At 36.5% G+C, this 280,309-nt stretch overlaps 4 protein-coding genes and 4 non-coding genes across 19 annotated transcripts; 2 read left to right on the top strand and 6 right to left on the bottom strand.

The window, feature by feature from the left end:
• Positions 1-59,882: 59,882 nt before the first annotated feature.
• Positions 59,883-63,051, bottom strand: LOC131150354 (large ribosomal subunit protein eL32z). 2 transcript variants are annotated; one of them, XM_058101031.1, is made up of 4 exons: positions 62,891-63,051; positions 62,035-62,134; positions 60,367-60,548; positions 59,883-60,267 (listed from the first exon to the last, which is right to left on the bottom strand). In XM_058101031.1, the coding sequence occupies exons 2-4, from the start codon at positions 62,122-62,124 to the stop codon at positions 60,138-60,140; spliced, it is 402 nt and encodes a 133-aa protein (XP_057957014.1). In that variant the 5' UTR covers positions 62,125-62,134; positions 62,891-63,051; the 3' UTR covers positions 59,883-60,137. The 2 variants fall into 2 exon arrangements, with proteins under 2 accessions (XP_057957014.1, XP_057957015.1); XM_058101032.1 differs by having other exon boundaries at positions 62,035-62,152; positions 62,891-63,020.
• Positions 61,240-61,325, bottom strand: LOC131152508 (small nucleolar RNA Z196/R39/R59 family). The gene has a single exon (XR_009136006.1). It is a non-coding gene; the product is annotated as a small nucleolar RNA Z196/R39/R59 family (small nucleolar RNA).
• Positions 61,417-61,493, bottom strand: LOC131152507 (small nucleolar RNA Z195/SNORD33/SNORD32 family). Its single transcript, XR_009136005.1, has one exon. It is a non-coding gene; the product is annotated as a small nucleolar RNA Z195/SNORD33/SNORD32 family (small nucleolar RNA).
• Positions 61,593-61,673, bottom strand: LOC131152524 (small nucleolar RNA U31b). The gene has a single exon (XR_009136019.1). It is a non-coding gene; the product is annotated as a small nucleolar RNA U31b (small nucleolar RNA).
• A 13,320-nt stretch (positions 63,052-76,371) lies between the features above and the next one.
• Positions 76,372-228,336, top strand: LOC131150353 (eIF-2-alpha kinase GCN2). Its single transcript, XM_058101030.1, has 30 exons — positions 76,372-76,748; positions 87,685-87,753; positions 87,858-87,917; positions 88,008-88,113; positions 99,744-99,848; positions 119,287-119,706; positions 120,766-120,897; positions 120,982-121,068; positions 121,179-121,265; positions 121,373-121,484; positions 126,477-126,594; positions 142,438-142,492; positions 142,906-143,075; positions 149,154-149,338; positions 181,086-181,234; positions 181,414-181,663; positions 186,433-186,712; positions 186,809-186,902; positions 190,376-190,456; positions 190,574-190,630; positions 192,334-192,465; positions 192,562-192,645; positions 197,014-197,122; positions 197,213-197,349; positions 204,531-204,638; positions 215,795-215,880; positions 216,012-216,114; positions 216,246-216,368; positions 227,311-227,421; positions 228,011-228,336. Exons 1-29 carry the CDS (start codon positions 76,627-76,629, stop codon positions 227,419-227,421), a joined length of 3,732 nt encoding a protein of 1,243 aa, XP_057957013.1. The 5' UTR covers positions 76,372-76,626; the 3' UTR covers positions 228,011-228,336.
• A 3,383-nt stretch (positions 228,337-231,719) lies between these two features.
• Positions 231,720-231,791, top strand: TRNAT-UGU (transfer RNA threonine (anticodon UGU)). The gene has a single exon. It is a non-coding gene; the product is annotated as a tRNA-Thr (tRNA).
• A 212-nt stretch (positions 231,792-232,003) lies between these two features.
• Positions 232,004-235,882, bottom strand: LOC131150352 (serine/threonine-protein kinase-like protein ACR4). The gene has a single exon (XM_058101029.1). It carries the CDS (start codon positions 235,217-235,219, stop codon positions 232,442-232,444), a length of 2,778 nt encoding a protein of 925 aa, XP_057957012.1. The 5' UTR covers positions 235,220-235,882; the 3' UTR covers positions 232,004-232,441.
• A 7,370-nt stretch (positions 235,883-243,252) lies between these two features.
• Positions 243,253-270,375, bottom strand: LOC131150351 (uncharacterized). 11 transcript variants are annotated; one of them, XM_058101017.1, is made up of 10 exons: positions 270,230-270,366; positions 260,248-260,382; positions 259,448-259,577; positions 259,184-259,338; positions 257,462-258,586; positions 249,020-249,057; positions 248,725-248,929; positions 247,402-247,491; positions 246,875-246,927; positions 243,253-243,548 (listed from the first exon to the last, which is right to left on the bottom strand). In XM_058101017.1, exons 2-8 carry the CDS (start codon positions 260,380-260,382, stop codon positions 247,489-247,491), a joined length of 1,791 nt encoding a protein of 596 aa, XP_057957000.1. In that variant the 5' UTR covers positions 270,230-270,366; the 3' UTR covers positions 243,253-243,548; positions 246,875-246,927; positions 247,402-247,488. The 11 variants fall into 11 exon arrangements, with proteins under 11 accessions (XP_057957000.1, XP_057957003.1, XP_057957008.1 ...); XM_058101020.1 differs by having other exon boundaries at positions 259,184-259,332; XM_058101025.1 differs by having other exon boundaries at positions 259,184-259,332; positions 259,457-259,577.
• Positions 270,376-280,309: the final 9,934 nt, after the last annotated feature.

The raw sequence follows: 280,309 nt of genomic DNA, 5'->3' as shown, positions 1-280,309 counted from the left end.
ACTGTTTTCAAAGACAATGAAAAAAAAAGTAATTTATTTTGATAAATTAGTAGAGTGTTCAAAGGGATTCAAACACCATTTTTAATACACAAAAAAAAAGTTATATAGTCATTATTCTTGTAATTAAGATGACCTTAAAGTTGTATGGTAAATATTAAGTAAATAAATATTGTTTTAAATCCAAAAATTCAAATTCCTAATTTCCAATAGTAAGAAAAAACTAAAAAGTCGATTAAAATATGACTAGAACAATTAAAAATATAAAAGAGTAACAATTAAAAGATGTTTGTGTGAATATTGTGGTTCTAGAATGGTAATATTGTAGATTGTTTGGCTTAAGGATTTTGTTTGGAAAAAGGAAAATAAAAAAAAGAAGGGAAAAACTCTATTTTTTTATATTTTATTTTTATATTAAATAATTTTAAAATATAAATCCGTTTTAATATGATAGTGTAAGGAAAAATCAAATGTTGATGATCAGTGAAATAAAAATTTTGTTCTATATATGATATATATTATTGTTTACTTTCCTTGATAACAAAATATGAAAATTTTGGATTCTTCAAAATTTTATTTTTAGTATTTTTTCAAGTTCCAAATGGACTCCAAAACATTTTCAATAGTATTTTTATTTATATGCTTTGTCCCCCAACTATTAAATATCTCATATTCAACCTATCAAAGGTTTATTTTGTTGAAATAGAAAAGAACAATATTTTTTTCTCAATTTTGAAATATAAATATGAATAAAGAAATATGATATCAAAATGTTGAAGTATAAATGAGGATAGTAATTTACCATAATATAACAAAAAAATATTAAATAAATCAAAATAAAATCATCTTAAGTTTAATAAATTACTCATTAGCGTATACCAGTCTATCATAAATATCTTACCTCCATAAAATTTTTAAGTCATTTAATTTATTGCAATAAAAATGTTTTGAATCATTTAAAAATCTACAACATTAAATAACAAATATAAATGTTTGTTAATTATATACAAATAACTTGATTTAGGCTTAGTTTGACCTCCTATAACTTTTTAAAAGGTCCATTTAAAAAGAATTGATGAAAAATGTAATTGATATTGTTTTAAAAATGTGTAACCCCCTTGAAAAAAGGAGTCGTTAGAAAAAAAAATTTAACCTTGGTAAAAGTTTTAAGGTGTCTCAAATTATTTAAAATGATTAAAATGGATGTGTATAACAACAACGATAAGCCTCAAATCCCACTAAATGGAGTCAGTTACATGAATCATTTACAGCCGATTCACTCAATTCAAAGTGTTTTCCTCTATTAATTTAAGGACTATTAAATTCTTACTCATTACCTCATTCCAAGTTTTTTTAGTCTTATCCCTACCTATTTTAATGTCAGAAACACTAACTCACTCCTTCTCAAAGATGCTCTACTAGGCTCACGTTTCAAATGCAAAAATCATCTAAGTCGCCCCTCCCTTATCCCGTTTCAATTGGTGTTATACATAAATTATTGTGTATGTACTCATTTCTTACTTTATCTTTTAAAAAATGGATGTGTACTTTTAGAAAATATAATTAATATTTTGATAGTTTTGTAATATTTGATAGAAAATGAGGACAACAATGGAATAGAATATTTTATTGGAAAAAGAGTTAGCATTTAGTTTTTAAAAATTTTAAACTTGTAACTTCTAAAAGCACCACAAAAAATCAATAAGTTAAGTTTCAAAAGTTGGAAAAGCTGAATAACAAATTGAGTTTTTAAAAAACAAGATCGTCTCTATTATATACAAACTAAAACACTATAATTCTGCACACTATTCTTATTTCATAATTTTCGTATTGTTGACTAAAAATATGTCATTACTTTTTACTATTTTTGTAACTTTATATGGTAAATAAAGCAAAATAATTCCAAAGAAAGTCGAAAGTTAACTAATATGTCATGTGATCGTACTTTTCTAAAAGTCAACTATATTTTTTTATCAAATTTTCAAACTTCACTGAAAATTATAAGGGTACAAGAATCATTTTTTTATATATATTAATATCGATAACTAACTGGGATTGATTGAAAAGGTTGTTAGCGTAATTATGATAAATTTTTAGGGATGTCAGCGTAAATCCGACATTAAATATAATATAATAACTTTTTGAATATGTAATTATTTAAAATTATTATAAACCTAGACGCATTTATATACAACATTAATTATATATTTTCCTTGTGTAGAAAAATACTAGTTGTAATCATAGTATGCTAAATTTAAAATATAAGAGATACGACAAAAAATACTGAAACTCCATAAAGTTTACGAAAGATATTGATTTCCTTGATTTTTAAATGACGATACCATCCCTTTGTTATGACCATCTCTTAAACTCAATTTAAGCTAATATGTTGTGTTTATTTAAAATGAATGTGATTTGAATAAATGAGCAACATAATTGCTAGATTACCACTTTACATAAAAGTTTAAGCTATTAAGTTGTGGACCAGCAATGTATATAAAGCTATAACACTTACCCGCACGTGCAGCTCGACAACATGTGAAGAGATAAATACACGATAAATAACACTCATTATAAGGAATACAATAATTTTTTTAGACACCACAGAATAAATGTGGGCAATAAGACTAGAACCCAGGACTGATATTATGTTAGAGTACCACTTTACCTAAAAGCTTAAGCTTAATGAGAGTGTTTTGAAAACCACCACATATGTAAAGTGGTGAGAATTGTTTATTTATATTAATTTACATATTACAAGTAATAATTACATATCAATTAGCTATTAATTAGAGGATAGATAAAAGGAAAGTATATACATAATATTCTCTCTTAAAATTAAGGCAAATAATCCTCAACACCCCCCCCCTCTAGCAAGCTGAGTGTCAGATTGGAATGAACATGAAACTTGGATCGAAAGAATTCAAGGAGAGGTCTGAACGCACTTTTGGTGAAAATTTCAGCAACTTGCAAATAAAAAGGCACTAAATGGGTGCAAAGCTTGCCAACGAGAATAAGTTCACGAAAAAGTGGTAGTCTAGCTTAACATGTTTTGCCCGCTAGTGAGAAACGGGATTGGAACTCAAGAAAATTGCACTATTGTTGTCATATTGTAGAAGAGACCGCTACAGAAGAGGGAGTTAGAGATCATGAAGGAGATATGTGAGTCAAAGGATTTTGGCAACAATGAGAGCCAAGACACGATACTCACATTCACAACTGGAGCGAGAAATAGTAGGTTGTTTCTTGGCACTCCAAGACACCAAATTGTTGCCAAGAAAAATTTATTGTAACGTGATAATTGTTTTTTTGAAATAGTCACGTCATAAGTAATATAAACTGTAACGATCTGCTTAACTTACCATATAATTAATCACATTTAAACACCTTGATACCACTAACCAATCATATAATAAAGTCAACCTAAACCCGTGGGTAACAGGGACACACTTGTCATACACAATGGAAATTTAAGCAGCAGTAAATATAAATTCCATTCACCAAACCATAAGATACATAGTATCAGAGTTACCTACATTCCACTATATACTGTTTAAATATACAATTCCCAAAACATCAAAAGCGTATTTAGGATCTTACACATGAACCTATTGACCTAGTTCAAAAACTCACCCTCCTAGTGGGGTAGTAATACTACCTCAACGGCGGGTTCGGTTCGCCTGTCTTTCTGGGTTCCCTGAAATAATTTGAACTGAGGTGAGACATCTCTCAGTAAGGGAAATAAATTAAATACAGTTGTGTGACAACATGAATATTTGCGTGCTATAATAAATATGCAGTACATGTCACATGCTAAAAAACACTGATAATATCATAACTGAGTAAGCATATAATTTCATAATTTTACTAAATCAAACTGTATCTAACTGTTCCTAAAATCATATGATATAACTAGTAGTTCCAAAATTTACCCATGATGAATAGTTAGCTGATGTCATGTATTACCCCCCATGACGGGTTGTGCAGCCCGAAGGTGGGACCCAACAATGGTTGTTGACCATTGCCAAGTCAAAAATGTTTGTAAGTATGAAGGGCCCGCCACACCCTAGTCCGGACTGTCAGGTGGACATCTACAACTCTACACTGAAAGCCACATCGGCTATCCATCTCCCACCCCCTCTACTAGTAAGGGCAATTAGCACAAGTCTGAACTGAACTGATCTGTTTAGCTATGGTACCGTACTCCTACAACTAAGCTGAACTACCATCCAGGTTCTGATAACATAGAATACATGATAATATACTGTTTGCACATAAATAGATTGATAGCGTTTTCTGATTTTTGTAATAACATAAATAAATACGGCCTTACGTCGATTACATTCATAAACTGCGGCCTTACGCTAAATACATACATAATCCACGGCCTTGCACCGACTATCAATCATGGCCTTTCGCCGAACATACCATACACACTAATCTGTATAAATGTATTATTTATCATGTATTCTGAAATCATAATGTACTGTTTTATCCTATTATTTCTGAAAATCAATGAATCATGTTTTATCTATAAAATTGAATTAACATAATACAATGTGTGTAAAATTAATATTCATGCTACACAATACTAAAAAAAATTATACATTCTATTCTGAAATCGTATTTCCTGACATTTCATACTTAAAAATACACATTCCTATACAATAGCAGTATTTTTCCAAATATATATATTTTTCTTAATAATACTTAGATGTAATACATGCTTTCTGAACAAAAATCTACTAATAAATAATAATATTTTTCATGGAAAAATTCCGGCTTTAATTTATCTCTTTACCTAACTGCTGAAAAGCCCCTATAGTGCTTAGTCATATACCTGCAGGGTTCCCTATTCAACACCCTAAAAATAATATTTTTCATAACAAAACTTCAATATTCCTTTAAGTACTATATTTTCTACAATTTTAGGAAAGACTTATATTGAGTAAAAAGTCTTACCTTGAATTTGGAATGTAATCCAAGTTAACCCCACCAGCGATCCACTGCAGCAGATTTGAAGAGAACTCTCCCAGGAGTGTTGTGGTAGCCTCGGATGGTTGAATCGGCGAGAATCCGGCCTGAAGTCTTATAGAGAAGGGGAGAGGGATGAACAGTAGAGAGAGAGGAGGGTTTGCGCATGAAAATTCTACAGAAAATTCAAGTTTAGGCTATTAATACACTGGTCTTTGTCGATGAGACACGTCACTTTGTCAACGAGGTCATGAAGAAAATTCATCAACGAACACTTATTCCTCATCGGCGAAATTCAGAGCTGAAAAATAGTCTCTCAGTATTTTCTCATCGACGAGACACATCCCTGTCGACAATCCCCTTAAGTGTGCTCGTCGACGAACGTCCTATGTTCGTCGACGAGACCCCTGTTGAAATTCCAATTACAATTTCCTTCTCTCTCCTTTCCCTTCTTATTTAAATTACGTTAATTATTCGGGTCTCTACATAAACTATAGCATCCTAAATTTTATAATAATTACATTGATGCTCTTTTATTTAGAAAAATTACTCTAACACCCCCTTAAGTTAAGCATTTATTCATAATAATATATTTTTCTTTAATTTGTATTAATTTTATATTCGTCTCCAATAATATTTAATTATTTTTAGTTAAAATATTAATTTTACTTGTCATAATTGAAAGTTTAAGTTAAAATTAATAAATTAACGTAAAATGTTATGCCACGAAACACAAAACTTGATAAACTAACATGTCACGTGATCATACTTTGTAAAAGTCTTTTATCAATTTTTCCAACTTTACTGAAAAGAATAAGGATATAAGAGTCATTTTGTTTTATATATTAATATCGATAACTAACTGGGATTAATTGAAAAGGTCATTAGCGTAATTATGATAAATTTTTTGGGGATGCTAGTGTAAATCTGACATTAAATACAATATAATCACTTTTTAAATATGTAATTATTTAAAATTATTATAAGCCTAGACGCATTTATATACAACATTAATTATATCTTTTATTTGTGTACAAAAATACTAGTTGTAATCATAGTGTGCTAAATTTAAAATATAAGAGATACGACAAAAAAAACTGGAACTCCATAAAGTTTATTAAAAAACGTTGATTTTCCTTGATTTTTAAACGACGATACCTACGTGCTTGACGTTTAAAGATAACGATAGATCCCTTTGTTATGACCATCTCTTAAACTCAATTTAAGCTAATATGTTGTGTCTATCTAGGATAAATATGATTTAGATAAATGACCAACGTAATTGTTAATTAAATTACCATTTTACCTAAAAATTTAAGATATTAAGTTGTGGGTGGATTGATACACTATATTTGCATGTCTGAACTGCAGTGTGCATGGGACTACAGATGGTGATTTGAGGCTTGAAGTTAGGTGTCTTGGGCTCTATAGGAGAATTTCAGGAGATTGGAGTCGATGAGGGTGGTGGTTGCTATGTTCTAAGGTGCAGAGTCTTCTCAGGTTCCTATAGGTTTCTGATGCTAGTGCAGTGTGCTTTGGACTACAGATTGCGACCGTTGTGTATGGTTGCTGGTGGTTTCTAATTCAAACCTGAGTTTTAACTGGTGGAGTGTGTTAGTGAAGAAGTGTCTCAGGTTTAATCTCGAAGGTATTGTGTTGGTGTTTTAATTATATTGCAAGATTGGTACTTCTGTGATGGAAGTTTGTGATCTGTTACGGCTTTCAGATCTACATAGAGTTGCTGGACTTCTGGTGTGAGAAGTGAGGGTCAGAATGTAAGATGAAGTGTTGAGGTCTAAGTGAGGTGCTGCCCTTGGATACTTGGTTGAATGGACTTGTTCTCATCTGGATTGGATTCTGATCTATAGTTGATTGTTAGCTCAGCTGGAGCTTAAAAAAAAAAAATTAAATTACCAATTTCCCCTTTCTATCCTCCCTTTTTCATTTCTTTCTTTTTCCTTCTAATCTCTCAATGGGTTTTCAGACTATTATAAGGTGGTTGGAGTTTCTTGAATTCTTGAAATATCCTACTGGAATTCTCTCTGATGGCTTATCCTGGCTTTTGATTGGTTTTCTTCTGGTACATCTACTGGAGATGGAATGATGCAGATTTTATGTTTAGATGGTTTCTCCATCAAGGTTTCATGTTATGATTCTCTTTAGAAGGTGGATTGATCCTCTGTTATGGTTTGTGACTTTTTCTTAGAGGTTATTGAGTTGCTAATCTTCAGCTGGTCTTGGTCTTCCTTCTGATTGTGGATTGTGTACCCGACCTAAGTTGAGGATTGCTGCTTATGTTTGAGGGCTTTTACTCTCCTTTGCTGCTTATTGTCTAATGGCTTTGATTCCTAGAGGGTAGTGCGGAAAAAAAAAAAAAAAAAAAAAAAAACCTTCCCTTTTTCTTTCTTTTCTCCCTATCTGGTTCTTATTCTCTTTGTTCCCTTCTTTCCTTTCAATAGGTATCCGGCCTTTTCTGAGGTAGGAGTCTCTTTTTCTTTGTCTCCTTTTTTCTCAATGGTTTTTGGACTATTTTGTGGTTCAAAGATTCTTGGGTTCTTGAGATATCATCTTGGAGTTCTTCCTGGTGGTTTATCCAGGCTTTTGATTGATTTCTTTTGGTGCGCCTTCTGGAGATGGAATGAGATGCGTTCTGATGCAGCTTTTGTGATGGGATGGTATTCTTCAGCAAGGTTTTGAGTTGATTCTCTATGGAAGGTGGTTTGAACCTTTGTTAAGGTTTGTGCTGGTATTGGTTCGAGTGTCTAGGTGGCAATTTGGTCTTCAAGTATCAGCATGGTTAACCTTATGGAGGTGGTTGTGTGTTGTTCTTCATCTTCGCCTCGGTCTTCTTTCTTGTGGATGGTGTTCCCGGGCTAAGTTGTTGATTATTTGGGACTCCTTTTGCTGTTCATCATCTTACGGCTTGCTGTTGGAGGGTGCTACGCCTTGATTCATTCTGGAGTGGATATCCATCATCTCATGACATTCTTTCTGGTGATGACTTGAGTTCTAATGTATTTTATTTCCCTTTTTGATTGAATTATGGTATATAGTAAATTTTTGGTTTTGGTTTGATGGCTTATTGCTCTTGGGAATGCTCAGGTTTGATGTAATAGTAATAAACTTTTGATGGAAGTCTTATTTGGCTTCCTTCCTCTCGGGTATGCCCAGAGTTTCTGCACATATCCATTTGATAAATATAATTTATCATTTACTGATAAATAAAAAAAAGCAATGTAAATCAAGTATTAACACTCCTTCCCATGTGCAGTTTGACAGCACGTGAAGAGATAAACACATGATAAATAACATCATTATAGGGAAGACAATAATTTTTTAAACACCACAAAATAAATGCAAGCAACAAAACTAGAACCCAATACCTCCTAGAAAGCGGCTCTGATACCATGTTAGAATACCACTTTACTTAAAAGTTTAAGTTTAATAAATATACATTACCTCTTTTTGTAGATATGTATCTTCTTCTTTTTTTAAATATACATTTTTCAATGGGATCAACTATGCATTAGTCAAAATCAATGTTGGTTGACGTTATTATATATATATATATATATATATGTGTGTGTGTGTGTGTGTGTGGGAGAGAGAGAGAGAGAGAGAGAGAGAGAGAGAGAGAGAGAGAGAGCTTTTTATATATTAGGGTTATCATTTAAGAAGTAAAATCTATTATAATGCAAATACATTACTTTATAACATAGCAACTGAAAAAAAAAAAAAAACGTTGGCATTTGTAGAATGTCAAAGTATGGAAAATGGTATAATTTTCTAATATCAATGAAGACTTGACTTTTCAACAAGGCTCATAGATATTTTGGTTTGATATATATAATTGCAAAAAAAAATGAAGTCTTATATCAATAAAAAAAGAGAGTAAAGAAGCAAGCCAATTATTTCAAAGAATTAGTCGAGCTCTCTCTCTCTCTCTCTCTCTCTCTCTCTCTCACACACACACACACACACACACACACACACACATATATATATATATATATATTAATAACGTCAATGAACAGTGATTTTGACTAATGCAAAGTTGATTTTATCGAAGAATGTACATTAAAAAAAAAAAAGAAGATATGTATCTACAAAAGGAGGTAATATATATTTATTGAGTTCAAACTTTTAAGTAAAGCAGTATTCTAACATTGTATTAGAGTCGATTTCTAGGAGGTATTGGGTTCTAATTTTGTTGCCCGCATTTATTATGTGATGTTTAAAAAATTATTGTGTTCCCTATAATGATATTATTTATTGTGTGCTTATCTTTCTACGTGCTGTCGAATTGTACATGCGAAGGAGTGTTCAAACTTGATATTTATTGTTGGTTCATAACTTAATAGCTTAAGCTTCTACGTAACAAAAGGAAGTTTGATAAAAGTATAAAAGAATAGAAATTATATCATCTAGGTTACTAAAATTATGTTGTCTATTCTCGCGAGGTTAAGCTAGTCATTATTCTTGCAATTAAGATGACCTTAAAGTTGTATGGTAAATATTGAGAGATAAACACACAATAAATAACACCCATTATAGGAAATACAATAAATTTTTTAAACACCACAAAATAAATGCAGGCAATAAGACTAGAACTCGGGACTACCTAGAAATCAACTTTGATACCATGTTAAAGTACCAGTTTACCTAAAAGTTTAAGCTTAATAAATATACATTACCTCTTTTGTTGACTTTTTGAGTTTTATTCTATTTTGATAATGACATACCAAAGCATCTCATTTGTGCTTTAAGTATGTGATAGGAATGACAATCTAAGAAAGCACAATGAACGATGCAAAATGCAAGCCATGAAGCATTCAATGACACAACACTTGGCAAATTCCATGAAGTACTTGAAGAGCAAGAGTTGAAGACATAGGGAATTTTCAATTGTATTGCATTTAGGATTGATTGTAAGTACATGTCTTAATGAATTTGAAGTGAAGCTCATACTTGACCGTAAATGGACCTTAGAGACTTAAACTTTTCATGAAAAATCATTTTATTAAAGTGATAAACTATTTCAAAAGATCTAAAAAGAGTTTGAACATGAAAAAGCCCAAAACTCAAAATTATAACGCATTTGGGCAACCAGAGGTTTAGTTTAGGCAACCGAAGTCCTTGAAGCACGATCCGGCCGACCGGAGCACAAGGTCAGGCAATCGAAAATCGCTATTCTGGAAATCACCTATAGTTCAGGTGACCAAACCCCAGTTCGGTCAATCAGATCTCTCGGGAAAAGCCCAAAACGACTATAAAACGGTCATATTTTTTGAAATTATATAAAACTCTCCAACTGTCATAAAAAGGCTATATTTCAAATTCACCTATAAATATTAGGCTTAAAGAGTTGGAGAACGATGATTGAACATCTTTGAATATCCTTAAATCTTTGAGCAACATTTATACACATCTTTCACTTTATTTTGCAAGTTCTCCCATTCTTGTTATTCAAACTATTTTAGAGAACATCATCCTACTCTACTAAGCATCAAATCTTATTCATTGAGAGTATATTAGATTGCTTTGATTTTGTACTCATCAGCTCTTGAAGGAGCATTCTTTGTACACAACCTTTGTATTTCATTTAACTCTCGCAGTTCGAGTTTGATTCATGCCAAGCAAGGGGACATTGCTTGGAGAGAGATCTTCGCCTACAAGGGGGAATTGTAAGGGTATCTCTGTCCGAGTGAAGGAGGGATTGTAGAGGCAGTTCCGCCTTGTTGAAAGGAGCAGATAGTAGAAATCCTCAAGTAGTTTTCTTGAGCCAAGGATGTAGGCAGGTATAGCTGAACCTTGTAAATCTCGGTGTCGTTTTTCTATCCCTCCTCTCTTTAAATTTCCGCAGTTGTATGTTAATATATATTGATCGTGAATCGGTTAAATAGTTTGACTAAAATTTTAAATACCCAATTCACCTCCCCTTTTGGGATATCACCAATTCTAACATCTTTTGTTGATGTGTCTTTTTTTTTTTTTTTTCAAATGTACATTCTTAAATGGGATTAACTTTGCATTAGTCAAAATCACAACTGTTGACATTATTAATATATATATATATATATATATATATATATATATATATAAGTTGTGAGCCAATAATGTATACCAAACTTTAACGCTCCCCCGCACGTACAACCCAACAAAACGTGGAGAGATGATGTAGAGACTCGAAGAATTATAGTAATTAAATAATAAAAGAAATGAGAGAAAAAGATTTTTCAAAAAGGGGATTCAGTAGGGTCTCATCGACGAGTGCAGAGTGCTCGTCAACGAATAAGCCTCTTGGGATGGTCGTCATGGACGCGTGTCTCGTTGACAAGACATTACCGAGAAGATTGATTTTAGGGCCTAAAACTTGATGGTGAGGTATAAGTGTTCATCGACGAACTCCCTTCATGAATTCGTCGACAAGGTGATGTGTCTCATCGATGAATCTGGGTTTTATAAATATGTCAAACTTGGGTTTCAGCGAAGGAATTTCATGCAATGGTTTCTCTCTCTCTCTCTCTCTCTCTCTAAAACGTCTCCCCCTCCTTCTCTCTAATTTCCTGGCTTCATCCTTCGTCGGTTCGATGATCGAAAGCTGTCACGCCACTCTAGGGAAGATTCTCTTCAAATCTGTAGGAGTAGTTCGTCAATTTGGCCAACTTGGGCACCATCCCAAAATCTGGTTAAGTTGGTTATTTTGAATTTTATAGGGAATTTTGTATTTCTGGACTGAGGAAAATGCTTTAGGTAGAATAATATTGAAGTTTTGTTAGGAAAAATGCAATTTCAGGGTGTTGAGCTGGGGAACACATGGGTGTAGGTTTGGAATATTTTGTGAGCTTCTCAGTAAGCCAGGTAAGGGAATAAATTAAGTCAGTATTTTTATGAAATTATTATGAATTAAACAACATTTATTTTCAGGAAAATATGTGTGATATAGAATTATGTTTGGGAATACTGTTGTTGAAAAGGGAAATGATTTTAACACATTTTATATGGAAATATGATTCCATAATTAATTGTGAGTTTATAAGCCTATGTACATCTCTCTAGCATGAGTATAATATTTCAATGAAAATTATATTATATTGAAATATTATGAGTTTTCTCAGATAAGCATATTATAGTTGTTTTCAGGGAAATCCTAAAAACTATACAGGAACTATGTTTTTAAAATTATGTTAAATGGTGCAAGAATTTATATTTATACGTTATGAATTATGTCAGCGTAAATGCCATGATTTTTATGTTATGAATTATTCCGGCGTAAATGTCTTGATTATGTATGATATGTAAGAAATTATGAAATATGTTTATGTCATGTTTTCTCTGAAATATGAAACTGCTATGTTCAATATAATTTAGTTGTATATTTATGTTTACGTTTATGTTAGTGCTACCACACATCTTATATAGAGTGTGGGAGATGGCAGTCGATGTGGCTTTATGGGAGAGTCGTAGTTTCCCTAGTAGTCCAGCACGGGTGGAACAGGCCCATCGTACTTATACTGTAACCGATATTGACTTAGCATGGTCGGCCAGCCATTGCTAGGTCTCACCTTCAGGCCGCACAACCCTGTCACGCGGGGGGGGGGGGAAGACATGATGATAGCTAACTAACTATTTATTCTAGGTAATAATTCAAGTATGATATGATTATATAAGATGATTTTTCAAGTATAAAAATTTAGTATGTTAAGCTACGTTATGATAAATTATGTTCTATTTAGATATGATACAACCGTTTATACCAGTTATTAATTATGTACTATTTATATGTATATCACAAACAATACTCATGTTGCCACACACTGATATTAATTTATCTCCCTTACTGAGAGGTGTCTCACCCCAGCATTACAAACAATTTTAGGAAATCCTGGTAGGAGGACAGATAGAGCCTCGTAGTAGTAGAAGAGGACTGAGCTACCCTGTATGTAAGGTAAGTGATGAGATAGGATCAGATGGGTTTTGTGACTATAACCCTAGGATACTGTTTAGGTCTTTTGTGGATGACTATGTATATATATATATATATATATATATATATATATATATATATATATATATGACAGATTCAGTAGAACTCTGGTATGGTTTTTGGTATTTTATAACATGTATGTAATTTTATGTTTACCGTTGCTTAGGTATCAGAGTTGTATGACAGGTATATCCCTGGTAGCCATGCGTCCAGGTTTATTACGACTATGACAGTTTAGCAGGATTATTAATATGTTATTATGTGGGAAAGGAAAAAATCAAATAAATATGAAAAATAGGTAGGTTGTTACTATTTGGTATTAGAGTGCCAACGTTACTAGGTTCTGTAGACTCTAGAGTGTAATGGAAACAATACGAGAGTATAGGAAAAGGATTTAAGGTTTTGTTTTGCAGTTTAAAGGCAAGACTTCTGTGGTGGTTTCTGTGTCTTTTTTGGGGTGACGATTTCAGGAAAGTCATAGTAAACTTGTAACGACCCGAACCATTAAACTCGGGTCCGGCGCGTTATACTTGATAAAATCCCTGAAAAATCATAATCCATAACATACGCAACGAAAAATATAAATAAAATCTCCATATAACATAATACCAGAGTTGTCACGACCCACTCATTTTTCACACTTTTTTTTTTTTAATAAAATCATTACCACACACACATCTCATTTCCCAACACAGCAGGTCACAATCCACCTGGACCCGTGGGTACCAGGGACACATCAGATCATACAGCAAAAACCTACGCAGTAGAAAGTGTAAAATCATATACTTTTCATCATAATGTGCATAACATATACCATAGTACTGCAACCACTAACTCTCAATATATACATCCCAAAAATGGAATCTAGGGACAATCCCACAAAAACCTAACTATTCCTAACAAAAACTTACCCTTCGTAAAGGGTAGATAAACAACACTAATTCTGCGAGGCTTTTCCCGCTCTCCTATCCGGGGCTCCTGAAAAGTTAATGAAATTAGCGGTGAGACACCTCTCAGTAAGGGAAATAAACTAATACTAGTGTGTGGCAACATGAGTAATTCGTGTTCAACACATATCATATATAACACATTTAGTACTGTTTCACCAAATCTGGGAAAACATATATATTTATATATATATATATATATATATATATATAAATCAACATGGCAGAACATACTGCATTTTCATACCATATCTCATCTCATATCATAATAATAATATCATAAAACAATCCCTGGTAGGTTAGCTGGCCGTTGTCATGTATTACCCCCACATGACTGGGTTGTGTGGCCCGAAGGTGGGACCTAACAATGGTTGACCGACCACTGCCAAGTCGATAATCTAGTCTGTAGGTCCGATGGGTCTACCCACACTGGTCCGTACACTATGGGCGATAACAGCACACTCCTCAAACATATCCCATCGACCATCCAATCTCACACCACTCCATACAGCGGCGTTAACACAGATATCATGATCACGAGGACCATGGACACATAGCAACGGTACCGTGCAAGTGTTAGCCTAAACCAAGCCAACCAGGTTCTAATATCATATACATATACTAAAACCGTGATACATAAATATCTCATATCATTTATTTTCACATCAATCATATCATTTCACATATATACGTGTATCATGAAAATCATCGGCCCGTACGCCGGTATTACACATTTTATCATAGTTTGGCCCGTACGCCAGCTACACATAGCACAACCCGTATGCTGGCAAATCATAATCACATAGCACGGCCCGTACGCTGGCAGATCACATCTCATAGCACGGCCCGTACGCTAGAAAATCACATAAAAATCTCGGCCCGTACGCTGATTTTTCATCATAAAAATCCATATCGTCCATATTCCCAGAAAAATAGTATTTCACAGCATTTTTACTCATGCCACACAATAGATTTTTCACATATTCAACATACGATCATTTTCACAATATTTTGCAACTATAAAACATATATATGTAAACATATACGTTTTCTATAAATTAAATGATAAGTATATATGTATATAAGCATTTTCTCAAGACAGAAACTAGCTTAGTTTATCCCCTTACTTGATTCCTGAAAAGCCCCTAATAAAACTGTCCCACACTCGCAGGGTCCCTAACTCAACACCCTGAAAATGAAAAATCCCAGAATTAAAGTTCAGTATTTCGAAGTATACAATATTTTCCTCAACTGTCAAAAACCCACAAACTGAGAAGAAAGTTTTCACCCAAAAGCATTCAAGTTTAACACATGAGGGGTTTCCTGACCAATACTACGAATACAGGGGATTCGTCGACGAAGCCCTAAAACTCCCCCTTTTGTTTTTCTCTTCCGAAATGCAATGTCGTCGATGAACGCTTCAGCCTCCTTCCGTTTCCGGTTTCCATTTCCCTTTCATTATTATTTAAATTTCATTTTAAATTAGGGTCGTTACAAGAGTTTACTAATTTCTATCTATAATCCAAAGTATCCATCCAACACCTGCATTTCCATATATACATATATCTCCAAAACATTTTAGTATGTTCACAAACTTTCTTTTCTCCACAGACTTAAAATATAAGGACGTAGAACATAAATATTTGCATCCCAAAATTAACATAGAAATATATTATTTTCTTTTTCTTAATGCTATAAAAATCCTCGAGCTTTCAAAGCTCGATCTCGAGGAAATCCTGAAAAAAAGATAAATTCATATTCGAGTGAGACACATCTCAGTAAGGGAAGAAACCATATATTAAAACAATGTGTGACCAACATGAGTTTATATATAACATAATATTTAACATTTGAAAATCCTTAACATAATTTCTGAAATCATTCCCTAATCCTAATCAAACACATGCAAATGTTTAACCCACGAGATTACCCGAGGATAGGGGTGATTACCCGCCCATACAAGTAGCACCCCTCTGCTTTGATATTTAGGTAACCCAAAGGTCGCAACTAAAACATACCAGAACACTCACCTTAGTTAGTAAGCTCTCAAGTGATAAATTGATCTCGTACTCACACAATTCATACAAAAGTTTACCGGCAAAGGCCCTAAGAATAGGAAAATCTATCCGCCCTTATAAGTAGGTTCTCTCTGCCCTAGTACATTATGTGGCTACTGCCACATCTGTAACTATTAGTGCACTCACCTTACTCAGCAAGCCCTTAAGTGAAAGGTACGCCTCGCCCAATCGTAACATGTTCTACGTACATACATACTTCTAATATCATAATACATAATTCTTTTATGTCATTATACATTCATGCACATTCATTCATGTTCATAACTTAACTTTGCATTTCGTTTCACTTTAAGTGACTCTTTCTCATTTGTATCATTCACATTTCACATTTCATTTCATTGCATTGTCATTCCTTGTCATTTCATTTCATTCCTTTGTACAACACTCGCTCTTTAGCTGTCATTTGTTAGTCCACATAGAAATGCGCTAGAATCTGCTAACACAGCTCCTTTTAGCTGTCATCAGTTAGTTCACATAGAAATGCGCTAGAATCTGCTAACCTGGCTTTCAACTGTTGTACCTTTACATTGTTGCATTTAACATACACAGGTAACATTGTCCATATCATATTTTATTCTCATTGTTTTACTTACTTGGCCTGCATCTCATACATTTAACATATATTTGCACACAACATTCTATTTTCTCATGTCACACAATTTAGCAATAAAATTTATACACTGCCTGTAAAATAAGTCAACCAACATTTAATGTTTATATACTAAAAATACCTTTCATGTCTTACATAAATATTCTGAAAATATTTTTCCATTTTCATCAGTTCATTTTCACACATTCATATCTAATAAACAGCCCTAAACTTGAAAAAAAAAATAATTTAAATAGTTGGCATTTTACCCATACTGAAACATATACACGTACATATAACACAATTTATTTTTCCACTAAATTCATAAAAATTCTGATTTAATATATATTTTTCCCCTTACTTGGTTTCTTGAGGTTTCTTGAACTACGCCAACAGGGACTCCGAAAAGCACATGCGGCGCTCACTCGGACCCTGAAATTAAATTCCTAGTTTCAATAAATTATTCCTGAATAAAATATTTCCTAGGGCCATAATTCCTAAATAAATAATAATACCCTTAAATTTAGCCAAACTGCCAAATTTCCCAAATCTCACTCTCGCTTTGGAGTAGGGCCTAGAAAAGTCCAATTGAAAAATTACCTACGCCAAAATGACGACGATGACGATTAGGACCCTGTGGTGGTGTCCGTCCGTCGATTTAACTGCATATTAATAGAGAAATTGAGAAAATTAGGAAAAATTACCTTTCCCCAGGAGCAATGCCCAAACCGTTCCCATGAAAAATCCGCTCCAGTAGAAATGTCGGTAGCGGAACCAGGATTCCAACAGCATCTTTTGTTTTTCGATCCATCGCAAACTCGCCGAGTAATTGAGAGAGAGAGAGACGGAGACGGAGGTGGCTGGTAGGAAAAATATTCAGAGCAGGGGGGGTTGGTTTGTGTGAGGCTTCTCCTCCTTCTTCTTTCTTCTTTCTTCTTCTTCTTTCTTTTTTCTTCCTTCTTATCTCTTTAGATTTATATATATATAATAACCTACTATATATATGTGTGTGTATATATATATATATGTATATATTCTCTTATTTCAATTAGGTTTTTTTTTTTTTGAATCCAATGTAAAAATATTTAATTTAATAACTAATTATTTAATTATTTAATTCATCTTAATTTAATTTAATTTCTTTATTTTTAATTTTCTTTTTCTTTTTCCCATGTCATTCCTTTTATTTATTTATTTATCCGTTATTCTATTTATTTATTTTTTCTAATTATTTTAATCATTTTAATTTTTCGGGTCTTTACAAAACTATTACCGAGTTGTATTTCTAAAGTGCATAATTAAATCTTGAATTAAGATAAAGATGTCAAGATAGAAGGGATAATATGAGTTTTGTTTAGATATGTAAATTATAAGGATGGAGTCGTTAAGCTTTGTTTATTATCTTTTCAGGATGGATCCCGGGTTGTCGCAGTGCTTATGCGAGCGGTAGTGAGGGTGCAGGGCCCTTAGGTGCGGGCGGAGCTGATTCAGATGCAGTATTACGCAGTGTGGCTCAGCAGGTCATGATTGAGATCACATGGAGCTCCAAAGAGCAAGGTGGGCCACTTGCAGGCCATGTGTGTACGATAGAGAAATTCACTAAGATGAATCCTCTGGCATTTTCAGGAGGAGTAGATTTTGTAGTCGTTGAGAACTGGATGCAGGAAATAGAGAAAGTTTTGGCAGTACTGCAATGCAAAGAGGAGCAAAGGGTTTTATTTGCCATCTATAAATTGATAGGGGAGGCTGAAAGATTGTGGACTGCGGTGAAATTATTGGAGGAACAGAAGGCGGTGCCTATAGCTATAAATTGGTGCCGGTTTAAAGATTTGTTCTTCGACGGATGCATTCCGGCCACTATCAGGACAACCAAAGTGGAGGAGTTTATGAATTTGAAGCAGGAATAGCAAACAGTTCAGCAATACGCGGTGAGGTTTATAGAGTTGTCCTACTTCGCCCTTTACAACTTACCCGATGAGGCAAGGAAGGCGAGGCAGTTTAAAAGAGGTTTGAAGCAAGTAATTAATAAGCAGGTGGCAGTGTTGAAAGTGTAGGACTTAGTCAAGTTGGTACATAGAGTAGTTATGGCTAAGGTCGGTGAGTGGATGGGTGTAGAGGAGCAGGGATAGAAGAAGACGACCACACCTTCGGGCTATCAGCAAGGATCTAGTCGGAGCCAGTAGAGGAGAGGTAATTATGGTAGGGGACAGAGACATGAGATGAGAGGTCGTGAGACTCAAGGTATGCAGGTCTACTCAACTTGTCAGATATGTGGAAAGAGACACTTGGGAGAGTGTCGAGCAGGGAGTGGCGTCTGCTATCACTATGGTGTACCGATACATTTGGTACGAGATTGCCCTACACCACCTGCTACTGCACCGGCTCCCAGATTGCACCGAGGAGGTTATCAAGTGCCTCGTGGAGGCTAGTAGAGGAATGTAGTCCAGACGAGAGTTCATGCTTTGACGCCAGGAGATGAGGATGCCGCAAACGACGTTGTGATAGGTACCTTAACTGCTTTATCATATCAAGCTATTGTTTTATTTGATACAGGTGTCATCCACTCTTTTGTGTTTGTGGGGTATGTTAAATTGGCTGGTGTTAAGACACAGTTATTAGATTTTGAATTATCAGTAACAACACTGACAGGATTAGTGGTGAGCTGTCATAGGGTGCTCAAGGATTACCCATTAGAAATTCATAAGAGAGTATTACTAGCTGATCTAATTGTGTTAGATTTTCATGGATTCGATGTAATACTGGGTATGGACTGGCTGGCGCCTAACTATGCTAGTACTGAATGTCATCTGAAAGATGTGATTTTCAGACCACCAGGAAAGTCAGAATTCAGATTTGTGGGATTGCGGGTGCAATCTCCACCTGAGTTAGTGTCAGTCATGCAGGCGAGAAGACTACTTCTGGACGAATGTCAGAGGTTTATGGCTTATGTAAAGGAGGTGACAGAAAATGAATTGAAGCTTGTTAGTACACCAGTGGTTAAGAAAATTCCAAACGTTTTTCTAGAGGAATTGCTTGGGTTGCCTCCTGACCGTGAGATGGATTTTACTATCGACTTACTTCCAGGGACGGAACCGATCTCTAAAGCTCCTTACCAAATGGCTCCAGCAGAATTAGGAGAATTAAAGAATTAGTTACCGGATTTATTAAATAAAGGGTTCATGAAGCCTAATGTATCGCCCTAGGGAGCTCCAATACTATTATTGAAAAAGAAAGACAAGACTATGAAAATGTTTATAAATTATAGAGAAATAAACAAAGTAACAATTAAGAACAGGTATTTTCTACCTCGCATACACGACTTGTTTGATCAGCTTCAGGGTACACGAGTCTATTCCAAGATCGACGTCCGGTTAGGTTATGAACAAACGAAAGATAAAACTGAAGATATTTCAAAGACAGCTTTCAGAACTAGGTATGGGCATTATGAATTTCTAATTATGTCATTTTGTCTGACAAATGCTCCTATTGTATTCATGGATTTGATGAATAGAATCTTTCACCAGTATTTAGACTAGTTCATTTTGGTTTTATTGATGACATACTAGTTTACTCGAGGAGTTTTTAGGAGCATGAGACACACTTAAGGCTAGTACTTCAGATGCTCAGAGAAAAGAAATTGACCAAGTTTAGCAAATGTGAATTCTGGTTAGAGAAAGTTGCATTTCTAGGGCATGTTATATCAGGAGTTGGAATCTCAGTAGATCCTAGCAAAATAGAGACGGTAGTGAATTGGGTTAGGCCGAGGAACGTACAGGAAATCAAGAGTTTCTTGGGACTGGTGGGTTATTATCGTCGGTTTGTAGAGGGATTTTTAGCATTGTCAGGGTCTCTGACACGACTAACTAGAAAGAATGTCAGGATTGAATAGGATGATTGTTGTGAGCAGAGCTTCTAGGAATTAAAACAAAGACTTGTCATAGCACCAATATTGACTATTCCATCGGGAGGTGATGGTTACGTGATCTACTGTGACGCGTCTTTGAGGGGGCTCAGATGTGTATTGATGTAGCAGGGCAGAGTAGTAGCATATGCGTTTAGATAATTGAAAGAATATGAAAAGAATTATCCCACTTATGATTTAAAATTGGCTGCAGTGGTTCATGCATTGAAGATTTTGAGGCATTATTTGTACGAAGAGAGATGTGAAATATTTTCAGATTATAAAAGTTTAAAGTACTTCTTCACACAGAAGGATTTGAACATGCAGCAGAGAAGATGGTTAAAGCTCATCAAAGATTATGACTACACCATTAGCTATCATCCAAGTAAAGCAAATGTAGTAGCTAATGTGCTAAGCCGAAGTCCATGATAATAGAGCATTGTTAGCAGCAAAAATTCAGCGCCCGATCCAGATGGATTTGGAGAGGCTTGGCGTGGAGTTAGTAGAAAGTGATCATCAGACATTGATCGCCAACCTGGTGGTGTAGCCTACGCTATATGAAAAGATTAAAGCAGGCCAGAAGAATGACGTAGAGTTGATGGAGTTGATAGAGAAGGTACATAACAGACAGGGGAAGGAGTTTAGCATATCGGATGATGGAACTCTATGGTTTTGTATTAGATTGTGCATTCCTGTTAATATGGATATCAGAAGGACGATCCTTGAGGAGGCTTAAGATCCTTATACACGGTTCATCCAAGCAACACTAAAATGTATAGGGACCTGCGAGAGTATTTCTGGTGGAGCATTATGAAGAGAGAGATTGTTGAGTTTGTGCAGCAGTGTTTGACGTGCCAGCATATTAAGGCCGAGCACCATAGGCCGGCGGGCCAACTACAACCACTTTACATCCCAGAGTGAAAATGGGATCACATTTCTATGAACTTTGTGATGGGTTTACCACAGGGGCAGAATGCTATTTGGGTGGTCGTTGATTAGCTGACAAAGATCGCTCACTTTATTCCTATTAAAGTTAACTACTTCATGGACATACTGGAAGAAATATGTATTTAAGAAATAGTACGATCACATGGTATGCCAGTATCCATAGTATTAGACCGGGACCCACATTTCACATCACGATTTTGGAGGAGCTTGTAGGAGGCTCTGGGTCTCAGTTGTCATTCATCACGACATTTCATCATCAGGCGGATGGGCAGTGAGAGAGGATGATTTAGATATTAGAGGATGTGTTACGGGCATGTGTGCTATATTTTGCGGGTAGTTGGACCCAGTATCTACTACTGGTAGAGTTTGCATACAATAACAGCTATCAGACTAACATCAGCATGACACCTTACAAGGCACTATATGGTACAAGATGTCGTTCTCCTCTATACTGGGATGAGGCAGGTGAGAAGCGAGTCTTGGGACCAGAAATAGTGTAGCAAACATACGATAAAATCCAGCTCATTAGAGAAAGAATCAGTGTAGCTCAGAGTCGGCAGAAAAGCTATGCAGATAATTGCCACTGGAAATTAGAATTCGAAGTAGGATACCATGTATTTATGAAAATAGCGCCATTGAAAGGTACTATGAGATTTGGGAGGAAGGGTAAGCTGAGCTCTAGGTTTATTAGCCCTTTCGAGATACTTGAGAGAGTGGGGTCAGTTGCCTACTAACTAACTGTACCACCAATTTTATGCAGAATACATGACATACTGAAGAAATACGTCCTAGATCCCTCCCACATGGTCAGTTATGTAGGGATAAAACTTAGAGATTCACTGGTTTATGAGGAAATACCAGCAGATCTTAGACAGGAAAGAATAGGAATTGTGTAATAAGAGAATTCCATTAGTAAAAATCTTGTGGAGAAATCATGTGGTGAAAGAAGCTTTATGGGAGCTTGAGGAAGAAATACGACAAAAATACTCGCATATATTTTAGTGGGGATCAGCAGTAATTAGGAAAGAATGTAGGTAAGTATGTTAAGTTTCTTTTATGCAGGTTAGACAGTATATGTAATAATTTTCGGTTAACAGGTAGTATTTTGGTTTGGGAGAATTTTTCTTTTATGTATTTGTAATCTCCCAGAACCTTAAATGTAACCACGGTATTCCTCTGCCTCAAGTGAGGGTAAGTAATAGAATAAGTACCCCATTTTCCTCAAAAGATGGTGTTCAATACAGATAGTAAATTTCAAAGACGAAAATTTATAATAAGGGGAGAATGTAGAGACACCAAATAATTATAGTAACTAAATAATAAAAGAAAAGAGAGAAAATGAATTTTCAAAAAGGGGATTCACCAGGGTCTCGTCCATTAGTGCAGAGTGCTCGTCGACGAATAGGCCTCTTGGGTTTGTCAACGTGGGCGCGTCTCATCGACGATACATTATTGAGAAGACTGATTTCAGGGTCTGAAACTTGTCGACGAGGTGTAAGTATTCATCAATGAGCTCCCTTCATGGACTTATTGATGAAGTGACGTATCTCGTCGACGAATTTGGATTTTATAAATATGTCAAACTTAGGTTTTAGAGAAGGAATTTCATGCAATGGTTTCTCTCTCTATCTAACACGTCTTCCCCTCCTTCTCTCTAAGTTTCTGACTTCATCCTTTGCCGGTTCGACGATCGGAAGTTGTCGTGCTACTTTAGAGAAGATTCTCTTCAAATCTGTTGGAATAGTTCGTCGGTTTGGCCAACTTGGGCACCATCCCAAAATCTGGGTAAGTTGGTTATTTTGAGTTTTATAGGGTATTTAGTATTTATGGACTAAGGAAAATACTTTAGGTAGAATAATACCGAAGTTTTGTTGGGGAAAATGCAATTTCAGGGTGTTGAGCTGGGCAACACACGGGTGCAGGTTTGGAATATTTTGTGAGCTTCTCAGTATGCCAGGTAAGGGGACAAATTAAGTTAGTATTTTTATGAAATTATTATGAATTAAATAATATTTATTTTCAGGAAAATATGTATGATATAGAATTATATTTGGGAATACTGCTGTTGAATAGGGAAATGATTTTAACACATTTTATATGGAAATATGATTTTAGAATTAATTATGAGTTTATAAGGCTATGTACATCTGTGTGGCATGAGTATAATATTTCCAACAAAATTATGTTGTATTGAAATATTATGAGTTTTCTCAAATAAGCATGCTATAGCAGTTTTCAGGAAAACCCTAAAAATAGTAGAGGAACTATGTTTTTAAGATTATGTTAAATGGTGCAAGAATTATGTTTATACGTTATGAATTATGCTGGCGTAAATGTCGTGATTTTTACGTTATGAATTATGACGAAATAAATGACGTGATTATGTATGATATGTAAAAAATTATAGAATACGTTATGTCATGTTTTCTCTTAAATATGAAACTGTGATGTTCAATATCATGAAATGTTTTATATGTTATTACAACCTAGATAACTTAATTTAGTTTTATAAAGTACGGAACCGTAGTTGTATGTTTACGTTTACGTTTATGTTAGTGCTACCACACATCTTATATAGAGTGTGAGAGATGGCAAACGATGTGGCTTTATGGGAGTATTGTAGTTCCCCTGGTAGTCCGGCACAGGTGGAACAGGCCCATCGTACTTACACTGTAACCGATATTGACTTAGCATGGTCGGCTAGCCATTGCTATGTCCCGCCTTCGGGTCGCATAATCCTGTCATGTGGGGGGTAAAACATGACGATAACTAACTAACTATCTATCTTGGGTAATAATTCAAGTATGATATGGTTATATAAGATGATTTTCCAAGTATAGAAATTTAGTATGTCAAGCTACGTTATGATAAATCATGTTCTATTTAGATATGATACAATTGTCTATACCAGTTATTAATTATGTACTGTTTATATGTATATTACAAACAATACTTATGTTGCCACACACTGATATTAATTTATCTCCCTTACTGAGAGGTGTCTCACCCCAGCATTACAAACAATTTCAGGAAATCCAAGTAGGAGGGCAGATAAAGCCCCGCAACAATAGAAGAGGATTGTATGTAGGGTATGTGATGAGATAGGGTCAGATGGGTTTTGTGACTATTGCCGTAGGATACTGTTTGGGTCTTTTTGTGAGCCCAAACAGTATGGTTTCTGGTGTTTTATGACATGTATGTAATTTTATGTTTTCCGCTGTTTAGGTATCAGAGTTGTATGACAAGTATATCCCTGGTGCCCATGGGTCCAAGTTAATTACGATTATGACAGTTTATCAGGATTATTAATATGTTATTATGTGGGAAAGGAAAAAAAAATAAATATGAAAAATAGGCAAGTTGTTATAGATAAACACACAATAAATAACATATGTTATAGGGAACATGATAAATTTTTTAAACACCACAGAATAAATGGACACAATAAGACTAGAACCCATGACTACCTAGAAATCAACTCTAATACTATGTTAGAGTATCACTTTACCTAAAAGCTTAAGCTTAATAAATATACATTACCTATTTATGTCGATGTGTCTCTTTTTATTAAATGTAAATTCTTCAGTGGGATCAACTTTGCATTAGTCAAAATCACAACTGTTGACATTATTAATATATATATATATAAAAGTTGTAAGCCAATAATGTATACCAAACTTTAACTATCCCACACATGTACAACCCAATACCATGTGGAGAGATAAACACACAATAAATAACACACGTTATAGGGAACATAGTAAATTTTTCAAACACCGTAGAATAAATGCACGCAATAAGACTAAATCCCATGACTACCTAGAAATCAACTCTAATAGCATGTTAGAGTATCACTTTACCTAAAAGTCTAAGCTTAATAGATATACATTACCTCTTTTGTAGATATGTGTCTCTTTTTATAAAATGTACATTCTTCAATGGGATCAACTTTGCATTAACCAAAATCATAATTGTTGACATTATTAATGTATATATAAGTTGTGGGCCAACAATGTATACCAAACTTTAACACTCCCTCACTTTAACACTCCCTCGCACGTGCAACCCAAGAGCACATGGAGAGATAAACACACAATAAATAACACCCATTATAGGTAACTCAATAATTTTTTTAAACGCCACAAAATAAATGCAGGCAATAAGACTGGAATCCAAAACTATCTAGAAATCAACTCTGATACCATGTTAGAGTACAACTTTACTTAAAGCTTAAGCTTAATAAATATACATTACCTCTTTTCGTAGATATGTGCCTTTTTTTAAAAATGTACATTCTTCAATGGGATCAACTTTGCATTAGTAAAAATCACAACCGTTGACATTATTAATATAATATATATATATATATATATATATATATATATGTATATATAAAAGTTGTGGGCCAACAACGTATACCAAACTTTAACATCCCCCGCACATGCAACCCAACAGCATGTGGAAAGATAAACATAATAAATAACACTCATTATAGGGAACACAATAATTTTTTAAACACCACATAATAAATGCAAACAATAAAAGTAGAACTCAGGATTACCTGGAAATTAACTCTGATACCATGTTAGCATACCACTTTAGCTAAAAGCTTAAGCTTAATAAATATACATGACCTTTTTTTGTAGACGTGTCTTTATTTTTAAAATGCACATTCTTCAATGGGATCAACTTTGCATTAGTCAAAATCACAACCATTGACATTATTAATGTAGAGACCCAAAGAATTACAGAAATTAAATAATAATAAAGGGATAAAAAAGAAAATTCAAAAAGAAAGAAATTGTGGGGTTCGTCGACGAACCCTCCGGTTTCATCAACGAACACGCTAGTAAATTTGCCACACGCCACGTGTCTCGTTGACAAGCCAAGAGGGTTGTTGCAGGATCTGAAATTCATTGATGAAAAATAAGAGTTCGTCGACGAATTCTCTTCTTAGCCTCATCGACGAAGTCAAGTGTATAAATAGCTCAAACTCGGGTTTCTTGCGAGGTTTCTGCATGCAATTTTCCTCTCTCTCACTAAAAACCGTCCTTCACTCCTTCTCTCTTTGATTTTGGCCCGGTTCTTTGCCGGATTAACGATCCGAAGCCGTCACGCTACTCCTGGAAAGTTTCTCTTCATTTCTACAAGAGTGGATCGTTGGTTAGACTAACTTGGGAACCATCCCAAATTTGGGTAAGTTAGTTAATTTTAGTATTATTGGGTATTTGGTGTTTCTTGACTGAGGGAAGGTAATACTGAAGTTTTGTTGGAGAAAATGTTAAGTTTAGGGTGTTGTGCTGGGAACACTGCAGGTGTAGGATTGGGTGTTCTATGGGCTTCCCAGTAAACCAGGTAAGGGGATAAACTAAGTCAGAATTTTCCATGAAACTATTTATTATTTTACAGTATTAAATTTTAGGAAAATACATATATTATATAATTATGTTTGGGAAATATTGTTATGAACAGGGATATGATTTAAAAGTATTTTATCAGAAAATATGGTTTCGGGGATAGATTTTATACTGAGGAGGTTACCCATTTTTGTGTGGCATGAGTTTAAATTTCTAAATAATTATGCATGTCAAAATATTATGTTTTCCTAGATCAAGCATGATATGATAGTTTTCAGAGGAATTATAAAACATTACAGGAACCATGATTTTATGATTATAATATTAAATAGTACAGAGAAATGATGTTCAGTATATTATGATATGCTGGCGCAGATGTCGTGATTCATGTTATGTTATGCCGGCGCAAATGCCGTGTGTAGTAACCCGAAGGAAAAAAATTAATTAAAAATAAAAATAATAAAATAGTATGAAAAAAAACATATTGAAATAAGATATATATACATATATAAATATAATGATATAAGCTTCTCCAGGAAGCTTCCTTCCAATTTGATTTTCAAATCCAATCTGAAATTGGATTCCTGCGCAGTGCTCAGTTTCTCACTCAGGCTCTCTCACTTCTTTGTCTCCCTCGTCTCCTCTCTCCCACTCTCCTCATTGGAAATTTGAAGATACTGTTGGGTTCCTATCACTGCTACCGACAATCCTACTGGAGTGGATTTGTCGTAGGAGCGGCGTAGACATATCTCCTCGAGTAAGGAAAATTTTCACTCTTATCTCAGTTTTTCTTAAACCATAAGCCCAATTAACGAATGAAAATTGTTGGAGACTCGTAAGGAGATTCTCTACAATCTAACCGGAGCGAGTTTTTGAACTGGAGCTCCAGGGCACCAACCTTAAATCGAAGGTAAGTTTAATACTTTAGGCTTTATTAGGCTATTAAGGGTATTCAGAACCTAGGGGAATTATAGGGAAAGTTACTCGGGAAGATGTGATGAATAATATGGTTAAGTTTGAATTTCTAGGTTTCAGAGATTTTTAAACGCCTGGGGCGTAGGCCAGGTTGTTTTGGGCTTTTCAGGAATTAGGTAAGGGGATTAAGTTAAGTCATGAATTTTATTTAATTTGAACTAATTAAATTAATATATATATATATTTATTAATTTAAGAATTTGAAGGTTATTTCAAAAATCAACCATTCGAAATGGATTTTACAAACCTAGAATATATGGTATGATATTTTGAATAGAAACGAACGATGGAAAGTTTGGTTGTTTAAATGTTAAAATCATGTGACCGATGATTATTTGGTAGGATTTATTGTTTAACTGGATTTGAGATTGTTTACGAAATACTAGACCTATTTGTGAAATACTGGAATTGCTTGTGAATAATGTAGGAATTTGGTATAACGGCCGAGGGCCAAGTTTTAATTAATGGCTATACGTCGGGTTTTATTTTGTGATTAGGTCCAAGTTTTTGGAATAACAGGAAATATATGTGAATTAATGTTTTAAATGGTATTTTCTATTATTTAAATTGCATGATATGCTTTAGGAACCATGTGAATCAGTATATTGTGAGCACGGTTCCGTTGCTAGAGATTTGTTATGTAGTCGTGTAAGCACACACCTGTGCTGAGAGGTGTAGGGTCGCCTTGTCCGATTTGCCTATATGAGGTGAATGCATCCCCCTGGGTGAGGGCAATCAGACCGGCAGTTGGAGTTGTGTATACCCGCGGAGTATGTTAGCGGAGAGTACAGATGACTATTGTTTGGGTGGATCCCCTAGGACATTAGTCCAACCTTTGGTCCGCACAACCCATGCCATGGGGGAGGTAAATGGCGTGTTTTTCATAGGGAGTGTCTTATATGCATATCTGTTAATGTATGTAAATATGAATAATTAATAAGATAATTTCGAGAGCTTGCTGAGAAAGGTGAGTGCGCTAATAGCAGTAATGATATTAGAGTAAAGGGAAACTACTTGTATGGGCGGATATCTTCCCTATCCTCGGCTAATTGTGTGCGTGAGTGTAAAATAAGAATGATTCCATAAATGTGTTTATTTATTTAGTGAACTAGTATTTTTCTGTACACTAAACGCATGCTAGCCACACACTGACATTAACTTAATCTTTTCCTTACTGAATCATGCCTCACCCCTACTTTACAAACTGTCTTTTTAGGAAATCCTAGAGATCGGGTCTAGCAGGCTAGAGGAGTAGGGCTAGTGGTGTAAATTTTATGTAGGTAGTGTGTAGATAGAGATTTTATTTTTGTTTAGTTTTATGGGATGTAATTATGTGAAAATTGATATATTTGTGCATAAAGATGGTTAAAACTCTAGTAATGTAATTTTAGATTTTTTTATTTTATTTCCTCTACATATATGTATTTTATATATGATGAACAAGGTATTAGGTACACAGACATCACTAAAGTAGCACTCCGAGCCCACGTGGCGGGTTAGCATCATTACATCGTGATTCATGTTATGTTATGCCAGCACAAACGCTATGATTCATGTTATGTTATGTCGACACAGATGTCGTGATTCAGGTTGGTGCAAAGGCCATAATCACGTATAATAAGACAAAATTCATGAAATATTATCATGTTAGATATTATTATGAAATACAAAACAACTATGTTCAGTATATCAAATATAGTATATGTTATCAGAACCCGGATGGTATGGTTAGTTTAGTTTCTGGAGCACGGTACCGTAACTATATGTTCAAAATTATGATAGTGCTACCACACGACCAGTAGTGTGGGAGATGATAGTCAATGTGACTTCAGTGTATAGTGGAGTAGTCCCCTTGGCAGTCCGGGACCAGGAGGAGTAGGCCCATCGTATTTACATACTTATGATTGATCTAGCATGGTCGGCCAACTATTGCTAGGTCTCGCCTTCGGGCTACACAACCTAGTCATGTGAGGGTAAGACATGACATCAGCTAACTATCCATCTTGGGTGTTATTTCAGTATTTTACAATTATATAAGATGATTTTTATGCATATAAATCTAGTATGCTTTATTATGATATGACAATCATGTTTTACTTAGTTCTGCTACAGATAGATTTACCAAATATGCTTATTATACTGTTTATATGTATAACACGAAAAAGCTCATAACTCCACACACTGATGTTAGTTCATTTCCCTTACTGAAAGGTGTCTCACTCCAACTATATAAACATTTCAGGGAATCCAGGTAGAGGAGCGGATAGAGCTCTGCGATAGTAGAGACCGGTGGGGCTACCGTGTCTGAAAGGTGAGTTGTTGAGTTAGGGTCAGGTTTATTTTTGGGTTGAGACCCTAGGGTACTATTGGCCTTTTAGTGGATGATTGTATATATTTATAGCAGTCTTAGTAGGACTCTGGTATTGTGGTTGGTTGTATGGTATGTTGTAATTTATGTTTCCTGTTGCTTAGGTATCTGAGTAGTATTTTGGGTATATCCCTGGTACCCTTGGGTCCAAGTTGATTATGTTATTCAGTTGTATAAGATTATTATGTTAACTATTATAATAATAATAATAATAATGGTAAAATAGGGAGGTCGTTACAGTTTGGAATTAGAGCCTACGTTGTTAGGCTCTGTAGACTTTAGAGTGTAGCAGAAACAATACCAAAGTGTAGGACTGGATCTTGAAATAAGATAAGGATGTCAAAATAGGCGATTTGTTAGCTGCGTAAGTTATAAGAATAGTGTCCCTAAGTCATGTTTATTGTCTTTTTAGGATGGACCTTGAAGGAGGTAGCGCCCATGCGAGCGGTAGTGACGGTGCAGGGCCCTCGGGTGCAGGCAGGGCTAATTCTGATGTGGTATTATGAAGTGTGGTTTAGTAGGTTATGGCTAAGTTTGCTAGGAGCTCCAGAGAGCAGAGAGGCCCATCTGCAGGCCATGAGTGCACGATAGAGAAATTTACCAAGATGAATCTTTCAGCATTTTCAGGAGGAGTTAATCCTACAGCTGCTGAGAATTGGATGCATGAGATTGAGAAAGTTTTGATAGTATTGCAGTGCACGGATGAGTAGAGGGTCCTCTTTGCCACCTATAAACTGACACGGGAGGCCGAGAGGCAGTGGACTGTGGTGAAATTTCTAGAGCAGCAAAGGATGATGCCGATAATTATGACATGGGATCGATTTAAAGAATTATTCTTTGATAAATATTTCCCAACCACTGTCAGGGAAGCTAAAGTGGAAGAGTTCTTGAATTCGAAACAGGGACAACAGTCGGTTCAGCAGTACGCGAAGAGGTTTATCAAGTTGTCTCGTTTCGCCCTATATATTGCTCCTGATGAAGTAAAGAAAGCAAGACAATTTGAAAGGGGATTGAGGGGTGAGATCTACAGGCAAGTTATGGTGTTGAAAATACAGGACTTTGCTGAGTTAATTGATAGAGCAGCTTTGGCTGAGGCTAGTGAGCGGTTGGGTGCAGAGGAATAGGGACAAAGGAAGAGGTCCACACGTTCATGCTTTCAACAGGGTTTTGGTCGAAGTCAGTGGAGGAGAGGAAACTACAGCAGAGGTCAGAGACAAGAGACTGGGGGCCGTGAGGTTCAGAGTACTCAGACCTAACCTGTATGTCATATATGTGGAAAGAAGCATCAAGGGGAGTGCCAAGCCAGTAGAGGTGTATATTATCGTTGTGGAGGATCGAGGCATTTGGCACGAGATTTTCCTACACCCATTGGTACTACTTCTGCTCCCAGGCAGTTCAGGGGAGGTTATCAGGTGCCTCATGGAGGTTAACAGAGGAATGTAGCCCCAACGAGGGTTTATGCTTTGACGCCAAGAGACGCTGAGACGGGCGCAGACGTCGTGATAGGTACCCTTATTGTTTTGTCATGCCATGCTATTGTTTTATTTGATTTAAGTGCTACTCATTCCTTTGTGTTTTCGAATTTCATTAAATTGTCTGGAGGTGAGACCCAGTTATTAGATGTAGAAATGCCAGTAGCTTCATCGACTAGTTCAGTGGTAAAGTGTCATAGAGTACTTAGGGGCTATCCCATAGAAATTTAGGGGGGAGTGCTACCTGCCAATCTAATTGTACTTGACATGTATGGGTTCGATGTAATACTAGGTATGGATTGGCTAGCAACTAACTATGCTAATATTGACTATCATTTGAATGAAGTAATTTTAAAACCAGCAGACAAGCAAGAATTCAGGTTTGTGGGGTCGCAGGTGTGTTCCCCGCCTCAGTTAGTGTTAGTTATGCAAGTGAGAAGGCTACTCCTGGATGGTTGTCAAGGGTTTGTGACTTTTGTAAAAGAGATATCACGAAATAAATTGAAGCTTGTTAATACGCCAGTGGTAAAGGAGTTTTCAGATGTCTTTCCAGATTAAACTACCTAGTTTGCCTCCTGATCGCAGGTAGATTTCCCTATTGACCTACTTCCCAAGACGACACCGATCTCTAAAGTTCCTTATAGAATGGCTCCAGAAAAGTTGGGAGAGATAAATGATTAGTTGCAAGACTTGTTGAATAAAGGGTTTATTCGGCCCAATGTATCATCATAAGGAGCTCCAGTGTTATTTGTAAAGAAGAAGGACAGGTTTTTGAGGATGTGTATAGATTACAGGAAAATTAATAAGGTGACAATCAAGAACAGGTATCCTTTACCCCATATAAACAATCTATTTGATTAGCTTCAGGGTACGCTAGTCTATTCTAAGATTGACCTCAAATCAGGCTACCACTAGGTGAAAGTAAAAGCAGAAGATGTCTCGAAGATAGCTTTCAAGAACACGTATGGACATTATGAATTCTTTGTTATGTCTTTTGGTTTGATGAATGCTCTTACAGTATTCATGGATTTGATGAATAAAATCTTCCATCAGTATTTAAACCTGTTTGTTGTGGTTTTCATTGATAATATACTGGTCTATTCGAGGAGTTTTGAGGATCAGGAGGCACATTTACAGCTAGTACTTCAAATGCTCAAAGAAAAGAGATTGTATGTCAAGTTTAGTAAATGTGAATTTTGGTTGGAGAAAGTGACGTTTCTGAGGCATGTTATATCAAAGGATAAAATTTCTATGGATCCCAGTAAGATTGAAGTAGTAATGAATTGGGTTAGGTCGAAGAACATTCAGGAAATCAGAAGTTTTTTGGGGCTGTCAGGTTATTACCGTCAGTTTGTTGAGGGATTCTCAACATTGTCAGGGCTTCTAACGCGTCTAACCAGAAAGAATGCCAAGTTTGAATGGGATGATAGTTATGAACAGAGTTTTCAAGAACTGAAATAGAGGCTTGTCATTGCACCAGTGTTGATCATTCCGTCAGGGGGTGATGGTTAGGTAATTTACAATGACGCGTCTTTGAAAGAGTTCGGCTGTGTATTGATGCAGCATGGTAAGGTTGTAGCTTATGCCTCCCGACAGTTAAAGAGTATGAAAAGAACCACCCTACCTATGATTTGGAATTGGCTGCAGTGGTACACGCGTTAAATATTTGGAGGCATTACTTGTACAGTGAAAGATGCGAGATATTCTCCGATCACAAAAGTTTGAAATACTTTTTCACTCAAAATGAGTTGAACATGAGACAGAGAAGGTGGTTAGAACTTATTAAAGATTATGACTGCACTATCAGTTACCACCGAGGGAAGGCAAATGTGATAGCTGATGCCCTGAACAGGAAATCAGTGGGATCAGCATTGGCAGCTATAGAGGTTTACCATTTGAACCACATGGATCTGGAGAGACTCGGTGTAGAGTTGGTAGAGAGTGACCCTTAGGCATTTATTGTCAATCTGGTAGTACAGCTTACTTTATAGGAAATGATTAAGATAGCTCAGAGAGATGACATAGAATTAACAGAGCTGATAGCTAAGGTGCAAGATGGACATGGAGAGGAATTCAATATTTTTGATGATGGGGCTTTGAGGTTCAGTTTTAGGTTGTGCATGCCTGCAAATATGGACATCAGGTGGATGATCCTAATGGAAGCTCACAGGTCCTTGTACATGGTTCATCCAGATAGTACTAAGATGTATAGGGATCTGCAAGGGTCTTATTGGTGGAGCAACATGATGAGGGAAATTGTCGAGTTTGTACATCAGTTTCCGACATGCCAACAGGTAAAATCTAAGCACCATAGGCCGACGGGCTAGTTGTAGCCACTTTACATCCCAAAGTGGAAGTGAGATCATATATCTATGGACTTTGTGACGGGTTTGCCACCGGAACCGCATGGTCAAAATGCTATTCAAGTGGTTATTGATAGATTGACGAAGACCACTCACTTTATTCCTATTAAAGTCAACTACTTCATAGACAGACTGACAGAATTATATATTCAGGAGATTGTACAATCACATGGAGTGTCAGTGTCTATTGTATCATATCGAGACCCATGATTCACATCACGGTTTTGGAGAAGCATGCATGACGCTCTAGGGTCTCAGTTATCTTTCAGCATGGCGTTTCATCCTCAGATGGACAATCAGACTAAGAGGGTGATTAAGACATTAGAGGATATGCTGCGGGCGTGCGTGCTAGATTTTGGGGGTAGTTGGACCCAGTATATGCCGCTGATAGAGTTTGCATACAATAACAGCTATCAGGCCAACATTGGCATGGCACCATATAAGGCGTTCTATGGTAGGAGATGTCAACCTTCTCTCTACTAGGATGAGATTGGTGAAAGCCTAGTTTTGGGACCAAAAATTGTGCAGCAGGCGTACGATAAAGTTTGGCTCATCAGGGATAGGATCAGTGCAGCTCAGAGTCAGCAGAAAAGCTATGCCGTTACGCGCCGCAGGGAATTGGAATTTGAAGTTGGGAATTATCTATTTTTGAAGATAGTGCCATTAAAGGGAGTTATGAGGTTTAGGAAGAAGGGTAAGTTGAGCCCTAGGTTCATTGGCCCTTTTAAGACTCTTGAAAGAGTAAGGTGAGTTGCCTATCGGTTGACTTTACCACTAGCTTTATTTAGAATTCATGACATATTTCATATTTTTATGATAAGGAAATACGTTCCAGATCCCTCTCATGTCATCAATTATGCCGAGTTAGAACTCAGTGATACTTTGTCTTATGAAGAAACTCTAGTATAGATTTTGGACAGAAAAGAGCAAGAATTACGCAGTAAGAGGATTCCATTAGTAAAAGTCCTGTGGAGGAATCACGCAGTGGAAGAAGCTTCTTAGGAGCTTGAGGAAGAGATGCTACATAAATACTAGCATTTATTCAGCGGGGAATAGTAGTAATCAGGAAGAGATATAAATAGATATGTAATGTTTCTTTTGCAGGTTAATCAGTGCATGTAATAGTCTTTTTGGTAGTAGATAGCATTTTGGTTGTGGGAGAATTTTATTTTATGTATATTTGTAATCTCCCAGAACCTTGGTGATGGGGATCAACATGCCTTATGTATCCCTTTTACTGATATGATGACACATGGACGACCTCCCGATCTCCACTCCTTTGCTGACATGGTGACACGTGGACGACCTCTAGATGTCCACTATTGTTTATATCTATTTTGCAGGAACACATGGGATTGATTGAAGATCATCTACTTCTTTGATGGAAGATATTTTTTTATGTGAAGACTTTGCTATTGTGTTAATTTATATTTTTCGTGTATATGTTATTTCAAGATTACTAGGTGCTTGAAGAACATGCTTGAAGACCCAAGTGAAGTATTGAAGCAAAGTCCAACTCAAAACCCATGTGGCCCCCACATGGCTCCAATGGGTCCCACACGGTTTTGGCCTTCCTTTTGGAATGTGTTTAAATTTCAAATTTGAATTGTAATAATGCAAGACAACTAAGCTTGACTTGTGTGCTTATGAGTTGGAGTTCCTTGTTTTTTAGTAAGTATTCATTGTGTTAGGTTAATAGTTGTTGAAAGTTGTTGAAAGTTGTTGTTGAAAATTATTGAGAATTGTTGTTGAAAATTGTTGAGAGTTGTTGAGTGTTTAAAGCTATGTCTCCTAGGCTATGCCTATAAATAGCTTTCTTATTCTAAGAACAAGAGATAAGAAGTTGAAGTTGAATATTGAAGAAACATCTCTTTGCTTGAGCTTGTAAAGCTTGTTCCTCTCCTTGTGAGTGAGTAGTGTGAGGCTACGGCGTTCTCTCCGGAGATCAAGTGGTGAGAGACCACTAAACTATCCAACGACTCCATCAACCCCTCCTCCATCTAATATTCTCACATCCCCCATTAACACCACACGACCAGCGTCTTCATACACCCACACGACGATCATCATCTACACTTCATTGATGTGTTCATCTTGTGATTCAAAGCTTGTACAAAGGACCAACGGTATGACCTAATTACTTGTGGAACAACGTCAAGTCATCCAAACCAATATCTTGGTAACTTCAATACTTGTGTTTGAATCTTTTTATATTTTGTGAACCCTTGCTAGTAGATTAAAATCACATCTTTGAATAGCCCATTTGATCCATAGATTGCAATATTGGTACTTGCTCGTTAAAATCAATTGTATGAATATTAGTTTGCTAACATAGAGCTTTTATTCTTAAATCTTTGAAATAACAACTTTTCAGTATATAACTTGATTCCTTTGTGAAAGAACCAATCGGGACTTAATTGTTGGACAAGTCATACACCTTTTCAAAATCCTTGAACATGTGAAATAAAACATGATTTATTGTGTTTATGTTCGGATAATTAAATTCTTAAATTAAAGTGTTTAAGTGTATGTGCTTGTGTGAGGGTTGAATCGTAGGACATAGGTCGACCATTCCCGTCCTACATCACTTGGATGTAACTACGACATTCCTCCGCCATAAGTGAGGGTAAGTAAAAAAAATAAGTAGCCCATTTTCTTTAAGAAATGGTGAATCGCTTAAATAGTAAATTTCGAGAATGAAATTTTTAAAGGAGAGGAGAATGTAGAGACCCAAAGAATTATACAAATTAAATAATAATAGAGGAAGAAAGAGAAAAATTCAAAAAGAAAGAAATGGCAGGGTTCGTCGACAAACCCTCCGATTTCATCGACGAACTCGCTATTAAATTTGTCACATGCCACATGTTCGTTCTACGAGAAATTACCGAGAGGGCTATTGCAGGATCTGAAATTCGTCGACAAAAAATAAGAGTTCGTCGACGAATTCTCTTCTTAGCCTTGTTGACAAAGTGACGTATCTCGTCGATGAAGCCAAGTGTCTAAATAGCTCAAACTCGGGTTTCCAGTGAGGTTTCTACATGCAGTTTTCCTCTCTCTCTCTCTCTCACTAAAAAACGTCCTTCACTCCTTCTCTCTTCGATTTCAGCCTGAATCGACGATCCGAAGCCGCCACGCTACTCCGGGGAAGTTTCTCTTTATTTCTGCAGGAGTGGATTGTTGGTTAGGCTAACGTGGGAATCATCCTAAAATTTGGGTAAGTTAGTTAATTTCAGTATTATTGAGTATTTGGTGTTTCTAGACAGAGGAGAATATGTTAGGGAAGATAATACTTAAGTTTTTTTGGGAAAAATGTTAATTTTAGGGTGTTGTGCTAGGAACACTGCAGGTGTAGGATTGGGTGTTGTCAGGTAAGGGAATAAACTAAATTAGAATTTTTCATGAAACTATTTATTATTTTACAGTATTAAATTTTAGGAAAATACGTATATTATATAATTATGTTTGGGAAATATTGTTATGAACAGGGATTTGATTTAAACGTGTTTTATTAGAAAATATGGTTTATGGGACATATTTTATACTAAAGAGGTTACCCATTTTTGTGTGACATGAGTTTAAATTTCTATATAATTATGTATGTCAAAATATTATATTTTCCCAGATTAAGCATGATATGATAGTTTTCGGAGTAATTATAAAACAATACATGAACCATTATTTTATAATTATAATATTAAATAGTACAGAGAAATGATGTACAGTATATTATGATATGTCGGTGCAGATGTCGTGATTCATGTTATCTTATGTCAGCGTAGATGCTGCAATTTATGTTATGTTATGTTGGTGCAGATGTCGTGATTCAGGTTGGGGCAGAGGCTATAATCATGTATGAAAAGACAAAATTCATGAAATATTATCATGTCAGATATTATTATGAAATATGAAACAACTATGTTCAATATATGAAATATGGTATATGTTATTAGAACCCAGATGGTATGGTTTAGTTCAATTTCAGGAGCATGGTACCATAGCTATATGTTCAGAATTATGATAGTGCTACCACACGACCAGTAGTGTGGGAGATGGCAGTTGATTTGACTTCAGTGTAGAGTGGAGTAGTCCTTGTGGCAGTCTGGGACTAGGAGGGGCAGACCTATCGTACTTACAAACTTATGATTGATCTAGCATGGTCGCCTAGCCATTGCTAGGTCCCGCTTTCGGGTTGCACAATCTAGTTATGTGGGGGTAAGACATGACATCAACTAGTTATCCATCTTGGGTGTTATTTCGGTATTTTACAGTTATATAAGATGATTTTTATGTATATAAATCTAGTATGCTTTATTATGATATGAAAATCATGTTTTACTCAGTTCTGCTACAGATAAATTTATCAAATATGCTTATTATACTGTTTATATGTATAACACGAAAAAACTCATAACGTCACACATTGATGTTAGTTTATTTCCCTTATTAAGAGGTGTCTCACCCTAATTATACAAACATTTCAGCGAATCCAGGTTGAGGAGCGAATAGAGCTCCGTGACAGTAGAGACCGATGGGGCTACCCTATTTGAAGTGTGAGTTGTTGAGTTAAGGTCAGGTTTATTTTTGGGTTAAGACCCTAGGGTACTATTGGCCTTTTGGTGGATGACCGTATATATTTATAGCAGTCGTAGTAGGACTCCAGTATTGTGGTTGGTTGTATGGTATGTTGTAATTTACGTTTCCAGCTGCTTAGGTATCTGAGTAGTATTTTGGGTATATCCCTGGAACCCTTGGGTCCAAGTTAATTATGTTATTCAGTTGTATAGGATTATTATGTTGAATATTATAAAAAAAATTATAATAATTATGGTAAAATAGGCAAGTCGTTACATCTAATATATATTATAATGCAAATAGATTACTTTATAACATAACAACTGAAAAACAAAAAAAAAAGTTGTTATATGTAGAATGTCAAATCTATTACGGACAAAATAAAAAAAAAAAGATATGGACCGTCAGATTCTTTATTTAAAGTTCTGTGGAGTTGTTCTAATTGTCAGTCACACTGCCTAATTCTAGATTGATAGAGACTTATCTTTTATTCAATCTCTTTAAGGCAATTCCTAATCCTGTTTTAACTATCTTTAGGTCTATTACGATAGGGTGTGAATCAAAGTTAATTCTATAAGAAGGTAGTTTAAAATACTTTTCTAACCACACTTAGAGTCTTTTGATAACCACACTTAGCTAACAATTAGAGTCTCATAAAATATTATACGAGATTCAGTTGTAGCCTTTTGATAAAATAATCCTTTCTTATCAGTCGCATGTTCGAGACCCGCTTGGGCCACCAAATTAAAAAGTATGGAAAATGATGTAATTTCTTGAATATCAATGAAGACTTGACTTTTCAACAACGCTGAAAAAGAACATGAAGATACAACGACAATACTACATTTCTTAATATCAATAAAGAAAAGTAAAGGAGTGAGACAATTATTTCCATGAATTAATCAAGTGTTCGAAGGGATTCAAACACCATTATTAATAAATAAATAAATTAAAGTATTTTTAATATATATACATATACGTGTAATAAAATGAAGTTTGGTAAAAGTATACAAGAATAAGAATTCTATCATCTAGGTTGCTAAAATTATATAGTCCATTCTTGCGATGTTAAGAAAGTCATTATTCTTGCAAAAGATGATCTTAAAGTTGTATGGTAAATATTAAGTAAATAATTATTGTTTCAATTGACCCAATAGGCTTCAATATGCTTGCCCAAATCTCTTCACCTGCCTGCCTCGCTTGGCTCACTAATTTTTTGCCTAACATGGAGTCCTCCAAATTTTTTTTTAACTGAGGTTAAATATGTAATGAAATTGATATTTTTTTCTCTTTTGATGTTCAAATTTCAAATTCAAAAATTCAAATTTCCAATTTCAAATGGTAAAAAAACTAAAACTTTAATTAAAATGTGTATAGAACAATTAAAAATATAAAAGAGTAACAATTAAAAGATGTTTGTGTGAATATTGTGGTTCATAATGGTAATGTTGTTTTGTGAGATTGTAAAAGATTTACTTGTTTTCTACCTACAATCTAGTTCTTTGCATGTCTTTTGGAATATTTTTGTGGAGAAATAATTTGAATTCTTATGCTTTGGTTGGATTACTATTCTTGTACATTTATTTAAATAAAAAAAAGTGGATATTCCATTCTTTATTTTTCTATTATTATTTTTTTGGCTGAGGAAAAGGTTATCCGATTTGCAAAATTATTTATAAAAGTTTCAAACGTAGTTTCCCGTAACGATTTTAGTTTATATGGGTGAGCTTGAAGACTTCTTGGTAATAAGAGGTCTTGGATTTGATTCTGCACCTAAGGTCACTTCTGAGGTAAATGTGGGCGTGGTTACGTTCCGCATTGTTTTGGCTTTACTGGGGAGGAGTCAAGGGGTTCATTCAAATTGGAGTTTCAAGTTACAAAAAAAATTGTTTTGCGTTAGGATTATGGTGAATATTCTTCTCCATGCATTTTCATCAACGGTCTGGTTTTGATTATAATGAGACATTCAACCCTATTATGAAGTTGATGACTATTCAAGTTGTCATCTCCATTGTTGTTCAGAAAAATTGGCCACTTCGTTAGCTTGTGTTAATAATGCGTTTCTAGATGGCTGAATTCAGGATGATGTATTCATGGTTCAACCTCCAGGTTTTGTTGATACTAATCTACTTTCTCATGTTTGAAGGTTAAAGAGGTCTTTGTATGCTTCAAACAAGCATCTCGTGCTTGGCATCAAGAATTGAGTGCTTGCCTTCTTCAACTGGGATTCCAGTGGTCCAAATCTGATTCCTCTTTGTTTATCTACAATTGTGATGATGTTAACTTCTATTTTATTGTCTATGTGGATGATCTTTTACTCACTGGAAGTAATTTCGCTCCTCTCTAGCTTTAAAGTAGTTCAGCAGCTTGGTCATCAGTTTTCTCTGAAAGATTTTGGTCCCTTGAATTATTTTCTTGGTGTCGAGGTGATTTCAGTTGCCCGGGGGCTGTTCCTCTCCCAACAAAAATAAATTAAAGATCTCCTTTCTCGCACTAAGATGGACAGTGCTATGGTTGTGATGACTTCACTTACCATAAAGGATATTCTTAAGCCTCAGGATGGTTCTTCTCCTACTGATCCGACTGAGTACCACCAAGTTATAGGGACTCTCCAATATCTCTCTCTTACTAGGCTCGACATTGCCTTCCCGGTTAATAAGTTGGCGCAGTCCATGCATAAACCGTCTCAGCTTCATTGGATCGCTATGAAACGCGTTCTGCATTACTTTAAGGGCACTTTACATAATGACATTCTCCTCAAGCGCACTGGGACTCTTACTCTTCAAGGGTTCTCTGATGCAGATTGGGCCGGTGATAGGGATACCTAGTCCTCTACCTCTACTTATCTCATTCCCATTTCCCAGAGCACACGCAAGCAGCATGTTGTGGCTCGTTCTTTCACTGAGGCGGAATATCAGGCTCTTGCTTCAGCCACCTCCGAGCGTGTTTTGATTTTTTCATTATTTCATGAACTGAGTATTCCTATTGCTAAACCCCTACATGTATTTTGTGATAACATTGTATTAGCTTTACCGTGATCCCAAAAGGGGCGGTGAATTGGTACTTTTAAAATTTATGCCCTAGGTGAGTATCCTAACAGCAGTATATTCACAATCCTATGGTCAATGTAATGCAAGTAAAGTAAATCAATTATAATATCTACTGTAAATTAAATCATGCAATTTAATTAACTACGCATGCACCAAAAAGTAGTAAGGAAAGTGACACGCAGAAATGTTATCGAGGTTCGGCCAATTGCCTACGTCCCTGCCTTGGCTAATAAGCACAAAAATTATCACTATAATTTCTCACTTAAACGAGTGGAGCGGCACCTAAACAAACCAGGTCAATTAGCACAGAACTGACCTCAACCTTTACAACCAATCCTTACCGATCTGGATTACTACCCTCTCATGCCACACCTGTAAACACTCAATAATTTCACAACAATGAAATTGGTACAGTGATTATGCTTTCATGTAAAGCAGATATGTACCTAATACGTGCAATCACATACACATCAACAATAGAAATATAGTGTAAGCTCAGTGATGCAAGTTGTTGTGCTATCAACACTCAATATGGTATAATCAATAAGATGCTCAAAAGTGTTCAATACAAGCAATATCTTGAAATCTAAGAAAAGTATTTCAATATTCCAAAGATATGAATTAGATAATCAAACTAGTTCAAAAAATTTTTCCTCAATGAAATAAGCACAATACTAGTTTGAAAATGTTTTACTTGTTTAAAAAAAATCTTTGCACAACCAAAATCTAAGCTACTGGACACTTGCAATAATGATGCAAATATCCGAAGCTCACTTAGTTTATCAGAGCACAAGATTTATAATCACAATTCGTGGGATAAACTTAAGTTAAAACTCCCCAAGAAAAGTATTACAATCAATCAATCAAATGGGAGTTTCTAGCAATCCTAGCAATCACAAGCACTATAAAAATGTTCTCACAATCTCAAAATATATCAAGGAAGTGAAGATTTGAGAGTATTGGCCAAAGAATGTATTTTGAAAAGAGAGAATTTTGGTTAATGAAAATTGCTAATTGTTTTTTAATCTTTGCAAATGAGCCTATATTTATAGGCAGAGCTAAAATTATTACCGTTTGGGACTTGTTGGGAATTATTAAAAAGTTTCAAATAGTTAAAACACTATTAACCCAACTTAATCGATTTTTATCGCAGTTAAATTAATTTTAACCTGCTGATATTCGGGTGGCCGAACCGTGGTTCGGTCGCCCGAACAGACACAGTAATAAAAGCCATTTAAATCAGTTTGGTCGCCTGGATTTAAGTTCGGTGGCCTGAACTAAATTTAGTAGCATTGCTTTGTAACTTCGGGTGCCTGGTCATATGTTCGGTGGCCTGAACTCGTGTGTTTGGTCACTCGGGGCTCAATTTGAACTAAATAGTTAGGTTGCCCGAGTTGGTGGAATGTCCCTTTCAAAGGGTTCGGGCACCTGTGGACAGTGTGCACAATTTTGTTCGGTCGCCCAAGAGCCCAAGTCAACTGTTGACTTCTCAATAGTTCGGGCGCCCAAGGAGTTTTGAACTCTTGGGGTTCGGTCACCCGAGCTCTCTCAAATTCCTTAGAAATATTCAATTTTAATGCATTTTTAACACTCCTTAATTTTATATGATATATGTGCATGAGTGTTGGGACCTAAAGTCATGCTATGGTCTTATTGAGCTTACCATATATCCTATATGCATGATGTGCAGGTGAGAAAATACAGACCATATTCTAGGTTACTATTACAGGCCCATAGTACAATTATTGAATTGACAATACAAATTAGAGTCTTCAGGGTCTTCAAGTTGCTTCAAGTGTCATTCCTTGGGATGCTCATTTAAGCCTGCACAAACACTTGATAATCATCAAATACCTAAGTATTTGTCATTATCAAAATTGGGTGTGACTTATAAGGTCAACACATTGGTACTACTCAGTTGAGTCTTAATCTTATTATGCATTCACGGATGAAGCATATTGCTATTGATATTCATTTTGTTCGTGATTTAGTCATCAAAGGTATGCTCCAAGTATCTCATGTTAGCACTTTGTTAACCTTATAGGTTATACCCGATTTTAATAATGACAAATACTTTTGGTATTTGATGACTTTCAAGTTTGTGTGCAGGATCATACTAAGCTGGATCACATTGATAGCATGCAACAACTTGAAGAAATATGAAGGACCCGACACATTTATTATTTGTTGTAATATTATTGGGTCTGTAATAATTTCATTTAAAAAGGTCTGTAATAATCTGCATATCATGCATGTAGGACTATAAGTTCAAAACCTTAGAAAGAACTTAGGGATCACCCTTCGGTCGACTGATGCCATGTTTTTGGGCATACTCTCAAAGACCTTAGAAAGACCTTAGGTCCTTGCACATACAGATAAGATGTCCCTAATATCACATATATTATCAGGGGAATAAATTAAATTAAATCGGGACATAGAGGGTAGAAGTAGTAAGGCTTCGACCGACCAAACCCCTGGTGTTCAAAACACCTCAGGCAACCGAACATTTGACCAATCAGAAAGTTGACTTTTTTTCGGGTGACCAAACCAATTTGACCGTAGCATCTTCAGGCGACCGAACCGCTATTCTGACTTTTTTCACCAACTCGGCAGCCCGAACTTCACGTTCAAAAAATGCCTCAGGCTACCGAACACATGAGTTCGGCAGATCGAACTCTATACCAGGCGATCGAATTGCGGTCTTTTAGAGAATCGCCTCTGTTCAACAAACTGAACCCTTATTCAGGCACCTCGAACTTTCAAAAATGACTTTTTCTGTTGTGTCTGTTCAAGCGACCAAACCTCAGGTCAGGCACTCGAAACTCTTAGGTTAGCAAATAATTACCGCAAGTAATTAAGGGTAAAAAGGGAATTAATTATTTAAACTCTTTTAAAACAAATTTTAAAATTCCCTTTAAGTCCCCGACGGTTATAATTTACCCCTCTTCTATATATATGTCTTCATTTGTCAAGATTAGGGATTGATTAGTAAAAAGGATTAAGCCAAAACTCTCTCAAATTTCCAAATCCAATTTTGCTTTGAGTGCTTGTGCATAATTCCATATTACTTATAACTCTCATAGTGATTGTTTATTGATTTCGTTATTGAGAGTTAAGCATAAAGTTCTCCACCGATTTAACTTAATAAATCCGGTGTGTGGAGAACTTTGAGGCTTGTGGGTCTTTGCATTGATATTGCAAGATTCATTAGCCAATATTTTTATTGTGCAAAATATTTTTATAACCTTGCATTCAAACATCTCTTGTGCTAAGTACATAGAGAAAATATTTTTAAGTTTGTTTGAATCATCGTGCTAGCATCTTTGAAACCCTAAATTGATTTGAGATCATTTCATACATTGTTTCAAAGAAAATGTTATTGATACACTCTTATGCCTGACTCAGTATATTCTTTATCTTGAGTGTTGATTGCACACATTCACATCACTGAGCTTATAGATCCTATATTATTGATGTGCATTGATTGATTGTAATTGGTACATATCTACTTGATTGAGAAGCACAATCGTTGTACTTGGTTTGGTTTGTACTGTACTGATTGTATTCCAAGTGTGGCCTAAGGGGGCATTGATCTTGCCCATAAGGATCCGTAGGGCCTTCTCCGCCCCGCAAGGAGAATTTGTAAAGGTTTAGGTTAGCCCTGTGCTAATTGACTTGATTGTATATAGGTGCCGCTCCACCCGTGAAGTGAGCCATAGTGGAATTCTTGTGCTTGTGAGCCAAGGCGGGGACGTAGGCATAGTTGGCCGAACCATGATAGCATATCCTATGTCATTCTCTTTCTGAACCCGTCGACTGATTCAGAAAATAACAAAAGTCCGTCAAAGGATTTCTGTCTCCATGCTACGAAACAAAACTCAAAATTCCTATCAGTATCCTAATCTACCAATTCCTATCCTCATCCTAACTCGAACCCATACTCTGGTAAAATCATCTGTTAAAGTTTGTAGAACCGCTAGGCTCGAAATCATTTGTAACGCCCCGAACCCAAAATTGGGGCTCGCGGTGTTATGTTGTCTACTCGCATATCTCTGATACCAACATTAACATGCACGCAGTGGAAAATAACTAAACATCCTCAATTTATATTACCATAGTGCTAATTTATACAACCGAAAAGGGCCTCCACTCAGCCATATTACGTACCCAAGAAAGTAAGACATAAACGTAAACATAATTGTTCCAATATCTTACAAATACTCACACTATACTAAGCTATCCTGAAAATCCTACCTTGAAGCTCACGAAGTTTGACCACCAAAAGGTCCTGAAAAAAATTAATTTGTATACTGGGATGAGACACCTCTAAGTAAGACGAAATAAATTATTATCAGTGTGTGGCAGATGAGGTTTAGTGTAGTCAAAATATAACAGTTTAATTATTCACCAATAACTGAACAAACACTTGTCGACAGTACTCGCACATACATCATCATCCATAACACAAAAATCCGCTTACACATATATCACACGTATTATCATACTACATCCACCATCACAGATCACACCATAACATATCCACAATCACGATATATTCAATTCACATATAATAAATTTATAGCGAGAGTTTTCCGAGGATTGGTGAGTTTACACGCCCATACATGTAACACCCCTTTGCTCTAATACCTTATGTAACTTTACCCATTTAGCGTGAGTGCAGCTACAACTGATACCTATCAGGACACTCGCCTTACTCAGCAAGCCCTCGGGCGGAGAGTTTACCTCGCTTCAATCATACATAATACCACAATATAAAATTACATTTAATACTTTACTATAATTAACTTTTATTTGCGAACTAGAACTCACACACATTCAATATCAACCATACCACAGAATCTGCAGTCATGTCTACCACATCACATCACAATTACCATACATTCAATTCACATTCATGCACACACATCCATAATTGAAATGCACATCTCTACATCACACCTTTACTTTCTGGCCCCTCACTGCGTACTGAGCATCCCTCCCCATCGTTCTCAGTATGTGGCCCACACAGGGACTTTCACAGATACAATACACACAACACCATTCATAGCACATCGACAAAAACAAACTCCTCATTCATCCTGCCAACGTTTTTACCCCATTTATATAAATGACAATATGACGAATTCCTCATAATCTTGTCAACGTTATATCGCAACATATTTTTATGGACAATATAACAAACTCCTCATTTGCCTGCCAACGTTATATTGCGATATACATGAAGGACATTAAATCACACAAACATATAAGTACTCACACCACAACAATCACAACAGTTTTATTATGAAGAATTAATCTCATGCCACACAAGTTAAATGTTAACTACACTTACTAAACTGAGATGGTCAACCCTAATCACTTTGATCCTTTACCAAACTACATATAAATAATCAAAACCATAATTTTAACTGGTTAAATCATTTAGAAAATCCACTACAATAATCTAAAAATCACATACTTTAATTCAATCGGTTCAACTTTGAAATAACAATTATTATAAAATCCCTAGGCTTACAAACGTCATTTTAATCAATTCATGTCAATAATAATAATAATAATAATAATCCAAAATCCTGTTTCTATATATCTGAATACCCAGAAAACATCTATATCAATTCTGCAATCACATATTTAATCGGTTGAATTTTAGAAAATTCCTAACATAATTTATTCCCCTTATCTTGGCCTTGGATTGGTGCCTAGGAAGACCAAACCTAAAATAATCTCTGATTAATTTGCTCAGGATTGAAGCCGGGACCTCGTGGTGGTGTTCGTTTTTCGATTTGGTTTATGGGTTGAGAAATAATCTAGAGAGAGAGAGAGTGACAGTAAGGAGAGAGAAAATAAATTGAGAAGGAGAGAGAGTGAGAATTGAGAGAGGGCGTGAGAACTGTGAGGGGGGGGGGGTTCTGTTCAATTCCCAAATTGAAGTCCCCTTTTTCAATCTTCTAAAAGAAGATTCACTTCCTTTACAAATAAATATCTAATATTATAATATCATTATTATACTATTATTTCATAAATATCTTACTTTTAGCTTTTTGTTTTATATATATATAATCTCTAATCACTTTTCTACATACCACTACTATTTTTGTCAGTGTGCATATAGATAATTCAGCGTCTAATAGCTGAGTTTCTACCCTATACAATTTGATATACCCTAAAGATATGAAAGAGTGTGTTGTTCTTGAATCAAATAACACAACAGCTTTATTGAAAACATAAAGATATTACCTGTCACCACGTCTCCCGCATTTTCTACATCTCCCGAAGTAAGAGAATAAACTCGCGCCTGGGCAATGTTCCTCTGGTAGTTGCCTCGGAGTGCCTGATTCCTTCCCTGGTATTGATTAGGTGGGGGTGCATTATTCGACGGCCCAAGGCAGTATCGTGCAACGTGGCCAGGTCTACCGCACCGGTAACAAGTACCTGATCCACTCTGACATTCCCCCACATGTCTTTCATTACATTTAGGACAAGTAGGGTATGATGAGTTACCCTAAAATTCCTGATTTCCCATCTCCGGTCTTTGGCCCCCACTATTACCATGCCTCCTCTAAGGACCCTAACTCGCACTTGCATGAAAACTAGGAGACATGAGCCTCTTTCTCTAATTCAAAATCCCTGCACTTTTCTGTAGACTTGTCTCTACTACAGTGGTATTATCCACCAACTCCGAGAAATTCTGCACCTAAAATGTCACCACCTACTCGTAGATCCCCTGTTTCAGGCCATTCTCGAACCTCCGCACCTTCTTGGACTCATCTGGTACCATATATGGGGCGAAGCGAGACAACTCAACGAACTTGGCTGCATACTGCTAAATGGTTAAGTGCCCCTGGGTTAGGTTCGTAAACTCCTCCGCATTAGCATCTCTAGTGGAGGCGGGGAAGTATCGATCAAAGAAAATCTCTTTAAAACTGTTCCAGGTCAAAGCTACGAGTGCTGGCCTCTATTCCTCCAATAGCTTTACAACTATCCACTAACGCTTGGCCTCTCCCGTCATTTTAAATGTGGCATAAAGGACCTTCTGCTCATCAGTGTAGCACAATACTACCAATATCTTCTTGATCTCCTGAACCCAATTTTCTGCAATGATTGGGTCGGCTCCTCCCACAAAGGTTGGAGGATTCATGCGGGTAAACTGCTCGATGGTGCAACCTAGATTAGTGGTGGGACAATTTTCCCCCATAGAATTTCACATGATCTCTGCCATGACCTACTGGACTAAACCACGAAGCACTGATGTAGAATCAATGTCTTCCTTGTTGGAAGCCCCCTCGTTGCTACTTCCTCCGGCATTCACATTGTTATCCTTGGGATCCATCCTAGAGATAGGACAAAATGAATTTAGAATTCTAATATCTTAACATGATTAGTACAATCGTTAAACTTAAAAAAAAAAACCAATATAACGTCCAAGTTTTCAATTTAAGGTTCATTCACACTGTTCGGACACAAAACTGTTGACGGTTTTATTGAGACCTCTGAAACCGTCGATGGATTTCCTAATATACAGAGAGTAGATTTTTAGGAAACCATTGACGATTTTACTGAGTCCTAAAACCGTCGACGGAAAACCTGAGATCTCAAGAGCTTGTTTTGAGGAAATCGTCAACGATTTGTGAATGCTGCAGAAAATCGTCGACAATTTGGCCCCAGAAACTTTACCAATCCCTTTTCATGTAAACATTTAGTCATTTCAAGGAACAAGCCTCAAACCACCACAGAAATTACGACATATCCAACCAACTTAACGTTCCATGTCATGCCCCGAACTTGGCAATGGGACCTAGGGTGTGATACAGTAACTTAACATGTCCCTGTATCATACAAAACACACATGGTACTATAATGAATGAGGGTCTGACCCCATGGGGTTCCTGTACACCCTATACACATTCATATACACAACATATACAGAATGGAAAAATTCATTTCATACATACATTGTACCATACCAAAGTCTATACAAATAGAGTCTACGCTCTATATTACAAAACATAACCTAGGATGCCAGCAATACCCAAAATGACAACCCTGTTATAGTCCTCGTACTTACACAAGTACTCCATGCAGTAAACCAACCACCACACGCCCAACCTTAGGATGCTAGTTCTGGTTACTCGAAGGACCTGAAAACATGTATGTACGATAGGGGTGAGACACCTCTCAGTAAGGAAGAATCAAGTTATATCAGTATGTGGCATATGAGTGATCAAGACATAAAACATACACAGTTCAGTTCCAGTATTTTCACAAAACAGTTCCAGTATAATTCTCAACACACACATGATCAAGCAACCCAGTGTCGTCACACGCACAAAGTCGGCCCGGATTACACGGCGTCCCTAACATATGGCGTAACCCCAGGCTCCCATGGTATCGTACCAGTACATCTGGTGGATCCACACCCTTCGGTGATCAGTCGGTAAAAGGCGATATTTCACGCCCTCGGATATAGAACCAGACACTTGCCACTGGCAGGTGGTATTTCATACCCTCGGATATAGAGCCAGACACTCTTTTACAACCTAGAACAATTCAAAACTCACGTTCCTACATCTCATTTCAGCAAATCACAACTCAATGCATATTCATATAACAATTCATTCCACATTCATTTAGTAATCTCAAAATCATGATTTTCAAAATATAGTTTAAAACAAGTCAAGGCAAGGCCATCTCCATAACACAATATATCCACGGTTTTCCAACGAAACCAGATATGCAACCTGATGCCCCCTTTTCCCAAAACTGTGACATGAAAACCCCACAATTTTACTCGTTATATTTCCCTAAATAAGTGGCCAAATCACACACAGGATCGTGAACCACAGTTCTATCGAATCTAATTTTGAAAATAACCGATATAAACAGGATCCCCTTACGTCTCCCCGAAAATCCAAACCCGAACTCTACAGCTCCTAAACAGCGAACCAAGTTCCCAAAACTTATAAATCATGGTACAATAACTACTTCCAATCTTACTCTCTACAGATCTACCGAAACGGAAATGAAAATCGACCCTTACCTCAATTTTTGGGTCAAAACTCGAAGATCTCAAAACAAAGATCCGTTCCACAGAACATGTAGAGATTCCTTCCCTGATCCTTGCAGTAACGTTGGTTCATCGATTCTAACGACGAACGACGAAGAAATCTAGAGAGAGAGAGAGTGGAGTTTCGAGTTCTAGAGAGAGAGAGAGAGAGAGTATTTTGAGTATCTTAGCTTCTAAGCAAAGAAAAAAATATTTATAGCACATTTGACTCGGCCAACTTCATCGACGAGATGGCGTCTTTGTCGACGAGCCAGCGAAGGAAATTCGTCGACATAGTGGTGGTCTCATCGAAGAGCCTGAGATTTCAAGATTTCCAAATCCCTCGGCTTCTCTTTGTCGACGAACCTCTACATTTCGTCGCCAAACAATAGAAGGTCCTTTGTCGACGAAACTCTGGCTTTGTCGATGAAGCCTGCTCAAATTACTATTTTACCCTTTTCTTATTTATTTATTCCATATCTCACAAGTTGGGTTCTTACATTCCAGTTCTAATTTTTCAAGTTCCAGTCTCTCTACTCAAAAACAAAAACCGTCGATGAATTTATCATGGCTTTTCTGAAATCGTCGTTCTAGGAAAATCACTGAAAACAGTCAAGAGATTTCTGCCTCCAGGTTGCGAGAAAAAACTCAAAATAACCTACCAGTATCCTAATCTACCCGTTCCTATCCTCATCTTAACTCGAATCTATACTCTGGTAAGATCATCTATCAAAGTCTACAGGACCTATCAACTTGCTGCTTTAATACCATGACAGTAACGCCCCGAACCTGGTGGGGCCCAGAGTGCTACATTTCTGTAATTAAACCCTATAATAATCTCTGATACCATAATTATAGTGTTAGCGACCTGAACCCGAAAGGGGATCCCGGGTGCCCTTGTCCATATACTCAATATAAAACATGCAGCGGAATACAATTAACCTCAAACACTTTACCAGAGTTCTAAACCATCCCAGTTACTCATATGTGTCCCATGTTATATATATTACATCCCAAATTAAACAAACATAATAAACTAGTCTTTCGCTTGCACTCACAATAACTACAAAAATCTAATCCCAGCCCCGTAGCACGCTAGGCTCGATTCCCTATAGGACCTGAAATATGAGATGGATATTGAGGTGAAACACTTCTCAGTAAGACGGATTAGATTATCATCAGTGTCTGGCTAACATGAGTTTTAGTGTGAACAAAATACATCCTTATATTTAACTGTAAGTGAAATGGCATTTGAAAATTGTACTAACACCTACGTCATTGAAAATACATACATTTTCCTTGATAACATACTTTCGGCTCAATATGTCATGCCCCGAACTCGAAAATGGGACCCAGGGGTGAGAATGTAATCTAACCTATCTCTGTATCTGATAAAACATCCAAAGATTTAGTGTAATGGATAAGGGTCCGACCCCGTGGGGTTCCCCGGCACCCTAAACACATCCAACCACAATCATATACGCAGCGGAAAAAAAATCAGTCTATAACATCATATATAGTACCATACCAGAGTTTATACAAAAGCACAACATGGCTCTATCAAAACGTACAAACGGGTGCCCAAATACATCTCAAAACGGCAACCCACCAAAAATACAGTCCTAGCACTTACCCAAACCCTAAACGCAATACACCGGCCACTACGCTCCCTATACTAGGACGCTAGTTCCGGTTACTCGAATGACCTGTAAAAATGTACGTATAGCAGGGGTGAGACACCTCTCAGTAAGGAAGAACACAGGTTATATCGGTGTTTGGCATTTGAGTGTTATCATGATGCAACATACACGCAGTTGAATGCAATCCAGTACTAATTTACACAGTGCATACTCACACACACAACACATGATCAGCAATCCCGGTGTCATCACACCCTTCGGCCCGAAGTCGGTCCGCGACAATCTGATGTTGGCCTAGCCAACCTGCGAAGCACGGCGCCACCTGCACATGGCTAGTCCCCAACTCCCATGGCATCGTACTGGCGCTCACTAGTGGATCCACACCCTTCAGCCTGATCTGCCGATATAGGCTCACGCCCTCGGATATAGAGTCGGACGCTCTTGCCTACGTGCTAGGCGATAAACACACGCCCTCGGATATAGAGCCGAACACTCTCAGTACCTGGAACAATTTTGGAACCCAGTTCCTACTGGCATTTCAACATATCACACACACATGTAGGCCTGGCAAAACGGGCGGGCAGACCGGGTTTGAGCAGGTCACTAACGGGCCGGGTCATAAACGGGTCAATATTAAATGGATCACACACATGCCAACCCTAACCTGCCCATTTAATAAACGGGCAGGTAACGGGTCACCCATTTAAAAAAATATAATTTTTTCATTTTAAAATTTTTAAAAATTTCATATAAAATGAAAATTTTTTTAAAAAAAAATACTGCATTTATTTATTAATTTCTAAATAAAAAAAACATAAAATGTAAAAAAATGATACATCCCTTTAATGAATACAATTTTTAAAACATAACACATGAATCAAAACAAAAGAAGATTTCATTAGAGGAAGTTCGAAGACAAAATGTTTTATTCACAAAATATATTCGGTGATTCGGTGAAAGTTCAAATAAATACAGTAGCTCAAACAAAGAAGGCAAAATGAAGAATCAAGAAGGCTAAACTTTCGAAGTTTTCTCTAGCTTGTAGATCCAATCACATTTTCTTACCCATTTCCAATTTTCCAAGAATAGAAGCAAAGATGAAGAGAAATCTTACACTAAAAATTAATGAAAACAATTCATATTTTTTTAATTCATGCATTATGCAAAACACCAGAGGAGAGGAGAGGACAGTGACTGTGGTCCGTGGAGCCTAGAGGAAACCTGGAGACGATGACTCGAGCTACCGGCAGGTCCAGCGGCCGCAAGTAGCAGCGCACTAGAAAGGAGAGGAGAGGACAGGTTGGGGTCGTTCGGCACGTTGCAACGCACCTGATCCAAAGGAGAGGAGAGGAGAGGAGAGTTAGGAGTCAGGAGTCAGGAGTCAGGATTCAGGAAAGGAGAGGATTGAGAATGAGATTTGAGAGAGTGAGAGTTGAGAGGTCGGAGATGAGGAGACTCGGGAGAGGTTGAGAGCTTGAGACTTGAGAGCCGCGGCACGGGTTAGAGACTAAGAGCCCTTAGGGTTTTTTGTGTTGACTGAGACTCTTGAGAGTAAAGCCTGAAGCCTGAAGTCTGAAGGCATGTGCGCTGTGCGCTGTGCCGCGTGCGTGAGTGAGTCGTGACTCATGACTGAAGGCTGAAGCTGGCGCCTAGGGCCTGGGGGCTGGAATTATGCATTGATCTAAAATAACGAGTCACCCACCGGGTCACCCGCCCAAACCCGGAGAATCCGTTTATAAACGGGTTAACTCGTGACCCGCCCAAATATTAAACGGGTTAACTTCTTTAAACCCGAACCCATTTTAAACGGGCGGATCCGGGTGACCCGACGGGTCATGACCCATTTTGCCAGGCCTACACACATGCATGCTCATATAACCAAACAAATCACACCCATTTGGTAATCTAAATCATGGTTTTTCAAACAAATACAGTTTAAACAAGTCGAGGCACGGCCATCCCAATCACGCAATATAAATCAACATATACATAGGTTTTCATCAAAACCGGGGATTTAGCCCGTCGCCCCATTTTTTCCAAAAATGTAATAATGAAAAACTCATAATTTTCTCTGCTAGATCCCCCCAAATGAGTAGTCAAAACACAAATAAGACCGTGGACCACAATTCCACAGAGTTCGATTTCAAAAATAACCAATATAAACATAGTTCTCCTTACCTTTTCCCCAAAAGCAAATCTCAAACTCCAAGGCCCCTAAACAGCGAACCGAGTTCCAAAACCTACAATCAACAGTACAGAATATGCTCACAAGACAGTTACTTATAAAACTACCGGATCAGAAATGAAAACTGAGTCTTACCTCGATTTTTTGCCAAAACCCGAAAATCTCCAAAACGAGATTCTAATCCGTAGAAATTGTAGAGAATCCTTCCACGATCCTCGTGGTAACTTCAGATTTCCGATTCCGTCAACGATCGGCGAAGAAATCTAGAGAGTAGGGAGAGTTCTAGAGAGAGAGAAAAAAAAAATCTAAGTTTTCTTAGTGAGGAAGTAAGGAAATTGATATTTATAGCCCCTTGACCTGGGCAATTTCGTCGACGAAATGGTGCCTTCGTTGACGAATCCTTCAATGACTTTGTCAACGAATCGATGGCCTCATCGATGAATCCTGATATTCCCGATTTCTGAAACTCCTCAGCTTCTCCTCGTCGATGAGCCTCTGAATTTCATCGACGAGAAGATCAAAGCCTTTGTCAACGAAATCTGGTTTCGTCAACGAAATGTGCCAAATTTCCAATTTGCCCATCTCTTATTTATTTAAACCCATTTATCACAGTTCGAGTTTTTACACAATATAGCCCATTTTTCATAAATTGCATATATGAATAGAGAACTTTCCTTATTGGGCCATCATAAAACATCATGAATAACCCCCATGATCGAGTTGTGCGGTCCGAAGACCGAACTTAGTCATGGCTGGACTACCACCAGGCTAAGTCAACATGCTCGTCTGTAAGTCCGATTTGCCTACCCAGCCTGATCCAAACTCCATAGGGGGGTACACAACCCTTCTTTCGCCAAATCGACTATCCAATTACCAACATTCTCAAAATAGTGTGCCTGCAATAACATATCTCACTAGTTACGGTATCAAGCTTTCATAATATCTAGACCCTCAAGGTTCATAAACCATATATATAATTTACATAGTAAAAATTGTAACATGATCTCATTTTCACAACTCGATATAAAACCGTCATATTCATAATTCTATATAGAACCTGTCATATCATAACTCGGTATAAAACCGTCATATCATAACTCGGTATAAAATCGTCATATTCATAGTTCTATATAGAACATGTCATATCATAACTCGGTATAAAAACAGTCATAACATAACTCCACATTATTCTTAACAATTCTTGAAATCAGTATAAAACCATATCTTTCACTGTATGATACCATAAAAACCATCAGGTTTAGTTATGCAATAATAATAAACATTCTCATGTCACACAATTTGAGTGATATATCATAATATAATAAACTGTCCGGGAAAAATATATTTTGCTAAAAAAAAGGTATGATCATCTCTAGGATTTAGTTTAACTCAGTACATATGTTTTTACAAAAAAAAGGAGATGATCACCTCACTCACTTTAGTTTTCCCCAAACACGTATAATAACCAAAACCCTCATTTCATATTCCTAATTCATTCAAAAAATCATATAAAATATTCATGTATCCATATACTTCAGTTTAATCGGTTCACATTTCAAAAATAACTGACATAATCTAATCCCCTTACTTGTTCTTGAAAATTTGCCTACAACCTTTGGAGGAAACCCTAGCTTCTTAAACCTGGCCGAGAAATGAGGCCGAACAAGCCGGGAGGAGAGAGATAGAGGACCGAAGAGCACATGTGGATAGGGGTGAGCAAACGGTCGGTTCGGTTATATTCGGGTAATTAACCGAATTAACCGAAAAATTCGGTTAAATAAAACTATTAACCGAACCGACCGAATTGACGAAGGACACCGAACCGACCCCGACCAAATTGCCCATTCGGGTAATTCGGTTAACCGATTTTAACCGAAATCATTTAAAATTAATTGTTAGAAATATAATACAATTATAATTTTTTTTTAAAACCAAATCCAACTTAATTAAATACCTTATTTATTAATTTTATTAATGAAAATAATATTTTACCATAGAACAAAGAATCCAAATAGGTTAATTAAACTCCTTAATGCACTTGCATAAGCAAAATTAATATTCATAAATTATATTTAAAATCTAATTAATTAGTAATTCGGTTAATTTGGTTAACCGAAATTTTTTTACCCTTAATCGAACCAAAACCGATTAACCGAAATTTTGTAGAATTATAACCGAACCGACCGAATCGGGATTTTTACCCGAACCGAACCGACCAATTTCGGCCGGTTAATTCGGTTAATTCGGTTTTCACCGAATTTTGCTCACCCCTACATGTGGAGTGCCTTTGGGATAGAGAGAGGGAAAGAGACTTAGTTTAGGGAAAGGGTGAGAGAAAGCAAAACTTTAGGAGAGAGAGAAAGAGAGTTAAAATGAAATAAAAATGTAAGTTTCCTATTTATAGGCCCATGGTCCGCAGGAAACTGTCAACTGTTTTCCTAAGATTGCTGAAACTGTGCCCACCCAAAATCGTCGACAATTTTTATGAGATTCCTCAAACCGTCGATGGTTTGGTCTTTGTACCAAACTGTTTCCTTTCTTTTCCTTTCACTTTTCTTTTTCTTTTTCTTTTCTTGGTTCGGGTTCCTACATATTTAGTTATGAAAAATAATTTCTATTTTTTATTCTTAATTTTGTAGAAGAAAAAAACTACAAAAAATAGTTTATTTTTTAGTTCTACAATATTTGTATAAAAAATAAAAAGCAATAAAAAATTTTTAGCACTATTTAATTGTAGAAATAAAATTATTTTTTTATTTATAATTTTATAAATAATTACAAAAATATCATATTATAAATAAATTAAAATAATTATAGAGAAAGTTGAAAGTTAACTATAAAAAGGAAATAGAAAATAGCTCACAATACAAAAAAAAAAAAAAAAAAGCATAAAGTTTATTTAATTGTGAAAAATAATTTTTATTTTTATTTTTAATTTTTTTTAAAAAAAACTACAAAAAATAGTTTATTTTTTAGTTCTACAATATTTATATAAAAAAAAACAATAAAAAAATTTAGCACTATTTAATTGTAGAAATAAAATTATCTTTTATTTCTAATTTTATAAATAATTACAAAAATATCATATTATATTCCAAATTTCTAAACTTACATAAAAAAGTTTTTAAAAAAATTTAATTATTTTTTTAAATGTCCAATTTTCTCTATACAATTTTTGAAAAATTAGAAAAGAAAGTACAGTTTTTATAACTATTTAAAAATAAAAAATTAGAATATATATATTTGCAATTAAACGAACAATTATTTTCAATACAGAAAAAAATTGATACTTTTTATAATTATTTAAAATTTTAAAATTAAATAATAAAAAGCATTTTCCATCAACTAATTCTAGCCCACAAAATATGTAAACAAATTTCAAAAAAATATAACCTAGACATGATTTTTGAAGCACTTGGTAGCCATGCCACCTTCTTCCAAAAATTTTTCATGCATTTTTAACATTCTCTTTGTCGATTAGTAAGTAAAGATTTAATATCCTTAAATCTATCAAAAGAAATGGTCCACGATTGCATAAATTGGCAAAAAATGATTCATATAACCAATCTCACTTAGTGGGACTAAAGTTTGGTTTTGTTATTGTTTGTCGAATAGCGTTGTTAAAAACTATTTGAAACTTGAACCTATCTGAAAAGTCAAACCAAACTGAGTCAAAACTTCGATTAATCAATTTGTTTGGTTCGATTTTGATTCAGATTTTTTATGATGTTCAGTTATCGATTTAGTTTTGGTTCGTATTGATCATAGACCAACGATTATCTCAATCAAACTTGTATGCATATTAATTTATAATACTATATATAATACATAAAAATATATTAACATAAATATATATAATAATAATATAATATTTTAAATTAAAAATCAAGACACATGGGTTTATTTTATTGGTATTTAAGCATATCGTGAGACCAATCCCACTCTACCAAAGGTGAAAAAAACAAAAAACAAAAAAACAAATTAAATACTCAAACCCTAGCCTAGCTCCTACTTCTTCTCTTTCCTTTCTCTCAACTCTCCGAGCTCCGAGCCTCCAACAGCAGCCACCTTCCCTTTGTTCTAATATCCGTCGAAAGCTAACAGAGTAACAGCCCCTCAAATCTTCGTTTCCACCCTCCACGACGCCATCGCTTGTGACGGCACCAAGCCCTTCCACCACCTTCTCCAGTTCTCCTCCTCCACCTGCCAACTACTCTGACAACCTCGACCTCTCCATCTCCGTCCTCAAGTGTCTCTTCATTTCACTACAAAACATTTGCAGACCTGACCCCAAATCTCCGCCGCCACCCTCTACAATGCGACTGCCTATGAGGTCGTGATGACGCCAAGCCCTTCTGCCTTCAACCACCTCCTCCCCCTTCGCCTTGCCATCTTGCTAACTGCTCAGGCAAGATTGACCTCTCTATATTCGCACTCTAGTCCCTCTTCACCTTAAAGATCTGCATATCTGGGTTAGCTCTCTATTTTTCAATCTTCAATTCCTTTTCCTTTTTCCCTCTTCCCCTCCCTCCCTTCTCTCTGTATCGTGGTCTCTCTCTCTCTCTATTCGAGTTCCTTCTAATGTGCTTACATACATAAGAATTATAAAATTAATTCAAATTCAAATTCAAATTATTTTAATAGGTAAGCCATATTACAGTTATGTTTATACTAAAATTACAAAACTAATTCAGATTTAAATTATTTTCACAATATCAAAATGTGTGAATCATGTTATATTTTACATGCATTAAAATTGTAAAATTAATTTAAATTATTTTAAATATATATAAATATGTACATTAATACAGCATGCATGTAGGTACATACATACAGGCATAATATATGTATACAATATTTTTTTAGCCATATATATTATTAAGATACTATATGTTAAACAAAGTATTTTAACATATGTAGAATTAAAAACTTGTATCCTAAATTTTATTAGAACGCTAATTTTATATACGTCCAAATATACCTAGGGCATTATTTTTTGATCCCATATATCATTGAATATTATATTTCTTTAAACACCTTTCACAAAAATGTGTAGAATTACTTTTATTTCTAAGTTTTAATTTAAAACCCTAACTAATGTCAATATAGTGTCTACATTATATTTTCTTTACTTAATTTCACATTTAAATTGTCCCACTTAAGAAGACAAACTTATTTACTGGTAATATCATGTTAGGTGCTAAGACCTAATTTTCTTTTCATCTTGACCAAAACCAATTGATCACAGGTCTTTCAGATAACATCACAACTTAATGTGTAAATTTAAGTAGTTCTATAGGCATATCCAAGATAAAAATCAAAGATTGTAGTTAGAATACCTCCGATGGCACAAGTCACCTTAAAAGGGGTAAATAAAAATTAGCATTTCTCAAACATTAATTTAAACAACTGCACTTGCATCTTCAAGCATGTTAAAAATTTCAATACCTCGTAATCAAAGACAGTTCATGTTTTTTCCTCCCAACACAACTAGGGACAATTCAGCTACATACCAAAATCCATAAAGTAACAAAATATTTCAAATTCAAGGACCAAAAATATCCCCTAGCTAGCAAAGCTACATGCTTGGGAACAGGGGAAAAACCCAAAAGCCAAAATGAACAACAATACTACTAGATGTAAAGTAATAAGATTGTAATTCTAACAAACTCATTCGTCCTCCTGGCTGCGCAACCTCGCAAGCTTGTTAGTGACCACAACATCGAGCTGAGCAGCTCGCTCCACAATCTCCTTTCTCTTTCTTGTGGAGACATTGTGTGCAATCTCTGCACAGTAAGTCCTGATGTATAGAAAACAAAAGGACATAAAAAAAGCATGAGACTTTGTACTCTAATGGAATTTAAACCATTAGTGCAACAAGGGTAGTTTTCTGCATCACCTGTTGTGCATCATAAGCAGTTCAAGCTCTGTGACATTGTGCACCACAAATTTCTTGAAGCCATTGGGAAGATAATGCCTGGTCTTCTTGTCCGAGCCATAACCAATGTTAGGCATCAATGTGCATCCCTTGAACTTTCTCCTAACTCGGGAATCAATACCCTTTGGCCTACGCCAGTTTGGCTGTGAAAAATCATTAAGGACGATCAAGATTAATTACATAGTTTTTTATGGAGCAAAAATCTTGTCAGTTTGATGCCAATGAAAACATGCATTGCATGCGAGAGAGTTAAATTGGACCCCACAGACTTGTGAATGGCAAGTTTTAAACTTCGACATTTGAAATAACACATCAACACAAAATGAACCCCGCTCTAGGCTCCTTAAACCTCACTTTTCATGCCTCTGTCAACATATTACTAGTTCAATGGTCATGCACAAGATTTGCAATACCTCATGACCAAAATAAGATATGATAAAGATGAAATTGGCTTGGTGAATAAGCACCAGCGAATTTAAGTCATCTTTATCTTTACAGAAGAAAACAATGAAAATTCCACTGTATTTAATTTGTGATTTTTTATGCTGAGAAAGTTTGAATATTTGGAGCAACCACACACAAAGACAACAATTAAAGACATTAGAAAGTAATAATCAATATGATAACATGCTTTTCAACTGTATGCAGGGTTTAAGTAACAGGAAGCTCATGAAAAAATGAGCAGGCTGTGTCGCAAGACCTGTCCACAATTTTAATATATGCCCTGAAAACAAAACACCCAGAAATAGAAATATTATGGATGTCAGATACTACAGGCAGAAAGGTCTAAATTTAATACCCAAAACAAATGAAAGAGAGAAACATATCCGTATCTGCAATCTCAGCCGAAAGATGGTGATATTTTGTGTAATAATCACTTGTAAGTCAGAGATAAAACACAATCGTCATCACAGATTGCAGAAACATACTACTAAGTGTAAGGTTATTAAGTTATAGAAATAATAAAATAGAGGTAAAAAAACTAAAAGATGGTACTGTTATGGATATGCAATGAGATCAGATGGTAGTGCATGTTAATATTCATCATTCAAATGCAGAATTGATGGGTAGACATCATCACACCTTCTTGCATATCCAAATATCAATTTCTTGAAGAAAAGTTAGTAAAAAATAATTACATATCATCATATGAATAGGGAAAAAAACAAAAGATCATTTCATAAATGGAATCAGATAAGAGTGTCAATCACCATCCAGCATCAGCAGATGCAAGTAAGACTGGGGCGACAAATACTATCATCATATCCCTCGTGAATTCAGATGTATCAAATAAATGAGAAACCAATGGAAAGTCAGAAACCAAGCAAAGAAGAGACAAAGATAAACAAAGAAACATTTAACGATGGTTAAGAACCAGAGACCAATGAAGCTCTGAGAGTCAAAATTGTACAAAAGAAAAAAAAACAAAACAAAAAAAATCAAAACAAAAATAGACAGAAAAGGAAATAAATAGCCGCATTCCATTACGATTAGACAAAAATAGAAGAGAAATAGTAACAGGAAAACACATCTAAACATGCATACATGTTTTTTCCATAAGCAAAATATGCTGCATTCAATATGAGAAAACAAATGAAGAAGGTAAATGGTATTGTTCTCATATAATACCTTAACAGAGACCTTGCGGTCACTCTGGGGCCTCTTGAACTTCTTGACCCTCTTCTTGACAATCTTCTTCGACAGCAATGGCACGGCCATGGCTTCACTTCTTCACAAATTTATACAACTTGAGATCAAAGCAGAATCAAATTTTTTTTTAAATAAACGAAAAAAAAAATGCCAAAAGTCCCATTAAACAAAACAAGCACAAAATTATCAACGCCCACGTAGCAGATCTAAATCTAATGTAAACATAGATCAACATGAAGTACCATACCAAATGATGAAGAACAAAAATAAACGAAAGTAGAATAAACTGGTAGGGCCGTTCATAGTACGGGTAGGGTCAGTTTGAAACCAAAATCCCAAACCAACCCATCAGCTCAGTTCGAGAAAATAGCCAACCACGCTTAACTCAAGCAGATTATCTCGGTTGATGAGCTGGGTCGGGTAGGTCAAGTTCATATTTGGCTCTTAAATTGATCTCAAACTCCATTTCTGTTTAACAGTACCTTAAATTCAAGCAAAAATTAGTTTCCAGTTCTTTTTTTTTTTTCCAATTTCTGCTTAACATATTACAGATATTCCTGATTACAGATTCAAGCAAAAATACAATATATTAAAAACAACGCGACCTACCCCTAATTCCTATGCTCGCAAGAATACAAGATTCAAACACAAGTTAAATATGAACGAAGATTTGAAGACTGAAGCAAAAAAGGCCAATCCAATCCCACAATAAACAGCTGATAGACATACTTTTTTAACAAAAAAAAATTAAATTCATCAAACTAAAACAAAAGAGAAACCCAACCAAGAGCTCGCGGCGACCAGCCAAAAAATCAAAGAGATTAGAGCAGAATACCAGGCAGAAGAGGGAAGCCGCCGAAGAGAGGAGGGGTTTCGTCCCTCAGAGCTAGGGTTTTGGAAAATGGGACACTTGAGTTTATATAGCACAAGAGCAAGAGGCCGTGGGCAAAATCCGCAAGAGATCGATCGTTCAAGTTCGGTTTTCTTTCGGGTCGGATTAGTCAGACAAATGGGTTGTCGGACAAATACTATAACAAATATAAATTTAAAAAAAAAAAAATACACGATTATACATTTATACAACAAAATTTTTAAGGCCGTTTTTAAGAGTTTTTTCCCGAATTATCTTTTTAAAAAAATATATATATTAAATAATAACTCTTTCTGAAAAATATTTTTCAAAATGACTCTAACGTAATCTTGCTACTTGGAGTAGTAAGATTTACTTTTGACTGAATGACTCATGGCGACATGTGGAAAATCTCGCTACTTGGAGTAGTGAGATTTTACTTCAGATACTTAATGCTCGGCCAACCGCCGTTTGATGTGTGGTAAATCTCGCTACTACAAGTACCAAGATTTGTTTCGGATTTGAATGGTCATCCACCTGGCTATTGACGCGTGGCAAATCTGACTACTCCAAGTAGCGAGATTTGCTTCAGACTAACCTCGCCCGTTCTTCCTCCTTCTTTGAGCGAACAGACAGCCAGTACCTTTACAGAGGAGGAACACAGGTTACCATTGAAGGAGACTCTGAAGCGCAGGTGACCGTTGTGGGCTTCAAATCGTTGCGGGCTTCAAACCGAGAGCTATGTAAACTCGAGATTGGGTAAGTTACATTTTTAATGTTTGGTTTATAATTTTTTAAATTAATTTTATTTTATCCAAAGCTTTTGATAATCGAAAAGTCTGAGTTTAGAGTACTAAAAGATTCATGGATAAACATTTTTCTTAAGGTTAGTATTTCTTTTCTTTTTTTTTTGTATTTGAATTTGATTTTTTGCCAAGAATATGTAATTTTTTCCATTCAAATTATTGTTTAATATTTATTTATTTTTTTTGGGATTGTTGTTTCCATTGTACAATGCATTGAATTTCTTATTTTTCATCTTTCTTATTGGCAAATATTATTCACGTATCATAAATTAAAAAAAATTCTACATAAGTTTTTGTTCTTAAAAAAAAAAAGTACCCATTCCTCAATTTATGATTTACATTATTTTTTTTTGTTAGTGTTTTACAGTGTGTTCGTCTTTATTTGGGTTATGTATATTTGGTGAACATTTTTGAATTATGTTGAATCTCTAGATTGTAGTTTTGGAATGTTTTGATCATGAAATATAATGGAAATAAGATGGTACATTGATGTTTGTGATTTGTGTAAAAATTGGTAATTATAAATTATTTCTCTATTCTCTCAGGACTGCACAAAGATTTTAATCGTTTATTAATTTTACATGCAGAAGAAGAGTTACAGTTCTAATTCCATATTAATGTGAAAAAAGATGGGGAATAAATAATTATTTGGCAATTTGACTCTATGTTTGATTTAGACTTTCTCATCTTTTTTAAGTGATGGTTTTCGATGTGCTTAGAGGGAATTTGGTGCCAAAAATACCCTATCTTAACAAAATTTCCCTGAGCTAACGAGGGAATATTTCCTTAACAGTTTTATTCTTGCACATGTGATTTTACTTTGAGTTTTTTTTATTTTATTTTATTTTGGATTGATTGTTATTAGGATATATGATTAGAAGCTATACTGAATTGTTGATATAGAATTTTGAGTGCAACCTGATGAATGTATATGGATTATTGAGATTTTTAAGCTAAAATTTTGCCAAAGTTTCTACAAATTGGATTCCATTGGTTTAAGGGGAGTATATAAAACATTTCTTTGCCATTCTCGTGGAAATTTTCAATTTGAGAACTTATTTGAGGAAAATTGCATTTTTCTTTTTAATCTATTGAGCATAATGAAAAGCATTTTGAGTTGGACATTTAAATACCCTTGTGAATGAATCTTGAACATATTAATAGTATATATATTGTGATAGTTGGTGTGAAATTAGAGCACAGAGCATAATTGCACATGTTTTGTGGAGTTGATCTTGTCCTTTTTTTTTATAAAAAAAAGTAAATTAAATATTTTGAGACACTATGATATTAAGGACATTGAAGAGTTAAGCAATTTGATGCTTAAGATTATTTCATATATTGAAAATATTTGTAGAAGTACGAGCATATTTTTAAAAATATAGTAGAAATTATCACTAAGAATGAACACCACATTTATTATGTTTGTGAAAATTGAAGATCCTCCCCGAATTTATGTATTTTTCACCAATATATCGATATAAATCTACCCCTAGTGTTCACATTTTAAAGCACTTGCTATAAGACGATCCCATTCCCATTTCATGAATCGAAATGTTATGCGTCCTCAGTAACATTTTTCCAAAAGATCCCTTCAACTGCTTTAAAGATGAATGTTCACATCAGCAATGAATCCCCAAATGGCTACTGAACAAAATTGAACTTCAAATTAAGTGGCAACCCAACCCATAATGTGGCAGAGTAAGAAATATCATTTTGGAAAAATTACTCTTAAGAGCACCATTTCATAGTTCTTTGGATTCTAAGTTGAAGTGCCATTTTGGAAAAATCCTAAGTATATGTCATATAGGGAAAATCAATACACATTAATGTTTTAACAGTTTATTCATTACACTTTTCAATTAATCTATTTGCTTTCTTGGTGGAAATTGAAGTTAACTCCAAACTCTAGAGTTTGTTTATTCATAGACTTTTAATTCATCTATTTACTTTCTTGGTGAGAAAGTTAGGTCCAAACTCTAAGTTCATTAATTATTTAGAATTTGTATACATCTATTTGGTTTATAGTTATTTTGTTGAGATATAAGTAACACATATCACTTATACATATAATTTTGTCTTGCGTAGGTTTTCTTTATTTCCCGATCGCCGATCTAAATGACAGGAAGTTCAACTAGTGCTCCAGTGATAGTATTATTATATATAGGGGGGGAATATCATAATCGAATTAGATGGTGTTAGGTATAGTAGTCCGCCAGTTCGACCTATTCGAATTGGTCGTAAGTGTAAATTAAATAAATTATATACAAAGATATATAAATATTTTCATATTGATCCAGATCAATATGCATTGCGGGTGACCGCAAGATACCCCGTGCGAGGGTTAAATAATACAGCCTTCTACGAGGCCGTTCCCATATCAGATGATTATGGGTTGCACATTGTATTAGATGCACACTGCGACGGTGAGACATATTTAACGGTGCAATTGTATGTCGAGACCATTCCTCAAATGGGTGTAATCGTGGTTAAGCAGTCATACACGCCCGCGAAGCAATTGGATGAAGTCGATGAAGACACCGAACAAACACATCACCTCGATGTTGGTGCGGAGGTTCATGCTATGTCTACGGTCAATTTTAACGAATATCTAGGATCGTCATTCGAGCCGTCGGCGTACGAATCACCTGTTCTTGACACGTTTCTGCAGGGAGGTTGCGAAGACGTCCCTAGTGCGGGACCAGCATCGTTGTTCGTCATTGCGAATGACGCATTGGACGAGAGCACGAACATTATGAATGATGTTCATCTTGAAGACGAACACATGCATGAGCAGGAAATGGGTGAAGGGTTAAATGATGCCCCCAATGATGTGAACTTACCCCACCATGACACGGACGACGCAACGTTTGACGCACAATTCATGGGTGAGCTTCTGATGTACAGTTATATTGACCTAGATGCTGCAGATTTAACTACGGTTGATGAGCTTCCTATACGCGTGACTCGTTGGGAAGAATCCTCTGAGTTGAGTAAGGGGATACTCTTCGGATCGAAGGATTAGCTGATCGCTGCAGTGCGAATATATCACGCTCGCACCCACCATGACTTCCACATGGTGCGATCTACCCCTGAGTTGTGGGTTGTTAGGTGTAAGGACCAAGATTGCGCATGGAGATTGCGTGTCAAGTATCGGATGATACACCGTTTATTCGAAATCACCCAATATGGTGGTCCGCACATGTGTTTGAATGAACTTCTATCGCAAGACCATAACCAAATCACGTCGTTCCTCATTGCTGGGGAGATAGTGAATATGATCAGGGGAAATGCATCGATGTGGATCGCTACATTAAAGGAGTTTATAGATCGTTGATTCGGGTATTCAATCTCTTATAAGAAGGTTTGGTTAGGAAAACAGAAGGCAGTAGCCCAAGTATTCGTTGATTGGGAGAAATCCTATGAAACGTTACCGAAGTGGATGGAAGTGATGCACGCATACAATCTCGGGACTATAGTCAAGTGGAGGTCGACTCCTATTTCAGGTAGCGAGAAAAGCGCAACCTTCGTATCTGTATTTTGGTCATTCGCAGCATCTATTCAGGGTTTTCGACACTACCCTCCTATTACATGTATGGACGGGACACACTTTTATGGTAATTACAAGGGCAAACTCCTTATTGTGATGTGCCCCGATGCAAATAGGCAAATATTTCCCCTTGCATTCGCTATTGTGCAAGAGGAAAGCCTCGACACATGGAATAGGTTTCTGTGTTGTCTGCGTTCCATTACCGACAGGGACAACATTTGCCTTATATCAGATCGGCATCTAGGGATTATCGCTGCAGTGCAGCGCAATCCTTATTGGCAACCACTACGTGTGCACCACCGATTCTGCCTTTGACATGTGTTGAGCAACTTTAATACGAAAGTGTGGAGTGTCAATCTGAAGCGAATGATTGAGCGAGCGGGAAGAGAGCATCAGGTGAGAAAATTTGACAAGTGGATGGAGAGGATATTCGATGAGGGTGGAGAGCCATCCAAGTCGTTCTTTGATCAGATCCCTCCTCATATGTGGACTCGATGCCACGACGGTGGAAAGAGGTATGGAAATGTGACTAGCAACCTAGTCAAATGTTTCAACACCATCCTAAAAGGAGCACGTAGCCTTCCCATAACGACCCTTGTGCAACTAACATTTTATCGCGTTACACATTATTTTAATAGTCGACGGGAGGCTGCTCGTAAAGCAATATCTGGAAGAAATATGTTGACTCTGCATATATTACTAGCAATGGAAAGAAGGAAGCTGAAGGCGACCGGACATTGAGTCACGACGTTCAACCGGTCTAGGAATACTTTTAGCATCACGATCGTGCAGCTGGGACCCCATAAAGGAAACAATGTCTAAACTTTGAGCATCTAGAGGTGCGAATGCTCCTGTGAGAAGTGGCAATCTTTACACTATCCCTACTCTCACCTTCTCGCAGCTTGTGCAGAGACACGGCTAAATGCAAGCCAGTATGTTGAGCCATATTGGAGCATTGTCGAGCACTATGCAACATATGCTGCGGAATTTTATTTAATTATGCATGAGGCATATTAGCCAGCTTCAACTTTGCCAAAATTTCAGGCAAATCCTGCATACGCTAGACATAAAGGTCGGTTTAGGAGCTCACGTATACAGAACGAGATGGCTGCCCAGAAAGGTCGTAAAAATATCACGTGTAGCATATGTTGTCAAGAAGGACATAATCGCACGAGATGTCCAAGAAGGACACAACCTGAGGATGCAGCTGGACCTTCGCACTAACCTATAACTTATAGGTTGGATGACGTGTCATACACATTTAATTGCCATAAGAGGGGCGAAAGAATGAGTATGGGTGCTGCCATACTACTTCTATCTCTTTGTTTCACACACGTTCCATACGCAATATATGAAGAAGTTTGTCTACTCGTAGTCCTCGAGTCACAACAAGTTTTCAGCTGCCATGCTACTTCCTCCTTCTAAACAAGGCGATTATAAATAAGTCAGCTGCATTCATTTACGTGAAGATTCATGAACTTGGGCTTGGGTAAGGAGAGCCTATTTCCTAGATTCCAAATCTAAGATCCCCAGGCCGCTTTCCTTTTTTGGTGAACACATTTCCTTCCATGCTCAATTTGCCTTTGGGCAATTGAGTCACTGTGTTCATCAATGGGGAATAGTGCATCTTGATATAAAAACTAGGTGAGATATTTTTAGTAGTACACATTTATGATAAAACCTAAGATTTTCATTCAATTCCACCATACAAAGCAACCGTGACAGATACTCAATTCTGATGATTTTTATGTTTATGCTTTAAATATGCTGTCTTGTTTGCAGGATCGATCCAGGGCCATCCGATACTAGTGTACTGAGTATGATCATCACCGGTCTAGTGGGGCGTGGACCGATTCGCATGCTGGCGTGTTATATTGCCGAGGGGGCAGTCAGAGCGTACATGATAGGATAGGCACGGACCCCCACATTGTTGATTGGATACGGGATGCGGGTTTTTATGGGATATATCAAATTGGTCATATCCAATTGGATTGGCATCTTGTGACCGTGTTGGTGGAGCGATGGAGGCCAGAGACACACACGTTCCACTTGCCGCACGGGGAGGTGACTATCACCTTACAGGATGTCGCGGTGTTGTTCGAGTTGCCGATTGATGGGTTACCCGTCACTGGTCGTACAGTTGGACTAGTATAGGAGGGAGGCGCCGATAGGGGGAGCACTTCACCGCATGTGCGAGAGATTTTTAGGAGTGGTGCCTCTAGATGGTGAGCTTGTTGGTGCCTGCATTCGTATGCAGTTTATGGAGGGGGAGATGTTTCGCTAGCTCCCGGCTGATGCCTATGATCACACTGTAGCGTGTCACGCACGTGCCCACATGTTGCGATTGATATGTGGGACGCTGTTCTGTTACCTATTGGGGAGTTATGCACACTTGATGTTCCTTCCACTCCTCATGGAGTGAAGAGAGATACGGCATTATAGTTGGGGCTCTGCGACATTCGTCTGGCTATACCGGGAGACGTGTCGCGTTGCTGACGTTTCCCACTCACAGATCGGAGGAGCACTCCGCTTATTGCAGGTTTGGGCGTGGGAGAGATTCACATCATTAGCTCCTACACGTCGCGATCTCCGGCGTCTTATTCAGAGGAATGAGGACAGACGCCTGATTGACCCAGCTCCACTCGCGTGGAGTTTAGTAACTCCACTTGCAATCATTTCCTTGTATGAGTGGTACGCATATTGAGTCGTACTATGTACTGGTCATTACACCTTATTAACTTACGTTTCATTTTGTACAGGTGGAGGGATCAGTTGTTGGCGCCTAATGTTGCGCAACACACGCTGCCCTGGTACAGATTCGAGCTGGACATGCACCGGGAGCACAAGGTAGTCTCGGTTATGTGTATTGACGGTATTTTGCATTATTTATAGATATTCCTGTCCCACCTCTTACATTTACCATATGTATACACGCAGTTTGTATGAGCGCCATACACTAATGACATTGTAGCCGACCTACCGACTGGCTATGCAATTGGGTCGAACCTTTGGGTTGCCCGAGTGCCACTCATATGTTTTCATATTGTCGAGTGGCATCTCCCAGATCGAGTGATGCGCCAGTTTGGCTTTCGACAGGGCATCTCAGGCCGCTTTTGTACTTCGGGGGTCGATGTACGTGGGGACGACTTGCACGAGATTGATGGTTGCGGTCGGGGGAACACGAATTGGGCTGCCTAGCACACAATGTACGTGAGTATGTGGGGACATAGGGGGGAGTACATCATGGAGGGAGTGTGGGCGGATGGCTCGATGGGTCCGAAGGATCCGCATTACACGTGGTATAGGTCGATCACACGTTGCTTCGTAGATAGGACCATGGCGGTCTACATGAGCCTCATACGCTTACTCAAACGTATACCTAATTTGTTACCGTTTACATTAGCAGTTCAATGTTGTAACCACTATTTTTGTATGCTGCAGGTTGACGTATTACACCAAGTTGACGTACTATCATCAGACCCCACTGTGAGCGATTTAGCGAGAGCTGGTTCGGACATTGTCTATGAAGACGGGCGACGGATCCCTACCCTATGCAGGCCCTCGGCACCACAAGGTGGTCAAGCAGCTCCAGTACGAGGTGGTCGAGCAACGACCTCCAATCGTCCATTGAGTCTGGCCTTCTTATCACCCATTGTACATGAGGAGTACGTATTCGGGCCATCCGCACCGTATGCCCCATTGACAGCTGCTGATATTGCGGGATCCTCCAATAGACCGGCGGATTATTGATCTGACTCTGCCGCGACCCTGTCGATGTCGTACTTACTAGAAGACCCTCTCGATGCGGAGGAGGTGGACGCACCCGAGTTGCCACCTCGGACTCGTCCAAAGACTACATATGACATAGCTCCCCGCCCGCTTCACCTAGAGATAGATTATCTAGTACCTATGGGCGAAGACGACAGACATGTAGCCCCTTGACGTGACCGGACGCCAGACGCGGATAAGCAGCCAGGTAAGGGCAGACGCAGACGGCAGCCAACTCGACATCGGAGACGACCTCCATGCGGCACTGAGTATGCAATATATGTATTTGTTAATTACTTCATTCTTTCATTTGTACATCAGATATATGTTTACAACTTCATTTGTTCATAATGTATTTATTCATTACTTCATTTGTGCATAATGTATTTATTCATTACTTCATTTGTACATCATGTATTTGTTTAGAATATATCATTTGTACATAATGTATTTGTTTAGAATATATCATTTATACATAGTGCAATTGTTCTTAATTATGAATCTATAGAGCACCCCTATGTAAAGTGCCAAGCAGGTATCATTTAGTATAGTAATTTGATATATTGAATGTATACTCATCTTGTGAATGTAACATTGTGAACATACTAGTTCAATTAAAATTGAAGAATGTTTTCTTTGCACAGGTGCGTGGATGGATATGCTCAATTAGTAAATAGGACTCTGCTAAAATTGGTGAGGAGACTTCAGGGTCTGAAAAGACCTCTAAAGGCTCTTAATGCATCCCATTTCTCCCACATTTTGGCTAAAGCAGAGAAGGCTGGGAATGATGTGATCGAGCTCACAGAAACTGCACGACAATCCCTCGGATGGTGACCTGCAACTACTATTGAATGAAAGGAAAGGGACTATGAAATGATAGATGGGAAAGAAGAGGGACTGTGAAATGATAGGTGGTCTGGGGGTGCTGGATCTGAAAGCCTAGAATCTTTCCTTACTCACAAAAACACTCTGGAATATCCACTCTAAAAAAGACTCTCTCTAGTCCAAATGGGTCAATAAAATCTACCTGAAAGGTTCAAGTCCGTGGGAGCCCAAGATAAAAAATTATGAATCCCCACTATATAAAAAGCTCATTGGAATTAAGAACCATATTACGTCAAGATGTGCCAACCACCTGGATGTAGTGCTTCGGCTTTTTGAGGAATGGGATCTCGATCATTCAAACTCATCCATTTGCTATAACTTCTAGAGAACTAAAGGAACTACAGTTCCTTGGTCCATGGTGGTTTGGAAGAGTGGAAGTACCCCTATACATGCTTTCACTCTTTAGCTGGGAATTATAAGGAAACTACCTACTTGTGATAGGCTTATTAGTTTTGAAGGAGACCTGTATTGTTCCTTTTGGTTGGTAAGAGAGTTGGTCTGGCCTCTACTGTTTATCTCATATGGAATGCCAAAAATAGGAAAAGGTTTGAAGGAAAATTCATATCCCCAATGGAGCTGATTGTGACCATTCAGAAACATATATATATAGTGGTATATGACAAATTTGGGCTACACACAAATGGTGGAGTTTAACCTCATTTTGGATCTTATTGTATGAGTTTTGGATTGTAGTACTAGGCCAAAAGGCCCCTAGATTGCTCAGGCTCTCTTAAGATCCTGAGTGTTGACTTTATTGCTTGTAATTTTGATGGGGCTCATTTCCCCCCTATATCTGTCTAGTGTTCCATGTAAATACTCATTTTGATCAATATATTTACTCTTCGATCAAAAAAACAGTATGATAAATTGATGGGTCATCGACTCTCTTTGTGCTAGAGATAGCGGCAATAAGTAGAACATGTTAACATTTAAATATTTCCTACTCAATAATAAAATATATAAATATTTTTCTATTTGATTAAATATAACTACTATATATTTATAGTGTATGACTATTATATTACATTTTAAACTAAATTACAAGTTGTAAATTAAGCAAATCTCACTACTACAAGTAGCGAGATTTAAACGCCAAGCTTATTCTTACAGAAACGCGTGGCAGCAAAATCTCGCTACTCCAAGTAGCGAGATTTGTTTAATGTCAACACGTGGCAAATCTCGCTACTTGGAGTAGCGAGATTACGTGAGAGTCATTTTGGGAAATATTTCCCAGAAAGAGGTATTATTTAATATATTAAAAAAAAAGATAATCCGGGAAAAAAATCTCGTTTTTAATGTACGTTTTTTGTTCATAGTGTTTCTAAATTGTCATTTTATTTTTAAAAAAATGAAATTTACAAATATCAAGCAATTTAGTAAATATTCATATATCACAACAAAATATGCCCTTCTCTTGGTTTTATGGCTCATATTTTGAGTGGAATGCAAACACCGAGAAAGCATCGTAAAGTAAGGAACGAGAGAAGTCTGCAGGAAGAAAATTGATGACGGCTTGCTCGACCGTTTCACAATTGAGGGGTAACTGTCGACGATTTTAGACAGAATGTAGGGTGTAGACACCCCAATTTTAACTAGGTCTTTTCCTTTCTCGCAAAGAGAACCCAACATTTCGGGAAATTGATTATCTGATTGAGTCCTTTAAACTAAGTCTCGGACTTCTTTTCAAGTATTTTATTTTTAAAAAATCGATTTCTTTTAATTTTTAAATTAAGATTGATTTTTTAGACCTTTTAATTTTTTAAAATTGAGTCGTTTTTATTTTGAAGTCAGAATCCTTTCTGTTTTCAGGAATTAAAGGTTGCTTTCTTTTTACTGAGCTTTTATGTTATTGGCCATTTAAATTAAATGGGTTATTGCAAGTGAAGGCCCATCCATGCAAAGAAGGGGGCGGCACATTCTTTAGGCTTTTTAGGATTTTGAAAAAAATTATAAAAGGGGGCACAAAACATAGCAAAAGAGGGAGTCTTCCCCCTTGCAGACAAATGCTGGAGCAACTTCGCCATTTTCGGCCATCCCACCAATTCCAACAACATCCCAACCTTGTAGTCGTATCCTTCTCCCTCTCCCTTCATGCAGTTCCCCCTCTCTTCTCCTCTCTCTTTCCGTCCAGCCGAGAACACGAAAGACACCATCCTCACGGCCACAACACTCACCCACGGCCAATCCTCCTCCTAGCACAGCAACCACCAGCAGCAGCTTCCACATGCCCACACAACAGCAGTAGCCATCTCCGGCCACCCTCACCTCACACACATGCACGGCCACAAGTAGCCCTATTGCCTCCCTCAAAAATCACACAAGGGGTCGACTCTTCACATTATGGGGTCATAGGCGAATGATTTAATTAGGAACCCTTAATATTTTATATAAATTTTATTTTTATTTAAAATTATTATTTTTTAACTTTTTGAGGTGCAAAATCACTAATTAAAGTGTTATATTCAAGATTTTTAAGTATTTCTTTTTTTATTGATAACATAGTTAATCCATTTAATCATTCTTGTGACATGGTTGATCGCAAATAAATATAAATAAGTTTAATAAATCTATAAAAATAATAGACTGAAACAATATAACCTGATTATTATTATTATTATTGCAAATCAATCGGCGAGCGAGGCTCTAGAGATATCGGATTCTTGCCGGATACAACGCTCTAGCGTCAAAGCTTCCAAAATCTAAGAAAAAATAGAAAAAAAATTTAGAGTAAAAACAATAGAAAAACTAATACACAAACACTGAAACCAAAATTAGGATTGATGAAAATTACAGAGAGTCGGAGAACCAAAGACGATGAACACAAGAGTCGGAGTAATAATCACAGAGAGACCGAGAGATGAGAATGAGAGAGAGTGTGAGAGAAGAAGAGATTTTTTGAGAGATGAAGAGGCGGAGAGAAAAAAATTAGAGTAATAGAAGTTAAAGAAATAATAGATGTAGTCAATTTCAACTTTCAAAAGTTGTGCCAAACAGTCATAAGACATTAAGACTTCAAGAAAAAAGAATTAAATTGCACGATATGCTTTAGGAACCCTGATGGACCATTATGTTATGAGCACAGTGCCGCTGCTAGGATTTATATATGTGACCATGTGCGCCCACGCTATACTACGAGAGTGGTGTGAGTGGTTTATGCCGATTAGCCTCAATAGAGGGTGTAATATACCTAGAAGCCCATACTTTCAGGACACGGTAGGGCAATCGGGCCACACAAGTAAGTTGCGGAATGCTTGTGTAGTCGGAGCTATGACGCGGATGTATGTTGACTTTGTTTGGGTTTATCACCGCAGGCTTATTCCAACCTTTGAGCAACACAACCCTGACCACGGGGGTTTATACATGACATTAGTCCCGGAATGTGTCTTTTATGCATATCTGTATATTTATGTAAATGATATTATGAAATGAATGAACTGTTTATGTCAGGAAAATGAAACAAGTATTTCCAATTGAGTACGTATGAAGTAAAGATAGTTATTTTCGGTTATATAAAGAATGATGTTTTCTGTAAGCACTAATGGATGCTGCCCACACACTGATATTAACTTGATCACCCTTACTGAGAAGTGTCTCACCCAAATATACAAATCATCTTTTCAAGAAACTATAAGTATCATGCTTAGTAAGATAAGGGGGTCAAAGTTAGAATAGTTCCTTTTCGAGAGTGTTTATAAGAACTCCGATGTGAGTAGTTATGTTGTATGCTCTGGGTCTTATTATGGTCGTATGGACCGAACCTGTTCTGTTAGTTTTGGTTGGATTGTAATATGGATGTTTAGGAACTTATATGTATAAAAGGATTTAGAACTCTGGTAATTTATGTATAGTGAATGTTTAATTACTTCTGCAGCATTTATGTTTAATGATCATGGTATTAGGTACGCAAACGTTACTAAAGTAGCACCTCGGGCCCATGAGGGGTTTAGGGCGCAACAGAAACATAAATTTTATGTAGTTTGGATATACCTACTCCACTGGTAGATTTGATCAAAACTTCATTATTTCAGGAGGAATTACAATATGATATGAATATGACCTTATATAAGATATCTCTCCTTATTTATTTTATATCTCTCATATTTGTTTTTACTTTTATCTTTTTTTCTTCTTCTTTTTCTTTTTATATGTTCTTCACTTTAAGCATGCAATATGTATATTTAAGCATTCAGAAATAAGAGGAAGAGGGTGTCATTTTATAGGACAAGGGGTGGAAAATGAAGGAGTGAAAATGAATTACTGCAGATATATAGGCAGGTTGATAAGAATATATGAGCAGGTTCATAGGGCATGTAAGAACATCATCTATATTTCATAGCAAACACTTATTTTTCATTTTTTTTTTATGGATTTTAATTTTTAATTTTTTAATTTTCCTTTTTATAATGTTAAGAGAGAGATAGCCCGCCCCTTTGAAAAGAAGGTCCCCGTGGGTTTAGGCTCTGTACCTTGTTAACAGGAAAATGACTGCTTAGCTCTAGAAGGATTCGGATATTATTTTTTTTTAATAGCAGGCCATTTTTCATCAAATGGGTTTTGAAGGATTGTTCATTTGACAGCGATTCTTTTTTTTTTTTTTTGGGGTTTCAAAGATTGTTGAATGCTTTGCCATTAATTCTTTCTGGGTTTTCAATGACAAGCGTTCGATCGGAAGAATTTCGAGGAAGCTTGGTTGGTGAAAACAGAGTCCGGTAATGGGTCGCAGTTCAAAGAAGAAGCGCGGAGGAAGGCGGAGCAAGGGCCGCGCGCCTTCCAAAGACCACGCCTCTCACGCCGTTGACAATACGGAGCTTATCGCCGAGGAGCTCACCGCCCTGTGAGTGTTTCTTCACCCAATAAATGAAGTCTCTGTGTGTTTGGTGTGAACTTGTTACATCATTAGGAATATGGCAGCATTGAAAGATTGATGGTAAGCTACAGGTTTGTTTTATGATTTGATTGACGTGGGCTATTGTATTTTAATGAATTCGGGATCTAATTGTGTTTTTCTGAATTTTTAATGAATTTAAGTTTTAATTTAGCTGCTATGGTGTGACTACTACATAAATAGTCTGAGGACCAACTTGTTTGTGTTCAGAAAAAAATTCTGCTGCCACCAGAAAAGATTGTGGAGCTTGTTTGTTTTTTTTTGTTTTTTTTTTTGGGGGGGGGGGGGGGGTGGTGTTGAAACGAACTCTTGAGAGTGCTTCTTGATTTATCCCAGCCATGCAATAAAGAAGATAGTGGGTATAGGATGATGGAGATGGTAAAGAGAGTGGAGGATAACCAATGGAGATAACCCCGAGAGGAGACACATTTGCAATGAGAATTGTGATTGGAGAAGGGAGACAGGAAAATGGTAAGGGAAATGCTAAGGGACGACAGGTTAGGTGTTTTTTCCCAACTCAAACATCCTTGTCATGGGAGCTATTTCTAGAATATGAGAACATGTCAGACCTTTATGAACTGTTGATGCGGCAAAAGCATGAGGCTGATTTGTAGTGGGAAAGTTAGTCATAGATTGTAACTTTTCAATCATCAATTGGACCATAGGATGAGAGATGTAAATTGTTAAGAGGTAGGAGTTGCAAATGTTGCTGGGGTGCAGACAGGTAGTTGAAAAGATTGTTAATGACAAGCACCCCAAGGAGTAAAAGGATGTTAACTTCTCTAAGAAATTTATGCCATTTTTGGGATTTAAGTGATGGACAAGACTCAATAGCTTCTCCAAGAAAATATGATGAACATTTTTTTAGAAAAAGAAATTCATTAATAGAGAGGGGAGAAAATTATAGAGAAAGGAGGATAAGATATCCTTATAAATACAAACAAAAGCAAAGAAACAAAAACAATTACGTTAGAATCCCTTTACAATTCCATTGAAGATCCGACGATAGAATTCCCTGAAAGAAACCTAAAGAAGGAGCCCCAAAAGAAGCAAGAAAAGTAACTCTATTCCAAAGAAGATGCAAGGGATTAATTTTGCCGTTGAAAATTCTTGCGTTCCTTTCAACCCATAAGGTCCAAAAGAGGCCAAAAACGGCACATCTCTATAAAACTATTCCCTGCTTACTCCTCTCAAAACCAGTGTACCACGCGCTAACAAGAAAGCATTAACAGTTTGAGGCAACACGAAAATCTCCTAAAAAACTGAGAAAAGGAAAACCAAAGGCTGCCTAGCCACTTGACAATGAAGAAACAAGTGGTCACTGGTCAATATAAAATGGTTCAAATGAAAAAAAGAATGGCTTGGTATTTTCATCAACTAGGAGAGAAAAGATTTCACGGAGAACAAACTAGAAGAATCCCCAATCCATATCCTTGAATCCCTACCCGTTCTAGGAAAAAAAGACTCCAGTGTATGTCAGCTCCTCAACCTTGCCTGCATTGAGATTTCTAAAAAAAGTGAAAATCCCAGGAGGCAGAGCTCCCTCAAGAGAAAAAAAGCATTAATTGGGGTTTTATGCAAGAGAGATTATGAAAAGATGAGGGATCCAAAGATCTCACCCATCCAAACTTCTGTCCAAAACTGAATAAGATTCGCAATCCCAACTGAATAACAGGTAAGAAGATAGAAGAGGTGTGTAATACGAGAAATAAATGTTTCAAGGGCTTTCCCCTAGGATCCCAATGGTTCCTATGAACTCCTTATTTGCTTTTAATAATCATGTGCCATGAAGCCATTTACCAACTAGTGAAATGTCTTTAGATACCAAATTCTCGAGGCCCAAACCCCCTTTAGACTTAGCTCTTTAACTTTCTCCTAACTAATAAGATGATCCCTTTTTTTTCTCGGTTCCCGACCAAAAAATATCTCCCATAATCTTCTCCAGGTAGCGGCCATCCCTACTGAAACTCTAGAAAGGGAGAGGAATTAAATGGGAATATTTGAAAGAACAATAGTGATAAGAGTAATGTGACCCTCTAAAGATAAATACACCATATTTCAACCTTTAACCTACTGCTCACTCTTTCCACCAATGACTCCCAAAAAGTAGAAGAGTTAGGATTTTTCCACCAAGAGGGAGACCCAAATGAGTAAGAGGCCAATCTTTAGTACAGCCAGCCAAGGTAGCAAAGCTTCTAAATCACCCTCACTCATATTCATACTCGCAACTCCACTTTTTGATATGTCAACCTTCATTACAAAAATTTTCTCAAAAATTTTTACTAAGGTTAAAGCAGAACTACACAAAATTATCATCAACAAATTGAAGGTGAGAAACTACAACGTCCTCCCCACCAAATTTAAGCCTCTAAATCACATCAAGGCCTTGATCATGTCTTAACACATCAACCACAAGGGTGAAAAGAAAAGAAGATAGGGGACCCTCTTGTCTCAACCCTTGTGAAGCCTTAAACCCCTCCCTCAATTGACCATTCATTGTGACGAATGTAGTTACTAAGGGTAAGCACCCTTGATTCATCTCCTCCAAGTCTCTCCAAGGCCCTTCTTAGTCATAACATGATCCAAAAAAGCTCTGGCTAACCATATGATAGCTTTTTCAAAATCCTTTGTCTCTGGCTTCATGTGATGCAGGGGCAGCATCAAGATTCTGCAGCCATGGGAGAGATTTGAAGAAATAGAAGAGAGGAAGAGAGGGGAAGGGAGGAGAGAGGAGATACTAGGGGGAACTCACGTTCAATCAACTATTCAAATTCATCAACTTACTTACAACATGACTTTCACACACTATTTATAAGAAAGCCTAAACAAAATTACGCACATACCCCAAAAATTACATGAATTATAAACAAACCCATACTTTACACAAATATTACAAAAAACCCCTAGATTCTCATAATCCTATTCTAATTGATACTAAACATATAGTTAACTACTAATTAAACCCAACAATTATTAATCCAATTCTTCTTTAGTAGTTTTCAACATGGATCTTCTCATGGTCTTGCTTCTTGTCCTACATCAACTCTCCCCTAGTTAGAAAAAATTCGGCCTCAAATTTTGAAATGTTGGAGGATCAAAAGGGAGAAGAAAACTTGGACTTTTTGAAAGCCAATGCTTGAATGAGACAAGAAACCACATTCTATTGGCAGGACCATAGACTTGACTTGAGAATTAGCATCAATGAACTCAACAGGGATGACAAACTCTACAATAGGAATGTTTGAAAGACTTTGGATGTTTTCAAACACTTCCGTTGCCTTGCTTGTAGTGTCTTCAATTTGAGTAACTTTTACATGATCACTAACCTTAGATTCTTTGTCCTAGTTGGTCGGTAGAGTAGGCTTCAAAATGATTTTCTTCCTATGATAGTGGGAGATATATGTGTTCCCCATGTCCTTGAGTTGCACCCAAATCATCTAACCAAGGAGAACCAAGACGTACATGGCCAATCCCTTCATAGATATGATATTACACTAAACATTATCGACGTAAGCACCCATTTGGATAGGAACCAAACATCTTTCATTAACATGTAAGGTAGTGTTTTCAATCCAAGATATGTCATAAGGTTCTGGATGGGGTTCTGAATAAAGTTGCATATGAATGACTCCATTATAAAAGCCACATTCATTGGACACCTTCCATCAATGATGATTTTGGAAACCTTTTCTCCACATTTGAGAAAGGTGTTGAAAAGCTTGAAATTGTGCCCAACGTTTGGAAAATGGCATCCTTTTTTCTGTAATTTGTCACCATGTTGCTGATTTATGCATATACATGCTGCAGCTATATATCACAACCCTTTAACACAATTTCTCACGAGCCTTACTCCCAATTTCTCAAAAGTTATCTTCAATTCACCTTTGGTATTGATTGTCCTGCTGAAATGAAACAAATTTACAAAGAAAACTCACAAATTACAGCAATAAAACCTGATTTTTTGATGCTGTCAGGGAAAATTTCTAGGGTTTCATGCCAAATTATCGTGCTTGCTTGCAATTAGTGTCTCTGTAATTAAAATATCTCCTTGCAGCTCAAAATATCGCAAAGAAAACCCAAAATATCGTGGCTGGGCAATTTCTCGCAAGATTGGAAACAGGAGATTCTGGCATGTGGGGCACGTGAGCAACTGGCAGTGGTGCTCTGGTGATGAATTTTCAGGCGAGGGTAGATCATGGGGTGGGGAATACAGTGGTGATGGCAGTTGTCAAAAGAACTCTGGCAAGGGTGGATTTTGAAGGGGTTGGTGACTGGATAAGTTTGGCCGGTGCGTGGAGCCGCACGATGGTTAGACGATGATGAAATTTAGAGGGGAAGGGTTTCAGAGGGTTCGTGGTGTGGGTGGTGTTGCAGGATGGTCTCTGAAAAGTGGTGTTCGAGATTTGGGGACAACTGGAATTTCTGAAAAGTTCAGAAACTGCCTTTTGGTGGTTTTTTTTTTTTTTTTTAATGCTGAAATTTCAGAATAGAGAAGAAACAGAGGGAGAATGATGGAAGGGAAATAGAGAGAGGAAAATACAAGAAGGAGATGGGAAACAGACAAGAAGAAGAGGGCAGACTGCTGCTGGGCAGCAGAGGATTGTGGACAGAACAGGAGATCAGAAACAGAGAAGAAAGAATAAGAAGAGAAGGAGGAAGAAGAGAAGAGGAGAAGAGTGAGGGAGAATGGGAGATAAAAGGAGAAAAGGAGAAGCAGCAGCAGCAGAGGGAGATAGAAGTTGCAGAACAGTGGGGGGAGGAAAAAGAGAAGAAGAGGGGGAAGAATAGGATTGAAAGGAAAAGATGGGGGATTTGAAATGGAAGAAAGAGATTGTGGTTGGGCTCTGATACCAAATGATGCAGGGGCAGCATCAAGGTTCTGCAGCCATGGGAGAGATTAGAAGAAATAGAAGAGAGGAATAGAGGGGAAGGGAGGAGAGAGGAGATACCAGGGGGAATTCACATTCAATCAACAATTCAAATTCATCAACAAATTCATCAACAACTAATTTACAACATGGCTTTCATGCACTATTTATAAGAAAGCCTAAACACATAAACTACACACATACCCCTAAAATTACATGAATTATAAACAAACCCATACTTTACACAAATATTACAAACAACCCCCAAATACACATAATCCTATTCTATTAATACTAAACACATAGTAAACTACTAATTAAACCCAACAATTATCAATCCAATTATTCTTAAGTAGTCTCCAACATGGATCTTCCCAACTTCTTGTCCTACATCATCACATCCTCAACCAAGATTTTATGAAGCTAGTAAGCAAGCCGATAGTAGGGTGATAAAGGTAGATTTAGCGTTCTTCTCGTCCATCCAATTTTGATGAAACTAGAGAAATAACTCCATAATAGCCTCCTGCCTCACCTCCCAGATATCTTGAAAGAAAGCCATAGTAAAATCATCTAGGCCTCAGGCCTTATCTCCCCATCTCGAACAAATATCAAAAGGCCTCTCCAACCAAATAGCAAGGTTTGCATCAATAGGACAACAATTGAAGTCCTCTATAATCAACTTGTACTTGCAAGTATCACTATACAAACTCCTATAGAAGTTTGTATCTCCTCCTAGTATGTTGGGAGTCATTTACTTGCACCTTTGAAGTCTAACTCTAGTTATTTACTAAAAAATTTCCTCCTCCTCCCATTGGCCACAATTCGGTTTTACAATCCCGCTTCTTCACTCACTTGACCCTAGACTTTTGCTCCAATTAATGCTCTCTGAAACAAGATCAAATCCAAATCATTTCTAAGGTGATCCCTCCTTACCCTATCCTCCTCACTAGCCAAACCACATTCCTTCCACCTATCCAGGCCTTCAATCTCATCAAGAATCACATTCTTTTGCTCTTTTAGGTCATCAAAAACATTTATATTATACAACTTTAATATGTTTTCACAAACTTCAACTTGTTTATAAATTTGAGCCCTGCCCACATTGGAATGCTAACCGCTCCCCACAAAATAATATGGATTCCCTCAATCAAAATTGCATTAGCCACATCTTTTCAAATTTGAGCAAGGTAGGATATCACTTCATGGGGTTAGCATCCAACAACAACAAACAATGATTTCAGCCTCTTGAGCAACATTTGGAAAAAAATCTTCCTAGGCATCAGTAAACAAAAAATGGTCAATATGGGAAGAAGGCACTCGACCCCTGCCTCAAGTAAAATGATCGTTACTCAATGCTACTATCAAGAATTAGAGAGTCAAACAACCTCATATTGCCAGTCACCTTAGCACCCCCGAACTTGTTGCTAGCTAGGGTAATGACATTGAAATCCTCTTTGACCATCCAATACGAACTACTAAGGTCAAAGAAGAGATTGGCTAGCTCATAAAAAAAGGAGGGCTGCATGGTAGACATTGTGAAATTGATTTGAACCACCAAACACCCAAAACCTTCACTTCTAATAACCTAGAAATAGAAAAAGACAAACAATCCCTCATAGGTGCCACCCTAGTGTCCCATGCGATAATATACCCCTTAGACACTCTAGAGGAAGGACTAAACATCCAAGCTCTTAGCCTTGACTCCCTAAAACCCTTTACTGACATGCTACCACCTCTGCCTTAGATTCCTAGATGAACAAAATATTAGGGGAACTCTATTATTTAAATCTCTAATTCCTTTACTCTTCTTGTAACACCCTAAACCCCAAACTTCCAAGAGAGAAACTTCATTAGTAACTAAAGTCCTAATATTATCCAAACGCCTCTCTCCTTTCTCACAATTAACTGAGGAAAAAGCAAGTTTGCTTGGTTTTTAAAATTTCAAGATTTTTTCCTATAATAATACCCACTATATCAATCCTAATGACTTCTCTATTACGGTTCACCAAGCTAAGAGATAACTCATCAAGAATGTCCACGATAGACTTCTCCCTTTTGATTGATTAACTTTGTCACAATGGGGATTAAAAGAAGTAAAAAATGCTTTGGAGTGGAAAATTAAATTTAGAATTAACAATATTTTTGAAGCGAGCCCCAAGAGATTCATTACCCATCTTGTGAACTTCATTAGGTATCTCTTAGGGATCCATGGTCTTTAATTTTTGTGAAATTGTTGAAATTCCATAGAAATTTTCGGTTTCTGTCACCCTAGAAACTGAAATGGCAGTCAATTTTACATAATTTTCATCGGAATTTCAACGAATCATTTGAAGTTTATTGAAATCTTGAAAATTTATCAAAACTTGTCAAAATTTTAAGTATATAAAGAAATTTTCTCAGAATTCAAATGAGAGATTTAGGAGTGAAGTAAAATTTGTTTCTTAATTTAATTTATGTATTTTTTATCAAAACAAAAGACTATTTCGAGGGCTTTTGAAATTATATGAAAAAATAAGCTTACAATAACATTTTATTTGACCATTCATATCTAAATTATCATTATTTGTTTAATGAATAATATTTAAATGATTTATGAATTTTATTTGTATTAACTAAATATGTTTAATGCAAATTATCTTACAAATATGTTTGATACACATATATATTACAACTTTTCCACCATTTAACTTGTAATATATTAGCCTTAAAACTTGCATTTTTATGTTTATTAACCATTTCTAAAGTTTCTTTAAAGTATTCTATGCTTTACTATTGATTTTTGTTATTTTTTTTCAAATTTAAATTAAAATTGACATCAAAATCAAAATTTCTGTTGAAATCTCCGTACTTTTGGAGCTTCAAAATTTAAGTCGAAATTGAAATTTAAGACCTTGCAGGGATCAAATTTGGGACTATTGAAAGAGATGCACTAGAATTGAATGGGCCATATTTGTATGCTAAACTCCCTTGAAAGCTTTAATACCAAGACTATGCTTTGACATCTCAAGGTTTGTTCTAACTCACCCTTCTCCACCTCTTTACAGTCTAGTTGTTGACCGCCTTCTTGCGAAGACTCCGCACCTATATAGTTGGACATGTGTAGATGTTGCAGCTGATCCAATAACAACTCTCCTCCTCAAAGTCATTGTGACAATTCTATTTCCTTATTGACTTCTGGATAGATGTTCAAAACTTCAAATTGATTACAAGCAGAACCTCGTTTCCTTAGCTCTTCAAATATTCTCCCTCCACTCTCATTGCTTCTTTTGCCTTCCTATGAAGCTCTGAAAGGCGATTTAACACCTCAATTTGGTTGGACATTGCTACTCCATCTTCCTTGTCTTCATCACCCTCTCTTGCCATCATAACCCTTTTTCCTGTTTCCTAGCTCCCTAAAAAGAACAACATTGTGAATGCCATGCTTTTGGTCATTAGTTCTAGGCAACAAGAACGTTCTCTTTTGTTCTTTGATGGACCTTTTTAATGATTTGTTTTTAAAGGAGTAAAAACTTTGGCCCACTCGCAAAAGCTCCATTTTGACTGAGAGAATATCAGGTGACCCTCCTTTACTTATTGAATTTGATCTAGCCTCATTAAGATTTCTTAAGTTATGGCTCTAACTTGAGAACTAGCTTAAGTTCCACGAATTCTTTCCCATCACTAGGCCTAGCATTATGGCCTTATGCACCATTCTACTACGACCCCTTTAATTTAAAAAAAAAAATTGCCCCTTTATTAGCACAATTTGCTAGTAGCATCTATGGATTTTTTTGCAAAATAAAACTATTAAAATTGTCTTCCTGGCCTCTATTTGCCTTAAAAACTCCATTGCCTTTCCAAAGGAGCCCCAAAATGATTGAATGGTGTTTGCTAGTGGTTCTCACTATGCAATCGAACGATTTCACCCTTCTCACCTACGTAGAACCACAATCCAAGCATTTGGGTTACTTTTCCTCTTTGAACTTCTTCTCCTCTCTCCTTTTTTTTTTTGGGTGCCTATTTTGCCTGCCTTTATGCAACCCTCCAACATATCAAGAATTTTCTTCTACTCTAAGGCTTACTATTATCCCATGCTCATATCATTTGGATGGCCATTTTATTTAGAATCTTCTTTTGATGAAAATGCTAAAATTCAGCATAAAATCTTGGCCTTATGCCCTCCTTGCTAAATTGCTTTAACAACTCCCTTTAAAGGATTCATCCCTTTGGCATAGAGTCTTAAAGTAAGTTTGAATTTGATAAGATTATCCCTACTACTCAAAGTGCGTTTAATGGGGAGGGGAGAGACAAATAGTAGATGCTATTTTAGTTGCTAATGAGGTGGTGGAGGATATTCATTGGAGAAAGAAGAGGAGCTTCCTTTTCAAATTTGATTTTGAGGAAGCTTGTGATAGAGTTGGTTGGAGTTTCTTAGATAAAATTTTTGTGAATAGGTTTTGGTGAGCATTGGTGCTAGTGGATAAAGGGTTGTTTGTATAATATGTGGTTCTTGGTAGTTGTGAATGGTGAACCTAAGTCATGGTTTATGGCCTCGAGAGGTATTAGACAAGGAGATGCACTTTCCTCCTTTTTGTTTTTCCTAGTAGTTGATGTTTTCAGTATGATGGTGGATAGGGTAGTGGATCAGGGGTTGGCAATGGGGAGAGATGGAGTGGTGATTTTTCATCTATAGTTTGCTGATGACACCATTTTCTTTGAGATGATCGTAGCCCTTCTTTTAGGAGTGTTTATTCTCCAAGTTTTTGAGTGGGTGTCTGGGCTTAAAATTAATATAGGGAAGAGTATTTTAGTGGTGGTGATGTGCCCATTGAGCATGCTAGTGAGTGGTCCTTCGATGCGGGATGTGGTTTATTGGATTGGCCTTTGACTTATTTAGGGGTCCCTTTGGTAATTCCAGATCTACATATTTTCTAAATCCGGTAGTGGAAAGGGTGGAGGAGTGTTTAGATGGCCGGTAGGGGCTCTTTTCTCTCTTGGGGGTAGAATCACTCTCATTCAGGCTTGTTTGTCTAGTGTCATGTATTATTTGCCTATTTTTAAGATTCTTGTGGGGATTGCTAGTAAGTTTGAGATAATTATGAGATATTTCTTGTGATCTTGAGTTGAGGGGCCATAGGTATCATTTAGTAAGTTGGGAAGTGGTTTGTAGGTCTAAAATGGAGGGTGGGCTGGGTATTGGAAAGCTGGTTTTTAAAAACACCGCTCTCTTAGCTAAATGGTTATGGCGTTCCCCCCCTAGAAGATTCTTTCCTATGGCATAGAGTTACTAGAAGTAAGTTTGAGTTGAGCGAGAATGGATACCAGCTTAAGGGGGGAGTGTTATGGTTATTTTGGTCATTTAACATTATTAGTATGTGCTAATGTTATGTTAATAAGTGTGAGTTAGTGAGGGTATTATGGTCATTGGTATGTGCTTGACATATATTATAAATAGAGAGACCTATTGTCCTGATTTGGTCTTCTGTTTTACCCATTTCTCAGCAAATACTAAGACTAATTTCCTTGGGGTTGGAAGGTAATGAAGGTTTCAATCATCTCGTGAGGTGGGAATGTGGGGTGACATGTTAGCTATGTGAATCTTGTGGTATGACTTTTTCTAATTTATGTATTTTCCATCTATTTTTCAAATAATTTGTTTGTTAGCAGTTGGCTGAATTTGCTAACATATTAACATTGGAAAAATTGGCATTCAAATGTGGATGATCCCATTCTACTGCAGCTGCACAGTGATGTTAGCACTAATTACTGGTGATTCTTCATTGCAGTTTAATTTACTGTTATGTTACTCCATCCCTCCCTCTAGAACAAAAAAGGACTCTACTATATGATTTTTGAAGTGTTATAATATATCATATCCATGTGTCTCATTATATTTGCTGCTTCTAGACCTGGTTAGCTGGGACGACATCATTTTGGATGGCACCTAGAAAATATCTGTGATGTTTTTAGAAGCATGTGCTATTTTTTGATTATAACATTGTTTCATTGACATGTGTGCGCACTCGTGGGATTTTTAGGTGTGCAATTTTTCAGGAGGACCTCAAAATTGTTTCGGAGTCATCTCCACAGATCATTATTAAGCTCAGGTTGCCTTTCAGTTATTCATTTTATCTTTACATCATAGTCATGTATTCATCAAACGAACCATAATTATCCTGTTCAAGTTTTGCTTAACTTGAAATGCAAACAGGCCTTACTCAAAGGATACGGGTTATGAGGATCCAGATGTTTCCGCTCTTCTTTCAGTTAGGTCAGTGTAGTTTTGTGCACTGCTGTTCTTATTTTACATCAATCACTGTTTATTTTTTAACGGTTCTTTTGTTTTTTCATGTTTGATTAGGTGCTTGCCAGGGTATCCATATAAGTGTCCAAGGCTGCAGATTACTCCAGAGAAAGGTTTGTCCAGAGTTGATGCTGATAATCTTCTTTCTCTGCTTCAAGACCAGGTATGAGGTTACTCCGGATTCATTGAATGCTTTATTTTTAAAAGGGGAATGTGAAAGTATTTGGCAATAATATAGTTAGGAAAGCTAACATCTTACCCAAGATTGATTTGTTTTGATAGAAAAGAAGATGTGGGAGTTTTGACGGAGCTGGAGGAGGTGAAGTGGGCCATTGAAAATAAGCCAGAGAATGTGATTTTTAGGGAAATGAGGAGTTGGAGGCAAAATATTAATTTAAATGGTTAGAAAGGGTGATTATAATTCTATATTTTTTCTTAGACCAGGAGGACAGGCCTTGGATCAACGGTAAGATTGTTCCTTTGTGATTGTTTGGTCACGGGTTTGAGTCCAAGGGAACATCCTCTCTGCATAGAAAAGCAGGGGTAAGGCTGCGTACATGGTAACGATTCTCCCCTTTCCCTCACAAAGTGGGGAGCCTTGTGGCTCAGGGATGCTTTTTTTTCACTTTATTTCTTCATAGGCTGTCTGATGGTAAGATTAAGGAGAAATTTAGTGAGGGAATTGGAGTTGAGAGGAATAATCTCTTCTGATCCTTAATTGATTGCAAATGAGATCACTGATTTTTTTCCCCCCAATTTATTTACTGAGGAGGTTGGGAGTAAACCAATGATTTGAGGGATTAGAGTGGAGCCCTATTTCTAGTGTCGGGATGAGTTGTTTGGAGTGGCCTTTTGAAGAGCAGGTTAGGAATTTTTTGTTTGGGATTGATAGGTATAAGGCTCCAGATCCAATTTCAGGGTTGTTGGGATGTGGCTACTGATTTGATGAAGGTTCTAAATGAATTCTATTTTAATGAGGTTGTTAAGGAACTGCTTTACCTAAAAGCTGAAGCTGTTATGTGTGGGCTGACAATGTATATCAAGCTTTAACACTTTCCTGTGTAGGCCGATTGCACGTGGAGAGATAAACAAGCTGTAAATAACACTGCAAAATAAACACGGGCGACAAGAGTAGATCCCAGGACCTCCTAACACCTATAGTTTGATACCATGTTAAGCAACCACTCTACCGAAAAGCTTAAGCTGTTACACTGTGGGCCAACAATGTATATCGAGCTTTAACAGGGTTCTTAGGCAAAAGCTTTAATTCGACTTTCATTACTTTAGTGCCTAAGAAGGATTAGGCTTCAAAAGTTGCTGATTTTTTATCTATTAGTCTAATTGTATAAAGTTGTTGTTGTGAAAGTGCTTGTAGATAGGTGGAGTAAATAAGGGACACTATCACTTAGGCCCGAAGTGCTTTCTTTGGGGGAAGTCATTTTCAATGGGAAGCCATCAGCAACGAAAGGATTTCCAATAAAATAATTTGTGAGGGAGAAGAAAGCACTAGAAGTTGCATCCTTATATATCTCTACCTCTCTCTCTCTATATATATATGCACATATATACATATACATATAAGCAATTATTTTTAAAACTGTCACAAAACGGTCATAAAACAATCAGAAAAAGGTAAAAAACGGTTAACAATAATGGTCAAAACTATTTTATAACGATTAATAAAACTAAATAAAATATTGAAATGACTGTTAGAGGAGAGCAGTAAAAGATTTTGAAATACTTTTACACAGAATACCAACAATCTCCCTTTATTTCAAACATTAAAGAATATCTGGGTTTAACCAACTAGAATGCAATGTATCGTATCTGGTGCCTTTTAGGCTATGAACGAAACCTAGGATGATAAGTTGTGATCCATAAAAGTATGGTGAAACATTAAGTCTCTATGAACAATTGTAAGTCAAATTAGCTTACCATCTACAATCTGCATTACAATCTTAAGCTGCTGTTCAACGTGGATTGGTGTGAATAAGCCATGCACCTTGCCTAGATTTCATGAGTGCTCTGGCAATCCTGCCTCAGATTATATAGGAGTGGCCCCACTCCACACTCATATAGGTGAAATCATCAAGTTTGCATTGCAATTAAGCACACCATCATAAGGGCAACGAAATTCATTAAAAGAAAGTGCTCAACCTCTCACATTCACTATCCTCATCCTGGGAATGGGCATTTATAAATTCAATAATAGTGTATACAAGGACAATTGATGACTTTTTATTACCTATACGAACCTACTTCATGGGATCTCCAATCACATAGGTTGGGTTACCATCACCTTTGACCTTCGGTTATTGGCATAAATCCCTTTCCCCTCGATGAGGTACACACTGGCTTTCTACCTGGTGGTTAGTCAGAGGATCTGCTAAATTCATCTCTGAGCTCATATAATGTAGGGAAATTAACCCCATACTCAGCACCTATGTTACAACATTATGTCTGTTTTCTTGTTATATTTTATTCTTTGTATAAACTAGTGTAACTTGGCAAACACAGTGCATAGACACAAATGGAACTGGTTTCATCCATATAAAGGGGCATCTACTAAAAAAATTTCTTGGTCACTCAATTTCACTTCCTGCCATCTCTAAGGAAATAAACTCGGACTCAATGGTAGATTGAGCTCTAAGTTTGGATAATTTCCAAGACACAACAGCCCCTCTTAAGGTAAAGACATAACTGCTAGTGGGTTTTTTCTCATCTGAATTAGAGATTCAATTATCATTACTGTAACCCCTTCTAATACAACAGAAAATCCACTGCACATGATAATCCATGGTGTCTCTCAAGTATCTTGGTAGTCTCAGTCAAGATGCTGATTATATCTACACAATTTATAAACTGCATATGCTATATCAAGATGAGTATAATTCATGAAATGTAACAAACTCCAAATTATCTTTGCATATTCTGATTGTGATTCACTATCACCTGTATTTTTCTTTAATTGTAAGTTCACATCAATCAAAAGGCATGGAAATATGTATCCCTCTAAATAAAGTGCACCATGACATCTTCTAATGACATATGTTTCCTTTTGGTAAATTTCAACGAGTCTCCTAACCACCAAGGCATCTAGCAATTTTTAGGTCCTTCAACAATCTGCTATACTCGTGGATTTGGGATTGCACATCCCTGTCATCAGTCAATTCATTAAAAGAGAGAGAGAGAGAGAGAGAGAGAACTTACATAGTAAAACCTCAATGGTAACTGATGAAAATAGTTTTGGATCTAGACCAAAAATTCACTCTTTAAGTAGAAATATGTCACGATGATTCAGAAATCTTCACAAACAAAAAATAGTTTCAACTGATTATTTGAAAAAAAAAAAAAAGTCTTAGTTGCTTTCTCAGAAGCTTCATGTCATTCCATTACTTTGCATGTATCCTATGCAATGGCAGATTATATCATAGTAACCTTTCATGTGCCAAAATTTGCACTGAAAAGGATTTTATAATTCAAGAAAGTTGTATATACCAAGCTTTCAAATCCTGTGAATTTTTAATTCTGGAATTAATAAATATTGAAGTTTAGCAATCAACAAGATTTATTGACCCAACTAGCCATTTACCCTGCTTCTTAGTTGTTAAGCCGGCAAACAAATAATAACAATATCCTGAGTTTTGTTTCTAAATAATAAAGAAATGAAAACTATATCAACTAACCTCAATTTCAAATGAAAACACTAACACAAGTTGCTGTTCCAAATCAAAATAGAAACCACGTAGTGAACAAATTCAACTGCTAGGACTTGGAAAATAAATTCAATCCCAAGTCACAACATATATCCATGCACCTTATCAATCATCATGCAGCAACGTTAGAAAATAGTAATAAAATTACTTTTGAATAAGGTAAAACAAAGTAATTCACTGGTCAACCAATGCCTTCAACATTTCTTTAAAATTAATTTTATTTTTTAATTTTTCAATGCTATCACAGATCAACCAATCTCTGAAAATGCTCTAAAATAGATAACAATGATGATAATAATTCATAATTTTAAAATATGTCGCTAGACGTCTCAATTTTAAACACGTCTTGGAAAGACATAGATAGTGAACTCTGTAGCATCAATTCAAAGACGTAGCATCAATATGATTAGAATATTTTTTTCTTATTCTTCCCTAAGATTGTTGAAAGAATGAATCTGAAAACAAGATGAGAAAAATAAAATTGAGAAACTTATCGGTTGAGGCATGCGTAGCACTCTGCTTAAGGAAGATTGCGCCCCTTCAAGAACTGTGTTGAAGGCTTGTTGGTGTATACCCCCAGGACACAATAACCCTTTTTCGATTGGCGTGCACTCACCAATCGGGGGACAAGGACAGCATGACTTGGTTAACCCAGACATATATTGTAACAATGACTACAAGAAATCATCATTAGATCAGCAACAAAAAAATTTTCAAAGAAAAGAATTTTGTGAGAAAGAAGAAAACACTAGAAGCTATGTACTTATCCATCTCTGTATATAGATACACACTCACATGAACACTTAATTTTAAAATGGTCACAAAAAGGTTATAAAACAGTCAAAAAAGGGTCACAAAAAGTGTTAAAAATGGTTAACAATAACGGTCAAAACTGTTTTATAACGATTAATTGAACTAAATAAAATATTTAAACGACCGTTAAAGGAGAGTAGTAATGGCTTTCGAAATACTTTTACACAAAATACCAACAGCGTGTAGATCTAAGATGGAGGGTGGTTTGGGTCTTCGAAATTTGGTGTCTAAAAACACCCCCGTTATAGGGTAAATGGCAGTCCCCCATTATAGGGCAAATGGCTGTGGTATTTTCCTTTTGAGGAAAGCTTCCTTTGGCATAAAGTTATAAAAAGTAAATTTGGCTTACATTGTAATGGGTGGGGTATTTATTGGGGTTTAAGTTGTTTTATGGAGAGCCTTTGGAAGAATACTGCTTATATTATCCTTCAATTATTCCTTATATAAAATATGTTGTCTGGAAAGCTAAAGCCCCCTCTGAGACAAAGGCAGTTACTTTTTTGGTTGTTCTTAATGGAGTTAAGGAGGCCTTTGAAGGTGCTATTTTTGCCAATGTTTTTGCTCTCGTGGTTTGATAATTCAGAATCTGCATCGCATCTATTTTTTGCATTGTTGTTTCTTTTGGGAGATTTGGAGCAAGTCATTTGTTAATTTTGGGGAAAATTGGGCTTGCCTGGATTTGGTGGAGGAATTATTACGTTTTATCTTTTACAGGTTTTGAAAGAGTGGTGATGGTTTAGCCTTGTGGCATCATTGCAGTTCCATGGGAATTGTGGGTGGAAAGGAATGCTTGTGTCTTTTCAAGGAAGAAGAATTTTGGTATTTTTCTTTGGGAGGATTCAGTACGTTGCAGCTGGATGTTTTAAAAGGGTGTCTTTCTGGATCTTCAGAGAGATTGCAAGGCGGTTCAATTGATTGTCTTTGATTCTATTTTGTTTTCTTCTTTTTCTAGGAGGATCTTATTCTCCTCTATGCCCCCCCCCCCCCCCCCCCCCCACAAAAAAAAACAATCACACACAATGTATATCTTCTTTTCTTCTTCACCCCTCTTCCCCACAAAAAAAGCAAACCCCTAAATGCTGAAAATTGCATATATATTAGATCACAAAAGAAATATTGAGAAAGATAAAAGAAGGGCATCCCTAGGCACAAGGCACCCCGCTTTGCGAGGGTAGGGGGAGGGTTGTCATAGTATACGCAGCCTTACCCTTGATTTTATATATTGAGAAGATAATAGAGAAAATTACGAACTAGAAGAGGATGAGAAATCATCATATCAGAAAAATGTAAAGAAATGAAAAACCAAAGAGAAAAAAAAAAAGCTAACAAACCCCAAAAGAAAACCCCTCTTCAAGCCCTTCCCTTCATAATTGATAGAGTTCTATAATCTTGGTAATCCTGCCAATTTTTATTCACCTTTGTTTTAGCTCCATCCAACTGAACTTCATGCCCTTTAGGATCACCCATCCACAATATAGTTCTGTCCAAAAGCTTTTGAGCATCAACATTCTATTTACTTAAATTCTCCATGGGAGTAGGTAACCTTCCACCCCTACACTAAATTTTCTCAATCTAATTTCCACCAAACCCCCATCCCCCCTTTTCTTTAAATAAAAATAGATACATCCTCCAAACATTCAATCGGAGAAGGACGCACATGATAAATACCCTCATAAGAAGAGACTGAAGCATAATCCAATTTTTTGGTAATCTCGTCCAGCAATAGATGTGATATCCTCCCTAGTTTTCTCTTTTTGAGTATGAATTCCTCCTTTTTTTATTTCGGACCTAGTGCAGTCCTGAGATTCCTCAACATAAAAATTCCGAACATCATCTATTTTTAGAAGATTTGCCTTCCTGCATACTCGAATTTGTACAGTTATTGACAAACAACTCTTCCTTATCTTTTCCATCCTTTTTGATGGTAAACATGAACATCTCCAAATGCCTTAATCTTGCTTATATGTGAACTATTGAGGTTCCTCATTAGTTTCCCAAAAAAATTATTTTGAGATCCATCACCCAAACCTATATCTAAGGAAAGGAATGAACCAAGAAGAAAGTTCTCCCACCTTTCTTTGTTTGTTTTCTTTTAACAAATGCATTGTGGGAAATAGATGGTGGGGTTTCCTTTAAAGGTGCTATCTTTTCTAGGCATATGGGGTCTTTGTGGCACTATTGTGACTTGTTGCATAGTTCCACACTTTAGTCTTTGAAAAGAGGCATTCTTCGAATGGTAAAGCATTTTAAAAAAGTGTTATCAGTTTCACATGGGTAATGCTTTTTTTCTCCCAGCCCATTGAGGTCCATGCTGAGTGTTCGTTGCACAACAAGAGATAGCCTATCTCCCATACCATACCCCTTTCTTTACCTCCTAGGATTCATACTTGAGACCTCCAACGTGGAAGTCCCAAGCTTTAACCATTGGGGTGTCTTCTAGGGGACTCAAGTGGGTAATATGAACATGTGTAACCTTTTAGAGTGATTGGCGGGGTTTTGATTAGCTTAGATTTTTTTTTTGGGATAATAAAAGAAAATTATATTAAAGAAGAAGAAGAAAGAATATAAATTATAGAGGACAAGAGTTCCACCCATAACCAAACAAAATACCAAAAGAAAGTAGTACAATGAAAAAATAATGCAAAAAAGGTGTCCAATCATTTTTAGTTTCACTGATCACACCATTTTCTTCCTTGATGATCATAGCACTTCTTGTCTGAGAATTTTGGGTTTTCTTCAAAATTTTGAGAGGGTGTCGGGCCTTGAAATTAATATGCCTAAGAGTGGATTAGCAACTTTGAATGTGCTCGTGGAGCGAGGGAAAGGGCCATTGAAGTGGGGTGTGGCCTTTCAGATTGGCCTATGGCCTATTCAGGGGGGATACCCTTGGGGGTAATCCTAGGGCGACATATTTTTGGAATTTGGTAGTGGAAAGGGTCACTAAGAGGTTAGACGGTTGGGAGGGGGCTCTTTTATCTTTAGGGTGTAGAATAACCTTGATTTAGGCTTGTCTTTTTTAGCATTCCTTTATATATCTTGTCTGTATTTAGGATTTTAATGGGGATTGCTAGCAAGCTTGAGAGAATCATTAGGGACTTTTTGTGGTTTGATTGGGGGGTTCACAAGGACCACTTAATTAGTTGGGGTGAGGTTTGTAGGTCAAAAAAGGAGGGAGGGTTGAGTCTAGGGAAGTCTATGTCTAAAAACACGACTCTTTTAGCTAAATGGCTTTTGGCGTTTCACTCTGTAAGGATTGTTCCTTTGGCATGGAGTAATAAGAAGTTTTGGTTGGATGAGAATAGGTGGGATACCAATGTTAGTTTAATATGTTCTTTGGTAGTCCTTGGAGGTCCATTTATCATTTTTTCAACCCCCGCACTAAACTTGAGGTGGGGAGGGGCTCTTAGATCCGTAATTGGAAATTTGCGTAGCCCATTGGTTTCCTGGAATCTCCATTTTTTTGCAGGCCTCTTAATGATAGAGACTTGGTGGAGTTGTCTTCTTTGTTATCTCTATTGAATGGTAGTAATCTTTCTTCAAGGAGGGATGTTCGGTCTTGGTCTTTCGATCAATCGGGAGTGTTTTCTTGTAAATCTTTTTTTAATTCTTGACTCACTCCAATTCTTCTTTCCCACTCTATTGTTTCTTCTGAAAGGCTACGGCTCCTCCAAAAAATTGAGGCGTTCACTTGTTTGGTTGTGCTCGATAAAATTAATACCAATAACTTGCTGCAAATTAGGAGACCTTTGAAGGCTCTCTCCCAGTGTATGTGTGCTCTGTTACAAAAGTTCTGAGACAACTTCTCATCTTCTTGTGCACTGAGCTTTCTTGGAGGATTTGGAATATGCTTTTTGGTATTTCAAAGAGAAACTTGGGTTTGCCCTTCTTCGGTTGGTGAATTCTTAGTTATTTCTTTCAAAGGCTTTGGTAGGAGAAAGGATAAGGCAATCTTACTGAAATTTGGAATACTTGCAGTTTTATCGGGGTTATTGTTGGAGCATAATGCAAGGATATTAAATGGGAAAAAATAAAACTGGTTGCTGGTTTGGGATCAAATTCAGTATTTTGCCTAAGTGTGGTGTTCTGGTGTGGGTTTTCCTTGGAGAAACTAGTTCCACAAGTTGCATGAAGATTGGAGGAACATTTTGGCACACTGATCTTTTACTTTTTGGTTTTTATTAGCTGTTCTTTTCTGGATTGGTCCAGGCCTTTTTTTGGAGATGTCCCATTCACCCTCATGTAAATTCTCTTCCTATTAATGAAATATTCTTTTGCTATCAAAAAAGAAAAAATAAAAAAGATGTCCAATCATTCTGAAGTAGACTCAAAGGGAATTGCTGGAAAAGCACCAATCACAGACACCGAAAGCAAGAAAAAAGAAATCTCTTGATCCCAAAGCAAGTGAAAAGGGAGAACCTAGTCCTATAAGATCCTCGTGTTCCCTTGTAGCCAAGTGTACCATGCCATAGACAATAAAGCACAATGCCATGAAATCGTACAATCCCTTTTGCTTGAAATCCCAAAATGTCACGAGAAATGATTCCACAATACACAGGCACACCCAACATTCCCCATCAATGTGAAGAAGAAGATTTGACAACCTTGAAACATATGGAAAATGCAAAAACAGATGGGCAATGGTATGAATTCTTCTTGCACATAACACACACGAGGCAATACAGCTTTATTAATCATCGATGTTTAACCTATTCAAAATCATGCACCAAAGGCTCAACTTTAAAAGGATCATTGGCCTTCCAAATAAGGTTGTTCAATAAGAAAGCTCTATCAGGGTCTGAACAAGATAGGAAATTGAAATATTTGCAGGAATGGAGCCTTGATGCAACGCTGAACCGGTGAAGCATTAGTTAATATTTTCTGGAAGATATCCACTCTCTGCTGTGTTAGTTGCAATCATAGTTATTAATTATTGTTATCTAGCTGTCATTAGTAAGTTAAAGTGCGTCATTTCCTAAGTCAAACTTCATTTTCAAAGTTCATTTATGGGTCTGGTTCTAAAATGTATTTTTGAAGTCTTTGAGTCTAGAGAGGTCAAGGCTGCCATAGTGTGCAAGGCTGTCATGTTAGTCTCAGATAGTGAAGAAGCAGAACAGAGTTTTCCCTTTCCATTTTGTTTATCAATTCTGATATGTTCAGAATTTCCTTGAGAAGGTAAAAGTGTGGGTTCAAGATTTACCTGGTCGCACCTTTCTTAACATCCTCCATGTTTCTGCAAGAGGATCTCTCTTAACCACTAAATATTGCTGCAATTAATCCTAACCTATGTGATTCTAATCTGGTAGATTCTACCATATTTTGCCCCATGCTTGCTGCATAAAATTGGTATCATAGCAGCTCTTTCCTTGAGTTGCTTAGTGTTGCTTGCTGTTTGCTGCTTTATTTGGGATTGTTAAGCTTCTATTGCCCTGCGCATTTTCCATTTTGGTTATTCTACTTCTGTTTTTAAACCAAGTCCTTTGATTTGTATCTTGGATCTGAATTTTGGTATTTTTTTCAAGCCTGAATTAATAAATATGGCTGCTCATCTGTATCTCAAGGATAACTATTTCGGATGTCAAGGAAACCCTTGGTTATTGCTACCATAGGAAGACCTTGGTTGATAAAATGCGTAATATGACTGTAACAACCTTTAAAGAGGAGCAGAAGACAGATTGTGAAAATATTCAGATGAAGGATGATTGGCTGCAGAATACTTATTGTAGAACAAGATTTGCTGCAGGAAGCAAGCTCTGTACGTTAGTAATTGATGGTAACACTTGCAAAAATCTTCTTTCTGAAGTAGTGGTGGAAAAATTGAAGCTTGAAGGGGTGGAACCCTGTGGCTGTATTGCATTCTTTGGTCCAGTAAAGTGAAGGAAGTATTTGTGAAAATGAGTTGGATGTTCAATTTTTCAATTGGAATCTCTTATGAAGAGTCTGTCTGATGTGATGTAATGCTGATGGACACATGCTATATTCTATTTGGTCATCCATGGCAAAATGATAGAATACTTTCAATTATGTGGAGTATCCCCTACCCAAAAATCCTCCCAAAACCATATTTTAGAACTTCTTGTACTGAGTCAGAGATAAAAGTGGGATAAAGTTAAGGGGGGAATTTCCTGCTGATAAAAAAAAAGTTAAAGAGAGAAATTTCCTATGACTAGCATGGAACAATCCCTGCCACCGTTTTATTCCAACCATTCCTAATGGAATCATATTTACTTTTGGTCACCTTATGCCAAAAGGATTCAAGTTCTGATAGAAAACACCACGACCATTTTCCCTATAATGAAATGATCTTGTGCACTAAGCTTCAAATTCCCAATCTTCCTTTAGATTTAGGCTTCTTGACAACCTCCCTATTCACTAAATGGTCTTTCCTACCCTCCCTACCTCAACCAAAGAAAATCTCTGTAAAATTTTTTATCCTCTTACAATTTATCAGGGATCCTAAAGAGGGACAAGATAAATAGGAATACCAGACAGACAAACTAACACTGAAGTACTATGACTACCTAAAGAAAAAATTACAGTGCTTCTACTTGTCTAGCCTCTTGGCCACTCGCTCTGCAACAGGATCCCTAAAAGAAGTAGTGTGAGGATTTCCTAGCCTTCTAAAAGAAGACCTAAGTGCATCATAGGCCACTCCTGCACTCTACATCACTAGAAGAATACAAGAAATGTCTTGTGCACTAAAATACAAGCCAACCAAACTAGGTTTAGACAAATTAATCATGAGCCCTGAAACAACCTGAAAAATCCATAAAATTGTTAGAACATTCTTAAAACCCCCTAAATCATCTCTAAAAGACAGAATAGTACAATCAGCAAAGTGAAGAAGAATTGTATCTTGGTTTTTATTGTGGATGATAGGGAGGCTATTGATGATTCTTTCATTTTGATGATAATGCTTGCCTTGGTCCCTTAGATTTAAGGGGAATTTGAACTGGTGGGGAATCATTGAGGTGGAAAATCTTCTCAAGTTATGGGGGAAAAAGTTTAGAAAGCGGCTTTCTTTTTGAGATTTTGACATTTTGTTCGGTTTTTGAACTTCCATTGTCATTATTTTTTGGGAGATTTCATGTCATCTATTGGGTTGTAATTTTTTATCTTCTCTCTTAATACATCTTTTATTATCTTAAAAGAAATCTTCTCAAATTTCTGTAATGTTGATATTCCTGTGTATGTAGTCCGGTTTCTCTTTTTTTGGTATTTTTTTCCCCTTGCATTCATCCTGATAATGTGCTTTCTTCCATCATAGGCAAATTCTAATGCTCGAGAAGGGCGTGTAATGATTTTCAATTTGATCGAGGCTGCTCAAGAGTTCTTGTCTGAAATTGTTCCTGTTGGTCAGTCACATGAATCTGTAAGCTTGTGAACTTATATATCAGTTATGATTTCTGTTTTAATATTGTTAGGTTAGATTACTACTTTACCTAGAAGCTTAAGTTGTTAGTTTGTGGATTGTTAATGGTTATTTAGTCATTTAGCATTATTATTAATTGTTAAGAGTTTGGTTTGTAATAAGTGTAAGTTAGTAAGGGTATTATGGTCGTACCTATTGTACTTGACATATATTATAAATAGAGGGAGAGACCTATCATTTAGTTTAGGCCTTCCATTTTATCCAATTATTCAACATGGTATCTGAGCATGATTTTGAAACCTAAACCCTAAGTGTTACCACCACCATCAAACTGAAGCCTAACCCAAATTCCGCTGCATGTCTATCATCATAGAAGATTTTTCAGTGATACTATAACCCTAGAAAACAGCCAGCAACAGCAGAAAGTCAGACCAGTCACTGGAATTTTCTGGGCGACACTGCCAGTTTGAGAACATCAAATCACCATAGTCACCCACAGACACTGCTGCTCTGCCCCCCACTGAAATCCCACCTCCAGGCCGTGTCTCATGTGCCAGACGAAGGCTGCCAGGGCCGACCCCATGTGCAGGCACGTGAAGCCACTTTCAGGCATGGTTTTGACCTGAAATGATCCAGCAGTGATCCAATCTCTTTATTAACATGTTTTTGGAGTTTTTTGGCCAAAGATCGCATCCTTTTTTAATTGCTCAAGTGCGGCACCCAAGGAATGGTTGTTTGATGCTTCCTGAAGCAGTTTATCAATGGTTATTGAGTTTATTGGGTCTGAAGCAGTGGGATTCGCTGTGTTTTTTGATTCAATAATCTAATTCCTTCCATATATCAAAATATCAAGCTACCGGACATATGTTTTGCTCAAAGATCCAATCTTTGTTTAACCACACACTTGTGGTAATTCATCTGTTGTTTTTCGGTGTTAGTAGCAGTAATTGGTGATTTTCTTGGAGCAGTGACAGTGCTCACAAGCTTTCTTTTTTTTTTTTTGGGTGAGGTTGTGGCAATGTTATATAAGTTAGTTGGTGATTTTTCCATGGTAGTTTCAGTGGTTCATTTTTCCAATTGTTTCAGTGCTGTGAGTTGCTTTCTTGGGGCTGTGTCTGAGCTTCTTGGTGCTGTGGCAGTCTTGTACTGATTTAGTTGTGACTTGTTCATCGTTGGTCACCTTGTTCATGGTTGTTCGAATTGTTCCAACAATTAATCTTATGGTCATTGGTCTGAGTTTCTGAATGCTAGGATGGAGTTTGTAAATCCTGAAAGTATGGTTTCTTTGTTAATCACTTGTTTGAGTGAACCATGTACTCTGACTATATCAGAGGAGGAGTATTCGAGGTTTCTACAGTATCAGTCATCTCAACAGCATCTTCTCACATTGAGTCTTTTGCGCAGAAAGGTAATCCTAGAGTCTGTATGTCATCTGGTATCCTTCCTACTAGTCCTTGGGTTATCGATTTTGCTGCCACTGACCATATAACAGGTGCAAACACACTTTTTTTTTTTCTAATCTCCAATATCCTAAAAATTGACCGCAAGTTACCCTTGCTGATGGGTCCATTATTGCTGTTAAGGGGATAGGAACAGTGAATTCTACTCCTTCCATCTCTCTTTCTTCTGCTTTATGCATTCTTAAATCTCCTTTCAATCTTATGTCAATTAGTAAGCTTACAAAGTCACTAAATTGTTTTGTCACATTCTGTCCTGATTCTGTGGTTATTCAGGATTTGAAGACTAGAAAGACAATTGGCACAAGACGTGAGCCTTGTGGACTTCACTACTTTGAGTTGTCTTCTCCATCCATTGCCTGCACAGTCGCAGCTACACCACTTCAAATCCATTGTCGTCTTGGTCATCCATCCTTGGACAAACAGCTAATTCCTACATTGAGTTCTATGTCTAATCTTGAGTGTTGGTCCTTTCATGCTAGTCCATTTTGATATTTGGGGTCCTACATTTGTTGATGACTACTCTACGATGACTTGGTTATATTTAATGTAAGATCTTTTTGAGTTGTTTGATATTTTTTGTTCCTTCAGTTCACAAATGAGGATTCAATTTGATATGCCAATCAGGATACTTTGTAGTGATAATGCTAAGGAGTACTTCAGTACTGAATTTTGTGCTTATTTGGCTAGCACTGGTATGGTCCATTAGTCCTCTAGTGCCCACACTTTATAATAAAATGGGGTTGTAGAGTGGAAAAACAAACATATTCTTGAAGTCACTTGTACCTTATTGTATCAAATGAATGTCCCGGAAGTTCTTTGGAGTGATGCTTTGCTCATAGCTTGCTCCCTCATCAATAAAATGCTATCCTGTGTCCTTGGCGGTAAAATCCCATGTTCAATTATCTTCCCTAAGGCTCCTTTGTTCTCCCTTCCTCCTTTTATATTCGGTTGTGTGTTGTTTGTCCATCATTTAATTCCAGGAATGGATAAGTTGGATCCTTGCGCTATCAAGTGTATCTTTTTGCGCTATTCCTATACTAAAAAAGGATATTGATGTTACAGCCCTACTTTGCATTATTTTTTTGTCTCTACTGATGTCTCCTTCTTTGAGTCTACACCATACTACTTTGATTCCTTGAGTTCTGTTGACCTTAATGAGTCTCTTCCTCTGCCTTGCCTTCTAGATCTGACCCTAGTATCTGTGCTCAATCCTCCTACATCTTCATCCAATTTGAGTCCTTCTCATTGCTTGGATCGTCCTAATTTCTAGGCTGTAGGTTTACACACGATGACTCAAGGGGGAAGTGCTTCTTCTAGCTTCTACTACTGTGCCTTTAGTTCCCTCATCGAATGATCTTATTTTCCATGATGTTGCACTTGTATCCAACATTCGATCTCTAATTTTGTTTGTTATGATTTCTTGCCACCCTCTATTATTGTTTTGTTAGTACTTTGTCTTCCGTTGCTCTTCCAAAATCTATTTTTGACGCCCTATCCCATTCTGGGTGGAGGACAACGATGGTTGAAGTGATGAGTGCACTACATGATAATGATACTTGGGTTTTGGTACCTCTTCCTCCTGTTGAGTCTGTGGTTGGTTGTTGCTGGGTATGCACTGTAAAAGTCAATTCTGATGATTCTGTGGCTCGTTTGAAGGCCAATTTGTTGCTAACGGGTATACTTAGGTGTATGGTTTGGATTATTTAGACACATTCTCTCCGGTCGCTAAAATTTCCTCAATGTGTTTGTTCATTTCTTTAGACACCACTTGTCATTGGCCTCTACATCAGTTAGATGTGAAGGATGCTTTCGTACATGGTGATCTTCATGAGGAGGTACATATGGTGCAACCACCTGGGTTTGTTGCTTAGGTGGAGTCAAGCTTAGTATGTCGACTTAAGAAATCATTGTATGGATTAAAACAATCTCCAAGGGCATGATTTGGCTGTTTAGTTCTGTAGTACTTGAATTTGGTCTTCATCAGCGTGCGGTAGATCACTCTGTTTTTTATCATCATACTTCATATGGGAGGATTTTGCTTATTGTGTATGTGGATGACATTGTGATCACTAGGGATGATGATCGAGGCACCCAAGACCTAAAGCTTTTCCTATAGAGTAAGTTTCAGACCAAGGACTTGGGACCATTGAAGTACTTCTTGGGTATAGAAGTATCGAGATCTCTTACGGGAACTGTATTGCCATAGAGAAAGTATGTTCTTGATCTTTTAGATGAGACATGGCTGTTGGGATCCAAACCTATTGATAGACCCATGGATCCCAATAGGACGTTAATGCTAGATATGGGTGATTTGTTGCCTAACCTAGGTCGGTACAGGAGACTTGTTGGAAAGTTGAATTATCTCACAGTCATCGGACCAGATATATTCTTCGCAACAAGTGTTATGAGTCAGTTTCTCGATTCCCCAAGAAGAAGTCACTAGGATGCAGTAATTTAGATTTTGAGATATCTCAAAGGTGCACCAGGAAGAGGTCTTTTGTATTCGGATCAAGGTCACACTCATATTTAGGGATATAGGGATGCAGATTGGGCCGGGTCACCTTCTAACCGAAGATCCACAAACAGGTATTATATCTTTGTTGGTGGTAATTTGGTATCTTGGAAAAGTAAGAAACAAACTGTGGTGGCTAGGTCGAGTGCTGAGTCAGAATACAGGGCTATGGCGCACACTACATGTGAACTTGTTTGGCTGAAGAACATGTTGAAAGAATTAGGTTTTCCACATTCTCAGCCTATAGAGTTGATGTGTGATAATCGAGCTGCTATTCATATTGCCTCCAACCTTGTCTTCCAAGAGCGAACAAAGCACATTGAAGTTGATTGCCATTTTATTCGAGAGAAACTTGTACCAAAGCTCATTACAACCACTCATGTGAGGTTTGAGTTTTAGCTTGTTGATTTGTTTGCTAAAGCCTTAGGAGGTGCTTGTGTGAAATTCATTTGTAACAAGCTAGGAGCATATGATATATATACTCCAGCTTGAGGTGTAGTGTTAATGGTTGTTTAGTCATTTAGCATTATTATTAATTGTTAAGAGTTTGGTTTGTAAGAAGTTTAAGTTAATAAGGGTATCATGGTCATTCCTATGGTACTCGACATATATTATAAATAGAGGGAGAGACCTATCATTGAGTTTAGGTTATCCATTTTACCCAATTATTTAACATGGATCAACAATGTATATCAAAGTTAAACATCCCGCACACATGGAGTGATAAACAAACAACAAATAACACCCATTACATGGAATAAGATAATTTTTAACCATGCACAATAAATGCAGGCAACAAGACGAGAGATCAAAATTTAGAGGTGTTTGGAGAGAATTTTGATTGATTTAAATGTTCTAGAGGAGAGAAATGGTTGGAGCAAATGCACAGATTTTTCGAGGGATAAAATTGAGCAGGCAGCTGGTTTGGTAGAAGATTCATTATTTGATATCTCTATGGTGCATTGGCTCTAGCTGTTTTAAGGGAGTGAGCTTTTGGAAAATTAGAAGAGATTGGAGAAATTTTTGTCTTTGTTATTTTAAACTACTATTATTTTGCGTTTTATGTTGGAGAATGTAATATTGAAGGATGTTAGGACTTGAGGCAAAAAACTATTTGGTTTGCGAAATGTTTATTCTCAAGAATAGGTTAGTTATAAAAGGTTAGTTAAAATTATTCGCACAATAAATTATGTTGATACAATAAAGCAAATAAAATGCGAAACTTTTTATGAATCCATAACAAGGAATAGGTAAGGGATAACTTTTCCTATATTTCACCATATGAACATCTATTCCTTTCTTATTACACGTTGAATGAAATAATGAGGAACATACAAAGAATAGTTATTACCTACATTCTCAAAATTTTCACTGTATTTCATTTTATTCTAACGAAAAGGTTATCTGTGAACCAAACAAGCTGTAAGTTTAAGTGGGTTAGAGAGGGGGATTAGAACTCAATTTTTTTTTTGCAAGGGTGGTTAATGGGCAAGTGAGACGTAATTATATAAGAGAATCGAAATTGAGCAGTGGGGAGGTCATAAATGATGTTCAGGTGATTATAGAAGAGGCTACTAATTTTTGTAAAGATTTTTACATTGAGGAGGACTTACAAAGGCTTGTGATTGATTGGTTGGTATGGAGTCCAATTTCAAGGACTTTGATGTCTTACAGTCTTAGTTACAAAGGTGTTTTGAGGAGGAGGAGGTTCAAGGTGATAGTATTTAGCTTAGAGAGGGATAAATCTCCTTGGCTGGATAATTTTAATGTAGCTCGCTTTCAGGATTGTTGGGATGTGGTGAGGGAGGATTTGACGTGGGTGTTTATGAGTTTAATGGAAATGGTAAGGTGGGAAAGAGTGTTAGTTCTAGTTTTATTTCTTTCATTTCTAAAGGAGTTGATCAAATAAGGTGTTGAACTTTCGGTCTATTAATTTAGTATCTGGTGTATATGATCATTACTAAGGTACTAGCCATTAGGTTGGGATCCGACCCTAGTGATACTAAGTCTGTTCCTCAGGCTGCTTTTGTGTGTTGGAGTGGGGGGGGGGGGGGGCCGAGTGTTGATGCTATTTTAGTGGTTAAGAGGTGGTGGAGGTTGTTTGTTATTATGAAAAGATGGGTGTAGGTAACATTAGTGTTTCTTCTTCTTCTGATTACCATGACACAAATTTTCCAAGAGATTCATACAATTTTAGGTGGCCTTGAAGTGGAACTGCAGCCGAAATTATCCTTTCGGGCAATTCTTCACCTCCTCGCTTAGCATCTCCTACCTTTCATAAACTTCCACATAGTTGTAGTGAGTTTTTTAATTTATGAAAAAGGTATTTTGGCATTGCTTGTGGAAGTGTAAGTTCCTTTTAACAAGGATGACTTGTTTTGCGAAAGAGAACTAGGTTCTGAAAATGGATCCTTGACACTAGAGCCACTGGGGGATGGGAGAGACAGCTGAGACCTGTAGGAGTTGCTAGATAAACTGGGTTGTAATTTAGAAATCCTCTAGGATAGAAATTGAAGGTTGGAACGAACAGCAAAGAAAGTTGAAAAGAATTGCAGAATTTAGCTTCTTCTGTCAACTAAAGGGGTAAACCTAAATTAACTTTGAATTAGATGGTAAGGATTTAATAGCTGGAAATTGTTGGTGGAAATTGCCCACGATACTGTACATTAGCAGAAAAGAATTAATCTCGCCGACCCCATCTAGTTGGACATAAAGCTTGGTTTACTGCTGTTGTTGGTTATTAACTAAAGTGGGAAAAAGGGAAGAGAGGTGGGGGTGGTAAGATTTTAGAATGAAGATTTTTGAGTGGATACCATCTCCCACAATCAAATTTCTTTTCTTGATGAAAGGTAACTCTTTGATGCTGCGTTGGTGGCTAATGAGGTGGTTGAGGATGCTGTTAGAGGAAAGAAGGGGGGCTTGGTTTTGAAATTGGACTTTTGAGAAAGCTTATAATAGGGTTATTTGAGTCTTGGATAGAGTATGGAAGGAAAAGGTCTTGGAGGAAGTGGATCCGTGGTGTCTCTCCTCTGTGATCTTTTCTGTCTTAGTTTATGGGGAGGCTAAGTCTTGGTTTTGAGCTTCTAGGGTTTTGAGCAAGATGATCCCCAATCCCCATTCCTTTTCACTATTTGTGGTGGATGCTTTAAGCAGATTGATTCATAGAGGGGTTGAATGAGGTTTGGTGGAAGGGTTTAAGGTGGGGAATGAGGATCTGCCCATTTCTCACCTTTAGTTTGTAGGTGATACTACTCATTCTTTTTGGAGGATGTGAATGACTTCTATAATGTTCTCACCATTCTAAAGGTTTCTGAGAAGGTGTTGTAGTGAAAAATTAATTTTTATAAGAGCTACCTTGTGGGATCAGGCATGGATCCGGGCCATTTTGCTAGGTCAGCAGGTTGTGGTGTTTTAAGCTGGTGTAACTATTTAGGAGTTCCTTTAGGGGTTAATCCTAAGCTAATTTGTTTTGGGACTTGGTTTTCAGAGAACTGCTAGGAGGGTGGATGGGTGGAAAGTAGCATTTCCCCACTTTAGAGAGTCGCATTACTCTTATTCATGCTTGTCTCTCTTCTGTCCCCTTGTATTATTTATCCCTTTTTAGAATTCCGTGACAGTTGCCAGCATATTAGAGAAGAGAGAAGTTGAGAGATTTTTGTGGTTGGGAGATGGTGAGAAGGAGAGAGATCATTTAGTAGAGTGGAACATTGTGAGTAGATCTAAAAGGAAAGGAGGCTTGGTTCTAGTTAATTTGGTGCCTAAAAAGCATCTCGTTGGTGGGTAAGTGGTTATGGCGTATTCCCCTCAGAACATAACTATCTTTGGCACTTGGTTATTTGCTGAAACTTTCAAAAAATGGGTGGGATGCTATTGCAGAAATTAATATTGCTTACTCCAGCTCTTGAAATTTATGTCTCGAATCTCTCTCTTTCTTTCCTAATATTCGTTATAAAGTAGGTAGCAGGGAGAGAATCCTTTTTTGGGAAGACAATTGGATTGGGAATATGCCCTTGGCTATTGGTTTCCCTCATTTTTCCGATCTTTCATAATTTCAATTTATCAATAGTATTAAGTAATTAAAATTAAAAAATTCAGATAAAAACATTTTCTATGCAATCACTCAAGAAGCATCCCTGACTCTTGGCCAAAACCACTCAGCAGGTGTGGCTTGCTTCTTTCCCTCAGCTCATGAGGCCTTGATACCTCCCTATTCTTTCTAATCTTCATGAGTCTCCTATTGCAGCTTTTATCATATTGAGTGAGGACAGCCTTTTGTGGGATTTTCATTTTGTGAGGAACCTCAATGAGAGAGAAACTAATGAGCTTGCTTCTTTGACATTTATGCTCAATTGTGCAAATATTTGATCCATGACTCTAATGTCAGCTATTTTTTCCTCTATTCTCTAGTCTGGAAAGCTCGAGTTCCTTCAAAGGTCAAGGCCTTTTCTTAGCCTGCCATTCTTCAGAAAGTCAATACTAACGACATACTTCAGAAGTGAAGACCCAATGAGGGCCTATCTCCCAATATTTGTAACTCTGCTTCAGGAATGCAGAAAGCTGCTCTCTTTTGTTTCTACATTGTCCCTTCTCCTGGAGATTTTGGAATAATTTATTTGGGATACTTGGAGAAAATTGGGTGTGCCCAGCTTCTTTGTAACATTTTTGTATTTCTAAATTTGGCAGCTTTGGTAAGAGAAGGAGATTAAAATTTTATGGTGGTGTCTTATTCATGCTATTATTTAGTGCATCTGGATGTAAAAATGCCAGAATATTTAAAGGGGTTGCCACTACCACTAATGTGCTTTGGAGCAGGTTGGTCTTTTTGGCATATCTATAGGCACGGGGAATACATAAGAGAAACAAAGCTCCAAAATGGGAGCAAGACAGCACAGAACAATACAGCAACCTGACAACAAAAGCAAAACCCAAAACATCATCTTGGGCAGAGCATAAAAATGGAACAGCAAACTAACAACTCTATGTAATACATTCTGATCTTAACATCTTGAATTATTCTTTGAGTCAACTCCTCTAAAACGAAAATTTTCCTGCAAACAAATTAGAATTTCTTGCTTTCTAAACGTAGTGGATGGCAGATGCCAAAACAAGCCTATTTAAATCCCCCTTTGTCCTTTTCCTTTTAGGAAGTATAGATAACTATCTGAGCTCATCATTCCAAGAAATGAAAGATCTGGGCTTATGCGTTAGAGAGCAGACATTTTTGTACTCCTTTTTGTGATAATACAATTGAACAACAGATGATTTCTGTCTTCATAACCATTACCACGGAAAGTACAATCTGTTTTCAAGACTTCTCCCCAAGAAAAATCCTTCAAAAGAGTTGGAAGATATGAAGGTATAACCTCCTAATCCAGTCCCTTTAGTTAAGCGCATCACAGCTGTGGGGGATTGTTCAAAATATATAAAGAAGAATGGGTTTAAAGGGCTGGCTACGAGTGGGCCTAATTTACAGAGGACCAAGTCCGATGGGCCTAATATGTCAAAATTAATGTGGCTTTAAAAAATGAGGCCTCTCCCCTTAATGAGGTTGGCAGGTGTGGTTCAGCTGTTCACATGAAGCTCATCAGACCTGAAGATAGAGAGAAAGGCAAGCAAGGTCTTTATAGGCTGAGTTGTAATGCCGAGCAGAAGGATGCACCAAATTATAAGGAAGTGGGGTTGGATGGAAATTGCTCCCTCCCATTTTGGGGAGGAAAACCCACATTCTAACAGGTACTCTTGGACTGTATAGCACGAACCCAATTAGATTTCAAATCTTCAATATTCTCCTGAAAATCAGTTTTGAAGGAAAATCAGAAGACTAGTTTTGAAGAGGAAACAGAATTTGACCCTTCATTTGATGAGGAGGATGAGTTGAGCAGCATTTGTGAATCTAATGTGGAACTTTTAGTGGACCAGCTAAGAGCTGAGATGGATCTTGCAGAGGAGAGCAATTTATTGCAACTTTTTGGAGGAGAATTTGGAAATGCTGAATGAAATGGATTGGGACAGAATGGACACAGTGGTAATGACTTGCAGCAAATGAGCTAATACACCAGCATTGGAATCCTGAGTGTACACATGTAGGCAAAGATTGTGTTAATCTCTTTTCAGATCATTTGTTGCCTTAAATGAAAAGGCTACTTTTCTGTCCAACCTGAGCTTGATTCACCTCTTCCTGATAATTCGAATGCTCTTTTTTTGGATGTCGGGGGGGGGGGGGGGGGTGGAGGATATTTTTGAAAAGATAGATGCTTCTTTAGAGGCTCCTTGTTCCTATAAAACTACTAAGAGCGTTCTCCTCCTTCCCCCCTCAGACTGTCCTTGTTTCTAATACTTTATGCCGAAGGGAGGTTCCTTGTAGGGGAGAGGGCTGTGGGTTGAGCTGTGATGAAGATGAGAGAGACTTGCAAGACTCTTATAAATTTTTAGAAGATTTAGGCATGAAACTGGCGGATCCCTTAGGAAAGGAGGTGATGGTGGGCCTGATTCCTAGAACCTATGAAAGAAATAAAAAGAAAATTCAGGAAGAATTAAAAAAAGGAGTTTTATAAAGGAGGTGTTGTCCAAGTACTTGTTAAACATTGTGTTGATTCAGGAAACTTAGCTGAATATGATTGATTGAGGGATCATTAGGAGTATTTGGGGTGGTTAGTGTAGGGGGTGAGACTTCTTACTGTCTTGTCGTGCTTCAGGGGGTGTTCTTATCCTGTGGGACTCTCGATCTATTTATAAAATGGATAGTTTTGCGGGTTTCTTTTCCCTCTCCTTGTCGAAGTAAAAGGGAGGGTTCAGTGGTGAGTTTCTTCAATGTATGGTCCATCTAGGCTATTCTTAGGAGTGCATTTGGGATGAGCTTTATTTCGTTTTTGGATTTTGTTACCCTATGTGGGTAGTGGGCGGGGATCTTAACATGGTGAGATTTCTGGAGGAGAAGAAAAGGAGAGCGGGGGGGGGGGGGGGGGGGGGGGGGGGGGGGAGTTCTTGCTATTATGCAGCATTTTGACTTGTTGATCTGGGAGTGTGACTATAGAGATCTACCTTTGAGCAATGCTACCCGGGGGGGGGGGGGGTTAGGGGCTAGGGCAGGGGCTACTAGATTGGATAGGTTTCTCTTTTGTAGTGCTCTGATGATGAATTCTCTAATCCCTCCCAAACTATTCTTCCAAGACCTACTCTGATCACTTTCTTGTTTTGCTAGAATCTAGTAGGGTAAGTTGAGGTCCCACTCCTTTTAGGTTTGAGAATGTGATTGAATCATGCTGCGTTTAAGCCATTAGTGAGAAGCTCTTGAGGAGAGGATATAGGGAGGGATTGGGAAGGTTTTAGGTTTATGAGGAAGTTGAAACATCTTAAGGAAAAGTTAAAATCTTGGAATAAGGAGGCTTTTGGTGATGTTAGAGTTAGAAAATGCAGAATCTTAGGTGATTTAGAATCGTTGGGTAGGAAGGAAGAGGAAACAAATCTCTTGGAGAATGAGGAAGGCGAGAAGGATCTTTTTAAAGAATGAGCTAGAAGAGGTGATATTTAAGGAAATGAGAAGCTAGAGGCAAAAAACTAAATTCAAATGGGTTAGGGAAGGTGATTGTAATACTGTTTTGTTCCATAGGCCTACTAATGGCGAGATGAGGAAAAATTGGTTTAGGGAGCTTGGGGGAGGGCGAGGGGGAGGGGGGGGGGGGAGGGACTATTATTAACTATCCTAATAGGATTGCTTATGAGATCTCTAATTTCTTTTAAAATCTCTATTCTGAGGATGAGGCTTGGAGACTGACGGTTGAGGGGTTAGAGTGGAATCCCTTTTCTAGAGATTAGATGCTTTGGTTAAAAAGATCATTTGGAACCGGAGGCTGAGTAGGATCATAAATTCCATTTTTATTACCCTCGTGCCTAAGAAATCTGGATCCATTAAGATAGAGGACTTCAGGCCTATTAGTCTAGTCTCTTGTGTCTATAAGATCATCACCAATGTTCTAGCTAATAGGCTGAGTGTGATGCTAGATATGACTATTTCTATAGCTCAGAGTGCTTTGGGGGGTGGGGGGGGGAGACAAATTGTGGATGCTATCTTGGTGGCTAATGAGGTAGTGGACGATATTTCAAGGAGAAAGAAGAGGGTTTTTTTTTTTTCAAATTGGATTTTGAGAAGGCCTATGATAGAATTAGTTGGAGTTTTTTGGATAAAATTTTTGAGAGAGAGGGTTTTGGTGAGCATTGGTGCAGGTGGATAGGGGGTTGTTTGTCTAATGTGTTGTTCTCGGTAGTAGTGAATGGGGAACCCAAGCCCTGGTTTAGGGGTTCGAGAGGGTTTTGACAAGGGGATCCTCTTTTCCCTTTTTTGTTTGTCTTAATGGCTGATGTGTTGAGTAGAATGGTGGATAGGGCTGTGGATATGGGAATGCTGAGAGGGTTGGAAGTGGGGAGAGAGGGAGTTGTGATATCTCATCTTTAGTCTGTAGATGATACCATTTTCCTTTTAGAAGATCACAACCCTTCTTTTAACTGTGTTTTGGGTATCCTCAAAGTTTTTGGGAGAATTTAGGGACTTAAAATAAATGTGTGGAGTGGTTTAGCAAATATTAACGTGTCTGTTGATTGAGTTATGGAGCGGTCTTCTGTTGTTGCATTGGGGGAGTGTGGTATATTAGAGTAGCCTCTAACTTATCTAGGGGCCCCATTGGGGGTGTAATCCTAGATATGTGGTTTTTTTGGAATCTGGTAGTGGAGAGAGTTGCTAAGAGGGTTGATGGTTGGAAGGGGTCTGTTTTTGCCCTTAGGTTGTAGAAATACCCTCATCTAGGCCTGCTTATCTAGTATCCTGTTATATCATGTCTGTTTTTAGAATGCTAGTAGGGATTGCTAACAAGATTGAGAAAATGATGAGGGATTTCTTGTGGTCCAGGATCAGGGGTTTTAGGGATTATTTAGTTAGATGGGATGAGGTTTGTAGGTCCAAATTGGAGGAAGGGCTGGGTTTTGGAAATATGGTGTCTGAAAACATCAGCCTTTTAGCTAAGTGGTTATGGCGTTTTCCCTTAGAAGATTGCTCTCTTTGGCATAGTGTGATTAGAAGCAAGTGTGCGTGGGTGAGGATGGGTGGGTTTGAGATGTTCATCAGAGAGCCCTTGGAGATCTATTTTTTCAAAGTTATCCCTTGTTTATGACTCACATTAAATTTGTGGTGGGGATGCGTTCTCGGGTTTGTTTTTTGGAAAGTTCTGTGGTTGGGGAATGTCATTCTAGCCACATATTTTTTACATCTCTTTCGTTTGAGCTCAGGGCAAGGTAGTATGATTTCTTTCATTTTTGTTGATTTGGGTAGCCTTTTGGTTTCTTGAAATTTTCATTTCAGAAGACCCAACTGTTGGAACTTTTGTCCTTGTTTTCATTATTGAACAACTGTCATCTTTCCTCAGCTAGGATACTTGGTCTTGGGTTATGAATCATTCAGGGGATATTCTTGTAAATCTTTTTTTGAGTTTTTGACCCGTTTTAATTCTTGTTTTCCCCCTATATTTATCTATTTGGAAGGCAAAAGCCCCCTCAAAAATCAAGGCTTTCACATGGTTGATTGTGCTTAATAAAATCACTACTAGTAATCTGTTGGAAGTCAAAAGTCCTTTGAAGGATTTATCTCCAGATGTTTGCATGTTATGCTATTTGATTTGTGTAGAGAGACCTCATTTATTTTTACACTCTGACTATGCGTGGAGAATTTGAAATAATTTATTTGGTGTGATGGGAGAATCTTGGGTCTGTCTGGCATCTGTGGAGGAATTGTTGTTCTATTTCTTTTGAGGGGTTTGGTAGAAGGAAGGGGGAGGATGAAATTATGGAAATGTGGTATTTTCAGTGTTGTGGGTATTATGATTGGAGTGTAATGCATGTATTTTTTTTAAGGTAGAAAATTGAATTGGCAGCTTGTTTGGGAGAAGATTCATTACTTGTCGTCTTTATGATGTGTAGGGTTCGGTTGCTTTAGGGAAGTTAGTTTTTCGGATATTCAGCAAGATTGGAGGAATCTTCTGCTCTGAATTTTATTTTATTTTTTTCCAGTTTTTGTTTTAGTAGTAAGGGTTTTTTTTTTTGTTTGGAATTTTCCTGAATTTTGACGGGAGAAGTCTTTTTCTTCTTTTTGTAGATTGTCCTCCTATCAATGAAATCTCTTCTTTTGTTATAAAAAAAAATCTAGTAATTTCAGTTATAATTAGTGGGCAGCCTAAAAAGTGGTTTAGATCATCTAAGGGGGATGAGAAGAAGATGTCCTCTGAAGGAACAAAAGAAAAGGTAAAAACAGTTAAAAATAGCTGCCCCCCAATCCCTTTGCAGGTTGGGCAGGGACAAACCCCAGAAAAGCCCAAAAGTATGAGCCCCAAAAGGGGCAAGAAACACAACTCTATCCCATAACAAAGTAGGACAAGTTGTAAGATTCTTGATTTTCTCTTGATCCATAGAGCCCATAAGGTAGCAAAAAACCATGCATCTCCATAAAGACCTACCTTTCTGGATTTGCCAAAATCCCAAAAGCTCACTTGCAGGAATTCCCTCACAACCTGTGGAGCCACCCAAGCTTTTCCAAACACGAGAATAGGGTGCAAATAAGAAAGCCACCTGGCAGTGGAGGAAGAGGCGTCATTTGTTTCATTGGGCTCATGGTACATGGAGCATATATCAGGGCTCAGGGTCTTAAAGGGTCTTCTGCACTGGGAAGGTCATGCATATTAAGTTTATGGAGAGATACAGTCCAAATGCATGCCCTGATCTTGAAAAGAACCTTAGCCTTCCAAATGATGTGGCACCAAGGAAACTGACTAGGCAAAAGATTTGAGGAAGGGTTTTGATGAAGGTAAAGGAAAAAGGATTTGGTCAACAGAGGGCCTGAATAGGCCCCCTGTTAGAAGGGGCGGTGAGCTCATCAACCACTCCTTCATTGAGATTCCGTGAAAAATGGAAATCCCAAGAAAGAGAGTCCTCCTCTGAAGAACAGAAAGAGATAATAAGTGCATTAGGAAGAGAGGAAATCTTAAAAGGATAGGGCACTATCAACTCCAATAAACTCTTACCAACCTAAACATCCTTCCGAAACTCAACCTTGTTGCCCTTACTCTGAAGTGGTTGAGAGGAAAAAAAAAAAAAAAGCAACCTGGGAAACAGACTTCCAGGGGCTTGCAAAAGAAACAACATACATGATTGCTTTAACAAATATCTACATTCTTGATTTATTCAATTTCTTAGGGACATTGGAAGAACTTGAAATAATGTTCTGACCTGCTATGCCACAAATATATCACATGTATGCAGTATCATTAGTAAAAACTACCATCAAATGACATTATGCGCATAGTTCTTTTTTGATCAGTAAAGGTAAATTATGTATTGATCAAATGTGTATATACAGCATACCCTGGGCATACCCAGGTGGGAAACCATACAAAGCCCCTATCATAATTGCATTGCAATACAATCATAAAAGTAATCCTATGATTCTTCCTATCAGTTTATCCAACACTTAGAACATCAAAAGTAAATGTAGACTCAACATAAATTACATTTACATTATAATCTAACCTGGATCTCCATATGGATGGTTCAAAATCCTCCAAGTAGCAGCATACTTCAGAAAGTCAGCACATTAAAAGTCCATGCTGTGTCATTAGGGGAGCTGCAACAAGAGCTGGAACTCCATTTCAGTGTTTCAAAAACCTCCAAGTAGCAGCATACTCAGATAGTCAGCATATCATGAATCCATGCGGTATCTTTTAGGGGTGCTGTAACAGAGCTTCAAAAATATATATATAAATATATCAGAACTGCCCCAGAACAGAGAGCAGCATGTTCAGAAAACTCAGAAACAGAATTCAGTGCTGTGTCTTCAAAGATGTAGCAAGTAGGATCTCACAGTTGCATATATCAGAACTGAATCATATCAAAAACATCTACCAGCCATTTATCAGCATTCTCAGAAAATTCAGAACAACAAAAGTCAGTGCAGAGCCTTCATTGATGCAGCAGGTAGGGCCTCACACTTGCCTGTGATAGATCTGAATCATATCAATCGACTACCAGCCACTGAAACAGAAAATCAGAACTGAAGCCTTTAACCAGATCAGGTTTCTCAATCCATTCTGTAGCTGAGGCACCAGCAGCCAGTGAAGTTGCAGTATCCAGAACTGAAGCCTCCATATGTTTTCCAAGCTAGGATTCTCAACATCTGTGCTTACGTATTCAGAACCAACCAGATATTGACTCTGTAGAATTTATTCTGAACCCAGACCCAGTAACTGTATCTGCCACTCCATTCTGCTGCAGGAGGAGGGCAGGGAATTTTTCATATATAGCTCTCCAGACATGCATCTGAATGCATTTAATGATGGCTTCAATCGGAGTCTCTATCTCCTCAAATTTTCTCTTATTTCTGAAGTGCCATATCCAATATACTGCTGTAGCAACACAAGCCTTCTTAGCCACAGCTAGCGCTCCAGTTCCTTTTGCTTCTTTAATCAGCCACTTCAAAGCTGCTTTTAGTGTTGTTATTCTTCTGTTCCATCCCAGCCAATCTCTCAGGTAATTCCATATTTCCTTGACTATTCTGCATTTGAAGAACAAGTGGTCAACTGATTCAGTCTCTGTCTTACACAGGGCACAAGGTTTCTTCTTCTCTTCATCTGATAGTTTATCATTAGTTAACAGTTTATTTTTTGCACTTAGCCATAATATGAAGGAGTATTTAGGTGTGCACCCACTCTTCCAAATCATTGAGTACGATGGCTTTTTAGTGCCTTTATATCTCCAGAAGTTATATGCTTTTGAACAGCTAAGCTCATCTCCAGAATTCCATAAATTCATCTGTTGTACAGCCTTATCCTCATTTCCACACTGTTGCAGCAGTAGATTTTTAATCTCCGCAATCTTTTTGAACTAGGGAGAATCCTCATGCTTTGCTGTGGCCTCCCAAATTCTTCCATTATTGAGGTATATCTGATGTATCCATTTCGACCACAAAGTGTCCTTTTTGTGTATGTTCCACAGGGTTTTGTAAGTAAGGCTTTGTTCCATATCTTCAAGTCAAAGCTACCCAAACCACCTTCATTTTTGGGGAGACATACTTCTTTCCATGCTACCAGGGGTTTAGCCCTACCACCCCATAAGAATACCCTACAAAGTTTAATTATATGCTTCAGCACAGCCACCGGAATGGGAAATATAGACGGCCAAAAACACTCCATCCCCTGAATTACAGTGTTGATTAATTCCATTCTTCCAGCATATGTCAATGTTTTCCCTGGCCATGAACCAATAGATTTTTCAATTCTATTGATCAGTGGAGCATAGTGAGCTGCATTCAATCTTGTGGACGCAAGAGGTATGCCCAGATATCTAAATGGAAAGAACCCTTGCTGATAGCCAGTCAGAATCTTTGAGCTGTCTGCTTCATAATCACTCAGCCCTGCTGTATATAGATTTGATTTAGCTGGATTAGCTTTCAGACCTGAACAATTAGAGAAGGCATTTAGAGTATCCATCAACTTTCTGACTGAACTGTAGTCCCCTATGGAGAAAAGAACTAAGTCATCAGCAAATGCTAAGTGGGTAATTTTAAGCTCCTTACATCTGGTGTGGAACTTAAACTCTGGATCCTCCTCCAAAAATTTCAGTAATCTTGAGGGATACTCTAAACATATTACAAATAGGAGGGGGTGGGGGATAATGGATCTCTTTGTCTCAATCCCTGTTTCCTCAGAATAATCAGAATTACTTCTAAATTATAATTTGTCTTGATTTTTTTCTTCTTCTTTTTCTGGTTTTATTTAATTTTTCATTTTTTTTAATTTTTATTATTTTTATTATTATTATTATTATTCTATTTTTCATTTTCATTGGATTCTTGAGGCACATATTTTAAGAAGCATTTGAATGTCTATTGCATATTGATGAAAATTACAGAAAACTTTATATCAAGTGTTTTTACATATGCTCTGTGCATGTTTGCGTGTGTACATGGGTGACTAGTCTCAGAAGGAAAGGGAGTTTGTTTGGATGGAGGGTTAATCAAGGCTAGGAAGGGACAATGGGGAATTAGCTAATTTGCAGTGATACATGAATTATGATAGGAAAGGTCTAAAAGGAGGCTTTCTTAGGTAGTGTTTTGTTTAGGCTTAGGTAGCATCTTGGATGGAGGGTAATAGTGGTTTGGTTGTAGGCAGTTTTGGTTTGAGGTGGTTCTAATTTTTGTTTTTACTTCTTTGAGGATTCCTTATCCTCTACTGCTTATATCTTCTTTCTATCTTAATATATCCTCTTTATTATCTGAAAAAAAAAAATGTGTGCCTCTCTGCACAGATATGAAACTTCAAGGTGAGGTAAGATCTGGCTATTCTGATGGCTTTATGCTGACATCAACATGACATGACAGCTGATGTTAGGAGGCAGCAGTTATTCTATGATGATAAATTCTGGACAAAGATGATTGTTTTCCTTGACCAATATAGCTGTATTTATAATATATGGGATGTTACAATTGTACATAATCATTACAAACATTCTCTGGGTTAACATTGATTATGTAGCCAACTGTTACAACCACCTCCAATGTGCATCACTTCTGCAAAACCATCATTAACCAACATTGTCGACCCTTCACTGGTATCCCTATGCCTCATGTCTTTCTTTCTATTCTGTTACCACCATTGCAGGAATTGCTATCTTGTTGCCATACCCACCGACATTCTTGTTTAACTATCATTTCCATGAGGATTACAAGAGCCATAACTTTTTCTGTGGCTCTGTTTAGAACATGGATAATGAAAAAAAAAAAATCCATATTTCTTTGCTTGGTTATTAAGGCAAATGAGAAAGAACAAAGAATATATGATCAATTAATCAGAACTTCTATTTTTTAAAAAAATTGTCACTGGCCTTTGCTTTTTCTTTTTCTTTTTCTTTGATTATGTTTTGGTAAATTTTCATTTCTATTATTGTTTGAGTTAGAGAAATTGGATTATAAGTCAGCGAATTATTGATTTTACATTTCACTAGCTTTAGTTTTTCTTAATCTTCAATTATATTTGGATAAACTTTGTTTCTTATGTTGTTTGAGTAGAAGAAAAGTTGCATGGAAAACCATTCATCTTTTTTTCCCCTTGGCTTTTCCCTCACAAAATCCTTGATCCAAACAGTGCCCTATTTTGTGTGTGTTCTCTTGGCATCAAATTTAGGAGGTTAATGGTGGGGAATGTTAAAGTCTGATCTCTTTGTTTTCTATGTTGACTCCTATGATAAAAAAGAAGATATATATATTGAAAACCAACATTTATTTAGTTGGCTTGTCTCCTGTGACAAAGCTTTATATTAGCTTAGGCACTCAGTGTTTGGAAGATTTATTATACTTCCTCATGAATGTTAGCTTTCTTATCACATGTTTCCGTGTTAATGATTGTTTCTGCAATTGTTCTTTTGGTTGTTGAAGGTACCGTGCTCATCCAAGGATAGCAGTGGTCAATTGTTCCAAAAGGATATGGCAGTTTTATGTAATACCACTTGTTCTTCTAGGGGTCCTTTTGTTTATGGTTTCATTGATATTTTTAGTGGCTCTGGGGAGTCATGGTGGGGCCTTGGAATGGATGGTGGAGGGGATGATCAGTCAGTCCCTTCTAATACATTTGATGGCTCAAATATTGGACTTGGTGGTCCAGAAAAGAAGCTTGAAAACACTGCAAAACCATCAACATGGCAAGATATAAAGCAAGGTCCATTAGTTTCCTCAGCTGGCAAACTAGATACTCTTGAAGAAGAGAGTGAAGATGACAATGAAAGCATATCCAGCACTGATTCAAGCAGATCACTATTGGACAAATTGGCAGGAAATGGTGTGTTAGTTGGGAATGAGGTAAAGGTTCTGTTAGATGTTTGCTTGGTTATTTAAATGATTATATTTAAATGATTATAATGATCATCTGTTGTTATTACTTATCATAATGCACACCTGGTTAGGTAAATCAATTTTCTTGATGTACAATAAATCTTTGAATGAGAATTGGGACTAGTAAATGCTTATAGTAATTTACTATCTTGTTCACTTGGATAGTGCTAAGCAAAGAAAGGACAGTGTGAATTAGCAAATTTGTACAGCTCTGTCAACTATAAAGGGAAGGGTTTAAAGTGGGATTTTCTTTTTTAGAGCTTGTTAGGTTTGGTTTTGTTTTTTTTTCATTTCCCCTTTTTTTTTCCTTCTTGCTTTGAGGATCTCTTATCACAAAAAGAATTCTTATGGTACCTTCTTGTAATTTGTATTTCAATTTGCGCAAATTATTTATCCTTGGGCCATTTACTACCTCTTTTGGTATTTTTTATGATACTTCTTGTTTGCTTTTGAATAATACAAGTTATTTTTACTGCAACAAGATGAAAAGGGAAATGAGATAGATTATCTGAGACTAGAGAGTTGCAAAAATCACTAAAAAGGGTAAGAGAAAGAGAATAGTTTTGATCTGAATATTCAACTTAGCATCCCTTGCTTGAATTCCAAGTAAACGCCCCATAGATTTTTTGAAAATGGGAATCCCAAAGGTAAAGAAAGAACAATACCTCACCCATGAGCACTGCAAAACTTAATTGAATTAAGAAAGATGATAAGATAGAGGGAACTGGCTTCTAACCCTATGAAACCCTGTATTTTGAAGTAATAATGGAACTATTCACTGATGGTTTTGGCAATGTTGTGGGGATGATGAAATCAATGTGAATCATGAGATCGAACTGAATAATCTGTGTTAAGGCACTCAATTTGGTGAAAATACATTTGCACAAATAGTACCTTGTAGAGTCATGCTACAAAACTGTAAGAATGTTAGTTGAAGTGTTGATCCATAGTTCACTCCCTCAAGTTTGTTAAGAAGTTCTGACTACTCCTGTTTGTTTTGTCATATAATTATTGTCTTCTTGACAGGATCTTTCTCTTGATGAGAATGTAGCTGAAGATGATGATGGTGCTCTGGAAAAGGAGTCTTCAGAGTTTGCGTCTTCTGCTTCTGTTATTACTAGTCAAGCATCTCGAACTTTGGAAAAGGATTTGGTTATGGTAGTCTTCCCATATTTTCTTTTATTTGTTTATTGCTTGAAGAACCTAATCCTAATTATAGCATGAACTTGCTTATTACATTAGATCCATCTACTCCGCCTTGCTTGTGCTTCTAAAGGGCCACTAACTGAGGCTTTGCCTGAAATAACAACGGAGCTTTACAATCTAGGGGTATCTAACACATGGCCTTTTGTTTCTTTCTTTTTTTTCTCTAAGGCTTCATGTCTTCCTTGTATGATTTTGAATAAACTTCTATACTGCTCAACGGTGATTTCATTCAGATCTTTTCAGAATGGGTACGAGACCTAGTTACTAAGCCATCTTCATTTTTCAACAAAACATTTGATGATGTTTTTCAAAGTCATATGGTTAGTTGATCTCTTTTGTTTAATATCTTGATGATAAATTTGGTGGTCTAATGGAATTTGATTGGGATGGCTGTTTTATCCTTAATATTAAAATATTTATGGACTAGGTTTCGTCTAGAATCTCTCAATTTTGGAAACCTACTTCTGATTTTGGAGAGCAGACACCATCTCAGCCCAGCTCTCGATATCTTAGCGACTTTGAGGAACTGCAATCTCTAGGTAATGGAATATAATTTGGTTATGTTTCTGGTCTACAATCACTTACATGAATTTTCTCAGTTAAATTGTAACATTCTTATTTGCGATCAATTTGGTCATTCTAAGATCATGGTTTCATTTATTTCTTTTTGAATTTGGAAAAATAAACTAGATTTTTCTTATCTATTAAAATATTAAAAATTCATTAAAATTTTAGAAATTTAATGGAATTTTGAGAAAAAATAGTAATTTATTTGAAAATTGTGGATTTTTATTGAGAAAGTGAAGTTGTCTAATAGTTCTTATTTATTGAGTTAAAACTCATGTTGTCCTAGTGACGAATGCCTTCAATGGAATAGATTTGAGTATCAAAGGGCGATGCACTAAAGGAGCATGCGACCACTTTGGATTTTGGAGACGAGTGTTTGAGTTTGTTAAATGATGGAACAAAGATGTCTTTGAAGCTTTAAGGATGCTCGCCACCTTTCTAAAGGTTGGGTGTGAAGTTTCAAGCATGGTGAAGGCTTTTGCATTCGTGAGTCTCTCTTGTTGTTCAGTTTCATGACAAGGATTTTTGATTAGGGTAATGTTACAACTTCAAGAAGGAACAACAACAAAAGTTTGCTATTCCTCTTCATCGAGAACATTGAGCTGATTTTTGAAATTCAAGCATGTCTACATCAGCATCGCTATCATTGTGGTAAATACACACAACTTGAAGTACATTTGTCCCTTATAGATTAGAATATATTTTTCTTCCATCATAGGTCCCATAAGATTTGAGTTGGTGATCGGAGCTTGCCTTTGAAGTAGGCGTTAATGAATTAGACTATGTTGTGAGGTACATATGAGACCCTTGAGATAAATAATGCCTATACCAACCTTTTCTCCCGGGTAGCTATTATGATAGGTAAAGATGTTTTTAATTGGGTTGAACCAATCGAATAACATCTCTGGATCTCCTTTTTTAGTGAATTCAACAAAGAATTTGGCTTGTCAAAAACTTGTATTGGAGGTATTATGGACGCGAATGACTTGGGACTTATATTAGGGTTGACGACTACTTATTATTTTATATTTGAATCAATAAAGGACAAAAAGAGTTGAAGTCATGGACTTAAAAGTATTGGACTTCTAGTCAAATTCGGAGGCAATTTGATTTTGAAAAGTTAACAACTAGAGAATTGGGAGAAGCGATCTGAGTGGTCCAATTCATGGATTTTATTTTTCGTCTATTCTTTCCACGTGTACATTTAAGCCACTTTGTGAGCAACCAAATCAAACTAGTCTTTGGTCACCATTTATTTCGGTCTCTAGACATTTCGAGTTGGTCCTGCTTGAGTAAACTAGCTCAGTTTGTGCAGTATAACGAACCAGTTTGGCCTAGTTGAAGTGGATCAATGTGGTCTTATCCTTTACAAACATCTTCCTCTTGTGATTGCAAGAGTGGCCCATGTGGGGACTTGTCTTCCTCATACCTTTGTAGTTATGGTGGTACGATGTCATGAGAAAGAACAAGAGATGGCGGCAAATGAAGTCTCAAGGCTTAAGGGTGACGCTATGTTGAATATCTGTGGACAACATTTGTGTTTTTGTGGTCCTCTGGCCAACAAAGGCTCTTGTATAATGTTTTCCGATGGTGAGGGTTGAAAACGACGTTGAGACAGTGGGAATAACTCAAGATGAGACGACAAAGGTCTTGTAGGCGGTTGTGAAGGTGAGATTCCGGTGATGGAGTAGTGCTATAGTGATGGAAAAGCTCTGGTGAGTCTTACCATGATTATAGTGGCTCATAATTGAGGTCGATGACATTGCACTATGCCTAATAGAAGGTAGTGAAGAATGTTGCTTTAAGGCTTCAATCGTTTTACAACAAAGGGTTTAGACTTCGGATTTAGTGTGGATTGGGGTTGACTCACTCTTAGGCTCCCGGGGGGGGGGGGGAGGTGCCTGTGTTGCAAGAATTTCTTTCATTTTTATATTCCTTGGTTTGTTGTGGCAATAAGCTAAATGGTTTAGGCTTGTATTCTTGTGGTTCCAGATGTAGATGGTGTCAGGCTGGGTTTGAGTTAGAGCAAGGTGATTTAAGTTGATGTTGCAAACCTTATGGGCTTAAGTGGAAGCTCATAGACAACCTTGTCAAACACTGATGATTGCATCAATTCAAGTTAAAGTTGTGACCCCGGTAAAAACCACTTGTAGTTGTGTAGGAGTAGAGAATGCTATAACCTGACTTGATGCTGGACCAACTACCAACAAGTTTAATTCTAAAGTCATGATATAACTAACACATAGGGGCATTTTCATTAGATTACGATGCTTGGAAGAGGAAACTAGTTTTATAAAACCTAAACAAGCTAAAATACTAGTTCCTTAAATAATATACCCTAGGTTCTTGAAGATATGATATGAACCTAATAAAAAAAAATGAAAATTTAAAATCTTTCCATGGTAGCTGCGTCAATTTAGCTTTTATTTGATTTTTGATAATTTGGGGAGGCAAATGGTCATTATAATTGATTCACGTTGTACTATTGTACTCACTAAGTGACTGCTGATCATATTTTGATTAGTTTGTTTCTCATGAATTGTGGACGTTGTTTCTCTCTTTGTGGTGCCTTTGTAGTTTTTTGTCTAAGAGGTTAGGGGATTTACTAAGTAGTGGGCTGAAAAAAGGTAGTACCTAGAGAAATGGTGCCTCTTTTCTCATATGGTTTGTCTAGTTGGAACATAATTGGGGAGTGGTTGGGGGGATGGAATGTTGTCAAAATTATTGGGTTTGTAGTATTCTTCTGACATTGTTTAGTTGGAGCTCAACTCATCCTTCCTATGAGATTACCACTTTACCTAAAAACTTAAGCTATTAGGTTGTGGACCAATAATGTATATCAAACCTTTAAAAATCCCTCATAGGTGCAGCCTGATAGCACGTGGAGAGATAAGCAAACAATAAATAACACTCATTATAGGGAATACAATAATTTTTAAACATCGCACAATAAACGTGGGCAACAAAATTAGAACCTAGAACCTTTTGGTAACCAACTTTGATACCATGTTAGATTACCACTTTACCTGAAAGCTTAGGTTGTTTAGATTGTGGGCCAAGTGACCAGCAGTGTCTATTGAGCCTTTAACACTTCTTTTTCTTAATCTTGTTCTTTTTTATTATTTTTATTTTTTACACTTGGGATTGCTATTTTCTTATTCATTTTTTATTTTTGATGAGTAATAAGAATGTATTGAAATCTGGGAAGAGCCAAGTGCAAGATGCCTAAACAAAATGCCTTCACAATTGTATACAATTCTTGTGCACACATAGACAAATCCTTATAGATTTAAAAGTTGAAAAATCTACCTAAGACCAAGAGTCAATGGCTGTTGCAGAAATGTCAAAACTCCAAAAGAAAAGAGTACATAATGAACCAAATTGTCAACCCCCCTATGGTTCTTGTTTTTTTTTTTTTTTTTCTCTTTCTTGTTCTCTTATTTCTTTTACTTTTTATTTTTCCTCTGTTTAATGAATAACTAACTAAACATAGCATTAGACTAAATTGTTTGTTTTCATGGATGCTACTTTTTAGGTAGGTCATTATATATATATATATATATCTGGAGGACTAGTTTTGCTTTTGTTTAATATGTAGACAATTGAAAAATAGTTAAAATATTTTCTAAATGGATTTTATTATTTTTTAATAATTTTTTTTATGAATATTCTTTGTTTTAATTATATTTTAAATTCATACGGTCATTTAATTTTGTAAAAAATTATGTATAAAATGAATGATTTAGTACAGAAAAGTTAATTTTGGATACTAGAGTATTCTTGTAGTTGCCAAAACAATGGAAAACTATAAAATTAGTTTTTAGTTTTTTGAGAACAGTTGAAAAATCGACAATAGAAATAGAAAATTGGCAAGGTAAATAAACACGTTTTGATAATCTATTTCTTCACTGCATAGAAACAAAAATGGAAAAGATAAATGATACCAACATGCCCTAAATTTTGTTGGTTGGAGAAAATTGGCATTGTAAACAAACACGCTTTCATAATCTATTTCTTTACTGCACAAAAACTAAAACAGAAAAATAAATGATACCAACGTACACTAAATTTTGTTGGTTGGAGATTTGTTTAACTAGAAATTTAAGGCCCCATTGGAAGTTGGAACAGAAATCAGTAGGATTGGGAATCCTAGTCTAGTTAATTCTCTTTCCCAAAAATGGAACTGTTCATTCCCATTAACGTGTTGTACTATTTAAGTTGGAATCACAATCATTAGAATGTATGAGATATTTTAATTTTTATTATTGTAATAATAGGGTGATACTGTCATTTTAATAAAAATCCATCCCTTCTACCTAGATTGGCATTCTCACATCCCCCCTTGGTTTTCCAATCCAGATTGAGTAATGGAAATCCAACTTTAGTCATGCAGCCCATTGGGAATGGTTTTCAACATGCAAGTCCGAAGTGCTGGATTCATTCTTAGTTTGGGTGCGTTCTCATTTCTACAGATTGAATCCCACATATCCGATGTGGGCTTAGATGGGAAGACTGGAGAGGTGTAGTTAGTTGTGTTTAAGCTTGGGGTAGACTGGAGAGGCTCTTCCTTGTGCAAAACTTAAGTGGTTATGTCTATAATGAAGCAGTTACTTGATAAACTTGGTTACTCCTATAGTTGTAAAATTGTTAATTTTTTGGTGATTATTTGTTCTCAACTTTGATGTTTAAAGTTGAAATGACTTAGTTTTTCTATTCCCAGACTATTATTTGAGATTGTGTTTGGGCTTGGGGTTCAACAATTTTCTTTGAGAACGTACCTAGTCTCTCTCTACATACATACATACATACATACGTACATACATACATACATACATACATATATATATATATATACATACATACATACATACATATATATACATACATACATATATATATATATATGTGCATATTAATGCTCTCTTTGTCCTCTCTTTATGCCCTTTTGCTTTATATGTTTTCAGGTCATGGTGGTTTTGGTCATGTTGTGCTTTGCAAAAATAAACTAGATGGAAGGCAATATGCAGTGAAGAAGATTAGACTAAAGGACAAAATCCTTCCACTTAATGATCGGATATTGAGGTATATTTTTTCCCTAAATTGTCGGAATTAGATTCCCCAACTAGTAAGATTTAGGGCTTCTTGTTGCTGTCTTTGTTGTTGTTGTTATTGGAATTAGATTTTTTCTTTTCATTAGTGCATTATCCTTGAGCTTCCTTTTTTCCCCTCCTCGATCATTGAACATGTACTTGTGTTAGAGGGTGCCAGTGAGGGGTTGCCACCAATGTACATGGAGAGTATATGGAAAGAAAACTATGAGGAACAATCCCAAAAACTCTATGAAGAAATCAGGTTTAAATGGAAAGTGTTTGAGCTAGAAAAACAGCGTGCTCAACAAAATCCTTTTAATAGAGAAAGTGAGCTTATAGTCCTCAAGTGCGCTATCATTCTTTTCTTGCCAAATACTCAGGGTGGTGCAGTGAGGAACAAAATCTGAATCCTTTCTCTCTTCTAGCAATGCGATGGTTCCTTAAGTTTCTTCAGCACAAGCTACTGAAGGCCCGTGCGTCTCTTGAAACTAGTACATGTAACCATAAAAGATCCATGCTCTCCTCCAACCTTCTTGTGTGGTAACAGTTGACAAAAACCTTGTGCTTCTCATATTATCCAAGGTGATCATGGATTCCCATGCAGCCAGCTGTCTGCATATAGAAAGACTGCCTTAATTGGGGCCTCCAACTGCAAAACAGCTTTCCAAAGGAGTCATTCTGGTCATCCTCTTTTAACCATATAGGTTGACATTTTGTTGAGTTCTCTCAATGAAGGTCTATGCCTTTTTAACAGACCTCAAGTGAGGTCAGTATAGTTTTCTCTTTATGGTAAATTTGTGACGCCTCGATTTTCATACCATTTTTTTTTTCTCATAAATCATAAATAAATATCAAACATCATAAATCAATAATATTAAAATCACACATCGGCCACGTCAGAATCCCTGATACCATTTAAACATAACCCAACCCGACCCGAAGTGGGATACCGGGTAATCGGTCAACTTATAGAACAGCCCTATCAGCGGAAGTCAATATATACAAATTATCTAGAATACAAATAACCAGAGTACTATACATCCATAAATTTACATATATCCAACACATTCCCAAAAAAAAAAAAAACAAAACTCTAGAGTAATCCTCCATCCCTAGCTCAAAACACTCACCTTGTCTAATCAGGGTATCGACTCCCCTTTATCTCGGAGCTCTATCTCCAGGCCTGTCACGGTTTCCTGAAATATTTAGATATTTGGGTGAGACACATCTCAGTAAGACGGAATAAATTATTTACAGTGTGTGACAGTATAAATTTCATTATATCATTATAAACATATGCATTTCAGTGATAGTACCATATGAGAAAATACACCAATCATTCTCATAATCATATAGATATAAAACACAAACTTTTATAAGCTTTATTCCCATCTTTCATCTCATTCACAAGTGACCCAAATTTATCAGTGAGAGTTTCTGAGGATGGGGGAAATTACACGCCCATACATATAGCTCCTCTCTGCTCTAATATCATTTGTAACCCTGCCTAATTAACTCGGGTACGACCGCAATTGATACTTATTAGGACACTCACCTTACTAAGTAAGCCCTTAGGCAGAGAGTTTTACTTTGCCTTATTTATCTATGTTATTAAACTCACGCACTTTCTTTTCACTTTCAGCTTCATTTCATCGTTTAGCAAACTGCTTTGAGAATATTCTTTCTACGCCATGCTTCACCCCATGGTCAAGGTTATGTCACCCTGAAGATATTTTTCACGCCTTGCTTCACCCCATGGTCGAGGTTATGTCACTCTGAAGATATTTTTCACGCCTTGCTTCACCCCATAGTCGAGGTTATACTCCCCCGAAAATATTATCTACGCCATGCTTCTCCCCATGATTGAGGTTATCCTGCCTTGAAATTTATCTCCACGCCATGCTTCACCCCATGGTCGAGGTTATACTCTCCTGAAAATATTTTACACACCATGCTTCACCCCATGGTCGAGGTTATACAGCCCTGAGAATATTTACCACGCCATGCTTCACCCCATGGTCGAGGTTATACTACCTTGAAAATATTCTCCACATTTCATCATTCACGTTTCTCATTCACATTCCAGTATTCACATTCTCATATTCGCATTTCAGTATTCACATTTCCACATTTTCATTGTAGTATTCACATTGCAATATTCACACTTTCATACTCACATTTCAGTATTCTCATCTCAGTTTTCACAATTCAGTTTTCCCATCTCAATATTCACATTTCAAGATTTACATTGCAGAATTCACATTGCAATATTTCCATTTTCAGCATTCGCAATTCATCTTGTCATATCAATGATATTTTCATCATTTCAATACACATCTCATCTCATAATAACACACACACACACACACACACACACACACACACACACACACACACACACACACACACACACACACACACATATATATATATATATCTCATTTCACGTTATTCAACATTTCTCAGTAAAGCATTTCCATATTTCATATTTCATCATTTCTCAGAAGATACTCTTCAGTACATATCACTTTTCAATTGAGAAATATATATATATATATATATATATATATCTCATTTCACGTTATTCAACATTTCTCAGTAAAGCATTTCCATATTTCATATTTCATCATTTCTCAGAAGATACTCTTCAGTACATATCACTTTTCAATGATTCTCAATAAAACCATTCACATATTATCCCAGTTTAGTATATAAAACATAACTGGTTTCCTTTAGTTCCATTCTGCATAAAGCCTTTCAATAAATATATATCATAGGCTAATTATTCTCAATGCAAAACACACACTCAATTTCAAACACATTTCCAGAACAAATCATATGCCACACAGATTTTATTTGATATTCATAATATAATAGTTCCAAGCAAAATACCATACTCACAATTTCACATGTTATTTCAACCGATAATTCTGAAAATACCTATTATATTTTATTCTCCTTACCTGACTTACTAAGAGGTCCACTAACACCCTAAATTTACGCTCCTCAGCTCAAAAGCCTGAAATTGCATTAACTTCAGATCAATCAACTTGACCTCCAGAATATTATTATTTAATATTCCTTAGGCCCCAAATACTCTAATTTAACCATTAAAACTAATATTTAGCACCCTTACCTCAGGTTTGGAGTGGTGCTCCGGAACCCCAAATTGAAAATCTGTTCCGCCTAAGTTGCAGAGAATATTCCCATGCACCTCGTGGTGGTTCCTGATTGTCAATCTGGGCGATAACGAAGTCAGAATCGAAGAGGGAAGGGAGAGAGAGCTGTAGGGTTTGAGTATATGAAAAATGAAGCTCGCAGGATCTTCTTATCATTCTCACTACAGAGAAAATCGTCAACAGTTTTCTGCACCTCTCACAAAATTGTCGACAGTTTGGGTTTTAACCTGTCCCTTTTTACTGTTTTACCTATAACCAGCCCGCGGTAAGAAGAAAGCCGTCGACGGTTTTCTACGCCCCTAACCAAACCGTCGATGGTTTGGTCTTCACCAAACCGAATTTCTTCTTTTTTCAATTATTTATATTATTATATTTTTTTCGGGTCTCTACATTCTCTCCTCAAAATTTCATCATCGAAATTGCTATTCATCACTTTTCACCCTTATAGAAAACATCTCAATTTTATTAATTACCCTCACTTATGGCAGAGGAATATCGTGGTTACATTTATACGGTTCTGGGAGATTACATTAACCCAAATAAAAATTTCCCAAAACCATTCATAAACAAAATCAAAACATTTCCTATCCTACACTACACTATACAAATCAAAATACATACCTTCAACCCTGAGTCCCATTGAACAGGTGTGGGTATCTCTGGCGCATCTGTTTCTCCAATTCCTAGGAAGCTTCTTTTACTGTATGACTGCGCCATAACACTTTTATCAGTGGAATGCTTTTCATGCGTAGCTCCTGCTCTTTCCAACCAAAATCTGTACTAGCACTTCTTCATAAGATAAAGTATCATCGAGCTCCAGTGCCTCATAACTAATCACCTGGGAGGGATCTGAGACGTATTTCCTCAACATGGAAACATGAAATACGTCAGTGAATTCTAGACAAAACTAGTGGTAAAGTTAACCTGTAGGCAACTGGACCCACTCTTTCAAGATTCTCGAATGGTTCAATATTCCTAGGGCTTAATTTACCCTTTCTTCCAAATCTCATAACTCCTTTCAATGGTGCCACTTTCAAATCACATGATCTCTTATGTCAAACTCCAACTCCCGTTGGCGAGTATCTGCATAACTGTTCTGCCGACTCTGTGCTATTCTAATCCTGTCTTTGATGAGTCTAACTTTATTATGATTTGCTGTATCAGGTCTGGCCCTAAAATCTGTCATTCCCCAATGTCATCCCAGTATAACGGGGATTGACACTTCCTGTCATATAATGCCTCAAATGGTGCCATCCCAATGCTAGTCTGATAGCTGTTATTATATGCAAATTCAATCAATGACAAAAACTTAATCCAACCACCTCTAAAGTCCAACACACAAGCCCGCAGCATATCCTCCACTGTTTGTATCGTCCTCTCTGTTTGCCCATCTGTCTTAGGATGATATGCTGTGCTGAACGATAACTGAGAAATATGACCTTCTGCAAATTCCTCCAAAACTTAGACGTAAATCATGGGTCTCAGTCCGATACTATGGACACTGGCACGCCATGCATTCTAACTATCTTTTGTATATACAACTCTGCCAATTTGTTTAAGGAGTAATTAACTCTGACAGGCAGGAAATAAGCCGTCTTTGTCAGTCGATCTACAACTACCCAAATGGCGTCCTGGCCGTGTAGTGTTGACAGTAATCTTATAACAAAATCCATCGCTATATGTTCCCATTTCCACTCAGTGATGTAGAGTGGCTGCAATGGTCCCGCCGGTCTCTGATCATAGTACCTAGAGGCGCGAGGCGAGCCATGGTGCAAAGGGTCTTTGAAGTCGAGGCGCGCGCCTTACGAAGGTGAGGCGCACAATTATTAAAATGGTGTAAAATGTCTATTTGGGGTAATTGATATATGAACATATGAATATCTAGTAATATTAGAATTTAAATTGCCAAAACATTTAATAGAAAAATTGGAAATTTAATAAAATTTCCAAGACAAAGCCTAAAAGTGTCAACAATTCAACATAGTTCAACATCAAAAGAAAAGAGTACAATAAAAGATTTCAAAGTATAAAATCTAAAAATCCTCCTCAATCATCACTCATCACTCATCATCAACTAAGTCCGCGAAGATATCATCATCTTCCTCTTCATCATCAGAATTGTTTTCTCTAACATCTTTTTTGTCTTCCGTCTCCTCTGCACTATCCAGTTGGATTTCATCCTCATCTACAAGTTCCAACATTGTGGTCCGATCCCTAGCACTGGTTGCACTTCTAGATGAAGCTCTTCCTCTTTTTCTAGATGATGATGGCATATTTGTACTTATTCTTGATCTAGTGTGATGCGGGGGGTTATTTAGTCCAGCAGCTCTAGCAACAGAATCCTAAGTCAAATTATAATCTTCAAACACAAGTTCATCATCCTCATTGGAATCGCCATCCATCCTACCAATCAACCACTCATTACTATCATCAATGTCCTTTAGGAGGATGGGATCAATGGTGTTACGTTTTTCGTATCGACGCCTCAGAGTTTGATTATATTTCACAAATACCCAATCATTCAAGCATTGCTGGGATAGCCTATTTCTCCATTTGCTATGAAGATGCAAAAAGTTCAAAGTAATGTGGTAAATAAGGATTCTAAAAAGCAGTAGACTAGTAGTTCTTGTTCTTTAATAATTAATCCACGATATACTAATGACTTACATGTTGGAATATGCTCCAATTTCTTTCGCAGCCGGTAGCACTACACGTGAGGCTAAGAATTTTCACAGCAAACTTTTGCAAGTTTGGAGTTGTTGATCCATATGCCATCCACCATTGCGTTGTTATAAAATAAATTTTAAATGAATACCTACTAGGTAAATAGAAAAAATAATTTAAAAAAAAAAAGAGGTAGTACAAATGCCACTTTACTTGGTGCTTTTGTCTTTGTCTCACTGCCAAACTAATTCCAAAGACACCACTAGCGGCATTGTATTTTTCCAACTCATTTTGAAACTTTATCTTGCATCACTAGTTGGCAATAACCTTGCAATACATTTGTACAAACCTGTCATAATTTCTTCATCTTGCAAAATATTGGGGTTTGAATAGAAAAATTCCGAATTCAAGTAGTGTGCAGCTGCATGCAACTGTTGATGGAGTTGGCATTCCCACCTCGTATCAATAATTTCAAATGCCTCCTTGAATTTATCCTCTCTCTCACCGAAAGCCTTCGCTATGGCTTCCTTAGCCCTATCCATTGCTTCATAAATGTATCCCACTGCAGGTTTTTTTCCCCCATCAACCAAACGGAGTACACGAACAAGTGGGCCTGTTAACTTAAGAGCATAGACAATGTTACTCCAAAAAGTAGGCATCAAAACAATACTAGCTGCTCTTTTGCCAGCTGCCTCCTTTGCCCATTTAGTAGTATTCCAATCTTCAGAAGTAAACATCTTCCTTAAGTTATTCTTTTGAAGGTGGATTGAACGAAGGGTGATGAAGGCAGTTGCAAATCTTGTAACTGCAGGTGTTAGTAATTCCTTTCCTCCAGTGAACTGTCTCATCAAGTTCACCACACCAACACAGTTATAGATATAACCATTCAAAAAAATTGCCCGTTTCAAAGTTGCATGAATTGAAGGCATCTTCCCAATATCCTCCAAAATTAAATCAATGCAATGAGCGGCACACGGTGTCCAATATAAATGTGGCCTTTTTGCTTCCAATAATCTCCCTGTTCAAAAATCAAGGAATGAAGCCATTAAAATATTAAAATAAACAATATATACACTATAGAAAGTAGTTTTAGAAATAAGTTCTTACTTGTTGCAACATAGTTTGACGCATTGTTAGTTACTACTTGAATCACATTTGATTTTCCAATTTCTACTACCATCTCATCAAATAATTTGTACATTCTATTTGCATTCTTGACAAGATTAGAATCATCCATAGACTTGATGAATACTGATCCCCTTGGAGAGTTCACTAAGAAGTTTATTATGTCCTTATTAGCAACCGAATCTCTCCAACCATCAGACATAATTGAGCAGCCATATTTTGTCTATTCCTCCTTATGAACCTTCAACAACTCTTTCATTCGACTAACTTCCTCCTTTAGGTGAGGAACTCTCACTTCATGATAGCTAAGTGACTTTATTTCTGGACCATATTGTCCAATCGATTCAAGTGCCACTGCAAAGTTGCCCAGACGTACAACATTAAATAATATTCCAGCATCATACATCCACCTAGCAAAATCTCCCATTGCCTTTTTTCTTAGTTCTTTCTTGCACGCCTCATTTATTGATGTTTGCTTCATCTTCCCTTTTTTCCTAGCTTGAACCGATTTCTTTGGATCGGGAGTGAAAAACAAGTCTATAGGCTCCTTCTGTTTTGGTTTCTTCAAGTTGGATTGGTATGATCTTTTACTTTCATCACCACTAAGCACTTTCTTGCCACGAGTGTCAATTTCTTGAACTTCATCTTCTTCATCTTCACCATAATGATCTATATCATCAAAGCTGGGCACTAGTTCATTTTCCTCCTTTTCCATATCTTTCTTCAACATATACTCTTTAATCTCCTCACGTACATGAGCAGGGCACTTAGAGCATTCTTCACATTTCGAAATCCTCCGACAATGTGTTGTTTTTCCCGAAATATTCCTCCCTTTGTGACTTTACCACAAAAATTGCAAGTCAAATTATTTCTATTTTTCTGATCCTCCAAATGTGCATACTTCCATGCGGGATCTTTCTTTGCTGAGGCCTCACATCCAAAACTAGAATCCATTTAAGATTTTAGGCTTGGTATCCTGTATCCTAACTGAAAAAACAATGCATCATATATTTCAGGCAAATTAGGCAATAACTCATTTTGTATTAGTAGCTAATAGCCTAATCCAGGCAATAACCCATTTAAAATTTAAGACTTATATAATGCATTTCCAAACAAATTAAAAAATAGTAGCTAAATTTCAATAAAAAGAATAAATATTATGTATTAGTTACTATTTGTGAACTTATATTAATTAAACTAAATATTACAAATTAAAAAACAGTAGCTAAATTTCAGTAAAAAGAATAAATATTATGCATTAGTTATAATTTATAAGCTTACATTAATTAAACTAAATATTTAATTTATAAGCTTACATATAAAGAAGAAGAAGAAGAAAAAGAGAAGCAGTAAGCAGCAGTCAGCAGCATGCAGCAAGCAGGCAGCAGGAAGAAGAAGAAGAAGCAGCAGGCAGCAGTAGAAGAAGAAGAAGAAGAAGAAGAAGAAGAAGAAGACTTACAAAGGTTTGAAGGCTCAAAGACGAGCTCGCTGCTGGTTCGAAATGTCGAAGACGATGTGACAAACTTACGTCATGTTCGAAGGCAGGCAGACGAACTCACTGCTGCTTCAAAGGGAGGCAGACGAACTTGCGAGGCCCCCGGTTGGTTCGAAATGAAGTCGCGAAGGGTCGTGCTTCTTCAAAATGTTGAAGATGAACTCACGATCCTGGTTCGAAGCTCGAAGACGAAGTCGCAAAGGCTTCCTGCTAGTTCGAAGGCTCGCAAACGAACTCACGAAGGGCTTTGAAGGGCCGAAAGGGGCTAGGGCTCTGTTCGTTCGAGTCGAATGAGGGCTATGGGCCTGGCTTGGGCTATTTGTCTCCTTTAAATGGCTAAAAATTCATAAGGTGTGCCTCACTGCGCCTGGCGCCCCACTGCACCTCGTCTCGCCTAGCGTTGCCTCTTGCAGGTCGCCTCGCCTCACTTGATATGAGGCGCAAGCCTCTTCACTTCATTGTGCCTTGCGCCTTTTAACTACTATGTCTTTGATGCTTAGCTTTCATCTGTTGGCATGTCAAACACTACTCTACAAACTCGGCAATCTCTCTTTTCAAACTGCTCCACCAAAAAGAGTTCCGAAGATCCCTATTCATTTTAGTGCTACCAAGATGTATTGTATACAGGGATCAATGTGCTTCCTTCAGAATCACTTTCTTAATCTCAGGGTCCGCAAGTACGCAGTCTGGTACGAAACCTGAAGGCTCCATCATCTGAGATACTGAAATCTGCCTCTTAACCATCTTGTACTTTCTCTATAAGCTCTACCAAATTTGCATCACTCCTCCGAGCCACTTTAATTCTTTCCTGTAGGGTCGGCTGCAATACCAAATTGACAATAAATGCCTGATGGTCGCCCTCTACGAGTTCCACACCGAGCCTTTCTAAATCCATCTGGATCAAATGTTGTATCACCCCTGCAGATACAGATGCTCCCGGCTCAAAGCATCAGCCACCACATTTGCTTTTCCATGGTGGTAACTGATGGTGTAGTCGTAATCTTTTATGAGCTCCAGCCATCTCCTTTGCCTCATGTTTAAATTTTTTTGTGTGAAGAAGCATTTCAGGCTCTTGTCATCAGTGAAAATCTCACACCTACCCCTATAGAGATAATGTCTCCAATTTTTCAGCGCATAAACCACCACGACTAACTCTAGATCATGGGTAGGGTAGTTCTTCTCATATTCTTTCAACTGTCGTGAGGCATATGCTATAACTCTCCCCTGCTGCATCAAAACACAGTCGAGTCCCTTATGTGACGCATCATTGTAAATCACGAAACCCTCTTCCCTTGAAGGAATCGTCAACACAGGTGTAGCGATGAGTTGTTGCTTCAACTCCCGAAAGCTCTGTTCACATTTGTCGGTCCACTCAAATTTCACACCTTTCCTGGTCTATCTCGTCAAAGGACCCGACAAACCTGTGGTAGTACCCAGTCAATCCTAGGAAATTTCTGATTTCTTGCACATTCTTCGGTTGCACCCAATCCACTACTGCCTCAATCTTGCTCGGATCTACTGAAATACCACCCCTGGATACCACGTGTCCAAGGAACGTAACTTGCTCCAGTCAAAATTCGCATTTCTTGAGTTTTGCATACAGTCTTCTTTCTTTCAACAACTAAAGTATTATCCTCAGACGTTCCTCGTGCTCTTCTAGGCTATTTGAATACACCAGGATGTCGTCGATAAATACCACTACAAACTGATCTAAATATTGGTGAAAGACTCTGTTCATCAGATCCATAAACACTGCAGGAGCATTTGTCAGTCCAAACGGCATAACCAATAATTCACAGTGGCCATACTGAGTCCTGAATGCCGTCTTTATAATATCCTCTGCTCTAAATTTTACCTGATGATACTCAGAACGTAGATCTATCTTCGAGAAAATTTGTGTCCCCTGTAGCTGGTCAAATAAATCATCAATGCGGGGAAGCAGGTACTTATTCTTGATGATCAATTTAATAATTTCTCCGTAGTCGATGCACATTCTCATCGATCTTTCTTTTTCACAAACAATACCGGCGCTCCCCAGGGCGACACGCTGTGCCAAATAAACCCCTTATCTAATAGTTCCTACAACTGTTCTTTTAATTCTTTCAATTCTACCGGTGCCATTCTATACGACGCTTTCGAAATCGGTGCTATCCCCGGAACTCACGATCAGGAGGTAGTCCTGACAACTCCTTGGGAAAAACATCAGGAAAATCTCTCACTACTGGGATATCCTCTTACCCTCAACTCCCCTTCGAACACCTCTTTCACACAAGCTACAAATCCCTGACAACCCTTTAGCAACGACCGCCTTGCCTAAATGGCGGATAACAACTGTGGTGGGGTACGCACACATGACCCCACAAAATCTGTACTCCTGTCCTCCTGGAGGTCTGAACACTACCTTTCTCAAATGGCAGTCAATACCGGCATAGTGGGCAGTTAGCCAGTCCATCCCCAGAATCACCTCGAACCCATGCATCTCTAAAACCACCAAATTAGCTGGTAGACATCTCCCCTGATTACAGATTGGATAGTTCTTAAGTACCTTTTTACATATCCCTACAGCCCCTGTCGGCGTAGCCACTGACAAATTGACATTTAACTGTTGGGTTTTTAACCCACAAAATTTAATAAATTCTCGGGCGATAAAAGAATGAGTTGCCACTGAATCAAATAAGGCAGTAGCTGTATATGACAATATTGAAACAGTGCCTGTCACCACATCTTCTGCTGCCTCAGCATCCCTCGGTGTCAACGCATGAACTTGTGCCGGGGTGGTATTCCTCTGCTGTCAGCCTTGGGGTGCTTGGCGACCTTCTCGGTATGGTCCAGGAACAGGAGCGATAGCTGGCCGTGCTTGGCAGTCTTTCACCATATGCCTAAGCTGATGGCATTGGTAACAAACAATCTCCCTGAGTTGACACTCCCCCGGGTGTCTCCTTTAGCATGTGGGACATAGAGGGGGCATCTGTCTGACTGTATTGCTCGATCTCCCCCCCCCCCCCCCACTGTCTCCGTCCTCCTCTGTAATCCTGTTTCCTCCAAGGCCCTCGGATGGACTCTGCCTGAAAATCTAGAGGCACGGGCTTCTTTCCCTGGCTCAGTACTACAGTGTCTCTCTGAAGGCAACCCTCAATCACTACAACTCTATCCACTACCTTTGCAAAGGTTTGGGCCCGGAAGCCTATGACTTGCTCAAACAAGCTTTGTCTCAGGCCCTCCTCGAACTTTCTCGTCTTCCTCTCCTCATCCGGCACCAAATATGGGGCAAATCAGGATAGTTCAAGAAATCTAGCTGGATACTGCTGTACCATCATCGGCCCATGCGTCAAGTTCAAGAACTCTGCTGCCTTCACACTTCTAACAGTAGCGGGGAAGTATATCTCGAAAAAGATCTCTCTGAAGTTGCTCCACGTCACCGTTATAGCCTCAGGTCTCCGCTCCTCTAGTAGTCTCATTGATCTCCACCGGTTTAGCTTTCCCAGTCAATTTAAATGTCGCAAACAATACCTTCTGCTCATCTATACATGGGAGAACTGCCAGCATGTCCTCTATATCCTGGACCCAATTCTCAACTATGAGTGGGTCAGCTCCTCCAAAGAACGATGGGGGTCTTATCCATGTGAATTGCTTAATTGTGCAGTTCCACTCCCTTGAATTGCTAGCCATCTCTACCTTCACTTGCTGGGTGACGCTACGTAGTACTGCATCAGGGTCTTCTCCACCCATACCGGAATGCCCTGCATCGTCACTTCTAGCCTGTGCACTGCTACTCCTTGGGTCCATCCTGAAAATGGTATAAAACTGTCTTAGAATTTTATCGTCTCAACATCACTAGCACACTCAACAAACTAACCTCATAAAATATTCCTCTACAATCATCCATTTCCAATATCCACAATCCTAGTTTAAGATCCAGTCCTACTACTCAGAACAAGAACTGGCGATAATATCTATGGTTTTCCTGAAATCGTCACCTCAGGAAAATCACAAAAACAATCACGGAACTCTTGGTTCCAGGTCGCAAGATAGAACCCTAAATTCCAATCTCATCCTCTAACAATATCTGACTCACACGTCAACCTACACATCCTAATTTTTCTCAAAATCCATTCCTATACTTTGGTATTGTATTCCACTGTTTACTAAAGTCTGCAGAACCTAGCAACCTAGGCTCTGATACCAAACTGTGATGCCCCGATTTTCATACCATTTTTTTTCCCAATAAATCATAAATAAATATCAAACATCATAAATCAATAATATTCAAATCATACATCGGACACATCAAAATCCTTGATACCATTTAAATATAACCCCACCCGACCAGAAGTGGGATACCAGGTAATCAGTCAACTTACATAAGAACCCTATCAGCGGAAGTCAATATATACAAATCATCCAGAATACAAATAATCAGAGTACTATACATCCATAAATTTACACATCCAACACATTCCAAAAAACAAACAAAACTCTAGGGGAATCCTTCATCCCTAGCTCAAAACACTCACCCTGTCTAATCAGGGTAACAACTTCCCTCTATCTCGGAGCTCTATCTTCACGCCTATCACGGTTTCTTGAAATATTTAGATATTTTGGTGACACACATCTCAGTAAGATGGAATAAATTATTTACAGTGTGTGACAATATGAATTTCATTATATCATTATAAACATATACATTTCATTGATAGTACCATATGAGAAAATACACCAGTCATTCTCATAATCATATAGATATAAAACACAAACTTTTATAAGCTTTAATCCCATCTTTCATCTCATACACATGTAACCCAAATTTATCAGCGAAAGTTCTTGAGGACAGGGGAAATTACACGCCCATGCATGTAGTTCCCCTCTACTCTGATATTGTTTGTAACCCTACCCGATTAACTCAGGTACGATCACAACTGATACTTATCAAGGCACTCATCTTACTCAGTAAGCCCTTAAGCGGAGAGTTTTACTTCTCCTTATTTATCTATGTTATTAAACTCACGCACTTTCTTTTTACTTTCAGTTTCATTTCATCATTTAGCACACTGCCCTGAGAATATTCTTTCTACGCCATGCTTCACCCCATGGTCGAGGTTATGCCACTCTGAAGATTATTTCCACACCATGCTTTACCCCATGGTCGAGGTTATACTCCCTTGAAAATATTCTCTATGCCATGCTTCTCCCCATGGTCGAGGTTATACTGCCCTGAAAATATTCTCTACGCCATGCTTCTCCCCATGGTCGAGGTTATCTTGCCCTAAAATTATTCTCCACGCCATGCTTCACCCCATGGTCGAGGTTATACTCCCTTGAAAATATTCTACACACCATGCTTCACCCCATGGTTGAGGTTATACTGCCCTGAGAATATTTACCATGCCATGTTTCACCCCATGGTCGAGGTTATACTATCCTAAAAATATTCTCCACATTTCATCATTCACGTTTCACATTCACATTCCAGTATTCACAATTGCAGTATTCACATTCTCATATTCGCATTTCAGTATTCACATTTCCATATTTTCATTGCAGTATTCACATTGCAATATTCACATTCTTATACTCACATTTCAGTATTCTCATCTCAGTTTTTACAATTTAGTATTCCTATCTCAATATTCACATTTCAAGATTTACATTGCAGAATTCACATTTTAATATTTCCATTTTCAGCATTCGCAATTCATCTCGTCATATCAATGATATTTTCATCATTTCAATACACATCTCATCTCATAATAACGCGCACACACACACACACGCACACACTCAGACACACACAGATATATATATATATATATATATATATATCATTTCTCGTTATTCATTATTTCTCAGTAAAGCATTTCCATATTTCATATTTCATCATTTCTTAGAAGATACTCTTCAGTATATATCACTTTTCAATGTTTCTCAATAAAACCATTCACATATTATCCCAGTTTAGTATATAAAATATAACTGGTTTCCTTTAGTTCCATTCTGCATAAAGCCTTTCAATATATATATATATATCATAGGCTTATTATTCTCAGTGCAAAATACACACTCAATTTCAAACACATTTCTAGAACAAATCATATGCCACACAGATTTTATCTGATATTCATAATATAATAGTTCCAAGAAAAATACCATACTCACAATTTCACATATTAATTTAACCGATAATTCTCAAAATACCTGTTATAATTTATTCCCCTTACTTGGCTTACTGAGAGGTCCACCAACACCCTAAATTTACGCTCCTCGGCGTTTACAGCTCAAAAGTCTAAAATTGCATTAACCTCAGATCAATCAACTCGACCTCCAGAATATTATTATTCAATATTCCTCAGGCCCCAAATACCCCAATTTAACCATTAAAACTAATATTTAACACCCTTACCTTAGTTTTGGAGTGGTTCCCTGGAACTCCAAATTGAAAATTTGTTCCTCTTAAGTTGGAGAGAATCTTCCCACGAACCTCGTGGTGGTTCCTGATCGTCAATCTGGGCTATAACGAAACAGGAATCGAAGAGAGAAGGGAGAGAGAGCCGTAGGGTTTGAGTGAGAGAGGGAAGGAAATTTTTGTTCTATGAAAAATGAATCTCGCGGGATCTTATTATCATTCTCATTGCAGGGAAAACCATTGACAGTTTTCTGCACCTCTCACAAAACCATCAACGGTTTGGGTTTTAACTCGTCCCTTTTTACTGTTTTACCTGTAACCGGCCTGCAGTAAAAAGAAAACCGTCGATGGTTTTCTACGCCCCTCACCAAACTGTCGACGGTTTAGTCTTCACCAAACTGAGTTTCCTCCTTTTTCAATTATTTATATTGTTATATTTTTCCGGGTTTCTACAAAATTTGATTTGCATATCATTCATACGAAGTGTCCATGCAACCTTCGTATTTGGCATAGTTCCCTCTGTTTTAACCTTTGTCCCCTTGCTATTGTTCTTTTTTCTTTTTCTTCTTTTCTTAGTATTACCCTGATGATTTTCGAGGATATGGTCCGTGCATCTTTGTTCATTTTTAATTTACTTCCTTTATGCCAATCATGTATCCAATTATGTTGTGCTTGTTCAACATTTAGTAATTGTGATTCAGCTCAGTAGTAGGAATTTTTAAAGTAACTTTATTATTTTATTTCTTCATCTTTTTTGCCTCTGCATTGGACCATCCATCTGCTTGCAGTCGTGATTGTCAATATAATTTATGTACTTAATGAAATGCCCATATCTGGGAAGAAAAATTTGTGTCATACCTAGTTTTGCTTGTTAATATTGTTTAGCAATAGTTATTTGCCTGCAACATATGTCTTCTCTCAACTCCAATATATTATTTTAATTGGTTTGCATATCCATGATGAGGTTCTTAGGGAGGTAGCAACACTTTCTCGTTTGCAGCATCAACATGTTGTCCGTTACTATCAGGCAAGAGCTTTCTTATTTTTTATTTTTTTTTCTATTTTCTTGTTTTGCTGATTATTTTGTCTCTGGCCGTTGGCTAGGTTTTACTTTCCTTCATTATACTGATTTATGGCATGGGTATGGAGGCAACTTGATTGGCTTTGATGTTCATTCCCATTACCGTGAAGTATACACTAGATCTCCTAAATGGAAAGGATGATGGATTCTAATAACTTGACATACTGATTGTGTATTGTTGAATCTAACTTTAATATCATGCAAAGGATGGCATTGGGGACTCTTTGTCCTCTTTTCTACTCTCTCTTCCCTCAATAATTTTTTTTTAAATATAAAAGTCTTGTGCAGAACTCCAAGTAACCTAATTGCTCATGACCCAGGGCTAATTTGATGGTTGTAATATTTGAAAAAAAATCCAGGCATGGTTTGAAACAGGAATTGCTGGTTCTGATGGTGATGCCATGTTGGGCTCAATAACTCCAGCAAGCTCCACTTACAGCTACAAGGATGCAAGCTTCCCAGAAGTAATTGGGCCTGAGAATAAGATTGAGTCAACATATCTGTATATTCAAATGGAATACTGCCCTAGGTAAATCATTAATTTCCTGCTGTAAATTTCTTGTAGAATCACAATTTAAACATTTGTAGGTTTTTGGGTTGTGCTAGTGATCCACATCTTTATCTGATGTTGTTTAGTTTTAGTTTTTACTGTCTTAGAACATCAAGAAAAGCTCTCAAGACAATCTTTTGTTTGATTTATCATCTTTACCTTCTTTTTGGTCTGAGCAGGTTGTTGACACCAAAACATTTAAGGAGCCATTCTCTTGTGCCAAAGTGTTTTCATTTTTGTAGTTTGAGTTTTTCAGATGAATTACAAAAACGTCACTTTTGTTTTTCTGATTTTTGAAAGTTCCTATAGGAAGGTTGGAAAACAGTTTAAAAATAATTTGTTTTAGGGGGCATTGTCTGTTTGCACTATGAGAAAATTACTTTTTTTTCCTTAATGTGGGGTTATGCTTGTTTTTTTGGGGAGTTTGCTGTGCCATTTTTATTGTGATTAGAAAACTTTGTTAGGCTAATGTTATTTTCTTCTTTTAATTTTTATTTCCCTTGTTCTCTTTTCTAGTTGGATGACTGTCCCTGTGTTGCACATGTCTTGTATCTTTAATAAATTTATTATTTTATAAGAAATTAAGATAAATTTAGGTTGTTATTGTGCTCTTTCTTCTTCTTCTTCTTCCTCCTCCTCCTCCTCCTCCCCCCCCCCCTCTCTCTCTCTCTCTCTCTCTCTCTCTCTCTCTCTCTCTCTCTCTTCCCTTTTTTCCTTTTCTACCTTGTCCTCCTCTTTTATTTTATCCCTCCTAGATCATAAGCTCTTTTAAAACAAAAAGGTGCAGTTTTCCTTAGATCCTCACATTCCTCTCATAACTCATACATGAATCAATAGAACCAGAGGTTGGGAATCTTGATCACACATGCTTCTCACTTAACATCATGTGCACAACGTGGGTAATTACTACCTTTTTGTCATCACGTTGCTTATTATATTTTTGAGGAAGATTGTTTATATGTTTTCTGACTCTTTGATGGATCTATTTGATATAATAAGATTGTTTCTATGCATTATGGAAAAGAATTGGTTGGGGAGGGGGGTGAGGGGTTGGTAAGGGAAGGGGGAAGGAGACGGGATGTGAGGGAACCTCCTCTTATATGGGAGCAAGGCTTCGACTTTGGGTGTTCATTCCTTTTGTAAGTGAAGCCAATTCCATTTAGTGGCATTGTTTTGGTGATTATGGTGGAGGTGTTTTATTTGATTCCTTGAAGCTATTGGGTTTGGGTAATGTCGTGGTGGAGGTGTTTTTACTCTCTTAGAATTCTCATTGTTGATTGAGAATGGTTTTCTATTGTTATTTTCTTGGTTAGGGCCCATGCTTGAGATCTCATCTTCTTCGCGAGATATTGGGGCTCTGTGATTCTGTTTTTTTGAGTATTTGTGGGTGTTTGGTGGTTTCCTAGCGGAAGGGCAGTCAAACACCCCTTTTGAGTTTGGTTTGGATTCATGTTGCTGTTGCTTCCAAACTAATATGTTTATTTAGTCTCTTTTCTTGGACATCTATTCCCCTGCCCTTCCCCTTTGCGGCCTTTGCTTTAAATAACTTTGTTACTTACTGTTTAGATTTTAATTAAATGAATGACCTAACTTGAAGATAAGTCTCTCCTTCTATTTGAAATACAAATCAAATACATTCTTATTACCGTAATACCCTTACTAACCCTTACTAATTAACATACTAACACACTTAATAATAATATTAGAAGACTAAAATAACCTTTAACACTCCCCCTCAAGCTGGAGCATAAACATGATATGCTTCTAACTTGTTACAAATAAATTTAACACAAGCATCCTCAAAGCTTTGGTAAGCAAATCAGCAAGCTGCATATCATACTTTACATAAGTTGTAGTAATGAGCTTCTGCACAAGAGTCTCCTCAACAAAATGGTAATCAACTTCAATGTGTTTCATTCACTTATGAAAGACCAGGTTGGAAGCAATGTAAAATGTACCTTGATTATCACACATCAACTCTATAGACTGAGAATGTGGAAAACCCAATTCTTCCAATATGTTCTTCAGCCAAACAAGTTCACAAGTAGTGTGAGTCATAGCTCTACACTTTGGTTCAACACTTGACTTGGCTACCACAATTTGTTTCTTTTCCAAGAAACCAAATTACCACCAGCGAAGATACAGTACTCGGTTGTGGATATTAGGTCGAAAGGTGACTTAGAGCCCAAGCTGCAGTTGTATATCCTTGAATATAAGTGTGATCCTGATCTTGATATAAAAGACGCCTCCTAGGTGCACCTTTGGGATATCTCAAGATATGAATTACTGCATTCTAGTGACTTGTCATCAGAGAATCTAGAATTGACTCACAATACTTGTTGCAGAAGATATGTTCGGCTGAGTGTTTTTACGATAATGCAACTTTCCAACAAGCCTTTAGTACTGTCCAGAATTAGGCAACAAATCACCCATATAGGGCACCAACTTATTGTTAGGATCCATGGGTGTATCATCCGGTTTGGATCCTTATAATCCAGTTCATCCAACGGATCAAGAGCATACTTCCTCTGTGATAAAATAGTTCCCATATGAGAACTAGATCTATACCCAAGAAATGTTTCAATGGTTGCAAATCTTTGGTTAGAAACTTAATCTATGGAAAAAGTTTGAAACTCTGAATAGCTTTAGCATCATCACCTGCAATAACAATATCATCCACATACACAACAAGAAAGATCCTATCCAATGAAATATGATGATAAAACACAAAGTGATCCACTGCACATCGTTGAAGACCAAACTGAAGTACTACAACACTGAATTCACCAAACCATGCTGTGAGAGACTATTTTAAACCATATAGTGTTTTCTTGAGCCTACACACTAAGCCTGACACCCTCTAAGCAACAAGCTCTACATAGACGTCCTCCTTAAGATCACCATGCAAGGACATTTTTACATCTAGCTGATGTAGAGGCTAGTGACAAGTTGTAGCCAAGGAGATGAATAGACACACTGATGTAAGTTTGGCAACCAGATAAAAAATGTCAGAATAATCCAAACCATACACCTGGCTAGAGTATACCCCTTAGCAACAAGACGTGCCTTCAGATGAGCCACAAAACCATTAGGGTCGGCTTTCACTTTTCCATTGTGTATACTAGCGACAACCAACCACAAACTTGTTAGGAGGAAGAGATACCAAGTCCCAAGTACTATTGTCCTATAAAGCATTCATCTCTTCAACAATGACATTCCTCCACCTAGAGTGGGCTAAGGCTTTTGGAACAGATTTACAAAAGGCAGCAAATGATAGAGCAGTAACACAATCAAGACTAGACACAGAACTCAAATCTGGGACTAGACATTTCAACTTTCCCGATGAAGGATGACCATGGCAACAATGAATTTGGATAGGTGTGGTAGCAACAATGCAAGTGGTAGAAGGATATAGTGACTCAAAGCGATAAAGACGACTAGCTTCACGCCCTCATCCTCAAATTCTAAATAGCCACAAAGTTAGGGAAGAATGTTACTAAACAATTTATGAATTTAGTGATCTTGCTAACGGATATAAGATTGAAAGGAAACTTGGGAATATACAAAATCGAAGGTAGAGAAATAGAAGAAGTGGGATTTATAGTCCCAATTCCTTTGACAACATTGGCAGATCGATCAGCAAGAGTAACACAAGGTAAATTCGCAGGATGCTGAAGAGTAGAGAAGAAATTTAGTATATTTGTGATATGATTAGAGGTAGTGGAGTCTATAACCCAAGGACTAGAACAAGAGAAATACTAGATGACAGGCATGCTGTGGGATTACTTGTTTGGGCAAGAGATGCAATGGGAAGAGAAGCTTGTTGTGACGCTTGATACTGCTAGAACTTGGAATACTCTTTTCTTTGACATAGATATAGTACCTTGCCCCCCCCAGTTGGCTCTAAAGGTGTGGAGCCGGTGGTGGCTGTAGTTGTAACACGTGAAGGTCTACCGTAGAGACTCCAATACTGCTTAATAGTATGATTACCTCATCCACAAGGAGTGCCTCTACCTCGTCCATCTTTACCACCACGATCGCTCGAATAATGTCAATAACTTCTGTGGTTGTTTGGTAGAGAACTAGAATCCCCCCATGTGGCAAAGGCTGCCCTCTTAGAGCCAGATGCAAGAGCAGGAGAATGTGTGCCAAAGGAAGTACGAAGGATGTAAAGATAAACATCGGCAAATGATGGCAACTTTGCACTACTAAGTATCTTGGACCGGAGTACCTCAAACTTGGGTCTTAAGCCCACTAGAACCAGAAGAACTGTCATCTGCTCCCTCTGCTTCTACATCTAACTAACGCAGGTGGTTATAGGTTGCAAGATGTTATGCTCGTCATGAATACGTTTCATTTCTCCAAAATAATCTGCAATGCTCCTGTCTTATTTTTGTAACTGAAAGTACTCCTGGGATAAATCATTAATATGTGTAATGTTACTAGAGTAGAGAAGCTTGGCATAATCCCAAATCTCTTTGCACGTATCTAGATGCATTCATATCCGTGCAATCTGGGGCTCCATCGAATTCCACAATGGGAAAGCAATCAAGGCATCTTTTTGACTCCACTTCTCTCTTCTCATCAAAAGGATCAAGTTGAAGCAAGTGGTTAGATTTTCCTAGTCTTGCTAAATAAACCCAAACAGCCTTAGACCTTGAACATAATTTTTTCCATCCAACTATTGAGTTGTTATCTGTAGCAGCAATGAAGAAAACATGTTTTTGGGATTCATAGACTCCATCCCAGCACTCATAAACCAGCACGCCAATGTCAAACAGGAGAATGGTCAAAACAAATAAGGACAACCACAAACAATGTGAAGCACTGAAACAAGCACGGACGAGGTGAACCACTTACCAACTGATATAGCACTGTCACAGCCTGACAACTCAACTTATGCACACTGCCACTGCTCCAAGAACTCACAAAAGAGCCTTTACAAATACCGAACAACAATTAATGGATTACCACGAGTGCATGGTTGAAAAAGGTGAGATTTGTGAGCAAAAAACATGCCCACAGCTTGCTAATATGGTCAAGGGGAGGAATCATAATGCTGGAGGAAAAAATCCAAAAAAGGTGGCTGGAATCTCTCTCATGGTCTGGCGCATGGGGTGGGGACTGCCAACAATCTGTTGGCGCGTGGCTGTGTGTGGGGCACTTTCTGGTGATGGGTTGGTAGGGTTAGGATTCAGAGAGTTCTGTTTTTGGCTATATGGTTGATTTTGTGAAATAATGAAGAGTGGATGTGGATCTGAGAAGGGCAGCAACGGGAAGTTGTTTTATGTTTACGGATGAATGTGATATGGTTTAGGTTGGATCATGCTCTGATACCATGTTAAAGATAGGTCTCTTCCTCTATTTATAGTACAAATCAAATGCATTCTAATGACCATAGTACCCTTACTAACTGTCACTAGTTAACGTACTAACACAATAATAATATTGAGGGCGCCCCTGGGCCATGAGGTTCCCCGCTTGCAAGGGTAAGGGGAGGGTCGTCATAGTGTACGCAGCCTTAACCCCTACTTTTATGCAGAGAGGTTGTTTCATTTTATTTATTTATTCTTATCCTTCATTTTATATTTTTTAGTTTGCTACGAATGAGTACTTTTTGAGCTGTTGGATCTTTGCATTTTTCTCCTTAACTGTTTTGAGATGTTATGTTCTCCTTCATCTGTGTATATATCTTTGCTTTGCTGAAGCTTGACCTACATTGTTGGCCCACAACCTATTAGCTTAAGCTTTTAGATAAAGGGTAATCTAAAATGGTATTAGAGCAGGTTACTGGGAGGTCTTGTGTTCTAGTCTTGTTGCCCACGTTTATTGTGTAGTGTTTTTAAATATTATTTTATTCCCTATAATGGGTATTATCTATCTATTGTTTATCTCTCCATGTGCTATCGAGCTGCACGCTCAGGGGAGTGTTGAAGCTTGATATACAATTTTGGTCCACAACCTAATAGCTTAAGTTTTCAGTTAAAGTGGTAATCTAACAATCTCTTTATATGCTTTATTGCTTACTTTATTATTCTTTTTCTCCCATTTTTGTAGGACTCTCCATCAGGACTTTGAGTCATACAATCATTTTGACAAAGAGTTTGCATGGCATTTATTTCGCCAAATTGTGGAAGGCTTGGCCCACATACATGGACAAGGAATCATTCATCGGGACTTGACACCAAGTAACATATTCTTTGATGCTCGCAATGATATTAAAATTGGAGATTTTGGTCTTGGTAAGATCTACAAATTATTTTTATTTTTATTTTAGTTGTGATTATTTTTTTTCTTCATAGATTTGTTTTGCTATTGAAAAATATATATATTTATTTTAGGATCATCAGGTTCTACAGGTAACAGTGCGCATGTTTTGCTGCGTTCAACTGTACATCACTAGTGTGTCTTTTGGCTGCTAGCACCAACACCCCTCCTCCCCCTCCCCTATTCCCATGACCATATAATGTGCTAAAACAAAGGCATGGAACTCACTGTTGTACTGATTAATATTTAAATGCTGGGAATTCCTATAGCTACATAAGGAAAATGGTACAGCAATGCATTAAGTGCTCTAACAACCTTGTACCTTCTTGCTCTCGTAAGCTTTCATTTAAAATGTGTGCAGTTATCTCAAATTACAACATAAAAAAAATTAAAATGTGTTCATGATGGCTTGTGTATTAAAATTGGTTGCTTAACATTAGGCATCGTATTATATTTGATGACTGATATTTGAACCAATCTAAAATTAGTTAACGATCAAGCTTTCATCTTAACTGTGATTGCATTATACTCCCTTTCCTTGTTTGAATAGTGTCTTCAAAATTTTCACTCCTCAATCTGAAGAAAAATGTTCAAATAATTTATCATTATGTGGCATTGTGGCAGTTTCTTTCATTTTTACTGAACTGTATGGAAATAGTAAAACTTTCTATTCATCCACCATCCCTTAAAAGTTCAATATTGAACAACTGATTTATTGCCTTTCTCGAAGTGAAATATTTTCTCACACAGTCCATACACAAAAAAAACTGCCTTCTTTCTTCTGATAAGGAATTTCGTTTCATTGTATCAGGGTTGGAAATGTGTTTGATAGAGAGCTTTTTTGAATTACATTTTAAGTGGTTCTGGTGGGCATGGTTCCCTAAGCAAATAGCTAGCTGTGCCTCTGCCTGAGAGACTTTCTTCATAGTGGAAGTGAGAGCCTGATCATACAAGCATCTTGTTTTACCAAATGTATGTGTTTAGGATTTTAGGGTTGCGAAAGAGCTGAGCTTTTACCACGTTCAATCTTGTTAATTAATTTTTTATCGCAGCTTGAGTTGAGCTCAAACCAAGCTTGAATATATGTGTTTTTAGCTTTTTCATTAAAGTAACCAAGTTTGAGGCAAGCTGAGTAGAGCTGTTACCATACTCAAGCTTGTTGATTGAATTGTTTTCTAAAAAGTTGAGGTCGAGCTGAGCAGATCTGGATAGAAGGATAGGCTTTTTTAGTAATTATGTGGTGTAAGTAGGGGTATTTTTGTCTTTCAGGCTATTTTATTATTAATATATAAAGAGCAGACCCGGAGCTGTCCAGGGAACTGCTGCCACCTTTTATCTCTTTCTTTCTTCTTCTTTCTCTTCTTTTATTTTCTTCTTCTTGCCTCCGTCTCTAACTTCACAGCATGGTATCAGAATATTAATCTCCACCAAATCTGATTTTTCTTAGTTTTTTTTTGAACTTTTTTTGTTTTCTTATTTTCCCCTAGTCAGCTCTCAAGCCTGATTTTCTGGTTGGTGTGAGTCGTTTGAGGTCACTTTTCATCTTGGTTTCGCTGTGCAGCATCCTTGGCAGCAAGTGTGTTCATGATGATTTGCTGATGTGAAGTTACGCTCTATTTCTGGTATCTGCTGTTGCTGTGTTGCCATTCATTGGTTGGTTGTGGCATGATGATGCTGTGTGTTCATGATTGATTACTGCAATCTTGTATCAGTTGCTGGTGGTTTTTAATTGCTGTTCTAAGACTTTTTTTCCTGCTCTTTCTGGCGCTCAGTTCTAGTTGCTGTCAGCCATCATACCTGTAGCTGCTGTGCTGCTGTTTATCAAGTGCCTGTGGTGCTTCTAATGGGCTGCCCTCTTCTGCATGGTCAAGTAATTCCTCCTAGGATATTGTAACTTATGTTCCATAGTCAGAGCAGCCCTCTTGGAGTTCTAAAGTTCTGCTATGTGCTTGTGTGTGCTGTCTGATTTTGAATTGTTGCTTTGTTGTTCATTCCCAGTACTGATGTGCATTATTGTAGCATATTGGGGGTGGTTTTGATGTCCTCTACAGAGAGAATTTCAATGACATTGTTACCAGATCACAGCCATCAAATTGGTTTGATCCTCCAACTACATGTAATGGTCTCATGCAGTATGTGCGTCTATTAATGCGAAAGGAAAAGTCCAAATATTTGTTGCATTCTCCTCCATCTCCAGACTCCAAGGATTATGAAGATTGGAAGAAAGAGAATGACATTAGCTTGTGGGGTTGTGGAATAGCATGGCCATGGAGCCATGAATTGCTGTGAACATGATGTTTCATAGAACAACAGAGGTCGTATGGGATGATCTCTATGAAAGCTTCTCACAAGATAAAAATCAAATTTGTGTTTTTTACTTATATGAGAAGTTTTTCACATATGACCAAGAAGGTAAACCTATTAGTGAGTGTTATAGCACTCAAAAATGTATGTGGGAGGAACTCAACATTTCTCAACCAATTAGTTTTAACATTGAGATGATTAAGAGGCAAATGGCAAAATTCTTGGCTGCAAAGGTTTTGGTTAGGTTAAGTCCTGAACTTCAAACCATCCGTGATTAGATTCTTGCTGGTGAATCCATTCCATCTATGAATGAATCATTCGCTACAATCCAAAGAATCACCAAAGATGGCTCTCAGTCTTCTTCTTAGGCTTCTTCATGTGATAGTTCAACCATGGTTAGCAGTACTTTTAACCCTAATCAGGGGAGTGTTGGAGGATGAGGACGAGGTTTGTAGGACAAGGAGTTCGTTGTGGCAATTCCTGCATTTGCATACATTGTGCAAGGTCAGTCATACTATTGGTTGATGTTGGGATCTCCATGGGAAACCTACTTGGGCCAATATGTCTCTCGCCTAGGGTGATTCTACGGTTGACACTTCTAGTGCATGTGTCCACTCCACTCGGGAGTTGGGTACATCATCTACTATGTCTTTGGAGGAGTATAACAATCTTCTCCGCATGGTTCAACAACTTCAAACCCATTCATCTACATCTAGTACTATATGGCCCATTCAAGTACATCCGACATCCTGCCTCTTTGTTCTCCTCACCATGCGTTATCGACTCTCGTGCCTTCTATAGGACTAGTCTTATTTCAGTCCATAAAACCCACTACTTTCTTCTGTGTTATATGTGCCTAAATTTTCCTTGGAACCTGTTATAGTTAGTTAATTAACTAGATCACATAATTGTTTTGTGACCTTCTTTCCTTTTGATTGTGGTATCACGATCTCTAGACAATGAAGAGCATTGGTGGAGGGCTTAAGATGGATGCTTTGTACTATTTTGATGGTGGTTGTGGTCATCCAATTCTTGTCATTCAACTTCTTCAATTTCTTCCCATGGTGTTTCTTTAGATCGGTGACATGCTTGTTTGGGTCATCTATCACTTCAAAAATTGTAACAAGATTTTCCTATGTTCAATTCTATTTACCATTTTGACCGTTCTATGTGTCAATTAGGAAAACATGCTAGGACATTTTTTCTGTTTAGAGTTGTTTCATAGTAAAAATCATTGTTTTTTCTTATTCATTCTGATATTTGGGGACCATGTAGTTCCAAGAAATTGACTAGTCATCAATATTTTGTGTCTTTTGTGGATCGTTTTTTCGTGCATGACCTTGATCTATCTGTTAAAAGACAGGCTTGAATTTCTTAATATATTTACTCAGTTCTATGAGCAAATAAAGACTTTTTTTGGCATTAGTATTAAAATTTTTTAGATCTGATAATGCACTTGAATTTGTTCAAAACGAGCTTCAGAATTTTTCCTTGGCTAAAGGAATTATTCATCAACCATCACGTGTACATACCCCTCAGCAAAATGCAGTAGCTGTATGGAAAAATAGACATTTACTTGACCTAGTATGGTCTTTGCTCTTTTATATGCATGTTCCTAAAATCCTTTGTACCGATTGTCTTCTTACAACTTGCTTTTTGCTTCATAGGATGCCATCCAGTGCTCTCGGGGACAAATTCCCTTCTCTATTGCGTATGCAAAAACATCGATATTCTTTGTTTGGCCTCTTGACTTTGGGTGCACATGTTTTGTTCATATTTCATACGGACAAATTCTCTCCTCATGCTGTTAAAAGTGTCTTTGTTGGCTACTCAAGAACTCAAAAAGGATATATATGTTATGATCTCCGCATTGGTAGGAATATATTAGCATAGATGTTACCTTTTTTGAGGGGACACCTTATTTCTCTAGTGCTGAGTCGTTATTGGATGAATACATTTTTGAGTCCAATGATTTCTGGCTCTCCCTCGTGCATTGATCCTCTGATTCCTACCCTTATCCCTCTGGAGACAACTTCTAATCATCCTTCCAATCCATCAATCATTGACCCAAAGAAACAATTGAGGGTTTATGAACAACGGAAACCAGGCATAGGCTTCACTACCTGCTATGCAACCGCCTCTTCTGCTTTCCACTATTTTGATTTCTAGCTCTGGAGATCCATCTAGTGTGATTTGGATTTCCTGATTGCACGGCGGAAAGGGACTCGATCATGTACTCAGCATTCATTAATTGCTTATCCTATTACTCATTTTATTTCAGTTTGTTAATGGTTATTTACTAATTATTATTATTATTATTATTATTATTATTATTATTATTATTATTATTATGTGTTAGAGCTATGTTAATAAGAGAGAGTTAATAAGGTTAGTATTATGGTCATTGGTATTGTACTTGACATATATTACAAAAAGAGGGAGCGACCTATCACTGAAGTTAGGTATTCCATTTTACGCAATTATTCAACATGGTATAAGAGCAAGATCCATGGTATTAAATAACAGCCGTTACGTAATGGAAAAACAGGTAACCGACACCGTTACAGGCCGCATTAGCAGTGAGCAGAAAATTCAAGTGGGTAACGGCCATTATGGAAACATAATGGCCTGCAACGACTGTTACATCTTGTAACATTCGTTACGACCGACAGCCCCTTACAGCGTACCTTATCTCCTCGAATCCTCTCCATTTTGTGCGTCGCTCCTTCGTCTGATCTCTTGTCATTTGAAGCCTCCGAAGAACCGAAAAGTACCTTCAACTTCAAGCGTTCGAACCCTCAGATTTGCCGTGCTCCGCAGTTCGCAAGCTCAAGCTGAGTTCACTCTTCACTCGAACAGCTTCGATCTACTGATCTGAAGCTTCAAAATCCCTAAAATCCCCAAAATCAGCTTCGTCTCCCTCAGTCCTTCATCATTCATCTTCTTAGTCCAGCGGAAGAACCCAAAAATCAGCTTCGAATCTTCGAAGCCTTTGATTCTTCCATTCGAAGCCTTCAATTCCTCCAAAATTTGGAGGCTTGCAGGTTGCGTTGCAGCTGCAGCAGCTCGCAGCTTCGGAGCTTCTATGGGAGTCGGCCAGTCAGGAGTGGATACTGGGTAAGTGGTATTTGGGTAGTGGCCAGGTATGTTGCTTTTTGCTTGTTCACTCTTCTTAGTTTGTTTTATAATTTTAATTTATACTTTATATAAGTTGTAAATTTCAGTTTGTTTTAAATTTCAGTTTATTTAATTAGTATATAAATTGTAAATTTCAGTTTTAAATTTAGTTTGTTTTATAATTTCAATTTATACTTTATATGAATTGTAAATTTCAGTTTGTTTTATAATTTCAGTTTATAAATATAATTAGTTTATAAATTTAGTTTATTTATTATTTAATTAGAATATAAATTAACAATTGTAAATTAGTAATGATTGTATAAGTAGAATTTATTAATTAAAATAAAAAAAATTAGTATAAAATTTTTAAAATATAAAATTTATAGAGTTACTTAGACTCTTAGAGAGTTAGAACCTAGAACTTAGAAGTTAGAACTTAGGAACTTAGAGTACAGATTTAGTAAAAAGTTATTAACTAATATTCTACATATTCATTTATTTTTAATACCTTGACAATTAATAATTTAATATTAGATCTACAATTTATAATAAATTCTATTATGTACACAATTAGTCAAGTCTCAACTCTTAAGTGACTCAAGTTCAAGTATATTACCATTTAAATAATTAAATTATAAGATTTACAATTCCATATTTATTTTGTTAAATTGTAAATTTTAACATAAACTATTGTATTATATATGCATAAATCAACTAAAATTTTTAATAGTTAGTAACTTGAAGTTTAAATTTAATCCATCATTTATGTAATATTGTTATGTAATTAACTAATTAATTAATTATGTACCATTTTATTCTTAATTTATTGTATAAGGATGATAATTTTTTTTTATTGTTTACTTGTGTAGAAGTCATCTAATCAAGCACCAATATGCCATGTGATAGATAAGGAATTAAAAAGCTACCTAGTGAAGACATTGGTTGGCATTTTGCTACTCTAGTGGAAGGTAGTAGACATATTGTCTTATGTAAATTATGTGGAAAGACAATTAAAAGAGGAATTACACGATTGAAACAACACTTGGCACATAAAAAAGGTCAGGTGTCTTCATGTCCAAATGTAACCACATAGGTGAGAGAACAAATGATGAAGCATCTACAACAATATGTAGAGAAGAAGAAAGACAAATGAAAAAATGCAAGATGAAGTAGAAGCTCAAATCAGAGGAGATTTTGAAAATTTGAGCGACAAAGAGGATTCAAATGAGGAAATAATGAGATTTTCTCGACAAGAAAGCATACGAGCACAACAAGAATGGGAAGAGAGGCAAAGATTTAGGGCAAGAACCAGTGGAAGTGGTAATTATTATGAACAGGGTAGTAGCTCTAGTAGTGGCAGTGCTGGTGGTTTGGGTAGAATTCGTTCACAAAGTGTTCAAGAAGCTGGAGGTAGTGGGCGACAATGGATTAATCCTAATGCCCCTGAAGTTAGATTAAAAGCGATGGATCCTACTCTAGAAAGAAGTAGGAGTAAATTAGTAAAAGCTGTGAGCAAATTCCTAATTTATAATCGAATTATAGCGAACGTAGCTGACTCTCCTTTTTTGCAGCCGATGCTTGATGTTGCTGCAGAGGTTGGAAAGGGGGGGAAGGGCCCATCACCCTTTGAGGTCTTTGAAATATAAATAGAGCAAGAGTATTAGGAAATAAAAACTTATATATCTTCTTTTGCTGGCATTTGGAAGGAGAAAGGAGTAACCATTATGTGTGATGGTTGGTCAGGGCCCACAAGAAAACACATAATAAACTTTTTAGTTTACTCCAATGGAGGCACTGTTTTCCACAAGTCAGTTGATGCCTCTGATGTGCCGAGCCGTACAACTGAATATTATTTCAGGTAATTTTTTAATTTTTATTTACTTGAGCCACTTGATGACTTGCATATTTTTAATTAAGTAGTAGTAATTGGTAAATCTATAATTTCATTTCAGATTAATGGACAAGGTGGCTGAAGAAATTGAAGAGGAAAATGTTGTCCAAGTAGTACTGATAATGAAGTTGCAATGAAGGCGGGAGGGAAATTATTAATGCAAAAGAGGCCCAATATCTACTGGACAGCATGTGCAACTCATTGCATAGACCTTACTCTTGAAGATATTGGTAAGAAAAGTAACGTGAAGAAGGTCTTAGAAAATGCTAAAATAATAACTTCTTTTATTTACAACTACACGTGGACAGTGAATTTTATGAAAAAGTTCACAAATAATAGAGAATTGCTTCATCCTACCATAACTCGATTTGCCACCAACTTTATTGCCTTGGAGACCATTGTTAGGCATAAACAAGCATTCAGGGAAATGTTCACATCTGATGTTTGGAAAAAATCAAGGTTTGGAATGGTAAAATCTAGCCCAGCATATGATGCAAAGAAGATTATCTTTGGGACAGAGTTTTGGCAAAAGGCCTCTGATATAATTAAAGTACAGGAACCCTTAGTGAAAGTTTTTAAATTGGTTGATGGTGATGAAAAACCAACTATGAGTTTCATATATAAGGCAATTGATAGGGCAAAGTTGGAAATTCAGAAAGACTTCTGATTCTACAAAGATTATTCGAAAATTATTGATCATCGGTGGAGTTTTCAATTGCATCAAGACTTACATGCAACTGGTAAAAGTGTAAATAAAATACAATTTCTTATTATTTCAACTTTTAAATCATGTGTAGTTGCATTAAAAGTTACAACACTAATACACTATTATTGAATATTGATTAATATATTTGTAAATTTAATTTTAGGATACTTTTTGGACCCCCAATTTCTGTATGGTGCCCCACCCTCTTTTGAAGTTGTTAGAGAAGGTATGGATGGAGTTAAAAAAGTGATAACCAAGCTGGTACCCGATATAGATACTGAAATTCGGGCTATTAATCAAGTAAGTATTAGTTCTATTGAATAATGTATTATTTTAGCATTTTGTCATACTTTCTATAATATATATTTAACTAATTAATTATACTTCACAATCTTTGATTTTTTAGTTGTTGCTATATCGAGATAGGTAGGAGACTTTTGGAACTCCACTAACTCAAAGGGCAGTGAAATAAACAAATCTTGGTAAATGTGGCTAAATAATGGATGAATGGATCTATTTAATTTGTCATTTCTATGACCAAATTTGGCTTTTCAAACATACACTATATTGACATGTGTTTTTCTTCAATTATTTATGCAGTCGAATGGTGGATTCATTATGGCTAAGTTACAAAAAATAGCAATCATAGTTCTTAGTCAAACAGCGTGAGCTTCGAATTGTGAGCGTAATTGGAGCACCTTTAGCCTTATCTATAAGAAAACAATAAATAAACTAAAGTACATGAGACTACGAAAACTTATTTTCATGCATTACAACATGAGGTTAAAGTTGAGACATACAATGAGAAAAAGCCAACATGACATTGAAATAACTTTAATTCTATTAATTTAGACTATATTTTTGAAGAAGATGATTCTTTGAGTCCATGGTTATAAGAAAGAGAGGCACCATTACTCAACGATCAGGACAACTCAAATTGGTTTGATGAAGAGGTCAATGGTATTGCGCAAGGAGATGATTGGCCACCAATAAATGTGCATGATTCAAGTTCAAGTCTTGAACGTACACAAAGTGATGATAATTTTGGTTTGAGTCCACCAAGTGATGATGATGGTGGTAGTGGACCTAGTGGTGCTGGGGCTGGGACTGGGGGTAATGGTGGTGGTGGTGCAGAATACGATTATGGGTATGATATAGGGACATCATTTGTAGGAGAAACATATCCTCAAAGTCGTTATGGACTACTTGATATACCCGAAAATTATGACTTCGGTATTCCTCCAGATTACCAATCTTCACAACCCAAGAGGAGTAGCCAACAACGAGATTGTGATTTTACTGAAGATTCATATGGTGTGGTTCGTAGTTTGGCGACTTTGGTTTAGATGATTCATCATCACAATGATATGGATCTCATCCATATCCATCATCTCATAGTGAGTCCTCTTCTACACACTACTCGGAGCCAGCCCCAGCCCCAACTTATGGACATTATTCAGGATATGATCAAAGAGGAGATTATGCACCTCCTATATCAATTGGATTTTCACCACCAGTACATTTTGAGGAGCAACAACGAAATGACACAAACTTGGGTTTATTCAGCCATGTATTTCCACAAAAATGGAGAGATAATTTTCAATCCAATCTCGAGATACAGATGCAAATTATGAAGACCCTCCACGTCATTCTTTTTGGTGGTGACATGTGTTAGGTTATAAATTTGTAATATTTTATTAATGTATTTTCAACTATTTTTTGATATTTGATATCAATCACTTTTCAAATTCATGTATGTGTATTGTGTATATTGAGTATTGAGTCTATTGACTCATTTTTAGTAACTTTACGTCTTTAATTAATTAATTCTTTATTTTAATTACATTTCTACATCTTTTTACTCATTAAAGTAATATAAACTATAAAAAAATATGTTTTTTTGGTAAACAGCACACTAAAATTAATATAAAAATCATAATGCCTATTAAAAAACATTTGTAGGTTGAATGAAGGCCTTTACAATTCATTAAAAATCATGTATTAATGGATTTTATGCTTATTTTTCGATTTTGGCATGGATGTGCATGCGTGAAAAAAATTCACGACCATTATGCCGGCTTCCCGTTACGCAACATTCGCATCTCCTGCATCTTGCGACACCCGCGACCGTTACGCGACGTTACCCGCGACCGCGATTTCGAACCATAGCAAGATCAAATCTAAACCCTAATTGCATTACCGCTGCAAAATTAAACCCTAAAGACCTCAATACCACGCAACCTGCTGCTGTAGAAGGGGTCATCAGTATCCCCAAAGTCCAGGAGCAGGTTCAGCAGTTGCTGGAAAAAGCTGCAGTCACCGGAAATATCCTTGACGCTGCTGTCCTGTTGAACACCTCAAGAAACACCTCATTTTTTGCAAAAGTAACCATATAGCAAGCCACAAAACCTGCCGATCTGCCAGCACTCAATTTCCCAGCCAGAAAAAGCCTCCACATGCCAGCCAAAAGCTGGCAGTGTTGACCCCACGCACCAGTGCGTGAGACACTTTTGAGCAGCCATTTTGCTCCGGTTTCCTCCCAAATATCTTGAATCCATGGTCTTAAATTTCCATCAAAATTTTTTGTTTCTGTCACCTTTGAAATTGAAATGGCAGACAATTTCCATCTTGCATAATTTGAATCGAAATCTGAACGAATCATCTAAAATTTGTTGAAATCTTGAAATTTTAGAGAAAAGTGTCGAAATTTTAACTATGTAGCAAAATTTCCTCGGAATTTAAATGGGAGATTTAGGAGTGAAGTGAAATTTCTCTCTTAATTTATTTTATTTATTTTTATTGAAACAAAAGATTATTACAAGTCCTTTTGAAATTATATGAAAAATTGAACTTACAACAACATTTTATTTAACCATTCATGTCTAAATTATCATTATTTGTATAATAAATAATATTTGAATGATTTATGAATTTCATTTGTATTAACTAAATATGTTTAATGCACATTATCTTACAAATACGTTTGATTCACATATTATATAACAACTTTTCCACTTCATACACAACATAGATGTCTTTAACTTGTAATATATTAGTCCTAAAACTTATATTATTATGTTTGTCAACCATTTTTAAAGTTTCACAAGGAATTCCATGCTTTACTACTGATTTTTGTATTTTTTCAATTGAAGCTTCAAAATTTGAGTCGAAATCAAAATTTAAGACCCTGAGTTGAATCCTTCATTATACAATAATATCAAGTTGTTTGTCATCTTTGTTGTCCAAAGGTATTACCTTTTTAAGTTTCTATGTGCAGCATTCCAGGAATGATTGCTTGCTATTGCCTGAAGCTGTTGGTCAATAATTAAAGAGTTCCTGAAACAGTGGTATTGCTGTGTTCTTGATTTTTTTTAATTTATTTTTTATCTTTCTTGTTCATTGTGTGCTTGTGGTTTGCTCCGGTTGTCGAACGTTGTGTGTTTGGATGACATCTATGAATTCCAGGAGGATGTTGTTCGTTGTGTACTTCAGATTTTCTACTGTACAAATGCTGTTTGGTACTGTTAGAGCTGCGTGTTGGTTTCTTGGGGCTGTCTATGTCTCTTGGAGCGGTGGCAGCATTTATACATCGATTTTATAGGGTTGTGGCAGTGCTAAGTCCAGTTGTTGGTGACTCATTCGTGGTTGAATCAGCGGTTTGTTCGATTGGTCTAAAAGTTCACTTGTGGTTGTTTCAGTTGGTCCAAAAGTTCAGTTTTGGAATTCCAAGAGCATATGTTTGCTTCTGTATCGAGTTTGTGTGTGTGTTGGGATGGCGTCCTCAAATTCCAAGTGTGTTTCCATTGTCAAGCATTTGTTCAAGTGAACAACATACTATAACTATCTCGAAGGAAGAGTATTCAAGGTTCCTACAGTATCAAACATCCTAACAAGCATCTTATCACATTGCATCTTTTGCTCAGAAGGGTAATCCTATAATTTGTATGTCGTCTAGTTTCTCTCCCACTAGTCCTTGGATTATCGACTCTACTACTACTAACCATGTGACAGGTGTAACCACTAACCACCTTCTTTTTTGCCCCCCAGTATCCTAGAAATCTACCTCAAGTTACCATTGCTGATGGGTTGACAACTATAGTTAGAGGGATAAGAAAAGTAAATCCTACTCCCTCCATCCCTCTCTCTCTTTCTTCTGTTTTATATATTCCTAAGTTCCCTTTCAATCTTATGTAAGTTAGGAAGCTTATAAAGGCACTAAGTTGTTCTGTAACCTTCTTTCCTGATTTTGTGATTATTCAAAATGTGAAGACAAGGAACACAATTGACATAGGACGTGAGGCTTGTGGACTCTACTACTTTGAGTTGCTCTCTTCAACCATTGCCTGCATAGCTGCTACTACACCGCTTATAATCCATTCTCGCCTTGGTAATCCATCCTTGGACAAACTGAAACAGCTAGTTCCTATCTTGATTTCTGCGTCTAGTCTTGAGTGTGAGTCTTGTTAGTTGACAAAACATCATCGTGTTCCCTTTGCTTCCTGAGTTAACAAATAGACAGTCCTTTCATGCTCGTCCATACTGATGTTTGGGGTCTGAGTCATGTCACGTCGAAGTTAGGGTTTCGGCACTTTGTTACATTTGTCGATGATCACTCTAGGATGACTTGGTTGTGTTTAACGAAAGATTATTCTAAGTTGTTAAATATCTTTTGCACCTTTTTTTCTCAAACAAAGACTCAGTTTGATATGCCAGTTAATCTACTTTGTAGTGATAGTGCTAAGGAGTACTTCATAGTTTTAAATCGCGGTCTTGGGTGACATCGCATGGCGGTCATGGGTGTTGCAGGACGCAGATGTTACGTAACGGGAAGCGGGTATAACGGTCATGAATTATTTTTACTCATGCACAACCATGCCAAAATTGAAAAATAAGCATGTAATCCATTAATACATGATTTTTAATGAATTTTGTCAGCTTTTATTCTACCTACAAATGCTTTTTAATGGGCAATATGATTTTAAAATTAATTTTAGTATGTTGTTTACAAAAAAAAGGGCATATTGTTTTTATAGTTTGCATTACTTTAATGGGTAAAAAGAAAATGTAGAAATATAATTAAAATGAAGAATCAACTAATTAAAGACATAAAATTACAAAAAATGAGTCAATACTCAATATATACATACATGAATTTGAAAAATGACTGATAACAATAGTTGAATACATGAATACAATATTACAAATTTACATTATAGCACATGTCACCACAAAAAAGAATGACATGGAGGGTCTTCATAATTTGCATCCCTATTTTCAGATTAGGATTGGGAATTATCTTCCCACCTTTGTGGAAATACACAGTTGAATATACCCATGTTTGCATTATTTTGTTGTTGCTCCTAAAAATCTTATGGTGGTGAAAATCCAAATGATATATTAAGTGTATAATCTCCTCCTTGATCATATCCTGAGCAATATCCATAAGTTGGGGCTGGGACTTGCTTTGGGTAGTGTGTAGAAGAAGACTCACTAGACCTGACCCAATAGGATAAAGATGATTCACATGATATGGATCATAGTGTTGTGCTTGAGCTAGTGGATATACTGGATGATAACTACTATCATGAGATCCATATGATTGTGATGATGAATCATCTAAACCAAAGTCTCCAAAACTACGAACCACACCATATGAATCTTCAGCAGAATCACGATCTTTGTGTCGGTGACTTCTTCTAGTTTGTGCAACATGACTCCAACTAGGGCCACCACTAGTAGCTCTCCTCCTTTTAGGTTGTGAAGATTGGTACTCTGGAAGAAATACCTAAGTCATAATTTTTGGGTACATCATGTAGTCCATAACGACTATGAGGATATGTATCCCCTACAAATAATGTCCCTATGTCATACCCATAATCATATTCTGCACAGCCACCACCACCACCACCATCCCCAGCCTTATCCCCAGCATCACTACCCAATCATCATCTCTTAATGGGCTCCAACCAAGATTGTCATCACTTTGTGTACGTTCAATACTTGAATCATGCACATTCACCTTTATTGGTAGCTGATCATCTCCTTCTGCAGTACCATCAACCTCTTCATCTTACCAATTTGAGTTGTCCTAATGATTGAGTAATGACGCCTCTCTCTCCTCTAACCATGGACTCAAAGGATCATCTTCTTAAAAAATATAGTCCAAATTGATAAGGTTGAAACTATCTTCGATTTCTTGTTGGCTTCTTCTCATTGTATGTCTTATAACTCTTAACTTTAACCTCATGTTGTAATGCACGAGAACAAGTTTCCGTAGTCTCATGTACTTTAGTCTATTTCTTGTTTTTGTATGGATGACGCTAAAAGTGCTCCAATTATGCTCACAGTTCGAAGCTGATGTGGTCTAGTTAAGAACTCTAATTGCCATTTTTGGAGCTCAGGAGCACACATGCTATAATGAATCCACCATTCGACTGCATGAATAATTGAAAAATAACATATGTCAATATAGTGTATTTTGAAAAATCAAATTGGAACATAAAAAAGACAAATCGATCTACTCATCCATTATTTAACTATATTTACCAAGACTTGTTTGTTTCACTGCCCTTTGAGCCAATGGGGTTCCAAATGTCTCCTCTTGATCCCGATATAGCAACAACTAAAAAAGAATGATTGTAAAGTCTAGTGTTAGATATATGCATTAAAAAATGGAAGAAAAAGGATAAAATAAACCAGTGTAGGAGAACTAGATGGTGGAACCTAAAAGGAGAAAATATAATAAAATTTAAAGATAAAATGATCAAAGATGGGGATTGGACCTTAAAGGATGGGATAGATTCAAATACTCTTTGGAATAGATTAGCTAGCTCTATTAAAAAGATAGCAAAAGAGATTTTAGGCGAATCAAGGGGAAGATTCTCAAATAGCAAAGAAAGTTGGTGGTGGGATAAAGATGTACAAAAAATCATAAAGACAAAAAGAATTTGGTATAAAACGTGGCAAAAATGTAGAAACAGCGATAACTTTGAAAAATATAAGGAGGCAAGAAAAGATGCAAAAAGGGCCGTTAGTGAAGCTAAATATAGATCATTTAATAGTTTGTATGATAGATTAGGTACAAAAGAAGGGGAAAGAGATATATTTAAACTTGTTAAAGCTAGAGAAAGGAAGAACAAGGACTTAGGAAATGTAAAATGTATAAAAAGTGAGGATGATATTGTCTTGGTTAAGGACGAAGATATTAAAGAAAGATGGCGAAGTTATGAGTCATGTGATGAAACTATGGGAAAGAGTAGTTGAGCAAAGATTAAGGTTAGAAACGAAGATTTTAGAAAATCAATTTTGTTTTATGCCTGGGAGATCTACCACAGAAGCTATTTATCTTTTAAGAAGATTAATGGAAAAGTTTAGGGAAAAGAAGAGGGACTTGCATATGATATTTATTGACCTTGAGAAAGCATATGATAGGATACCTAGGGAAGTTCTATGGTGGGTTTTAGAAAAAAAGGGTGTGTGTTGTAGGTATACCGATGTCATTAAGGATATGTACGATGGAGTAATGACTAGTGTAAAGACTATAGATGGAGAAACTAGAGAATTTCCAATTACCATAGGTGTACATCAAGGATCTGCTTTGAGTCCTTATCTTTTTGCTTTAGTGATGGACCAATTGACTAAGAGTATTCAAAAGGAGGTTCCATGGTGTATGTTGTTTGCAGATGATATTGTATTAATTGACGAAACTAGGGATGGAGTAGAGGCTGAGTTAGAATTATGGAGAGAAGCTTTGGAATCTAGAGGCTTTAAGATAAGTAGAAATAAAACAGAATATATGAAATGTAATTTTAGTAATGATAGGAGGAATATTGGAGACAAAGTTAAACTTGATGATGAAGAAATAAATAGCACTTGTAGATTTCGATACCTTGGATCTATTATGCAAGTTGAAGGAGAAATTGAAGATGATGTAATGCATAGAGTTAAAGCAGGTTGGGTAAAATGGAGAAGTTCTTCAAGTGTTCTATGTGATCGTAGAATACCCTTAAAATTGAAAGGGAAGTTTTATAGGACAGCTATAAGACCAGCTATGCTATATGGATCAGAATGTTGGGCGACGAAGAAACATAATATCCAAAAAGTAAAAGTTGCCGAGATGAGGATGCTTAGATGGATGAGTGGTATAACATTGAAAGATAAATTAAGGAATGAACATATTCGTGGTAAGTTAGGTGTAGCTCCTATAGAAGATAAGATAAGGGAAGGACGACTCAGATGGTATGGACACTTGCAACGTAGGCCTTATAGTGCACCTGTGAGGAAGAGTGACTTAGTTACTGTGGGGGGCAGTAGAAGGGGTAGGGGTAGACCTAAATAACTTGGGAGGAGATAGTGAGTAAGGATTTAATATCTTTGAATCTATCAAAAGAAATGGTCCATGATCGCATAAATTGGCGGAAAAGGATTCATATAGCCGACCCCACTTAGTGGGACTAAGGCTTGGTTTTGTTGTTGTTGTTGTTGTAAAGTCTATTTAATTAATTAGATATATTAATATTATATTATAGAAAGTACAGCAAAATACTAAAATAATTCATTATTCAATAAAACAATACTTAATTAATAGCTCGAATTTGAGTATCTATATTGGGTACTAGCTTGGTTATCACCTTTTTAACTTCATCCATGACTTCTCTAACAACTCCAGGAGAGAGTGGGGCACCATAAAGAAATTGGGGTTTCAAAAAATATTCTAAAATTAAATTTACAGACATATTAATCAACAATAGTGTTTTAATTCATTTATGCATAATTTAAAAGTTGAAATAATAAGAAATTGTATTTTATTTACACTTGCTACATTAAAATCTTGGTGGAATTGAAAACTCCACTAGTTATCAATAATTTTTCAATAACTTTTGTAGAATCAGCAATCTTTCTGAAAGGCCAGTTTCGCCCTATCAATTGCCTTGTATATGAAACCCATGGTTGGTTTTTCAGCACCATCAACCAATTTAAGAACTTTCACTAAGGGTTCTTGTACTTCAATTATATCGGAGGTCTTTTGCCAAAACTTTTTCCCTAAGATAATGTTCTTTGCATCATATGCTGGCCCTAATTTTGCCTTCTCAAACCTTGAGTTTTTCCAAGCATCAAATGTGAACATTTCCTTTAATGCATGTTTATTCTTAGCAATTGTCTCCAAGGCAATAAAGTTGGTGGCAAATCGAGTGATAGTAGGGCAAAGCAATTCTCTATGTTAGAGGTTTTTTGCCAAAACTTTTTCCCTAAGATAATGTTCTTTGCATCATATGCTGGCCCTGATTTTGCCATCTCAAACCTTGAGTTTTTCCAAGCATCAAATGTGAACATTTCCCTTAATGCATGTCTATTCCTAACAATGGTCTCCAAGGCAATAAAGTTGGTGGCAAATCGAGTGATAGCAGGGCAAAACAATTCTCTATTATCTGTGAATTTCTTCATGAAATTCACTGTTCATGTGTGATTATAAATAAAAGAGGTATTATTTTTGCATCTTCTAAGACCTTCTTCACATTACTTTTTTTATCAATATCTTCAAGAATAAGGTCTATGCAATGATTTGCACATGCTGTCCAGTAAAGATTGTGACTCTTTTGCATTAATAATTTCCCTCCTGCGTTCAGTGCAACTTCATTATCAGTCACTACTTCGAGAACATTTTCCTCTCCAATTTCTTCAACCACCTCATCTATTAATCTAAAATGAAATTATAAATTTACTAATTATTACTACTTAATTAAAAATATACAAGTCTATAATACTATTTGCATATACAATCAAAATTAGAAAATTACTGAAAATAATATTCAACTGTTTGGCTCGGTGTATCAGAGGCATCAACTGACTTATGAAATAGTGTGCCTTTATTATAATAAACTAAAAAGTTTACAATGTGTTTTCTAGTTGGTCCTGACCATGGTCTTGAGTTTCCAAAAAATTTACGAAATTTCTATCGAAATTTCTGATTTCCGTCACCCTTGAAATTGAAATGGCAGTTAATTTACGTCTTGCATAATTTCCGCTGAAATCTCAAAGAATCATCCGAAATTTATGAAATCTTAAAATTTTAGCAAAACTTGTCGAAATTTGAATTATGCATTGAAATCTTCAGAATTCAAATGAGAGATTTATGAGTGAAGTGAAATTTCTCTCTTAAGTTATTTTATTTATTTTTATCAAAAAAAAAAACTTACAGCAACATTTTATTTAACCATTCATGTCTAAATCATCATTATTTGTATAAAAAATAATATTTAAATGATTTATAAATTTCGTTTGTATTAATTGATTCATTAAATATTTTTAATGCACATATTTGATGCATTATAAATTCAAATGATTTATAAATTCTCAATTCATTGTCTGATTCATTATCTTACAAATACGTTTGAAGCACATATTATATTGCAACTTCTCCACCTCATACACAACATAAATGTATTTGCTTGTAGTATATTAGTCCTAAAACTTACTTTCTAATGTCTATTAATCATTTCTAAAGCTTCATAAAAAATTCCATGCTTTACTACTAATTTTCATTATTTTTTCCAATTGAAAATTTCCATACTTTTGGAGCTTCGAAATTTGAATCGAAATCGAAATTTAAGACCTTGGTCCTGACTAACCATTGCACATAATGGTTGCACTTCTCTCCTTCCAAAAGCTTGCAAAAGAAGATATATAATTTTTCATTTCCCGATACTCTTGCTCCTTCAGATACTCGTAGGGTGATGGAGCCTTCACCCCCTTCCCAACCTCTGCAGTAGCATCAAGCATATGCTGCATAAATGGAGAGTCGACTACATTTGTTGGAATCCAATTATAAATTAGGAATTTTCCTATTGCTTTTCCTAATTTATTTCTTAAACCTTTCAGTAGCTTACTGTTTTTGGTTGTTTTTTATTCTTGCTTCTTTCTAAAATAGGATCCATTGCCCTTAGTCTAGCTTCAAGGGCATTGGGATTGATCCATTGTCGTCCACTATCTCTAGCTTCTCGAACACTATAAGATCGAGCTTTACTGAACCCACTGACACCACCTTTGCTTGAGCCACCTTCCTTTTCATAAATATTACCCCCTCCAATTGTTCTTGCTTGCAATCTCTATCTCTCTTCCCATTGTTGCTGTGATCGTATGCTTTTTTGTCGAGCAAATCTCATTCTTTCTTCCTCAGAGTTTTCTTCATGGCTCAAATTCTCAAATTCTCCTTTAATTTGACCTTCCACTTCTTCTTGCCTTTTTTATTTCTCTTTTCTTTTCAGCATATTGTTGTAGATGTTTCATCATTTGTTCTCTTACGTGTGTGGTTACATTCGAGCATCCAACCACTTGACCTTTTTATCTGCCAAGTGTTGTTTCAAGTGTGTAATTCCTCTTTTAATTATCTTCACACACAACTTACACCTAATAATATGCCTGTTACCGTCCATCAGAGTACCCAAATGCCATCCAATGTCCTCACTAGGCAACTTCTCGTTTCCTTTCTCACATGGCATCTTGATAGACTTGATTTGATGATCTCTACATAAAACACACATAAAATACAAAGTTACAGTCCTTATAAATAAATGAAAATAAGATGTAATATAGTTAGTAAGTACTAAATAGTCCTTCTAATTTTAAATATTTATTACATAAAAATAAAATATAATCTTTGGTTAAAAATAATTATTAGTATTTATTCAATATCTTTAATTAATTAAAACTTTAAAATATTAGATATTTCATCTATTAATAAAATGAGGGTCATTAAATAAGAAAAATATTAATTATTTACATGCAATATATTTTTTTTAAGATCATTAAAATTATTTCTCAAATCTTAACAATTAAGAATTTAGGATTTTGGGTATTTATTCAGCCTAATTTAATTATTAAACTGCCTAAGTATCAAATCCTATTTCTAAACTTAATATGATATATAAACTCAAAATAACTAGGGCAAAACCTAATATAATATTAATATAAAAACAAAATAATATATAAATGAATAGTAGTTTATTTGTTTAAGACTTTAAGTAGACATTAAAAAACAAACAAAAAAGAAAAAAAACAGAACTTGACTGGAAGATTCAAGAATCAAGAGTGCGCTGGCTGCTGGAAGAGTCTCGATTCTCAAAGACTCTAATTCTCCCAGACAGAAGACCAGAAGGGAGGTGGGGCTCGCGGTGACTGGCAGAGCTGCTGCAGGGCTGGCGGCGACTGGTGGAGCTGCTGCAGGGCTGGCGGCGACTCGTGGAGTTGCTGGACTGGCCTGCGACTGCTGAACAGGCTTCGAGCCTTCAACTGCTCGATGAGGGGGGGGGGGGGGGGTTGGAATCTAAGCCTTGAATAGTTCGACTGCTTGAGGGGGGGAGATCTTAGCCTCGGAACTCGAAGAAATTGGAGAAATGTAGGAGAGGGAGTGCTGGCTGGCTGCAAATGAAGGTTCCTTCTTATTCTTCAGCTCCAAACGACAAATCAAAGGTAAGATTTCTTGATTTTAGTCTTTGGAATGGTAGATTTGCCTAGGACGAGTGGTTGGGAGAGGGAGAAAGTAGGGATATGTGAGAAAGTTGGGTAGATTTGAAGGAGAAAATCCGAATGGAAGTGTCTGTTGTGTAACAGTCTGTAACGGACTATAATGGTGCGTAACGGATTGTATCGTCTATTACAGACTATTACAGCTGTGAATTTCCCCCCCTGCAATATCAGTCTGTAACGGTTTTAGCATCCTAATTTTCCGTTGCATAACAGTTGTTGCGCTACGTAATGGTTGTTATTTAAAACTAGGAAGTACTTCAATACCCAATTTAATACCTATATGATTAATTCTGGTATGATCCATCAATCATCTTGTGCCCACACTCAACAAAATGGAGTTGCAGAATGGAAAAATAGACGTATTCTTGAAGTCACTCGTATCCTATTGTATTAAATGAATGTCTCAAGGATTTTTGGGGTGATGCTATGCTCATTGCTTGCTCTCTCATTAATAAAATGCCATTCTTTGTCCTTGGTGGTAAAATACCATATTTAATTATTTTCTTCAAGGCTCCTTTCCTCTCCATTGCTCCTCGTATGTTTGATTGTGCATCTTTTGCCCATCAGTTAACTCCAAGAACAGATAAGTTGGATCCTCGCACTATCAAATGTATTTTTTTAAGGTATTCCTATACTCAAAAGGGATATCACTGTTATAACCGTATATATTGATTATGTCTCTGCTGATGTTACCTTTTTTGAGTCTACACTGTACTACTCCGATTCCTTGAGTTTTGTTGACCTTAAGGAGTTCCTTTTTATGCCTTTACTTCCAGATCCTTATTCCTAAAGTAATATCTGTACCAAATCTTCCAACATGTTCATCTAGTTCGAGTCCATCTCGTCGGTTTGATCATCCTAATTTGCAAGTATACACACGGAGACTCAGGGAGGAGAGCCTCCTCTAGCTTCCACTTCTACGCCTTTAGTTGCCTCGTCAGATGATCCTACTATTTCCTAAGATGTTGATCTGCTTATTTTTGTTAAAAAATGTAAACATAGTTGTACCCAACATCCAATCTCTAATTTTGTTTGTTATGATTTCTTGTCACCCTCATATTACTGTTTTGTTAGTACTTTGTCTTCTGTTGTTCTTCTAGAATATATTTCTGAAGTCCTATCCCATTTTGGGTGGAGGAATGCAATAATAGAAGAGATGCATGCTCTATAGGACAATGATACTTGGGACTTTGTATGTCTTTCTCCGGATAGGTTTGTAGTTGGTTGTCATTGGTTGTACACTGTGAAGATTGATCCAAATGGTTCCTTGGCTCGATTGAAGGCCTGCCTTGTTGCTAAGGGATATACTTAGGTGTATGGCTTAGACTATTCAAACACGTTCTCCTTGTAGCCAAACTTTCTTGAGTGCGTTTGTTCATCTCCTTAACCACCACCTATCACTTGCCTCTGCACCATCTAGATGTGAAGAATGCTTGCCACATAGTGATCTTCAGGAGGGGCTTTATGTGGAGAAATCGCCTGGGTTTGTTACTCAGGGGGAGTCGGGCTTAGTGTGTTGGCTCAAGAAGCCAGTGTATGGTTTTAAACAATCTCTGAGGGCGTGATTTGGTCGCTTCAATGTTGTAGTACTTGAGTTTGGCCTTCAACTGTGTGCAGTGGATCATTTTGTATTTTATCGTCATACTTTGTTAGGAAGGATCTGGCTTATACTATATGTGGATGATATTGTGATTACCGGAGATGATGATCAAGGTATTCAAAGCCTAAAACATTTCTTGCAGGCTAAGTTTCAAACAAAAGACTTGGGACCATTGAAGTACTTTTTGGGTATAAAAGTATTGAGATCTCGTATAGGAACTATCTTGTCATCGAGGAAGTATGTTCTAATATTTTAGATGAGACGGTGTTGTTGGGATCGAAACTTGTTGACACACTCATGGATCCCAATAGTAAGTTAATGCCAGATATGGGTATTTTTTGCCTAACACATGACGGTATCTGAGACTTGTTAGAAAGTTGAATTATCTTATAGTCACTCGACCAACCAGATATATCCTTTGCAACAAGTGTTGTGAGTTGGTTTTTCGATTCTCGGAGAACAAGCCATCATGATGCAGTAATTCACATTCTAAGACATCTCGAAGGTGCACCGGGGATATACAGAAACAAATTGGGCTAGGTTGCCTTCGACTGAATATCCACAACTAGGTACTGCATTTTTGTCGGTGGTAATTTGGTGTCTAGGAAATGGAAGAAAAAATTTGTGATGATTTAGTCAAGTGCTGACTTAGAGTATAGGGCTATGATGCACACTCCATGTCTAACTTGTTTGGTTGAAGAACATGTTGATATAACTAGGTTTTCCACATTCTCAGCCTATGAAGTTGATGTGTGATACTCAAGATGCTATTCATATTTCCTCCAATCCAGTCTTCTATGAGCGGACAAAGCACATTGAAGTCGATTGCTACTTTATTAGGAAGAAACTTGTACAAAAGCTCACCACAACCACTTATGTGAAGCCTGAGTTGCTGATTTGTTCACTGAAGCCTTGGGTGGTGCTCGTGTGAAATTCATTTGTAATGAGCTAGGAGCATATGATATATATGCACCAGCTTGAGGGGGAGTGTTAATGGTTATTGTGTTAAGAGTTATATTAATTAGTGTGAGTTAGTAAGGGTATTATGGTCATTGTTACATATATTATAAATAGTAGGAGTGGCCTATCATTGAAGTTAGGTCTTCCATCTTACCTAATTATTCAACACAGTTCAACACCTTCCTAGTCCTATGCACCTTTTTGCCTTGTCAATGACCTTTGTCTCTATCCCTTCTTCACATGTTGAAGCACTTGCTAACCTTGGGTGGAAGCATGCAAGGGATGTAGAAATGGATGCCTTGACCACTCCGGGGTCATGAGATTTGATGGATCTTCCTCCCGGTAAGGAGTTGGTTAGGTGTCGTTGGGTATGCACTGTCAATATCTTCTTTACGACTTTGTTGAACGTCTTAAGGCTTATTTGGGTTCCAAGGGGTACACTCAAACATATGGTATTAACTATTTTGAGACCTTCTCTCTTGTTGCTATTCTAAATTTTGTTTATGTATTGATTAATTGGCCCTTATGCCAATTGGATGTGGAGAATGCCTTCTTGTATGGAGATTTGCAGGGTGTACATGGAGCAACCTCTTGGGTATGTTGCTCAGAGGGGGTAGGGATGGTAAGGTATGTGGGTTGCATTAGGCCATATATGGTCTTAAGCAGTCCCCTCAAGCTTGGTTTGACAACATTAGTGAGGTGGTCTCTGCATTCGGTTTCATTTGGTGTTAATCTGATCATTAGGTCTTTGTTTGCCTAAAAGAGGCAGGTGTGGTGCTTCTAGTAGGTTATGTTGATGACACTATCATCGTTGGCAGTGACCAAAGTGGGATTGCAGATATCAAGCAGTGGCTTCAAGGAAAAATTCAAATGAAGGACTTGGGTAATCTGCGTTACTTTCTTGCATTAAGATTGTACAATGTAACAAAGGGTTGAACGTATCGCAATGAAAAAATACCTTGGACTTGCTTAGTGAGATTAGTATGTTGGGAGCTAAACAGGTTGATACTCCTATGGATTCCAATGTGAAGTTGTCTAGGGATGTTGGACCAGACTTTGAAGATAAACATCTATTGGAAATTTGGAGGGCAAGTTGATCTACCTGACTGTTAATAGGCCTGATGTATCCTTTGTCGTGGGGGTGACAAGTCAATTTTTGGAAAATCCCAAACAATCACACTGGGATGCTGTTTGTAGGACTCGAAGGTATCTCAAAGGTTGTCTTGATAGATGTTTGATATGTAATTGTAATAATAACTAAGATCATGGAAATTTAGATGTGGATTGGGCAAGCTTAGTTGATGATCGAAGGTCTACTAGTGGATACTATACATCTGTAGGAGATAATCTTGTTACCTAGTGTAGCAAGAAACAAACTACGGTAACTAGATATAGTGCTAAAGCAGAATGTGATGCTATGACTCATATTGTGAGTGAGCTTATGTGCTTGAAGTCTCTTATGTTAGGGATGGGATTCTAGGTTAAGAAGCCTATAGATATGTTTTGTGATGATTGAGCTGCCATTTGTATTACTAACAACCAGTGTTCCATGAGAGGACAAAGCATGTTGAAGTTGACTGTTCTTTGCGAAGGATGCTGTGTTGAAGAAGGTTGTAAGGACTCCATTTGTGAAATCTGTGAATCGATAGGCAATGTTTTTATCAAGGCTTTATCTAAGCCTGCCTTGCCTAGTGGTTAAAACCATTGTCTTAAATTTCCACGAAATTGTCAAAATTTTTGACGAAATTTCATATTTCCGTCAATCTCGAAATCTAAAGGGCAGTTGATTTCCATTTTGCATAATTTCCATCGAAATTTAATGAATCATCTGAAATTTAGTTTTAATTATTGAATTAAATTTTCTCAGAATTTAAATGAGAGATTTAGGAGTGAAGTGAAATTTCTTTCTTAATTTATTATTTTTTTGTTGAAACAAAAAGATTATTGCAAATGATTTTGAAACTATATGAAAAAATAAAATAATAACAACATTTTTCATCTAACCATTCATGTCTAAATTATCATTATTTGTATAATAAGTACAATATTTAAATGATTTAGAAATTTCATTTGTATTAATTAAATATGTTTAATGAACATTATCTTACAAATATATTTGATGCACAAATTATATTATAACTTTTCCACATCATACACAACATAGATGTATTTAACATGTAATATATTAGTCTTAAAACTTATATTGTTCGAGTCTATTAACCATTTCTAAGAATTCCATGCTTTACTACTAATTTCCATTATTTTTTCAAATCAAAATCGAAATTGACATTGAAATTTTTGTAATTTTAGTAATGGTAGGAGGAATATTAGAGACAAAGTTATACTTGACGATGAAGAGATAAATAGCACTTATAGATTTCGATACCTTGGATCTATTATGCAAGCTGAAGGAGAAATTAAAGATAATGTAATGCATAGAGTTAAAGCAAGTTGGGTAAAATGAAGAAGTGCTTCAAGTGTGCTCTGTGATCGTAGAATACCCTTAAAATCAAAAGGGAAGTTTTATAGGACGGCTATAAGACTAGTTGTGCTATATGGATCAGAATGTTGGGCGGTGAAGAAACAGAATATCCAAAAAGTAAAAGTTACCGTGATGAGAATGCTGAGATGGATGAGTGGTATAACATTGAAAGATAAATTAAGGAATAAACATATTCGCAGTAAGTTAGGTGTAGCTCCTATAGAAGATAAGATAAGGGAGGGATGACTCAGATGGTATGGACACTTGCAACGTAGGCCACATAGTGCGTCAGTAAGGAAGAGTGAGTTAGTTACTGTGGCGGGCAGTAAAAGGGGTAAGGGTAGACCTAAAATAACTTGGGAGGAGATAGTGAGTAAGGATTTAACATCCCTGAATCTGTCAAAAGAAATGGTACATGATCGCATAATTGGCGGAAAAGGATACATATAGCCGACCCCACCTAGTGGGACTTAAGGCTTGGATTTGTTGTTGTTGTTGGTTGTAACAAGCCGGGTTAGGTCATATTTATAAATCTCTAGGATAAGGGGGAGCATTAGAAGAGAGAAATTTTTTTAGTAATTATGTGGTGTAAGTAGTAGTATTTTTTCTTTCAATCTATTTTATTATTAGGGCAAAAGACATGACTTCCCTTGAGGTTTGGCAAAAAGACAATGATCTCCCTTGAGGTTTTAAAAATTCTAGGGACCTCCACTGAGGTTTCGAGAATTCTAGGGACCCCCCCCCCCCCCCCCCCCCCCCAGGTTTGCAAAAAAGATACAAACCTCCACTTGTATTTTGCAAAAAGACAAATTTTTTGAGGGAAACTCTGTATTTTTGACAAATCTTAGGGGAGGTTTGTGGTAATTTTGAAACCTAAGGGGAAGTTTCTGTCTTTTTGCCAAACCTCAGTGGAGGTTAGTGTCTTTTGCCCTTATTATTAATATATAAAAGGACAAGCCTAGTGGGTAGAAAGAAATGGTAGGATTTTCAGAAGTCGATCAACCTCCTCACGACTTCCGTGGAATTGAGTGACTTTCCTTGCCTCTTTGTGGGTGCATTCCTTGGGTTTCTTTAGGGGTCTTCCACTGTATGACCTCGTTAGAGACTGGAAGGCAGCACTTTGTAATGGTCTTTTCCTTTTTGTTTATAGTTTTTTTTATAGATTTTCTAGCTGGTTTGGGAGGATTCCTTGTTCTTTGTATTTTGTATTCCATTTTCTCCAGTTTTAATAAATATCTTCTTCTTCTTCTTCTATCGAATACCTGGAGCTGAATGTAACTCTCCAGTTAACTGCAGCCTCCTCCTTTCTCTTTCTTTCTTCTTTTCTTTCCTTCTTCTAACCTTCATCTCTAACTTTACAACAATATGATAACAAAAGAAGAAATTTTATAAATAGATTAGGAATATACAGGAAAGAGAATAAGACATCTCCCTATAAATCTAGAACCAACCAGATAGGAAATGCAAAAAATAGAACAAGAAAGTAAAAAAAAAACTACTAAAAATATCCAGCACACATAATCAATCCAACCAATAATGCCAATCTCATTGAATATCTGAGAAGCTCAATCCTTTAAAGCACCCATAGCCAACACACGAAAGCGACGCTAATTAATAAATTCAACTTCTTCCCTGAAAAAAATATGTGCACTATATTCCAACCATAATTCTCTCAGCACTGCAAAATAAATGGATTTCCATAGTGCTGCTCTGCCCTTTCTCCCTCCAAAACCAACAAATGGAATTGCCAAAAAATCCTCAACCGTATTTGAACAAACCCAACATAAACAAATAACTTATTCCACTCTCTAGCAAAATCACAATGTAGAAATAGGTGGGACGCTGTTTTTGGACAATCATGATAAAGCATAAAAACATTTGGAGAAAGTGCCTTCATTGGTCTCCTACTTTGCAACAAGTTATTGGTATTGATTCTTTTAAGCACAAACAACCAATAAAAGCCTTGATTTTGGAAGCCTTCCAAATATTATTATCAAGAGGGGAAAAGGAATTTGAGTGGGTCAAAAACAATAAAAGGATTACATGAATTCACCCCCAAAGGATCCAAGGACCAAAAACAACTATCCATTCCCAAAAAAATAGCACTATGATTCAACAAAATCAACAAAATGATGCCTCAACATCTCCCTTTCATTGGGAGATCTCTACACATGAAAATCCCAGGAGGGAAAAGGACCTTCCGAATCAACAAAAAAAAGAAGAATTAAAGCTATTTTGCCCTGAGCTCAGACGGAAGAGATGAGGAAAAGAAGCGGAGAAACAACATTCCTCAACCAAGTTCTTTCCAAAAGCGAATACAAGAATGCGTTCCCAATGCATACTTACTATGGGGAACGAATAGGGGATAAATCTAAGAGATAGACCATAGGCTTTTCAAAGAACATCTAGATCCCAAATTGGTACTCCACCTGTTTTCATTAAGCCCAAACTTGCTTTTAGTGACTCATTTGCGATGGGAAGAATCCTTTGGAGGAAACCACCAAAGCCGTTTTGTAGGAGAGTAATGTTTTAGGCACCAAATTTACAGGACCCTATTGGCACTAGACTTTTATAGACAAAGAAATTGTATTACTTGAATTTGACCCGAACCTAAGCTCCTTGGTGAGCTTTAGTTAATTATAATTTAGGGAAAGCTTATTGATAAATTTGTGTAGAACAAACATACATAAACATAAACATAGATTGGTATGATGATGTTGCCATGTTCACATCTTTCTGTCTTAGCAGCAACAACTAGTGAGGGTGAATGAGTTTGCAACTTTTACCTCTTGAATCTTGGTGCTTGAAGTCAAGACTTAGGATTAGGTTTTTTGAATTAGGAATTTGAGGAAAGGGGAAATAGTGAAAGACGAAAACTAAAGACAGTGAGACTGGGATGTAAATTCACATCTTTATCTCCACCCTCTTGCCTCATCAAGTATAGGCTTGGAATTGTTCATTCTTGCAAATGAACGAGTCTGAACAAGTTGCCACTGAATGGAGCTATTGAGCTTTACAAACTGGTTGGTTCATTTTCTGGCCTATATATGTTAAGGCAGTGAGGAATTAGCAGAAATAGGTGTCCTATGGTCTTATAAATATGTTATAGAGCTTAAAGGAAGATAGGCCTTTTAGTGAATATTTTAGAGGATACAGCTGTTATCAATGTGAAGGGATCATATTCATAACTTTGTAATCATATGTGCATTTGCAAAATTTCTGATGCCTAAAATTTTGAATCACAAGATTCATCACCTTGAATCTGATGCAGCAGTGCTGCTTTTGATAGACAAGGCACTTCCACTACGGAAGCATAAACCAAGACTTGTAACCACTATGGCATGCAAGACGAATTTTCAGTTGTAAAGAGATATGGTTGTGATTAATGTCTTAATATTGTTTTATTTTTTCTTTATTTCTTACATTTTTTGACAGTTAAGGGAACATTAGTAATTTCAGCAGCTTTTGGAGGTGGGTTGTAATTTTTGGATCATGGGTCACATTGCGGTTATGTTATGTTTTTTTAGGTAGGTTTAATGGATGATATCTGCAGAGGGCCCAATTCTACTTAAAGACTTGCCCGCTAGTTTGTGTGGCCACCAGGTATTCTTTGATCACCAAGTTTTGTTCACCTATAAATATTAAAGGTAATGATCAATGATCCTCATCTATAGAGTTGAGTGAGTGAGAGAGTTTAATTTGTGTAAATTTGCTGGGCCTTTCCATGTGAACTTTTTTTACATTCCTAATCTCTCTCATTTTTTTTGTTTTTTTGAATCCACCCAAGACTGGAAAACACTATTAATCTAAATGAGTTCTTGAAAACCACTAATGAGTATGAAGTATGAATACTGTTACAGAATAAAAAAAAAACACAATCAAATGTTCACCAAATGTCCTTCACACACTGTTTCCCATAGCCATACGTCCTAAAAAGTTGCATGTAAAAATGCACGCCCAGGTTGACGATTAGCCAATGGTCCGTGGCACCTAAGAAGCTTCGCATTTACACCATCAGGAACGATACGGTTCTCGCTCGTCCATTTTACATAATCAGTATGACTGAACTTGGTAAAGCCCCATTTCCTGCTAACAATGATCTTTTGTCGACCTGGAAACTTGAATTTTGCACGACGAAGAGCCTCCTGTGCATGAGGGCCTTTAGCATCCTTGCAGCGGACGGACAAAAGGACCTGACTGATGCTCACTCTTGCACAAGTTGCCTAGTCTTTCTTTTTCTCTTCTTCTTCTTCTTTGTAAGAAAGCATATGCTATTCTGAACTTACCCATTCTCAGCTACTGATTAGGCCTGATTCAGGTTCAAAACCTTTCCAATTCTGTTCTGATTCCTAATCCAAGTATCATACTTTTTGGCATTGCTCTTTCTCTCGGAGGGTGTGGAATAAGTTCTTAGTTTGTTAGAAGAGTACTTGATTTGTCGGAATTGATGAAGGAGATGTTGGTTATTTCTGTTACAGGTTTTGGTAGGAGGGGAGATGGCTGTGTCTTATGGAGATGTGGGATTTGTGCAATTTTGTGGGGTATTTTGTTGGAAAGGGATGCACGTTCTTTTATGGGGAAGATGACATGCTTTTTGGCCAGGGACAAGATTCATTATTATTTGGCGTCAGTTTGGTCTTTTGCAGCTGGCTGTTTTAAAGGGGGTGTACTTGTCAGATATACAGTGAGAGTGGCAGGCTTGATTTTGCTTGTAGTTATTTATGTATTTATTTTTACTCTTTTTTTTTTTATTAGTAGGAGTTCTTATTCTCCATTTTGTATATTCTTTGTTCTTTAATGAAATGCCTTTTTCTTTTGCTGAAAAATTTAGGAAACTAGAAGCATATATATCCAACGAAATAAAGTAAAGCCTGTGCAAATTCAAATCCCATATATTTGAGAATGTTCAATGACATTTGAAATTCAAAAATAAGAGAGCAGCATATATAAGTAGTTCCATGTTTGTCCAAACAACCCACATGTAAAAATCATGACTTTATTATTTAAAAATTATAAATAAATGAATATCCAAGTATGACAATATTTCACTAACTAATTGGAACAAAGGTAGCATGATGTATTCTCCCAGAATACCTATGATAGACTTTTACAGAGTAGCATTTTTTATTTTGCCAGTTCATGAGTGAGCTAATGCTCTGACAAAAATAGTTTTGCTCAGATTGCAAGCCTGTTTCAATTCACATGGGCCGCAGGTACTGTAAACAGCAAATTCACATGCAAATCATCACAGTTATAGTTAATGAATGATCGAGACATCTTCAAAATCATTTAGAGTGAATTTATTTGGGACAGAATATGATTCATAAGCTTTGTATTTACACAGCATAATGCATAAATTTTTTTATCATCAAAATCATTCCCTTGGATAAACAAATACTAATGATCTACTTTGGGGGAGAAGATCAAATAAAGCCAGCCCTTTAACTCTGGGTGCTTTCCTGTCAGAGTGGGGAGACTAGTTCTCATTTCTATTCCATTTCCTGAATTATTTTGAAGAACGTTGGTGTTTTTGGTGAAGATTCAGTATGCATCTTCTTGGGAGATCTTTTGTCTTTTTGGTTTAGGGGTTTGAACTTGAAGACTCTTTGGAAAGGCAGCATTTTTTTTTTTTGTTGCTATTATTTTATGTATTTGGTCGGTGGGTACTGCCACGCATTCTTCAAGGGCTTGGTGACTCATTCTAATTTGGCTTGGAGTGGGTTGGTTTTTCGTGCTTTATTATGGTGCTCTGCTAATGGTTTTTTTTTTTTGGAGAGGTTTCTTTTCTTATTCACAGAGATTGGAGAGCTTTTCTGTATTGATATCCCAGTGCTTGAGTTTTTTCCATTTTTTTTCTTTTTCTTTTATTTTATTTGTGGGTGCTTCACCCTAGATGTTGTATTCCTTTCTTCTGGTGCAATAGATTTCTTCATTTTGTTAAAGTAGTAAAAATTTCTAAGCTTTATTTTTCACTTTGTGCATGTGGTAAAATGGGTGTTGGGGGAATGGGCATGTGTTTTTAATTACTCATTTGTTATTATGAAGGACATGAAATTTGTCTATATTCATCGATTTTAGATCATTCGGAATATAATGTGAATATAAAACTCATTTCCTGCCTCTTGCTTTGTTAGCCAAATTCTTGAGGTTTGAGCAGTTGGATCAGGATCTGGGATTTCCTGCAGATACAACTGGAGTTTCAGTTGATGGTACTGGTCAAGTTGGTACCTATTTTTACACTGCTCCAGAAATTGAGCAGGGATGGCCAAAGATTGATGAAAAGGTAAATTATTTATTTATTTGCTTAGCTTCCTTCTGCTATACTTCACTCTATCTGGTTGGCATATGGCCACTTGGTCCCAAGTCAGATATCATATTACTGTTGTTGTTTTCTTATATTTTTTGTTATTTATTATTCAAAACCATATCAAGTGATGGTAGTTGAGCCATCTTGAATATCAGGTGGATATGTACAGCTTAGGTGTTGTGTTTTTTGAGCTTTGGCACCCTTTTGCAACGGAAATGGAGAGACATGTTGTTCTATCAGATCTGAAGCAAAAAGGAGAATTTCCTTCTGCTTGGGTTACTGAATTTCCAGAGCATGCATCTTTGTTGCGACGCTTGATGTCTCCAAGTCCATCAAATCGACCATCTGCCACAGAACTTCTACAGCATGCATTTCCTCCACGAATGGAGTATGAAATGTTAGATAGTAAGTGATTTTTCTGTGACCATGTATGTGGGCTTGGTTAAGGAGTTTTACTGAATGGTTAGTTCTGTGTAATGTCCTTGTCGGTAAATAAAATTTGGTTTTTGTAACTTCAAAGCCAAACTTGAGTGGCTTGGGTGCAAGTTAGTCCCAAGCTAAATTGGATTTGGAAACCAATCACTGGTTTTAACTGTTTAAGAAAATTTCTCAACACTGGATTAAATTTTAGAAAATTTAAATTAGTTTTTAATATATTTTTGTTTTTTGTTTTTAAAGGATTGTTGGGATGTGGATAGAATTGAATTGATAAGAGTGTCAAATTAGTTCTATGTTAATGAGGTGATTCCCAAAATACGAATTCCACTTCCATTGCTTTAGTTCCTAAAAGGATCAGTGGAGGATCACTTGTGGATAGTTCTAGGTCATCGTATTTCGTTTGAAGATTTATAAATTGGAGATTTTATATTAGCTAGTGGATATTTGTATTTTTCAGTAATTTTTAATTACATTGTGGTTATTATATGATTTTTTGATTATTTTTGGGTCGTGTTGTAATTTTTAATAGTTTTATGTTTGTTAGTTGCGTATAAATATGGCTTATGGTGTAAGAATCAGGAACTTTTAATGGTTAATTGAGTTTCAAATTAATCTCTCTCTCTCTCCCAGAGCAGCCTCTCACAAACAGTGAAATTGAAGAGGGCTAAGGGCTGCAATGATGGGGGCTGTGATGATTATTCTAAGATAAGATGGTGGAGTGATGGAAGAAGCAGCTCAGGGGCTGCAATGATGGAAGACAGATTTCTTCAATTGCTGGAAGGGCTTCTGACAGCAGTGTTCTGGAGGAGGTTTTGCCAATAAGTCAATATGGTGTTGGTTGAATACCTTTCTGAAGAGGCTTGACAAAGTTCCTTTTCCAGTGAAGGTTTTGATTGAAGACTCATGTATGAAACTTTTCTTGTCTATCACCACTTTTTTGAAGCAGCTGCAGCAGCAGTTCTTTTTCCTGGATTCTTCTCTAAATTTCTGAACTGTCGCTAGTTTTATTTTACAGTTTTGGTACTTGAGTTGCAAATTCTCAATCCCTATTTTCTTTATAACCTGACCTGATGTCCTGAAACCCATTTACACTTGCACCCATTCTATCCAATACATATACCCAGTGCTGCAAGCCTGGTTAGTTTGATCAGCAGGAAGAGAATTTAACTGCTCTCAAGGTATTAATATCTGACATGAGAATACTGAAGAGAAATTGGATCTTATCACGATTTACTGAAGATTTGCTTTGAGATTTTCAGAATACTGATAAGGAATTGATCCTGACAGCATCAGTTCTAGATTTTCTGATCTTACTAGGATCTGTTCCAGTTTTTCTGTGATATTTTGGAGTATGAGTGCAAGTAATTGACTAGTGTTAGGACTATAGGTGGAGAGGCTAGAGAATCTCCAATCACAATAGGTGTACATCAAGGATTTGCGTTGAGTCCTTATCTTTTTGCTTTAGTACTTGATGAACTAACTAGGAGTATCCAAAATGAGGATCCATGATATATGTTGTTTGCAGATGATATTGGCTTGATTGATGAAACCTGGGGTGAAGTAGAATCTAAGTTAGAATTATGGAGAGCAGCTTTAGAATCTAGAGGCTTTAGGATAAGTAGAAATAAGACAAAATATATGGAATATAATTTCAGTAATAATATGAGGAATATTGGAGATAAAGTTAAACTTGATGAAGAAGAAATCAATAGCACTAGTGGATTTCGATACCTTGGATATATTATGTAAGTTGAAGGGGAAATTGAAGAAGATGTAATGCATAGAGTTAAAGTAGGTTGGGTAAAATGGAAAAGTGCTTCAGCTGTGCTTTGTGATTGTAGAATACCCTTAAAAATAAAAGGAAAGTTTTATAGGACGGATGTAAGACTAGCTATGTTATATGGATCAGAATGTTGGGCAACTAAGAAGCAACACATCCAAAACGTAAAATTTGCTGAGATGAAAATGCTTAGATGGATGAGTGGTATAACGTTAAAAGATAAATTAAGAAATGAACATATTCACAGTAAGTTAGGCATAACTCTTGTAGAAGATAGGGGAGGGACGACTTATATGGTTTGAGCACTTGCAATGTAGGCCACTTAGTTCACCAGTGAGGAAGAGTGAATTAGTTACTCAGATGGTCAAGGTTTGGTTTGTTGTTGTTGTTGTCGTGCAAGTAATTGACTGCCATTGCAAGATTTTGACCTTGGTCTGACAATCCAACTTTGAGTATTTGATGTATATTTCTGGAGGAAAATTCAGCAGTGTCAGCACCTAAGGATAGATATGAATTTGGGAAATCTTACATGGGCTTCTATGCTTTGTCTTGAGGATATTGCTTGTTTTAAATTAACATTATTGCAAGAAAAGAATTCATAGATTAGCTGTTTTATCTTTGATATTTATTTTGACTATGACAGGAGACTGGAAAAAAGGACAAGATTTGCTTTTTATAAGCTTGTGGGTATAATACTACCAAAGAAACATGGTACAACTCAAACCAACTTTTGGTTAGAAAAAAAAGTTTGTTACTATTAAAATTTTTCCCTGCTATGATGAGATTTCTTCCTTCTCAATAGAAGAAAGAGTTCTTATCTTGGACAGCATGAGCTTCCAATCTCAAAACAGCTTATCAAGGATGAAACAGAAATTGTTGTTGTTATGGAGTACATATATGATGACTGAAAAGAGGAACTTGCAAATGAACCTGAATTTATTGTTGTTATGGATTATCAATGTGGAAATGAATGCTTCAATGATTGTCAGACCACGCAGATGCAATAGAATGTTCGAGTGGTAGATGGATCCATGGAGCAGGCAACAAAATTCAATGTTAAAATCAGGAATTCAGCACAAAGCAAGAGCTTTTTAGAGGATGAAATTGTTGAATCATCTTCCTAAGTGTGATAATTATCCATTCGTTCACTTTATTGGGATTGGGAATCTGAAGGAGGATTCAATAATTTGTTGAATGGCTCATGGATTTATATATATCGCTTGTGGATAATTCTAAGCGATCATATTCTGTTTGAATGTTTAAAAATTAGGGATTTTATATTAGTTTGAGATATTAGAAATTTTGATTAATTAAAGTTATTTTATGATTTTTTATTGTTTTGGTTATTTTGTAATTTTTAGTAGTTTTATCTTTAGGTTTCTTAGTTGCCTATAAAGATAGGCTTATAATGTAATAATGGACTGCTTGTGATGATTAGTTGAGTTTCACGTTAATCTCTCTCTCTGCATCCCTTCTTCTTCATCCTTTTTTCCCCCTCTGTTTGTTCTTCCTTCTCTTTTTTCCCTTCTACTTTGTCTGTTTATCTCTCTGTTTTCTATTTTGTGTTCTTCTCTACATCTGTTCTATACTGCCTCCGTTTCTCCCTACTTCTTTCTTTTTCTTCTCTTCTCTTTTTCTTACCCTTATCTCTCTCTCTCTCTCTCTCTCTCTCTCTCTCTCTCTCTCTCTCTCTCTCTCTCTCTCTCTACATCAATCAGCCTATTTGGGTGATGACTCGCAGCCTATTGGGGATGTTATAGGAGAGATTTCTCCGGTGCTCTATCTGCTTTTGTTGGAGGTAGACAGATTTTGGACACTCTGCTTTTGGTTGATGAGGCTGTTGAAGAGGCTAGGAGACTAGGAAGATTTAGAAGAAATAGGTAGTGGAATTTTTAGATAGATTTCTGGTTAGGAAGGGGTTTAGGGTGAGATTGAGAGGTTGGATTAATGGTTGTATTTCAATTATTTCCTTGTCCATCATTATTAATGGAGAACTTAGGGCTTGGTTTTCTGCTTCTAAGGGTGTGAGACAAGGGGATCCATTATCACCTTTCCTTTTATTTTGGCTGTAGATGTGTTAAGCAAGATGATTGAAAGGGCAGTTGGTAGAACATATATTCAGAGTATTGCGGTGAGTAGGGATGCAGCAGTGGTTTCACACTTAATCCATTGATGATACTGTTCTGGTTTTATCTGATAACACATCCTCCTCTTGTAATGTTTTGACTATTCTTCAAGTTTTTGTGTTGGCTAAGGGGCTTAAGGTTAATTTGTGTAACTGTGGTTTAGGTGCTCTGAATTCGAGTCCAGAGGTGAGTACTAGGTTTGCTTTTCTTGTTGGTTGTAGGGTGCTAGAGTGGTCTTTGACTTGTTTTGGAGTCCTTTTGGTGATAATATTCCCTTAGTGAGGTTTTGGGATCCTGTGATGATCAAGATCTCTAAGCTTCTTGATGGTGGAAGGGTAGGTTTTTTTTCTCTAGGGTGTCATATTACTTTAGTTCAGGGTTGTCTTTAGTTCAGGATTGTTTTTTCTTATCATGATGCTCCTATTTGAGATTGTTGTTGATGATATTGTTTTTTGAGATTTTCAATTTATAGGGAAGTAGTCCAACAACAACAACAACAAGCCTTAAGGCCCACTAGGTGGGGTCGGCTACATGAATCCTTTTCCACCAATTCACCCGATGAAGAGTGTTTCCTCTATTAGATTAAAGGCTGTTAAATCCTTCTTCACTACCTCAATAGAGTTCCAACAATGTTTGCAAAAATGTTCTCTTGTAGTTTGTCTTTATCATTTTCATTTTTTCTGTTAATTTTTTTGGGTTCATCATGGATGTGCTTTCACAAATTTGATAACTGTCCAAGGCAGTGGTGAGATTCATCTTTTTATTCTTTGTATATTTTTTGTTGAAATTTCATAGCTTAGCTTGATTTACTGTTTTTCTTGTATCTGCAGATATGCTACGAACAATGCAAATCTCAGAAGACACAAGTATATTTGATAAAGTTGTTAATGCTATCTTCGATGAAGAGACGTTAAGCATGAAATATCACCAACATGTTGGAGGGTTGAGATTGACTGGGGGAGATACATCCTCCATCCAGTATACAGATTTAGACACCGAACTTCGTGATCATATTGTTGAGGTCACAAGGGAAGTCTTGAGACTGCATTGCGCAAAGCATCTGGAAATAATTCCCATGCATTTATTTGATGATTTTCCACAGTTCAACAGGTTCCTCATCTCAACTCTTTCACACTAGCTCTTTATGCATTTCTATTATTTTTAATGTGTTGATCTGGCTGATTGCTTTTGGTTTATGATGGAAAGGAATACTGTTAAACTTTTGACCCACGGAGGAGGTGTGGTTGAGCTTTGTCACGAATTGCGTTTTCCATTCATTGCTTGGGTTGTCACGAACCAGGTATGTAGAACTTCTTCAAACCCATGGTATTATATTTCAATAATTTTGCAAAATTTTTTTATTTCAGGAGAGGTCAAAACCAAAACCAGCTTCAATTAATTTTTTGCCAATTTTAGGTTGAAATTTTTGAAATTTCCAGAATTTTGAATAAATTTCAGATTTAATAATTATACACTTGGAAAAAATAAAAATCTAGGGGCTTTTCATTTTAGTTCTAAATTATTCACAATCAAGGTCTTAAATTTCTATTTCAACTCAAATTCCAAAGCTCCAAAAATACGAAAATTTTGATTTCGATGTCAAAATTTGATTTCGATTTGAAAAAATAACAGAAATTAGTAGTAAAGCATGAAATTCTTTGTGAAACATTTGAAATGATTAACACATGTAATAATGCAAGTTTTAGGACTAATATATTGCAAGTTAAATACATTTATGTCGTATATGAGGTGAAAAAGTTGTAATACAGTATGTGTATCAAACGTATTTGTAAGATAAGTGCATTAAACATATTCAATTATATACAAATGAAATTCATAAATCATTTAAATATTATTATTATGCAAATAATGATAATTTAGACATGAATGGTTAAATAAAAAGTTGTTTTAAGTTTATTTTTTCATATAATTTCAAAATCACTTATAATAATCTTTTGTTTCAATAAAGATAAATAAAATAAATTAAGAGAGAAAGTTCACTTTATTCTAGAATTTCTCATTTGAATTTCAAGGAAATTTCATTGCATAGTTAAAATTTCAACAAGTTCGCCAAAATTTGGAGATTTCAATAAATTTAGGATGATTTGTTAAGATTTCGACGGAAATTAATCAAGACAAAAATCAACTGCCATTTCTATTTCAAGGGTGACGGAAACTGGAAATTTCAATAAAAATTTCAACAATTTTGTGGAAATTTAAGACCAAGATCACAATGATATATTTTAATATTCACCAAAATTTCTTTCATAATTTCCATAATCTGCTATTCTTTGTATCATTTCTTTAAATTGAAATTGAAAATTTGTTAATATTTCCGTAAAATTGATGCCCTCAAAATTTTCATAGAAATCAACATTTAGTCAAGCTAAGACCAATATGAGAGCTAGACATCCTTCAAAAACAAGTGCTAGAGCCGTTGCTTAGTTCATACCAAGAAAAGGACAATGAATAAATATACGAAACAAACCTGCAAGGGTTCTCATTGTGGAGAGTGGGAATATGAGTTTTTAAACCCTTCTCAAATGGTTTGTTTAGGTCTCTGTCTATCATTTTCTTTTTCTCCTATTTCCTAGATGAGGTGGGGTCTGACTTCTTTAAGGTTTGAAAATGGGGTTGGATCTGTTGAAGAATTGGGTAACTTGGATTTCAGGTTTGGGTGATCAACTACAGGAGCTATATATGTATGAAGCCTATTGATGAAGAAGGGAAGGAGAAGAGTTTCATACATTGTTTTTATTGGCGTACAGAAAGTCTTTGATAGGGTACCTATGGAAGTTTAATGGTGGGTTCTAGAAAAAAGGAGCATGTGGTAGTATATAAATGTCATTGAAGATATAAAAATTGATATCTAGTTGTATATAAATGTCATTGAGGATATAAAAATTGATATCTGACAATCATTGGGTTTGCATATCTTTGTCATTAGAGTTGTTAGTCAGTTTATGTTGAATCCCAAAGCAGCCATACTGAGATTTTGTTTGCAGGATTCTGCAGCATCTTTAAGAGCTCTTTTAGGATAAAGGGTTGGTGAACAAGTGTAATAGGACATTGGTATTGTAGGGTGCTCTCATGCAAATGAAGCTGGTTTGGTTGAAAACAGGAGATTTGACTTCCAAAAATTGTACCTTTGCGTGTGGTAATCTTGTCACTTGACGAAGAAAGAGACAGGCAATTGTGGGAACATAGTAGAATGTCGAGCTATAGTGCATATGTATTGCTACTGTAGTTAAGGTATCGTATCTTAGAGATTGTTTTTCTTGTGATGAAATGTGCGACTTATGTTCTGCGAAATCCATTTTGCAAGCAATCCTGTTTTCATGATAGTTTGAAGCATATCAAGGTTGGATGTCTTTTTTTGAGAACACTGGGATGAAGAAGATTGTGGCTATTCCATTTGTGGTCATATAAGTTGCTAGAAGATTCATTCTCAAAGACCTTGTTTAGACTTGCTTTCTTTGATGGTTGTGCCTAGCTGGAGTTGGCCGATTTTGGTATGTGCCAGCTTGAGGGGGAGTGTTAAAAGTAGCAGTCTCTTATTGTGCAGATATCATTATTTTATTGTTCCTGGGGTATATTTGTCATTAATATTTCATATATAAAATATTTGTCCGGTTTGTGATAGTTACTCTCTGGGGGGAAAACTTCTCTTCTTTTTTTCCCCTTCTTTCATGCCCTTATATCAGCTCATAATTATATGGATAACCAAGTTGAATTTCTTGCATTTACAATGCTTATGAATGTAGAAAGTTAAAACATACACATACAAACACATGCACACAAAGTGTATAAGGCTCTCACAAGCAAGGTCTTAAATTTCGATCTCGACTCAATTTTGAAGCTTCAAAAATATGGAAATTTTGACAGAAATTTCGATTTCAATGCCAATTTCAATTTCGATTTGAAAAACTAATGGAAATCAGTAGTGAACCATGGAATTCTTTTTATGAAACTTTAGAAATGGTTAATATACGTAACAACGTAAGTTTTAGGACTAATATATTACAAGTTAAATACATCTATGTTATATATGAGGTGGAAAAGTCATAATATAATTTGTGTATAAGATAATGTGCATTAAAAATATTCAGTTAATACAAATGAAATTCCTAAATTATTTAAATATTATTTATTATACAAATAATGATAATTTAGACATGAATGCTTAGATAAAAAAATGTTGTTGTAAGTTTATTTTTTCATATAATTTCAAAATCCCTTGCAATGAAAAAAAAAAAAAAAAATTAAGGGAGAAATTTCACTTCACTCCTAAATCTCTCATTTGAATTTCAAGGGAATTTCGTTCCATGGTAAAAATTTCAATAAGTTTAGCTAAAATTTCAAGATTTTGATGAATTTTGAATGACTTGTTAAAATTTTGATGGAAATTATGTAAAACAGAAATCGTTTGCCATTTCGATTTCGAGGGTGACGGAAATAAAAAATTTCAACGGAAATTTTCCACAATTTTGTGGAAATTTAAGACCATGCTCCTCTTATACATGTGATGAACTGTATATTGTTGCTTTATAAGTGAGTTATTGTGCTATGAAGTTATCTATGGTGACTAGTCTTCTTGCTTTGCTAGACCATTTTCTCAAAAGTCAAAGCGTTATGTGCCATTGAAATTCTTACAAGATCTACTCTTTGGTTTCAACATATTTATTGTCTTGATACATCTCTTTGTTTAGCTGACAACTAAACATCTAAGCATAGATTGTTGGGCTAAATGAAACAAGTTCTTTCCTTTTGCAGAAATCATCTTTTAAACGATATGAAATGACATATGTATATAGAAGAGCAATTGGGCGCTCACCACCGAACCGCTACCTTCAGGTAGTTATTATAGGGATCTATTTGGCCATCTTTGCTAAATACATAACGAGCATTTTACTTGCTAGTCAAATTTGTGTAGATTGAAGCATCTTTCCTAACATCATTTCTTGTTTTTAGGGAGATTTTGATATAATTGGAGGTGCACAAGCATTGACAGAGGCAGAGGTTATTAAGGTGCTGTGATCTTACTTGCATCTCTCTCTCTCTCCTTGTAGCTATATTTAGGTTTTTTTTTTTGTCTAACATGTAGTCCTATTTGATTTTGTGATGGTTTTCCTGAATATCAAATTATGTTGAATGATAATCTTGTTATGTAGTTAGTTATATCTCTAATAGAAATTCGATTTGAAGGAAATTTTTGGCGTTTCACTTTCCTATTGATGGACTTGGGATTGACCTTTTCTTCACAGTGCTTTTTGGATGCTACATATTTATCTGTTGTCAAGGAATTTTATGAACTATTTTACTTGAAGAGAAGGTTCACTATCAAAATGCTGGGATACCATATTGCCGAAGGCACCTGCTTACGTACGACAATGTCCTAATTTCTAAATATAGTTTATACATACAAATAAACCAACACTTTTGGACCAATATATTTCCATCTAATAATCTAATTCATCTTATGTATGTCAAAATCGATTAAAACGATTCTGTGCTGATTAATTGATGCTCATGGTTTTAAATCACAGTAGCGGGTAGCATAACGTAACAGTAACGGGTGTAATTGGGAGGGGTGTGCTCATGTTAAATCCGTTTGTAACAAGCTTAGAGCATATGATATCTATGCTCCAGCTTTAGTGGTAGTGTTAATGGTTGTTTTGGTATTTTCGCATTATTAGTTAGTATTATGTTAGTGTGAGTTGGTAAGGGTATTGTGGTCAGTGGTATATACTTCACATATAATATAAGTAGAGGGAGAGACTTATTGTTGTGATTAGGTCTTCCAATTCACCAAATATTTCAGCAGTTCACTAACATGATGCCAGAGCCATGCTTGCCTGAAGATCTTAAGTTCAATTCTTCTTGTACTTATTTATAATTTATTTGTTAAATTATCTTATTCCCTTTTTTTAATATAAAAGAAGAAGATATATTAAGGGAGAGAGAAAAAGAAATTACATTGTAGGCAAGGGCATGAATTCCTCAATAAAGCAAAAATAAACAAACAATTAAAATAAAGCTACAGACTTTGCCCCAGAAATCCCCTCTTTAAACCTGTCCCATCATAATTCATTGAACACTTCAAATTCGTTAATTCCCTTTGACCTTTCTTAACCTTAGATTTACCAGCATCCATCCAAATTTCATTTCCTCCATAATCTGCAATGTGTAGACTCAGTTTATCCAACTAATGCTGAGTTTCAAAATTTTCCCTTATCCATTATTTGTTTAAATCTCCACGTGTGATCAGGCTGCACATGCGGGAGAATGTTGAAGGCTTTATGTACATTGTTGTCCAATCACCTAATAGTTGAAGCAGTTTAAGCTTTTGGGGGCAACTGGTGGCTTAGCAATGTTCATGCGGTAGGCATAGTTGTACATAATTCTTGATTTTGTTGATTGAAAATTCATAAGAATGAAAGATATGGGCAAATATTTTGTGATCTTCAATCCTTGCTGCCAAGTGGCGGTAGAGGATTTTTTTAAAGCTCAAATTTAATTTGTACTTTTAGTACCAACATATCTCGTCTTATATGAGCTATTATCAGCTCATTTAAAGATAACGAGCAAACATTGATAGTGATGTACTCATGTCTGTAATGTATGCTCAATTTTCAGGTAATAATGACCATTTTAACTGTGTTTTTCCTCTTTTCTTTTTCCTACAAGTGCGTGTGAGATTTTTTAAAATTTATTTTAAACTCAAATTGCAGGTGACAATGGATGTTGTAACTCGTTTTTTCCCTGCTAATTCATGTGATATTCATCTAAATCATGGGGATCTACTGGAAGCAATTTGGTCTTGGATAGGTATAAAACCAGAGCATAGACGAAAAGTGGCAGAGGTACATCTACTAAATTTATTTCTGAGACATGGAATTATTTTTAAAATTCTGTATATGTCTCGATTCCTGACTGATACTTCCATTGTCTTAATGAAGCTTCTCTCAATGATGAATTCTTTGCGTCCTCAATCCTCCAAGTGGAAATCAAAATGGGTGGTGATAAGACGCCAGCTTCTTCAGGTTTGAAGAAAACAATGGGATAATTATACATAACTATATATTATTGAGCCTATTATAATCATTATTAGGCTGATCAATTAAGTTTAGATGTCCTTACTTATTGATAGTTTGTGTATTTTTGCAATTTGAAGAGCTATGGCGTTTGGAGCTTGCTTCTTTTTACATGTTATTATTAATTCACTTTGAGCAGTGTGTGTATGGAAATCAGTTCTTGTGGCCACTTCCCAAAAGCATTTAAACATGTATGGAAGCTGCCAACTGAAATTAATTGAGATTGACTTCCTGTTTATATGCATAAATTGGCGGAAAAGGATTCATATAGCCGACCCCACTTAGTGGGACTAAGGCTTGGTTTTGTTGTTGTTGTTGTTGACTTCCTGTTTATTGGAAACTGTTAGATTACCACTTTACCTAAAAGCTTAAGCTGTTAGGTTGTGAGCCAACAATATATATCAAGCTTTAACACTCCCCTACATGTGCAGCCCGACAGCGTGTTAGAGATAGACACAACATGGATAACACCCATTATTGGGCTTACAATCATTTTTTAAACACCACACAATAAATGCGGGCAACAAGACTAAAACCGAGGACTACCTGGTAACTAGCTCTGATATCATGTTAGATTACCACTTTACCTAAAAGCTTAAGCTGTTAGGTTGTGGGCCAACAATATACATCATGCTTTAACATAGACCATCAAATTTAGCATAAATTTTCTACGCTATCTCTTGATGCATTTAGGAATTATGTACAAACAATTACCCAACTTGATTAGCCATTTGGGTTTCTAAGCTGATAAGGTCCACAGTTCACATGTTTAGTCCCACTTTTGTGTTCTATTAAAGTTGGCACACACGTGTAGTCTTCTGTTTTCAGAATGCCGAAGAAATTTTTAAACATATGCAATCTAGCATCATCATTCTGTGCTGTATTTTCTAAATGTATAGATTTCTAGTCCCTTCTATTACCTTATGTCATTTGTTGCAAACTAGGAGGCACCAATATTGACACAGGACACAGATATGACACAATACTGACATGCCGATGCGGCAATTTCAAAAAAGTGAGGATTTGGCAGGGCGGGTATACGTTAATTAATTAATATAAATAATAAAGTCCTTTTGATTTTGGTAAAAGTAAGGCAAAGAAGGTCCAAAGAGAACTCGATAATTTAAAGTGCTCGGCGAACTAAATGGAAAGGGTTTAAAGAGGGGTTTTCTTGGGTTTTTTTTTTTTGGACATCCTATCCTCATCTAGGTTGTAGTTTCTTACTCCTCTATCGAAAATACCTTCTTTTTTATCAAAAAAATTAATTAATTTAGATATATATATATATATATATGTATATTTAGGAATGTTTTTCCTTTTAGATGAAAAATATTGTTGTAATTTTGATTTAAATGTAAGAATCATTTATGCAACATTATCAACTACACATTTTACAAACTACACTTAAACACTCATCAACTTCATTCATATTATAGAATATTGATCCAACAACAAAAAGAAACAGCTCCAGAGCATGGCTATGGTGCGTACTGGGCATAGCTCATCAAGAAATTATTATATATATATATATATAAAGGGGCACCCTGGTGCACAAAGCTCCCGTGTATGCGGGGTCCGGGGAAAGGGCGGACCACAATAGGTCTATAGTATGCAGCCTTACCTTGTATTTTTCCAAGAGGCTGTTTCCACGCCTTGAACCCGTGACCTCCAGGTCACACTGCAACAACCTTACTAGCAGTGGCTTTGGAGGGGGGGTTGGGGGTTGAGAGGTCTGACGATGCTCTACAAGGCTGGTGCAGTGGCACTAGGGTTCCAAAGTCCAGCCCCTCCAATGTCAAGGAACCTCTTGACTCTTGGTCTCTCAACTCTATCTTTTTTTTTTTTTTTTGGGATCTTGTTGACATAATAAAGGGGCAACAGACGCAACGTTTTGGTGCAAGAAGTCTGGACGTGTCCTCACTGTGTCAAGAATTTTTATGCAGTGTCTCAGCCATGTCCATAAATAAAAATAAATTAATTTTTTACCCTCTTGCTCCACCTAGCCATTCGCCCTCCTTTTTTAACCCTCCTACCCATGTAGAGAAAGTAAGGATAATGGAAGTAATTTCATTTCCCATGCTTCTAGTTTTGGCATTGTTAGATTACCAATTTACTTAAAAGCTTAAGATGTTTGGTTGTGGGCCATCAATGTATATTAAGCCTACTCCCAACGTCTTAAATTTTGATTTCGATTCAAAGTTCTAAGCTCCAAAAAGTACGGAAATTTTGATTTTGATGTCAATTTCAATTTTGATTTGAAAAAATAATGGAAATCTATAATAAAGCCTGTAATTCTTTGTGAAACTTATGGTTATCAGACGTAATAATGTAAGTATTAGAATTAATATATTACAAGTTTGTATGAGGTGGAAAAGTTGTAATATAGTATGTGTATCAAATGTATTTGTAAGATAATGTGCATTAAACATATTTAGTTAATACAAATGAAATTCATAAATCATTTAAATGTTATTATTATACAAATAATGATGATTTAGACATGAATGGTTAAATAAAATGTTGTTGTATGTTTATTTTTTCGTATAATTTCAAAAGCAGTTGTAATGATCCTCCCCCGCATGTAAAGCCCAATTGCACATGGAGAGATAAGCACAAATAAACAACACTCACTAGAGGGAATAAGATAATTCTTAACAAACAAAGCAGGCACATTTTTGTTTGTCTTGGTAGTTGATTATTTGAGTATATTGATGCATAGGGCAGAGGATTTGTTTGAGATATTAGGGTGGGTAGTGAGGATCATAGTGTGTCATTGTCAGTTTGCCAATGACACTATCCTTTTCTTAGAGGATCATAGGGAGTCTTTCTTAAATGTGCTCACAATTTACAACTTTTTGAGCATGCTCCAAGGCTAAAGTTAATTATCGCCTACTAGAAAATGGATGGGATATTGATGTTGGTTTTAGATCTTCTTTTGAGAGTCCTTGAAGATGTATATCTTAACTTTACCCACATTTTGTTTCTAGTATAAATTTGGGGTGGATAACAGTCTTCACGTAGCACCCTTGGGTGGGAAATTCTGCTCTTTTTGTGTCATTTCCTCACTTTTATAATCTCTCTCTCCTACATAATGAGGCATTTTCTTTTTCTTTCTATGAGAAAGAATGTTGTGAGATTTCCATATCCACAGATCTTTGAATGAGAGTGGAGGAGCTAGCATGTTTGAGTTTGGAGGGTTCTGTCCTTCCTCTATGGAGGATGTGAGGAAGTAGTGCTGGATTCATTGAGGACTTCCCTTGAAAACCTTTATTTGAGTTTTTGATCTGGGATAACTTATCTTTTTCATTCTACAATAGTATTTGGAGACCACAGCTCCTTCTAAAATTAAGGATTTTATTTGGTTGGTTTTTCCTGATAAAGTGAAACTAACAATCTGTTGCAGAATAGGAGGCCTTTAAAGCATTATATCTGGATGTCTGCATTCTTTTGTTCTGCCTCTCGTTTTTTATTTTTTATTTTTTTTAATGTATTGTTCTTTCTCATGGAGGATTTGGAACAAGCTTCTTAGGTGTTATAGGGGGAAAATTTGGTTCATCTCCTGTCAATGGAGAGGTGATGCAAATAGGTGGAATAAAAGAAAAGTTCACAAATAAAGAGTAAGATTTCAGAACAGTATTTTAACAACCTTCTTTGACTCAAATAACTATTGAATCCTCGAAATAGTAAAGAGGTAAGTTTTTGAATTTCAATCCAGCAAATCGGGCAACTTCCAGGCATAACAGCAACTTTATCCTCATATCAGTGCCCAATAGGGCCAATACAAGATAATTCAGAGGACTAAGAAGCAATCAAGAAATATCAATCCCAAGGCTAAATCAGCCTCTGTTTTAAGTTATAGGTGCAAAAACCTCAAATACACGCTAGATCTGAACAACTACCCATTTTAGGCACTGTTTCAGAACAGTAATGAACAGTAGCAGCGGCTTTCTGCTAGCCTCTCACACCTTTAGCAACAGTGGAGGGACTGGTAGGCACCGCAGGATTGAGTCCTGAAAACCCAATTCTCCAAATCTGTGAATCAATTAGGTACAGAAATTGTGCTGCGTGAATTTGTATCCCTTCGTAGGTTTTAAGGGTAAAAATTATTTAAGCTTTTATTCATGCACTTTAAAAACTGCCTGGAATCTTGCATGGCCTTTGTATAATAATATTTTATTTTAACTTAATAAGCTTCCATATGCAACCTAGATTTTTGTGGTATTCAAACTGCCAAAGAGATTGATGGTAATTACTCGTGGTTAGTGTAATAAATTTTTGAAGCATTTATCACTTCTCTTATTCTGTATTATTCTCCAGGAACTCAGTTTAGCAGAAGTTGTTGTAAATAGACTGCAGACTGTGGGTTTGAGGTTCTGTGGATCTGCAGATCAGACCCTACCTAGATTGAGGGGAGCCCTGCCAGCTGGTTTGTTATGTTGATTATTATTGTGACTTTGAATATTCATATGGACTGGTTGAAGGTATTTATGCTGTCTGTTACTGCAAAATATTGCAGATAAATCTACACGGAAAGCGCTTGATGAATTGTCAGATCTCTTTAGCTACTTGAGAGTTTGGAGAATTGAAAAATATGTTTTCATCGATGCCCTTATGCCACCGACTGAGAGTTATTACAGAGATTTGTTCTTTCAGGTATCCAAAATTCTCCTTTGATTTCTTGTTTTAATGTGTAGTGGTATTAATCAAACAGCCTCAGCAATTTACTGGAAGCTAGGCAAGCGTAATTATGGGCATGTCTTCGTGAAACAGTAATTTCTAGCTCTGGAGGACGTAAAATTTCATCATTCCAAATGATTATATAACCATCTTGGGATTTAGTATTATATTTTCTTGTATTGTGCAAGATCCTTTATAAACTCTTTTATGCCAACATCGAATGTCCTTTATGTTACGGAGATAATTTAGGATAATTAGGCTTTAAATAATATAGTTAAAATATTTTAGTTTATATTTAGATTGTATATAGCATAAAATTAGGCTGTAAATAATGCTGAAAATATCACAGCATTTAAGTGTTGAAAATGTGCTGAAAGCAGAAAATTACGCTGTAAATAATGCTGAAAAGCTGGCAGCATTTAACCGCTGAAAATGTGCTGACAACTATGTAAATCTCTTCTATATATAATGAAAGCAAACCCGATGAAAAGGCATTCAGACCAAAATTAACATGGTATCAGAGCCCCTCTTCTGATTCCGTCGTTTTGGTCTTAATCACTGGGTACCATTCTCATCACTGTTTAAAAAAAATTCTCTCGGTTTCAGCAAGTTCTTTCTTGCTTTTCGTGGGCGTCGGCCTTCTCCGTGGTGTCCACTTTGGTGGTTTTGAGTTTTGTTGTGGGCTGCTGGATTCTTTTTTTTTAGTTGCGCACACTGTCCTTGGTTGCAAGCTACTCATCTCGGTGTTTTTCTCGTGGTGACTGGGCATCTTTGTGGCTGTTGGCAGTTTCTGTGGTGGTCAGCAGCTTCGACTTCTGGTGTGATCAACGAAGGTGCTGTGTTTCTTCCTCTGCTGTGTCGTTTTTCACACAGGACAGGGCACGTATTTCGAGTTAGGCTTCCGTGTTTGATCTGGGCTTTTTATTTCTGCTAGGCTTTTGTAATGTGGTTGTGTCTAGACCTCTTATTATTAGGATTTGGACCTGATTTGAGTTAGGCTTGCTCTTTATTTGGTTGACTGCTTGGGATTATTTTTTTTTTTTAATTCCTTTCATTGTATCTATTGAAAAGACTATTGTTTGATTTACTGGAAAGAATTTGCCTACGTGGGATTTTGATTTAAAATGTTCTTGAAAGGGAACGAATTATCAAATCATATTGATAGTTCTGCGCAAGTTCCCACTAATGAAAAGGAATTTGCACAATGTGAGGTCAAGGATGCTAAGGTGATCTTTTGGCTGTTAGGGACAATTGAGTCTCACCTTGTGACCAATCTTCACTGTTTTACTACGGCTCAAGCTATGTGGGTTTATCTCCACCGTATTGACCACCAAGATCACAGTGCACGAAAGTTTCAATTGGAGTTGGAAATTAGTAATTGCAGTCAAGGTAATTCACCTATTGAACAATTTTATTCTAGTTTTATTAATCTTTGGAGTGAGTATTCTGCTATTGTTCATGCTAAGGTTTCCCCTAAACACTCGCGGCTCTTCAAGTGGTTCATGCTGAGAGTCGATGCAATCTGTTTTTGATGAAACTTCAACCTGAATTTGAGCCTGTTCGAGCTAGTTTATTGAACCGTAAGAACCGTAATCTGGTTCCTTTTTTGGATCTTTGTTTGGGAGATTTATTGCGTGAAGAATAGTTGTTATCCACTCAGATGGGTATGACTTCTAAGCTGGTATTTTCTAAGGCTGTGAATGTAGCATATGCAACACAAGGGAGAGGGAGGAACATGTTGCAGTGTTTCAGTTGCAAGGAGTTTGGTCATATTGCTCGCAACTATCCAAAGAAAGTTTGTAACTACTGCAAGAAAGAAGGTCATATCATCAAAGACTGTCAAGTGTGGCCTCAAAATCGCCAATCCCAAGCTTTTTAGGTTGTTGTTCAGTCCTTTCCTTCTTCTTCCGCGCCACCCACTATAAGCTCTGATTCGTCTGTTTTCACAGTAGCAATGGTCCAACAAATGATTGTGTTTGCTTTTACGACCTTAGGCCTGCAAGGTACGACTACTAACTCAACTTCTTGGATTGTTGATTCGGCTACTTCTAATCATATGACTAGTAATATGATGGGTCTCCATGATGTTTGTAGGTATAGAGGCACGCAAAATATTCAAATTGCTGATGGCAGTACTCTTCCAATTACTGCTGTTGGTAATTTGGGCTCTTCATTTTGCGATGTTTTTGTCTCCTGGATTGTCTACCAATTTGAATTCTATTAGACAATTTGTGGATAATAATTATGATGTTCATTTTTCTTGTGGTGGTTGTCCTATGTAGGATTAGGTGCCGAGGACGGTGATCACGAAGGGGCCTAAAGTGGGACGTTTATTTCCTTTACAGTTTTCTATTCCTAATGTTGTTTCTCTTGCTTGTACGACTACTGCCAATAATAATGAAGTTTGGCATAAGAAATTGGGTCATCCTAATTCTATTGTCTTGGCTCATCTTATGAAACATGTCTTTCTAGGCAATAAAGATTCCTTTTCTTCTTCTCCTGTATCTTTTGATTGTGCAACTTGTCGTTGGTAAGAGTAAAACTTTACATTTTCTTGCGCATGGTAGTCTTGCTTCTAATTGCTTTGAGATTGTGCATGCTGATGTTTGGGGGGTAACTCCTGTTATATCTCATGGTCAATATTGTTATTTTGTGACGTTTATTGATAATTAATTAATTATAGTTGATTCACTTGGATATATTTTCTCTGCTCTAAAGCTGACGTGTTTTCTGTCTTTCAAAAATTTGTTGTGTTTTTCGAGACACAGTTCAATACTTGTATCAAAACTTTACGCTCCGACTTAGGGGGGAGTACATGTCTCATTCTTTCCCAACTTTTATTCAGCAAAAGGGATCATTTCCCAATGTTCTTATCCTTATACCCCTCAACAAAATGGAGTCGCTAAGCGTAAGAATCGTCATCTCTTAGATGTCGTTCGTACTTTGTTGATTGATTCTTTTGTACCTTCTAAGTTTTGGGTAGAAGCTTTATCTACTACTGTCTATTTGATCAATTGTTTGCCTACTGCCACTCTAAATTATAATTCTCCCTATTTTCGATTATTTAGCATATCTCCTGAGTATCAATCCTTTCATACTTTTGGGTGTATTTGTTTTGTTCATCTACCACCCGTTGAGCGTCACAAGCTTGTTGCCTAGTCTGTTTCATGTGCCTTTAAGGGATATAGTCCTACTCAAAAAGGATTTCTTGTTATGATGCTCACGCAAACAAATTTCAGATCTCCCGGAATGTGATTTTCTTTGAAAATCAATATTTCTTTCAGCCTCAAGTTATTTTTGATACTCCTATTACTCTTCTTCCCGCTTTGATGATGTGTCTTCTTCTATTGAGCAATTTAAACCAAGTGTGGTTTATCATCGACGTCCTCCTCCTTCAATGCCCCTTCTAGGTACTGATTCGTCATTTGATTTTGTAGTTCCTCGGCGCTCCACTCGGGTTACACATCCACCGGATAGGTATGATTTTCCTCATACCTCGCTTACTGCCACTCTTGACACTATTTCTGTTCATCACTCATATACCCAGGCAGCCACCCAAGCATGTTGGCAGCATGCCATGCAAGAAGACATCCAAGCTCTTCAAGATAATCACACTTGGGATCTTGTGACTTGTCCCTCTAGTGTCAAACCTATTGGTTGTAAATGAGTGTACTCAGTCAAGTTTCGGTCTGATGGGTCACTGGATGGATATAAGGCCCGTCTCGTGGCTCTTGGGAACCAGCAAAAGTAGGGTATTGATTATGAAGAGACCTTTGCACCTGTTGCCAAAATGACTACTGTGCAGACTATCTTGACACTTGCTATGTCGCAGGGGTGGTCTCTCCGGCAGATGGATGTGAAGAATGCTTTTCTACATGGGGATTTGAAGGAAGAAATCTATATGTCTGCACCTCCCGGCATGTTTATTACACCTTCCTCAGAGGTTTGTCGACTACACCGATCCTTGTATGGACTGAAACAAGCTCTGCGTGCATGGTTTGATAAATTTCATTCTACCCTGCTTACTTTTTATTTTACTCGGAGTCAGTTTGATTCCTCTCTTTTTCTTCACAAGACTTCTGGAGGAATTATATTGCTTCTGGTATATGTTGATGACATTGTGATTATTGGCTCTGATACTGAGTTAATTAAGCAATTACAACAACATCTCAAGGCCTCTTTTCACATGAAAGATCTTGGTCCCCTGCAGTACTTTCTTGGCCTTGAGGTGCAGCTTACTCCGACCGGTATGTTGTTACACCAGCACAAATACACGCAAGAAGTGATTTCATTGGCTGATTTCCAATCGGGTAACTCTATTCTTACTCCCTTAGAGGTAAATCTTAAGCTTCGTCAGGAGCAAGGCGAGCTTCTATCAGATCCATCCTTGTATCGGCAGCTTGTTGGGAGTTTGAACTACTTAACGATTACTCGCCCTGATGTTTCTTTTTCTGTGCAGCAAGTCAGTCAATTTATGCAAGCTCCCCGACATCTTCATTTAGCCGCTGTCCACCGCATTATCTGATATCTGAAGGGCACCTCTACATGCGGGTTTTTCTTTCCTAGGGAATCTTCCTTACATATGGTGGGGTGTAGTGATGCTGATTGGGCCAGATGTGCAGATACTCATCACTTTGTTACTGGCTAGTGCATGTTCTTAGGCAATGCACTCATTTCGTGGAAGAATAAGAAGCAAGAAAAAGTTTCCAAGTCCTCCTCTGTGTCTGAGTATCGTGCTTTGTCTTCTGCATGCTCTGAGATCACACGGCTTCATGGGTTATTGGGTGAACTTGGTTTTTCTCAGCTTCATTTCACTCCTCTTCATCCTGATAATGCCAGTGCTATTCAAATCACCGCTAATCTTGTCTTCCATGAGCGTATGAAACATATCGAAGTTGATTGCCATTCCATACGTGAATCCTTTGACAAACAAGTAATTACTCTTCCACACATTTCCACAGAACGTCAAACTGCAGACATATTCACTAAAGCGCTTTCTTGGCACCGGCATCAGTTCTTGGTTGACAAATTGATGCTTCTTGATCTACCAGCATCAATTTGAGGGGGGATGTTATGGAGATAATTTAGGATAATTAAGCTGTAAATAATTTAGTTGAAATATTTTAGTTTATATTTAGATTGTATATAGCAGAAAATTAGGCTGTAAATAATGCTGAAAATATGGCAGCATTTAAGCTCTGAAAATGTGCTGACAACTATGTAAATCTATTCTATATATAATGAAAGTAAACCCGATGGAAAGGCATTCAAACCAAAATTAATACTATAGTTTCAAGCATTCTTGTGTGTTTGCATATCTTTGCCTTAGAAAAATTGGATAGTTCAAATAAATTACACAATATTAAAACATAATACATGCGATAAAATAAGAGGTGGAGATGTCAGGATCAAGCGCTACTGGTTCTTCTAAAACCAATTGGTGGTAGAAGGGGCGCAACTTTTTCCTTTAAACAGCAGTGCTGAACGCTGCACTAAGCATCGAGTGGACATGAGGGGCTGCACCAATTCCAAGCAGAGGTGCCGACGGGCTGGCACGCCAAGCACTGTCAAGCTGGGGTCCACTGCTACGATCCCTCGCAACAAGGTTGACTACTGACTTCCCATAAAGCCAACAATCACCCCTCTAGCAGCTACCCTTGGAGTGCTCGAACCCATGACCTCGCTCTGATACCACTTGTCAGGATCAAGTGCTATCAGTTCTTCTAAAACCAATTGGTGGTATAAGGGGCGCAACTTTTTCCTTTAAACTGCAGCGCAGAGCCCCGCACTAAGCATCGGGTGGACATGAGGGGCTGCACCAATTCCAAGCTGGGGTGTCGACGGGCTAGCATGCCAAGCACTATCGAGCTGGGGCCCACTGCTTCGATCCATCACAGCAAGGTTGACTGCTGACTTCCTATAAAGCCAATAGGAGAAGACACCATTGAGAAAGAGTGAGTCTGAAAGACAGTCAATGACTACTCTCTGTTGATGAAGTTTTATTTTTAATTGTTCAAGTTATCTTTGATTAAAAAATTTATAGAGCTTATTAGAAAATTAAGTTATCATTTCTCCTCAAACAATTATAGAGGGTCATGGCAAAAGACATTTAATATATGTCCATGTACAGGAACACATTTAATACAGGCATGCACACAAAATAAAAGTATTAAAAAGAACCGATTCTGACACACTCGAGGACACAGCATAATACTAATGCATTATCAAATTTAGAACGTAATCATAGAAGTATCATCAATAACGAAAAATCTCCTAATAACAAAAAACAAGAAGCAACTTCCAATAAGGAGCATGAGAAACTGTGGTCCAAGAATCAGTAATAATCTTGCAAAAAAATACAAGAAAAATACAAATGACGTGTCGGGCCATCTTAGGTAGTGTTAGGACCATGTCCAAACACGTGCTGGGCTACTTTGGGAGGTGTCAGAGACAAGTCACAAAATTAAATTAATCATTTTAGTTTTTAATGGGTTCCGGAGAAGCGTCGTTCTGTGCCAAAACGTCATTGTTGCACTAACACAGATATTTCTTGTAGTTTCAGTGCTCTTGTGTGTGTGTGTGTGTGTGTGTAAAAATCAAAATTGAACATTTTTTAAGGAACTGTGATCCCTCAGCAATTTTTTTGATCCATAGCTAGTCACATCAAGAAAACTATTAGATTGCCACTTCACCTAAAAGCTTAAGCTATTAGGTTGTTGGCCACCAATGTATATCAAGTTTTAACACTCCCCTGCATGTGCAGCCTGATTGCACGTGGAGAGATAAACAAACGATATATAACACCCATCACAAGGAATAAGATAATTTCAGCCACCACATAAAAACAGGCAACAAGACTAGAACCTAGGACCTTTTGGCGAACATGACTCTGATACCAAACTAGATTATCACTTTATCTAAAAACTTAAGCTGTCAGGTTGTGCAGCAACAATGCATATCAAGCTTTAACAAAAACATTCTGAAAAATCAATTTATGTGAGATAAAGTGCAAACAATAAGTAGCAAGTGAGATATTTGCTTGGCCTTGTGTTTGATTTATAGATTTTTTTTTCTGGTCGTGCTTTTTCATATACTTATTCAATGAGAACAGCATCACATGACCACAATTACTTCGCTCTCTATCTCTTCCTGCACAGGTATACTTAATGAAGGAAAACAGTCCTGGGTCAGTTATTGAAGGAAGGTTGCTAGCTGTTGGTGGTCGGTATGATTATCTGCTTCATCAAATGTGGGATCATGAATCTGTAGGTTACGCTCTTTGTTTTCCATTTTCCCAATGTTAGCTTGTCTGCGGAGGTGCATTTATGTGTTTATACTCTTACATGCTCTTGAATGTATTTGTTTGGTGTAGTTGTAGATGTGTTCGTTGCATCTGTGCATGCAGTGTGTTATCATTTATTTGCTGCACAATTTTATCCAGACATTTTGTTCCTTCGCTCCATGTAGCAAGAGATTTGTCTCTTTTTTCAAACTAGCTGTCTTGTTTCCATTATTTTTAAAATTTTAGAATTTCGTAAAGGATTTCAATTGCTATATTTGTGGCTATTCTAATACTTATTTTCATGTCTGCCTTTTAAGTTTATTGGTACACTATCAATTGACAATAGCTTTAAATGATTTGTTTTATTTTGTCAATGAATAGGTGTAGAGGGAGGAAGAAAGATACTCATTCAAAACCTATATAATAACAGTTAGAAGAAACAAGAGAATTTCCATCACTGTTGGTTATTTGGGTGGTTGAAGATGCCAATGACATTATTTGAGTTTCAACTTTATGTTTAATATTGGCTTTTTCACTAATGAACTTTATAGGCTACTGATGTTGTTGGGAGTCTTGAGACTTAGGTTTGCTAAAATTAACAATTGATCATGTTTATGGCAATAATAACCTCATAGGCCACAAAATTAATTGCAACTTTTAAATTGAAAAGCTTAATTTAATCTCAAATCTTTTGATTTGAAGTAGCTTTGAAAAGTTCAGAATCTCCCAATGTAGTCCAGAATTTAGTGATCAAATAGTGGAAGCCATGGAAAATAAAGAGTTTTTGAGACGTAGCTTTGTTATATTTCCCTATTGGGACTTTGTTTTGGCAAAGTTCCACGGCTATATTTGTTGAAACTTGGAATCAATCAATATTGGTTAATATCTTGTGTTGATTGCTTCCTCTATCTTATTTAGGGTTTGGTTTGATTTAATAAATAGTTGATGTCTGAAATTTTTATCAAGTAGTCTCTAGGGAATGATTGGAGAAATATAATTATTTATTTTCCTGGAGTATTGTGCTACAGTGTCAATATAAGATTTCAAAAAGTTTGCAACTAAGTTCAAGTATGGAAGCTTCAATTGAAATCCAATTCTCAATCACTAGCAACGGTTGATACTTACCTTTCAAAATTTTTAGAAACATGTAGTGTTGCTTTGTAGATCATAGATTACATGGACAAGTTGGACAACCTACTGACCACATGAAGATCAATTCAAACTTGAGGATGAGTTTCCCTTCCAACTAGGGGAGTTCGATGCCAGAGCATCCAAGTGCATAATAAAGGCCTAAAAACCCAATATTTATCAATGATCTTACTGGAGCAAGGCAACTCTGTCTATGTTGTGCTTAGTGCTATAACTTTTCAATGCATAACTGTTCTCAAACCTAAATAAAGGAGGTGGTTTGAAAGCAGAAGCTATTGAATATTTTTAGCGTTACTTTGTTCATATGTACATCCCAATATATAATACGATTACCTATTCTAAACAAGGAAACAATTCCCTTACTGAATAATATCAAATCTCTCATATTTACCCACTTTCCTAATTTGTATATTATTTACAATGATACTCGGGATTAGGATTTTAACACTCCCCCTCAAGTTGGATCATAAATATTAATCATCTCCAACATGCTAATAAGATCATCAAAGCTTTGTCGTCCCAACCCTTTAGTGAGAATATCTGCAGTTTGTTCCTTGGTTGGTACATAAGTCATACATATAATTCCTTCTTCAATTTTTTCTTTGATGAAGTGTCTATCTACTTCCACATGTTTAGTCCTGTCGTGTTGAACTGAATTGAGAGAGATGCTGATAGTTGCCTTATTGTCACTGTAGAGTTTGATAGGAAAGTTCACTAGGACCTGTAATTCCTCCAAGAGTTTTCGTAACCACAATCCTTCACATATCCCTTGAGCGACTGCCCTGAATTCAGCTTCAGCACTTCTACAAGCCACCACATTCTGTTTTTTGCTTCTCCAAGTTACTAGGTTTCCCCAGACGAATGTACAATAACCTGTGGTGGACCTTCTATCTTCCATTGATCCTACCCAATCTGCATCTGTAAAGATCTCTACTTCCTTACTTTCACATTTCTTAAAGAAGAGTCCTTTTCCCGAGGATCCCTTGAGATATCTTAGGATCTTGTATACAACATCTAAGTGAACTTCTGCAAATGCAATATTTGGTCTAGTATGTGATAGGTAGATTAGCTTGCCAACCAATCTCTGATACCTCTCCTTTTCTACTAGTTTTCCACAATCTTCAACCCTTTTTACTGTCTCCATCGGGGTTTGGCTGGGTTTGCATTCCAGCATGCCAGTTTCAACTAGGAGGTCAGTCACATACTTTCGCTGAGAAACACTAATTCCCTTTTTCGTTCTTGCCACTTCCATGCCCAAAAAATACTGCATCTGTCCCAAGTCTTTAACTTCAAATTCAGTAGCCAGAATCTTCTTCAATCTCTCCATTTCTTCAATATCATCACCAGTAAGAATTATATCATCAACATACACTATTAGAATTGTTCTCTTACCTCCTTCAGACTGTTGGAAGAATAGTGTATGGTCTGATTGCCCTTGTCGATAACCTTGATTCTTTAATACTTTTGCGAATTTATCGAACCACGCTCTAGGAGATTGTTTGAGGCCATATAAGGATTTCTTGAGTTTACACGCTCTGTTTTCTTCACCTGTTTCGCTGAATCCTGGTGGCATAGTCATGTATACTTCCTCTTCTAATTCTCCATTTAAGAAGGCATTTTTAATATCAAGTTGTTGTAGTGACCAATCTAAATTGGCTGCCAAGGACAAGAGAATTCGAACTGTATTTAAGTTTACTACTGGTGCAAATGTTTCAATATAGTCAATGTCGTAAGTCTATGTAAAACCTTTTGCAACAAGTCTGGCTTTATATCTTTCAACTGTTCCATTAGATTTATATTTCACTGTGAAGACCCATTTACAGCCTACTAGCTTCTTCCCTTTCGGTAGATTTGTCAACTTCCAAGTTCCATTTTTTTCTAGGGCTCGCATTTCTTTCATGACTGCCTCTCTCCATTTCGGTATTTCTAGAGCTTCCTGAATGTTCTTTGGCATTTTCATCCTATCAAGGTTAGAGACAAACGCACAATATCTTGTAGACAAACTTTTATAAGACATGTATTTAGACCAAGGGTATTAAGTACATGACCTGGTTTGTTTTTTGATTGCAATAGGTAAATTGATATCATCAGGTGCAAGATTATCATAGGAAGACTCAATTACTAGATCGGGATTGGGCATGGGCTCATGGTTATTCGGAGCCATCACTGGTTCCAATGCTCTTGGTGCCTCAGGTATGAGATTCTCCCTATCCTTTGTTTTCGGATTTCTTGAGTAAACGAGTATGTCTGCGTTGTTTTGCTCTCCTGTATCTCCCCCTGAGGGTAAGTGTTCTGTTGTGTTCAGCAAGTCAGGAAGTAATGCAATGGAAGGCTCGATGGATGGATCAGGGAATGGAGTAACCGGAGAGAATGACGCAGATTCAGTAGTAAAGAGGTTAAAGAACCAATCTTCACTCCATTTCTCCCCCTAAAGAGAGGGCTTTGGGAAATAAGGAGTAGTTTCAAAGAAAGTGACATCAAGACTAACGAACAGTCGTTTTGAGACCGGATCATAGCATTTGTAGCCTTTCTGGGTAGGCGAATAACCAAGGAAGACACATTTAATGGCACGAGGATCCAATTTATTGCGATGGTGTGCATGAACATGAACAAAAGTAGTACAACCAAAGATTTTCAGCGGGAGACTGGAGGGGAGTCGAGAGGTAGGAAAGTGATCCTGGAATTTCTGAAGAGGGGTGACAAATGAAAGTGCTTGACTTGGCATTCAATTAATGAAATGTGTGGCTGTTAAGATGGCATCGCCCCAAAAATAATGTTTCATGTTGGTAGTAAACATTAATGCCCGGGCTACTTCAAGTATATGTCTATTTTTCCGTTCAGCAACCCCATCTTGTTGAGGGTATCCACACAAGAACTTTGATGAACAATCTCATTATCTTGAAGATAAGTTCCCAAGATAGTATTAAAATATTCTATACCATTATCAGTACGTAAAATCTGAATATGAGTCTGGAACTGTGTATGAATCATGTAATGGAAACTGATGATAATGGAGCGGACTTCAATTTTGTCTTTCAGTAAGTAGACCCAACAAAGACGAATATGGTCATCAATAAAGGTAACAAACCATTTTGTATTGGTGCGATTGAGGGAAAGTGAGGGACACCATACATCACTGTGAAACATAGTAAATGGGTGAGATGGTTTGTATATGGATGATGGAAAAGAAGTGCGAAGATGTTTGGCAAGCTCACACACTTCACATTGAAACTCAGAAGCCATTTTATTTGAACAAATAGAAGGAAACAAATGTTTTAAATGTTGAAAATTGGGATGACCCATCCTTGAAAGCCATAACAAAAGTTCACTATTTCTAGAAGTAGATGCAGAATCACAACTTGCAATATTACATAGTTCACTCAAACTTGCCTCCTCAAAGTAGTAGAGTCCCTCATATGCTTTAGTAGTGTCAATCTTCTTCCCCGACGATAGGTCCTGAAAAACACAATGAGAGGAAACAAATTTAGTAGAACAATTCGAGTCTTCTGTTAATTGACTGATGGATAACAGGTTGCAAGATAATTTGGGGACATGTAGGACAGATTGTAAAGTTAAAGAATCAGATACGCGAATACTTCCCTTTCCAGCAACTGGTGAGAGAGAGTCATCTGCAATTTTTACCCTTAAATTCCCGGCATATGGTGAGTAGGATGAAAAACATTGATAAGACCCAGTCATATGATCGGATGCACTCGAATCAATTATCCATGGAGATTTCTAACAGGATGTAGTCTTTAAAGCTGACAGATAATTACCTCAATGAGCCATGGAACCAGAGGAAGACTGACTCGATGTTTGAATTGACGAAATCATCTTATATAGCTGATCCAACTGTTCAGGACCGAATGCACTACTGGGAGAGGTATTGGTGTTTTCTCCTTGTAATCTTTCAGTTGATCTGTCAGTGCTGGCCTGGTACCCACGATTTTTTTGGTATTGTCTCGGCTTCCAATCTGCCGATTTTCCATGAATCTCCCAGCAGGTTTTTTTTAAATGACCTGTTTTTCGGCAATGTTCACACCATAATTTACCTTTTTGTGATCGTTGACTAGGTCCCCCTGGGCCTTTTGATACAAGAGCCGAAACATCCAGCCCAACGTGTCCATCTGGCCCAGCGTGTCCAGCATGCCCATTTAATTTTTGGGCGGATACGGGTACGAGGAGGTCCAGCCCAGCAGGTTCATTTTGAGGCCTCGACATCACACGCCTCTTGTTCTCCTCCCTCCTAACCTCTGTGAAGACCTCTCGGGTTGAAGGAAGAGGTTGCCGGCCAAGGATTCGTCCCCTCACGTCATCGAGCTCTCGGTTCAGGCCGGCAAGGAACTCGAAGACCCTCTCGTTTTCAAGCCTCCTTTCGTATCGTGTGCTGTCGCCGGAGCACTCCCACTCCTCGTCGATGCTCAGATCGAGCTCCTGCCAGAGATGAGTCATCTCCATGAAATACTCGATAACGCTTCTCTCACCTTGCTTTATCTGCCACAATTGGGTCTTGATTTCGAAAATTTGCAAGTAGCTTTCGACGTCAAAGTATGTCTCACGTACGACTTCCCAGACTTTCTTCGCTGTTGGCAAGAACAAGTAGACTTTTCCGATTGATGGCTGCATCGAGTTGACAAGCCAAGCTGTGACCATGGAGTTTTTGGACCTCCATCTTTGCAAGGCTACAACGTCGGTAGGGTCTGGTTTCCTCTGCTCACCGGTAAGATAACCCAGCTTCCCTTTTCCCTCAATCACCAATTTCATGGATTGAGCGCACTCACAGAAATTTTTTCCGTTTAATTTTTCCAATGAGAGTGGAAAGGCTGTGTTATCCAGCCCATTCGAACCCCCAACGGATGTGGCCTCTGAGTCACCGTTGATATTTGCAAAAGAGGTAGAGCCTCTGCTGTTGACGGTGTTGTTGGCCGTCGTTTAGCTAAGGTTGAGTAACCCTAGCTCTGATACCATGAAAGCTGAAGCTATTGAATATTTTCTACATTACTTTGTTCATATGTACATCCCAATATATAATACGATTACCTATTCTAAACAAGGAAACAATTCCCTTACTGAATAATATCAAATCCCCCATATTTACCCACTTTCCTAATTTGTATATTATTTACAATGATACTCGGGATTGGGATTTTAACAGGGTTGCATCAGGTAGCAGCATCATGTAACTTTGTTTCATATATATGATATATATACTACCTGATTATTGGCCAGCTGATTAAGGATATTGTGCGAGACTGTTCAAAATGATAGAAAAGTATTCATAAAGTCGACCCCACCTCTTGTGTCACATGTCAAGCATGTGAAGGACTATGCTGTGCAAGGGCGGCCCAGACTCCTGAGGGCGAAGTAGGCAGCTTGTTTCAAAGATGACTACAAAATGGAGGGATTTTTTTTAGAGTAATCAAGGTTTTTCTCCGTGGAGAAATTTGAGGATCCTAAGTGCTGTTGAGTTGGAAGATACAAGGAATATTTATTGTCCTATTACATTGAGATGGAATATTAGTTGGCATATTCCTTTTGGAAGGCATCAAAAACTTGTAATCTCTCCATGCAAGATAGTTAATTCTCTCTTTCTCCTATGCTTGTGTCGTTTGACCATTTGTCTAGGAAGGATTACATTCTGTGGCTAATGGGATGGCTTCTACTTGAGATACTCCCAAGGGGGAAGCATTGAAGCCTAAAGCGTGCAATGGCACAAAAGGTGCAAAGGTTTTGCACAATTTCTTATGGCATGGTGGATGACAACAAGGAGGTATGGATAGCCGCAACTTATCTCTCAGATTCAGTTATGCTATGGTGGTGGTGAAAGCATCAATGTATTGAGAAGGGCTTCTGCAATATCGACAATTTGAAGGTTTAGTCTTTAGTGTTATTATTAAGTGTGTTATTGTTATATTAGTTGGTGAGAGTTAATAAGGGTATTATGGTTATTAGAATGTATTTGATTTGTATTATAAATAAAGGGAGAGACCTATCTTTCAGGTAGGTCATTCATTTAATCCAAAATCTCAACATGGTATCAGAGCATGATCCAACCTAAACCCTGTCACTAATCCACACTCAGCCACAGCTGGAAAATACCCTCCCGTCGCTGCCCTTCTCAGAGCCACCACAACCCTTCACTATTTCACAAAAACAACCATATGGCCAAAAACAAAACCCTTTGAACCATCACTTTGCAAAATCCCATTGCCAGAAACCTCCCACTCCCCCACGTGCCGGCCAACTGCCGGCAGTTCTGACCCCATATGCCAGCATGTGAGAGTGATTCTGGCCACCTTTTTCTAATTTTTTCCTCCAGCATGTTCTGATTCTTTCCCTAGGTCATATTATCAAGCTATTGGGCATGTTTTTTCCAACCATGCACTCGTGGTAATCCATTAAATGTTGTTCGGTGTTTGTAAAGGTTTTTTTGCAAGTCTCTTGGAGCAGTGGTAGTGTTCATAAGTTGATTTGTGTGGCTGTGGCAGTGTTATATTAGTTCATAGGTGGTTCACCACGTCCGTGGTCGTTTCGGTGGTTCACCTTGTTTGTGGCTGTCCTGAATAGTTTTGATTGTTCTTCTTGTTTGACAGTGGTGTGGCTGTTGGATTGTGAGTGTTGGGATGGAATCTATGAATCCCAAAAACATGTTCCCTTCATCGCTGCCATAGATAACAACTGAAAAGTTGGATGGAAAGAATTATGTTTAGTGGTCTAAGGCTATTTGGGTTTATTTTGTAGGATTACGAAAATCTGACCACTTGCTCCAACCTAGTCCTTCTGATGAGAAGAGAAAAGAAGTGTGGATTTAGGAAAATGCCTTGATTATTTCCCTATTGATAAATTCAATGGAGCCCTAAACTGCACAGATGCGAATGCATCTAGATACATGCAAGGAAATTTGGGATTAAGTAACATTACATGTACGTATGATTTACTCCGGGAGTACTTTCAGCTACAACAGAGAGATAGGAGTATTACAAATTATTTTGGAGAGATGAAACATATTCATGAGGAGCTTAACATCATGCAGCCTATAACTTTGCCAATGTTTGTGAGATGAAAAGCAGAGGGGCAGGGCTAGATGACAAGTCTTCAGGTTCTTGCAGGCATGGTCTTAAATTTCCACAAAATTGTTGAAATTTTCGTCGAAATTCCAGTTTCTGCATAATTTCTGTCGAAATCTCAACGAATCATCTGAAATTTATCGAAATCTTGAAATTTTAGCAAAACTTGTTGAAATTTAAACTATGCAATGAAATTTCCTTGAAATTCAAATGAGAGATTTAGGAATGAAGTGAAATTTCTCTCTTAATTATTTTATTTATTTTTATTGAAACAAAAGATTATTACAATTGATTTTGAAATTATATGAAGAAATAAACTTAAACAACATTTTATTTAACCTGTCATGTCTAAATTATCATTATTTATATAATAAATAATATTTAAATGATTTATGATTTTCATTTGTATTAACTGAATATGTTTAATGCACATTATCTTACAAATACATTTGATACACATACCGTATTACAACTTTTCCACCTCATAGACAACATAAATGTATTTGACTTGTAATATATTAGTCCTAAAACTTACATTATTATGTATGTTAACCATTTCTACAGTTTCACAAAGAATTCCATGCTTTACTATTGATTTCTATTATTTTTTCAAATCGAAATCAAAATTTCTGTTGAAATTTCGTTCTTTTGGAGCTTCAAAATTTGAGTTGAAATCAAAATTTAAGACCTTTCTTGCAGGTTTGAAACCTAAGTTTGAGGCAGTTTGGTCCCAGATACCTAGTAGTGCAGAGTCGCTATCATTTGCTGATATTTATTCTTATGTCCTTTTTGCTTCCTTCAGCACACATTCTCTTGCTCTTGCATTTGTGTCCAAGAGGACAACCTTTGCCACGCATGGTGATTCTAGTTCTCTACCAAGCGACTGCAGAACTTATCGAGGTGGTTCAAGTGGTTGTGGTGGTAGAGATGGACGAGGTAGAAGCACTCCTCACAAGTGTGCTCATTGTGGACAAGGTAATCACACTATCAAACAGTGTTGGGATCTCCACGGTAAACCTTCACATGTTTCCAATGAAGCAACCACCAACTCTACACCTTTGGGAGCGGCCAATGCAACCACCACCAACTCCACACCTTTGGGGCCAATTGTGGGGCAACGTAATGTATCTATGTTTGAGGAAGAGAATTCCAAATTCCAGCAATATCAAGCATCACAACAAACTTCTTTTCCCATTGCATCTCTTGCCCAAACAGGAATCCCACATGTCTGTCATCTAGTACTTCTTGTCCTAGTCCTTGGGTTATAGACTCTACTGCCTCTAACAATATCGCAGGTATACCTAATTTCTTCTCTACTCTCCAGTATCCTGAAAACATACCTTGTGGTACTCTTGCTGATGGATTCACCACCGCCATTAAGGGAATTGGGATTGTAAATCCCACTTCTTCTATTTCTTTTCCTTAGGTTTTGTATACTGCCAAGTTTCCTTTCAATCTTATGTCCGTTAGCATGATTAGCAAATCTATGAGTTATTGAATAACATTCTTCCTTGATTCTTTGGTTGTTCATGATTTGAAGATGAAGAAGACAATTGACGGAGGGTGTGAAGCTAGTGGAATTTATCACTTTGGCCGTTATCTCCTTCTACTGCCTGCCCTACTGCTGCCACGCCTCTCCAAATTCATTGTTGCCTTGGTCATCCTTCGTTAGAAAAGTTGAAAAGTCTAGTTCCTGATTTGAGTTCTGTGTCTAGTCTTAATTGTGTGTCTTGTCAGTGGGGAAAGCATCATTGTGTCCCTTTTGCTTGCCGATTCAATTAATGGGCTACAAGCCCTTTCATGTTAGTTCATTCTGATGTTTGGGGTCCTAGTAGAATTGTGCCCAAGTTGGGTTTCCAATACTTTGCAACCTTTGTGGATGATTATTCAAGGATGACTTGGCTATATTTAGTAAAGATCATTCTAAGTTATTTCATATATTTTGTGCCTTTTGTTCTAAAATAAAGACTCAATTTGGTTTGTAGTTTGAATACTTCGGAGTGATAATGCTAGAGTATTTCAGTACTCAATTCTCCACTTACATGACTATTCTCCACTTACATGACTTGTCCTAGTATTGTTCATCAATCATCCTATGCCCACACTCTATTCTCTTTCCTTCCCTACTCCATTCTCTTGCCTGATTCACCTTCATTCTCTTTACCTCCTCGTATATTCGAGTGTGTGTCTTTTGTTCAGCACCCAACTCCCAGGGTGTATAAGTTGGATCCTCATGCTATAAAATGTGTTTGTGGGCACTCTGATCAAGTTGATCTATGTTCGTATTGCAATGAAGAAAGGAAGAAGAGAAAATTGGAAAATATTTTCCAGAGATTTGATATTTGATGTTTCTTATTGAAGGCTGTCAGTTTTATTTTGAAATAATATTCGACAAATTCCTTATTTCCTGATTTAGAATACAGAAGGCCAGCCCTTTGGCAGAGTATTTGATCTCTTTTCTTTCTGTTTTGACCATCTCAGTTTATGCAGTAGCATTTTGGTTGGGATTTGTTTTTCCACATTATTATGCCTCTGCTTTATAGCTAGAAAAACAAAAAAGGAAGGTTTTTTTTATGAGAGAATCCTCTGTGGCCGGTTGGTCATGGGTTCGAGTCCAAGAAAACAGCCTCTCTGCATAAAAGTAGGGGTAAGGCTGCATACGCTGTGATGACCCTCCCCTTACCCTCACAAAGCGGGGAGCCTTTATGGCCTGGGGATGCCCTTTTTTTTTTTTTTTGTTCTAGACTCCCTTCCACACTGCTTGAAATTTGAAAGAAGAATAAGTTGACTCCTTTGTTGTGTTGTCTTACATATTGAAGTCCTGGGTCTTGCACATTATTTGCATTCACACATGCAATGTTACTTTTTAGAAAGATGATATAGGAAGCTATGTTGCTATTGAATATGTTTTTGTTTGTGTCAGAAATCAACTCCTCCAGGTGCTGTTGGGACAAGCCTTGCATTGGAGACGGTGATTCAGCATTATTCTGCAGAAATCAAACCATTTAGGTGCAATCTTCTCTTCCTTTTGGCCTTGTTTGATTCCCTTGTAAATTATGCTCTTTTTTTAATTTTAACAAACCTTCTACAACCCTGCTTGTTTTTCTTTATAATTAACTGTTCACATTATTTATATGCAGAAATGAGGCTAGCATTAGCGTTCTTGTTTGCTCAAGAGGAGGTGGTGGTTTACTAGAAGATCGCATGGAACTCGTTGCTGAGCTGTGGGAGGAAAACATCAAGGTTAGAGATTGAATTTTCTGAGGAAATTTATGGTGCAAAATTTGAATGTCAAACTTTCTAATACACTGTGATCAATGGTATCTATCTCTGTCCATCTAAGACATTTTGTGTTCAATGGTATCTCTGTCCAGGCTGAGTTTGTTCCCATGTCTGATCCAAGTCTAAGGGAGCAGTATGAATATGCAAATGAGCATGACATTAAATGTCTCATCATCATAAAAGATCCCTGTGTGTCTCAAACAGATCTTATTAAGGTAAAAATACTGCTCATTTACTTATTTTTTGGAAGGACTGTGTGCAAGATAGGTTCCGAATGCTTTTTTTAACTGCATTTACATTTTCTGAAGTCTAAGTGATGGTAGCCTAAATGGAGTTTAATCGGCTTAAAGTCAACTGGAGGAATAATAGCATGTTCCCTAAAATGTATTATATTTCTGAAGGAAGTAACTTGTCAAACTTTGGTTAGGATGAAATGATGATGAGGATTGTTTCTTTTGAGACTTTATTCTATACTGTTTATTTTCAAAGCTGTGAGATGTAGATTTCAAATATAAAAAAAAAAAAAAATGACATGCTAGTCAAGCCTGTGGTGACAGTTCAACCTCTTTCTGTTGCAATTCCATGTCATTTCTGACCCTATCATTAAAATTCAACAGCATTTCTGACGTCATGTAATTAGAATCCCAACTCTGCTGTTAATCCTGACTCTGTTTATAAAACATCTATCCCACCCTAGGACCTTGAACCCACAATGCTAAAGTCCTAACTCCACATTATTAAATCCCAACCTTTCATCATTAAAACATCTACCCCAACTAGGCTTCCAAAATGTTTGTTTCCTTCAAACTCTATGCAGTTACCTTAGCCATTGAGGAACAACGGCAGGCACCCGTTTTTTTCATCTCTCTGAAGATTTAGGGCTGTTGGTATCACTGTCAGAAGTTCTGAAAATGAAAACTAGAAATGAAAAATAAAAACTTGAAACAAAAACTAAAAATTAGAAACCAACAACCTATTTGGTTAATATTTGTAAAACTAAAACAAATTAAAAACTTGATTAAACAAATGTTCACTTTTGTCCTTGAATCAAGTTGCAATTTAAAAAAATATAATCAAATAAATAAGTATAATAATACAAATTAAAAATGCTAATATATTTCAAAATTTGCCAGAACAATCTTATTGTACATGACAATTGAAAATAGTAAAAACAGTTTGTAAATGGCTTTTATTATTTTATTATTTAAAAAAATATATATGAAAAATTTTATTTTAATTATATTTTAAATTTATATAATCATTTAATTTAAATTTTATTTAAAAGATATGTATAAAAAGAATGATTTAATCGGAAAAAAAGAAGAAGTTAATTTTAGATATTAAGATACTCTGAAAACATGTTGCCAAAACTACTAAAACCATAAAATCTGGTTTTCAGTATTTTTTCAAACTGAAAACCAACAAAAAAAAATGGCAATGTAAACAAACAGGTTTTGATACTCGGTTTTTTCTCTATATAGAAACAATTCCAAACAAACCCTTATGTTTCAGGCGTGAACCTTATTTATGTATTGTTAAAGCTGGATATACATTGTTGGCCCATGATCTAACAACTTAAGATTTTAGGTAAAATGGTAATATAACATGGTATCATAGCTACTTACAAAGAGGTCTTGAGTTCTAGTCTTGTTGCCCATATTTATTATGTAGTGTTTAAAAACGTTATTATATTCCTTTTAATGGTGTTATCTATCTTGTGTTTATCTCTCCACGTGCTGCCGGGCTGCACATGCGGGGGAGTGTTAAAGCTTGATATATATTGTTGGCCAACAACCTAACAGCTCAAGGTTTTAGGTAAAGTAGTAATCTAGCATGTACCATTAATTATTTCTACCTTATTGACCCTTATTTCATTTATTTCTTATTTCAACATCAATTTACTGTTAGTGTTTTCTTGTCACAATAGATAAGACTAAAGAAAAATACTTTTTTTTAACCTACCAATACTTACTTCTTGCATATACTATTAGTATCAAATGGGTCCGTGCGAGTACCTAATTTTTTAGCATATCATAAATGGTCCTCTTGTGAGCCCAGGGTCCCCTTTATGGAAGGACCCTCCCTCCTACTCTAATAAGCAGCATCCTTTCCTAAGTAAGGACCTAGTATTTGGATTCACATGCTTTGTTCAAATTCCATCTCCTGCACAAGACAAACTCAGCCCTACATCTCACCTTATGTGTTTTCTTGAGTGAGGTTGGGGTACCCCTCTCTCAAAAGAGCTACAAGTGTTCATGATCCTTCTACACAACGGCTCCACCTTTCTCAACATTGCTTCTTCAGTCCGAACTGAGGAATCCCTTAGATACGACGCAAAATGGTTCTTGTTCTATCTCATTGGTAGGTTATCATTGTTTCCACAGGATCAACACACAAGATGAAAATGGGAAAAATTCTACTAGGTTCTCAGAGTTACCACTGGTTTTGGTACGTAGAATCTCACATGTGCAATAGGGAATGTAGTTGGACTAAGGATTGAATATAATTGAAGCTTGCCAAGATGAATCAAAGAGTTCAGGCTACAAAAGAACATAAGTTAGGTGATGCAGGGGCAGCATCAAGGATCTGCAACCATGAGAAATACAAGGGAGGAAAGGGGAAGAAGGAAGACAGAAGTGAGGAGAGAGGAGATACGATGAAACACATGTTCACTTTCTCAATTCAAATTCCACAACCTACTTACAACATGGCTTTTACGCTAGGTTCTTCACATGAAATTACACATATACCCTTAAAACTACATTACATTACAAGAATGCGCCTAGAATACACAAATATTACAAACAAGGCCCCAAATACACTTAAAGCTATAATTAAACTAAACACACACTTAACTACTAATTGAACCCAACAATCCCTTCACCTGATTCTTCTTAATTATTCTCCTACAAAGATCTTCCCAAGGTCTTGCTCCTTGCCCTGCATCAAATCTCATCCAGTTAGAAAAAATTCAGCCTTGAAGTTCTGCCCAAGGTATGGTAAATGGTATTCCCTTTTCCAATAATTTGTCACCATATTGCTGGATTTATTCATATATCAACCGCAACTATACCTCACCAAAAGTCCTCAACACAATTTGACAACAATTCTCAATCTATTCATAGAAATCCACAAGTTGACTTTCCATTTTCAAGAGCTATCTTCAATTCACCTTTAATGTTGAGAAGAAATGAAACAAATTCACTTGCGGTGCCTTTGGGAGCATAGATTTCGGGCCTTGTATTTGGATTTGGGTGGATTTAGACAAAATTTAGTACAATTTTGTATTACATTATGTCAAAAGCCACACAAATCCAAATCCAATGCCTTTCCCAAACATAGGGTTAGAGAACTCACAAATGCAGCACAATGAAACCTTATTTCCAATGCTGGCAGCAACAATTTCTTGCTTTTTGTTGCTAATCATCATATTTTCTTGCAAAGTATCAAGTCCACAAGCAAAATATCATGCTGCAAATTAAAATGTCATGGGAAAACCCCAAGATATTGTAGCCGAGGCAATTTCTCACTAGACTGGAAATTGCAGAACAGAGTGGCAAAATTCCTCACACGTCACTGGCGCATGGGGCACATGGAGCCTCTGGGGAGGATCTTCCAGTGATAAAATTTCAAGTGAGGGTAGAAAGTAGATCACAGGGCAAGGATTGCAATGGTGGTGGCAGTGTCATGAGAAAAGCACAAGAAGTGAGGGAATCTGAAGGACCGTCAGCTGGAAATTTTTATGTCAGCACATGGAGCTTCTCCAGTGACCGGACGGTGATAAAACTTCAGGGATAGTGTGCCAGGGTGTTCTGTCTGTTAATGGTGTGGGTGGTGTTGTGTCTTGGCTGGAAATTAGAGTTTCGAAAAATGGGGACACGACTAGATTTTTTGAAATTGTTCAGAACTGCTTTTCGGTTTTTTTTCCCCTGAAATTTCAGAAAAAATAACCAGAAATTTGGATCAGAGAGTGAGAATGAAAGAAGAGAAACAGGGAGAAGAAGAACAAAAAGAAGGAAGAGTAAGGGGGAAGGGATGAGGGTTACAGAGAAAGAAATCAGAAATCAAAGAGAAGAATTGAGAGAGAAACTGAGAAGAGAGAGAAAAAAGAAGAATTAAGAAGGGAGTAAGCTTCTGCAAGTAGAAAATACAGCAAGCAGTGAACAGAACATTAAGAGAATAAGAAGAACAAAGAGAAAGACAGCGATTTAGAGACAGACCAGAAAAGAAGAGGAGGGGGAGAGTGAGGGGAAAATGAGTGGATTGAATTTGGTCTCTGATACCAAATGATGCCAGAGGCAGCATCAAGGGTCTGCAACCATTAGAAATAGAAGGGAAGAAAGGGGAAGAGGGAAGAGAGGAGTTACATGGGAGAAACACAAGTTCACTTTCTCAATTCAAATTCAACAGCCTTCTTACAACATAGCTTTCATACACTATTTATAAGAAAGCCTCCTCACATGAAATTACACATATACCCCTAAAAACTACAATACATTGCATACTCCTAGAATACAGAAATATTACAAGCAAGCCCCCAAATAGGCATAACACTAATATTAATTAAACTAAACACACAATTAACTACTAACTGAACCCAACAATACCTTGACCCAATTCTTCTTAATTACTCCCCTGCAAGGATATTCTCAAGGTATTGTGTCTTGTCCTACATCATTAGGATTCCAAAGACTAGTTGATTGGCTCACAATAGACAGTTAAAAGCATCGTTTGCCTTCATTTTTGGAATTTTGTTGAAATTAGGGTTTTAACAGGTTTAAGTCGTATTTTTCACCATTTTCATTCAAATTCATCGGCAACTATTTGGAATCAACTTCAAAAGCTGGCCTCGCATGGAAAAGAGATGAGAATGGAACCCACGGAAGAGCACAAGGCTTCTAACATGGGAGGAATGGATCAAGCAAAGACAGATAATGGGATGCTTGTCTTACTCAGGCATCCAAGTAGAATCTCACAATATGTGAGCCTCATATTTAGTTTTAACCTGCCCTTGCAAACCTCCTCTGGAAGGGCCTGACTTGTCTAGCAACAAAATCCCGCCCTAGTTTTTGGAAGGGAACAGTTTGCATCAATGTTGAAGCAGGATGTAGACCGGTCCTCACCCTTTAAATGTTGTTAGAGATGGAAAAGAGAAGAAGTGGAAGAAAAAAGAAACTGGCGGCAATTTCCTGGAGCCTTAAATAACCTTTAAGTCTGCTCATATATTAATAATAAAAAACATGGAAGAAAAAAGTACCCCCATCACTCCACATAATTACTAGAATAGCATATTCTCTTAATACCCCCCCTCACTTGGAGGTGTAAAAAAATCACCTACAACCACCAGAGAAGGTAGACTTAGATAAAGCCTTATAAAAACATCGCCTAACTAATTGAAGGATATCTCAAATGTAGTTCTCACAACCTTCTTCAGTGCTGCATTGCTCACATAATGACAGTCAACTTCAACGAGCTTTGTCCTCTCATTAAACACTAGGCTGCCAAAATATAAATGGCAGCTTGACTATCACAAAACATGTGGGTTTCATTTCCAAGAATCCCATCTTTGGCATAAGAGAATTCAACCACATAAGCTTGCTCACAATTGTCAGTCATAGCACTAGATCTTGCTATAATAGTTTATTTATTGACATGCTAGGTAATAAGACCACCTCCCATACATTTACATGATCTGGTAGTAGGCCCTCGAGAACCGAATTGATCTAATGCTTTCTATTAAATTTATGCATCAAACCGCTGCTAGGAGAGCCTTTAAGATACCGTAGAATCCTACAAAAAGCATCCTTCTGTGGATGGGATTTTCCATATACCACCCCCCACAGGAAAGGATATATTGGATCTAGTGACAGTTAACTAGATAATAGATAAACTTGCCAACCAACTATATCGTAATGTCTTCAAAGTCCAAAACAACATCCCTAGACAACTTCACATTGGGATCAAAGAGTATGAATTGGTTTAACTCCCAATATACCAGTCCCATCTAGCAACTCCAAGGTATAATTTTGCGAAGATAGATTGATCCCGTTCTTACACCATACAATTTCAATATCAAGAAAATAACACTGAGTACCCAAGTCCTAGATTTGAATTTTTTTTTTTTTTTTTTTTTTTTTTTTTTTTTTTGAAATCACTACTTCATGTCTACAATCCTACTCTGATCACTTCTAGGGATGATGATATCTTTAACTACCATAAGTACCACACCTATCTCAAAGTAGCACTCATACAAAATGTGGAGACCACCATACTAAATTTGTTAAAGCATGTTCAAAGAGACTGCTTAAGACCATAAATGGCCTTATGCAACCTACAAAAGTTACCATCCTTTCAGTAAACATATATCATTGCTCTTATATTGCAAATCTCGATACAAAGAAGGCATTCTTTACAGTCAACTGGTCTAAGGGTCAATCAAAATTAACTCCCTACGAGATCAATAAACGAATAGAATTTAGTCGGACAAGAGAGGTCTCAAAATAATCAACTCCTTACCAAAAGGAAGATCCACCAAATCCCATGTCCTTTTAGTGGTCTAAGCATCCATTCTACATCCATTGCATGCTTTCACCAAAGGTTAGCCAATGCTTCAACATGTGTGGAAGGGATAGAAATAGAAGAAATAGATGGGGCAAAATAATACATAGGACTTGGATGGTGAAGAATTTTGAACATAATGAGCACTAAGATAAGCAACTAAGAACTGCTAAGCACATGCTTGGGTAACTTTCTTGTGAGCAATTGGCAAATATAAATCATGTTGGGATAGATATCCAAAATAAGAAGTCAAAATATTGAAGAGTAAAAGAGACGGCTGCATGGTGGTAGTACTGTATATGCCTACTTTTCTTCATTCATGAACCCCTAAATAGTTCCTCTAGGTCAATAATTGATGGATTTTCAAAAGGAGCGTAAGCTTCTCCATAGGAGCAAGGGTAGGAACATGACGATCAACACACTTGGATGGGGGGGATCAAAAATCATTGATGGACTCAATAGATTCATCCGAAGAGGACTGAGCACTAGATAAATATGGCGTCCCCTAGAAAAATGTAACATCTGCACTAACATATTCTTTCAAGTTTGGTGATCATAACATCTATATGCTTTCTTGGTCATTGCGTACTACGAAAAGACACATTTAATAGCAAAGTGAAAAAAAAATTCTTGACAAGTATGTGGATCATGAACAAAACATGTGTGCCTAAAACATGACACACAACAGAGTATGGGCCATGCTATGTCAAATAAACGTCTATTTTTCCGTTCAACCACTCCATTTTGTTGACGAGTATGAACATATAAGGTTTGATGAATAATACCTTTGGCCAAGCAAAAAGAATGAAGCTCAATTTAAACAAATTCAAGTGCATTGTCAGATTAAAAATATGAATGCTAGTACCAAATTATGTTTTAATTTCTTGGTAGAATTGAGTAAATACATTAAGAAATTCAGATCTGTCTTTAAAAGATAGATCTAGTTCATACACGAAAAATCATCCACAAGGACATAATATTGATGATAAATCAAATTATTGACTCTATATGAAGTCACAAACCCCAAATATATAAATGAATAAAAGGGAAAAAAACGATTCACTATTAGACATGACGGTAAATGGAAAAGATGTTCTCATATGCTTTATGACACAAGAAAAACATGAGAAAACTTTCATGCAGTTTTTAAAGAAATGGATGACCCAAACGGGTATGCCATTGATCTAGAAAAACACTATGAGAGTAGAAATTGAGGAAGCCGTATAACCTTACCACCACCACCACCATTTAAATTTTACTAGCCATATTTCTCAAGCCTTCACCATTCCTTTTCTTTCACTTGGTGATTCTAAATAACAATTTAACACAATGAGAAGGAAATGCCATAAAATAGTTATGAGATTTAGCTAACTTACTGACAAATAAGAGGTTCAAAGGAAATTTAGGGCACATATAACACATAGGAAAGAGGAATAAAAGGAAATTACCACAACCAAAAACCGATGTAACGGAACTATGACCTTCGAGCAAAAGTGGTGGGTTTTTCTAGGACTTTAATAAACTAGAACTACATGTCATATGAGAGCAAGCTCGAGAGATCAATAACCCATGGTGAGGAGGATGAAGAATTAAGAAGCTTGGTTAGACCTGAATGGGCCAAGGCAACACTAGATGTAGAAGAATTACTTTGGAGTCGTTGAATCATGAAAGATTAGAAGACTCCTCTCAAGAGACAGTGGATGATGTACTCAACCCCTTAGTGGAGTACTTAGGTGCACTTAAAGTGTCAACGCTAGAATCACCTTGACATGAGACTTATTGGCCCAAGTATGTTTCTCATAGAAACTCCAAAAGTCATCAACAAAATGTTTATCCTTTCTGCAATGTGTGCAAATGCAAGAATTGCTACGACGAACTACCCATCCTGATACACTACCTCTACCACAAACGCCACTCAAACATCGTTTCATTCTCCAAACACTTCCTTCACCACAATTAGAAAGAGTGCTAACCCTAGCCATGATTGAACTATCAAGGGAAGAAGCTTGAGAAGAAGGCTAAGAACCATTGATGCAACAAAAGCAAGGCAATGGATGGACAATCATTGGAGGTTGAGTAAGGATAATTGGATTAAGGAATTGTTGGATTGGATTTAGGATTAATTAGAGAATGGGTCTTGCATCAATGGTAAGGTTGCTCCTTTATGACTAGTTGGTCACAAGCTGAAGTGCAAGGAAATAGCCTCTCCATGTAAGTAGGGTAGGGATGTGTATAGTGTGGAAATCCTCCCCCTACCTTTGTGAGGAGTCTTGTGGCCTAGGGATGCCCTTTAGATTTAGGAGTAATTAAATAGGCCTGTGTCCATTTGGGGGTTTGTTTGTAATTTCATGTATTTTTTGGGGGTATATGTGTAATTTCTTGTGTTTTAGGTTCTCTTATATATTGTGTGTGAAATCCATGTAACAGGTGATCATTGTTGAATTTGAATTAAGAGTCGTAAGTGTGTCCTCTCCCCCCACCCCCACCTTCAATTGTATCCCTTCTTCCTTCTCTCTACCTCTCATTTATGATTTGTGAATTCTGCCATATGCTTCATTCATGGATTGTATGGTTTCACCTACAAGAATCTGATCATGTATGTGTTGATGCTCAAGACACAACCCCAGACAAAAACTTGGCAAACTAGAACTTTGCCCATTTCTTCTTAATCTTAATGTTGGAACCATGGTCTTAAATTTCCACGAAATTGTCGAAATTTCTATCAAAATTTTCAATTTCCATCACCCTCGAAATCGAAATGGCAGTTGATTTCCGTCTTGCATAATTTCCGTCGAAATCTCAACGAATCATCTAAAGTTTATCGAAATCTTGAAGTTTTAGCAAAACTTATCGAAATTTTAACTACACAATAAAATTTCGTCCAAATTCAAATGAGAGATTTAGGAATGAAGTAAAATATCTCTTTTAATTTATTTTATTTATTTTATCAAAACAAATTATTATTACAAGTGCTTTTGAAATTATATGAAAAATAAACTTACGGTAACATTTTATTAAACCATTTATCTCTAAATTATCATTATTTGTATGATAAATAATATTTAAATATTTATGAATTTCATTTGTATTAACTGAATATGTTTAATGTACATTATCTTACAAATATGTTTGATACACATACTATTTTACAACTTTTCCACCTCATACAAAACATAGATGTATTTAATTTGTAATATATTAGCCCTAAAACTTATATTATTATGTTTGTTAACCATTTCTAAAGTTTCACAAAGAATTCCATGCTTTACTACTAATTTCCGTTATTTTTTCAAATCGAAATTGACATCGAAATTTCCATACTTTTGGAGCTTCAAAATTTGAATCGAAATTGAAATTTAAGACCTTGGTTGGAACTAACTCATCGATAGATAGTGAATCACTCTCACATTCCCATCTAAATGATATAATAATTGAGTGATGGACCTACCTTCTTGATCATATTTGAAAATTTCTCATATAGGTCAAAAACACACTTAGTTTTTATCTTGAAAGAAGCTTCCACCAAGATCATCCCATACAGCCTTGGCTGTTCTATGAAAACATCACATTTGCAGCCTGATTCTATGCTATTCCATAACCCTACAAGCAACATGACATTCCATTTCATCCAATCTTCATCATCCTTGGAGCCAGGAAATAGAGGAGAATGCATTTGGACTTCACGTTTGCATTAATATACACACGCACAGCCAGATATAACAAGATGTAGTCAGAGATCCAAATTTTTTTATAGTTGTAATATGTATGTTAACAGTATCACCTGAAGCTCTCTCTCTATAGAAGCCATTAGAACCACTCCCAATACACTACAATCAGCATGCACCAGTATCAAGAATGACAACACAGCGACAATGCTGACATCTGGTGGCACGTAGTAGCAAACAACAGCACTTTAGACTTTAAAAGGTCCAGAACTTCAATAGACAGCTATGACCACAGAACCAAAGTCACAATATTGTCGGTGGAGTCAATTAATGAACAAGGCCGATGGCAACGAAGCTCCGCAGGCGATTAATAAACAATGTGGAAACAGCGACAAGCATTATGGCTGGCAGCAGCTACAAGTGAGTGCAGGCAAGAACAAGAAATAGAGTCATCGAACACCGATCAAAACCAACCAGAAACTGATAAAAATTTTTGTTCTTCACATCGCACATTCCTCAGGCACAAGCACAAGTTGGACTCAATTCCTGTAATTATGCTTATTGCTCCAGTTTTTAGGCTAATTAAGAAGACAGAGAAATTTCAAGGGAATATATTTTCAGTTAGTATGACGTTGAGCCTTGACCTAGTGGTAGAAATTACATCCAAACTTCAAGATTACAGGTCTAGGTCACAGAAATAGCCTCCCCAAATGTGGGTTGAGGCCATCAACATCATCTCCTACCCTTACTCTTGATATGGCTTGGGAGTTTTGTGCATTGTGTGTTGCATTTTTTTAATGTATATTTTCACATTGCATTATATATTATATCCTTCACAGCTTTCGTTCATCAACTTCTATCTGACTTCTGTCATTGCATCCTATATATCAACTGCACCTCTGTTTGAACTGAACTAATTAATTGATTTGTATAGGTTCGTCATCTTGAACTTAAGAAGGAAAAAGAATTAGAGAGAGAAAACCTCGTTAAGTTTCTATTAGATGCTATGGCGACACAGTTCAGAAACCCTTCCATTTGGAATTAGGTATGTTTTTCCAAAGCATTACTTCTTCAAGTTTGTCTTCGTAATTGCATGACCCTTCACCCCTTGCTAAATTTTAGTTGGCCTCACTATTATACTATGCAATGCAGACATTTATAGCATTTATTGCAGTATCAGTTACTACTTCCATAATGATAATAAATGCTACAACTATATATATTTCTGATGGCAAAGCTCATCTCCAAATTAAATATTAATGGGGTGGAGGCTGGTATCTTTAGCTTTTGCTTCCGGTCAGAAAAAGCCATTCCACATTTGAAAAAGAAAAAAGAAAGATAAAAAAGAAAACCTTTTTCACTTTCATTAACGTGCGTGCTTGAACCAACAGCCATTTTCATCCTATTGTGAACTATTTAACCTACACGATTGCTTTCAATGATGTCTTTATTTGATATATGCCTAACCTTCACAAAATTCTTTCCAGTTGCATTCATGTCTGCACTCTGTAAATTCCATGTTGTAATTTTAAATTTTAACTTCTAAACATATGTTATTTTTCCTGTTCCATATAACATTCATTATGGAATCCTGTGTGGAGTACATTCATCAACCCTTTTCTGTTGTTTCCCAGGTCCTTGGTCCTTCATCAGCAATTCCCTCAAGCCCAAAAGGATCACACTACAAATAGGATCCAATCGTCGTCGTCGAAAAAGGATGGGGAAAAAAAATCGGATGGCTTTTTGCACCAAAATTTTTTGTTAGATTTAGTATATATTTTTCTTCCTGCATCAGCAGTGTTAATATATCAGTGTGATATATCTACTCATTCTATTAAATAGGAGTTACCAACAATCAGAGTGAGCTGGGGACATTATATTCTTCCTTTAACCCCAAATTTTGACATGTATATATTGAATTTTCAAAATATATATATAATAAATGTTTCTTAGCCCAAAATTCACATTTTTTTTTATAATTTATTGCGCTCTTCATTGGTTGATTTCCCAAGTGCATTGAATGGTTTAACCTTTTTTGTAGTGTTCTGTCATGTGCATCTGAACATATTATGCACATCTGTTTTTCTCTGCAACTACCCTTCTGTGCTCTTGTGGACAATTCCCTAGTCTTTCTTTCACCTAATTCTATATTTGAGAGGTCTCTCTGTGTGCTCATTTTCTTTTTAGCAAGATGACTGTTCAAATTGGAAGAACTTGCTGGGCTGACCAGCTCATTATCTGGGTTGTGTTTGGTGGATTCAATTTTGTGCCTCTTGTAATGCTGCTGATTCATTTGTTGCAAAACCGTAGTGATGCAAACACTGTCAACTCTTGGATATTGTGATTCTTGCTACTTGTCATTAACGGCTAGTGATAACTAACAGTGCTAATGTGGCCAGAAGTTTGTTTAAAATAAATAGGCTCAACAATAATTTTTTAGGAATGTTTGGAAGAAATGGTTTTTGTGCATGTAAAATTTGCATTCACCCATCATCAGATGTTATATTAATATTTAGTCTTACTAAAATAATAGTGACTTACAAAACACAAGCAAATTTTGCACTTATGTGAGTCAAAAGTTTTAATATGACATTTTATAATGAATTTTGGTTCTTATTTTACAATATTCTCATAGAGTTGAAGGTATATTTTTTTAAAAGTAAATATTTTAAGGCAGTTGCTAAAATTTTTGAAAGTAGGTGTGGAAGGTGGTAATTATCACGAAGATTATGATTTTATAGAGAAGATAATTATTTTATTCTTATTGGAGTATACTAGAGAAATTCCCATCATAACGATGATAGACATAATAAAGAAGTGTTTTTTAAAAAAACTTAAGACAAAAGATATTGACCTCCCTCGATTTTAATAAAAAAAGACATTAACCAATTTTAAGGTTTCAAAATTTTCATTGGAGGTGCTCAAAATTTTCAGTTATCTCTCTTCCTCGACATTTGATTTTAGGACATGTATATGCCTTAAAAGTCTTATTTTTATTCAAAATATAAGGAGATGTTTTTGTCTATTGAGCAAAACTCAGGTAAGGTTTATAGAATTCTTGAAATTTTAAGAAAAGTTCTTAAAATTTTTGAAACCTTTGTGAAAGTCTATCTTTTCACCAAACCTCTAGAAAGGTCAATATTTTTTATCCTAATTTTTACTAATAGATTTTCTTCTTTTTCTTTTTGGTGAAACTACATTGCACACCGAAAAGATACTTTGTTTTTTTTTCTTTTCCACATCCTTTTTAAGTTAGTATTCAAAACTGGGATGTGAAAGTCTTTAACTCTAGTCGTTAGGATATCCTTAAAAAAAAAAATTTCGTAGTGTTAACACATTTAAATTGAATACATCACCAAATTTTTTATTTTATTTTTTTCAGAAGGATTGATTGGAGGATCACAGTAGGCCTAAATTATAAAATGTTAGTAGTTTGTTTTCTCACTCCTAAGATTTAAGCTTAAAATCTCCGAACTTAAGTTTTAAAAATGTGTTGGAAAGATAATGACATTCATAAATCCATTGAAGAAGGCTCACATTATGAAAATAGAAGGTATGTTCTAATCCTATGCTCTTTCCCATCTCTCATGTTAGAATTTAATACTTCGTGATCCTAATTTTTTTCTTACCCTACTATTATTATTATTATTATTAGTAATGATGATGATGATGATAAGTAGGACAACAAAAAATAAAATAATGACCCCATTTCAATTCCTAACTTTTTAATATTTACATATTTTTAATGTAATTAAAAATTAAGAAAAATTAAATATAAATAGTGTCAAATTATATTTTTGTTCATTACAAACAAAACCAAACCTTAAGTTCCACTAGGTAGAGTCAATTCTATGTATCCTTTTCCGCCAATTTATGTCATCATGCACCATTTATTTTTAACAAATTCAGAGCTATTAAATTCTTACTCACTATCTTATTGCAAGTTATTTTAAGTCTATCCCTACCCCTTCTCCTACCTCCCACAATAACTAACTTACTCTTACTCACTGGCGTACTATATGGCCTACGTTACAAGTTCCCAAACTAGATGAATTGTCCCTCCCTTATCTTATCTTTTATAGGACTTATACTTAACTTACTATGAATATGTTCATTCCTTAATTTATCTTTTAATATTATATCATTTATCCATCTAAACATTTTCATCTCGACAACTTTTACCTTTTAGATATTTTATTTTTCCGTCACCTAACATTTTGATCCGTATAACATAACTAGTTTTATAACTGTCCCATAAAGCTTTTCTTTTAATTTTAAGGGTATTCTATGATTACAAAACACACTTGAAGCGCTTCTCTATTTTATTTAATCTACTTTAACTCTATGTATTATGTCATCTTCAATTTCTCCTTCAGCTTGCATTATAGATCCAAGGTATCGAAATTTACAAATATTATTTATTTCTTCATCATCAAGCTTAACTTTGTCTCCAATGTTCCTCCTACCATTATTGAAATTACATTTCACATAATTTATCTTATTTCTTTTTATCCTAAAAGCCTCTAGATTCCAAAACTTCTCTCTATAATTCTAACCTAGTCTCTACTTCGCCCCTAGTTTTATCAATCAAAATAATATCATTTACAAACAACATACACCATGAAACATCATTTTAAATGCTCTTAGTCAGTTGATCTATTACTAAAGTAGAAAGATAAGGGTTCAAAGCAGATCCTTAAACGCCAGTCTCAAGTTCAGATAAAGGAGAAGGATTGCGTTAGATAGCTGACAATCAGCGTATAATTTTTTAAATTATTATGATGTAGTTTTGTTTACTAATTTGAAATATTTTTTATTTTCTTTCTTATTTTCTTTGATAACCGAACATAAAAAATTAAATTCGTTCATATTTTCCTTTCTTTTTCTTAAGAATTTCCAAGTTCCAAACGGAGCGTAAGTAACTGATAATTAATTAGAACTAACACATAAAACTTATTCATAATTAGAATATTTATGTTTTTTAATATTCTAAAATATTTCTTATTTGGTTTGAAATTTATTGGCCCATATTTTGTCCAATAAGTTATGGCATTTCAAACTGCAATGGTAGTGACTAGTGAGCAATGTTAATAGATTTAATTAAGCACAAAAATACTAAAATTAATTAATTATTAGAAATAAAAATAAAAATATATTACATGCAAAATTAATGAGATTTTTTGCAAATAAATAAATAAATATTAGGCACTGTCGAACTACAAAAAATTGTTACATTATTATTATTTTCCTTCTTTTACTTCCCCATTTGCTAAATGGATTAGCATCATCCTAGGAAGTGACACTACGTCAATTAATTTGACATGATTTCTTCGTCGCAAGCAAGCCCCTATAGCTCAGTGGTAGAGCGTCAGTCTTGTAAACTGAAGGTCCGTAGTTCGATCCTGCGTGGGGGCAATTCTTTCTTCATAACTTTTTCCCTGCCAAAAACGTCAACTGCCTTTTTCCTTTTATGTGCACTTCGGGCTTTCCAAGTGTGTTAGGTTGTACAAGATAATCTTAAACTTTTTACCAATACTCTCTCTCTCTCCACACATGAGGCCACAGCAAGTACTTCAGCAGAGAAGACTTCACATATTACCAACTACTCATTAAAAATCAGAATCACTGAAGAAAATTTTGTCCTCCATTTATCAGAGATTGACATTTGTTACACAATGGCAGTCAGACAGAAAATCAGTAACATACAACACATAGCCAATTTCCCTTCTTTTTTTTTTTCAAATCAGACTTGAACACAAACTGCAACTCAAAAGTTACAACCAATGTTACACACAAAAGAATATTGCAACTATTCAGACTAATGAGATTATGCCGAGAATCCACTTTCCTGCAGAATTTGAACCAAAACCCAACCTGCCCACATAAAAGGGGGTGTTTGTGATGACTTACAAAAGCAATTTATGGGACTTTTAACTCAAGCAAATAACTTTTTCTCATCTGGGTTGCTAAGAAAAAAGTTGGTCGTTTGAGTTGCGAGTCATTTTCATAAGTCATCCCAAACATTCCCTTAGCAATTTAAACCCCTCTGCAGTCTTTCAAGGTTCTTAGAAGTTGTGCTGCAAGAACAAGTTTTCCTGAGGTGATGCAGGCCCAATTTCCTCTTCCAATCTCCTCAACCCGTCAACGCAACTGCCCGGACCGGGATTTTTCACTTCAGGGTTCCTCCCATCAACATCTGCTTCTGAAACTGAGGACTTCCTCCTCTGAGAGGAAGCAACACTTGGAAAAGTTATCCAAGAAGGAGCTCTGAACTCGAACCTTTGATCCTCACCTTCCGCCACGTCTGTTTCAGAGACCGACTGGTTTGAAGATCTCTGAGAGGATTTCTGGGAGGATTTCTTGTGCAATCTACTGCTTCCCAAAACCACCTCGGTTGGTAGGATTGGCTGCTCATTGCATGGGCTGCCCATCAATAGCACGAGTGTGCGCTCCAAAGCTGTTGTCACTTTATCCATCGATGGCCTCTCCTTCCCTCTCATTCTCACGCACTTACAAGCCACATTTGCAATTCTTTTCAGAGCTTCAAGATCAGATGGGGCTTTCAAAACTGGATCCAAAACTGCTGATATATTTCCAGACTTGATGAGTGGAACTGCCCATTCAACTATATTCCCTTCTTCAAATTGCATATCAATGGCTTTGCGACCGCTGAGAATTTCCAGAAGCAAAACACCAAAGCTGTAGACATCGGACTTGGTAGTGAGGTAGTGCAGTCTATAGTATTCTGGATCAAGATACCCAAGCGTCCCAGCAGGGAGTTCAGCCAAAGGAGAGCCGCTGTCAGCAGGTCCCAACAATGAGAGACCAAAATCGGCTACACGGGCATTGTGCTCTTCATCAATGAGAATATTTGAGGACTTGATGTCTCTGTGAATCACAGGAGGGCAAGCATATCCATGCAAGTATTCGATTCCCCGAGCTGCTTGGACAGCAATAGTGACTCTTCGGACCCAATCTAACTGTTCTTTAAGGGCTTTGTTCCCATGAAGATGCTGATGCAAGGAACCATGAGCCATGAACTCATAAACCAGAAGCCTCTCACCGCCTTCTTCACAATAGCCAAGCAAATTGAGCAAGTGAGCATGATTTAATCTCGATAGTAAATCTAGTTCTGTATGGAACTCCTTTGAATTTTTTTTCATATCCGAGGACATAATGGCCCTTTTAACTGCAACTACATTCCCATCATTCAAAACCCCCTTGAAGACACAGGAGAAACTACCCTTTCCCACTTGCGATTCTTCTTTGAAGCCACCAGTTGCTCTCTCAAGTTCATCATAAGTGAACATCTGAGCCCTTCTTATTTTAAGCTCATCCAAGTCGGGTCGGATTTTACCATTATCCTTTTGTGAAGAAGAACCACTCCCATTAATTTTCTTGCATTTCAAATCTTTTTCTGAACATTGACAGTTTCTTAACTTGTAGCGAATATATAAAATTGCAGTCAAAGACACAACAGTCACCATACACACAGCAAAAGCAATCTCTGCAATAATCACTGGCAATTGGAGTGACCAATACTTTCCATTCTTCTTGTCAGTAGAGGCATTATTAGAAAAAGAACAATTTGAGATGCATTCCTCTGAGAAACAAATTGAACAGTTGAATTCACACTGTCGATCAAATTTTGCGGTGCATGCAAATTTCTGGTACATTTCAGCAGAGCAACCACTGCTGCAAGGCACGCAAACATGAGAATTAGGAGACATACAAGTCGAATTTTCATGGTTAAATTTGTAGTAACCAGGTGGACAAGGACTCGGCCTGCAGACTCCGGGAGACACAGCTAGAGGGAGAGAGGAGGGAAAACCAAGACCCCAACAAATGGGTTGCAGAGATTTCTCTGCAGGAATTCCACAGGTGAAGTAATCTCCAGCTGCAATCTCATAAACCTTCATGCCATCAGGAACTGATGTACTTCTCTTGACACGGAAGCCCCAACAAATCACTCCACGGTCATTGCTCTTGATCCCACAAGCATGGAACTTTCCTCCCACAATTGACATCATCGGATAAGTTGGAGGCAAATCGACACTTCCTCGACTTGGATATGGAACGGAGATTTCGTCTTCGAAGTCCAAGCTCCTTCCCCAACAAAACACACTGGAATTCACCCCCTCTAAGATCCCACAAACATGATACCCACCAGCTGCAATCTTATGAAACCTCATATCCTGGGGTATTAAGCTAATTACCTGGCTACTAGTCTCATCACCCCAGCAGAAAACGGTTCTATTCAGTGAAAACAATCCGCAATTAAACTCTGAACCAGCAGAGATTGACTGGAGGTGCCCATCAAATGCATAACTCGTTGTCATATTGTAACCCCAACAATCAACATGAGAAATGTTTCCAAGCCTACCACTCGAAGGTTTTCTTAACCCACACAAATGATGATCACCTGCGCTGATTTCTACATACTCAGACCCTTTGTTCATTGGCTGGGGCACGCCCATTTGAACGAAACCACTATTTCCCCAACAGTAGGGTTGCTCAGTTTGCATTAAAAGCCCACAAACAAAACCATCACCAGCAGTTAAACCCACAAATGGGAAATGAGCAGGAGTTGCATAGATTATGGCTGAGTTTGATCCATAACAAGTCACTTGGTGAGACTTATCAGACTTTAGGCCACAGAAAACAGCACCAAACTCACCATAAGATATGGCAATGGAAGACATGGAGCCTAGACCTGAAACTAACCACCAGAAATCTGAAATGAACAATAACATAAAGGTTTTTCTTAGAAATCCAGCTTTCCTTGCGTTGATCTTCAAGACCCAGATGAGAAAATCTCTCATTAAACAGCTGCTAACTTCCATTCCTTAACCCCAAAACAGCTTTTCAATAAAATAACCAGAATCCTCACTAACACCGAACAGCTTGAAAAATAATCTGGCTACTGCATTTGACTGAATTAACTACTTGTCCTTGACAACCCATGAGAAAATATCAGAAACAATACTGATTCTTCAACAAGAGAGCTCTCGCAGAGAATACTAAGCTTGTGTTTTCAACATAAGCATTGAAAGTCCTTACCCTCTTTTCCCATAGTTCAAGAACATAAAACAATAACGCGAAAACTATGCAAAAGCACAACCTCGGGGGTCAGTTACTGCCAATCAGAAAAACTTACCAAAACCCATCACCGGATTGAGCAGGAGTATCTGCAAATCAACCAAGAAAGCTTCTAAGCCAAAACCCCACATCTCCCTTTGCCTTTCTCCAGCAGCATCAGCTTGGACGACAAAAGGGTCACTTACCCAAATGGCTTCGAGAGAGATTTGCAACAACGGATCAACAAACGCAATCTAGATCACACAAGGAGCCATAGAATTAGTTTCTTTCCGGTTTATCCACAATGCCTATTTACAGAAAAAGCCGGTCTCTTCTCGTCTGTGATTCTATCTAAATGCAGGTGCTTGGTAAGAAAACAGGGCAAGGTGAAGATGGGACTGAGGATGCAGAGTGCTGCTGCTGCATCCAGGAGGGAAATGGTGATGGTGAAAGCCAGAGCGAGAGAGAAGGGAGAGAAATGGGAAGTCGGGGAGAAAGCGAAGAGGCATTAAATGGCATCAAACGGCAGCTTCTCAATATGGGCAGGTGTAGGTGAAGACATTAAATGAGGAGTTAATGCCGATTGATCTTTTCATGCCTTGGTTTCTGCACACATGTTCACGAAATTCGAATTTCCCTTTTGGCAGCATGAGGAGTTTGTTTTTGCTTTGTTTCCTTCCATATTTTAATCTCTCAATTTCCTAAATTCATTCATCTTCCTAATGGTACTTGGGTCTTCAATGCCATCTTTCCATGTTTAATCCTCTGTTCTTCCCCTGTTTTTCCTCTATTGTTTGTTTGTTTCCACTTCCCAAGTCACGACTCCAACCCTCTCTGAATTTTAACGGATACTTGCAAGGATATCCAATACAAGTGATTTATGATTATGAGAAAGCATTAGGGTTTAAGAATTGCCAAATATTTACAAGAGTTTGGATAAAATAAAAATAAAAATTGGACAATTCATTAATAATTGTTAAAATATTTACCATTTAAGACAAATTCTGAGTTTGAAGTTTGACCATGAGTTTGGGAATAAATAATTCAGGTAACTTATGTACATTCACAAGTTACATAAACCAAAGTACACAACAATGAGATTCATTAAAGTGATTATGTACATTATAATAAAAGTTAGATGAGTTTGTAATGATGTCTATGAGTTATTAAATGGTTGTTTTGAAAACTCTCCTTTTGAAGGTTGAAAGTTGTTCTAAAATGGTTTTTTGTTGCATTCTTTAATTCATCATATATTTTAAGAAATATAATTTGGCTAAAGGAAAAGTTTTATTTGATTAATAATGTCAATTTATCGGTGTTGTTCTAGTTGTATTGATTGCATCTTTTGATGTAGCTGGTTATTCCTTTTCCCGAGACCAATTTGGGTATTGGACAGTAAAAAATTGTAACAGGCGTTTTAGAAGATATTCCTGTAATGGGATTACTTAAAAATCAGAGAAAAAGTTTTGTGCCATAAACTTGTGTCATCCTGAGCCCACATAATAATAGCAAAAAGGATGAGACAGAGTGGGACTCATTTGTTGTATCCATTCTCCTATTGCTACATAAACCATAATGGTTACTAGTTGAGAATTCTAAATTTGTATTATAGGCAAGTAAAATAATATACCAATCAAAAAAAAATTTATATCAAATAATTGTTACCATGTTTGTACAATAAAAACTATAAGATAATTTTTACTTTAAATTCAATTTCATATCAAATTATTATTTAAATACATTAAATTTGCCTAAATTATTTTCTAAAAAACAAAGTAAACAATGGCTTAAAAGTATTTTTTTTTTATTAACAATTTAAAATCAATTTAAAATGGAAAATAATAAAATCCATTCAAAAAAAATATTATTTATCATTTTTAATTGTCATGTACAATTAAATTATTTTTTGGAGCACAAAAAAATAAGAAATAATATTATTAAAATTATTTCTATTATGACGTTTTTAATCATATAATTTTGTATTTTTATTAGTTTGATTACATTTTGTTATCGTTATTTGGTTCAAGAACGAAATGAAGATGAGTTAATTAAGTTTTTCTGAAAATATGAATCAAATTGGTTATTAGTTTTCAGCTTTTAATTTTTATTTTATTTTTTCCGATTCATTTCTAGTATTCATTTTCATAATCATTTACACTAGTACCAAACAACTCCTTAATTAGTCAACAATATTTTAAAAATAATAACATCGACCTTACTTGATAAAAAATGAATTTATTATAATTTTTTATTATTTTACGACTTTGCGACACCCATTTATGTGAAGACACCTGTGCCCTAATTTACAAGAAAATTAGGGCAAAATGGTAAACTACCCTCTCAATAGTCACTTTCTCATGGTCTGCTCAACTCCTTGTGATACATAACCATCATAACAAACTACTCTTAGCATTAATTATAACTACCCTTTTTTTTTCCTTGTTATATCTTATCTTTTATAATGATTTGAATTTTTTTCTTAGTTCATTTATTGTTTTCATAATCATCTACTCTCTCATTAAACCTACTTTTAAGTTTCAAATGCTCCTTTAAATTATGCTAACGTAATACCGAACCATTCCCCCATTAAAGAAAACGCTTTATAATATTCTATTGTGTTAAAAAAAATGTTTGCGGGTTAGGTAATACAAAAAGAATCGTATATTTTTTTTTCTCTTTATTTTTATTTTGTGGGCGATGATGGACATATAGGAGAAGATAAATATTGTATCGTAATTTAGTTTTGTAAACATTAGTCATTGAAATAAAATCTGAAATAAAACTATCTTAAAACCTCGATAAAAAACGAAGAACACACGATAATAAAATAAAATAAAATAAAATAAAATAACTCATCTCACCACCAAAATTTATTGGATGACTTACCCATTTTTTTATGGAAATGTGATTCAAAAAAATTAAAACTTTTAAATTTTTAAAAGTAAATTTGTTTAGTTGCAAAAAGGAAATTCGTTCTTTTTTCTTTGAAATATAACTATCTTTTCATTGTTTTTACTACCCGAACATTAAAAATTTCAAACCAAATTTAAATTTTTTAGAAAAATAAAGAATAAAAATAAATATTTTTCACAATTAAGTAAGCTTTAATATTTTTAACATCTCTAAGATCATTAGAAGCTGCCTTCTATGGCAAAAGACAATTCTACCCTCATCCAACCACCAATATCACTACTCATGTATTGTGTAAATTTAGGGTTTTTCATTTTTCAATTCTCCCAATATGTGGGGACCTAAGAGGGCAGAGATGGTAATATAATAATTAATTCATGCATATCTTTGTTCAACCTTTTTAAAATTGCTTTGATCATATTACATATGCCTTGTGCTCAATATAAATTTGTGTAAGGTCTTTGCTTCTTGGGATTTCACAATGGTTGGATTATTAGGGCATTAATTAATCAGTGATTAAGATTCAAACTTTTATTAAAAAAATTATAAGAAAAGAGGTACTATTTTTCATGTGATGACTTTTCCTAATCATAATTAATTAATTAATTAATTACCTTTATCACATGCAGATGATCCCGTATCAATATTTTTATTCTTATTAAAAATATTTTATCCATAATCGTGTGGCTATAAATTTTCTTTTTTAGTGACAGTTGTCCAACATAACAGTTGTTTGGTCTCATAAAATCAAGTATTAAAATTGTATTAAAAATATCAATTTCAATCTTAAATATAAACTTGTATATTACATTTTATCGAATTAAATTCACTCACAAAAATCTAAACTTAAACTATGAATTTGATAAATGCCAAACAGGTCATGAATTGGCACTACATACCAATTGAATTGTTAATTGGATAGCTTTTAAGTGATGCACTAATTAATCAGAGCTCTGTTGTTGTTTAGTCATAAATATATTATGTGGGATTTGTTTAATTATAATTAAGGGGGCTCTTCTTTTGAGTGATGTATGCTTAATTTGTCTTTGTGCTTCCATTAAATTATAAAATTATTGCACCAAAGACATGCACTTCCTGCTGGGGATGCTTCCAGGGCTGTTTGGACCTCGGGAAATGCAACAAGTGCCTCTTCAGAAAGTCAAGGGAAAAAGGAAAATCTATGAATCAAGCAGAGCCCCTCTGTTTTTCCTTTTTCTTTTTTTTTTTTATTAAAAAAATGTTAGGGGGAAACTATTGATTCATGTAAAATTTAGAATCCATGAAATACCAGATATTATATCTCTCACTTTTGTGAATTCATCGCAAGAAAAAGAAAAGTTTACGGGTGACATGAATCATGATTTGTAAAAATTTATAAACTCAATGTTTTGAGAGGCTGTGGATTTGGATTTGTATTGATTTGTACAAAATATAATACAAATATGTATTGAAATTTATCAATCTATCCAAATACAAATTCATGGTCCGAGATTTATGCTTCCGAACGCAACATAAGTATAAAAAAAACAATTAATACCCAATCACATAATTCCACATCACTTAGCAAAAGTTTCTTATAACTAAGGGCGGGATTTTTTTTATTTTTTATTTTATTTATGTAGAAGGAAAGATACGCCATCACTCGAACGTATAATGAGTTGACCATCCTAGCTAGATACAACATTTGTAAAAATTCTACTCTCATGATTAGTTATTTACTCGAGAAATTGAATTTTGAGGATGCGAATCAAGAATTCATGATGCTTAAAAATGTGTTTATTTCGTTTTCGAGAATCTTATGATGTACGTCTGATATTTTTTAAGAAATTATTGACAAAATTTTTGAATTTCTTTCTATGAATGGTGAAACTTTTATTAAAATGACATACCAGTTTGAACCCAAATGTCAAAACTGAAGATACTTAAATCTTATACACAAGCAAATGAATTTATGAATTAATAGTAAGCACAAAGTTCAACCAAAGATATACTTCTAGTTGACTTACAAATGCTTAAGAATTAGGGTTTCTATATTACTGAGGTCTTTTGGATTAATATTAATAGAAAATATAACAAACAATCCCAATGTAAACTTGGAAAGCTACCTCCTCTGCTGAAAATTATCATTCATGATGATCAATTTAGTATTAGGCTACACGAATATTTATCGGATATAATCCCAATGGTTCCGAGTATATGAGAGTTTCGCATCAAATTTTTTTATGGAAAAATTCAAAGAAAAAAAACTATTATTATTTGTGTACCTGCATGAGAGAGAGAGAGAGAGATTAAATTTTGTTTGATAATAAACCTAATATAATATAAGACCACAGTTGGCAACTGTGGTTCTCAATATACTACTCTATTTAGTCAAAGGTGGTGAGCATCGCAAACTTCAAGGAAAAGATTTCTTCATTCTAAACTAAAATAAAGAAAAAAAACACACCCCATATAATCAGGAATTTGATAATAGTAAATAATTATTTTTTTATTACGTCGGATTCCTCTCATCCCTATCACCACCAGCGGACACTCCAGCGAACTCTCCAGCAGACACTCCCCTTCGGAGCACACAACCTAACAAAACCGACGAGAAAGACTAATCTCATGTCTATACGCACAGCGCCCTCCACACGTATAGAGATAAATCGCAGATGTGCACTCGAAATAAAATAAATAATTCTTGTACATTGAAAAGGTTTGCCACCATTTAGCATTAAATCAAAGTTATATGAATTCATACAAAATTTACATAAATAATACTTTTTTACAAAAAATTCATATCCATAAATATGTTCGAATACGATGCCTATCATTTATCATTAAAAACATATGAGCAATCCACTCAATTACCCATTTTAAGTGCTTACAAAAATTTTCCTTTAACTAACTTGCCTCCAAGGAGGATACATGCAATCATATCAATTAATATAGACAAATAAGAGAGATACTATTAAGTTTATTCATATTTAAGTATGAATAATTACGAAAGACAAATGAAGTTAATACATAAATATATATACTTTTCAAATCCACCAAAGACATATTAGCAATATCATCGATCAATTAAATAATAAATACAATTTTACCTGCGTAAGCCTTTTTGCATAGTCTAATTTTTCTATCACCTTAATTTCTGATTCAAAAAAAAAAAATTATACATAAGACTTGAACTACACAATGGAAGTAACCCAGTTGAACCAGATTTAACCATAAAAACTTCTCCTATACAATCAAATAAGATCACAATGCGACACAACGCCACACGAGCTTGATTAAGCAAGTAAATAATTATTTTTAAAGTATCATTAGGGAAAATGATCTTTGAAGTGATCTCCTCGATAACCTATGGAATATTGTTTTTATTTATTCTTTTAAGGATGTCAGTGGACCATAATCCTGAAAATCTTCATCGGTTTCGATAATTGCTCTTCTTAATTTAGGGTATTTGGGAAACACAATAACATGAAATATAGGAACAACTGTTCCTCAAGAAGTACAAACGCGTGCTTTCTGTCGCATGCTTTAAAAATAAAAAATCCAGTGATGGTCACAGCTAGTGATTTGCCCTTGTGCACACGAAAGTGGTCACCAAAAGGGCAATTTTAGTGTGTAATAAACAATACTCTAATTAAGAGTATGCATTATTAAGACAACACAAAGTTCTCCTACTGACAAAACAAAATTTTAGAAGGATAAAGTGATTATCCCTCTCAATTTGGCAAACAAATTAATTTGCGTTGCTTCCTTGGGCAACATATCTTCTCTCCCATGAACTCCTTCGAGTTCGGAAAAACCCCCATTTTTTTCCCCTTTTTTAAGTGACCTTCCAAATGGGAAGCGGTTTCCGGAACAAGTAATACTCTTTCACGAAAAGCAAAAACAATAGTAGATCATTCAATATTTATCGCCACTTAACATTATAACTCTGTTTTCTAAACATAATTTCTTCATACGTAAAGTACAAATGCTCTATAGCACAAAACATTCGTGCTACGCGAACCCAAGTTCTATAAACAGCGAACTCAAATCCCCTATAAAGAATTACCATACCTTTCATACACAAACAGTGGAGATGTACCCAACACAAAATAACCAGCACATGGTAAATCTTTTGTTATCTGTGGAAAGAAATGAATGATTTAAGATTAAATATCCCATTGTAATTGAGGATATTTATCAATCTACGGCATAACTCAAGACTCTACTGTGAGCCTGCCTCCACTTCCAGATTACAAGGATTAAAAACTTATTAAAGCAAAAATAAGAAGTCCCTTAACTAGTCATTTGGTTAAGAGTTTGAGGCTTTCTAGAAATATGTGTTGAACATAATTGATGCCTAAGTTTGGTTTGTTCCTGAAATCCTACCTGACAAGCATCTAGGATTCCCTAGGAATCCATTGTACCCACAAAATATTCCCATATTCTTCGTGACAATTTGAATTCCTATGAAAATGGAATCATCCTATTCCCAAAAAATGTGATTTCCTGAGCCAGCGCCTAGTTCCCGTATCCACAAAGGCCAACTCAAATAACAGCCTCCTAACTAATCTTCAAAGAAACAATCCAATATATAGACAATTGCGCCCATCGAAACTTCAATATTTTGGTCACTATTACAATGAACAAATAGACTGCAGCTTCTCTAGTTATTAAGTTTTGGAATTTACATGTCAAAATGTTGTCCTTGCCACCATGACTTGGTATGTGTACCTAATGTACATCATACCTACACAGACATCATAGAAAGCAGAACAAGAGTGGAAGCAGGAAAGATGCATATGGCTAGATACTTGGCAAAGATGCACTTGCAAGATGCTTTTCAGAGTTCATTAGGGTCTGCCCTCAGCCAGCAAGCTGGCTCCCAATCAGTATAGTCTCTTTCAAGAAGATGCAAAACTAGAACACTATTCCATATAAAGTAATTTACCTTGCAGTTGCATCTAAAAGCATCAAGATGCAGATAATTGAGGCACCAACCACACTTGTTCAGATCAGGGCTTATAAATGAACAATACACCCAGTTTAGCCCGTTCGAAACAATGGCTGAATGAAGGGAAAAAAAAAAAAAAACAATTGAAGTAGCATCAACTCGTTTAGACCATCCATGGCCATGTCGCATGCAATTAAAACATCAAAAAGCTCAGCCCTTTAGCCAACCGCACTATCCAAAGAAAAGCCACCCTGTGACAGCCCACAAAGTATGACAAGGAATAGATTAAAGTGCTATATTTGACAATCTAAAATTAAGAATCTACAATGCATAGTGACAGAGGACAAGAAACTGGAACTTACGTAGATCCTTGTCAAAGACTAATTTAGAAGAATTGAATTTGGTTCCTAAACTCATATATGTTCAATTAATTAGTAGCTTATTATGTGTATTTAGCTTAATTTGTAGTAGGCTTATGTGTATATGGGATTTGCTTGTAATATACGTGTGATTTAGGGGTTAATTTCATGTACCTTTAGGGGTACATGTGTAATCCCTTGTATTTTAAGCTTTCTAAGTAGGATGAGAAAGTCAGGTAGTAACTTAGGGGTATAAGTTTTTGATGAATTTAAATTGAGAAGTTTGAGATGAGTTTCCCCCCAACTGTATCTCCTTCTTCCTTCTCACCTCTATCTCCCAAATTCTCTCTTGGCAAGTTGGTGCTAATTCCTTGATGCTGTTCTACATCATTTGGTATTAGAGCAAACATCAGTCAACCTTTTCTTATTCCTCCTCATTCAATACTATAGTCTCATTCATCTTTCTTCTTCCTCTCCTCTGTCCAGAACCTTTTCGATCCACCTCCATCCCCACCCTCATTCTTTCACTATAATCACAAGAACCCTACAAAGGGTCACGAAACAGATACCTGCAGTGTTCATCAACTGCAAATCTCTTTTAAAATCACAGCCGCTGCCCATGTTTCAAACCCCAATTTTTCGATGCCCCTTGTCACACCACCACCATAACCAACAGAAATCCTTGAAAAGGCCCTCCCCCTGAAATTTCGTCAACATCCAACAAGCCATGTTGCCTCAAGCACGAGAGAAATATCCCCCCACCGCCAGCCCTCCAAAATGCCGAATTTCCTGTGTTTTCCGCATCACTGAACCACCACCATTGCAATCACCACGCCCTGATCTAGCCTCATCACAAATTTCATTGCCAGAAAGTTGTAGCCGGCAACTCACGATTCACGCCTCATGCACCAGCAACCCGTTTGTGGGAAAACTTTCCCATGTTCTACGACTACCAAAACCACAAACTATTTTCTTCTTCACACATTTTTAAACTTTTCCTGCCCAAAAAAAAAAACAAAACAAAACAGAGGAATGCAAGTTGGTGAAGTTTGTTTTTTAGAAGGTTAATTGTTTGAGTTTGGGATACATTCAAAGGATGCATCAGTACAGCCAGCATTCAGAATCAGATTTCATTGCTGCATTTCATGAGTTTTCTAATTAGCTTAATTCCTGCATGATACTCAAGAATTAAGATTATAAGTGAGTTGAAGATAGTTCTTGGTAAATTGGGAACCATGTTTGTGATTCTGCTCCAGTATATTGAGAGTTGCAAGCAAATTGTGTTAAGGGCTTTTTGTGATATATGGTTGCACTATATATAATAAAAGAAGACTTGTAAGGCACGGTTCCATCACATAAGATTTGGAACCCACCAATAAAAAGATGCAAATTGTGTTAAGGGCTTTTTGTGATATATGGTTGCACTATATATAATAAAAGAAGACTTGTAAGGCACGGTTCCATCACATAAGATTTGGAACCCACCAATAAAAAGATGCAATGTTAGCATTTGGTCCCATACAAGTGAGAGGTACAGTTTGGTGGGGTCCCCACAATCACTTTAGCGGCCCAAACATTAATATAACATCTTGTGATGGGTTCCAAATCTTAAGATGGAGGAACCGTTCCTTACAAGTATTTCTCCATATAATATATGAATCCAGCTACATGGTGACAAATTATTGGAAAAAGGAATGCCTTTTTTCATACTCTGCGTACAATATAAGTCATTTCACACCTATCTCGTGTAGAGAAATGTTAAAAATATCACTTTCCTATGAATGTGGTTTCAAGAAATGTTGTTACTAGTATGAAACAGCATCATCTGAAACCCCATTCAAAGTCTTATGACATATCTTCGGTTGATAACACTACATGTTTGTGAAAAAGGTGTTGGGCTCCTATCCAAAGGGGTGACTATTTTTATAATGTTTGGTATAATATCATACCTATGAGTATTGACCATTTGATCCTTGGTTCTCTTTAATTAAATCATTTAAGTGTGATTCAAGAGCATGAAAAACTTCTTTCCCTACAATGGTAAAAAGATAGTTTTGAAGCCCACTCTATGAACCAATCAAAAAAAATAAAATTGCAATATTAATCATGACAAAGCTACTCAACTTGAACAAATTACAAGGGCATATTGTGTGGCATTCCCAATATTGTTTATTGATGCTAGTTCTCAATTAAGCTCCTCTTTCTTTTGTGACACCAAAGGAACAAAGTTTCTTGCATCACTCAGGCATCAGCTTTCGAAGAGTCCAAATTCATAGCTTCATATTACAAAATCCTCCAACATTCTGGGCCAAACATTTTCCAATTGAGGCAGATTTGATCTGGAGCAAGAAACCGGACCATGGGCAGACCCTTGTTAGAGACTAAATTAGAAGAATTGGATTTGGATCCTAAACTCTAACTGTTTTCAGTTAATTAGTTGTTTATCATGTGTGTTTTAATTAGTTGTTTATTATGTGTGTATAGTTCAAGTTCTAGTAGGCTTATGTGTATGTGGGATTTTTTTGTAATACATGTGTTTTTGGGGTTTGTAATTTCATGTATATTTAGGGGTGGGAAAGGGTATGTGTGTAATTCATGTATTTTAAGCTTTCTTATAGGTAGGGTGCGAAAGCCATGGAAGAGTTATTTTTGATGAATTTGAGTTGAGAAGTTTAACTTAAATTTCCCCCCAACTGTATCTCTTTCCTCCTCTCTTCTTCATCCTTCCTTCTTCTCTCCTCTCTCCCACCAGTTCTTTCTTGGTTGTAATACCTTGATGCTGTTCTGCATCAATAGGCATAGGGATGAGAACAGGATGATGCAAATGTTAGATTCACCTTAGGGAAAAGTTAGCAGTCCTGAAAATGCTTGAGGTCAGCCAAAGTTGAACCACCAAAGCTTGGACAAGGGTTGTCAGCTTGAAATTGAATTCAATCCAAGTTTAACCAACCTAAACACAAAAATGCTCAACACTAGGATAGGCATGTAGACCCTATGAAAAGATCTTTCTCAAGAAAAAGAAATATAGAAAATGAGGAAAAAAAATTCAAATAATACTGTCACGTTTTACGAACAAATCCAATACATATCTCACAACACACATTCCTTAAATATAAAAAGAAAAAACAAATATTACAAATGACGAATTCTGGTTACCCGTGCAACTAACTTAATGGTTTTAAAAAAGATTATGTGCATAGAATCCCTGAATGGATTACCTTGTAGAATTGTCAATCCTGTGTCTCTAAATATCCCAATTGAATTTAGTAACCTGCAGCACATTAACGTTATCTGTAATCTGATGGAAATTTTCGAATGTTATAAAACTGAAATAAAAAAATTGCCAGCTGCTGTCTCTGAACAACTTTCCAATGGCAGCATGGATGCAGTTTATCAGAGACATCTTTAACAATTAGAATTCCCACAGAAATGGACCCATAATTCATAGAGCACTTGAAGACCCAATTTAATCTCATGGAATGGAGCCATTAAAGGATAAGAAGTTATCATTTTAATGAAAGTAAAATATGGTGCTTTATCTGATCATCCTCCATTTTCCAGTGAAAGAAATAAAATATCCTTTTCAAATGGTTCAAAATCTATGAGAAATAAATATAAAAAACAAACAAAAATAAAACTAAAAACTTCATGCTGCAAGTTACACATCATCATGAAAAAAAATTAATAAAATCTAAACAATTCTTAATGGTTTTGCAAAGACAGATGTAGGAACTTCTATACTTACTATGACTGCAATTCCAACTCCAGAACAGTATGATATCATTTTACTTAAGCCAATGCTTCTAAGGATGCCCACATGAACTTCACAATCTTACTGCCACAGGACAAGAAAAGTAAAAAATTTACAAGAAGTGTAAAGGTATCAAACTAAAACAGACATGGTATAAAACACCACCAAACTCTGTTAGGGTGCAAAGTGCAATTAAATTCTGTGCATCAGGACATAATTTACAAAATATTGGCCGAAATAAACCAAACTTTGCCCTTTCAGTGCTCTATACATGCAATTAGTGTGTGCATACAAGCATAAGAAAGGAACATTTGGACAGCATGTATGCTGCTTTGTTGTGTTGCGGAGTTTTCAGAAGGTTTTCCCTTAGGTTCCATAAGAAAGGAACATCTGGACAGCATGTGTCCTGCTCTGTTGTGTTGCAGAGTTTTCAGAAGGTTTCCCCTTAGGTTCCATTCCAACTTCTGAAACATGAGAAAGTTTCTTTCCACGTCAAACTAATCTTCCAGCATTTATATAGTGTTCATTTGCGATTTCTTAAGAGTTTGAGATGATGGATTGCCTAAAAAAATATAAAATACTTGTTGATTTTACTTCCAAAAACATAAGGATTAACATGCAGAGGTATCATATTGGGCTCTCCATGCTCTGGTTTCATGAAAATTTTGGTTTCTACTTGTCTATGAAAGCCACAAAACTGTTAAGGTACTCCAGGTTTTCTTGTTCCCGTTCATTACTGCTTTATGACTAGCTTCACAAGATCTATGAATGAATGATTTTCTTGCTAACTGGGAGTGATCTAAAATCTTACAGTGTCCATCAACAAAAATACATGATAGAGAATAATAATTAAGGAACAATATCTGATACCATAAAGATAAAGTGTCAGGTTAATTAATTTGTCACAATAATCCCTATTCATGCATTTTCTGCCCAGTTGTCATCTCTTTAAGCCAGGGAGGATTTGGACAGCATGTGGAATGAAATCATTTCAGTTTCTTTCCAAAAGATTTGAATATCCAAATGCAGCAAAAGTGTTAAGTTTTATTTTATTATTATTTTCTTAAAAGCTACCACAAAGAAACTCTTATTACCTCGGAAAATAATAGAAATTACGAGACCATTTAACAAAATTCATAAGTTGATACTATACATGAAATAAAATAAACTCCGAAATGTAGCAAAATATAATAGACTCCTTTTAAAAACCATGTAAATCAAAATTGAATAAAATCTTTTCAATGTGTAATCCAAGCACCCAATATTAATTGCACAGCAGGGGTGAACCGCCAATAAAGTCAAGTGAAAACTTTAAACCTTAGAGACCAGCCGCATGGATCTTCTGGGAAGGGCTTCCCCAGCAACGTACTTTGTGCTTCTTAAAATTTTAGCATTAGGTTTACTACTACCATTATTATCTTCACCATCATCGTGTTGCCTCTTTTTCTGAAATCTTCCATTGGATTCTGAATCATCGGACTTTAAACAAGTCTTCTCGGAAGAAAGATCATGTTGTGAACATCTGGATGGAGCAAATATATATTTATACTTAAGACATGAAATCAAAAATAAAATTGCCATAGCATGGACCTTTTTTGAGAAGAGCAGTTACCCTGTACTCTCCCTTCCACTAACAGGGTTACTCATTTCCTGCACTTTGTACAATATTTAGTTCAGAATCTCAAAGGCAGAAAACAAAGATACTTCATAGTACTTCAGGAACGAAAATTAAAATTGAGATTCAAACAACATTTAATTGATCATATTCAACATAATATAATAGTTCAATATTATTGCAAATAAAGCAATAATGTAAGAAATCTTTCATCCGACAATATGAAAAATGAATAAATACAAATGGTCCAAAACAAAGTTGTCAAATGCAGACACCTTCACATTCTCTAATGCGCATATCATTATATAATCTTACACAACCAATGCAAGATAAATACATGCTTATGCACTTGTACAAGTACATGCGTATGTCACATCCCTATTTTTGGCACGTGATTGCCTGTGACTCCATCAAAAATCCAATGGAGGCACCAGGCCTAGGGAAGAATTTGTTTTGCAAAACCATCTTTTGAAAACAAGAATAAGCCAATCAAGAGTATCTGTTAAAACACATATACATACATGTATTCCATAAAGCAACCAAAAAATGTTTTACTTTCATTGACAAGCTCTTTACATTGAGTTGTACTTCACATACAACATTTTCACACTTCATAAACTAAATACATATCTGCTAACAAATTACATGCTTAGAATCTTTTGTATCCTCTTGCCAGCCTATAGTACATGTCAAAAAGGCAGTGAAGGACTTTATAGAAGAAGAATAACCATTCTTATTGAATTTCAAGAGACACGATTACAATAAATAGTTTAGGAAGGCCACAAAATCAGCAAATCAAATCAGCAGATCTCTAGGCTAGAAAATAGGAAACTGAAACTACTAGAAACTGAAATAGTAATTTCAAATTTTAAAAAATAGAACTCCCTAATTTATTCCTTTTAAATGCCACCACCCCCCCCCCCCCCCTCAAGTTGGAGCGTAGATATCTATCATGCCCAAGTTGCTTACAAAGAGCTCAAAACTAAGTCTGAAAAGTCCTTTGGTGAAGATATCGGCTATTTGTTGAGTAGGAACAAAAGGCATGCAAACAGCACCACTATCAATCTTCTCTTTTATGAAGTGTCTATCAATCTCTACATGCTTCGTGTGGTCATACTGTACTGGATTTTGAGCAATACTTATGGCAGCTTTGTTGTCACAATACAACTTCATTGGCATGTTCACTAGCATCCGCAGCTCTTCAAGAATTCTCTTCAGCCATAGCATCTCACAAACTCCGTTAGCCATAGCCCTATATTCTGTCTAGGCACTACTCCTTGCAACCACATTTTGTTTCTTGCTTCGCCATGTGACCATATTTCCCCAGACATAAGTACAGTATCCCGACGTGGATCTCCTATCGATAATTGAGCCTGCCCAATCTGCATTAGTGTATGCCTCTATGTTCTACTGTGTAGTCTTTTGGAAAAGTAAACCCTTGCTTGGTGTACTTTTCAAGCATCTAAGAATCCAATAAACTGCTTCAAGATGTTTCTCGTAAGGTGAATGCATAAACTGGCTTACCAAACTCACGGCAAAAGCAATATCGGGTCGTGTATGTAATAAGTAAATTAACTTTCCCACCAACATTTGATACCAAGTAGTATTCACTGGATCACCTTCCTTGTCATCTCCAAGTTTCTGATTGGGATCTATTGGAGTGTTTGCTGGCCTACAACTGCTCATCACAGTCTCCTTAAGGAGTTCAAGGACATACTTCCGTTAGGAGACAACAATCCCTTTCTTCAACCGAGCAATCTCCATTCCAAGGAAATACCTCAGAGATCCTAAGTCCTTGATCTCAAATGTTGATGAGAGGGAAGTATTCAATCGGTTTATCTCAAGTACGTCATCTCTAGTGCGAACTATATCGGCCACATACACAATTAGTATCGCTATCTTCCCATCCTGTGAATGTCTTATAAACATCGTATGATCACCTTGCCCTTGAGTAAACCCCTAACTTTTAACAAACTAAGTAAATTTCTCAAACCAAGCTCTTGGTGACTGTTTTAACCAATATAAGGACTTCTTCAGTTTACACACCTTTGTGCCAAACTTTTCACCAAATCCTGGGGTGCATCCATGTACACTTCTTCCTCTAGGTCTCCATTATGAAATGCATTTTTTACATCCAACTATTGCAGAGGCCAGTCACGATTAGCTGCAAAGGACAAAAGAAACTCTTAAAGAGTTTAGCTTTGCGAATGGGGCAAATGTCTCCAAGTAATCAATGCTATAGGTCTGAGTGAATCCCTTGGCGACCAATCGAGCTTTATACCATTCTAGAGAACCATCAGATATATACTTGACAGTAAACACCCATTTGCACCCCACAATTGTCTTTCCTCTTGGTAGATCAACTAACTCCCACGTGCCATTTTTTTCAAAAGCTTTCATCTCCTCGATGACAGCCTCCTTCCACTTAGGAACTTTCAAAGCATCCTGCATAGTATTAGGAATCTCTATACAAGACAATTGTGAGGTAAAAGCACGAAAAACAGGTGAGAGATTTTCATATGACGCATAATTGGACAATGTATGTTGGGCGCAAGACCTCACACCCTTCCGGACAGCAATGGGAAGTTCATAATCATCAAACTCAAGAGTGGAACCACACTCAGGTTTAGAACTAGAGGACTCAGAACTTGAAGATGAAATGGACTAAACATGAGGTAAAGGCTTGGTGAGGACATTACCTGGAGGGTTTAAGGATTTTGGACAGTGTAAAGGATTGGAAGACCCTTTCTTTCGAGTTGTCCTCTGTCGCGAGTAACAATGTCAAATGGTACCAACATTGTGGTGTTTTTTTTTTTGTTTCTCCTTCGTTAGTCATTATAGGATCATGAACACCATGAGATGACACTGTAGGAAGACTTGCCTTTTCAGTATCTAAAAAAACTCCCCCCCCCCCCCCCTTTTTCTGAACATGAGGCGTAAAATAGGGATGTAATTCAAAGAATGTAACATCCATGGTAACAAACATTTTTTTTGGAAATGGATTCAAAACATTTATACCCCTTTTGAGTAGGAGCATAACCAACAAACACACATTTTATGGCTTGGGGTTCAAGTTTTCCTCAATTATGACTATGAATATGAACAAATGCGGTACAACCAAATATCTCTAGTGGTAAAGACAAAGACAGCTGATTTGTTGGATAAAACTTATGAAAAACATCAAAAGGTGCTTCAAATCTTAAAACCTTATTAGGTGTTCTATTTATGAGATATGTAGCAATAAGAACAGCTTCACCACAAATATATTTAGATACCTGATTGGTTAAAAGCAATGCTTGAGCTACTTCCAATAAGTGTTTGTTTTTTCTTTCAACCAAATCATTTTTGTTGCGGAGTGTAGACATGAGCTTTGATGAACAATTCCTTTTTCAAGAAAAAATTGGCCCAAAATATTTTTGAAATATTCTCGACCATTATCACTCTGCAATATTTGAATATTTTTTTTGAAATTGTGTTTGTACCATGGTGTAAAAATTTTTGAAAATTGTTTCCACTTCGGATTTTTCTATTATCAAATAAACCCAACTTAATCTCATGTGATCATCAATAAAGGTCACAAACCATTTTTTTCCAGATACGTAGATGTTCTACATGGGCCCCAGATATTACTATAAATCATAATAAATGGTGTAATTGGTTTGTAGGGTTGGGTGGAAAAGGATGCACGGTGATGTTTAGCAAACTGACAAACTTCAAATTGAAAAGAAGATGGACTTTTATTCCGAAATAAATTGGGAAACAATTATCTTAAATATTGAAAACTAGGATGGCCTAACCTATAATGCCATAACATGATATCAATATCTTTGAAAACATAAACATAATTTAAACAAGTACTTTGACATTGTTTACTCGAGTTAGGTCCATCGTCAAAATAAAAGAGTCCATCTTTTTTCTTAGCACTGTCAATCATCCTCCCCGTGGTCAATTCCTGAAACTCACAATAAGAAGAGTAGAAATTAGTTTGACATTGATGATCAGAGGTAATTTTACTGATGGACAACAAATTGCAAGACAAATTTGGAACGTGGAGCACATCATGGAGAATTAACAACGAAGTGAATTTGATAGTTCCTATCCGGGCAATTATCGAGAGTGAACCATATGCAATTTTGACCTTTTTTATTGCCTGCACACAGACTATAGGATGAGAACAATTTGGAGCACCAGTCATATGATCAAGTGCACCAGAATCCATTATCCAAGAATGAACAGAATTAGGAATAAAACCTAAAAACGTAGTAGCAAGAGAGTTACCCTTCTGTACCAAAGAACAAGGCGGAGTTAAGGACAGTTTTGGAGATTGAAACAATTTGTATAGGTGCTCTAATTGATCCTTGGTAAAAGGGATGGAATCTGAGTTGGTAGAAAGCTCTTGAGTCTCTTCAGCAGTGGCTTGGTAGGCGTGACTGTCACGTTTGGATTTTGGCTTCCAATTTTCTGGTTTACCATGAAGCTTCCAACACGTCTCCTTCATATGCCATGGGTTTTTGCAATGCTCGCACCATGGTTTCTTACGCCCATTGAGTTTTGTAACCGTGAGATAAAGGGCTGAATTCTGGGAACAGTAATCAGCAGATACAAACTTGGGAGGATTGGGTGGAATGGTTTCGGAAGTACCGGAAGAGCCGGTAGGATTTCTTTGGGTGCCGGTCATCACCAACTTATACGACATCATCATAAGAAAAGAGCACGAGGCTCTGATACCATAAAGGAGTTTTTAGAAGAAGAATAACCATTCTTATTGAATTTCAAGAGACACAATTACAAGATAAATAGTAGAGGAAGGCCACCAAATTAGGAAGGCCACAAAATCAGCAAATCAAATCAGCAGATCTCTAGGCTAGAAAACTGAAACTACTAGAAACAGAAATAGTAATTTCAGATTTTAAAAAATAGAATTTCCTAATTTATTCCCCAGAAATCCGACAGGCAGTCTCTTGGAAAACTTAATAAGTGGGGCTCTCCTTCAATTAGAAACTGAAATTGTTAAGGAGAAGAGTGACCAACCATGAGCTTAGTAGACATTCTTAATTTCCCCTTATTCAAATAAGGATTTCAATACTTTAAGATATGATTTCTTATATGCATGCAGAGTTTCATTAATAGAATAACAATATATAGCCAAGAGAATAAGGAATCTCCTTAACATAGTCTGGAAAATCCAGATAAAAAACACAAACAAACAACCTAAAAACTAACAAAGAAGATAGAGAAAAACCAACAAAAACTAACACTCCAACACATAACTCCAATCACGTTGAATATCAAAAAAGCTCGCCCCCTTCAAATTCCCTTGCCCCACACACCAAAGAGAAGCCAAATAATGTATCTTTTCCCAAACAAGCAAATGAGACTTCTTCTCTGGAAAAATACGTGCATTGTGCATGCATGCATAATGATATGGTGCATGAACACATTCTTTTTTCTAACCAAAACGAATGAACACACTCTTTATTCTAAGCAATTTCTCATCTAAAGTTACCATCACAAAACATTCAAATAGCATGCATTTCAACATATTTTTTCAACATAGTGGTGCTGTCACAACCAAGTGCAATTTTTATCTCAAATAAGTGCCAATTTCCAACTTAGCCAACTAGAGGTGTTGGCCTTTCACCTCTAGAGGTTTAAGGCCTTTCACCCAAGGGAGACAATAACTACTTGCTCAAATTTCAAAATATCACAACCATAAACAACACAAGGTACCAGCTATTTCACACAATAGAAATTCAACAAATGCATACACAAGCTATTCCATAGTTGAACCATTATCCATATGAGATGAGTATCTCTCACATGAAAATTTCCCAATTAAACAAAATATGCAGCTATGATAACCAAAGAGAACATATACGAAGCCACATCAAGTAATTAAAAATGACAAACTTAAATCTTCATTATTAGGATTCAATACAATGCAAGTTTCCTCTCCTATTTCCTTCGAATACCCAAAATACCTAGAGGAATAAATGACAATTAAGAACACCTACCTTGATTTTCAGCTTCTCCAATTTTCTCCTGATTTTCCCTAAATTTCCATGACTTCTGCAGAGTTTCTCTCTTTTCCTTCCTCCCTCTCTAGAAATAGAACTAGGTTTTACAGCAGGAATTTAAGGTATTTTGTGTGTTGTTGCTGCTCTGCATGGCTGGAATGGGTCAAGACAGCAGCTATTTGCTGCAACTGCCAGCCAAGTGTCCCCTTCTAGGCTGGAAACATGAAAAGACAGCAGCAGCTGGTGACGACACAGATCCAGCAGTACTGCCACCTGTCTGCTAGGCGTTTGCTGCTGGTTTGCAATGCTGCCAGGTGGTTGTTGCTGGTCAGCAGTGCTGCCAGGTGTCACACCTGGTTTCAGCATGCCCCTGCTTTTTTTTCTTTTTTCTTTTTTTTCCTCTTTGCCCCGGCCCTTAAGCATGGCCCTCATAATTTCCTTTCAACTAAGCCCATCCTACCACTAATAAATTGAACAGAATTTTCAGTATCAATTAACATAACTTAACCAGTGAACAACATGATTAGCATGAACTTGTTCAATAGAATCAATGCAAAACAAGCAAAAACCATGCAAATTTACCAAAGTAATTTTAATTTACTGTGGCCTAAAGGGTATGGTTATCAGTGTATGCCTGCAAAGATACAAAAAAAAGTCCTTATCCCTGTTTTGGACAGACTTGTATAGTGCGGGAAAGCCATGTAGAAGGTAATTGTTGATGAATTTGATTTGAAAGTGAATGTGCAATTCCCCCTTGTACCTCCTTTTTTTTCTCTTCCTTCTTCCTTCTTCTTCTTCTTCTTCCTCCTTTCTCCTCTCATACATTCGCTCATGGCTGCAAATCCGTGATGCTGTCCCACAACGCAATGTTTGCTGAACATATATTGGTTGAAAGCACAAACTCCCCCACCCCTTAAATTTTCACTAATGTTCTTGAAAGAAGCCTGCCCAAGATACTGATAAAATATGCTTGTTTTATCCTTCCATGTGTAGGGAGGACAAGCCTTGACCTAGCCGCAAGGACATTACACTCAAGACATGTGCATCACACGTTCAAGTCACCAAACAGCCTCTCCAAATGTGGAGGTAAGCTGCATGCATCATGCCCTCCAGATCCACAACATGGTGTTGGCTCCTGGTATCCTAGGTATTGCAAAAAGATATGGTCAAAATATATACATATAAACATATCACCCAGTCTGTACCAAGAGGCTCCATTCCAGATTTATATTTCAATGAACAAATTGTATCCCAGATGACCTGTTTGATACAACACCATTGCATTTTGATATGTATTACATATTGACACATCCACCAATATGTACTAGTCCCTAGAATTGAATACTGCGTAGTGATAACCTTGCCCACTTGCTTTTAGCACTGGTAACCTCCTATTGAGTATGATAATTGAATTCTTAGGATAGAAATTTTTAACTATTGAAAATTCTATGTTAGTTGAAGCATAATTTGAATGGAAAGGATATTTAAAGAGGAACTATATCATAATGAAAGAGAAAATAAAGTTTTATGCTTTAGCAAATTTCAAGAATACTTTTAGAGTATTCAACATCAAAAGCATATGTAAGTCTATAAGCCCAGTAACAAAATATAAATAAATAAATAAATTCATTTATACACTTCCCCTTTATGCTATATATAGCAAAGCAATGCCATTATTTATTTATGGCAACATCAGTCTGTATTCGAGCCCACCAGCATTTAAACTACAAAAGTCATTTTCTTCTTAACTTTTAACTGCATGTCATTTGAATGAGACAAGGTTTGTATTGATAATTATTTGATGTCCCATCGAATGGATTATCTATTGCAATTGTAAAAAAAAATACTAGAAATGTATTTTTTTTTATCAAAGAACATTATTGATCTGATACAACACACGTGGCTATAAACCACAATTTCAGGGTTCTTGTTGTTATGGCTGCTAGTAGAAGTCAAGCGCGCAAACATATAAAGAGTCATCTTGTATTTTGCCCTACGTCAATAGCACAATTGAAACAAAATTCTACTTTTTGTCTGCAAAGAAAATCCCTCTATGGGATAGTCAGAGAGATGATGTGAACATGAAGAACTCTTTAGCACTTTCCAAGAAGATCCTAATCATCAAAGTCTGAATCTTTCAAGAACTAAAGTGAGAATACAAAAGCATATTGATTCTTCAAAACTGTACATGCTAAAGCTTTCAGACAGGACAACTAAGTCACAGTTCAAGAGCACCAGAACACCTATTGATTAAAGATTCTTGTAACTTAGGTGTGACAAGAGAACTGCAGTAAACCTATGCAAATATTCACAATATGAGCTACAGCATCATGCTAAACTATCAAACAGCTACTCTTTGCAGCAAACCATTTGATTTCCTATGGTACCATGCATGAAGTAAAGTGAGAATAAAAAGGCATACCGATTCTTCAGTGCATGTTGGTGGCTGGCTCCCAAAAGTTTTATGATTAAGCTCCCTTGGATTGTCTAATCCATCATCTTGCGTTTCCAGGTTGTGCAACTCATCAACCACAGTCACCAAACCACCATTTTTGCAGGGAGAACATGATACAAATTTGTTGGCGCTTGCTACTTCTGACAACTGCATCTCCATAGGAATGCTTTCCAAGTGCCCAGGAATTAGTACACCAGAATGCACAGAACTGCCACTGTTTTTTAGGAGTGAATTCTCACAATTCTCATTACCAAGCTTTGAAGTTTGTTGCTCCGATGTGCTGATACTTTTGGGATCATCTGATATCGAGTTCACAACAGAATTACCACCTGATTTTTTCTCAGGAGTGCTAACATATAAATCAAGAGTTGCTGTTCCCCCATCTTGAGGGCAAGATTCACTACCAGAGCTGGAATGTCTAGATGGAAGCGAAGGTCCAGGATCTTTCTCCAAGTGTCCCAACACTTCTGGGCTAACACTACATGCTTTTCCTGCAGAGGATCCTACAGATCCATGACTGACATCTAGATGATCAACCCTCACAGTCCCTTCTCTTGTAATTGAACTTGGGAAAGATCGCATATTGCTATTGTTGATTTCATGTCCTGATCGTGTACTCAATAAAAATGAACCTTCCATCTTCTTATTGTCAATTTCATCTCCTAAGCGCACCAGCTCCTCCTGAAAACTTCCAGACTTGTGATTCTGCACATTCTGACAAATACATACCTCATCTTTCAATGTCCTTGTCCAGCCTGATGGGCTTGAATTCAAATCGACAAAGAGTTTAATCCCCTCTTCTGACCTAACATAAAACTCAATGGACGAGGAAGGAACTTTATTAGAAGATTTCAGAGAGGAAACATAGTTATTCCCTGGAAGACTTGAACCAAAAGCTGTGTCTTGACACTTGATTTGGGGCATATTGAATACCCCACGCTGTCTTGCAATGCCAGAATATGTGTTTCCAGAGCATCTATTTGGGAAATCCTTTCTATAGTTAAAACTATTCTCATCAATCTTTGAGCAAGATGTCTCTTGAAGATCACACATTAAGCGCCCAAAGCCTTCTTCTATGTCTTTATCTGGTACCTGTGTTGACCCAAAAAGAAAAGGGAAAAAAAAAGTACATGAAAACTCTGAACCAACTGTGGGTGTGATAGTAAGTTCAACCGAGAACAGAATAAGTTTAAAACAGTAGCAAAGCAATTGACCCATCCAGGATGCAAATGTTTTGCTATTGCACTTAAACCTATACATAATGTTGCAGTCCGGGAAAGTTAATTTGCCATTTCCATGCACCTCTTGAATAATTCCAGCAAATTAATAATTCCACAAAATTAAAGCTTGCCATATTTCAGGCATTGAAGCAAGAAGAAACTATTACTCTTAAAAAGATAAACGACAATAAAATGCCTTCCTTTCATATGGCATGAGACTATTAGCAAAGCCACATAAAATACAGTAGAAAGCAGAACTGATTGATTACATTTTGTGTGTGGGGGGGGGGGGGGGGGTGGTGGGGGGAGAGGGAAGTGAAGGAGTACCATCCCAGTCTACAACACAAATCAATAAATAAATTTTCCCCACAGAATCCTACACATAAAAACCATATGTTGAAGTTAAAGAGAAATGACACACAGCAATGAACTCGTGTGAAAGATATATAGCCATGAAAGAGAGCCAAACCTTAATACAAGTATCACCCTTCATACTGCCACCAAATTCATTGCTTTTAACAGTTAGAGAAAATTCTTGATTGTGATCCTCCTCTCTAGGGCAAGGAATGATTTGAAAGCTATCAGCAACAGAAACATCCAATTGTTTTTCAGGCATTCCTACATCTTTATTTAATTAGAAGTCAAGAAAGATGGCTGAAAAATATAAATATTCATATATGTTTGAAATTAAAAGCACAAACCATTAAAAAAAATATAGATAGGTGTTATAAACCTTTCATACCCTTCACCCCAGGATCCAACTGTGCTCTAGACTGCAGTTTTGACATCCAAGATGTAGGACGGGAAGCCTCTTCACTCCCACTTGACCTTACTCTTGATCGCATTGACCTCAAATTTTTCTTCTGCAAATTGTCAAACAGGAAGAATGGCTGAAAATTTTAGCAAAGATACAAAACATATAAACTCATTTTAAATATCTGAACCTTATAATGTGTTTCCATAAATGAAAAGAAAATATGGAAAATAAAAAAGGTTTAATAATGTGTAATAAGAGTGGATTCAACAAAGAATTAAAAGAATTTATGCCAGCAGCAACAGATGTCCTGGTCTGGAGTCTAGACCAATATTTGAACTCCATGAAAACTCTGCTCATTCTGAACATCAGTTCAGGATGGTTTACAGCAGTTAATTTGAATACTTAAGAATACGGAGGAAGGGACCATAGGAACATTTGGAATTTACAGAAACACTAACCGCAATAATTAACTTTGAAAAAATAATGAAAATAACCCTTTTATAAAAATAAAAAAAATTAAACTGAGAAAAAGAGCTGCAAAACAAAAAGACCCAATCAGACAGGATAGAATCGACACAGAATGGCCTAACAAAATACAGGACACCTGTTCCAAGCTTGCATCAACTTCCTTTACAAGATCATATGATTGACAAGTTCGTTACTATAACTAGGAAAAATCAAAATTATGATATATAATAGAAATTAAATAATAGAACATGCATTTTAAATTTGTTTCCTTTTGAACATTAATGAAGTCACCTTTCTCAAACCATTACCTGTAAGTAAGAGATCAGTGATTTCACCAAAACTGAATTTGCCTTATTAGCAGAGAGACCATATTTCTTGCACAATCCTTGAAGCTCTTTTCTCGAGAGATTACTAGAGAAATCATCATCTTCTTCATTCCCCATCTGTCATACCTCAGAGAATTAACATGTAAGAGCAAGAGCCCAAGCATGAAGGCAAGTCATTCTAATATAAGCTTCAGACTAACAGCTAAACAAAATGATCCACAAAGGGGAAAATATACATATTTGCCATCATTGAAGTTGAAAAGGCACAATAAAAACCATTTTTATACATCCAAGCATTTAAATGGAAGATATTCTCTGCTTAATAAAGCATACACATGTCCGCCCTGTTATTTAATTATTATGTCATCAAAACTCAAAAATATTTAATCAACTACAGGAAGCAGAACATAAGGGAATAAAACAGTAAATCAAATTATTTATTCAAGAACTATTAAAATAAGATTTGTATCACCCAAATCAAGTTTAAAGAAGTTAAAAATTTTCAAAGATTATCTCATTTCGGATGATTTTTGTATCATTAGTAATGCCATTATTGAAATCCAGTAAAAGAGATAGGATGCCATGAAAAAATAAAGTAAAATTTAAATAAAAACATAAAAAATACTATATATGATTAACAAATGATCTAGAAGCTCCATCTTGGGTATAAATGGATTGACCCAATTCCACCATAGTCCATCTTGGGTATAAATATACTTGAACATAGCATTGTTAATTGTGTTATAAGTTTCCAGGCAACAATGCAATGAGTACACATGATGCCTTTTATAAGCAAGTCTCAAAACCGGAACACTGAGCAAGATTCCATATACACAGTCCAGCCAAAACAAGTGATGCATTTTAATATTAGCTGATAAAAAACCAAATCACTAAATGCAACATCAATAAAAAATAATAAATAAATAAACCCTCATCAAAAGCCAGCACAATCAGTTTACCTGAACAGGCAAAACTAGCAGCCTCTACAACCCCCCCCCCCCCCCCCCCCCCCTCTCTTTCCAAAAGACAAATATCAATGCACACAAAGACTATGCACTCAAATTGGATTACAATTTGGTTGACTCATTGTACATGAACTTCTCTATATTGTTCTTAAACAGTTTTACTACTATGCCATACTATCCCAAAACATAAGATGCACTAGAATACTATTCGCTACTCACAAAGATAAATTTTCTACTAAGAAAAACGCAAGGACTACAACCACCAAAGAAGGAACTACGCTAAAGCCAAGTCTTTCCCAAATTCAACTATAAATCTACTATCATCATTCTCAAATCATCAGTGTAACACGAGGATATGCTTGGTAAATCCCATAAGATTGTCCTTCAAAAAAGCCAAAAAAATATACTTTCAGCAAATAGAAACTATAATTAACACATCAACAACTAACTTGATCGAGTTTACTTTTCCAGTGCTACTCTGCCATCATTAGACAGGAATAGGGAAGAAATACTGAGGACCCGTTTGATGGCAAAAGATGGAATCATGCTGAAAACACATTCATACGCCATATTCTGAAAACTGTTTTCAACAGTTATCTTGGGAACAGACTAATTCCAGGAAACAATAATATACTGTTTTCTGAATTATCAAGAATGTGATCTGCTAACAATTATCAACACACCAATGATTTCTGGATTTCCCTTTCTTCCATTTTTGATAAGAAAATTTTCAAAATGGGTATTGAAAACAATTCCAAACAAGCTCTAAATTTATGACTAGTTTGAGAACATGAGAAAGCTACATAGTCCCTGCATTGACTTTAAAAAGTAAAGGATGACCTTTGCGTGTGGAGGGATGTTAAAGTAAAAATTTATATCAATGGTAACAAACTCCTTTTCAACTAGGACTCAAGATTTTTCCTTTAGGTGCAAAGAATACCTAACCTATTTCTGGAACATGAACTTTCAGCAACTTTCCGACTACCTGGAGTTGACTCTATGAATCCATTTTCACCATTGCACTCAACTAGGGGCCATATGCCCTCTTAAATGAAGCACCAACTCTCATACATCAATTCATGTTCAGAAGATATGATTATTAATTTACACTGGCTCTCAACCTGACACAGTCTGCCTCCATATTACTAAATGCCATATGCTTTAGACCTAGCCATGTAAACCAATTATAAGGACAAAGTGGAACCCTATCCTCCCCACTTGCACTTCATTACACTGATCACGAAGACACACCAACTCATATACATAAATTCACATCCACAAGTTTCCACCTCAGGTAATAAGGGTCATATGCTTTAGATCAAACCATGAAACCAATGAGGAGATGGATCTGATACAATCCACTCATACTTCCCTACATTGATCCTACGCTAGACTACATTCAATCACTTGCCATTTTTTTAAGACCACATGTGTCCGCTTTCAATTTAGGTCCTACCAAAATATAAAAAAAGGCTAATTGTAGAGTGGATGATGACTTACTTTTGCTACAGCTCTGGTCAGTTCCCTTAACCAAGCCACTGCTAATGAGTCGCTAGCTCAGAGACAGAGCCTTGGGTTTCTCCCACTACTTGCCACAAAAAAGGTTTCTGATAAGGATGACTCAATGTTCTCGCCAAGGTTAAACTATCTTCTTCGATAATTCATCCAAGACTAGAATAGTTTTAATGTCCTTAAGTTCCTTGTGCAAGAAAGTTCAAGTGCATAGAATCCTAATACTTAGAAGATTTGAGAGAGACAAAAAGGAAAATCTTCCCTTTACTGAATCCCATTACAATTTAACTTTCCCATCCTTGTCATTATTAGAGTACAAATTATAAAGTGTTGCAACAATGTCCTCAATTGGTGACCTTGTTCATGATTGGAGTGTGGATTTCCATTTAACAACACAAACCATTATTGATGATTATTTTGAGGGTCTGCCTCCTTGTATGAAGTGAATAAGATGTCAAGATGATAAAGATAAAAATATTGCACAGGTGGGAAAATATTCCTTATTTTTATTAAGTTCTATAAACTTGAACCGTCTCCATAGAACTCATTCTTCAATAAATTGAAATAATAAATTACTCTGAACAACAATCAAGTTGCATTTGGGTCAAATTTGACACATACGAATTGTGAATAGAAACAAATGAAACAAAATGAACATGTTTCATTCTAAACATCTAAACACATGTTATACTCATTATTACAATAAAAATATACTTCCTTATTAAGTGGAAATGAAGCACCCTTTTGACTCAAAACCTAGAAAATATTTTCTTAAAACTATTTCCATTTTGAAAATGAACTTTATGAAACACTTGGGGGATGTTTAGTATTAAAAGTTATCTTCTCCCAACAAAAAAAAAAAAGATGCAAAAAGCACATCAGTTGAGGCTTTTCACCCAAACAAAAAACACCTGGAAAATAAAATACTTTTATAGAAATGTAATTTAAAATGATAATTTTATGTTTTTTAGCTGTTGATGTGAAAATAGTTTTCATAATGGCATTTTTGAAGCGTAAACTAGCCAAACCCTTAAGGAGTCAACATTTTCTAATAGTTTTCAACTGCTAAAGATCCTGTTTTTTGTTTCAAAGCAGAGAAATCAAGTTTATTAGCAAAGAGCAATCTGTTAGAGAAAGAAAATTAAGAAGAAGAGAAAGGAAAATAGAGGAGAAAAAGCCGTTTCCTGAAGAAAAACAGTCATTTTGTTCAAATCCGAAACCTATTTTATTGAAGATACACTTATAACAAAATAAATCCACACACATAGAAACCAAAATACCCCTAATACCCTAAGGGGGCATTTGGTTCCCGGCTTTTAAGATTCCCAAGAATGTTCTGTCCATGATATCTCTTCCCATGTTTGTTTGAGCATGGGAATCTGATGCTGTGGAAATGTTCACATTTTAAGGAATGAAAGGATTCCTACAAAATATGGGCATCCTATTCTCACCTCCCCCTATAGGTAAGTATCATGGGGAATTCCATTCCCATGGGAACTTTCTGGACCAAATTGCCCACACTAATTTGGCTTTTGGACAACAATGCCCCTATAATATAATATAATCAAACTATATTATTATATATAAAATAATAAATTATTAATAATATAAAAATAAAAAAATTAAATTAGTTTAAATATTAATATTTTTTAATTAGAAAGTATACATAAATTGTTCATTAAATATATAAATTATTTATAAATGGCTATTAAAATGTAACTATTTATGTTAATTAACATTTTAGTTGATATTTGTAAATTGTAATTTATTAGATAAAAGTAATATTATTATAGTCTTACAAAAGGTTCATATAATAGTTAAAAGTTAGACACAATATTGCCCTCAATTATTTCGGTTAATAAATTATTAAGAGTTAAATTTTTAAACTTATAATTATAGAAAATTTTAGGATATAGATTTAATTAAGTACATATTTTTAGCAGGTTTTTGAGTTGAAAAATATAATTATTTTTCATATACTGCTTGACCCAATTCTTCTAAATTGTTCTCCGATGAGGATCTTCCCAAGGTCTTCCTTCTCGTCCTACATCAACAGGATTGCCAGCAATGCAGATAGCGGCGTGATTATCATATAACATATTTATTAGCCCCAAGGATTTGAATAATTTTTATGATAGCTCCAACTTGAGGGGGATTTGGTTAATTAGTATTGTTACTTATGTTAGTAAAAAAGAAGGGTGTTTTGCTTTGCAGCATCAAGTATATTCCCACGAAAATGACATTCCCAAGAATCTCATTCCTATGAATGGGATTCCTGTAGGACTTTTTTTTTTTTTTTTGGTTCATGTTTTAAAAGATTCTCAAGAGTGTCCACACGATGCCCATGTCAATGTTTGGTTCAATGGGAATCATGAAGCATTCTAAGAAGATTAGAATCATAACCTAGACGTGTATAAACAACATATGAAGAACAACGAATTTAATATCAGCACTTCATCCAAAAGTTTAAGTTGCTTGGTTGTGGGCTAACAATGTATACTATGCTTTAACATTGCCTTGCACTTGCAATCCAATTGCATGTGGAGAGATAAACAACCAATAAATAACATCCATTACAATGAATAAGATAAAGTTTAACCACCACAGTAACCACAATAAATGCAGGCAACAAGAGTAGAACCCAAGATCTCTTGGCAACCACAGCTCTGATACCATGTACGATTACAACTTTACCTAAAAGCATTAACTATTAGGTTGTGGGCCAACAATGCATATCAAGCTTTAAAAATCGTACCTTAAACACAAAAATCTACTAAGAATGTCTACCTAATTAAATCTGTGTTCCAAAACTTTCAACAATTGTAAATTTAAAGATTCAGCAATTAGTTATCCAATTGACTGAAATAATTGGGGCAATATAATATTCAAATTTTAAATATAATAATAGCGTTTAATATTCTATATTATAGGAGCACTGATGTCCAACTGACTAAATAGTGAGATATATTTGATTCCGATAGTAGGATTCCCATGGCAACAAGATTCTCCTAAGACTTATCCATGATAGGGTGGGAATGGGATGCCCAGATTTTATAGGAACCCTTCATTCTCAAGAATGTTGAGATTCCCTCCACGTCAGATTCCAATGCCCAAACAAACGTGGCAGTAAGATGCTATAGGCATCACATTACCGGGAATGTTGAAAGATGCCAAAAACCAAATGCCTTAAGGGTTGGTAAGCGTATCATGGTCATTGTCATGTACTTGACATATATTATAAATTGAGGGAGAGACCTAACATTGTGATTAGGTCTTCCAATCTACACAACACTTTAACATGATTATTTACTATTACTAATAAATTCGTCATATGGCTGATATCTTAATTGCTTAAATTTAAAGGCTAGGGGAAATTGGCTTAATTCGTTAAAATAAAATTGATTTCACTCAAATTTTTATTTCCTATATCTTAAAAAAAAAATATTCAAAACCTATTGTTGTGAAATTAATTCTTTAGACTTGAAAGATTGAATTTATTATTTTATGATTATATTCAAAGACATTACTCACTGAAAAGTGTTATAGCAATTGATTGAATTCATCTTTTTAGGTTACTCTTCAAAACTATTACTCACTCACAAGCTCTATCGAGAATGGTTGAATCCATCATTATTTGATTATGTCCAAATGCATTACTTGCTCTAACTGAATATAACTATGGAATTGAAAGTAAAAGCATTCAAATTTATTTTGATCAATTCAATTTTTTTACTAGCAGCATATGTCCAACTGGCAGCTGCAAATCAAACCGTAACTATTGCTAGTGTTTTAATTTTAAAATTCTTTAAAATGAAATTGAAATATTCAATGATATAGTTATTGACATTCAAGTTGCTCCTACAGTCGTTGGGGACTTAATACTATATATATGTTAGAAATGGTCCATGATCACATAAATTGGCGGAAAAAGATTCATATAGCCGACCCCACCTAGTGGGACTTGAGGCTTGATTTTGTTGTTGTTGTTGTATTACCACCAGAGCTTAAACTACTAGGTTGTAGGCCAACAATTTATATCAAACCTTAACAGTCCCATGCATGCAGAGAGATAAATAAACGATAAACAACACCCATTGCACAGAATAAGATAATTCTTAATAAACAAACAATAAACGCAAGCAACAGATAATATCCAAAGGCCTCCTAGCAACCATAGCTCAAATACCATTTAGATTACCACTTTATCTAATAGCTTAAGTTGTTAGGTTGTGGACCAACAATGTATACCATAACAATATATATCAAACATAAAAAGCAGCCAGGAGAAGGAAAAAGAAGAAAGAACTTGACTCCACAGTTTGGGCTTCAAGTTAACCAGCTTTATTTGAGTGAAAGTTGTACTTCAAGAGTGATCAATCTACCTTTGCGAGGTTTTATTAGTTCTTAAGTTTTAAGGCCTTTGTGCCTATGTGCTGTAGCACAAACTGTAAAATATATATTTTGGGTATGCCATTTTTTATTCTCAGATGAGAGACAATATTGAGGATGGGATCTTTGTGTTGGCTTGATATCCCAGTGAATAGTATCATTATTAAGTTCAGGTGAGAGAATGGGTGAGGATGCATAGTCCTTGTGTTGTGTAAGTTCAAGGACTGGGTCAAGGGAGTGACTCAACAGCAGTTCATGGATATTCAGACTTTTGTAAGAGGCTTGATACACTCTCAAGAATATCAATATAGTGAAAGGCTCAATGAATTCCATGAGGAATGGGTGGACGTAGGTTCCAAGTTGGAATCAAACCACCTTACTCGATTGTTCCTCTTTCTCTCTCTCTCTCTCTCTCTCTCTCTCTCTCTATTTATTTTTATTTTGTCATGCATTTGCTATTTGAAGATTTTGCATGATTTATTTTCAAGAAATAAAAGTTGAGCACCAACCCAATTCACCCCTTGACCCCATTCTTGGGTTGCTTTCTTGACCAACAGCATCCATAGAGTTAGTCAACAAAAAGACAAATTGAACATAAGAGACACCAACCATACTGCCATGCCTTGCCACCAGAGTGCCGCTAACTCACTAATTATCTTGCCACTGTATTTTTGTTCTTGTTATGCCAAGTAACAAGATTAGCACCAAATAATGGATCCACGATCTTCAACTTAACCAAGACCACAGTACTCGTCAATATTGAAGTTTGTATTTATGTTGTATTCCAGCCCTTTGCAAGGAAAGCTCGAGACCATGAAAAATCCAGCAAACAGCATCCAAATACACCTGCTCTGGATTCTCCATAAACCAACCAACTCCGTAGCAAAGGATATGTCCAATCTAATGACAATAAAATAAAACAGCTTGCCAACCAACTTTCATTATAGACACTTGACTTCTCGTTTAGTTCTTGACACAGTAGTCTCATTCACCAAGCCTAAAGTATGCTTTTGCAATTTAGCTGAGACAAGTTTAAGCCTTTGCTGGACCATATAGCCTCAATACCAAGAAAATACATAAATGCTGCATTTGAGAGCATGGGCTTTGGACCTTGGATTTGGATTTGGGTGGATTTGGACAAATTTCAATACATTTTTATATTACATCTTACCCAAATCCAAGGCCTCTCCAAACATAGGGAAAGGTTATTTGAAATTGTTTCTAAAGCCAACATTTAATATTCAATCCAGCTAAGCTTACGCTATCTCCTTCAGTCCTTCTGAACCAAAACAAAATACTCAACGTGGTATAAGCCAAAATCAAAAATCACTATATTAAATTTTTCAAATCAAGATTACGAGACAGCTTATGCTATTTATAAATCTGGCCAAACTCCTCATAAGCAATATACCTAATACGTTGCTCCATGTACTTCTCTTCCTCGAAGTCCCATACAAGAAAGCATTGTTAACATCTAACTAATGCTAGCTAATCAAAATAACAGCAATGAAACTAAAAATGAACAAAATTCATTCAAGTTGCTCAGAATTATCAACATCATATGCCAACCAAGCTTTAGGCCTCTCAATAGAACCAGGAGCATCATTTTTAACAGTGAACACTCAGTAACATGTGATTAACACCTAACCATAGGGAAGATCAAAGTAGGATTAGCAAAAGCCTCAATATATGGAGAAGGGAGAGAAACAAAGGATATAGACAGGGGAAAGAACGATCAATAGAAGGAAGATGAAGTCCTGAAACATGATTAGCAATAGGATAACTAACCAAGGATTTCTGAGTTCTGAGTTCTGAGCAAAGTTATAATATGTTTTTTATGAGGAATCAGCAAAATTAAGATTTGTTACTTGAAAAAACTACCTAGTTCTCAAGAATTGTTTAAAAAGTTATGAAGAAGCCCTTATGAAATAAGCTTCCCCCACCATTTTCATTTTTCCACCGTACACAACAAAAAGAGAGACGAGATTTCAGAAAGCACACTTAACCTATGCAACTACTTGGTCTAATACAAGTTCTTGCAAACAAAATAATTAACACTCGCTTCAATTTAAAATTGTGTAAATGAATGGCATGCTTGTGCTTAGGTATGACTTTTTTTAGTGTAAGCATTGTTGAACAACCACTTGATCCAAAATCTTAATCTCTTGAAGTAAAATGATGCAAAATTTGCCCCATTTTTCTCTTAATACTATCAAATGTCACATTAGAGAAAAAAATGTATTATCAGTGATGCAAGTTCTTATGAACAAAATAACTTGCACTAACTTCAAGACAAGGGATTAAAATGAATGACACTATTTGAGAGTATGTTTAACAACCACTTGATTCAAAACTCTGAGCTGTCAAATTGAGGTGCAACTGGCATTACATGTGAGCCTTCCCTTATCTCAACACGTGGGAATTCTGAGTAAGTAGAGTTAGTACCAAGTTTTGAAAATTATACCTTGCGGTCAACTTAAAACAACCACTTAATGTAAAAGCTTAAACTGCGACATTGCACAACAATACTTTAATAACAGATACAGGACAAAATTTAAGTGCTTAACACATCTTTTATCTCAGTATCAGTGTACGCACATAAACAAAGAACGAGAAAGATCAGAAATTCAACTGCACCATTCACACAAAAAAACTACAACACCTAAATTCCAAAGCAAACTTAAGAATTACAACCCGAACAAGACAATTATCCTTTGGACGCATTGCGAAGAATAATAAGAAAGAGAACTAATCTCTGCTTAGGCCTCACACTTCGTTTGGTTCCAGCGAAAATAACGGAAAGAAAATTCTAACCAAAAAAAAAAACAAAGAAACGGTATTTTGAATCTTCAGTTTCCTGTCGCAAGCCGAACGGAGAACAGTAGCGTTGGGCTGCGTTCAGTTAAGCGAAACCGTTTGAGTTCTCGCATTCCGAGTCCTCAAAAAACAACATCAAATCTCAGAACGGAAGACTAAGTTAAAGTTCTTATCCTTATCGGACATTTTCTCGGTATGGAAACAGAGGTCAGAGCAAGATAGATTACTCTTAACCACTGGTAACAGAGGAAGAAGAAGAAGAAGACGGTGAAGAGGTATACCTGATCGGAAAGTTGCGTAGGTCGGCTGAGGAGTCGGCCAGACGCGACGGCCCTGGTAAAACCCAGCAGCTACCTGCCTTCTTCCCTCCCCAGCCTTAATTGTCAAGGTCCTGTAGGCTGCAGGTGGTCCCGCTGTATGCGCGCACACCTGATTTTGAACTTTCAAATTAATTTTGTTTATGAGGGAGGGGGCTAATCGTAATTTCATCTTTGGAAATTATTGGGTGTATTCTTCTCCTTCGCATGGTTGGGTACTTCCTAGGAATATAGATAATCCAGCCGTTTAAAATAGGTGTAGGTTTAAGAAAGTTAACCCATTTAATAAACGGACGGATCACGGGTTAATTCGCTTATCAACGGATTCGGATCGGGTCACCGTGACCTTTTATTGGATCATTTATATACACATAAAAAAACCTTAATCGTTAGCTCTCCTCTCGGCCCTCAATCTCAGCTGTCACTTCCTCTCCTCTGGCTACCTGCTACGAACTACGCAGCATGGCGGCACTCCACGTCGCCCGCACGCCACACAGCCCACACTCCAGGCAACCTAGCATGCCATCGCCACACTCCGTCGTCGTCGCTGCACTCCATTGCCGTTGCTGTCGCCGCACGCTGTTCGGCCTGTCCCCCTCCCTCTCACTCTTAGTCTCCCTTAGTCCCTCTCTCACGATCTCGACTCTCCCTCACTCCCATCGCCGCACGCCGTCCGGCCCATCCCCCTCCTCACTCTCAATCTCCCTAGGTCCCTCTCGGCTCTCTCAGACTTGTGAACCAAATCCAAATGCAAAGGGCAGCTTCTTCTGCATTTTTTTTTTCACATTTCACTTTTTTTTAAAGATTCAATGAATAAAATAAGTACTTTTCTTTAAAAAAATAAAATTAAAAAAATTAAAATATACAATTATTTTTAAACGATGAACCCGTGACCCGCCCGTTTATTAGGATTTATATGGTTAAGACCCTTTTATGACCCGGTCCGTTGATGACCCGCTCAGACTCGGCCCGCCCGCCTGTTTTGCCACCCCTAGATCCCACGCTATTTTAGTTGGTTCGGTATCGTTTAAAACATCTTAAAAAATAATTATTTAAAAAAAATTGTATAAGTACTTGTATGTGTAGCTTATACTTAAAAAAAATATGTATAAAAAATAAATATTACAAAAAATATATCTTTCTAAAAAAATACTTATTCGGAAAAATATACTTATAATAAGTAATCTCATATTACTTTTAGATAAATGATGTTTTAGATAAATACTTTTTCCAAGAAAATAATTTTCTATAATTAATCTCAAATAATCCCTTTGTGATTGAGAAGTTCTAAATTGTACATGAACATAAAAAATATAAATAAAAATCATTGTTTATACTTAAATCATGCATATTTTAAAATTTAATCTGACATAATCTATTTTCCTTAACTTAGTTTTGGAGTGGTGCCTACGACGTCCAAACGATGAAATCCCTTCGGTTAAAATGTTGAGGAGCGGAGTTAGGATCCAAAAATGATGTTTGTTTTTCAATTTGGATAAGGAATGAAAGAAAAATTAAGAGAGAGAGAGAGAGATGAGAGTGTACGGCCAAGGGTGGGGGTCTTGAATTGAAATTCAATTTGAATGCATCGGGAACTTTCCTGATGCTTCAAGTATATATATATTATTATATTATATTAATATATTTTTATATTATATTATTTAATTAATATTTATTGTTATTTATTTATTTATTTATTTATTTATTAGAATTATTACATTCTCCCTTTCTTATAAAAATTTCATCCTCAAAATTTGCTAATCAACACTAATCGAAACTTCTAGAATTTCTAAAATGATCATTCGACTCTAGAAAGAGCCGACAGCCACCCACATAGCGGCCTCATCCCAAATTTATTAATAACTCTCACTTATAGTGAAGGAATACCGTGGTTACATATAAGGCCTCTAGGAGATTCCAAGTAGTCAATTAAAAAATCTCCCACAAATCACTCATAACCTAAAACCAAAACAAATAGATTATAATTAAACAACCCTAACTAAACGACTTATACTAAACACATCTATATTCCAAAATAACCAAGCAACTACTTGAACAGGTTACCTGACTAGCGTTAGGCCTCGTTGAATAAATGTGGGTACCTCTGACGTATTTCCTCTTCTAATTCCCATGAGACTTCCTCAATTGCATGATTACATTAGAGTACTTTTACTAACGGGATCTTCTTAGTACATAACTCTTACTCCTTCTAGTCTAGAATCTGTACTGGCATTTCTTCATATGTTATGGTGCCACTGACTACCAATGACTCATAGCTTATCACATGCGAAAGATTTGGCACGTACTTTTTCAGCATGAACACATGAAACACGTCATGAATCTTAGATAACGCCAAGGGTAACGCTATTTTGTAAGCAACTAGATCAATCCTCTTCAGTATTCTGAATGACCTAATATACCTAGGAATTAGCTCACCCTTCTTCTCAAATCTCATAATTCCCTTTATTGGAGTAATCCTCATAAATATCTTATCCCCTATATCACACTCTAGCTCCCATCGACTAGTATCAGCATAACTCTTCCGTCGACTCTTAACTGTTTTAATTCTTTCTAGGATGAATTTGATTTTCTCAGAAGTCTATTGTATAATCTCTGGTCCCCAAATTTGGCATTCACCAACCTCATCCCAATACAATGGATATCAGCACCTTCGACCATATAGCGTTTCATACGGTGTCATATCGATACTAGTTTGATAGCTATTGTTGTAGGTGAACTCAACTAATGAGAGATACTGAATCCAACTTCCTACAAAATCCAGCACACATGCCTGCAATATATCATCTAATATCTAATTTTTTTCTTTGATTGTCCATCAATTTGGGGGTGAAATATTGTGCTAAAGGTAAGTTGAAATCTCAAGGCTTTCTGCAAACTTTTCCAAAATTGGGAGGTGAATTGTGGGTCTCGATTTGAAATGATGGACACCAGTGCACCGTGTAGTATAACTATCTCGTGAACATACAATTTTGCTAGTCTATTCATGGAGTAGTTAACTTTGATTGGAATAAAATGGATAGATTTTGTTAGACGGTTGACAACTACCCAAACGACATTTTGCCCATGAAGTGCCGGTGGTAATCCTGTGACAAAATCCATAGAAATGTTGTAAAAACCCGACCTGAGATAGGTGTATTAAATAAATAAGAAAAGAGAAGGAAAATTAAAAGGTAAAAATCAATAGGGCTTGTCGAGGAGGCTTCTTTTCTCGTCAACAAAGTCTCTTGTGTAGTTCGGTGACGAAATTTAGTAGCTTATCGACGAGGAGATACCGAGGGATTTTGGGAAATTCTGAAATCTCAAGCTCTTTGACAAACTTCCTCTTGCAGCTCGTCGACAAGGATGTCATCTCATCGACGAGGCTAGCCAGGTCAACTTGGTTATAAATATCTTTTGGCTTTACTTAAGAGTTAAGAAACCAAATTCTCTCTCTCTCTCTCTCTCTCTCTCTCTCTCTCTCTCTCTCTCTCTCTCTCTCTCTCTCTCTCTCTCTCACACACACACACACACACATACACACTCAGATTTCGGGTCATTTGTTACTCAACTCAATGATCCAACATTACTATGTGGATTGGAAGGAGAATCTCTTCGAGGATAGCGAATCAGATCTACGTTTTTAGGATTTTCGGGTTTTGACCCAAAATCGAGGTAAGGGTCCGATTTCGTTTTCGTTTCGGTATATATCTAGTAATAAGAATTATAGTGAAGTATAGTTTTTTTATGTTTAGGTCTAGGGAACTCGATTCGTAGTTTTGGAGCCGCAGAGTTCGTGTTTTGGTATTCGGGGAAAGGTTAGGGGATTATGTTTATATTAGTTATTTTTGAAATCTGAATTGATAAAACTGTAGTCTACGATTCTACGTATGTTTTGGCTACTTATTTGGAAAAATCTATCGAGTGAAAATACGGTATTTTCGAGTTACAGTTCTGGTAAAATTGGGGGTTTCGGATATCATCTTCATTTCTATTTAAAAACGTATGTTTATATAAACTGTGGTATCGAGATGACCATACCTGTATTTGTATTAAACTATATTCTCGAATTGAAAACGATATGATTTTTTGTATACCCAAATAAGTGTGGAATGAACTGTTGTATGTAAAATGATCCAGGTTTTGTGAAATAGTCATGATGGCTAATTACCGTAAATTGAGAGGTATAGGAACATGAGTTCTAAAATGTTCCAGGTTTTGTGAAATTACCATGTCTCGACTAAATATCATGAGCAAATGCCATGTCTCGGCTAAATACCATGGGCAAGAGTGTCCGACTCTATATCCGAGGGTGTGAAATACCACATATATACCGGTTAGTCACCGATGGGTGTTTTGACATCGTATTAGCAACGATATTGCTCTAGGGCTTCGGCTAATGCTAGGTTATCGGGTGCTCCATGTAATGCGGCCGGCTTTGGCCGAAGAGTGTGACGACACTAACTGTATGCTTGGTGAGATGTATACTGGAACTGTGTTGTGAAAATACTAGAACTATATTGTGTTATGTTTTATGTCGAAATAACACTTATGTGCCACACACTGATATAACATGTTTCTTCCCTACTGAGAGGTGTCTCACCCTGTTACATTCTCAAAATTATCATCATCATCATTTTTTTTTTATTTTTTTTATATAATAACAAATTACTCCAATATTTGAATATAATGAGCACCCCTACGCAATGGAAAACATAAATCACATAACCCCATATACATATATATACAATACTAGAATTCAGTATTCTCAACCATATCTACATAATACATCACTCTCTCCAGTGTCAACTACCCCAAAAATACAAAATCCTATACCAAAACTTATCCTATAACTAGAGTGATCAAGTAAATCCCCTATCCGCGAGCCTGATCTGCTCACCTAGTTGGCTCACTTGTAAAATGTTAAAGTAATGGGGTGAGTCAACGCTCAATAAGTGGAAATATGTTATTACTAGTGTATGACGACCGAGTCATAAAATTATAGTAATAGTATTTAAAAACTGCATGATTTGGCAAATCTATAAAACATATGTATAATAGCTTAAAATATTTGTATCATCTGAGCTTTCTATCATTCATATTGGTATAATATACTACATACAACAAAACTGTAACAATATATACATATACATAACTGTGCTCTTTCTCTGGAACTCTGTATGTCATGATTTAACCTCTCATGATAGGGTTGTGAGCCCGTAGGTGGGACTTAACCTAGTCGGCCCTCCAGGTAAGTCACTATACTTTACGCTACTCCAACCTGACCAAACTGTATACTCTCCTAAGCTCTAGACGGGCTACTACCTCGTCAAACCGGCCCCCCTCCACCCAGCGAACTAGCGAGCTGCATACTCTCTGAGCACGGTCGATGGTACCCACACACTATCTGAGATATGTGGTTGCACTTTATCTGTATCTAGCAACGGTACCGTGCTCTGTATTCTATATCTGTACTGTATCTGTTTGTAATCTTTCCTCAGGGATTTGATATTATATATATACATACTATACTCTTTATACTATTTTCATTATATTTCCAAAATAACCATAACATTATATTGTTGTACTGTAAATACTATAATATCTTGAGCATCTTGATGCTATAACTGTGTAATCTGCCTGTACCTTCTTTCTATATAATTTGTCTGTATTTCCTTTCTATATAATCTAAGTGTTATGGCATTTAGGAAAACATAACTTTCTATATACACTGTATATACTGTTTTGAATAAATATATGTATACTAATATATATATATATATATATATATATATATATATATATATAACTATCTATGTAATCATCTGAAATAAAACTGTATATGTATACAAATTCTATCTGCATAAAATCTGTAATTATCTAACTATATCTGTATAACTTGAAATACTGAAAAACTACATAAAACTCCATATCAATATCATATACTCAGGCCACATATGCTTTAAAAATTCATATCATGTATAATATCTAGTAAACATGCATACATATATAAAATTTCTGATAACGTAAGTAAATCTCTTAACATGGCATATTTTCCTTACCTTATCTCTGAAAAGCTCTTACTGTACTCTAACCTGATACTCGTAGGGTTCTTAGCTCAACATCCTGAAAACAGTATCCCCCAGAGCAAAACATCAGTATTTTCCTACCTATAATATTTCTTATAATTGAGAGAAAGACAAATACCGAATAAAATGTCTTGCCCTAAGATTGGGATGAAATCCAAACCAACTCCACCAACGATCAGCTCTAGCAGACTTGTAAAGAACTTCGCCAGGATTGTCATGGTGGCTTTAAATCGTCAATCCGGCGGCCCGGAATCTAAGAGAGAAGGGGTGGAAGACGTTTTAGAGAGAGAAGGAGTTTCTTGTGCTGATTTTTCATCAAAAATCCGGGTTGTCACTATTTATAGAGCCGGATTCGTCGACGAGACACGTCACCTCGTCAACGAGTCATTTAATAATTTCATCAACGAACTTTCCCCTTCATCAACGAATTTCAAACTGTCCAAAAACCCTTCTCGATATCTTATCGTTGACAAGGCGTGGCTTCGTCGACAAGGTCCCCTTATGCGCTCATCGACGAATTCCCTATGTTCGTCGGCGAGGCCCTATGTAAGAATTCTGAGTTATTATCTCCAAAGTGCAATGTCGTCGACGAACACAAATCCTTCTATTTCTGTTTCCATTTCCCTTTCTCTTTATTATTTAAATACCATTATTTTTTGGGTCGTTATACACCCTGATTATACAAATGTGTTTCAGGTCCTTCGAGTGCGTTCGGGTGCGTGGTTATCAGTTTGCCTCGTATAGTACTTGTGTAAGTACTGATTTTGTAACCAGGTTGTCAATGTTGGGTTTTGTAGACACCCGGGGTATGTATTGTGTTTTGGAGCGTAGACTCTGGTTATGTATAGACTCTGGTATGGTACATTGTATGTATTGGAAAGAACATTTCCGCTGCGTATGTGATGTGTATGTATGTGTATGTGAATGTGAATGTGTATAGGGTATACGTGTACCCCACGGGGACGGACCCTCATTCAGTATATTATCATGTATGTTTTAAATGATACAGAGCCAGGTTAGATTACTAAATCACACCCTGGGGCCCATTTGCAGGTTCGAGGCGTGACAAATGTGCTCCCACTTCCACTAAGGAATGTGGAGTGGTTGCAATGGCTCCATTAGTCTCTGATTTTCAGCCTTCACTTGCTAACACATAAGACACTGCTCTACAAATCGAGTAATTTCTCTTTTCATGTTGTTCCACTAGAAAGATTCTCGCAAATCTCGATATATCTTGGTGCTTCCTGGATGCACTGTATAAAGGGAGCAATGAGCCTTTTCCAGAATTGTTCTTTTAATCCCTACATCATTGGGTACACATAATTTGGTGTGAAACCTTGAAACCCCATCATCTGAGATATTAAAATCCACCCTCAATCCACTTTGTACCTTACCCATAATCTTCCCAAACTCTGCATCTTTCATCTATACGACCTTAATCTTTTCACAAACTCATATTCAATTCCTTTTGCATAAAGAATTACTTAAGACTTTTATGATCTGTAAAAATCTCGCACCTCTCACCATACAGGTAGTGTCTCCAAATTTTCAACGCAAATATCACTGCCGCCAATTTCAAATCGCGCGTAGGATAATTTTTCTAGTACTCCTTGAGTTGCTGATAAGCATATGCAATGACCTTCCCCCGTTACATTAAAACACATACAAGCCCTTTCCGAAATGCGTCACTATAAATCACAAAATTGCCTACTCCTGAAGGAATTGTCAGTATTAACACAGTGATGAGTCGCTGCTTTAATTCCTGAAAGTTTTGCTCACATTTATTAGTCCACTCATACTTCACATTCTTTCTTGTCGATCTCGTCAGAGGACCTGATAATTTAGAAAATCCTTCCACAAATCGGCGATAATAGCTTGTCAAACCTAAGAAACTCCTGACCTCGTGAACATTCTTCGGTCTTGCCCAGTCCACTACTGCTTCTATCTTTCTTGGGTCTGCTGAAACACCATCTTTGGATATCACATGTCCTAAGAATGCAACCTTTTATAGCTAGAACTCACATTTCTTGAATTTGGCATAAAGTTTCCTTTCCCTTAGCAACTGGAGTACCAATCTTGAATGATTCTTATACTCCTCGAGATTTTTCAAATAAACCAAAATATCATTAATAAATACCACCACAAACTGATCCAGATATTTATGGAAGATCCTGTTTATAAGTTCAATAAATACAGTAGGAACATTAGTCAGTCCTAATGGCATAACTAAGAATTCGTAGTGATCATATATGGTTCGAAATGCAGTCTTTGGAACATCCTCTGACTTTACTTTCACTTGATGGTATCTGAATTCGAGATCGATCTTAAAGAAGACTTGTGTTCCCTAGAGTTAGTCAAACAAATCATCTACATGGGGAAGTGGATACTTGTTCTTAATTGTCACCTTGTTTATTTCTCGATAATCGATACACATCCTCATCGATATGTCTTTCTTTTTAACAAAAAAAAACTAGTACGCCTCACGGTGACAAACTAGGTCTGATGAATCCTTTATCCAGTAACTCCTATAACTGTTCCTTTAATTTTTTCAATTCTACTGAAACCATTTTATATGGAGCCTTAGAGATTGGTCGGGAGGCAACCCGAGTAAGTATTCTAGGAATAAATTAAATAAATCCCTCACTATTGGGACATCCTTAAGGTTTAATTCTCATTCTAGTGTTTCATTCACACATGCCAAGTATGTAGGGACCCGAATCTGGAAAATAAATAAAGAAAAGAGAAGGGAATTAAAAAGGATAAAACAGCAGAGCTCATAGACGAGGCTTCTTTTCTCGTCGACAAAGGCTCTTCTGTGGCTCAATGACAAGTTGCAGGGGCCCGTCGACGAGAAGATACCGAGGGATTTTCATAAATTCTAAAATCTCAGGCTCGTCGACGAACACCCTTCTTCAGCTCGTCGATAAGAACTCTAACTTGTCGACGAGGCTAGTCGGGTCAACCTAGTTGTAAATAGAATATTCATTGCTTCATTGCGAAGTTATCTCAATTCTCTCACTCTCTGTTTAGAACACAAACCAGCCCTCTCTCTCTTTCTCTAAAATTTTGTTTCGTCTATTTTCGAAATCAACGATCTGACATCGCTACGTGGATTAGGAGGAGAATCTCTATAGTTATAGCAGATCAGATCTTCGTTCTGAGGATTTTCGGGTTTTTCCCTAAAATTGAGGTAAGGATCTGATTTCATTTTTGGTTTGGTAGATATGTAGTAGTTGGGATTATAATTAAGTGTTGTTCTTCGGTTTTTAGGAATTCAAATTTCACCATATTATCTGTCATAATTCTTAGAGTAATTTTTCCTAAAATTTCCCTAAGTTCTCAATACCCTAAATAGCTAAATAAAAGTCTACATTATCAAACCTACCCCCAATTTAGGATTGGTACCCCGAAACTCCAATTTGAAAACTCGCTCCGACTAGATTGTAGAGAATCTCCCCATGAGTCTCCTAACAATTTTCGTTCATTAATGAGGCTTATAGTTTAAGAGAAATTGAGGTAAGTTTGAGATTTGGCCTTACCTCAGGAAATATGCCTACGTCGCTCCTACGACATTTCCGCTCCAGTAGAAATGTCGGTGGCGGCAAGCAGATCCCAACGGTATTTTTGGATTTTTGATTAGCTGAATAACGAAGACAAGATGGAGGAGAGTGGGAGAGAGGAGCAAAGGAGATGAAGAAAAAGGGGGGGAACTTGCTTCCGCCTGAAGGATCCTAAAATCCTTCAGGATATATATATATATATCATTATAATATCATATTATTATTATATTATATTATTTAATTAATAATTAATTAATTTTTTTTAAAATTTTAAATTTTAAATTTAATTTATCTTTTTAATAACATTTTCTTTTTTAAGATTACTACACAACTTTTCTTTCAGGTCCTGTAGTGCGTTAGCTTTAGTTGATAGTGGTACTTTGGAGTGAAGTATTGTT

Source organism: Malania oleifera, chromosome 3 (assembly GCF_029873635.1).
Source record: "Malania oleifera isolate guangnan ecotype guangnan chromosome 3, ASM2987363v1, whole genome shotgun sequence".
In the NCBI taxonomy this organism is placed as follows: domain Eukaryota; kingdom Viridiplantae; phylum Streptophyta; class Magnoliopsida; order Santalales; family Ximeniaceae; genus Malania; species Malania oleifera.
Note: the sequence above shows the minus strand (reverse complement) of the source record. Positions and strands in the feature narration are given on the sequence as shown.

Bases quoted from the DNA above. Each gene is read 5' to 3' on its own strand.
- LOC131150354 (XM_058101031.1), bottom strand. From the start codon at position 62,124: ATGGCCGTGCCATTGCTGTCGAAGAAGATTGTCAAGAAGAGGGTCAAG. The intron at 60,549-62,034 runs GTATTATATGAG...GATTTTTCACAG, and splicing joins ACCGCAAGGTCTCTGTTAAG to CCAAACTGGCGTAGGCCAAA. The intron at 60,268-60,366 runs GTGATGCAGAAA...TCTATACATCAG, and splicing joins CTGCTTATGATGCACAACAG to GACTTACTGTGCAGAGATTG.
- LOC131150352 (XM_058101029.1), bottom strand. From the start codon at position 235,219: ATGGAAGTTAGCAGCTGTTTAATGAGAGATTTTCTCATCTGGGTCTTG.
- LOC131150353 (XM_058101030.1), top strand. From the start codon at position 76,627: ATGGGTCGCAGTTCAAAGAAGAAGCGCGGAGGAAGGCGGAGCAAGGGC. The intron at 197,123-197,212 runs GTTTGTTATGTT...AAAATATTGCAG, and splicing joins GAGGGGAGCCCTGCCAGCTG to ATAAATCTACACGGAAAGCG. The intron at 204,639-215,794 runs GTAGGTTACGCT...TGTTTGTGTCAG, and splicing joins AAATGTGGGATCATGAATCT to AAATCAACTCCTCCAGGTGC.
- LOC131150351 (XM_058101016.1), bottom strand. From the start codon at position 260,382: ATGGGGAATGAAGAAGATGATGATTTCTCTAGTAATCTCTCGAGAAAA. The intron at 259,339-259,447 runs GTTTATAACACC...AATTAAATAAAG, and splicing joins TGGGGTGAAGGGTATGAAAG to ATGTAGGAATGCCTGAAAAA. The intron at 249,058-257,461 runs GTATGCCTTTTT...TACAAAGTGCAG, and splicing joins CAACATGCACTGAAGAATCG to GAAATGAGTAACCCTGTTAG.